The sequence below is a fragment of the Melitaea cinxia genome, chromosome 26 (assembly GCF_905220565.1).
Source record: "Melitaea cinxia chromosome 26, ilMelCinx1.1, whole genome shotgun sequence".
Lineage (NCBI taxonomy): Eukaryota > Metazoa > Arthropoda > Insecta > Lepidoptera > Nymphalidae > Melitaea > Melitaea cinxia.
The window spans coordinates 702,436-935,134 of NC_059419.1; the positions used below are offsets into that span (position 1 = coordinate 702,436).

At 35.9% G+C, this 232,699-nt stretch overlaps 8 protein-coding genes and 2 long non-coding RNA genes across 10 annotated transcripts; 3 read left to right on the forward strand and 7 right to left on the reverse strand.

Annotated features, from left to right (window-relative positions):
* Positions 1 to 5,762: 5,762 nt before the first annotated feature.
* On the reverse strand, positions 5,763 to 6,552 carry LOC123666613. The gene is made up of 2 exons (XR_006745291.1): positions 6,304 to 6,552; positions 5,763 to 6,050 (listed from the first exon to the last, which is right to left on the reverse strand). It is a non-coding gene; the product is annotated as an uncharacterized LOC123666613 (long non-coding RNA).
* Positions 6,553 to 7,241: 689 nt separating this feature from the next.
* On the forward strand, positions 7,242 to 53,893 carry LOC123666385 (lysine-specific demethylase lid-like). Its single transcript, XM_045600479.1, is given in 32 exon segments — positions 7,242 to 7,665; positions 13,083 to 13,160; positions 14,725 to 14,863; positions 22,113 to 22,291; positions 24,191 to 24,392; positions 25,161 to 25,309; positions 27,475 to 27,636; positions 28,008 to 28,124; positions 28,701 to 28,812; positions 29,281 to 29,417; positions 30,016 to 30,122; positions 30,495 to 30,647; positions 31,136 to 31,247; positions 31,845 to 32,039; positions 32,464 to 32,642; positions 33,237 to 33,408; positions 33,806 to 34,004; positions 34,704 to 34,819; positions 35,243 to 35,462; positions 36,000 to 36,196; positions 38,077 to 38,247; positions 38,714 to 38,922; positions 40,239 to 40,360; positions 41,996 to 42,150; positions 42,558 to 42,736; positions 43,513 to 43,636; positions 43,774 to 43,930; positions 46,446 to 46,516; positions 48,447 to 48,551; positions 49,994 to 50,046; positions 50,048 to 50,136; positions 53,340 to 53,893. Coding segments are annotated over 32 exon segments (4,713 nt in total). The 5' UTR covers positions 7,242 to 7,458; the 3' UTR covers positions 53,486 to 53,893.
* Positions 53,894 to 57,965: 4,072 nt separating this feature from the next.
* On the forward strand, positions 57,966 to 60,000 carry LOC123666545. Its single transcript, XR_006745271.1, has 2 exons — positions 57,966 to 58,008; positions 58,935 to 60,000. It is a non-coding gene; the product is annotated as an uncharacterized LOC123666545 (long non-coding RNA).
* A 4,494-nt stretch (positions 60,001 to 64,494) lies between these two features.
* Positions 64,495 to 68,440, reverse strand: LOC123666386 (solute carrier family 2, facilitated glucose transporter member 8-like). Its single transcript, XM_045600481.1, has 4 exons — positions 68,402 to 68,440; positions 67,584 to 67,719; positions 66,418 to 66,563; positions 64,495 to 65,673 (listed from the first exon to the last, which is right to left on the reverse strand). Exons 1-4 carry the CDS (start codon positions 68,438 to 68,440, stop codon positions 64,495 to 64,497), a joined length of 1,500 nt encoding a protein of 499 aa, XP_045456437.1.
* A 3,718-nt stretch (positions 68,441 to 72,158) lies between these two features.
* Positions 72,159 to 73,355, reverse strand: LOC123666387. Its single transcript, XM_045600482.1, has 2 exons — positions 73,051 to 73,355; positions 72,159 to 72,429 (listed from the first exon to the last, which is right to left on the reverse strand). The coding sequence occupies exons 1-2, from the start codon at positions 73,353 to 73,355 to the stop codon at positions 72,159 to 72,161; spliced, it is 576 nt and encodes a 191-aa protein (XP_045456438.1).
* Positions 73,356 to 77,391: 4,036 nt separating this feature from the next.
* On the reverse strand, positions 77,392 to 89,146 carry LOC123666621 (facilitated trehalose transporter Tret1-like). The gene is made up of 4 exons (XM_045600715.1): positions 89,108 to 89,146; positions 88,670 to 88,805; positions 79,013 to 79,158; positions 77,392 to 78,626 (listed from the first exon to the last, which is right to left on the reverse strand). The coding sequence occupies exons 1-4, from the start codon at positions 89,144 to 89,146 to the stop codon at positions 77,448 to 77,450; spliced, it is 1,500 nt and encodes a 499-aa protein (XP_045456671.1). The 3' UTR covers positions 77,392 to 77,447.
* A 2,368-nt stretch (positions 89,147 to 91,514) lies between these two features.
* LOC123666388 (facilitated trehalose transporter Tret1-2 homolog) lies at positions 91,515 to 97,957 on the reverse strand. The gene is made up of 4 exons (XM_045600483.1): positions 97,913 to 97,957; positions 94,574 to 94,709; positions 93,618 to 93,763; positions 91,515 to 92,796 (listed from the first exon to the last, which is right to left on the reverse strand). The coding sequence occupies exons 1-4, from the start codon at positions 97,955 to 97,957 to the stop codon at positions 91,612 to 91,614; spliced, it is 1,512 nt and encodes a 503-aa protein (XP_045456439.1). The 3' UTR covers positions 91,515 to 91,611.
* Positions 97,958 to 99,598: 1,641 nt separating this feature from the next.
* On the forward strand, positions 99,599 to 108,295 carry LOC123666494. Its single transcript, XM_045600582.1, has 5 exons — positions 99,599 to 99,682; positions 104,702 to 105,019; positions 105,875 to 106,037; positions 106,779 to 107,016; positions 108,163 to 108,295. Exons 1-5 carry the CDS (start codon positions 99,599 to 99,601, stop codon positions 108,293 to 108,295), a joined length of 936 nt encoding a protein of 311 aa, XP_045456538.1.
* Positions 108,296 to 110,970: 2,675 nt separating this feature from the next.
* On the reverse strand, positions 110,971 to 149,876 carry LOC123666495 (facilitated trehalose transporter Tret1-2 homolog). Its single transcript, XM_045600583.1, has 4 exons — positions 149,703 to 149,876; positions 126,685 to 127,008; positions 124,295 to 124,430; positions 110,971 to 112,321 (listed from the first exon to the last, which is right to left on the reverse strand). Exons 2-4 carry the CDS (start codon positions 127,000 to 127,002, stop codon positions 111,105 to 111,107), a joined length of 1,671 nt encoding a protein of 556 aa, XP_045456539.1. The 5' UTR covers positions 127,003 to 127,008; positions 149,703 to 149,876; the 3' UTR covers positions 110,971 to 111,104.
* A 63,584-nt stretch (positions 149,877 to 213,460) lies between these two features.
* Positions 213,461 to 216,432, reverse strand: LOC123666580 (facilitated trehalose transporter Tret1-like). Its single transcript, XM_045600685.1, has 2 exons — positions 216,282 to 216,432; positions 213,461 to 215,021 (listed from the first exon to the last, which is right to left on the reverse strand). Exons 1-2 carry the CDS (start codon positions 216,430 to 216,432, stop codon positions 213,739 to 213,741), a joined length of 1,434 nt encoding a protein of 477 aa, XP_045456641.1. The 3' UTR covers positions 213,461 to 213,738.
* Positions 216,433 to 232,699: the final 16,267 nt, after the last annotated feature.

Genomic DNA, 232,699 nt, shown 5'->3' on the forward strand with positions numbered 1-232,699 from the left:
TTACATAGTTGGGCCAAGCCTGGGTCAGGCTTGGCCCCGTGGTACTTTCCTGTATGGGTGCGCCAACGGGCCAGTATAACTTTTTTATTATAAAAATAACTTAATTTCTTAACGAAAATTCTTTAGAATCGTTGTGATTTGAAAGGCGATGAAAAGAAAATACGTCTCGACGAAGAAAGAAAAACATAAGCGTATAGGAGAGAATGAGATATAATACAACGCGTTTTGCTTGGCGCTTACAGCCTTTTTTTTCACGAGGTCTTCATCACTATTAATAGAAAAAAAATCGCAACGCCCTACCTTCCTGAGACTTTTCAGAAGTCCACTTCTGCCGTGTGTGTGTGTGTGTGTGTGTAAATTGCACACACACACACACTGTTTTTTAATTCTCTTTTACAAACGGACAACCTTATTACCAACCTACATCAACAAATGAGAAAAATACAGCCAAGGTCATACACACACCTAAACATTACTAATCGCTCTAAAAATAAACTTGATTGTATTAATTAAACTATTCCCAGCGTCCCTACACGGAACCAGGCGCACACGAAGTGCTGACATTTATATTAGGATGGAATATACGAGTTTACGTTCTTACTAGATATAGAGTTTTGGTACAAGTTCCTCACGAATTCAGTTAAAAATCTTTTGGATAGTAAGGCAGTCAGATAAGGATTATTGAAAGCGATTGATAGTCTTATAATTTGTAGCACAATATTCTAATAGTATTCTAGATTCATATTTAACCTAAATAATAATAATAATTGTGTTTACTCGCAAACGAAAAAAACCCGACTTCAATTACATTAACAAGTAATACAACGAGAGTAGACGAAAAAAATTAACAAACACACTAGTCGTCACTACGATTTTCGAGGGCTTCCCTCGATTTCTCTGGGATCACATCATCAAATCCTGGTTTCCTTATCATGGTACCAAACTAGGAATATCTCCTTTCCAAAAAAAAAAAAAAGAATTATAAAAATCGGTACATCCGGTGAAAGGTTATGTGGTATATAATACAACGTAGGTCGACGAAAAAAGCGTCAAGTAAAAACGTATTATTAGATATAACTCGAAAAGTAGTGTTTAGATCTCAAACAAATTTAAATGGGACCAAATGACACACACCACCTTTCGATTACATTTTTTTTGTCGAAATCGGTCCACCCTGTTAAAAGTTCTGAAGTCACATACATAAAAAAAAAACAGTCGAATTGAGAACCTCCTCCTTTTTTGGAAGTCGGTTAAGAAGAAAGTTTTCAATCATTTTCGTTCGCGGTTATAGTGCCATCACGGAGAGGGTCATAATTTAGTTGATGTTATTTTTAAAAATTAAACTTCAATTATTACTTTACATTTCTTTAAATTTATTTTCACTATAACTTTTGTATATATAATCTATACAAATAAATAAAATTGGACAGTCTGTTTGTAATATTAAAATAACCGCTTCTTACTAAATGGATATGGATGTACACAGTACATACAATAAAATACCATTTTTTCCCAATTTTTGTCCGTCTGTCTGTTTGTCTGTTTGTTCCGGCCAATCTCTGAAACGGCTGGGCCGATTTTCACGGGATTTTCACTGGCTGATAGCTGATGTAATAAGGAGTAATTTAGCCTACTTTCATTTTAGAAATTTATTTATTTTATAACTCTGCGAACTGAAAAACTTTTTGTTAAATTCCGCGCGGGCGGAGTCGCGGGCACAGCTAGTTAAATATATATTTTTGAAATATTAACGGATAACGGTCTATTGCGTCATCCTGTAGTACTAATTTTTGTAATAAGGTCTTATTGTATTTTACTGTTACAAACAATACTGCCTATTGTATTCAGTATATTATGTATTCAAGCTGATAAATCTTTCCTAAAAAGGAAAAAAAGAACGCTTAAAACTAAATTCGCATTACTGCTTCACTGCATGTTGGTTTCTCATTCTTTTTTTTCCCTACTATCTTCAAACAATTACTGCAAATTATTTTCAAAAACCCTAAATCAAGAGATAATACCAAACCGATGATATTTTAATTTTATAAATTAATTACGCCATAACAAATCTTCGAACCGCAAACTCCCGTTAAAAAAGTGCGGTCTATAGTGAACGTGATTACAAAAGGTACCAAAGAATTTCCTTAAAACTGCTCTATTGAGAGGATAACAGGATAGATTAACGAAGAGCGTTTCGTCCGCCCACATTTTAAGAACTTAATTATGCAAATATCCAATTAATTCAGTCACGTTACTGTGCCCAAAATGCTATCCACCTAAAAGGATGGGCTCGGCTAGAATTAGAAAAAGTTGCCAAGCACGAATCGCTTTCGTAGCTATGGTTACGACCTACGTAATTTATTAATATTAATACCATAAAAATATACCAAACAATTCTTCGTTTTTATTAGTAGTTTTTCATCCATCCCTGGATATTTTTCTCTATTTTTTTGGCTTCTTTCCGAAGCTCCTTTAGTTTCTGATGAGTTATTCTAGATATATTAAATACTTATGTATTAAATGAATATTATATGTAGTCCAGGATCTACGGTCAATTTATACCACTTCTTCCTAATATCAAGCTGATTTTCCAAGAGTGGATCCTGGACTATTACTATACAATTTGTGCCAAAAATTAGCCTTTTTACTTCGACTAATACAAAAGTATTTAACACTAGTTCTAATTCAAAAACTATAAGTATATTATTCTTGAGATACACGTTAATGCAGAGGTATCGAGCAGCATTGATCTAACAAAGGTATCGTTATAAATATTGAATCGTAGTACCCTGAATACAAATCCGCCATCAATATTAAATATTAAACAAAGCAAATCAATAGACTAAGCGCATTGAATGATAGATCATCAATTAATAGAAGCGTGAATAGTTATCGTGATGTCATCGATACACGATTGTGCTGAGTAAGTTTCACAACAGACGGACGTTTCATTAAATTTTATATTGATTAATGACTAATGGCTAATTACGAAAATTTATATTTTGGTAGATATAAGTTTTTAGCTTCTATGGTTACAGGCACTATTTTCTGTCATAGTTACAAGTTAAATGTTATTTTAAATTAAAAAAATATTTTTATTCAGAAAAACAATTAACTGTTGTTACACATAACTTTTTAAGCTTTTATTGTACCTAACACTCTTATTAAATACTACGAGATAATTACTGTGTTTGTCGAAATATGAGGTACTCACAAATTTTAAATATTCTATTTGTCGTCATAATGGATGGATTACGAGCGTAACTTGGTGTTATTTACTATAGTTTATTTCAGCTCTAGACAAAAAACACCTGGCGGTCGAATTCTTGTACCCAAGAATTATCAAAATCGGTTCATAAACAACGAAGTTATCCCCCCGTACTTACATTAAAAACATATATATTATATATACGATTATATATTATATACGGTCGATTTGAATAACCTCCTCCTTTTTTGAAGTCGGTTAAAAACAGCAATTGGAGAAAAATTAATGCTTACCAATTTTGTGCTTTTTTTAGTTTTCTTTTGATCAATCATTTCAATTACCGATTTTCAATAATGCCAATATATCACGGATTATTTCGCCTATGACACGTATTTTGTTTCGAGGGTTATTTGACAGTGAGTTCAAATAGTCTGTTGAACCCTAAATCACGCCTATTAACGAACACTAAAAAAAATTCAAGAATATGCCTCAGTGACGTAAACGCAATCGATGGTACTTGTAAGCGAACAATTGTAATTGTCAGGTACAATTGTAAATTGCAATTGATTCGGCTCGGAAGCGGGTAGCGAATTTTTTTTAAATATAACAGTTGCTAGTGTGCCAACTTATTAAAAAATTTGTGTGTGTGATTTTTCGCGATTTCCGATTTTTTAATGTCAACTGAAAATATGAATAAGAAAAATAATCAAAATATAGGGATAGATGTTAGAAAAAATACTTGATTTAACTTTTACTGGTAATTATGAGAATAAAAGCAATATGTGTTACTTAAAAATTTAATAAAACTTCTGTGTGTCAAGTTTTAGTTTCAATTTTTTTAAAGAATAGAAATCTTATTTATTATTTTGTACTTTTTTTTAAAATTCAGTTATGATCATCCTAATAAGTTGTTTTTAATGAGTATATGAGAATTATTTAGTATCCAAAAGCATACATTCATTTTTTTTTTCAGAAATCTCCATATTTTATTTAAAGTGACAAACTATGAACACTAAAAACAAATATAGTGGTGACTCACAAAAAAACATATTAAAAAAAATTAATGGCAAAAAGTAAAAATAAAAAACCCCTAAAAAATATATATATTTTAATATATAACAAATCCTTATCTCTTCCTTTCTTGTTTACAAATAACAAAACATTAAGACACAAAACAATAAGACAACATTAACAACGGACAAACAAGAAAATAGTTTACACAATACATTAACAGACAAAACTCTACATTTCATAGTTTCCCTCAAATTATATTTCAGTTTTCACACTAACATCATAATTGATCCCACATTAACTCGTCAAACATCCTGCGAAACACGTTATAATATTTAAAAGCTATAATGTTATGCTGTAGTAAGAAAATTATGCTCTTAGGAAGTTATAAATTAAATGCACTACTTTAAATATTTTTTTCTATTTGGGTTTAGGCTAAGATCTAGATTAGGTAAAACCGAATTTCGGGACCGTGGGGGGATGGGGGAGGGGAGGGTGGGGAACACTACCCCTTGTACCACTATCACACCTCGGAACCCCATGGTTATGGAGATGTCGATGGTTAAAGTTTTGAGGTTAGAAGAAGAATTGGTCATCGTTAGTTAAGTGGCCTCCAATTTATGGGGTGAAATGGGGGTGGGAGGGTAAAGGGTGGTGGGGAGGGTGGGTTTTTTAGCCCCCCGTAGTGTGCGTTTCGCGTAAACCCCGTGGTTTCGAAGATATCGTGTTTGAAGTTTTGGGGTTAACTTTACGTGATTCAGAGATATTACAATACCTTAGAGCTCCGTGTCTGACTCCACCTTAACTCCGGTGCAGCGGGAAGTGCACTCATATGCTCCATTCACCAACTTTCACATTTTATTTTCGAACAAATTTACGTAAAAACGATCTCGATTGCAAGATCAACAAACGATACGAACTGACGCTTAACGACTGACAAATCGACATTTTTTAAACAAAATAACGCGTCAGACATAATATTCTAATAAAATTAGTAACATTGCGTGCTAGAATATAGGTTTAGAAATTCGAAAAATACCCAAAACCGAATCGGAGCACCCCACTGTCCACGTGGTCTTGGTCTGTCCTACCCCTAGAGTGTTTTTTTTTGTGCCGCGGAGGCGCGGAGGGAGGGCAGCCCTCGCCCGCCGTGCGAAAGCGCGCGAACGAATGCGTAGAGGAGCGGCTGAGGCTGGTCGCCTTCGGCGACCAGCCTCCGCTGCGGAACGGAGCATGAGTGAGCGTGCTTTCGCACGCAAGGGCGGAAGGGCTGCACTTCCCGCAGCGCCGGAGCCAAGCGTTCCTCTAACTTTCGAAATTCTTCTTCTAACCTCAAAACTTTAACCATGGATATCTCCATAACCATGGGGTTCCGAGGTGTGACAGTGGTACCAGGGGTAGCGTTCCCCACCCTCTCCCCCCCCATCCCCCCACGGTCCCGAAATTCGGTTTTACCTAATCTAAAGCTTTACCGTCATGTAAATGTTTGATTGATAACTTATATAAGAGATTAAAATACAATAAAAGATACGAAAGTACATATACATTGAAATACATGTATTACAAAGAAAGTACATAAACATGTATTACAATACATTGCAATGTATCAATACCTTTTACCAACTTTAAAGATTGTAAAGTACAATATAATAAAATTATTTGGTGGTTGTTTAAACGTGTATGCAATTCTGTAAAACTACGATCGTGAATCAACTGCAAATCTCGCGCACGCCCACCTGAGGGAAGGTAGCCGTGTGTGCATCAGAAGTGGTCAGGCCGGTTCGCCTCACACCTACACGACCAGTTTCTTACACCAATCGCACCGTATTATCTGAGACAGTTTCGAAAGTTCCGATACAAAAATATCGCCCGGCGCATCCCTACGCTAACACAATATTAATATCTTAAAACTAAAATATTACGAATTGCCGCAAAACTTTGTTGACACTTTAGTATAAATACTTGTCTCAAACTAAAATAAGAACAAAAATGTTCTCTGTAAAATTTTATAATCATTTAAATATTTTAGGAACCGATTATATTTTATTTATAAGTTACTAATAAGAAGGCTATCTAAATATTACCTTCATTGTCGTTGTTTCCCTCGTCATTGTGTGCCGAAGCCACCAAAACTCCAAAGCACAGAAAGACCAAATATCTCACAATCATTTTAACTGTTTAAATGACAGCACTGAGTTCACAGTTTTCCAAAAAATAAATATTTTTTTCAAACACTCGACATAGTCGAACCGATGACACTTGCGCTGCAGAGCAGCGATCGACCTTTCTTTCGCAAATGGCGGAGTATGACGGATGTGTTCATCGATTGCATTCGAGTCTGCGCATTTGTGAAGTTTGTTATAGATGTCAGTTTTTTATTTTTCTGGTAACCCAGAATATAATAATAATAATAATTGCAAAACTATACTAATCTTAAATAAAATTTATAAAAGTTTTCCATTATTGTCTTCTTTACAAAATCAAACAAGAATTTTAATTAAAATTTTTATATATTCATTCACATAAAAAAAACCAGATCCATATAATTCAGAACTTTTTTTACTAAATACTGAAAAAGCATTATTATTAACATATTGTTATTTTGAAACGTTTAATCAAATCGGATAATCACGTTCTGGTAATCATATGCCTAATTAAATATTTTTTTCAAACAAGTATATTAATAAATAGATCTGATTCTTAAAGAGAAGACAATATTTAATAAAGAAAAGACCTAGTAGCAAGTAGCTGAACATTAATTTTAATTAAGTTCTTTAGAATTATGATGTGTATTTTGTTGCAGATTACAGCAGAATATTTATTTTCTTTTTATTTATACCTGTTATGAATTTAGATACACTTTAAATGTAACTAATTATTTTTTTTATTAAAATTCTACTTAACATACATAGATATACATCGATTTTAAATTACAATTTCTTATCTGTATTGTTAAATGCTCTTTACATACATTCGTCAAAAAAACGTAATACTCTATATTTAATGTGGCAACACCGGAGTTTCGAAAGTTCAATTTCGCATGGCGGACGTGCAAGTGAACTCTGTTATTTGTTGGTGATAATTTCAATTATTATCTTTTCGAGATTCCTTATGGAAAGGCAAATTTTCATACTACTTTTTCTTTGTGGACGTGCTTTATTCATTCCTTAACGTTAGATGATGTTAAAGTGTTAATTATAGTTAAATTTGTGAGGACTGCATAGGTTTTTTTCTCAAAAATGGGAAAATGTGACGAAGCTAATGTCGAAGTTAGTATGGGGGACTCGGCGTCCCCCATGAAACCTGATAATTTTACATTCACCGTGCCCCCCGAGGCCCCTGTCTTCGAGCCCACACCCGAAGAGTTCCTAGATCCCCTGGCGTACATCAGCAAAATAAGGCCCATTGCTGAGAAGTCGGGGATATGCAAAATAAAACCACCTGCCGTAAGTTATTTCCTTTGTCATAAATCGATGCAACGTAATGCTTCTGCCCTAAAAACTTGTTCTCATTTTGCAAAACTATGTCGTATTGGGGTTTTCTAACCCAAAATTTATTAGCTTAGAATGCCTTGTGATGCAACCGTGGATACATTTTTGACGAATTTATATATACCCTTAGTATTAATTTAATCGTTAAACCACAAATAATATGTGTTCGAGTTGCCTGCGAATGCACATTTGGCTCAAAAGCGCATATAATTATCGTCGAATGCATTCGCATATTGTTGGTGTAGGCTGGTTGCCATTTTGTGTCGTGCCCTCTGCCTACGATAGTTTAGATAAAAAATAACTATTTTGCCACAATATTTCGAATAAACCGAACTACGTACAATTTAACACGTAATATGGCGTTTATTTTTTCGTCATTAACTACTGATCTGATGGATTAGTAAAAAAAAATATTTATAACGAAAAAAAAAATGTATTTATATATTTCATTGTTTCATTTAATATACATTATATTCTAAAGTAAAAATCGATTTGCAGTAATGAAATCGCTTATATGATTGTGTAAGTCTGTCTAACACCATGAGGTCACCTTACTTAGTGAATGAAATACAGTGACAATAGGCTTCAATGTAAGAATACACATATATATAAATTTCATAATAATTATGTTTTAAGAGATCTAAATAAACAGACATCTAACATACATGACCATATAGTTTTAAAAGTAATAAATTTATAAGATTAACCTAAAGATAAAAATATACCTTTGTCATTCGAAACTAAACTCTTTAAATTACTTACATAGTTATAGTTAAATGATTGGTTTAATTGTTACAATGCGAAATGTTTGGGTTTTACATTTTGTATTTCTATATGGGTTGGGAATTCCTAGTTTAAAATTATTAGTACATAATATTTATGATAGTGGAAAATGTTATAAAACTAATTATACTATATTCATTATGAGTTTATTTAGTAATGATAGGTTAAATATATTGCTTAGTGTAACTTAAATTCTTGACATAAGCATTATTGGTATTATTTATAAAATGAACACACCATGCTTAGGGAACATTAATCGCTTTAATTATTCATTCAAGCCTATATCTCTTTACTATATATAATAAATTGTGATTTGATTTGTTATAAATACATTTAATATTTCTATGCTATTAGTCATCAAAATCAATTTTGCTTGTACAGTGCATTTGGTACAGTGATTTACCTGTTGTGGAACTATTTGATGTATGACTGTATTCGATTGATAAAAGTTTTACATATATATTCTTCACCATCAAATTTGAGTTTACGAGATATTTCTAATGTGAAAATGTGATTTCATATGTGAATCTAAGTTTTAGTTTATTAATTTAGGGGAAACAGATCTTAATTTCCTATTTTACCTCATGCTGTTAAAGACTATTTGTAACTTATATGCAGGATAAAATTTATCCAAAACCGATGAAACAGTACCATAATATCTTAATCATTACTTTAAGCCTATTTTTATTGTATTATTATTAATCTATACAACATATAATAAATCATGATTTGATTTATTTGTTACTAGCAACCTCTGTCTGTCCATATTTTTTTACACGTTAAGTAATCACCAACATATCTTCTATTAAAACCTTCGCCGAAACACGCTACATCTTATGGTATAAGTATTATTCTGGTGGGTTCAGTAGTTTCTTCAGTATAACCAAATAAAAAAACTGGCTCCATTATTAGTATAGAGAATTATACTGTTCATATTTCTATTCTGTTAGTTTTCAAAATGATTTCTTATATAAACTTAAAAAGTGCACTTAGGTGGTATGTCAAAAATATTGCCAAAAAGTTGTGTCGTCACTCTCGTCAGCGTTTGGTTAATTTTTCATTAACTTAATTGGTGTAAGTAGTGCTATCACTTAATCTGTGTGTATATTACTGGTGATCTGTTAGAAAGGTTTTGTCTGTATTATTAGTAAAACATGAAAAAAAAAATACAGAATCCTTTAACTTACTTGAAACCAATACAAGTATTAAGCTTTTTTAAGCATTAATATTCTTTTCTTATAAGTAGATACATATCTTTAAAACTTTTAAAAAGTGTGAAATTCGAATTATTTTTATAAATTAACTTATGTAAACACTAAGCATGGTTTATATGTAATTGGAATATTTAGTATGTTTGTTGTTGGTCTTTTTAACCCTACACAAAAACGGATAGTGAAAGACGGCAGGCCACGTGTTGCACAACCACAAAGATAGGGCGTGGGCAAACTTAGATGTAGGGATAATCCAAGATAGTCTTACCTGGCGCCAGAATATGATGAGAGCCGACCCCAAATATAGGGAAGAGGAATGGAAGATATAGTTGGTCTTTTTAAGGCCCCTAAGTCCTGCATAAGGCCTCATGATCATCATCAAAAACACAAAATTTCCAACGATAAACAGTAAAATGGTTAATGTATCCCATTTAGCTTTGAATTATAAGAAAAACTAATTCGAAAAGCTACAAAGGTACTAACTGTATTTAAATATGAATATATTTTGAACATATTTTGTTCTCAAATAGTCATGATAAAATGCTTTGATATGTTATTAAGTAAAACTTATCTTCTTGTGTGTAAATGTATGATGTTTATATTTAGTGTGATGCAAATATGTTTACGTGCCAAAAATGTACGTATCTTTTCATCTCCGACAAAAAATGTACAGTTATAGAGGAGAGGAGCTAGTACAGAGTTTTTATTATAACTTTAGTTTACATAGTCTTAACTAGTTTTGCACATGAAATGTAAATGATGGAAGTATTTAATTTTCCAATACAAAATGTTGCCTAGCTGTGAAACATTAGATGTCTTTAGTCAAAAAAAAAAAAAAAATTGTCACTTGTCAAATATTTATCCTTCGTGTCTTTTCTATCCCACGTGACATTGGCGAGATCGACAGTGCCCCCTGGCACAACTGAAAGCCATTAAGCCCAAGAATAATAATAATTTTTTTTTTTTACAAATGTTTGTACAAACAAAACCTATAATTATTAATTTATGTAAATGCATTGTCTTAGTAGCGGGCCTATTATCCCGAAATCTCTATATTTAAATATTTATTCTTAAACCAATAATAATTTATAAATACCTAATCTGATAAATAAAAATGAATGTTGCTAAGCGCATAACTCGAGAATGGCTTGACCAATTTGGCTAATTTATTTCTTTGTATGTTCCTTAAGGCCCATGGAAGGTTTTAATACTAAATAAAGTTTAATAATTTAATTTTTACTATCAACTTTTAACAGAACAAAGTCATTCAGACAAAGATATATCAACTATATTACAGTATTAACTTAAAATATACGGTCCACGGTCGCTTAGAACCGAAAATAAAGTCCTCATGTAAAAAAAATCGATGTAGCGGGTACATCGTTCCATAGCTTAATTGGCTAGAGCACCGACACGGTCAATCGGAGACGCGGGTTCGATTCCCGCTGGAACGGTCGATTTTCGATATGATATTAAAAAATGTTTAAAATATACGATAAAAAATTATCCTCTACGTCTGTCTAAATATATGTTGACTTACTTACCTTACCTTACCATGTAATCTGAATAACATAACGGACAGAATTCAAATATGTAGTGCATCATGTGATTATGTATATTATTTTAATAGCGTAGCTGTACAGGCGTAACAGGAAAACGAATTTATTAATATATTATTAGGTGTCACAGTTTCTTGCGATATATCAAATAAATGATGGTCATCAGGTCTGACAAGCCCGTTGAAGCAGTTTGTAGTGGCCCTGCTTTCTGCTCGTGGGTTGTGGGTTCGATTTCCCCCTGAGTCTGGGTGTATGTAATATTTTATATATATATATATATATATTATTTCCATGTATATCTATCAAAAAAAAGCTTAGTTGTCGGCTGTTACCTCTAACGCAACCATTAAGTTGCTTACAACAGCCAACCACACGTGTGTGAATGTTATGAGATATTTATATATTTACTAGCTGACTCGGCAAACGTTGTCTTGCCGCTAAACGCTATTTAAAAATTGGTTGGTGGTTGAAGGGTGAAAATTTAGGGTTGTATGTATTTTTCAATGCCAAATCATAATAAAATAAATAATAAATAATTTATCTAAAAATAAAAAATAAAAATTGGGGTGGATTACCCTTAACATTTAGGGGCATGAAAAATAGACGTTGTTCGATTCTCAGACCAACCCAATATGCACACAAAATTTCATGAGAATCGGTTAAGCCGTTTCGGAGGAGCTTAACTACAAACACCGCGACACGAGAATTTTATATATTAGATAATTATGTATATCATTATGTATTTATAGGCTATGTATGTTTTAGTTATACAGATTATGGTGAAAGAATATTTAAAATTGATAGTTTCAATATCAATCAATCACAAAAAAAAATCGTGTTTAATCTTCATGTAAGAAGTGAATAAATAGTACCTAAACCTACCCCCTACTAATGTTAGTATTATACAGATATAATTACGCTTCAGCCTGTAATATCCCACTACTGGGCATAGGCCCACGTGGGTTGGCGGATATATTCCCTACTATTAGTAACAATTGCTATCAGGTGTACATGATAACAACCGGGACCGATGGCTTAACGTGCTCTCCGAGTCTGTCTCTCTCCGTGGTCTGAGTGTTTGTGCAGTCCTTGTGGGTCTCCCCAGATATAATTAGTTAATAAATAAAATAGTGTACAAAAATATTAAAAGTACAACTTTGTCTTCAATTAAATTATGCAATAGGTATACTTTTTTTGATATCTATTTGTATTATTGATCTATTTCCTATTTCTTTTTATAAGTTAAGATAATATTAAATTTTCTATAAATACTTTACTATCAATAATTTTTAAGTTATTATACAATTAGTAATAAGGTGCACACATTATGCTTTAAATTACTTTTTATTTATAAATACTTTTTGCTTAGCCATATTACTTATTACATACATAATTGCTTGTTCTACCGGCATCAACAACAAAAAAAAAAAATATTATTGCTTTTGTTTTTGTAAATTAATTAATTAATACATATATGACGGCTTTCATTTTGAAACAACGTCAACATGATTGACAATTATTATACTTATTTAGTTCGAATTATTCGCATGGGTATTATAACTTTTAAGAAATAATAGTGTTGGATACTATTTGCACTTAATTTTTTTTTCTTCGAAATGATTTGTCATACTTCTGTGAAATTAGCTTAAAAAACGATAGCAAGTTGTGTTTTTGTATATCATTTTAAAAGTTAAGTCCTAAATGAGAAATATTTTGTAATGTGAGATTCAATAGAAGACGTAAAGATATTTTTACAGTTATCTCTTAAGTTATTATTAGAAAGAACTGCATTGTTGTAACATACAATTTTTTGTTGTAGCATTGGCAGCCACCGTTTGCAGTGGACGTGGACAGATTACGCTTCACGCCCAGAATACAAAGGCTAAATGAATTAGAGGTAAAATATATACTATGAAAGAGATTTAAGAGCCATTTCACAATTTTACGCTCTGCAAGTTTAGGTAAATTCGGTTGCATCGCGCGAGTCGTACGAGCCGCGCGATCTTTGTGCTAGTACGTATAGTGTGACAACCAAAAGACCATCGTGATCATTTTCTGATGTATAATAAAAATTATAACTATGGTATAAAATGTTTTTTACATAATTAATTTGTTAAAAATTTCAAGTATGTTATATAACAACAGTCAATAAATTTAAAATAAAATTAAAAAAATCAATTTTATGAAACAATTTTTTTAAATTGATTTAGTTTTTTCAGTTTACGAATGAATCTAATATTTACGATATGAATAAAAAAGCATTTAATGACATCGACACCGACAAACATATTAATTAACAAATAACAAGACACACAGATTGAAATGCCTATTTGTATTGATAGTGTGAGAAAGGAAAATTAAATTATACATTTGTTTACAGAAATTATCATTATATTATTTTACAGTCATTTTCGTAATATGTTTATTTTATTTATAAATATAATGAAAGTATCAAATGCGTTTTATCCGCTATAACAACAGGCGCTTGGCGCGTGTGAGCGAAAGAGACGGCTGCGCAGAATTTGGCGTGGACCTTACCTCTAAGAGCGCTAGCGCTCGACTGATTTACCGGGCTTGATGCGTGGCAATATATACTATCTTTTTATTATTTAATATAAAATGTATTAAAAATAATTACATCTTTTAATTATTTTTTTTTGTATTCCTTAATGATGTAAGTTTACTTTGATGAAGATAGTTCGTTAAAATTTCTTAGTTTTCTAAGAGAAATATCGCTTTTAAAATTGTACTTATTTGGAAAATATTCGTAACTTTAAATTTTTTTTATCGTTTAATAGAGATACAAATGGAATAAAAATCTATGATAGTGGACAACAAAATTATATTCCACATATTATGATATATTTTTAAAATGGTTTCAACGTAGAGGTTATTGAAAAGTAGGACTTCAAAGTATACATTGCGACCGTTTACCCAGGGAGGAGGCTGATGAAAAGGTTAATAATTTTGTACACATAATATAAATCAAAATTCTGATCTGACTATGGATTACAACAAAGGTTGCTCTATTATATTTCAAGAATATAAATTACATTATTGCATCCAACACTGAGATTAACGACGTCAAAGTATTACAATTTCGCGGATTGTTACCGATTTTTGTGAAATGGCTCTTAAACAAGCTAACTGTAGTTTTGAGTTAGCGTTTACGAACAAAATGAAAGTTTGTGACAGAGATGCAAGTAAATTTATTATTTCTACTCCCAAGGTTGTGGTTTCAATCCCATCTGAAGTCTAGGTGTAATAGATATATTTGTCAAAAAATTTTTTGACCAACTATTTTTTTATGTTAAAAATATTTATATTTCTGTATTATTTAATGTTTTTAATGTATATATTTTTATTTATTTTTTTATATTGAAAAAAAGTATGGAAATTTTAGTTTTCAACACACGTTTAAAAGTAATACAGTATTATTAATCCTACTTGATTAATTGCAGGCTATTACACGAGTAAAGCTGAATTTCCTAGATCAAATCATCAAATTTTGGGAACTACAGGGCTCGGTTCTCAAGATACCCACAGTGGAAAGGAAACCTTTAGACTTGTACGCGTTGCACAAAATCGTAAAGGAAGCTGGTGAGTTGTATTTTATATACTTTTTTTTTATATTTTCGTCACTTAGGTAACTGCCTTGTGTTAATATGCACCTCTACAGAGGTCTACACACTACAAACACAGGTCACTACATTTCGTTTATAAGTTCATTAGGTGTGATTACACACACTTAAGAGGAAAGGGTACCGGCTCTTTCTCCATACAAACGTAGTCGACTGTTTTCTCCCTGGATAATGACACTAGATCAAATATTTTTGTGACATAGAATTCTTTGCTGCCATGACCATGCCCCTATGTTTTGATTTTTTTCATATTCTTATTATCATAGGAATTAGGAGACTTCAAAAACTCGAAATATTGCAAAATTTTTTGTACATTTTCAGACACTCATTAAAAAAAATATATGCATATTTTCAAAAAAATGAGAACATAGGGGCATAGCCGAAGTCTTTTTTTATTTTCTAAAAAAAAATTAAAAAAAAATTGCCATGTTTTGAGGAGAAAACAGTCGACTACGAAACACTGTTTTGGTCAAAAATTATCTACCTAAAACGGTCTGAGCTGCAGTTGTCCCTTTCTTGCTTTTTGGGGGATAGGTCTGGGGGAGGGAAGGGTCAAAGCAATACGTATATACGCTAGCAAAGTGATGCCTCATAGTCGATAATTATATCGATACACTAGTGATGTCATTTTTAGTCGATATTTTCTAAAATTCGTATTAACAAAATTAAATAATTTCTCTTTTCATAACTACAATAAAACCGTATTTGTATATGCGTTTTTTATTGTAACACTGTGCAAACCTGGGCTAACGAAGGGTTTCGCTAACAAATAACAATGATAATTATGGTAAATAACTGTGTTGTTTGTTTTTGGTATCAAATTAAAGGGCTCAATACAAGGATTTCAAAAAAGTATATTATGATTATTATTACCGTAAAACTAATAAAAAATACAATAAGAAAGTTTAAAAAATTAGGACTCTGCTCTTTCCCATGCCTATGCCAAGCAAGCTGCGAGCCGCGCTTCTTCCTCGTGTCCTAGGCGAAAAACAACTTTGGGGTTTACTCTTTCCAATATATTTTTTTTATCAATTTCGGAATACTCTGTAAAAAGTTATGCATGGTCAAACATAAATAAATGTAGGTAGGTGGCGACTTTAGAACCTCCTCTGTTTTTTCATCGGTAAAAAATTGCTTAGTTGTTTTCTTGACATTACTGAGGAGCAGATTATTAAATTTGGTCGAATCGATTCGTATTTGGACTTCGCAAATAGAATCATATTTCTGAATTGCGTAAAAAACTCAAGTGGCACCACTGGCGTAGCATTCCTTGGAACCCCGGGAACCTTGGGGCCCTGTATCAAAATTAGTGGGGGGGCAGGCAAATGATGGGTAAAGATTTCTCACAAAAAAATGCTTGTATTGAATTAAAATAAATATTTATCGATTATAAGTTATTACTTCCTCCTAAAATAGACAATAGTGAGTGTAGTCTGCTGTAGCTGTTCCTGTTCCATCGAAATCCTTAGGTAATTTTTTATCAGTTTTAGTTTTGAAAAACATCAAGTTAGTACCTCCGGAAAACTGGATGCAAGGCTATTGAATTTTATCAGTAATAATTCCATGAGTTCTTTAATGGAATGAATGTTTTGAATTTCGGATTTTAAGCTAATTTAAAGAGCTTGTAGTTCCAAGCTGGAGAGTTATTAGCCTTGACCAGCAGCAATAGATGCGGGGGATCGTTCGCTTCAGTCTGTTAGGCCAATACTATTAGTGAATTCCTATGAATCTTCCGCATCTATATGGGGGATTCACAGGCGCATAACCTGAAGAAGAGATTCAACGCTGCCTCTAGGGCTTACAGGTAATAAATCGCTAGGACAAAGTTCAAACACAGCAGAATTGGCGAGAGACTATTGGGCTTTCCAAATGGAACCCGTGCCTTTTGTTTCTTACAAAAGCTGTCGAAGGTAACTTTTTTTAGTCTACACTTCCATAATTGCGCGAACCTGAAGGCTCTCTGGCACATTATGCGAAAAAGTAAGCGAAAATTCTTTGCACTCTTTTTGCGTCGAATTCAACTCTTGACGATGAGGGAAAAGCACCATCGAGCATTCCACGGTGCGAGCACGCGATGCGTAATGTGCACTATGAGCAGTGTCGTTTGTCGTGTTCTGCATTCTTTCGATGTCAAGAAGTCTAGTGGTGCTAATTGTATCCACCAGTGGTTTGCAACCAATGTGCGAGCTTCGTGCGCATTCTTTCCGCGTACATTCAAAGTGTGGAATGATCTTGCTAAAATTTGGGGGTTTTCAAGCGTCTAGTGTCTACATCTTTTCTCTAAAGGCCATGGGCGGCGGTAGCCATTATAAATCAGATGGATTTGTCTGCTTGTGTGCCCCATGCTTATATAAAAAAATAATAATTCATTGTTCATAATGATTAACTGAATCCCGAAATAAACGATACAGAATGTTATCAACAATTGGGCGCACGCTTGAAGGGGATTGCTTTTCAGACTTCAGTCATTTCTGAAGTGAAAACTCTATAGGTATGTATGACAGTTCTTTTATTCTTTTTTCCAGGAAGCACAAGATTAAGTGACATTATGGATAATATTTTACTAATTTTTGCTTACACACCTTAGGGGCCCTTAAATAGGGGGCCCCGTATCATTGATACGGCTGATACGGCAGTAGTTACGCCCTGAGTGGCACCCAATTCCCTACTGCGGGAATACGTATATTCTCAACTTACTTAACTCTATTCTTTTTAACCCTGTTGTACCTGCTTATCTAAAACGACGATTTAAATTTCTTAGTGATTCCAATGAACGCAGTCTTTGTTCTGAGGAAAGCTCTTCTTTCCTGAATTTCCCTCTCACTTCTCTTTCTTTTATATTAAATCTTTCACTGTTCAAGCTTGTCGACTTAGGAATTCTATAGACGTGTAAAATCGGTTTCTATTTTTAACCGACTTCCAAAAAAGGAAGAAGCTCTCAATTTAACTTTTTTTTTATGTTGATTTACTTCAGAACTTTTGACTGAGTGGACCGATTTCAACAATTTTTTTTAATCGAAAGGTGGTGTGTGTCATTTGGTCTCAATTAAGTTTATTTGAGATCTAACAACAACTTTTCGAGTTATATAAATAATACGTTTTTACTGGACTATTTTATTTTATTTTAACTTTTTACTGGGTGTACCGATTTTGATGATTTCGATTAAGATGTCAAATTAAGAACCTCCTCCTTTTTTGGAAGTCGGTTAAAAATTAATCTGATACGTATTATTATTTTCTGTTGGTGTACAATAAAGTGTATTTTTATGTTATGTCATGTTAATCAACCACTCTTTAAAAAAATTCAATCGATTACGTAATTTGCCTAACTAAAAAAACATAAATAAAATAATAATTGAAAAAGTCGCCTTCATGATTTTTGTAAGTGTATATTAGAGATGCCACGAATAGTAATTTGGCCGAATACCGAATGTTCGGCGAGGCTCTTGGCCGAAGCGCCGAACATTCAGCAGCCGAATATTCGGCCACACTTAGTACTTTTCGCGGACGACAAGACACAACTCGTCACCGTACGAGTTTAAACTTGCATCGCTGAAGTATCCAATATGTTTGGTAGGCGCGGGCGGTTTTGTTTCATAATTTCATTTGTGATTAGGTCACGGTCGTGTCACAACCTGCTTTATTTGTTGATCGTTGGTGCGTCGTACGTACTGTATGCTAAAATATAACATTTAATGTGATTGATTACCATAAGAAATATCACCGTTTGTTCGAGAAAAGCAATATGAATCAATTTAATAAGAAATCGCCTATTTGGAACTATTATGAAATTTATAGTGAAGACAATAAACTGGCAGTTTGTTTGTTGTGTTTGTTTCTTACCACTGGTGGATTTTAAATATTAATTTGTTAGTTCTTTTTTGGTTAAATAAATATCTTTGAGAGTAGTAAATCTGTTTATCACGATTTCACGCCCAAACTGCTGAACCGATTTAAATGAAATTTAGTACACAGATACTCTAGAGCCTTAGAAAGGACATGGGCTATAATTTAGGCGAAGTCGCGGAAAAACAGTAGGAAATAAAAAAATTGCTATTCGCTATTCGGTATTCGGCCAAATGGTTAACCATATTCGGCCGAATACCGAATAGCGAAAAAAAGAGGCCGAATAGCCGAATACCGAATAATTGCCGAATATTCGTGGCATCTCTAGTGTATATATAGTATATAATGTGTGAAATTATTGTGATCTATTTAGCTATCTTTGTGTAATTATTGAATTTTTATCTTGTTCTAGCCTTTTCAATTGACTTTCTAATAGTTGTTCTTCACGCAGGCGGCTTTTCTTGTTTTTTTTTTCTTTTTAATTATAATATTATTTTTAACCATTGTTATATCGCCGCAATTATATGTTAATTAATACATATAACCTATACCTATGTATTTATAACTGCGACAAACATGAGACATTACAAATTATATAGGTACTAAGACAAACATTTTATACTATGTATTTACTACATTACATATCTATACTATATTTACACTTATACTATGTACTACATGTATACACTATAATTATGTATGTATTTCATTACCCATTCTTACACACACCTCAACCATATAATTACATAGGTACCTAATTCATAAATAAAGTACCTAAGTATTTCGATAATTACCCACAAAAATATAGACATGTATCAAGTCACAAAGAGTATCCAAGTCAAAATAATAAAACATAATAATAAGTAGTTTACGAAATTCAATAATAGTAAGCCGAGTCACAGCAATACGATGCAAAACAAATTCAATAAAACAAGCCAAATTCAGAAAAATAGCACTATGCACTATGCGCTATATGAATTCGTAGTCAATCACAAACGAAAGATGCGAATACTCAAATATCGTCAACAATTAATAGCTGAATGGCCGGCGCACGCACACTAACAACACGACAGTCACACATAGAAAAAACGGAGCGGAGATGGCGCGGGGCGCGGTAGCGGCATGCAGCACGACAGAAACATTTTATTCAAATACCTATTCTTGAAAAGTCTCTTCGGTACCCTTTCCTCTTAACGAACGTCAAAAAAAATATCTACATAAAATAACTAAAACATAAAATAAAATTAAGATAGCAAAAATATCAATCAATAAAATAGATATATACATTTTAACATTAGTTACATTACAAAATTAGGTAATGTACCCAGTGTTATCCAGCAATCTTAACTTAGTCACAATATTCGACGAACATTAAATCCTAATGTCTCGGTACACATTACCTTCCTATTATATCCTCGGCTTTATTAAATATAACAATAAATAAATTATTGTCCCTAGTGTAGGCGGAGAGAAAAAGCCAGAGGAAAGACGCGGTACTGTTTTGTACTCGGTTTTCCGTTTCTTATAAACTTTGTTAAATTCATAATAAAACATATAAACTTTTAACAAGCCCATGCTAGTCTGTACACGTGTAGCTAATTATTGGCTTTTTTTTTTTGGTTAAGTATATCTACTGTTATTAACTTTCTGTAATTACTTAATGTAACATTAATTAAAATTACATTTAGTTAATAGGCAAGTTGTTTTAGTAGTAATAACGATAAATTTTGACTAAACTATAGTTTCAAGGCTAGAATAACTGAATGTTGAAGTTCTTTTGTGTTTTCGAAACAAAAGAAAAATATTTGTCAATTAATAGTCATTTAAAATTAATTATTTCAATAAATGGGATGATTAATGTTTTACGAGTACTCTTTATTAAATATCCAATTAACTGAACATAATTGATTAAATTATTTCATTACTCTATCGTTTGTTGCCTATTTAGATCAAATGCCAGTTGTGCGTCGCGGTTTCGCCTATCTCGATAAATATGCTATCTAAAAACAAAAATGTTTTTTCAATTCGAACCAGTAGTTGTTGCGAATAGCGCGTTAAAAACAAACAAACAAAATAATAGTCTTATAATATTAGTATTGATAATTTAATTGAAACTTTTGTTCTAATTGAAAAATACTTATAAGTATTGGATAGCCAATTTACGAGAAAGGCACGCACGGATACACGCAAAGGACACACGCGGGAATTATCAATTATTAATATCACGACGGTCAAGATTTTGAGCATCGATAAGAAGTTTTGTAAAAGCGAGGCATGCCAGTAGCACTACAGACATACCAACAGTGTTATTCCTCGTTTCGTGCGAACGAAGCCGCGAGTAAAAGCTTAGTGTTCTAATACCATTATATCATATCATACTCTTATATCATCCCACTGCTGGACAAAGGCCTCTTTCTCCATGTGGGAGAAGGATCGGAGCTTATTCACCACGCTCTCTACAATGAGTAACAATAACTATCGAGTGTCTAAAATATGTCGATAATTTAGACGGGTCCGACAGCTAATATGTTTATCAAATAAATAAATATCTTATAAACATAACAAATAGTATTGTAACGTTGGCGATATTTGATCAAAGCGAATATTAAAGTTATAAAAGGAAGTAATAAGACGAAATTTTAATAGTATTATGTATGAAACGGTAATTTTATGACTTTGAATGAAACAATTTCGTAATAGGGTTATAAATAAGTGTTTATTCGACGCAACGCCCGCATTCGTTCATTGTTTTCTGAAGGGTTTTACTCCTTAAAGGGTTAGTTTGTAGAAACTTTTATTTGTTCGTTTGTTTTGAAGTTTCAACAAAATGTCAGTTTGAGGACTGTACTTACTAAGCTAGTTTCAAAATTGCAATAATATTGTAATTTCTTAAGTATAGCTATCTCTTATTCTATGTAATTTTGATACATATTGCATTTGTCATGTACTAGAATTATATATATTATTATATTTTGTTTTTTGGTCGTATATGATTATGGTTTTTAATTGTGCATTTTAATATTTTGGCTTTTGACTGTAAGAAATACATTTTTCAAATCAAAGATATCATTTTTTACAGTAATGTACAATTAGGAATCATATCACGCCCACTTAATATACATCCACGTGTGTAAATTTAGTCTATTCGCGTTAAGAAAATACTGACTTAAGGCTTTCACGAAGCTTAACCATGCCCTGGATCAATGAAATCGTAGTAAATTAGAAAGTCTGTCTTCAGCCCTTCAGGCTTTATTCAATTGGTCAATATAACTAAGTGACAGCGATGAGTCACTATTTCCTTACGCGTATAAACTAGTATGTTTCAAATAAAAACGCAAAATTCCCCATTCAAAAAATCCCAGGTGGCTTCGAAGTATGTTCATCAGAACGGAAATGGTCGAAGATAGCTCGTCGGATGGGTCACCCCCAGGGGAAAGGCATCGGGTCAATACTAAAGAATCACTATGAACGCATCCTGTATCCATATGATGTGTTCAAGAACAGCGGGGCTGTTAGCTCTGCTGGAGATAGCAAAGAAACGGTGAGTTTTGTGCTTCTAGTTAATTATTGATTATTTATTTATTGAACTAAGGTTAGGACACATCGGGAAATATCCTACTCAAAATCTGGAGCAGCACGGCTGGGGAAGTACCTTGACCTTAGAGACGATCACAGCTAAATAATACTGCTTTCAAGCAGTGCTATTTCCTGTGGTGAGTAAGGTGTCCAGAGCTCCTGGAGGGAATCGGGGGTAGGGTCGGCAACGCGCTTGCGATGCTTCTGTGTTGCAGGCTACGTTTAGGTTACGTTAATAGCTTGCCATCAGGTGAGCCATATGCTTGTTTGACGACCTAGTCGTATAGAAAAAAAAAAACAATTACTGTTTACGATTAGGGCAGTTACAGCGCTGGCTGGTGTGGGTTCAATCCCTGCTCATGGCAAACAAACTTATGGACAATTTTTATAGGCCATGTTTCCTATAGTTTGGGTTATAAGTTGTGTGTGTAGTAGGAGTAAATCCTTGTGGATGCAGTAAAGTTGTAAGACGTTTATTTAATAGTAGTAACAATAATAAAGTTATTTTTTTGGTATTTTTACCCAACATAGATTATATGATGGCGTTTATAAGAAAAATGTTGAATTTAATTTTCTTTTTTGAAACTTAATTATTACATGAAGTTACCTGAAGTTAGTTAAGAGTAATGGTCCGGGAGCCAGGTACAAATTTGGTCAATTATTTCCTCCCAGTTGAAACTTCGTAAAATGCATTAGGAATTCTTTTATGAAAATTCGCGATCGTCAACTGCGACTCCGTGGGTGGGGCGGGCAATGGCCTCCCACGCACGGAAAAAGAAAGTTTTTGTAGTCATTTTCTCCCACTTTAAAATTTGTAAGATTATAGTTTACCTAAATATCTTGAAGGAACAATAAAGTAACATGGTGGATTATACGTCGACGTTACGAGTTCACGCTATTTTTGGCGCGAACTTGTGGAGGCCTATGTCCAGTAGTGGACTGCAATAGGCTGAAGTGATGAATGCGTTTGACGAAGTTTCGATTGGTTGGACATTGGTCATGAAAATCTGTCACTGGCTCCCGGACCATAAGTTGAGTCAGGTCTATTCAATGGGTATAGTCATGCCCAAGATTTCTCTTACTATGTGTCATAGTATTGTATTTTGTATGGAGCTTACCATTACTCTGATATCTTGCAAGTCTTGCGGTAACACACTGATGTATTATCATATCAACAGCAATGGTCAATTTTAGAATTTGTTGAGTGTTGTTTTTTATCTTGATTTTATTGTGCCTTGTGATTGTCAGAGATTGGCCATTACCTAAATTGGTGAAGCCATACAAATCTTATGAAACCATACATAAATATCTATTGCTTTTTGACTAGGAAGAATAGTACTTATGCAAGTTTATAATTAAAATATTATTTAATTAATGGCATATTGAATTTTTTTCAACTCATTTGAATGTTTTCATCATGAATGTTTTCTAACATAAGATGAATAAGGGGAAATTTAAGAACAGATTGATACATGTGTGAAAAAGTCAAGAAAATATCATTTATCTTTTCCATACTAATAGCTGCTGGCTTTGAAATACACAGGCCGAAGACGGGCAGCAGCTACTTCGGTGCGACAAAGCCAGTACTGCGGTCACCAACCCGCCTGCCCAGGGTGGTGACTATGGGCAAAACACATGAGTTCACGTTGTTTTTGGCGTAAACTTGTGGAGGCCTATGTCCAGCAGTGGACTGTATAGGCTGTAATGATTGATTGATTGATTGAGATGTCTTTAGGTACAGGCAATTATCAGTTATTTCTACTGTCTGCCTGAATAAATAATAATAAATAACAAAAAAGTCGGCGATTGGCAGCTCTGATACGAATAATACCCACAGGGTAAAACAATTTCCTTTTCCAAACAGAAAATCGAAGTAAAAGGCGAACAGACTCCAGAAAAATTAAATCGGAGGTCAAGTAAGCCTCCTGCTGCGACTCCACCCCCGGCTCGGCGTTTCAAGAGCTCGGAGCCCGAGGCGGCCGAGGGTAGTCACACAGAGGGGGCTTTGCCCTCCGTCGATGAGAAGAAGACTCCCATTAAAGAGGAACCTGGAGAGACTAGGAGGAGTGAGTATAATAGAGACAAATCTCTAATATCCAAAGATATTTGTCATCTTTTTTGTTAATTTATCTGTAATATTATAGCTTAAATCAGAATATTTATAGTTATTTATAATGAGGTTTTTAATAGATTTGAGGACGACCAAGTAAAGTGAGTCAGGTTTTTATTTTGAGAATCAGCCAATTAGTTTAAAGCGTATATTTTGAACAATAGAATATTTGTGTATATAGAAATTATTATCTGCTCCATACTCCTCACGTCCTAATCTCCGCTTCCCACTCCTAACTCCCATTACACCACTCCCCGCTCCTGACTCCTAATCCCGCTCTTAATTGCTTCGTTTGATTCCCGCTCGGGATGGATATTCGTATTTTTTACAAATAAATCTTTCCGGTTTGGATTTGTTCTTGTTGATTTGACCTCACCACCGTGCCTCGGAGAACGCGTTAAGCCGTCGGTCCCGGTTGCTATCATAAATACCTGGACTGGGGCATTGTGTTGCATTAAGCTCCAATTTGCTGTGTGGTTACGGCAGTACAGAATATAGCCACCATCTCTCTTCCCGTGGTTGTCGTAAGAGGCGACTAAGGGATAACACAGTCCCACTACCACCTTGAAACTTCAAAAGCCGACCGATGGCGGGATAATCATAGCAAAGATAAAGCTCCACTCCTTCTCCTACATGGAGAAAGATGCCTATGCCCAGCAGTGGGGTGTAACAGGCTGAATGCGTGTGATATAGAAACGGGTCTGTATAGTGTAAGGTGTGGCAGGTCCCCGCGAGAACAAGTGGATGTCGCAAGCGGGCAGCTGCGGGGCGCGCGCGCGCGTGCTGCGCTCCACGCGCCTGCGCGAGCACCGCCTCAGCAACATGACGGTGTCCGTCACGCCCGCGCCGCCGCCGCTGCACCCCGACGACCCGGTGAGCGCTGCCGCACTACCGCACTACCGCACTGCCACAATACCACACTACGCACTACCACACTACGCACTACCACACTACGCACTGCCACACTACGCACTACCACACTACGCACTACCACACTACGCCACACCACTACACCCCACAGTACGTCGCATGCAAGAAACTACATACCGCTAGCCATACATCATACCTCTCTCCACAACTCTATCTTCACTCCCTACTCCTTACAACCCACACAACCATCCTCACACTTTCCACTCTTCACTCGACACCCTACACACTACACTTCCTACTCCTCATTACACTTCCCACTCCTCGTTACACTTACCCACTCTTTGTTACCATTCTCATTCCTCACTCCTTACTCCCCTCTCTTCACTCCCCACTCTTCACTCCCCACTCCTTACTCTTCACTCCCCACCTTGACTCCCCACTCTTCACTCCCCACTCTTCGCTCCCCACTCTTCACTCCCCACTCTTCACTCCCCACTCTTCACTCCTCACTCTTCACTCCTCACTCTTCACTCCCCACTCTTCACTCCCAACTCTTCACTCCCAACTCTCCACTCTCCACTTCTCACATGTCACACCACAAATCCAACAGCACGTCACATTGCACATCCTCAAACCACAACAATTCTCTTTTTCTTGAATTGGACCTACACAGCACACTCATATCGATAGAAAAAAAAAAACTAGTTTCCACATTATTCCTAGATACATAAGTAAACGGAAATGTGCTGTTACTTTCAGTTTAGGAGAGTATTAGGATAGAGGGATCGTCTCATTATAATTATGTTAGTGTACTTCGAAACGCAGTCATAAGGATATTGCTACTGATCAGATTTCAACTATTATTTTATTTCAAGTAATTCCTCATACAAAACAGTTCGACAATTAACAAATTGTCATTTTGCAAAACATTTGTGTATGCAATATTTTTTCATAAATTAATTATAGTTTTTACTGACGCACTCGAATTCGTATTCGAAGTTTAGATTCTGCCGAGAAGGGTCTGTATGAAACTAACAAATACTGTTTCAATAAAACCTTAAAAAACAAATATATCTGACTAAATTAAATTAAATTTTACCTGCCCTTACCAAAATAGACTTCTCATCTAAACACCAATCTTTTAAATGTACTTATTAATCCAACTGTCCTCAAATTGTTGTGGGTCTGTGGTGAGTAAGATGACTAGAGGTCCTGGGGGGTTGGGGGTAGGGTCGACAACGCGTTGGCGATGCTTCTGGTGTTGCAGGTGTCTATAGGCTACGGTAATTATTACGCTTACCATCAGGTGAGCTCTACGCTTGTTTGCCGACCTGGTTTTATAAAAAAAAAAATGTAACTTTTTTCACAGTAATTTCTGATATTTTACCACACATTTCATAAACTTATGTCACAAGATTTCCGTTAACTCAAATATATTGTTTTAATTACAACTTTTTAATTCTGTTCAAATTTACACAATCCATTAAGTCTACAGACTAGATATTCCATATAGTAGGCGCCACTTAACAATTTAGTAAATTGTTTGCGTTGTATCTTGTTATATATGAAGATAAGGCAAGATATTAATATTATAACAAGTTACATATCAAGTGGTTATGTTGTATATAAGTTGGTTTGATTATTTATTTCGCCGTTTAAGACGAAATTAAAAGGGACTTTGTTACAACATAGCAAATGTATTTTAAGCTTTTACTCTGTTTGCTGACTTGTTTCATGTTATAAATATTTCGTCTACAGACATATAAAAGATCACTATTTTATTGATAAGACTGCATTTGCACTTTACTTAGTTATTATTTTTATTTTCTATAATCACATCCCAAATTTATAAAATATTCAATATATACCAATAAAATAATGCTGTAGTGTTTGTTTGAACATGCAAATCTCTGGAAATACTGATCGAATTAAAAAAATTTTGTTGATTAGTCCAGTTACCAAGGACGGATTATAGGGTATAAATAATTTTAGTACATACTTTTTCCTTTCAATTAACGCGAGCGAAACCGTAGAGCATAGCTAATTAATTAATAAAGACCAATTACCTGACATTTTAATCAGAATGTTCTGTACTAATTTGCAAAATCTATTCAAGATAAGTTTATTTACTAAGGAAGAAATAGACTATAATATGTATATGTCTTCAGCTCGCCAAATACATGTGCCACGTGTGCGGCCGCGGTGATATCGAGGAGCAGATGTTGCTGTGTGACGGCTGTGACGACTCCTATCACACGTTCTGTCTCGTGCCACCCCTGGCAGATGTTCCTAAGGGTGATTGGCGATGTCCCGTCTGCCTGGCTGAGGAGGTAACAACCCCTACCTTATTATCTTACGTCAATTTCAGCTTGAAACATCCCACTGCTGGGCATAGGTGTTTTTCTCCATGTAGGAAAAGCATCAGAGCTTAATGCAACACATTGGTCACTTGCGGTTTGGCAGATATATACTATGAAGCCACACACCACTCTACTGTCACGAAGAGCTGTGTTCCTGTGGTAAATAGGGTAACCAGAGATCCCAAGGTCAGGGGTAGAGTCATTAACGCACTTGCTTGTGTGGTGTTGCAGGCATATACTAAATAAATATAGTATACATATATTTATTTAGTATATAGTATTGTCATATAAACAACCAAAGTTCTTTACCATTCTAATATAAATTTTTTTTCATTATCCAGGTGTCAAAACCGACCGAGGCATTTGGCTTCGAGCAGGCGTCTCGTGAGTACACACTACAGCAGTTTGGCGAAATGGCAGACCAGTTCAAATCGGATTATTTCAATATGCCTGTACATGTAAGTATCAATTTGTAATTAAAGATAGAAACAAATTCCGCACATAGGAACTGTTAAAATAAGTATGAGCTTTAAAACTTTAGACTGAAAAAGTTTAACTGATAACAATAATTGTGTTTGCTAGCAAACAAAAAAAACCAACTTCAATTAAATTGACAAGTAACACATCGTAAGTAGACGAAAAAAATTAACATATGCACTAGTCGCCACTACGATTTTCGAAGGCTTCCCTCGATTTCTCTGGAACGCCTTCAACAGATCCTGGTTTCCTTATCATGGTACCACCCTTGGGATATCTCCTTTCCAACAAAAATAGAATCATCAAAGTTAATAAACGACAAAGTTATCCGCAAACACACATTAAAAGAAAATATTGTATATAGGGTCGAAATGAGAAATCTCTTCCTTTTTTGAAGTCGGTTAAAAAGTTTATATAAAGCAGTTAAGACTGATTTGTTTGTGTCTATAAATTGTATATGGTCCATAGTGTATCAATCAATATAGTGTACTTCTGGAATGAGCAAATTTTAATAAATAATAATATTTAATACTAAAAAAAAATTCTTTTCAAAACAGATGGTACCAACGTCGACGGTAGAGCGTGAATTCTGGCGCGTTGTGTGCTCAATAGATGAAGATGTAACAGTTGAATACGGAGCTGATCTTCACTCAATGGATCACGGATCTGGTAAGATTTTTGAAAGAATAACAACATATTTACTATGAGTATTTAGTTATTTTCTTTAGAGAAGTGACCAAATTAATTGTTGTAGTTTTACACTAAAACACAATATCTAGGATAGTATGATTTGGTAATCATTATAAAAAGTGTCTTTAATAAATAAATCGGGAGGGTATTTTATAAAAAGTTTGAGTTATTGTCCAACAACGCCATCTATTGACGAATACGAAAATTATGCTTATATTGTTAGACTAACGAAAACTACTTAGTTGCTAAATTCATATTAGAAGAAGCATCGCAAGCGTTTTGCCGATCCTAACCCCCCCCCCCTCCCGCGAAGGTCTGTTCACCTTACCACAGGAACACAACACTGCTTAAAAGTGGTATTTAGTTGTGATCTTCTGTACTGTTCGCTTCTGTTCTGCTTTTATTATCCATAAACGAAACATAAAATAATAATAAAAACCTCTACAGGTTTCCCAACAAAGTCCAGTGCACACTTATACCCTGGTGAGCAGCAGTATGCAGAGTCGAGCTGGAATTTGAACAACTTGCCAGTTCTAGAAGGTTCCGTGCTCGGTCATATCAATGCTGACATATCTGGCATGAAGGTAAGATTTCTTTATTTTTTTCATTAGTTGCAAAAATCTCAGATTTGATATTAACTTTGAAGGGTTATTGTAATGGATGATAATATATAGGACACATTTTAAAGGTATCTATTTCAAATAGAACTTTTATTACAACTTTGCTTAGACTTTGGTGACAGGGTGAACACACGTGGAAGGCATTAAAATAAACAACATCCACATTGCATAGTAAAAGAGAGAAGATCAGCACAACCACACTTCTGGACGCCTCCAGTGTGGTAGCCTAGTATTGACTGGGACTTATCACCTTATATATTAGGTACGCCGGCGTTGAAGAGCCTTGCCATGGCTTTTAGGACAAGTCCTGTTGCCTTAAGGAACTCAGTCGTAACTCTGCCAAGGACCTCTTGGTTTTAAGCTCTGCTCAAAACCAAAATTAAAATTTTACACAGTGTTAAAAGTGAACCTACCAGAGTGAGAAGAAACGGCAAGAAACTCGGCAGTTACTCTGTTTACCACTGTTTTATACTTCATCAGATTTATTTTTTGTGGTTTAGTTTAACACTTGTGTCCATTCTATATAAAACTGTTTTATAATAAACAAATATTTGTTTGCTAGGTTCCGTGGCTCTATGTGGGTATGTGCTTCGCGACGTTTTGCTGGCACAACGAGGACCACTGGAGCTATTCAATAAACTACCTGCACTGGGGCGAACCCAAGACTTGGTAAATATTTTTGAGTTAAAAGTAAAGTAAAAAAGGGTGTGTGTGTAATTCACACACGGCGGAAGTAAAACTTCTGAAAAATCGTAAGGAGGTAGGTCGTTGCGATTTGTTTTATCGACGATGATCGCGCTCTTGTGAAAAAGATCGTAAGCGCATGCAAAAGACGTCAATATGTGTTTCTTTCTTTAGCGTGACGGATTTTCGTTTCATCGATTTTCAAATTACAACGATTTTAAAATAGTGTCACTTCAAAACATATTAATTATTTAATAGAATGATTTGGATTCGTTTTTTAAGGCAATTTAAAAGGCACTTAGAAAATTTACTATATTTTTCCTTACTTGTAATATAAAATATTGATTCAATCATCAGGTACGGAGTGCCAAGTTCAAAGGCAGAACAATTCGAAGCAGCGATGAAAGCGGAGGCTCCTGAGCTGTTCCAGTTGCAACCGGATTTGTTGCATCAACTTGTAACTATCATGAACCCCAATGTGTTGATGAAAGCCGGGGTGCCTGTATATAGGTAAGACATAGCAATTTAACTCGTTTATTATTATTATTATTATTATTATAATCTACTTAGTTCGCGATTACTGTTATTTGAGTTTCAAACTCTCTTTTTAGTATCCTAACTCGTATATGCCAAGTTATACCAAGTTTTACTTAAATGTAATTTGCGACAAATCCGCCGTATTCCGCCTAAGATGCGACAAGATACAAACTGATAGACTGAAAAAAATGAGAGAAAATATATATATTTTTAGTATTATAGAAGTTACAAAAAAATTGAAAAATATCTTCCACTGGTGGTCATAGATTTTCTATATAATAAGATACAGTAATAAGCAAATAATAAAAGCTTGACATGCAACGGCCCCCCAGTAAGTTTTACTCTGGTGTTGCATTACATTAGTAAAAACGAACAGACCACGACAAATATCTGTATAGCCTATACAAATGTCTGCCATAAGTAAAGAGCGGATATTAAATATACTTAATCTTGTCACTCAGGACGGATCAACACGCTGGCGAGTTTGTGATAACATTCCCACGTGCCTACCACGCGGGTTTCAACCAAGGATACAATTTTGCTGAAGCAGTCAATTTCACACCAGCTGACTGGGTAAATATAATTTTATTGTTTTTTATTTTTGGTCATAATGTTGGCAAATACGCTTACGGTTCATGATGGTAAATGGATACAGTCACCTATAGATGCCTGTAATATCAGAAATATTGCAAGTGAGCTGCTGATATTATCACCATTTCTACCTAGGAATTCTATCATACTTTCCAGGAAAACTACCCCTACTTTAGAGCCGTGTGTGTCATTTGCCTGTTGTCTTCTGTGTCAGGTCGAGAATGTTAGCTTCCTCACCCTTGGTGTTCTAAACTTTGAGCAGAATATTTTCAACTGTACCTTACCTCGGTAGAAGTTGTTTTAATGCATCCGCATAGTCAGTGCTTTCGAGGTGGGTTAAGGGTAGGGTTAGTAACGTGCTCGCTATGCATCTGGTATTGCAGGCATCTATAGGCTAGCCTAAGCCGACCGTTCACCATCATCGGCGTGTGTTTCTTGTCATCTTATTTTAAGAAAGAAATGAGTTTATAAATCCTTGTACGTGGAGAAAGAGGCCTATGCCCAAAGTAGAATGATACAGGCTCGAATGAAATAATGAGTTTTTAAATAAGTTGTATACATAACGGTGTTTCGTTCCAGTTGAAAATGGGCCGCGAGTGCATCGCCCACTACTCCACGCTGCGGCGCTACTGCGTGTTCTCGCACGACGAGCTGGTGTGCAAGATGGCGCTGCACGCGGACGCGCTCGGCCTCACCGTGGCGCTGGCCGCCTACCGCGACATGCGCACCATGCTGCACGACGAGCGCCGCCTGCGCAAGGGCCTGCTGGACTGGGTGGGTGGTGCTCCCACGTCACTGTCTACAGTCACGGTCGCTGGCAGGTGTACATGACGACCGGGACCTACGGCTTGATGTGCTCTCCGAGGCACGGTGGGGAGACCCACGGGGACTAACGACCAGACCGGAAATAAATATTTGTATGAACACAAATATCCACTTCGAGCGGGAATCGAATCCGCGACTGTCGGTGCTTAGGCGTCGTCGACGCACCGTTACACCAGAGCGGAGTCAACAATGTATAAGTATTTGATAATTGACGTGAAGCTACCGTCGATTAGTTGTGTAGATTCTGAAAGGAATGATTGAAGAAGTCGACGGCGTTTCAAAGGAGCAATCTGTGATAATTTTCTGAAAATATGTCCGAACTGTGATTTATTTCCTTGAAACCGAAATATAAAGGCATGTCCCGATCCTGCAGGGCGTGACGGAGGCGGAGCGCGAGGCGTTCGAGCTGCTGCCGGACGACGAGCGGCAGTGCCACGAGTGCAAGACCACGTGCTTCCTGTCGTGCGTCACGTGCGCCTGCACGCCGCACGTGGCCTGCCTGCGCCACTACGACCGCCTGTGCGCCTGCCCGCCGCAGGCGCACAAGCTCAGGTGCTGTGCACACGCACGCACACACTCACTCACTCAGACTCACTCACTCACACTCACTCACTCACACTCACTCACTCACACTCACTCACACTCACTCACTCACACTCGCTCACTCACACACTCACTCGCTCACTGTCACACTAACACTCACTCACTCACTCACACACTCACTCACTCACTCTCGCTCACTCGCTCATTGTCACTCACACTAACACTCATTCATACTCACTCACTCACGCTCGCTCGCTCGCTCACACTCACTCACTCACTCACTCACTCACTCACTCACTCACTCACTCACACACACCAATACTCACTCACACTCACATCAACACACCCTCACACTCACAATAACACACACACACACACACTCCCTCACACACACACTCCCTCACACACACACTCCCTTACACATACTCCCTCACACACACATTCCATCACACACACTCTCTAACTCTGTCTCACTGAATCACACGCGCCCACACGCAAGGAAGCGCCGAATATTAAAATAGAAAGTTTTAGAAAATAACTTTGTAAATATTACAAATAAATTAGAATAATGCAATTTCATTATAATTAATTATTTATTTACAGATATCGGTACACACTAGACGAGCTGCCGGCTATGCTAGAGAAGCTGAAACGGAAATCAGAGCAATTCCGTGAATGGGCGGAAGCGGTTCAGAACGCCTTAGATCCAGACACGCCGAAGACTTGCGACCTGGACGGACTTAGAGCACACTTAAAGAAAGCTCACGATTTGAAGGTAAATAATATTTTTTTTAATAATTCGAGATGTATTAGTTTTGTGAATATTTATAATAAAATTACTGAGGTAAGGCTAAACAGGAAGTATCCTTTAAAAAACCCGAAACAGCCCTAATAGAGAAGTACGTCGGCCTTACAGAAGATCACAGCTAAATAATACAATTTTCAAGCAGGTGTTGTGTTCCTGTGGTGATTAGGTAGGGATAACTAGTTCACTTAGATAAAATTATGATGTCAATGCCACGTTTGCCAATGTTTTAATAACGTACACTTTTTATCTTTTTAGATACCTACTCATTACTAAAAAACTTTTTTTTTTCTTTCAATGGTAGTCGGAATAAGATAGCAATCTTATACATATGTAAGTCACACGTAATGAGTGATCGTTAATCCAGATGCACAAGACGGAGCTGGTCCGAGCGCTGGAGACGGCCATCGAGGACGCGGAGAAGTGCGCGTCCGTGATCCAGCAGCTGGACCTCAACAAGATGCGCACGCGCACGCGCCACCACGACCCCAAGTACCGCCTCACCATACACGAGCTCACGCTCTTCGCGCAGGAGATCGACGGGCTGGCGTGTGTGCTGCCCGAGGGTGGGTTGATACTTTTGAGGATAGGTTCTTATACTGTCTGATAAATTAATCTTAGCTCCTAATTTGCCTAGTAGCACATTATCAGCTTAGTAGTTATATTCTATTTAATTTGTCAGAATACACATCCTTTATTACATTTTACTATTAAACTCGATTAACAGCCAGTTTCAATGTTCTTTCTATCACTAGTAGGCAACACAACCGATAGATAGATTATCGAAATTGCCCATTAGATGTTTAAGGTTTTGACCTACAAATATAATAGATACGTAAAATTATTATGTACTACTTTTATTTTTCCATATTCATTTGTGTATCTAAACCTTTTTCCGCTTTGGATGTCTGTCCTTGGGTATTTCCCCACCTTGCCTCGAAAAGCATGTTCCCAGTTGTTATCATAAATATCTGATAGTAGTTGTTACTCGTAGTAGGGAATATATCCGTCAACTCGCATTGGAGTAGCGTAGTGGATTAAGCTTCGATCCTCCACTTATATGAAAGAGGCCTATGCCCAGCAGTGGGATGGTACAAGCTATATTGATACCAATACGTCTCTTAATAAATTTAAGTATTTACAATAAGTATCGGAAGTGTGTTGTGAACCCTCTGCTGGATTTCAAATAAGTGGACTAGATTACAAATTAAAGAATGAATGAATGAAATGAATAATATTGAAATTGTGATATTATTTTTAAACAGGTTCAGCGGTTAAAGAAGTATTACGACAGACGGCTGAGTTCGAAGATCGTGCCGCTGAACTGCTCATCAGAGAACTGGACGAGTGTGATGCCGCCTCAGTTAGGGACCTTGAAGAGGTCAGTGTGAAAGTTCTAGAATATTTTTGGGCAAAATAATCATTCTAAGTCTAGCTGCTCACAATGCAAATAAATAGATATTTTTAATGTTGCCAGATAGGTAATAATTACAAAATTGTTTAAAAAAATTGGTAAATAATGTGTACAGTACAAAATTTTTTCTTGTAGCACCTTTTGGGACTGATTCTATTCAAAGATTAGATCTCTCATTGAGAGGATAAATCCACAATGCAACAAATTACTTTAATTCTTCTTCTCCTATCGTTATGACCATTACCTTGGCCTGCAAATCATTACAGAACCATCTTATCTTTCATTGTAAAAACTGTAAAAAAATAACTTAAAAACCTAATAAAGAGATATAGTCACTTATAAACATTAAATAACAAGTGTAAAAGGTCTAACAAAACTTCTTTTCTTCAGGTGGTAGACCTAGGCTCCCGCCTCTGCATCGTACTACCGCAACTGTCAGCGCTACAGACGCGGTTACAGCAAGAAAAGTGGCTTGTATCAGTGAGGGCCAATCGAGAAGCTTGCTCAGCGCTGACTCCTGATGTCATAGACAAGTTGTTGGCAGAGGCGGAGGCCGTCCTGCCTCATCATCGTATTGAAACTGAGCGTGCTGCACTACATAAACTTAAACGTAGGGCCTTTTTTACATATTTGGATCAGAGCTTATATCAGTTTATTTCTAGGGTAGTTCATAGTAAACTGGGTTAAGTCATAATAGTAATCTTTTCATATGTTTGAGTTGGTGAACTTGGTTCTTACTTCATGATAGTTCGCACTAAGCTAAATGGTTACTGGTAGACTAACCAAGTAAAAATATTCGAAGAACATGATTCTGTCTTGAGGGTAGTTAAATATAGCTAAATATTAGTTCTAGATGAAACACTGGTAAACTAAAAGACTTAGAATGAAAAAAAAATCATATAAGACAATGTCCTTGTATATATTTTGATGAAACACGGGTAAACTTTTAAAATGCTTACAATGAAAAAAAAAAAAAAAAAAAAAAATTCATATAAGACAATGTCCTTTTATATATTTTTAACTTATCAAACTATTGAATATACTCCTACTTATATTACTCTCCTACACTATACTACATTCCTACTACTAAGTCCCTTTATTCTTCAAAATACTCTTATCTAAACTCATATCTATAACATATCCACAGTACAAGTGGAAGACTGGGAGCGGCGAGTACGCGCAGTACTGATCGATACAAACCGTGAAACGGAGACTGAAGATGAGCCCACGTCATTAGCAGAACTAGACGCCCTTATAGCTGAGGGAGAGGAAATTGACGCTGCTCTACCTTCCTACCATGCCCTCAGTACTGCCACTGCGCATGCTAAGGACTGGCTTGCTAAGGTACGGATCGTTATGTATTGAGGTAGGGCACAGCAGGTAATATCTTGCTTAAACCTGAAGCAGCTTGAATCTGAAGCACACCGATATTATAGATCACAGTTAAAAAATACTGCTTTCAAGCAGTGTTGTGTTCCTGTGGTGAGTAAGGTGACCAGAGCTCTTAAGGGATTGGGGGTAGGGTCGGCAACGCGCTTGTGATGCTTCAGATTGCATTTTGCAGACGTCTATAGGTTACGGTAACCGCTTATCACCAGGTGAGCCGTACGCTAACGATACTATAATATACTAGAGCTATGATTTCGCTGAATTATTATTTATGAAGATTAAAACGAAGTTTACTGTTAATGATAATTTCTAAGTCAAGAATATGGCGTATTTCACCTACTCTTTCACCCTTTTTTCGAGTAAAGCGAACATTCTTAATTTTGTCAATATTCAAATTCATATCGTTGAGTGTACACCAGTTGACAAGATTGTCTAAACAATTTTTTAATTCAAGTTTTTAAGATTGTCTAAGTCAGCTTGGATTAAAACTTAATCTTGTAGTGAATTTACTACTCTTAAGAATTTTAGGTCATCAGCGAATCATCCATGAAAATGGTAAACAACAATGGTCCCAAATGAGAGCCCTGTGAAACTCCAGAGAGAGCAATGAATGGTTTTGATTTGTATCCATCCACTACAACCACAGATTTCCTGTTGCTCAAATACGACCAGCTAGACTTTAGAAAATCGCCGGCAAATCCATGCAATGACAGTTTATGTACAGAACATCATTCACCTTGTCGAAAGCCTTTGTGAAATCAGTATATATGACGCCTACTATTTTACCGTGGTCCACTTCCACTAGAAGGTCCTGAACAAAAGATAGTAGCAGTAACAATAGATTAGTAGCAGTTGATCGTGCTTTGACAAAGCCGTGCTGGTCAGGCAGAATAAACTGTTTGAATTTCTATGAAAGTATAAAACACAACAGAGTTTCAAAGACTTTCGCAAAGATCGTGATTATTGATATTGGTCTATTGCTTTGGACAAGGGTTGAGTCTCCACTTTTAAATAATGGCACTACTAGCGCTTTCTTATAAGTCATCGGAAAATACCAGAGCTTAGGCAATTATTTATTATTATTGTTAGAGGTGATACCCAAAGCACTAGTGCATCGAACGACAAATTGCAGCAGGGATTTCGTCTTCTTCGGCTCCTTTACCAACATTGAGTCTTTTTAACACCCTAAAAATCTGATCTTTTGAAAAAGTTATAGACGTCAAGTCAATTAAGAAAGCGGAATTTAGAGGATCACTTAAGATATTTTTGCTACCTTGGTTATAGACAGAAGCTAATTGTGTTTCAAATAGGTTGTAAATTTCTGATCCATTTGTTGCGATTTTACTGTCTGGGCGGGAAAATGCTATTTGCCGTTTTTTGTGCTTGATGAAATACAATAGATATTTAAACAGCGATTATTCTAATAGCGCCAAATATCCTTTGTAATTTGATCCGTTTGTTACTTCTTTCTTTTACTAATTCGAATATGAGAAAATCGCGAGGGTTTTTCTATTTACGGTATTTATTCCTATATTTCAGCTTTTCTTGAAGTTATTGAACTAACGCATCTGATAACCATATAGGGTATTCGCCATTACTATTTCAGGGTCTAAATTTAGGTACATGCTTTACAATCAATAATTCCTTTTATAAAATAAATCTGTCGCTTATAAAACAGACACTAATCACGTTTACAACGCTAAGCTAATGCAGTATTGTATAGACGTCAATACAGACTAGTAACATCTGACTAAAAGAGACTAAAAGTTGTCAACGTAGGAGCACACGAGACCGAATAAAAGCAAACTGTGATGTGTCGTTCTCTCCGCCCTCAGGTGGAGGAGATGCAGGCGAAGGAGCTGTACCCGTACATGCACAGCGTGGAGGCGCTGGCGCGGCGCGGGGCCAGCATCCCGCTGGCGCTGGCGGAGAAGCGCCAGCTGGCCGCCGCGCTCGCCTGCGCGCGCGACTGGCGCCGCGGCGCCGCCGACATGTTCCTCAAGAAGGTGAGCGCTCGTGTGTAGTATGCCCGTGTGTAGTATGCCCGTGTGTAGTATGCCCGTGTGTAGTATGCCCGTGTGTAGTGAGCGCCCGTGTGTAGTATCGTGGAGGCGCTAGCATCCCGCTGGCGTTTGTTCATTCCTTGCAGCTCGTCTGTCGAAGAAGATAAGAGATCATAAATTGTATGTATTCGCCAACACGAAATAGAGCTCTGCGTCAAATTAATCTTTAACCACCTCTTCATAAGAGAAAAGATCAACATAGTTGAAAGTCTGTTACTTTAGAATGTTAAATAATAAAAAAATAGGTAACGTATACTATATGCGGAATACTTGTAAATGGCTTAGTCGAAATGTACAATTTCTACTCATTTAATGTCTTATGTGCTGTTGGTGTTCCAAATAAAATAAAATAAAAATAGCACATCAATGTCTTCTATACTAAAACTAATATAAATACATTTGCCTATAGAACTGGCCCTACTCCCTCCTGGAGGCCCTGTCCCCCCGCTGTGACGCTACAGAAGGCGAAGGCGAAGGGACAGGTAGAAAGCGACGTGGCGAACAATCGTCGGAAGCTGCGTTATTGAAGCACTTCAGTGAAGACGCGACGCCCACTGAGATCGTGGCGGCTTTCAAACAGGCCGAGCAGAAAGAGCTGGCCGCGATAAAGGAGTTGAGGTGAGTGATATGTTAACATTATTGTTGACATTAGATTATTCATTATTTAATTTTCAACAGAGGTAGGGCACAGCAGGAAATATCCTGCTCAAAATCTGAAGCAGCTCGACTGGTCCTCGACCTTACAGAAGATCACCGCTAAATTATACTGCTTTCAAGCAGTTTTGTGTTCCTGCGGTGAGTAAGGTGACCAGAGCTCCTAGGGAGAGGGATTTGGGTTAGATTTGGAAACTCAGGTGTCTATAAGCTACGGTAATCACTTACCATCAGGCTAGCCGTACACTTGTTTGCTGACCTGTGTGGCTGCGGTAGTGCAGAATATAGCCACCCCCTCTGTTCCTGTGGGTATAACACAGTTCCACTACCACCTTGGAACTTATAAAGCCGACCGATGGCAGGATAACCATCCAACTGCTGGGTTTGAAATACACAGGCCGAACAGAGAGCCCAAGCTAGCCCTGCGGTCACCAACCCGCCTGCCCAGCGTGGTGATTATGGGCTAAACAGTGTTCAGCGCAAACAGAGTTCGTGCTATTTTTGGCGTGAACTTGTGGAGGCCTGTGTCCAGCTGTGGACTGTAATAGGCTTAAGTGATGATGATGGTGAAGTTGCTCCTTATTACATCACCTATCTGTCTGAGAGTCCCGTCAAAATCGGTCCAGCCGTTTCAGAGATTAGCTGGAACAAACAGACATACAGACAGACAAAAATTGTAAAAAATGTTATTTTGGTACATGTAACGTGTATACGTCCATATGTATTTAGTAAAAAGCGCTTATTTTAATATTACAAACACACACTTCAATTTTATTCATTTGTTATAGGTTTATATGTATTATTTATACATATGTTTATCGAAAAACAAAAATATGTAGCTATATACCAGTCGGCTGTTACCTACAACACAAGCATTAAGTTGCTTACTTTAGTGTATTTGATACATAATGGAGCCTTAATGGATTGATTAAAACTCAATATAAATTTTTAAGTATAATTAATTGCTTTTATTACAAGGTGACACTGTGACAAGTTGAAGAAGAAGAAGTTATAGACAATATAATAGACTATGCAAAAAGACAATAAATTCTATGAAGCAAACTACAGATAATAATTACACAAGAGATAAAGCAAACTACAGATAATAATTAATAACAGATAATAGATACTACAATAATTCTAACTAATGACGACAATTACTACTATAAAAAAATATATAAACTAAACTGCCTTGCGCGGCAACATTTAGGAACAGACGACCATGTCTGTATTGTGTTGATTTTTATTATTTATTTATTTTTTATTTATTTATTATACAGATCCCGTAACATGCGTAAGGAAGTACGAGCGCCTCCGACCGCTGGAGTTACTTTCTGTATCTGTCAAAAGAGACAGTATGGCGTTATGACTCAGTGTGAACTGTGCAAGGATTGGTTCCATGGTGAGTTGATGGGGATCCATTGAGATGGGTCAGTTGATATTGACACTATACCAAAAGTGGTATTTTCCTTGTGTGTTATATTTAGAATTGGGTGTACTAAAATATAATATGGATTATATTTATCGTTGGGGAGCTGGACTATTTTGAAGTTCAGATAAACTAATTTTGGTATGAAAGCAAAACAATTGTGTGGTTAATGATTCATTTGACAATTATTAACTGCTACAAAAACTTACCCTAAGCTTACAGCAGTGGGACAGAAAACATACACATTGTGGTTAAAAACGAAAGGGAAAATTAGTAGATGTCACATTTTGTATTTTCTTGCATCATTGGTTTCAAATAATTTCTCTAGCTCTAATTGTTTAAGACTGTAAAATCTGACCCATCTCAATGGATCGTCTTATGTATTTATTTTTGTATAGCTTTGTCTACGGTTTCTCCGTCGTGGGCTTTGGTTTGATCACCAAGAGGTAAAGCCACTTTAGAAGCTAATGTTAAGCTCTTCACACATATACTCTTGTTTTCGTAATTATTATGTGGAGTAATATAAGGCATTCGACTGTCATTTGCGGTCGTTCAAATGGACACCCCATTTAAACGATGTCACCTTGTGTACTTATAGGTGTTATAATAGGTCACGTTCCAAGTGAGAAAATCCAATGATCGATAATTTTCAACCTAAGGGCTGTAAAGGGATTTTCTGGGTTGACGGTATTAGCAAGTTTTCGGTTTTAAGCATTTTTTGAGATTTTTTGTGAGGACCGAAAAAGAGATGTTTGAAGTTTTTGTCATTTATATATAAAAAAGAAAAAATTTCGAATTTTATGTACTTTTTTGGCTACTTTAGTTAAAAAAATATAAATATTTTAAATTTTTGAGTAATAATAGACCATTTCGTGCGGCTATTATGCTGAGTTGATCATGAAGTGAAGCCGTTAGCTATTGATTTGAAGTTTCAAGTACACTTATAAAAATTCTAACTTACCTTTAATCTGCGATATTTGGCCCCTAAAGTACACCTTCTTTCTTCTCTTGAAAGTCTCTCAGAAAAGATTTTACTGCTTTTTCTGTAATTTCTTGTTCAGAAAGGAATCCCATGATTGTCATTATTTTTAAATATCTTACATTAAATATTATGACAGCTAAAAAAGTTGCAATTTAAACTATTTTGGCGCCCGAGTGACGTTATTTGAAGCGAACGTCACATCTTAACACTACGTATTACCGTATTAGAAATAGTGAAAATTACAGACACACTCTAAAATACTGCAATCAGTAAACATTGAAGTGATAGGTCTATGACGCGCCGTCTTGGAGTTTTTTAGCAGAACCTGATGTGTATTCTTTATACTTTTGGGTTGTGAAGCGATGTCCATTTAATTTTCGTTTTTAAGAAAGGGCTAGGGTTTTTTTTTCACTTGGAACGTGATTTATCTTATAACACCTACAGAATCCTCCCCATTTGAAGAAACGCAGGTAGGAGTCAAACATCCTATATTAAAATTAAATAAAATGTAACGGTCTTATATTGGGTTCAGCGTGAATGAATACACTAAGTAAATGTTTATGAAATATCGAAGTTTGAAGAGCCATTCACTTAAAACTGTATTAAATTATTGTTTTTCGTAACAGCATCGTGCGTGGCTTCCGCCCGGAACGATTCAGAGGAACGTGAGGAGTCACCAGAGAGGACGGAATTGCCGTTCCCCTGCACCGAGACTAAGTTCCTGTGTCCCGATTGTACGCGGACGAAGCGACCGCGCTTACATCTGATACTGCCACTGCTGGTACGTTTCTATCATCACAACCACTCCAATAGTGGGGCAAATCACTTTCACATATACAGACTATAAACTGACGTTTTAGTTCATTTCTAGGTGTAAAATTGTAAAATATGTGACGTCACTCTAGGTAGGGTTTTATATATGTGACTAGATGGCCCTTAAGGTGGAGGGGGCCACTTTTTGTAGCGTGATGAGTTATCACAAGGGTCGCAAGGGGTTGAAGGAAATGTAACGTTTGCAGTAATTTTTTTGTAATGAAAGTTCTTAAAACTTTTTATTACAATGGGAACTCATTATCTCGCTCTTAATGGCTATTTTGATGTAATATTTGAGGGGGGGGTTTAGGGTGGCTGTATTATGCTGTATATGTGTATTTACGGATGGCCTCTAACGTTCGGTCTCGTATTCAGGTGTGGCTTCAGAAGCTACCTGTGCGCCTGGCGGAGGGCGAAGCGCTGCAGTGCGTGACGGAGCGCGCCATGGCGTGGCAGGACACCGTGCGGGCGCTGCTCACCGGGCCGCTGCTGGCCTCGCTGCCGGCGCGCCCGCCGCCCGCCGCGCGCCCCGACCGCCGCGAGCCGCACGCGCGGTACGTGCGCACTCGTACACGCACACACCACACACACCACACGCACACACCACACACACACCACACACACACCACACACACACCACACACACACACCACACACACACACCACACACACACACACACCACACACACACACCACACACACACACCACACACACACCACACACACATACCACACACACACACCACACACACACACACCACACGCACACACCACACACACACCACACACACACCACACACACACCACACACACACACCACACACACACACCACACACACACACACACCACACACACACACCACACACACACACCACACACACACCACACACACATACCACACACACACACCACACACACACACACCACACACACACACACACACACCACACACACACACACACACCACACATACGCATGCCGCACGCAAGCAAGTAAGACACACGCACGCACAAACACACACGCACTCACAAATACACGCACGCACAAACACACACGTACGCACAAACACACGCACGCACAAACACACACGCACGCACAATCACACAAACTCACAAACACTCACGCACTCACAAACACACACGTACTCACACACACACACACACACACACACGTATTCACACACACATACACACACACACACACACATGCACGCTCAAACACACACTTGCGCGCACACTGCAGGCTTCGCTGCCGGCACGCCCTCCGGAAATCAATAAATAAGATTCTAAATCAATAAATAAATCTTTAAATGTCAATAAATTGCTGCAGATCATCGGCGAACGTGGAGCACGCCTACAGCGCGACGCCGCGCGCGCTGGGCGCGGGCGCGCGGGTTCCGCCCGGTCTGCTACAGAAACTGGAGGACCTTATGTTGGAGGGAGACTTGCTCGAGGTAACTAGCGACACGAGTCCACTGCCGGTGTCGGTGCTCAATAATAATATAGCTAATGTTTTATACGAGAAGATTTAATACTGTTTGTGAGTATATCCAATAAATTGGATGGTACTAAAGGTTGCCCCCCCCCCCAGGTGCGGATGTCGGAGCAGGCGAGCCTGTGGAGCGCGGTGTGGGCGGCGCGCGCGGCGGAAGGCCGGCGAGGCGCGCGCGTGCTGGACGCCGGCCGCCGCAAGCGCGCGTCGCCGCAGCAGCGCCACGCCGCGCACAAGCGCACGCGGCCCGCGCACGGTGAGCACTCCACTAGCCACTAGGCACTAGCTACTACACTAGCCGCAAACCACTAGCCACTAGCTACTACACTAGTCGCTAGCCGCCAGCCATTACACTAACCTGTGGAGCAGCGCGTCCTGTACGCCGGCTAAACCACCTACCGCACTTGTCACTACCGAGGGCTAGCAACTGCATTAGTCACTATACTTTTTTTTATAATTAGATAGGCTTGCGTTTGACCACTATTTCACTTGATGTTAAGTGAGAATGTGGTCTAGGACGGAGCACCCTTACCTAGAAGTAGCCTATTCACTCGCGACTTAAAGATCCCCAGATTGTAGCTATCCGGAAACAGACGCCGGTAGAAAGTTCCATTCTTTAGCCATACGCATCAAGAATGTGCTAGCGAATCGCTTAGTGCGTATAGTGGGTATGTCAACCATATAAGGGTGGCTTAACGCAGTGCGTCTGGTTGTTCGAAGGTGGAAGGGGCAAGGAGGAATCAGGTCGTGGAGCTCCTGTGCACACTCCGAAGTGTACCAGATAAAAAACGCACAGAGCGGCCACCCTACGCCGATGATCCAAGCTTTACAGCTTTGCAGCGACCAGAGTATCATCACCAATGAGCCTCTTGGCTCGCCTCTCGATTGACTCGAGAAACTTCAGCTGGTACTTGACAGGACCATCCCAAAGATGAGAGTAGCACTCCATGCATGAGCGAACTTGAGCTTGGTATAAATTTAAAAGCTGTTCCGGAGTGAAGTACTGTTTCACCTTCGAGAGGACGTCCAGTTTTTTGGCAGCTATTCTAGCCTTTGCTTCTATGTATGAGCCAAAATTGAGGGTAGACGATACAGTAACGCCAAGAAGCACCAGGTGGCCAACTCTAAGCACCAGCATACCTCGGAAAGAGGGAGTCAGGTGGAAAGGACTCCACTTTGCCGAAAAGAGACACGCCTGGGTCTTAGAGGCGTTGAACTTGACCAGGTTTGCGTCACCCCAATCGGAGACAGCTTTAAAGGACAAGTTCAGACGCTGAATCATGGTTTCCCTCAGCGACTGTACCTCCGACCTACTAGCTCGCGCGTCGGATACGTAACGCTCGACAACGGTGCTGTCATCTGCATACTCAATGGTCCCGGGTTTCAGCAGGTCGTTGATGTGCAGCAAGAATAGCGTTGTCGAGACTACATAACCCTGAGGGACCCCGGCATTGATGGCCAATCGATCGAACTCGCAGCCGTCTATGACCACGCGGATCGACCGATCCCTCAGGAAATCTGATATCCAGACACAAAGCGAAGTGGGTAAGCCGTATGAGGAAAGCTTGCTAATAAGGTCATCATTCCAAACCCTGTCAAATGCCTTCGAGATATCGAGTGAGACCGCAATCGCTTCCTCGTGTCTCTCGTTAGTCTCACTCCATATATGAGTGGCATACGCTAGAAGGTCACCCGTGAACCGATTGCGGCGTTAACCGTATTGTCGGTCGCTGAGAAGGTCGTTCTCCTCAAGGTATGCCAGGAGCCGGTTATTCAGCTACCTCTGTTACCATTGTCACACTTCGAAACCCCATGGTTATGGAGATATCCATGGTTAAAGTTTTGAGATTAGAAGAAGAATTTCGCAGCTTTCACACGTTATTTTCACATTTCATAAGCGTTTTTTCACATTTCACACGCTATTTTCACATTTCACACGTTATTTTTATGTTTCATAAGTTATTTTCCAACAGTAGTACGTTTTTTTTATGTCACTAGGTCGGCAAACAAGCGTACAGCTCGCCTGATGGTAAGCGATTACCGTAGCTTATAGACATCTGTAACACCAGAAGCATCGCAAGCGCGTTGCCGACCCAATCCCCAATCCCCCCAGGAGCTCTGGTCACCTTACTCACCAACAGGAACACAATACTGCTTGAAAACAGTATTATTTTGCTGTGATTTTCTGTAAGGTCGAGGTACTACCCCAGTCGGGCTGCTCATTATTTTGAGCAGGAAATTCCTGCTGTACCCTACCTCAGTTGAAAAAATTACCGTGTGGAATGTTAAAATCAAGTGCGAAATGTGAAAATAACATGTGAAAACTTTGGAACTAAGTTGTATCGTTTGTTGATCTTGGAGTCGAGATCGTTTTTAATTTGAAAATAACTTATGAAACGTGCAAAAAAACGTGTGAAATATGAAAATAGCGTGTGAAATGTGAAAAAAACGCGCGTGAAATATGAAAGTAATGTGTGAAAGCTGCGAAATTTTTCTTCTAACCTTAAAACTTTAACCATGGATATCTCCATAACCATGGGGTTTCGAAGTGTGACAGTGGTACCAGGGATGGCGCCCCCCCCCACTTGCCCCACGGTCCCAAAATTCGGTTTTTCCTAATCTAAAGCTTTACCCATAAACTGTAAAACCAAAATTTGTGATTTTTTAGTTCTCCAGACTTGCTAATGCTAAATATGTCTCTGATAGTCAAACTTGTGTTCGAGATAAACCTTATCAAGACCTTATTATTAACCTGTTTAATTTTTGTATAGCAACAAGTTCAACAAAGACTACAATAAAAAGGGGCTCGGCGACGACTACGAATTACTTAAACCGGAAACAGGTGAGTCGAAATTATATTTTGCAGTATTTAATTCTCTAAGTTCAACTACAATTTTATAACTGAAACAAATTCCTACTTTCTAGGGTTCCGTTCCCAAGAGGCGACAACGGAACCGTCCCATCTCTGGGATCGACATCTATAGAAAGTTAATTGATCGCTTATTCGGTGGGATCTCAATATCAACAGTAGTTTATAAAAGTATAAGTCGAAATAAAAAGGTATAATAAACGAGAAATTCGTTTTTTTTTTCGGAGTTTTTAGCATGCTATTTAAATATATATGCAGGGTGTCCAACTTTTATTTGCTGTCCATCAAAATGTGTGCTCTAGGTGTTATACATCGACGTCCGATAAGAATTAATCGAATTCCTAGTCTTTTTCAAAAATATGTCCGAATACATGTAAGAGCTAGTCTGCTTGCGTCTACTGCATAAAACCGTCCTAACAGCGACGCGAGTAAGTACATTGAGGGAACATCCGTAAATTACGTAACACGAATTTCACGATTTTTGAACCCTTCCCGCGTTCTTGTCACAGATGGTCACATTTATGACACCCCCTATGTAGTGTGACGTCGCATATTTTGCAATTTTAGACATATAAATGTTTTAATTTGCTAAATTAAAACACCAGTTTATTTTTTAACCGACTTCTAAAAATAGAGGAGGTTCTCAATTCGATTGTATTTTTTTTAGGAATGTTACCTCCGAACCTTTGACTGAATCGATTTTGATGATTTTGTTATTCGAAAGGTGGTCCCATGTAAGTTTAATTAAGATATGACAAGTACTTTTCGAGTTATATCTAATAACGCGTATTTACTTGACTATTTTTTCGTCTACCTACGTTGTATTACTTGTCGATGTGATTGAAGTCGGTTTGTTTTTTGTTTGCAAGCAAACGCTTATATATGTTCATTTAAATAACAATAAGATATATTTCTGAAATGTTCCAAAATTTTGTCCCCCAACGCGTGTCGTGATTAATTATTAGACGACCCCGAATACGATATAAGTTTTTGGACACCCGCGAGAATGGCCTTGAAACGTCACCGAAATGTCGAGATTTTCAAAATAACAATAGCGGTAAATTCCGTAGAGTGAAATGAGCATATTAATACGGTCCGACTTTACAATGAAAAATATTCTACTCGACTATTTTGCCGCTGTTGGACGGTTTTATGCAGTAGACGCCAGCTGACTAGCTTAAGATGAAGTAGACCTAATGAAAGGCTAGGAGTTTTATTTTCAAGCACATCTTGATATGTAACATCTACAGAGCCCCAAACCTCCCTTTGAAGGACGGTATATAAAAGCCGGACACCTGTGACTTGTACAAAATTATTTATATGCGAGTTTGATTTATATTTTGTCTATTCTACGCTTGGGACGATTTAGATAAGTAGTGGGATAATAGCGGGACAACTTGTGTGGAATTTCCGATGGTGCCAATTTGCTAGCTTTCGATCTTGGAGACAATTTGTATCGAACGTAGTATTAGTGGGATAATTTATTTTGATTAATAAAGTGAGATTATTACAAAATTTTCGTGAGACGGTCAGTTGACGAAGCAGAGCTGTTGAGATTTATTAAAATCTTTAAAGCACCTTAGAAATGAAAGTGGAACTTGTTTTGGAATTGTGTTTATTATTATTTTTAACAGCAGTCATAGAAGGAGCCTTTACTCATTGTAATATTGTTATAGCGGAACCATGACAGCGGTCAAACGTTTTTTGAAGTATTGGCGAATGCTTGCCAATGCCGCTGAATTGTCACAACAGTTACAATTTTTTTTACCATATTCTAAATGTTCCATTAGCAGATTTTTATGATTTCTGATGAGAGGAGTTACGAAGCCTGATTATATGAGTACTATATCAAATTTTCACCTTATTTTTTTGTTCAGACTTGTAATATTATCGACTCTTTCAGGGTGTGTCATCGGGTTCTGGACTGATGATGCGGAAGCACTATATGGCTCGTCAGGAGCGCCGTAAGAGGGGATTACCGGCCCACCACACCGGAAGACAGGCGAGGATAGGTACTGCCCCTTACATTACCTACCGCACTAACCTAAGCTACCTCCTGACTTTACTTATAATGCCTTCTTCACTTATGTTACCTATTTTGCTTACATTTTATAGGTCTATCGTGGTAACATTAAGCACGCCTAAAAAGAACTTGCAATTGAAAGATAGCAATCGATTGCTTACGAGTGAAATTTTGATAGTGGTTTTTTCTCTATATCACGAGGTTTGTTAGCAAGGATACGGTAATCCCTATATGTTAAACGGTTACCGTAGCTCATGGTCGTTTGTAACGCTTAAAGCCACACGCGCGTCGGTGACCTTACCCCCGACCTTCCCCAGAAGCTCTGGCCACCTTAATCACCACAGGAACAACATAACTTGAGAGTACTATTATTTGACAGTGATCTGTAAAGTTGAGGGACTTCCCCGATTGGGTTGCTCCCTTTTCCTCAAAATTACACATGATTATTTATGTATGGATATTTGTACTTATATGTGTATGCGTATGAATTAATGAATCTATCATACACTATTTTTATTCATCCTTAAGAATATTGTACACTTCCTATCCGTCACTACTATATCGTGTCCTGTGCCCAAAGGTTATCTGGAAGAAATCGCTCTTCAGCGATAAGATCGCCTTTGGACATTTTTTTTTTTAATTACTACTGTTTGTTTATATTTTGGTGTACAATAAAGAATATATTATTATTATTATTATGAATAAGGTGTTTAGCAGTGGGAAGCTTACTACACATTACAATAGTGTTAAACGAGAGGGAAAGAGAGAGAGAGGGGTATTAGAAAGCAGTGCAAGCAATATCCCATTCCGTTCGCTCAAGACTTTCAGCGGGATATTTCTTGCTGCGCCATAGCTCAGTTGAGTCAGTAGCGTTCGCCCGCACTCTCGATCCTTCCCATTGCCCAATGATAACGGGGTGTAACAGCGAGCTAACGAGCTATGTTGTTGAGTAACGCCTACCTTGAAATAAAAAAATTGCATGTTTTTAGAATAAAAGAGGACATGGGTTCATAAGCCCGTGGATGTATATATATACTTTATTGCACTCAAAAAATAGATATAAAACATACAATAATAGAAAGGTTTATGGCAAAGGTGGACTTATCTCTGAAAGGGATTTCTTCTAGTCAACCCATGGTCATGAGTAAGTGTTTCATATAGCGAGGCAAACAGTGCAAGAAGTATTCATTCAGAAGAAAAGAAAAAATAAATAATAAATATTAAAAAAAAAAAAAAAACACCAAAGAAAAAATAAATAAAATAAAAGAATAAAATTTATATATATATACAAAAATGTAACATACTACATATTAACAAATACATATAAAGATACATACCAAAATACAAATATACTTATACATATACGTAAACATATACATACTCATTATAATATATAAGTAAATACATGTATATCACTTGTAAAAAACACCCAGCGAGCTAACCCCCCCCCCTCCCCCCTCCCCAGCGGCGGCGCGGGCGCGCGGTCCGGCGCGGCGAAGCAGCTCGTCGTCGCAGTCGTCGGCCGAGGACGAGTCGGACTGCGCCGCCGCCGCCTGTCTGCAGCCCGAAGGTGAGGGGACCTCGTGTCGGTTTGTCTGTGTACTGTTCACTATTCAGTTAGGTTGTCATTGTGTTTGAAATAGAACGCGTAGAACGAACGTAGACAAAATACAACGTTTCAGCCTGTAATATCCCACTACTGGGCATAGGCCTCTTTTCCCATGTAGGAGAAGGATCAGAGCTTACTCCACCGCGCTGCTCCAATGCGGGTTGGTGGATATATTCCCTACTATGAGTAACGATCGCTATCAGGTGTACACGATAACAACCGGGACCGACGGCTTAGCGTGCTCTCCGAGGCACGGTGGGGAGACCCACAAGGACTGCACAAACACCACACAAAACAACGAGATTCAATTGAAAAATTTCTAGAAATAATGTAGTCGATATGTGTGTCGTTTTATCGTTTACAAGTGTACATAACATTTGCTTCATGCACAACTTCATAGATTTATAATTGTGTTTGCAAGCAAACGAAGAAAAACCGACTTCAATTATATCGACAAGTAATACAACGTAGGTTGACGAAAAAATAGTCAACTAAATACGTATTATCAAAGATTACTCAAAAAATTGTAGTCAGATCTCGATGAAATTTAAATGTGACTACATGATATCACGTGACCACATGATAACATCGGCTTTCGATTAAATTTAAAAATCATTAAAATCGGTACACCCAGTAACAAATTATGCGGATTTTCGAGAGTTTCCCTCGATTTCTCTGGGATCCCATCATCAGATCCTTGTTTCCTTATTATCGTACCAAAGTAGAGATATCTCCTTTCCGACAAAAAAAGAATTATCAAAATCGGTTCATAAACGACGGAGTTATCTCCGAACATACATAAAATATCTATATATATATATATATATGAGGGGTATAGTTTCAAAAACAGCTAAGTCCAATGTTGATGATTTTAAATAAAATGAAATACACGTTTTGCTCCCTTCATCATAAAGTAGACTTTACAAATTTATTAAATAATAAACCAAACAATAACAATACAAGTCATAATTATTATAAAACAACGTATTTATTGTCCTTTGATGGACATTGCTGATATTGATTATACTATTTTAGTATAGTGCAACTTCTATAGATAGTTTGATACTTAACGAATTTTTTTAAAAAATTACATAAGTATCTATAAATTACATGAATATGAAGGGGCAATTGGCATGTTCAAATTGATATAAATAAAAATATTAAGTATGATGTAATTTATTGTTAAACAAAAACTTTTACTAATTTATCAATTTAAATTTTATATAAAAAAAAAAAAAAAACAGAACGTCAAGCGATTTTCTTTGGAAATAAGTAATAAAGGATCTAGAAAGGGAATAACTGTATTGCGATTATTTAATCAAATTCGAACATCAGGTAGATCAAAATTTTCTTGACAAGATGCTTCTTCGTCTTCTTCTTTATGTAGTTCGCATCTTCCGCTATCTATATTTTGAGGTATGAGCTTATCATAATAGGACAATGTGGGAGGTAGGCAACGTATTTACATAACCAGAGGTTATGTAAATACGTTGCCTACCTTCACTCCTCATCTTCTAATAGGTCACCGGAAACTCACAAACCGTACGAAACGCGAAAGCATAGCTGTCACTTTACGCCGGTATTATGTGAGCGAGAAGTACCACCCCGGTCGTGCAAGCCCAATTCGGCTGCAAAGCAGCATTGTACTACTTCTTATATATAATTACATACATACACATAAATATTATAAAATATCTAAATTTATTTAAAAATAAAATATATATAAACAATAATTTTAGGTATAATAATATTTCCCAGGGTTAAAGGATCAAAATTAGTAAATGAAACTAAACTAACTGCTCCAATTTCTCCAAATTTCTTTTCCATTTTGTGGGATCTCTGATTCGTTTTCTAGATTTGTTATTATCGACAACTATTGGCGAGTTATCCATAATTAACAATTGAATAGTCTAACAACAAAATACAATTATTTACTATTTCTAAAAGTTGTTTTATTGGGTACAAAAGTCACACCGTATTACTCTCTGCGTTTGCACCCGCCATACTGTTTAGGCATAACACGCCGGCCTCTCATTGGCCGAATGGACAATGCTGTTTTTGATTTAACCGCATTAGGACATTGCTGTTTTTGTTGCATTCTTCATTCTTTGACCTCTAATTTCTATTGGATAAAGCTGATGTTGCTTTGATCGGTAAGAACGAATTAGTAGGAAAAGATCTGAAGTTAGTATATGTATAAAAATGTGGCTACTCTAAAAAAATGGACTTTGCAGTTTTTGATACTAAACCCCTCATATATATATATATATATACACGGTCGAATTGAGTAACCTCCTCCTTTTTTTGAAATCGGTTAAAAAGTACTAATATTGTTATATAGTATATATGTTTTAATACAACTGTTACTATATAAATAAGTTGAAAAAAATTAAACATTATCATCATAATAAACAGTCACTCCCACTAGGAGCAAAATCAAAATCAAAAACGACTTTATTCAAATAGGCCCCATGAGCACTTTCGAAACTTTATTTTACAAATTAAAACTTTAAAAATAAATTATTATTTTTGTAAAAGTGAAGTTACCGCCAATTCGGAATGTAGATTCGGCAGAGAAGAATCAGCAAGAAACTCCACAGGAACCCCCAGTGGGAATGATCTCATGTTTCAGTAGTCGATGTATTGTTTCTAAGTGCTACTAATTTCGTTAGTAAGCAACCACAACCAACCTATATGACTTCGATTTAAATGTAATCTACATCTAATATATAAAATTCTCGTGTCGCGGTGTTTGTAGTTAAACTCCTCCGTAACGGCTTGACCGATTTTCATGAAATTTTGTGTGCATATTGGGTAGGTCTGAGAATCAAACAACATCTATTTTTCATCCCCCTAAATGTGAAGGGTAGTCCACCCCTAGTTTTTTTTTTAATTTTAGATAAATTATTTATTTTTTATTTTATTATGATTTGGCGTTGAAAAATACATACAACCCTAAATTTTCACACTTCTACCACCAACCCCTATTTTTAAATAGCGTTTAGCGGCAAGACAACGTTTGACGAGTCAGCTAGTAACATATAAAAATCTCGTGTCACTTAACATTATATAGCGTTTTACGCTCAATAACCTTACAATTAATGAGCATAAGTAATAATAATATTATTAAACAATAAATGTCTAATATTTATAATTTCTAACAGGTAAAGTCGACTGGGTACAATGCGACGGCGGTTGTGAATTGTGGTTCCATATGCTCTGTGTGGGACTCCGCCCAGCGGCTCTCAGGGAGGACGACGAGTACATCTGCGGAGCCTGCGCACTTAACCGGAATCGCGTCCCGAATTAAGTATTGTAAATAAATCAACTCAAAACAAAACAAATTGTGGAGGCTTTGACCAAGTTGCCACCAGACGTGATATCACGGTCCACAACCCAGTTTACGAGTAGACTGGATGGGTATATGCTACAAAAATATATATTTCGTGCAGTGGGATGAAGGCTTTTAATTTTTCTCAACTGCCTACCGGGTATAAAATAATAATGATAGATAAATACTTGGAATGACTTGGAATATCTGTTTCACGTGGCAAATAAATTGTAAGTGGAACGTAGAATTAAATGTAGCCCATTTTGATGAAGGTTTTTATTGATATACATTTTAAAAATTGCGGGGCTTAGATATTGTGATTTAACATTTGTTGATATGTCAAAATATATGTAAAAAAAAAGTGTTAGATAAGTATTTTGACTGTCCAACTGGTCTATTATCGCTTGATTATTTTGTCTAAACCTTGTTTTAATATCATGTCTTAATAGATATATATTTTTGATTCGAAATAAAATATGTATCAAAGAAACCCTCTATTAAAAATGGCAAAAGTTCTTAGTAGAATCATCAATAGTCGCAAACGTACGGTGCTCGCATTATAAAGGACAATAAAAATTGGACATTTTCAATGCCAAACTGTCTAGTGAATGCGTTTGGTGACCTACGGTTACCTTCAGTAATTTGCGGTGACCTTCAGTGACCTGCGGGTGATCTTTAGGGATCTGTGATTACCTTTAGTGATCTGCTGTGATCCATAGTGACTTATGGTGAATATGATCTACGGTGACCTTTAAGGACCTATAGTGATCTGCGGTGAGCTATGGTGACAACAAAGTTTCACAAATTGTACCGTTTGAGTCGTAAAACGATTATCTCACAAGCGTGGTGTAATTATTAAATTGCGATTGTTATTTACATTATCCTTTATCTCTTTTTATCTTAGTGTCATTTTATTGACTTGTTTCACGGACTACTGATAACAGGCATTATTATTGAAATCTATAAAATGATTAGTTTAATGTTTTGTATGTTTTATAAAAATTGTTTTAATTATAATTATTCTTGGGATTAATGAATTGTTTTAAAGATATGTCACGGATAACCGTGACATATAGAGTATGTTTTATCCGTTGCCGTTGAAGCTATCTGATCTATGACGATAGATCAATTTAACAACAAATGAAAGCTCATATGGTATATATGTTGCTGTCAGAACTCTTAACCAGTCAAAAGTACTATTGACTAGCGAAATCAGTCAAAAGTACTTTTGACTGGACAAGTTGGTCAAAAGTGGTTTTGACTGAAAATTATTGGTTATTAGTACTTTTGACTGCAAATTCGCGGTTAAAAATACTTTTGACTGACGCTCTCCGTCAAAAGTAGTTTTAACTGCAAAAAAGCGTCAGTCAAAAGCACTATTAACTCGTTAGATGTGAATAAATTTAGTCAAATGATCCTGATAAACCATAATAAATTTATGCCCGCGATCTTGCGACTGCATGTCAATCAGATCGACTTGGCAGCGGCTGTTCATTTCAGTGTGCAGGATCGGTTTCTAAACTGACCCATCCTTTTCTTGCTTTTCTTCCTATGGCATACTTCGCACATTGATAAATATATATTAATCATTTCTTTTGTAACATTAGCGTACTTTTTTGCCGTTTCATTCTTAAGTCTATCGCGACCACCATGCCCTATAGAAATATGAGCAGCATCAATAATGTCGTAGATTTCCTCAGCCGGCAAAAATATTTGACAGGTTCTGTGTTTGTAACTAATTTTTTAATACCACAAACTTCAATGTGTTAAAGCGTTGTAGTCTACTGTACTGTAATGGTGTTTCCTTTTCATTAAATTTCGCGTCTTCCACATCCATTGCAAACTTTTCAAATTTTTCTTGTCTCATCACATTGATATGACTATCTTTCATATCTTCCACCGCTAAAATTCTTTGTAAAAAGCCTTCTTTCTTTTCGTATTCACTCATTTTTGTTCTAATATCAGCACGTTCTCCATTAATAATGAGTAATATAAAAGTTTATATGTGCGTTTGTCGTTATTTTTATCGATCACCTTAACTTTTTAAGAGTTTTGACTGATACAACCAGTCAAAACCACTTTTGACGGAATCATTTAGTCAAAAGTACTTTTAACCAGCTCCATTGGGCAAAAGTACTTTTAACTGTTATTTTAGTCAAAAGTTTTATTGACTAAAGCAAATGGTCAAAAGTACTTCTGACTGATTTTGCTAGTCAATAGTGCTTTTGACTGGTTAAGAGTTTTGACTGCAACATATATATATATTCACCACCAAATCTCATTGTAATTATGTAATATTTGTATTTGCTGCTTTTGTATTTAAAAATTGTCATTGATTGTGGCTCTAATGCCTATTTACCTAAAAATCTATCAGTAACTTATGTTCAGGATAAACTTATCCACAATTAGTAAAGCAGGTCCATTTATAAGTACTATGCTATCACTGGGGGATATTCTCTTACTACCGAGTAATTAAAATCAGTCTATCCAATAATATCTGACTCACAATTGACTGAGTTGTGTTCAATATATCTAAATTAACTTGATAAAAACAAGAAAAAATAAAATATGTATTTGAAATTAAATTAAAAGTTCACTTGTCACGTCTAGAATATTGAAAAATAGGTGAAAAACGAACCATTATACAACGTATTATTAAACTGACGTCCTTATATTTAGCTGCGATATTAGAGTCGATATTATAACCTAAATATGCAAGTTGCCCAAACGGTTTTATAAAAAAACAGTTGAATAATTATTATTCATAAATATACTGTCGTGTGTACGTTAGTGTCGAGTTAATGACCGAGTCACCGGAATTTTAGAGCGGTTATTTATAGCCAGTTTTCTCATTTCTTCTCAACTTTTTTTGACGTGACCACGTCTAATAAATCGATGAACGCCGGCTGCATTCACGAAAAAGGATGACACATTGTCCCTTTACGCTCATTGTACGCTTGCGCCGCATCTATCTCTCTTCCACTCGACTGGCCTGTGCGTCCGAGGAGATGTTTTGTTATGACGTTGTCACGTTAAACTATCGTCCGTAAATCAACTTTATAGACAACTAATTTTTTTTTTAATATGTCAGTTTTAAAGTTCCTTAGTAATGAGACATAACTTACTAAAGATTCTTTTTTTTTAATAATTTAGGCTATGTTACGCCTATACTAAACGGAAGGACACCACTTTAATAACACGCTGTATAGTAAAAATGCTTAAAACTTTTCTGTATAAGTAGTAAAGTAAAACTCCCTTTAAATTGTTACATCACTAAATAATATTATTTTCATATAAAATACTAAATGGAAGGAAATTACACCTATAAGCCAACTGGGTCTAATTTTCTTAATAAAATTTGCAATTATCAAATGTTATAGATGTAATTTGAGAGCAAAGTTCAATGATTGTTGTTTATGGGGCCCGATAGCGTTGCACAAGTGAAACCACTTATTAAGTAAAACTACCGGGTTGAACTGTGTTTGAAACGACATTTATTGTACTAATTTAAACTAAGAGTAAACTAAAAAATATATATATAACTAACTGTATAAAAATGATCTTGAACAATTATCGAATTGGCAAATTTAGATAAAACGACGGCAATTTATATGAAAATAAAATTAAAATTTCGTATGTATGAAGGAGTCAACCACTGTGTTCAAGGATTTTTAAAAATACGTGAATATTCGTCCAGTTAACACGCTGTTCGTAGAACATGGAAGTTAGAAACTATGAAATTAAATAAATATATAGGTAATAAAGAATAAAACTGCACATTGTTTTTAGATAGATGTTCTTAGAATTTCATTTTTGATTCTTAGGGGTCACTGCGATTATCACGTAACTCGTTATTTTGGGCGAAGTGGCAGACTCCATGACCATGCTTGACTCACCCGGCAAGTGTTTTTAGATATTATTTCTTTTCTTCTATTTAAAACTTCACAGATGATGTAAAATCAAACACAACTTATATAAGTCAATCAGTTCAGCCTATTGCAGTTGACTGCAGGACATAGGCCTCCCCGAGTTCGCGCCAGACATCCTGGTTTTCCGAAATCCTCATCCAGCCTACATTGGCAATCTTACGTAGATCGTCGGTCCAACGGCCCGGAGGACGTCCCACACTGCGTTTGCCAAGACGCGGTCTTCACTCCAAGACAGGTCTGCTCCAACGGCTATCGGTCCTGCGACACAGATGACCAGCCCACTGCCACTTCAACTTGCTAATTCTGTGGGCTATGTCGGTTACTTTCGTTCTCTCGCTCATAGTCTAATTTCAAATTCTATCTTTGAGAGAAACCGCAAGCATAGCCCGTTGCTCACTGAGCGACTTTAAACTTGTGGACCAGTCCTTTCGTCAGTGTCCACGTTTCGACTCCGTATCCGCATTGCGGAATCTTCGAAGGGAAAACTCGACGAAGCCTGCCAAACGCCGCCCAGCCCAACCAAGTCATCCTCTCTCGGCCTCCTTCTCGAAGTTGTTGCGGTCGAGTTGCATGGTAAGGCAAACATAATCCTGAACAACTTCGAGAAGGGTTCCATTGACCAATACCGGTCTCGGTATGACTTGGTTGTTAAACATAACTTTCGTTTTGTCCAAGTTCATACCGAGACCGACCCGTCGGGAGGACTCTTTAAGGCCGACCAGCATTTGGCCTAGCTCATCCAACGTCTCCGTAAAGACATTTCGGTAATATTACATATCCTGTCTTACCCCACGCCGGAAAAAAATTGGTCTTGGATATGAACATTCATCGTCGCCGCGTCGTATATACGTCTCAGTACCTTGATATATCGCCAGTCGATATGACATCTCTGCAGAGAGTCCAGGACAGCCAAAATCTCGACCGAGCCGAAGGCTTTGTCGTAATCCACAAATCCCATACAATGTCATATACAGCTTATATAAAAACCAAAAAAAAATCTAACTATCTTAATTATATAATTTTGCTTCAAAAGCACATTCTAATACACATTTTACAAATTAAAATTTTAGTGATTATTATTTTCAAAAGTTAAGCTACCACCGACTCTTTTGAAATGATGAAAAAATTTGACTTTTGAAAATTATATATAAACTGTGTTTTAATACAAAATTAGTAATGTCTTGAAGGCATATAAGAAATACAACCACAACAAACATTACATTGACCTATGTAGTCTATCCCTTTTTAGCTCTTTTAAGATTGTGAGTCAGCTTTCAATGTTATATATAATGTCAAGGACTATAAATTCGACTATATTACGAATGGTTCCAAATAAAAAATAATTAAAACCAGTTAATATAATTTGTGATCTACGTTTAGTATGTAATCGCGTGTTACGCGTTTCCAAATGGCGTCGCTATTCTAAATTCTATAAGCGATGTATAGAATAAAAAGGAGTGTTATGTCCGTTTTTTATAAATAAAGGTTTTGATAAAGAGTGAGTCAGCTTTCAATGTTATATATAACGAAAAAATCGGTATCAGTGGGCTGTAAACTGAAACTGGCATTAAGTTAACCTTGGGAACAGATGACCATCTGTGTAACATACACAAGTGAAACGTTTTCTACTTCAAAAACAAGGAAACTTTCTACCTAATCCTGGTCACTGCAAATTTGCAAATAGCGCCTACGGGCTAGTCATAGTCCAATAAAATAAAATAACTCAGTCTCTAACTTCCATGCTTCCATGTAAAAAAATGTTGTTCGTTTGACATGTGTTACGTTGACAGTTTGACAGATATTGAAAAAAAAATCATAGATTATAAAAATACATGTTGTTCGTTACACGTTAATATTATTGTTAAAATCGATGTTTAGATTGAGTTCGTTTGAGTAATAGCGCTTGTGTGAACTAGGCTTTAAAAATATATATTCCTAAATATTTAAAAAAATAAACTGACTTCAATTGACATCAACAAGTAATACACGCAAAATAATAATTTAAACACGCATTTTTGGCAATCCTTTTTTATATATATATATAAAGTTTTCCAAAATTCAATCTCATTTTGTTGCGAATATAGGTATACAAAGATGTCATCAGTTTAAATTGTGGCGGGCAATGTAATAATTTTTATATGTAGAATATTTAATAAAACTGGAACAAAAATATATTAAAATACATTACTGTACACCGTGCATTTGTAATTAGGTTTAGTAGTTGATAACTATCGTCGCTTTTACTTTTACGACAATTACCGCGGATGTTATTGTGAAACTTGAATTTTGGCAACGTTAGTCACAGACAGTATTTTCAATAACGATTTTCCAGCTAGATATTTTTATTTTTACTTTTACACAAGCGCTATACTAACTCTCATAAACTCGAAAGACGTTTAGCGACTACTTTACTTTTAACTCAGATACTATCAGTGTTGTACGTAGACAGAATTTCCTCTTCCAGACCGTTGAAAGGTAATCGGAACGGTGAAAAGACAGGGTAGAAAATTGTTGTCATTAAGAAAAGTAATCAAAAAATGTAAAAAATAAATCTGTTGATTTTTTTTGTATAACAAAAGCTTTGGATGAGATTGTGTAAAGATTTCCAAGCAGCATTATTGTGAACTAAGTAGGCAGTGTTGCCAGTATGATGAACAAAAAAGAGTAAGGTAGGGTAGGTATTATATTATATATATATTTTTTAATCCTAGGCTGAAAATAATGTCAAGGACTATAAATTCGACTATATTACGAATGGTTCCAAATAAAAAATAATTAAAACCAGTTAATATAATTTGTGATCTACGTTTAGTATGTAATCGCGTGTTATGCGTTTCCAAATGGCGTCGCTATTCTAAATTCTATAAGCGATGTATAGAATAAAAAGGAGTGTTATGTCCGTTTTTTATAAATAAAGGTTTTGATAAAGAGTGAGCGGTCATCAAAATTTTGTAAATATTTTTTTAAAATGGAATTCTATAGGAAATTTTTCTAATGTATTTAGATTATTGTAAGTAGTGTGTGTGTGTGTGTGTGTGGCTTTTTGTATGGATTGCTTGTTAAACGTGAAATGCTTAAAGATATTCGAGCGGGAACTACTTCTAAATAACCCGCAGTGTTTCCTACTGAACTACAAATAATTTGTTCTATTCACTAATATCATATAAATAATATCGATTCCTTTTTATTTTGAAACTAATAAAAATGTAAGAATATTATTCTGCGTTATTTTACTGAATTTTTGTTATTTTATTGTGACCCATCACAAATGTTTTAATATGTGCCCAATTTTAAGGACGAGTTTGTAATAAATGTACAAATGATAATAATCAGTTGGTAATTTTAATGAAAAGCGAGATGTCGCTCACAAATTCATTTCGTATGAAATATTAAACTATCGACTTTATTGTTTTAATAAGAAAATGTAATTATAAACTTCGCTCGCTTAGTTATTTGATAAATATTAGTGTTACGAGTTTTTTTAACAAATTTTTAAATAGAGATTTTTTTAAATATTTCATTGAGTATCGTGGTTTGTCTATTTGAATTTTTTAAAAATAAATGTCTTAATTTCTTCTAAAAATATTTGAAAGTTTTTTTTTTTTTTAAGATATTCAAAAATTGCATTAATGTTGTAAGTAAGATAATTTTTCTTTCATAATTGTCATTAAGGTACACATTGCGTTATTTATTTACACGATGGCTGTATACATTAGATGGTCCATTGTACGATCTCTGCTTCAGTTATAATTAGTTTAAAATGAGCCTAATTGCTATGTGTTTAAAGTTCACAATGCAATGATATTACATCTTATGTAATTTATTTATATTCTATTTGTTACACCCGATATGTGACGGGTTGATTTCTTCTCAGCTGTAAGACGGCGTGTGCATACAACCTGCTCTTATTGCTGTGAAGGTTGATTTATTATTATTATTTTTTTTTTTTTGTGTATACGGCGCAAATGACCCAATATGAAAAACATATAATATAATTTAGGTGGATTTCAACCTTAACATAAGATATAAAATCATTGTATTTATAAGATGTGTACAGATATGTAAATCGAAATTTGTAAAGGACGTTTATAAAATTTTACTAAACTTTTTCACACAAAATACTGTATACATCCTTATAACTATAAAATAAATGAGATGTAACGCACTTGTATTTTTTATTTTATTTTATAATATTGTATTATTTTTGCTTCTTGTAAGTGTTTTTTTTTTCTGATCTGATGTTATTGATAATTCCAGCATGAATGTATAAACGTAAGATAAATGTACAGATTAGTTAAGGTCAGCTGTGCAAGTGAACCGGTGAGCCGAGCGTTGTCTTTGTGACTATTTATTAGTAATGTTGATATTTTATTGTTGACAGTTTGTAAGCTCATATCACCGAGTACGGTTGGACAGCGAGACGGTTATGTGTACCAAATAATATAGAGAATTATTGAAAAAAAAAATATTTTGTCTTTTCTTTATACCCTCATTTTGAACCAACAGGCTATCGCAGTCCACTGCTGGACATAGGTTTCCTCAAGTTTGCGTCGAAAATGACATGAAGTCATGTGTGTTGCCCTTGTCACCACGCTGGGCAGGCGGGTTGGTGACCGCAGGGCTGGCTTTGTCGCACCGAATACGTTGCTGCCCGTCTTCGGCCTGTGTATTTGAAAGTCAACAGTTGGATGGTTATCCCGCCATCGGTCGACTTTTTAAGTTCCAAGGTGGTAGCGGAACTGTGTTATCCCTTAGTCGCCTCTTACGACACCCACGGGAAGAGAGGGGGTGGCTATATTACCTTTTACTGCCGTAAACACACAGCAGATTAGATGATTTAGGATTAAATATAAAAATATATTTTCAATTAACAGTCAAACGCTAGTTTTTTATTTAATCAAGTGATTTCCACGGGCACTTAGTTGCCCATACGTTTAAAAAAAATGAATAGTTCATGCTTATACTACAGGCAATATTGTTTGATTCGACTACAGATCGACAATCCAACGTTAGTGATTCTAAAACCGTAAGAAAAATATAAATGAAAGTGACGTAATATCAGTCACACGAGTGTATAATATGACGTTTGTAAAACTAAAATATTATTTAAATTATTTATGTAATTTTATACTGTCGACAAAAATAAATAAAGCCATCTGTTTTTTTTATTTCACTTCAGTCATACTATCCAAAGGAACTTCGTTCCTACCTGGTGTCCCATGATACCACATAATTTTTTTTTTACTACCGAAATCAAGTAAAACGAAAGAAAAAAAAACTATTCTGGATTCATCTTTACTAGAAACACGCAATGAATGTGGTCAGTTTGCAAGTTCTTGTCAAGAACTGAAGAAGTACGAAGATAAATTTTTCGGCTATGTAAGAACGAGTGTTTCGTCATTTGAAGAATTAGGTACTCAATGTTTTATATAACGCGTTTCAACAATAAATTTCTCTGTGTCGAAATTCATGGCTGCGCGTCAAACGTATAAATTTTTCGGCAGCACGCCGCAAACTGAACCGCCAGTGCGTAGAAACAAGATGGCGGCCTGCCGCGAAGCGGACCGCACTTCTCAACCGCCGCGGTTGAAAATTCATTGCGGTTAAGTGCGTACAATCACAGGCGGTTGCATATTAAACTGTAAAAGGCGTTAGGGCCGTCAGAGTTGAAGAGATTTGGTGACCATTGCTCTATGTACAATAAGTGTCATCTAACCATAGACATATTATGGAGATGTAGAACTTGCAGGTAAGAGCTGGTTAGAAAATATATATATATCTAATAATACGTAATTGTATAGATAAACGTATTTTATTTATACAGATTCAAGGTAGGAATCGAACCTACAATCCGTAGAGCAGAAAGCAAAATCACAGTTTGAAGATAACGGGATAATCTGTATGTGTAGTCGATAAAATCAAACCACAAATAATGTTTTTTATAGTTTTTAATCACAAAGAATCTTCCACGCATCATTCGACAATCGACAGCTCTTTTTCTTTTTTTTAATCTAATTTTTTTAATAATCAAAATTGACAGTTCATAGATAATCGCGGTAACGACCCGGTAACCTCCGTAGTCTCTGGCGAGCTGTAGTGGCGCTCGTGTTGCCCGCGTTACATATGTAAATAAAAGTAAATCGCGGAAATATATGTATCTATGCGCATAAGTTCCGAATGACAGCATTAAATTGGATATTTCCAGTCCTGGATTTATAATAGGCCGTATAGGCCGCAGCCTAGGGGCGGTAGCGTCCTAGCGGCGGCAGATTTCAGAGGACGGTCACTTGATTTCAGAGGATAAAATTCTCTCTCTTTCTTAATGACTAATTCATTCGTTTATTTAACTTTCATTCGTTTATTTAAATAATAATTTTCCATTTGTAGTAAAAGGGCGGCAGAAATAAAGTGGTCTACACTCATAAAAAATATAAATCCGGCACTGGATATTTCTTTATTGCCTTTACAAAGTGTAAAGAAAAATTTAAAGAAATCTTTAAGAAATAAAAACGGTACACAGTTCGCCAGGTCTCCAATGTAATAAGATAACATTTGTTAAATAATGAAAACGTAGTTTTTACCATATTTACAATATTTGAGATAAGGAAAGTCTAAGTCCGAGAAAAATATTTTTGAAATAATAAATTACTTATGAAAAAACTGTTATCAGTTCAATTATCTTATCAGTTTTACTGCTATGCTCATGGTAAAAAAACTAATTTTTTGCTATTTTTATAATAATTAAATATATAGAACATATTTTTCATTAATTAAGAAATACTCATAAACTGTAGAGAAAATGACAAGAATGAAATATATAACTGAAACGTCATATTAATACGTTTACTGTACATCTCGAATTTGACATCACAATAAAAGCACAGTTTTTATATTGTAATCTGCAGAGATGTAGAATAGGTTCGTCGATTCACCAAGGTGCAGAAATTTCAAGTGAAAAATAATGAAAGTTGTGGTAGTGAAAAAAGAAAAAAAATAACTACCTTACATAACTTACATCTTATTAAATTTAAAAAGGTATAATATAAAAATATAATAATATCATTGTACTAAAACAGGACTACTACATCTTCTCTCTGACAACTTTCTTTTAAAAATTTCCACTGGGTTTGACCTCAAGGATATTCTCGATTCTAGCTCCTCAAGCGTCATCGGCCGTCCCCTGAACTCGTCTTCTATTTGTTGAAGCGTCTTCCCTTTCGTCTCTGGCAGCATAATAAGAACAATAATCAAATTTACTAATAAAATTACAGCGTATAATAAGTAAGTGCCCTGCAATCCGGTGCTATCTATCAACGAGGGGAATGATTTCAATGACAAAAACATCATTCCTGCCGCTGCCGTTAAACTTATAGTACCTCCTATACTCCTGTATTCTAGAGGGAATACCTCTCCTCCGATAACTTGTGGCATCGGTACAGTACCTACTGCCACTGCGAAGAACTGTAGATTGATTAGCAAAGCCGGTAGCCATATTGCATCATATTCCCAACCGTGGTATCTGCAGTAAGCGTATATTGTGATGGCAAAATGACACGCAACGCTGAGACCTCCTGTAGAAAACACCATTACACGTCTCTTGACCCTGTTAATGACATACACTGCGACTGCATTGAAAATAATCCTTTGCGTATCCAAAACGACCATCCAAAAATGTACATTTGTATTTGGCCCCATCAAAAGGCCAAGTATGACGGTTGAATATGAGGCCATTATGGTTCCACCAGAGAACTGCAAAAGCGCATTCATATGAATCATGATCATTATTGGTTTATAAAACTCTCTTTTTCTAATTATTGTTAGCAGATGTGCGAGCCCATTGGTTTTGTTTTCCTTTATAGCTTCTTCATTGAATAATTTTCTAGCATTTATCATATCCTCTAACTCCTGATCTTCCTCAACTCCTCGTAACCATCTAAAAACCGTTCTACATTCATCGTATCTGCCCTTTGCAAGCAACCAGCTTGGTGATTCCGGAGTATAGGTGATCATGACGAGACTTATGAATGGGAAAAATACACATATGAAAGCAGTCTTTTGCCAGCTCAGCAGTGATCCCATTAGATGGACGAAGAATATACCAAAAGCTTGAGTAAGAGATACTGTAGTGAGGAAAGCGCCACGATTACGAGGGCTTGTGTACTCGCCGATGAGAATTGATCGCAGAATGCTCAGTAGACCACCCGAGATGCCTAGTAATAATCTGCCAGCGATTAAAGCCTAGAAATTAAAACAAAATTGATGAATGTTAACTATTATTATATCACTACTTACATGTATAATTTTGCTATTCTTAAACACTGTGATATTTATTTATATTATTATATAAATATATATTAAATACATAAATATTTATGTATTATATATGTATCGATTACTGAAAGTAAATTGTTTTATTTTATTTTTATATTACGAGGTCGGTAAACAAGCATACGGCCAACTGATGGCAATCGATTTGCCGTAGCTTATAGACGTCTGCAACACCAGAAGCATTGTGCAAGTGCATTTTTGACCCTATTCCCGATTCCCCCCAGGAGCTCTGGTCTCCTTACTCACCGACAGGAACACTTGAACTGCTTGAAAACAGTATTAAGTATTTAGTCGTGATCTTCTGTAAGGTCGAGGTACTATCCCAGTTTGGCTGCTCCATATGTTGAGCAGGAAATTTCTTGGTGTGCCCTTCCTCATTTCATTATAAATTAATTATACAACTATAATGAAACTGTGTACAAAAACGGTCTTATTGGTATCAGCAATCAGCGAGCAACAGTTAAGTGAGTAAAGAGCTTAGAATATTCTTTTTAAACGGTACGACCAACTTTTTATGACAGTTTATGAGGGTCAAGGAGATTGTCCTTCAGAAGGCATAAGTTATTTAAGCATCTTACTGATAGAAGTATCAGTGGTTTAAAAAAGTTAATCTTTGAATTAAATTAAAATTAACATAATTTGAAAATTTGTTACCTTGACGCTAGTTGCCAAAATAGTAATGTACCAGCCAACGATGGCAACGACTGAAACGATATAGTGCGCTGGTTTCCGTCCGAGACGCTCCATGATGTGCGTCGTCATGAAGTTTCCAAGAAGGAGACTTAGAGCTAAAGTAGCCGCTAGAAGTACAAAAATATGGAACGGTATAAGTATTACAAAATTAATTATAACATTAGTTAAAAGAGATCTTGACATCATTAGCTAAGTAGGAAAATAGAGTTTACTCATTGCTCTCGTCATCATATTTTGTCTCTCTTAACTTCCTTTATGTTCAAATTATACTATCTAAACATGAATGAAGGACTATTTACTATATTTACATGTGTGTTTTGTGCGTGTTCCCGGACCCCCGACACAGGAGTTAATCCTGGGTCGTTGAGTGTGAGGCGTTCATTATTAATTTGATTAAGAATAAGCCCTTGCTGTATTTTTTTATTCTGTGAGACCACAACCTCCTCGAGGCGTGCAATTAAGTTATGATTATAAAATAGAAAAGTCTATAAATTTTTTAAATTTTGTAAATTATCTGGCTATTTAAGATTCAGAACATAAAAGCCTTCGTACAGCAGGTTAAAAGCTGCAATCAGTGTTCTGTATTTGTTCATGTTTATGAACCAATTGTCGCCATCAACGAAAAAAGTTACAGTTTCTTGTTTCTTCACTAAAATTAAAAATGGTTGGATATTGGTAGCCTTTTTTATGTCTTTCACATAATTTAATTAATTTTTAATACTTATCGTTTTATTTTATAAAAATTAGGCTTAACAAACACATGATAGTTATGTATATAAATAGAAATGAATGTTGCTTAGCGCATAACTCGAGAATGGCTCGACCAATTCGGCTAGTTTATTTTTTGTATGTTCCTTAAGGCCCACGTGTTTTAGTACTACAAAAACAAATTACTATTAACATTTGACAGAACAAAGTCTGTCTGGGCAGCTAGTTTATAAAAGCCAACTTCCAGCAATTATTCTTAACTAATCTTTGTAGGGGAATGCACTAGTTTTAAAAAGATCTTTTGGGTTATATTTATTGTCTATAGTAATTCTTAAATTATCGGGACTGCTGGTAAAGTTGTTGTTAGGATAATAGTGTCCACTCCTTCGAGATTATGAAGTAAATGGTTAGTAGCTTACCAATCCATGATTCAGCTTCTTTTGACAGTGGTATAGGAGAGTCATCTCTCTTCAACTGAGGCAGAAGGATCCCCGGGAAGCCACAGACACAGCCGAAGCCTATTATATTAACGCCAACGGCTGCTGTAACGAAACACTGAAAAAGTTTAACAAATAATTGTCTTTGCTCGCAAAACACCGATTTCAATTGCATCAACAAGTAATACAACGTAAGCAAACGAAAAAAATTAAAAACGCACTAGTCGTTACTACGATTTTCGAGTGTTCCCCTCGATTTCTTTGGGATTCCATCATCAGATCCTGATTTCTTTATCATGGTACCACCCTTGGGATGTCTCCTTTCCAACAAAAGAAGAATCATCAAAATCGGTTCATAAACGACGAAGTTATCCCCGAACATACATAATATATATATACATACATCATAAATCTATACTCTACATACATCTATACTCTATACAAATCAACAAAATTGGAGTGTCTGTTTGTAATATTAAAGTAACCGCTTTTTACTAAATGTACATATGCAAAAATACTTTTTAAGATTTTTGTCCCTCTGTCTGTCTGTCTGTCTGTTTGTTCCGGCTAATGTCTGAAAGGGATGGACCGATTTTGACGGGACTTTCACTGGCAGTAACTTAGACTAATTTTATTTTAGAAATTTATTTATTTTATAACTTTGCAAACTAAACAATAACTTTTTTGTTCAATTCCACGCTGACGGAGTCACGGGCACTGCTAGTTATAACTAAAAATCTTAAGTATTAAGGTCTAAAATAATAGTCAAAAGTATTTAAGTACAAGTTTTAATAACTTACTTGTTTTACAAACGGTGTTATAAATTTTCTGTCTTCCATTATGTATATCTTTACCTTGGGCACCTTAACTTACAAAAAAGTAAAATGAAATGTTCACGTTATCCGCATTTTTGCTACTGACTGAAGCATTTTGGTTATAAAAACTATAAGCGTTTAAATTATTAAAACCAGAGTATATCCTTTCTTTATCGAATTATCATTGCCCAACGGACAATCATGTTGTATTTTGAGTAGGTACTTGATTGCTCATATTAAAAAAGTTATAGGTAGAAGATTAATTCGTCGATGTTAAATTCTGATTAGGCGGAAGATATTTGTCATAATATATAATTTACAGATAGGGATAAAGATATCCATTAACGTTGCTAACAGAGATAATTCTTGCGTCTCCCGTTTCTTTAGATAAGGAATTAATTTGTAGATTATTTATTATTCAATAACCTTGAATGACTTGCAGAAAACGTGCAACCTACGTTAATTCGTCTTCATTTTTGTGTTTGTGTTTGTTTATTTCCACTTGTAATGCAAAACTCTTTCATCGGGGAAAGGGTTAAAGGTTCACCTGGAACGTTGCTCAGTGCGTGACGTATATGCCTCCTTCGTGAAGATGGTCATGGCCCTAAAGGAGGCCGTGGAGCGCCAGTGCGAAGCCGATATCCATGTGGACGCACTCCGCAGAAGACGACAAGGGAGAAGGAGGCGCCGTTATGCGCTCTTTCACCTTCCGCAATAGAGTGAGAGCAGGGCATCACCCCTCCCACTCGCCACCGGGGTAATAGAACGCTCACGGTGCCCGTGAGTGCACTATAGGCGAAGGTGGCCCGCGTTTGGCTCATCCCCGTGAGTAACTCATGCATGTGCTGTCGCGCTTTCTAACACATTACTTGCACAGACATAACCAAGTGGCCAAGATTCTTCACCAACAGCTTGCTCTTATGTACGGTCTCTTGGAACAGAGGATGGTGGAGGAGGTATGTTTTACCAGTACTCACCGGTGCCAGTACTCGAAAACGCCGGAGTTCGGCTCTACTGAGACCTGCCTATCGTCACAGACAGGACGACACTGACGAACAAGCCTGATATTGTGGTATCAGACTGGACACGGTCAAGGGTGTTTTTAGTGGACATCACTATCCGAGGGTGACGAGAACCTCGTGAAAGCCGGAAGTGAAAAAAAAAAAACATAAATATCTGGATTTTGTGCACGAGATTGTCGACATGTGGGGTGATGTTCACTGAAAGCATCCATATCATAATATCTAGCAACGGCTTGATCCTCACCATCTGAGGCAACTTGACATCTGGGATGGTTCGCTCGCAGCCAGAATGAAGAAGGCGGATGTACAACTTGGCTAGGATTGTTTGCCGGTTTCTCAGCCTACAGCCCTAACCCCCGTCCGTTTCATCTCCCTGCCGGGGCGTATTCCTCCACCCGCTTATATTTATATATGTAAGTATATGTAAATTTATTATATTGTTACGTGTTAGGGTTCGAATGATTTGGAGAAAAAGACCTGCTGACTCTTTCCAAGACTTTATTCACTAGCACTAGGTCCAACACAAAGCACTAGGTTCAAACACTAAGCACTAAGTTCAAACACTAAGCACTCACGATGTCCTCAGTCGTAGCCAATGTCGTAGGTTTCGCTGGTACCACTCTTGATCACTAGTTTTCACTCTTGAAGTCGCCTCGAAGATCGCTCAAACTGAACTGTACTCGTTCGCCTCGCTACGGCTATTTATATCGGCCGAGACGAGGCCCAGACCATTCTGGAAAGTTCGCGCATGTACACGGTTTTCGAGACTATACTTCTATATAGTTCCACAGTTGCTCCTCTAACGCCATCTAGTATTGAGTAGAGAGTTTCATGCGGTCTCTGTCTCTGCGTGGTTTCAATGGTTGCCGCTAGATGGCGCTAGTTTCTTTGTGTGTCCTTAACACTACTCCCCTCTTAGAGATGCTCGTCCCGAGCATCGTTGTTACTGCCATGGTAACGCGCCAGACGGTCTATGTGTACCACTTTGAATGTCCCTCTTGGTTGCTTTTGAATCCTGTAAGTCACATCATTCAGTCGGGTAACCACTTTGTATGGACCGTCCCACTTGGTCTGCAACTTTGGCGATTTCCCTTTCCGGCGGGTTGGGTTATGCAGCCACACCAGTGACCCTTCCTTGAAGCCGCTCGTGTTCGATTTCCGGTCGTATCGGGTTTTCATGTTCTCACTTGACTGTAAACCATTTTCCCGAACCAAGGCGTGTATATAGCGCATTTTTTCCCTTAAATCGCTGACATAGTACGGTATTTGGTTCCTCCGGTGACCCTCCAGTCAATAGGTCTACTGGTATTCGTAATTCTCTACCGTAATTGACATACGCCGGGGTAGCTTTTATGCTCTCATGCTCGGCGGTTCGGTACGACAGAAGGAAGAGCGGTATATACTTGTCCCAATCTTTTTGTTTGTCGTCTACCAATTTCGCTAAATGCCTCTCAAGGGTCTGGTTAAATCTCTCAACCATTCCATCAGACTGTGGACGGTACGCGGTGGTCCTCGTCTTATGTATGCCCAAAATTCTGCACACTTCCTGGAATACTTGCGATTCGAAATTCCTGCCCTGGTCAGAATGGATTTCTAGAGGCACACCAAAGCGACATATCACTTCTTCGACTAACTTAGAAGCGACTGTTGTAGCTTCTTGGTTTGGTATGGCGAACACTTCGGGCCATTTGGTGAAGTAGTCCATGACAACCATAAAATATTTGTTTCCTGATTCCGTTACAGGAAATGGCCCCGCTACGTCAACTGCAATTCGTTCCCACGGTGCACCGACGTTATACAACCGCAGGTTCCCACGGCTCCTGGTCTGAGGTCCTTTTCCAGCAGCGCAAGTAGTACATTTGCGGCACCAATCCTGTACATCATCTCGACAATGCAACCAGTAGAATCGTTCTCGCACTTTTGTTAACGTCCTCTTGACACCTAGATGGCCTCCTGATACGCCATCATGTATTTCACGGAGAACATCTGGTATTCTCGTTCTTGGGACAATTATCTGAAGGTGGAAATCTCTGCCGTTAGTCTTCTCCCATTTCCGGTAGAGTATTCCGTTTTGAAGTATCAGACTGTCCCATTGAGCCCAGTACGCCTTAGTGACAGCGCCAGTGGGTGCAACCTCACTCCAGATTGGTTTTACGTCACCCCGTTTCTTCCATGTGATGATGTGCCGAAGGTCGTCATCTCTTTCTTGAGCCTCCCTCATAGCATCACTTTCCCAGATACCCGAAGGACTTGTTCTTGTTAGCTTTAATGTGACTTCATTAGATTCTTGCTTAACACAATGTTTGCAGTTTTCCGAACACGGCCTTCGTGAGAGTGCATCGGCATTCCCATGCATCTTTCCGCTGCGGTGTTCCGCCTTGAAGTCGTACTCCTGAAGCTGCTCAATCCATCGAGCTACTTGACCTTCTGGGTTCTTGAATTGCAGTAGCCACTTCAAGGCTGCGTGATCAGTTCGCAGTAAAAACTGTCTGCCGATGAGATACTTGTTGAAATATTGTAGCGTCTTTACAACAGCCAAGAGTTCTCTTCTTGTCACACAGTAGTTTCTCTCTGGCTTGGATAAAGATTTACTGAAATATGCAATAACTACTTCTCTTTCACCCTGTTTTTGAGATAACACCCCTCCAATGGCCGTGTTGCTTGCATCCGTGTCGACTATAAATCGACCTTCGGTTTGTGGATATCCCAGGATTGGTGTTTCACACAGATGTTTTTTTCAGTTTCTGAAAAGAATCTTCACAAGTCCCATCCCAACTAAATTGTCGTTTATCTTCTGTCAGCCGATGTAATGGCTTGGCTATCTCTGAGAATCCCTTAACAAAACGCCTGTAGTATGAGCACAGTCCGAGGAATGCCCGCACTTCGGTTTTGTCCTTAGGGGTAGGCCATTTTTGGACTGCTTCCAGTTTCTCCGGGTCGGTCTGGATTCCATCACTGGAGATAACATGGCCGAGATAACTGACCTTATTCCTGAATAAACGACACTTCTTTGGATTCAACTTTAATTTGGCCCCCTCTATTTTAGCGAAAACTCGCTCCAAGTTTTGCAAATGGTCCTCGAAGTCACGGCCGACAATGATGACGTCATCTAAGTAGACTAAGCAAGCCTCTCCAACTAAGCCTGCCAGTACACACTCCATGAGCCGCTCGAATGTGGCAGGTGCATTGCACAATCCGAAGGGCATGACTTTAAATTGCCATAAACCTTTACCGGTCGAGAAAGCTGTCTTCTCCTTGTCTTTAGGATGAATTTCCACCTGCCAGTATCCAGATTTTAGATCTAGGGTTGAGAACCATTTCATGCCACTCAAGGTATCCAAAGTGTCGTCGATTCGAGGTAACGGGTAACTGTCCTTCTTGGAGACATCATTGAGACGCCTATAGTCCACACAAAATCTCGTGCTACCATCTTTCTTTTTCACTAATACAACAGGTGAGCACCACGGACTTGCAGACGGTTCAATAATCTTATTCCTTCTCATGTCCTCTAAAAGGCCTTCAACTTCTTTTTCCTTTGCGATTGGTATTCGTCTTGCTCGTTGACGAATTGGTCTCTCGCTTCCGGTATCTATCCGGTGCTGGACCACCGACGTTCTTCCAAGGTCCCCTTCGTGACTGGAGAAGATATTCGCGTAGCGCTGTAAAAACTTCTTGGCTTTCATGCTCTGCGAATAAGTAAGATTACTCTTGCAGTCATCGAGTAGCTCAGTCACTAATTCGTAGTTGTTGCTCTTTGCCAAGTCTGCGCCTGTCGTCGAACTACACTTTTTCATCCAGACAACTTCTTCACATTTTCCAATGACGTCACCTTTGTTCAAGCAGATCTCGCGATCATCAAGGTTCAAAACCTTGACCACAGCGTTACTGCTTCCACTAACAAGGGTTCTCGCCGTCATCAGTTTTTGCGCCGATGTCTTGGTAGGTGTTTCTTCATAAAATCCAAACCCAAGATGCAATCATCCATAATCTCAGCCACGATAACGTTATGAGAGTATGAGGACCCCCCTACATACATCGTAACTGACATTTCTCCCAGGACGGGTATTGGCTGACCGGAGGCCGTAAGAAGCCGACAGTTAATTCTCCTCTTGTGTCCCCTTGCGGCTTTTACCAGCTTTGGGTTCACTATTGTTCTAGAGGCTCCTGTGTCTAGAGTCATTTTGCAATCCGTCCCGTTAATAGTCCCCTGAATCGCAAGACTATTCCCGCTGCATGCCTGGGAGATAACAGTTATTGGGGCTTCCTCCGCGTCAGCCAGCACTCGCCCCTTAGTCCTGGCTTTTATTCGTTTCCCTGCTCCCGTCCAAGGGACGAAGCCCCTTGTTTCTTCAGCTCCTCTATTTGTTCCTCGATCCTTTCATCCTTGCTATCTGGGTCTCCTTCTGCGGGCAGTTGAGCTGAAGATGACCCCTTTCGCCGCACTTGTAGCACATAACTCCAGAACTTTTCTTCGTAGGAGCCTTAACCTCCTTGACTTCCTCAGAGACCTCGCGGATCTTATGGGTCTGCCGTATGTCATGGCGAACAGCCTCAACCTCCAAAGTATGCGCCAATGCTTCCTTTAACGATGTATGGTGACGAAGCCTCACTGCAGCTCTAACCTCCAGGTCTTTGATTCCGTCGACAAATGCTTGAACAATATTCGTGTCTACCATCTTGGTGTCTGCTCCTGGGTGTGCCTTCCTGACGAGTTTCTCAATTTCCAACGCCCATTGTTGTAGTCCTTCTCCTGAGCGTTGGACTCTGTCACGTAGTTGGGCACGGAACACGTGTTCCAGGTGTCGCTCTCCGTATCGGGATTCAAGTGCCTCCATCAAGCCGTGGAACCCGTTTCCTGTCTGTGGCAGTGCTTCCAGAACCGACAAAGCTTGCCCTCTGAGCGCAACAGTGAGAGCGGTCAGGCATTGCTCTTCCGTCCATCCGTTGGCAGTAGCAACCGTCTGGAATTGTTGACGATAAGCGTTCCACGGAGTAGTGCCGTCGTATGGAGGCACTTTCACTCTTGGTCCTTGCGCCACTCCGGTACTTCCACTAGACATCGCGACTCCCGTGGTTTCAAGGCGCACTACTTTCTTCTGTAGTTCAGTGAGGCCGGTTTTCACATTTTCAACATCCAATCCTAACCCGGTAACTCGTTCTTCCACTACGTCGACATCTTTTCGAAGCTTAGTCACCGCGTCACTAACATCTTTTACAGCCCCAAGCGTTTTTTCTTGGAGCTCTTTTTGTTGCTCTTGTAATTCTTGCAAAGCACCACGAATTTCTGCCTTTTGTTGCTCTTGTGATTCTTGCAAAGCACCACGAATTTCAGCCTTTTGTTGCTCTTGTGATTCTTGCAAAGCACCACGAATTTCAGCCTTTTGTTGCTCTTGTGATTCTTGCAAAGCACGAATTTCAGCCTTTTGTTGCTCTTGTGATTCTTGCAAAGCACCACGAATTTCAACCCTTTGCTGCTCTTGTGATTCTTGCAAAGCACGAATTTCAGCCCTTTGCAGCTCCATTAATTTAATTAAACTTCCTAATTGAAGAGCCACTTGAGAGTCTGTAGAAGTTACGGTGTCACTGGTGGGCGCGGTAAGGTGGGCGGGTCCGGTGGGCGGGGCCTGATACAAAGTGGGCGGGGCCTGAGCCTGAGTGGGCGGGGCCTGACTCGGAGTGGGCGGGGCCTGATCCCGAGTGGGCGGGGCCTGAGCCCGGGTGGGCGGGGCCTGAGCCCGGGTGGGCGGGGCCTGGTGGGCGTGGTCAGTGGGCGGGGCATGATAGGCGGGGTCAGTGGGCGGGCTTGGTCCACGGTGGGCGGAGCTTGGTCCCCAGTAGGTGTGGCCTCCGCAGCTCGTTGCGCCCTTGTCCTGACGCCCTTGACGTCCTTAAAGTCTTCTCTCGGAGTCAATGGCATCTCCAAATCTCACTTCCGACACCAGTTGTTACGTGTTAGGGTTCGAATGATTTGGAGAAAAAGACCTGCTGACTCTTTCCAAGACTTTATTCACTAGCACTAGGTCCAACACAAAGCACTAGGTTCAAACACTAAGCACTAAGTTCAAACACTAAGCACTCACGATGTCCTCAGTCGTAGCCAATGTCGTAGGTTTCGCTGGTACCACTCTTGATCACTAGTTTTCACTCTTGAAGTCGCCTCGAAGATCGCTCAAACTGAACTGTACTCGTTCGCCTCGCTACGGCTATTTATATCGGCCGAGACGAGGCCCAGACCATTCTGGAAAGTTCGCGCATGTACACGGTTTTCGAGACTATACTTCTATATAGTTCCACAGTTGCTCCTCTAACGCCATCTAGTATTGAGTAGAGAGTTTCATGCGGTCTCTGTCTCTGCGTGGTTTCAATGGTTGCCGCTAGATGGCGCTAGTTTCTTTGTGTGTCCTTAACAATATTATTTATACAAGTATTCATTATATTATATGTTTATATCATACATTAAACGGGTGGAGTGTTGGAGCGCCTGTCAGTTTTTGAAGAGCAATTACTCTCAATCTTAAAATCATGTTATTATGTCACGTCTTTTTTGATTTACCGTATGTTTTATTTTATATCATATACTAGCAGACCCGGCAGACGTTGTCCTGCCTGGAAAAGAGCTACCAAAGGGGTATGAACCTTTGTGGCATATCTAGCTGCTTCTAAGACCACTTTTATCGTACTCGGAAATTTTGAAAAAAAATCAAGATGGCGGTGGCTAGATATGCCAGGCTCCATACAAAAATGTTCGAGCCCATTTGATTACTTACATTCCGATAGCAGCGCCATCCACCGGGTTCAATTAAGATAAAAACTACCCTATCTCCCAAATTGGACCAAAAATAAAAGATTTCTTTAAGTTTAATTTACAGAGATTTTAGAAAAAATACCGGGGAGAAGGTCGTAGACTCAGTTTATAGCTGCTTTTCAGCCCGCATCTTTACAATTTACATTTAATTAAATTTACATTTAAAAACTAAATATAGTAACACATATCGACACCTGATATGTAGAACATTGTAAATAATGACAAACAATGTTTTATAACTATACCACCAAAATACCGAGGTATCTTTCAATCTGGAACAATTTTTGTATAAAAAAATTTCATTGTAATTCAAGATAATTCAGATTTATGCTAAAAAAACATTGTGATTTCGGTTACGAAAATAATAACTAATGAAGTAAACTAATAATCAGCGTCTTTGGTGCGACAAAGCCAGTACTGCGGTCACCAACCCGCCTGCCCAGCGTGGTGACTATGGGCAAAACACATGAGTTCACGTTATTTTTGACGTAAACTTGTGGAGGCCTATGTCCAGCAGTGGACTGTACAGGCTGTAATGATGAAGTAAACTAATAGTAGAACAATTTACTTCATTACGGATGCGGTTTTATAAAGCGTTTTCCTGAAAACTTAACAAAATGAGATACAATGTTCTTTATAGGTGTCGATATGCTCTATGCAAAGTAAATGAAAATAATACTTAAAAAAACTAGAATGAATAAATGAAGTATGTCGCTGAAAATACAAGTAGACAAAGTGGCGAGCCACGTAAGATAAACTATACGCTTATGATAAAGTCATAGTAACTACAAATCCAGCTCAATGAGCGTTTCGTACCAAACTGAACTAAAAATATATTTATAGCTTCACTTTTTGCCAATTTGAAGGATGGCTATCCCGCTATCGGTCGGCTTCAATAGTTGTTGTCAAGGTGGTGATGGAACTTTGTTATCCCTTAGTCTCACGACAACCACAGGAAGAGAGGGAGTGGCTAAATTCTAGACTGCCGTAACCACACAGCTAATACTTAAGAATGTTAGGGAAAATGTAAGAATGAAATATCCAACTGAAACCTAATACAATTCGTTGTTGTTCGATTCACCGTGGGACAGAAATTATAAGTGTAAAATAACGAAAGTAGTGGTAGTGCAAAAATGAAAACAAATATCTCACATAGCTTCTTATTAAATTTAAATAGTATCAAAAAATCAAAATTATAACAATATTATTGTACTAAAACAGGAATACTACATCTCTTCTCTGACAGCTTTCTTTTGAAGCTTTCCACTGGGTTTGAGCTCAAGGATATTCTCGATTCTAGCTCCTCAAGCGTCATCAGCCGTCCCCTGAACTCGTCTTCTATTTGTTGAAGCGTCTTCCCTTTCGTCTCTGGCAGCATAATAAGAACAATAATCAAATTTACTAATATAATTACAGCGTATAATAAATAAGTGCCCTGCAATCCGGTGCTATCTATCAACGAAGGGAATGATTTCAATACTAAAAACATCATTCCTGCCGCTGCCGTTAAACTTATAGTACCTCCTATGCTCCTGTATTCTAGAGGAAACACCTCTCCGCCGATAACTTGTGGCATCGGTACAGTACCTACTGCCACTGCAAAGAACTGTAGATTGATTAGCAAAGCCGGTAGCCACATTGCATCATATTCCCAACCGTGGTATCTGCAGTAAGCGTATATTGTGATGGCAAAATGACACGCAACGCTGAGACCTCCTGTAGAAAACACCATTACACGTCTCTTGACCCTGTTAATGACATACACAGCGACTGCATTGAAAATGATCCTTTGCGTATCCAAAACGACCATCCAAAAATGTGCATTTGTGTTTGACCCCATCAAAAGGCCAAGTATGACGGTTGAATATGAGGCCATTGTGGTTCCACCAGAGAACTGTGACATCGCATTCATATGAATCATGACCATTATTGGTTTATAAAACTCTTTTTTTCTAATTATTGTTAGCAGATGTGCGAGCCCATTGGTTTTGTTTTCCTTTATAGCTTCTTCATTAAATAACTTTCTAGCATTTATCATATCCTCTAACTCCTGATCTTCCTCAATTCCTCGTAACCATCGAAAAACCGTTCTACATTCATCGTATCTGCCCTTTGCAAGCAACCAGCTTGGAGATTCCGGGGTATAGGTGATCATTACGAGACTTGTGAATGGGAAAAATACACATATGAAAGCAGTCTTTTGCCAGCTCAGCAGTGATCCCATTAGATGGACGAAGAATATACCAAACGCTTGAGTAAGAGACACAGTAGTGAGGAAAGCGCCGCGATTACGAGGGCTTGTGTACTCGCCGATGAGAATTGACCGTAGAATCATCAGTATACCACCCGATATGCCTAGTAATAATCTGCCAGCGATTAAAGCCTAGAAATTAAAACAAAATTGACGAATGTTAATTATTATTATAAACTTAGATAATTTTATAATTTTTAAAAACTTTGTTATGCTCAGGTAATATACATTATACATGTATCAAAACTATGGCAAAACTATCTGCTATCAGCAATCAGCGAGCAATAGTTTAGTGAGTGAAGAGCGTAGAACACTATTTTTAAATGGTAGAAGGTTATACATAACTTTTTCAGTTCTTTTGTGAAAAAGTATTGACGACCAACTTTTTATGAGGGTCCAGAGGATTTTCTCTCAGAAGGCATAAGTTATTTAAGCATCTTACTGATAGAAATATCAGTGGTTTAAAAAAGTTAATCTTTGAAGTAAATTAAAATTAACGTAATTTGAAAATTCGTTACCTCGACGCTAGTTGCCAAAATAGTAATGTACCAGCCAACGATGGCAACGACTGAGACGATATAGTGCGCTGGTTTCCGTCCGAGACGCTCCATGATGTGCGTCGTCACGAAGTTTCCAAGAAGGAGACTTAGAGCTAGAGTAGACGCTAGAAGTACAAAAATATGGAATGGTTTAAGTATTATAAAATTAATTATAACATTAGTTAAAAGAGATTTAGACATCATTGGCTAGTTTTGTTTCTTTCTAACTCCTCGTGTATGCTAAGATTCTAATTTCTAAACATAAATGGTCTTTCACTAATTTTAAGTGATTATTTGCTTTTTGTCAAAGATTCTGCGTAAAGGTAATGACTTTTCACTATATCAATATGTGAATATCAGAATCCACTGAATATGAGAATCGGCTTAGTGACAGTATACGGGTTATTTATTATAATAATGATTTAAAAATTTGTTAAATAAATTGGTGCGTTAAAATATAAAAAATATAACTATATTTTAACAATTGAATGAGTTAAATTATTGCGAGAAATGAAAAAACTTATTATATTGTTACGTGTTAGGGTTCGAAGGATTTGGAGAGAAAGACCTGCTGACTCTTTTCAAGATTTATTCACTAGCACTAGGTACAACACAAAGCACTAGGTTCAAACACTAAGCACTAAGTTCAAACACTAAGCACTCACGATGTCCTCAGTCGTAGCCAATGTCGTAGGTTTCACTGGTACCACTCTTGATCACTAGTTTTCACTCTTGAAGTCGCCTCGAAGATCGCTCAAACTGAACTGAACTCCTCGCTCGCCTCGCTGCGGCTATTTATATCGGCCGAGACGAGGCCCAGACCATTCTGGAAAGTTCGCGCATGTACCCGATTTTCGAGACTATATTCTATATAGTTCCACAGTTGTTCCTCTAACGCCATCTAGTATTGAGTAGAGAGTTTCATGCGGTTTCTGTCTTTGCGTGGTTTCAACGGTTGCCGCTAGATGGCGCTAGTTTCTTTGTGTATTCGTAACACTACTCCCCTCTTAGAGATGCTCGTCCCGAGCATCGTTGTTACTGCCATGGCGCCAAACGGTCTATGTGTACCACTTTGAATGCCCCTCTAGGTTGCTTTTGAATCCTGTAAGTCACATCATTCAGTCGGGTAACCACTTTGTATGGACCGTCCCACTTGGTCTGCAACTTTGGAGATTTCCCTTTCCGGCGGGTTGGGTTATGCAGCCACACCAGTGACCCTTCCTTGAAACCGCTCGTGTTCGATCTCCGGTCGTATCTGGTTTTCATGTTCTCGCTTGACTGTAACCCATTTTCCCGAACCAAGGCGTGTATATAGCGCATTTTTTCCCTTAAATCGCTGACATAGTCTTGTACGGTATTTGGTCCCTCCGGTGACCCTCCAGTCAATAGGTCTACTGGTATTCGTAATTCTCTTCCGTAATTGACATACGCCGGGGTAGCTTTTATGCTCTCATGCTCGGCGGTTCGGTACGACAGAAGGAAGAGTGGTATATACTTGTCCCAATCCTTTTGTTTGTCGTCTACCAATTTCGCCAAATGTCTCTCAAGGGTCTGGTTAAATCTCTCAACCATTCCATCAGACTGTGGATGGTACGCGGTGGTCCTCGTCTTATGCATGCCCAAAATTCTGCACACTTCCTGGAATACTTGCGATTCAAAGTTCCTGCCCTGATCAGAATGGATTTCTAGAGGCACACCAAAGCGACATATCACTTCTTCGACTAACTTAGAAGCGACTGTTGTAGCTTCTTGGTTTGGTATGGCGAACACTTCAGGCCATTTGGTGAAGTAGTCCATGACGACCATAAAATACTTGTTTCCCGATTCCGTTACAGGAAATGGCCCCGCTACGTCAACTGCAATCCGTTCGGTGCACCGACGTTATACAACCGCAGATTCCCACGGCTCCTGGTCTGTGGTCCTTTTACAGCAGCGCAAGTAGTACATTTGCGGCACCAATCCTGTACATCATCTCGACAATGCAACCAGTAGAATCGTTCTCGCACTATTGTTAACGTCCTCTTGACACCTAGATGACCTCCTGATACGCCATCATGTATTTCACGGAGAACATCTGGTACCCTCGTTCTTGGGACAATTATCTGAAGGTGGGACTCTCTGCCGTTAGTCTTCTCCCATTTGTGGTAGAGTATTCCGTTTTGAAGTATCAGACTATCCCATTGAGCCCAGTACGCCTTAGTGACAGCGCCAGTGGATGCAACCTCATTCCAGATTGGTTTTACGTCACCCCGTTTCTTCCATGTGATGATGTGCCGAAGGTCGTCATTTCTTTCTTGAGCTTCCCTCATAGCATCATTCTCCCAGATACCCAAAGGACTTGTTCTTGTTAGCTTTAATGTTACTTCATTAGATTCTTGCTTAAGACAATGTTTGCAGTCTTCCGAACACGGCCTTCGTGAGAGTGCGTCGGTATTCCCATGCAATTTTCCGCTACGGTGTTCCGCCTTGAAGTCGTACTCCTGAAGCTGCTCAATCCATCGAGCTACTTGACCTTCCGGGTTCTTGAATTGCAGTAGCCACTTCAAGCCTGCGTGATCAGTTCGCAGTAAAAACTGTCTGCCGATGAGGTATTTGTTGAAATGTTGTAGCGTCTTTACAACAGCCAAGAGTTCTCTTCTTGTCACACAGTAGTTTCTCTCTGGCTTGGATAAAGATTTGCTGAAATATGCAATAACAACTTCTCTTTCACGCTGTTTTTGAGATAACACCCCTCCAATGGCCGTGTTGCTTGCATCCGTGTCGACTATAAACCGACCTTCGGTTTGTGGATATCCCAGGATTGGTGTTTCACATAAATGTTTTTTCAGTTTCTGAAAAGAATCTTCACAAGTCCCATCCCAACTAAATTGTCGTTTATCTTCTGTCAGCCGATGTAATGGCTTGGCTATCTCTGAGAATCCCTTAACAAAACGCCTGTAGTATGAGCATAGACCGAGGAATGCCCGCACTTCGGTTTTGTCCTTAGGGGTAGGCCATTTTTGGACTGCTTCCAGTTTCTCCGGGTCTGTCTGGATTCCATCACTGGAGATAACATGGCCGAGATAACTGACCTTATTCCTGAATAACCGACACTTTTTCGGGTTCAACTTTAATTTGGCCCCCTCTATTTTAGCGAAAACTCGCTCTAAGTTTTGCAAATGGTCCTCGAAGTCACGGCCGACAATGAAGTCGTCATCTAAGTAGACTAAGCAAGCCTCTCCAACTAAGCCTGCCAGTACACACTCCATGAGTCGCTCAAATGTGGCAGGTGCGTTGCACAATCCGAAGGGCATGACTTTAAATTGCCATAAACCTTTACCGGTCGAGAAAGCTGTCTTCTCCTTGTCTTTTGGATGAATTTCCACCTGCCAATATCCAGATTTTAGATCTAGGGTTGAGAACCATTTCATGCCACTCAAGGTATCCAAAGTGTCGTCGATTCGAGGTAACGGGTAACTGTCCTTCTTAGAGACATCATTGAGACGCCTATAGTCCGCACAAAATCTCGTGCTACCATCTTTCTTTTTCACTAATACAACAGGTGAGCATCACGGACTTGCAGACGGTTCAATAATCTTATTCCTTCTCATGTCCTCCAAAAGGCCTTCAACTTCTTTTTCCTTTGCAATTGGTATCCGTCTTGCTCGTTGACGAATTGGTCTCTCACTTCCTGTATCTATCCTGTGCTGGACCACTGATGTTCTTCCAAGGTCCCCTTCGTGACTGGAGAAGATATACGCGTAGCGCTGTAAAAACTTCTTGGCTTTCATGCTCTGCGAATAAGAGAGATTACTCTTGCAGTCATCGAGTAGCTCAGTCACTAATCCGTAGTTGTTGCTCTTTGCCAAATCTGCGCCTGTCATCGAACTACACTTTTTCATCCAGACAACTTCTTCGCACTTTCCAATGGCATCACCTTTGTTCAAGCAGATCTCGCGATCATCAAGGTTCAAAACCTTGACCACAGCGTTACTGCTTCCACTAACAAGGGTTCTCGCCGTCATCAGTTTTTGCGCCGATGTCTTGGTAGGTGTGTCTTCGATCAACACGCATCTGTTTAACTTTTTCTTTCCAGTTGTCGGTAGTTTCACCAACACCCGAGCTTCCGCTCTTCCAGGTATAATGATTTTCTTTACACATGCAACTTTCCCGCAAGCACCACCAAGAATGAAGATTTCTTCTTTACCACACTTGAAAACTCCGTCAGTGACATTAATTCTGCAGTTGTGTTTCTTCATAAAATCCAAACCCAAGATGCAATCATCCATAATCTCAGCCACGATAACGTTATGAGAGTATGAGGACCCCCCTACATACATCGTAACTGACATTTCTCCCAGGACGGGTATTGGCTGACCGGAGGCCGTAAGAAGCCGACAGTTAATTCTCCTCTTGTGTCCCCTTGCGGCTTTTACCAGCTTTGGGTTCACTATTGTTCTAGAGGCTCCTGTGTCTAGAGTCATTTTGCAATCCGTCCTGTTAATATTCCCCTGAATCGCAAGACTATTCCCGCTGCATGCCTGGGAGATAACAGTTATTGGGGCTTCCTCCGCGTCAGCCAGTACTCGCCCCTTAGTCCTGGCTTTTATTCGTTTCCCTGCTCCCGGGCAGGGGACGAAGCCCCTTGTTTCTTCAGCTCCTCTATTAGTTCCTCAATCCTTTTCATCCTTGCTATCTGGGTCTCCTTCTGCGGGCAGTTGAGCTGAAGATGGCCCCTTTCGCCGCACTTGTAGCACATGACTCTAGAGCTATTCTTCGTAGGAGCCTTGACCTCCTTAACTTCCTCAGAGACCTCGCGGATCTTATGGGTCTGCCGTATGTCATGGCGAACAGCCTCTACCTCCAAGCATGCGCCAATGCTTCCTTTAACGAGGTATGATGTCGAAGCCTCACTGCAGCTCTGACCTCCAGGTCTTTGATTCCGTCGACAAATGCTTGAACAATATTCGTGTCTACCATCTTGGTGTCGGCTCCTGGGTGTGCCTTCCTGACGAGTTTTTCAATTTCCAACGCCCATTGTTGTAGTCCTTCTCCTGAGCGTTGGACTCTGTCACGCAGTTGGGCACGGAACACATGCTCCAGGTGTCGCTCCCCGTATCGGGATTCAAGTGCCTCCATCAAGTTGTAGTAGGATAATTAATAATATAGTTCTTAAATGTGTGGTAATTAATATTGTTCTTAAATGCACTCACCGGGATAAATAAGCACAATTAAACTTAGTTCATAGATGTCACATTGCACTATAAGTTAGGTAAATACATCGCTACAAATATATGAACACAGAAGGTGCACAGACGAAAGTTCCAAGCACAGAGAAGGTTAGCAAATTTATTCGTAGCTAGTAAGCCAATAAAATATAAGTAATACAAAGCAAAAGATTTTACAAAGGCAAAAGCATGAGCGTCCCGCGTCAGAGAAGGATCGTGACTGGAGGGTGCGGGCGGCCGGCGCATACGCAATACTCGGGCCGGCCAAACCGGTTTTTAAACTAGTCCGGAGCGTGAAGGCTGTCGATATCCAATTCATCGATATGTCGATAGGATATCAATATAAGTACAAAAAAAGGTGTAAATGTATATACTATATAATTATATATATGCATATATATATTTATAATATTAATTATGTAATGTGTAGGAGGATGCCTACAAAGTCTTGGAACCCGTTTCCTGTATGTGGCAGTGCTTCCAGAACCGACAAAGCTTGCCCTCTGAGCGCAACAGTGAGAGCGGTCAGGCATTGCTCTTCCGTCCATCCGTTGGCAGTAGCAACAGTCTGGAATTGTTGACGATAAGCGTTCCACGGAGTAGTGCCGTCGTATGGAGGAACTTTCACTCTTGGTCCTTGCGCCACTCCAGTACTTCCACTAGACATCGCGACGCCCGCTCCCAAAGCGCACTACTTTCTTCTGTAGTTCAGTGAGGCCGGTTTTCACATTCTCAACATCCAATCCTAACCCGGTAACTCGTTCTTCCACTACGTCGACATCTTTTCGAAGCTTAGTCACCGCGTCACTAACATCTTTTACAGCCCAAAGCGTTTTTTCTTGGAGCTCTTTTTGTTGCTCTTGTGATTCTTGCAATTTGAAACTTGTTTGCTCTTGTAATTCTTGCAATTTGAAACTTGTTTGCTCTTGTGATTCTTGCAAAGCACTACGAATTTCAGCCCTTTGCTGCTCTTGTGATTCTTGCAAAGCACTACGAATTTCAGACCTTTGCAGCTCCATTAATTTAATTAAATTTCCTAATTGAAGAGCCAATTGAGGGTCTGTAGAAGTTACGGTGTCACTGGTGGGCGTGGTAAGGTGGGCGGATCCGGTGGGCGGGGCTTGAGACAAAGTGGGCGGGGCCTGAGCCTGAGTAGGCGGGGCCTGAGTCTGAGTGGGCGGAGCCTGACTCTGCGTGGGCGGGGCCTGAGTCTGAGTGGGCGGGGCCTGGTGGGCGTGGTCAGTGGGCGGGGCATGATAGGCGGGGTCAGTGGGCGGGGCTTAGTCCACGGTGGGCGGAGCTTGGTCCCGAGTAGGTGTGGCCTCCGCAGCTCGTTGCGCCCTTGTCCTGACGCCCTTGAAGTCCTTAAAGTCTTCTCTCGGAGTCAATGGCATCTCCAAATCTCACTTCCGACACCAGTTGTTACGTGTTAGGGTTCGAAGGATTTGGAGAGAAAGACCTGCTGACTCTTTTCAAGACTTTATTCACTAGCACTAGGTACAACACAAAGCACTAGGTTCAAACACTAAGCACTAAGTTCAAACACTAAGCACTCACGATGTCCTCAGTCGTAGCCAATGTCGTAGGTTTCGCTGGTACTACTCTTGATCACTAGTTTTCACTCTTGAAGTCGCCTCGAAGATCGCTCAAACTGAACTGAACTCCTCGCTCGCCTCGCTGCGGCTATTTATATCGGCCGAGACGAGGCTCAGACCATTCTGGAAAGTTCGCGCATGTACCCGATTTTCGAGACTATACTTCTATATAGTTCCACAGTTGTTCCTCTAACGCCATCTAGTATTGAGTAGAGAGTTTCATGCGGTCTCTGTCTTTGCGTGGTCTCAACGGTTGCCGCTAGATGGCGCTAGTTTCTTTGTGTATTCGTAACAATATTATTATATTAGTAATAGCTGACCCAGACACACGTTGCTGTGGCAAAAAAAGCAATAAAATATATATAAATTCTATTCTTCCAAATGTAGTGTTATAACGTACACCAGGAAGAGTAACATTTTAATCTGCGATTACACTTTGGATGGTCAAACACTTCAGAGAGTGAGTTCTATTAAAGACCTTGGAGTAATGCTAGATTCTAAGCTTCTGTATGATACTCACATCAACAGTATCATAACCAAAGCATCTAAGTCTTTAGGATTCGTGATGCGAACTACTGTGGATTTCAAAGAAATCAAAACTATAAAAATATTATACTGCTCACTAGTCCGGAGTCATTTGGAGTATGCCTCCGAGGTCTGGAACCCCAGGTACGGTACGTACAGTGAGTTTAGTACAGTTATTAATGTGGCTAAGTGCTTACATAAAAATACTGCCATAAGAATTTGCCTGTCTCATGTCAGATAGTTTTTCAATTATAGTTAGATTCAATTTGATCTCGTAATTTCCTTGATACCGAAGTAGACTGACGAGTGCCTCATATAATTTTAATAAATTTTTATAAATTTTGCCAGATTTTTTTTTAAACTTTCACCATTATATAAACATAATATATAATAATAATATACTTAGTTTGGCAAAAAGGTCGTTAAATGAACCTAAACTTATTTTCACTCATAACACCTTATTTCTTCATACGAAAGATATCCAGTAGTGTAAAGATGTTATTATACATGTACGGTCAATGTACCATAGTATATAACTTTTTGGTTTGGCATAAAAAGTGTCGCCACCATTTTTTCACGACCCTTTTGCCAAACTGCTCCTGCTTAGGTACTTTTACAGAGGTAGTAAGCGCGAACCACCTTAGTTAGAAAATGTTGATAACATCTGCATTTGGTATGGGGCTAATGCGTCTATAAAAACTAAGCGCATTTCCCCCACTTTTACTAAATATTCCCTAAATGCGTCAAATATTATATTTGTCTATTATAACTGTCATTAATTTGCACATAACCTTGATCGAAAAAACTACCTTGTTTTTCTCATGAAAAGCTTAGGCAACTAAGTATTTACTCAACAAAGATGCATTTGCCCCAAACGGGAAAATGCGTCTAAAATTCCAAAAAAAAAAAAACATTCAATATGACATATTTTTATAAACTCCGGCGAAGAAATCACACGTTAAATTTTGTACAGGAATAGGCATAATATTCGACTAGAGTTTCAAAATGCCATCAATTCGCTCACAATAAGGCGATAACTTGAAGTGATCGAGAAATATGACGCATTTACCCCGGTTGACCTTATAACATTCTATAAAATTAAAAAAAAAGCGTGTGTACTAAGTACACATGTCAGAAGTGAAACTTCTTTGGCAATCTAATTTAAAAAAATTAATGAAAGAAAACGAATTGGTTAATAAAAAAAAAAATGTACGAACTATTTACTGCCATCTAGCGTTAACTAGCTTTCATTTCGTATCTCGAATTTCTTTAATACGCTTTACTCTAAGTATCTATTCTAATAAAAATTGAGTTTCTTAATGTAATCTATAATTTTTTATGTTAAGCTAAATTAAAAAAAAAAACTTGCAATGAGAATAGATTATATCGTCAGAATTCTTTTAACGATATTTTATAAATATTTAACTTTAGCGTCATCTAGTTAGATTGCTATGTAATACTATCGATATAATGTTACTTACTCTTGTAGTTTTTATAGTACACGCTAGGTGGCTCTACCTACCAAAAACAAAATAGATTTTTTATTTTAATTAAAAAAATTCAAAATATCACGGTAGTTTCCGCAAACAGTTCAAATTAGAGCTTCCTTTTTATATTTAAATTTACCATATATGAAATGTAAGCAATTAGAACACAAACAAAAACTAAATGAAACACGCGGTGTTCCCAAGCGGTCACCCATCCAAGTGCTGACTGCGCTCGACGTTGCTTAACTTCAGTGATCGGACGAGAGTGGACGAGGATGGACGCTCAAAATCTTGATGCTTGACGCGATTCATCCGTAAAAATTTTACCCCTCATGCGCCAAAGAAGTTTCAATTCAAAAATTCTAAATTATGTTGGTACTTAAGATTCAGAACATAAAAGAACTGTACGGCAGGTTAAAAGCTGCTATGGTATCTTGTTCCTTCACTTAAATTAGAAATGGTTGGATGTTGGTGACTGGGCTTATGTCTTTCACATAATTTTTCAAATTTGTTCCACCTTGTCAATAAAACGAATAGTGGTATGGAAAATGATTGATTTGTGTCAAAAAATTTTTTGAATACTTGTTTGATTTTATAAAAATTAGACGTAACAAACATATGATAGTTAAAGTTTTCTTAACTAATGTTTGTTAGTGAATGCATTAGTTTTAGGAGGATCTTTTAGATTCTTGTTACTACTACTACTCTAATATTTACTGTCTATAGTAATTCTTAAATTATCTGGATTTGGCTGGTAAAGTTGTTCTTAGGATAATAATGTCCATTCCTTCGAGATTATCGAGTAAATGGTTAATAGCTTACCAATCCATGATTCAGCTTCTTTTGACAGTGGTATAGGTGAGTCATCACTCTTCAACTGAGGCAGAAGGATCCCCGGGAAGCCACAGACACAGCCGAAACTTATTATATTAGCGCCAACGGCTGCTGTAACGAAACACTGAAAAAGTTTAATAAAATAGTTATTGTGATCATCCATCTAAACTTGTTCCTGGTAAAGGAAATTGAACCTAGTAGTAGCACAGTAATTTAAAGCATAGGTACTTAACGCATTTATCACTCTACTAAACAGTGTTGTTGTGTTTAATAAATGTAGATACAAAAAGTTTTGCAAATTAATAAACAAACTTTGAAAAAGACCAAAACCGTCAAACATTATAACTAATAATTGTAATTGATAAGGTCTAAAAGAATCATCAAAAGTGCTTCAAAAGTATTTAAATACAAGTTTTAATAACTTACTTGTTTCACAAATGGTGTTATAAATTTTCTGCTTTCCATTATTTATATCTTTACCTTGGGCACCTTAACTTAAAAAAAGTAAAACGAAATGTTCACGTTATCCGCATTTTTTCTACTAACTGAAGCATTTTGGGTATAAAAACTACTAGCTACTAATCTAAATAGATTATCAAAACCAGAGTATAATCTTTCGTTGTCGAATTATCATTGCCAACGAACAATCATATTTGTAGTTTGAGTACTTGATTGCCGATATTAAAAAAAAATATATAGGTAGAAGATAAATTCGTCAATGTTGAATTCTGATTGGACGCAACATATTTCGTCATAATATATAATTTACAGACAGGGGTACAAATATCCATTAACGTCATTAACAGAGATAATTCTCGCGTCTCCCGTTTCTTTAGATAAGCAGTTAATTGTAGATTATTATTCAATAACAAGACCTTGAATGACTGGCAGAAAACGTGCAACCTACGTCAATTCGTCTTCATTTTTGTGTTTGTGTCTGTTTACCCCCACTTACACTACACTACACACGCTTGTAATGCAAAACTCTTTCTTTTTTTTATGTCACTAGGTCGACAAACAAGCGTACGGCTCACCTGATGGTAAGCGATTACCGTAGCTTATAGACGCCTGAAACACCAGAAGCATCGCAAGCGCGTCGCCGACCCAATCCCCAATCCCCCCAGGAGCTCTGGTCACCTTATTCACCAACAGGAACACAATACTGCTTGAAAACAGTATTATTTTGCTGTGATCTTCTGTAATGTCGAGGTACTACCCCAGTCGGGCTGCTCCATATTTTGAGCAGGAAATTCCTGCTGTGCCCTACCACAGTTAAACTCTTTCATCAGGGACAGGGTTAAAGGTTCACCTGCAACGTTGCTTCAGTACGTGACATATATTTGTCTACGAATTTTAAAAATAGTTCCGTGTTTTAGGTAATTTTAATTTTTTCTTACCAAAAAGAAAAAATTAAACTATTTTTTGAAAATCCGATTTTCGTCCTCAAAATGATTTAATTAAAAATCAATGTTTGTGTGAAAGTTAATGAATTTTCATCGTTTCTAGCGTCACCTACCACTAACACATGATATAACTAGAAAGCTTTTTCTACAAAAATGTACTTCCCTCCATTGTAGGAGATAGTCTTTAGATAATATATGATAATCAAATAGTTTTAGATTTTCCTTATTAATTTTTTATTTTTTATTTAGTACGCTTAAGTTTAAAAGATATTAAGAAAAACCTTTAAATAATAACGAGTGTGTTTTTGTTACATTTATTTTATGTTCTATTGTTAATTCAGTTATACTTTTTATCATGGGCCTACCCACGGTGGGGCGAGGTGGGGCATCCGCCCTACCCAGACTTGAAGCTAATAATTTATATAGCTCGACCTTGAAAAAGATCACAGCTAACTGTTAATACTGTTTTACTATTATAATAATATATATATTTTATTTATTTATTTATTTATTTATTTATTTATTTATTCCATCATACATCTAACATTACAGGATATTATCCTAATGCGTTAGTGTCGTTGTCGTATTAAATACATGTCATATGAAGATACAAATATAAAAATTGACATCACATTCAATTCCATTATTTCATTTAACAAAATAAAACTAAGTTATTATTCAAAATTCACAATACATAGTCAAATTTCATAATCTATATTAATAAAAACTATAATAATTTCGTCAATTTAATAATTTCCATTAAAAATAAAATAAATTTAAACCAATAAATAAATTTAAACCTAGTCAGTAAAAATAAAATCCAATTAAATACATGATAAAAATGCAATTAATACAATAAAATAAAATATCAAAATATACAAATTTGAAACATAGTCAATAAAACATAATTAAAATTACATAACTCATAAAAAAATTAAATTCGTCGAACTATAAAAGGAAAGTATAATATAAATGTCAAAACAAATAAAACCGATTTCAATTTAATTTGTATGAGACGACTCCAGTTACGATCCTCGTGAACTCGTTCAGTGTGCAACTGAATAAGTCAATTCTGTCGGCCACTATGTTAAGCGTGCGTATAGCTCGTGTTAGCAGGGCGTCACGCAACAAGTTGGTGCGCGCCCGGGGTAGTGCCAGTTTATGTAATATATAATACTGTTTTCAAACAGTGTTATGGTCCTGTTGGTGAGTAAGGTGAGCAGAGCTCCTGGGGGGAATTGGGGGTAGGGTCAGCAACGCGCTTGCAATGCTTCTGGTATTATAGCTACGGTAATCGCTTACCATCAGGCACTGAGCCGTGCGCTTGTTTGCTGATCTAGTTGTATAACAAAAAGCTATTGTAGAAGTAGTTTTGACAGTGAAAGTAAATGAAAAGTTGCAGTAAATAAAACAAATTGTCGAAGAACTGGTCGAGTTTTACATATTTATTTTTGCCCTACATTTACAAAACCATGGGCGTGGATATTATATATTCTTATTTTGAAATGTGTGAATTAGTTCATACAATTACGTTAAAACAAAGCTATGACCACTGATCCTCCTTTCCGCTAACTGTCTTTTATAAATTTCAACGGGATTCGACTGCAATGATTGCTTTGCTTCTATCTCATCGTGCCTAAGAGGTCGTCCTCGGAATTCATCTTCTATTTGTTGAAGAGTTTTGCCTTTCGTCTCTGGTAGAAGAATTAACATGACTATAAAATTTATCAGTATAACTCCACCGTAAATTGCGTATGTGCCGTGTAGTCCCACGTGGTCTATTGAAGTGGGAAAAGTCTTCAATGCCAAGAACAGCGCTCCTCCTGATGTTGCCATACTGATGGTACCACCTATACTTCTGTATTCTAGCGGAAATATCTCACCTCCTATTACTTGTGCCATCGGCACGGTGCCAACGGCTAATGCTAGAAATTGGAGATTAATCAATAAAGCTGGTAACCATATTGCGTCATAACTCCAACCTTTGATTCTGCAGTAAACATAAATCGCAATAGCAAAATGACTCGCAACGGAGAGGGCGCCGGTTGTGGATGTCATCACACGCCTTTTAACTCTATGAATAACATAAATAGCCATTGTATTCAAAATAAGTCTAAGAGAATCTAAAAATACCATCCAGAAATATGGGTTAGCTTTCGGCCCCATCAACATACTGATGATGACAGTCGAATAAGCGGCAGTCGTGGGTGCACCAGAATACTGCATTATATTATTACAAAGTATCATAATAGTAATTGGCTTATAAAACTCTTTCTTACACATTATTTTGCCCAAACTAACGAACCAATTTTGTTTCTTATAGTCTCTTATTGCAGTTTTATCAAAAGCTAATTTAGCTTCAATCATATCTTCTAATTCGTGATCTTCTTCGTTTCCTCGCAACCATTTGAAAACTTTTCTGCATTCATCGTATCTGCCACGGGAAAGTAGCCAACTTGGAGATTCTGGCGTATAAATTACCATAATGAGACTTATAAAATGAAAGAAAAGACATATAAGAGCAGTATTTTGCCAACTCAGTAGAGATCCGACGAGGTGTACAAAGAATACACCAAATGCTTGTGTCAGAGACACTATAGTTAAAAAAGCGCCACGGTTTCGAGGACTCGTATATTCGCCGATGAGTATCGATCGTAGAGTTGTCAGCAGACCGGCCGCGATGCCTTTTAGAAATCTTCCGATTAAAAAAATCTGAAATAGTGCAAATCATTTTTATGATAGATTCATTTTTACTCAACAAAAATAAATGACTTTTACGCTAATTATTAAAATTTCACGTTAGTTAATTTTTGTAACGTAAGAATATTTAGTAAAAAGTTATTTTACTTTGAAACTTAAGTATTAAATTCTTTTATATATTATAATATATAAACATATATAATTGTGTAATCTAATTACTATTTTATTTCTGTAAGTTGACTAAAAATATTATATATCATCATTACATAGTATAAAACAAAGTAGCTTCCTGCTGTCTGTATGCTTAGATTTTTAAAACTATGCAACGGAACGGTTTTCTTAGTAAATAGAGTGATTCTAGAGGAAAGTTTATATCTATAATACATGCATAATATAGTAGAAGAACACTATGATGTCGTAAATAAACGCATTTTTTCGCGCCTACATTGTAAATATTTATGTTATATTTTATATTTAGTATATGAGCATTGCACGCGTGCGAAGCCAAGGCGGGTCGCTAGTAAATAATATACCCAATTTGTGTTTATACAAATATTTATTTCTGGTTTTTGGTTCTTAGTGCTTATCGATATTCCCCACCTTGCCTCGGAGAGCACGTTAAGCTGTCGGTACCAGTTATTACATGTACACCTGATAGCGATCGTTACTCATAGTAGGGAATATATCCGCCAACCGGCAGTAGAGCAGCATGGTGGATTAAGCTCTGATCCTTCTCCTACATGGGGAAAGAGGCCTATGCCCAGCAGTGAGATATTAGTGGCTAAAGCGAATTTACCCAATGAAATCAAATCAAATATATATCGAATACGTACTCTAACACTAGTTGCCATGCTTGTTATTATCCAGCTTATCATAAAGATGACAGTTAGCGTGTAGTGCGTCGTCTTGCGTCCTAAACGGTCCATGATAGGTGGAGTGATAAGATTTCCAATGAGTATGCTCAGAGGCAGTACTGCAACTGAAACAATATACAATTATCGTTATTTTGAATAACCACAATTATATTGAGTGTCTTGATCAAACTTTGGAGCAGCCCGAGTGGGAAAGTACCCCAACCTTACAGAAGACGATGGCTAAATAATACTCTCAAGTAGAGTTCTGTTCTTGTGGTCAGTATGGTAGCCAGAGCTCCTGGGCTTCGGCCTCCTTTTAAACCTTCATGAACTTTTGAAAAAACCGGAAAATAATGTTCAGAATAGTGTTCCTGCTTAGAGCTGTCTTCCCATGTTTGTCCAAGCTGTCTATCCAAGTAGGTAACATGTGTTTGTAGTTCATTACGAGCCTTTTGTATACTTCCAGTAGTTTCTAAGTGTCTTTGCGAGGTGTTTTTTTTTGTCCTCTATGTAGTATTTGTCCATTTTTCTTTTATGACATGGCTCATGGTAATCAGAGAGTTTTACTAACGCTAATAGTCTTATGTTTGATTTGATCCGCAAAATTTTGTGTTTTTATAGTTGTTTTTTCATTGTCTTACGTATTGTGCTGCCATGATGAGGAGAAAACATTTCAATCGTTAATTCCGCTTGTTATCATAAACAGCTGATAACTAACGTTACTCAAATAAGGAAATTTGTCCAACAACCCACAGTAGCACCGCGTGATAGATTAAGCTCTAACCTTCTTCCTATACGATTAAAATGTGTTGCAAACGAAATAGCGTATATAGAGTGCTTTAATTCAGTAAAGCGTTGAGGTCAGTGCGTATCTGTGAACATCTATAGGTTGTTTTAATTCAGTTTATTACTTAAAAAAAAACAGTTGTTAGTACCAATCCATGATGCCGATTCGTTCGTTACCGTCACAGGTGAATCTTTCATTTGAAGTTGTGGTAGCAAGACAGCTGGGTAACCCAAGCCACAGCCGAAACCAATTATATTGATGCATACAGCCGCCGTAACGAAACACTGGAAACAGGGAAAGTACGAGTTAGAAAATGAAAAATTTATAGTCACGTCACAACACTGGTTGTGGCTGTTGCGCTGACGGTTGCGGGTTCGATCCCCGCACATGACAAATATTTGTATTGGCCATACACATGTTTGCTGGTATCTGTGTGTTTGTGCAGTCCTTGTGGGTCTCCCTACCGTACCTAGGAAAGCATATTAAGCCGTCAGTCCCGGTTGTTATCATGTACACCTGATAGCAATCGTTACTCATAGTAGGGAATATATCCAACAACCCAGATTGGTGCAGCGTGGTGGATTAAGCTCGGATCCTACTCCTACATGGGGAAAGAGGCCTATGCCCAGTAGTAGGATATTACAGGCTGAAGCGTAAGCGTAAGGTACTAAAAGGTATCTGGTAAATACCTATTTTTTAAAAAAGTATTAAAAATATTTACTTATTTATTCAGTATGTTCTCCTAACATTACTGCATCGATAAATGGCGCGAGATGATGATGATATTTATTTATTATAGAAATATTTTTAGTAATTCATTACGACAAGAAATTACGACATTTCATTGGTTAAGTAAAAGAGCGCACGGAAAGTTAAAAATTATAAACATTTGAACGTTAAAAACGGAACATTCCGCCCACCAAAATACCAATGGGATTTTCCCGAAATTGGATTGAAAAACGGTGATAAATTAATCTACGTTGGACTTACGATACTAATCTTAAAATTAAAAAACTAAACTACGATTGTTAAGAAGATTGTTATTCGGTTGGCAGAGGGCACAATTTAACTAAAGGTCTCTTAATTATGTGATCTCTAGTTTTTAAAGTAGCTACTCGAATTACTCCATCAGGCCCAGGGTGTAAGGAGACTACTCGTCCTAATGCCCATTGGAGTGGAGGTCGATTATCATCCTTAATAAGCACGATCGAGTTTACGGTTAATTGTTTTGAGTCTTTAGTTCATTTTGCCCGCTGAGTTAACGCGTGTAGATATTCGTGTTTCCAACGTCTCCAAAATTGCTGTTGGAACGATTGAATCAGTTGCCATAGGCTTAGACGATTAAGGTTAACATTAGAGTAATCTGGATCGGGAACCGCCGTAAGAGGTTCTAGCGTCAAGAAATGACCAGGTGTAAGAACGTTCAAGTCGTTAGGGTCAGAGCTTAATGGACACAGGGGTCTAGAGTTTAAAATCGATTCGATTTGAGTGAAGAGCGTGGTAAGCTCCTCGAAGGTTAGAGTTTGATCACCAACAATCCGATATAAGGCTTTCACTTGAATTTCCCATACTCCACTGAAGTGTGAAGAAGATGGGGGTTACGTTTAAATGCAATCCGTTCTAAGTTCGTTGCTTGCTCCATGCATGATAAGAGTTGCGAGGCTGCACCGACGAAGTTTGTGCCGCAATCTGAATGTATGATGTTACAACGGCCCCGACGGGAGACAAAACGACGCAACGCAGCGATGAAACCGTCAGTCGATAAAGTGGATACCACTTCAAGGTGTACAGCTTTGGTGCTCAGACAGACGAATAAACATAAGTAAGCTTATCGATTTTAGCACCGCGATGGATATCCAGTTTGATCCGGAAGGGACCCGCAAAATCCACCCCAACTTGAGAGAACGCTTTTGCCTGGTTGACGCGGAAGGCGGGAAGGTCGCTCATAAACGGTTGCAATGGTTGAGGACGGAGAGGAAAGCATCGTATAAACTTCGAGAGGTGTGGACGCACGGCACGCTTAGCTGCCAGAATCCAGAACTGCTGTAAGATCAGGTAGTGCGTGGTGTTCAGACCGGGATGAAGATTCTTCCGATGAATGGATTCGATTACTGCTGTGGTGAGCACACATTTCCTGGGCAGCAATGCCGGGTGCTTATGTTCGAATTCAAGACCAGAGCGAGCCAGCCGTCCGCCCACCCTGAGAATACCTTGATCATCCAGGAAAGGATTTAGCTTACGGAAGTTGCGAGGCAATTGTTTTTGCAACCTCAGATTTGATATAACGTCAAAGAAAAAACGGTTCTGGAAATGTTTGACGATCATCAGGAGAGCACGATGATATTCAACGTCCGTCACGACAAGACTCTCAGGTCGAGAACCATCAACGCACGAGTTAACGCAAAATCTACGGATATACGCTACGATCCGACAAATTTTATATTTATATTATTTATTTTTATTATACTTCTCGAACAGGTGATCAATTATGGACGTTTTCGAAGTGGTCTCGGTTTGATTAGCGATGAGAACGGTACTACGTTGCTCAGGAATTACAACGTCCTCCTGCCTCTGACATTTAGTCATATGTCTGTTGGCCATTCAGACGGCGGTTGAGAGAGCCACTCGGGGCCCGCCCACCATAGCGTGTTGGTTAATAGTTCCGTTGGCAGCTGTCCTCGAGAGCAAATGTCAGCTGGATTGGTCGCAGAGGGCACATGCCTCCAACATTCAGTAGGAACTGTGTCCTGGATGTGACATCACTTTTTAGACAGACAGACAGACAGACAGACAGACGGACGGACGGACGGACGGACGGACGGACGGACGGACGGACGGACGGACGGACGGACGGACGGACGGACGGACGGACGGACTGACAGACAGACAGACAGACAGACAGACAGACAGACAGACAGACAGACAGACAGACAGACAGACAGAACATACGTACACACGTACACACGTTCATACGTACATACGTGCACACGTACATACGAACATACTATACGTTTATTTATTTATTTTATTATTTTGGGAAACAAACAAAGTCAATATACATTTATACACAAAATTTTTCAAATAAGTTTCCACTAATAATCATAACAAAAATACATTAGCAAAATAATTTGTTGTAATAATCACAAAAAAACAACATCATGACATACATTTGTATTTTCCATACAGGTGTTTCCCGTGGTCTGGGTGTTTGTGAAGTCCTTGTGGGTCTCCCCACCGTGCCTCAGAGAGCACGTTAAGCCATCGGTCCGGGTTGTTATCATAGCGATCGTTACTCATAGTAGGGAATATATCCGCCAACCCGCATTGGAGCAGCGTGGTAAATTAAGATCTGGTCCTCCTACATGGGGAAAGTGGCCTATGCCCTGTAGTGGGATATTACAGGCTGAAGCGTAAGCGTAAAAAAACAACAAACAAAACTGTTTTAAACAAAAAGTTTAACCAAGTATATAGTTTAATATTTACATACCTGTTTCATAAAAGGCGTTATCCTATCCCTTTTCAGTTTTTCCATTTTAAATTAAATAAATTAAATACTATATTTAGCACAATTTATAAACACATTGAGAGAAATATTCAATACACAACACACAAACTTCCCAGTCCCCTTCGGAGTATAAAACAGCCTAGGAAAATACAGAAAATTTTATACTGAGTTAAAATATATTTAAGTGATATAACATGTGACATTATGTCGTGTGACAACGTAAATCACAAAATAATTTGAGAGATTATCGTAAAAAAAATTGTGTCTATAGATATCATATCGGTCCGTGACCATCAATCACTGCCAATATTTGTTTATCTTTGAAGGCTACAAGCAGTATTTGGTAATTAAATTCTTTTAGTGCTACAATTATCTAATATATAAAATTCTCGTGTCGCGGTGTTTGTAGCTAAACTCCTCCGAAACGGCCTGACCGATTCTCATGAAATTTTGTGTGCATATTGGGTAGGTCTGAGAATCGAACAACATCTATTTTTCATCCCCCTAAGTTATAGGGAAGGAGGGATTAAGGGGGTTATTAATATATATGACAAAATATGGTTTGCGGGGTCAGCTAGTATTTTATAAATAGACTAGCTGACCCCACAAACGTTGTTTTGCCATATATGTTAATATCCCTCTTAATCCCCCCCCCCTCTTATAGCTTAGGGTTATGAAAAAAAGATGTTGGCCGATTCTCAGACCTACCCGATATGCACATAACATTTCATAACAATCGGTCTAGCTGTTTCGGAGTAGTATGTTAACTAAAATAGTGACACGAAAATTTAATATATTATACTTGGGTTGTGTGGAAGAAATGGCTAAAAAGCCACAAGTCCGCCCATTGTACCTCACAGTCTGTAAATGATTTTTTAAATGTGTTTATTGTTTAAAATGTAGTTGTGGTTTACAATAAAGTATAAATAAATAATAAATAAATAAATATATTAGATTTATCTCGCAAACTACATCACGGTCCAGTGATTCTGTTTAAAGATGTTAAATTCAATTTATCACAATGGCTGTGCTTCGTGAACATTATAATACTCGTAAATAAAATATTCTGTATTAAGGATCGTAGGAAGATGACACGAGCTCCTGTCATGAATATACGGACAGAGGTATCGTGGAGTAGATTTAGAAATTGTTTTAAATAATTAATTAAACATCTTTCACTAAATGGCTCATACTTGGAATTACTTCTACACTACCACTTACAAGAGACCAGAACATAAACAGAAATATATGAAAGTAACGCGAGTTTCTTCAGGATAACAGTTCATTAGTGTGGCGTTACCGTGTTGCTAAATTTAGAAATACACGTATAAATAGTTTTTAATCGCGGCTTTGATTCTTTCCGTATCCTCCTGATAAATTATTGATTAATTCATTAAGTTATAGCATTATAATTATTATAGCATTCTCCGGGCGAGAGACCTAAGCCTTACAGAAGGCCACAGCTAATTAACACTGTTTCAAGGAAAAAAAATTCCAAAGCATAGCTCTAAATAACCTATCAATTTAAATACCAATTACGGACTTAATCCTAATATTGAAAACAATGCGGCCCCTCCATATCCGCGATGTTCTAAAGGCGCGGTGACACGGTCCATCGTGCAGAATCGCGTATACCCTGAACCGGCACACGCGTTCCTCAGTCGCAAGATGTCAGTAGCTGAAGGCGCCTCCGACACTGAACACAAGCAGGAAGAGAACTCTAAGAAGAAGACAGATAAGCCGAGATCATCGGTATGTTATTTTAGTTTTTTTTTATTTTATTGGTCCACAAAACCGGCGATCGTTATTGACATATAAAGTAAAGTACAATAATTATGTACGATTGAGTCTATTAGATGTGGACATAGCATGCATTACAAACAAAATAAAATCAAAACAGGTAACATAACTATAGTGCAATATCACAAGCTAAGAATATAAAAAAATATATAATTGTTATGTTATTTACGTTTTGACTTTCTTCCCATTTCGTAAGGAAACCTGAATATTGGTATAAACAGTTTCCAGAGTCATAACAGTTCTTAGTATAAAATTAGGCCGTACTAAGTTTTATTTTGTTTTTATTTCCTCCTCCTACATGGGGAAAGAAGCCTATGCCCAGCAGTGGGATACTATAGGCTGAAGCGTAAGCTTTACTCATATCCTTCGCTAGTTTCGATGCGAAATGCGACCAATACAAACAAAATAAAAAAAAATTCAGTCTTAAAATCAGTCAAAGACGTTCAATAAATTTAAATTTTTTTTAAGGAATGCATTTTTAATCTGGTACTTTGTTAAACTGTATTTTAATATGTAAGGTTTTTTTTTTTAATTTTGATAGCATAACCCACTGGTGATGTCTCCCAGTTTCGTCAGCGTTTATTCCTCGTGGCTACTGTTTCAGTATTTTACTTTCAGTTTTAAAAATAGAATGTTGTTGCCGACAATTTTTTAAAAGTTTTTTAAAAGGATATTTTTGTGTCTTGAATTTGTCTGGATATATGGGAAACTATAGCATATTTCTGATATATCGCCGTTAACTGCATTTCCCATAAAATAATAATCAGCGAATTACTTATGCCCAGTAAAATAAGTAGATAAGTAGTTTTTAAACTTTTACAAAAAATAATACCTAATTAAATATAACAAGTGTAGGTACAATAAAAACCTTTAGAGCGATTCTCCCTCTGAAATTGATGTATAGAAAATAATTGTGTTTGCCTGCAAACGAAAAAAACCGACTTCAATTACATCGACAAGTAATACAACGTAAGTAGACGAAAAAAAAAAAACAAACGCACTAGTCATCACTACGGTTTTCGAGGGATTCCCTCAATTTCTCTGGGATTCCATCATCAGATCCTGGTTTCCTTATCATGGTACCAAACTTGGTATATCTCCTTTCTAACAAAAAAAGAATTATCAAAATCGGTTCGTAAACGAAGAAGTTGTCTCCGAACATACATAAAAAAATATATATATATACGGTCGAATTGAGTAACCTCCTCCTTTTTTTGAAGTCGGTTAAAAAAGAATATCTTTATTTTTTCTCGAACCCGAAACTGAGTCGTATAATTTTGGTAGTAAAACTTCTTTACGCACACATGACTTGGGGGGGGTTAGCTGGTGAATGCGTGACGAGAGCGTTACAAAAAGTGATCGGGTAGAGCGAACGGAAGTTGAAAGGGAGACATAAGTTAAGTGGAACTTCTTTAAGTTTAAGTTTTACTTCAGTCGTGTGGTCTAAAGCACTTTAGTTTTTTTTTCTGACAATACTAAAATGATCGTTAAAAATTCTTTCGAATATTATGAATTTAAATTTTGAATTATCTGGCGAGTGAAAAACACCTTTGATTTCAAAGATAGGGATTTTTAAACAATAATCCATTTTTAGGCAAGGGGGGGAATATTTTAAAACTACAAACTTCAAAACTTCAACGAAGAAACAAAACATTTATAGGATCACTTTGTTGTCTTATAAAATAATGAGATCTACTGTCCCTGTGTTGAAGCTGTGAACAAAATCAAACTTCTTCTTAAAGCTTAGAATCTAAGCCAATGCAATCAAAAGATCCAGCCCGTGACCCGTGAAAGGTACTTCCCGTGAACTCAAAATCTTGAAATTCGGTACGAAGCTACGTCTTTATAGCACAGATAAAGAAAATTGTGAAAAGTATAAATTTTTTACTACACTGTGTAATAAAAATATTTTGAATAATTTTGTTTGTACGAAACCCTCGTTGCGCGAGTCCGTTTCGCACTTGGCCGCTTTTTATTCTAAATGTCTTTTGAAATTCGTCAAGCTCTTTAGTCCCACTAAATTACCTAATTATTTATTTTAATAATAAAACAACTTCCTCCTCTCGTGACCATGGTTGCTGTGCAGTATCCGAAGCGTCGGGCATCTAAAAAACTTAATAATAATCGATAAAATCCGAAAAAGTTGTTTCATTATAATGAATGAAATTCAGACATTACATTAGAAAACATTTTTTTTTGTTTTAAAAGTTGTTTACTTGTAACAAAGTAAGAAAAATCTCAACTAAAACAATATTTTTTATTCGTTATTTTCATCTCAAAAAGTATTTTTTAATACAGGAATTAATAAACAAGCTCTTCCAAGAAATCTTATACCTATGCTCTATATAAAAATACGATAAAATACCATATTTTAAACTTTAATCAGATCAACATCCACGAAATAATTAAGGATCAAATAGAACAATTACTGCGACCACCACAACACCATATACGGTGTTATGATCGAGGCGTGGGACAGCGAAGTCAATTGCTATCAATTTCAATCGAATCTAGTCCGCCCACTGTTATCATTAAATTAACGTAAATTTTCTTTGTTTGTTACGTAATTACTGTTTGTTAGATTTAGGTAAAAACTTTACAAAATCATTCAGCTCGACATAATATACGAGTATACCCACCTCGATAATATGGATATTATATAGCTGTTTCGTTTCATGTGTTAATGAGAAGGAAAGGGGATAGCATGTAAGGCCTTACATGCTATCCTCTTATGCTTAGAGAATCATCATCATCAATCATCATCATTTCAGCCAACCACAGTCCACTGCTAGACATAGGCCTCCATAAGTTCACGCCAAAAATGGAGTGAACTCATGTGTTTTGCCCATAGTTACCACGCTGGGCAGGTGAGTTGGTGACCGCAGCGTTGGCTTTGTCGCACCGAAGACGCTGCTGGTCGTCTTAGGCCTGTGTATTTCAAAGCCAGCAGTTGGATGGCTATTCCGCCATCGGTCGGCTTTTTTAAGTCCCAAGGTAGTAGTGGAACTGTGTCTTACAGAACAAATAAAAAATATTGCTCAAAGTGGGTAGTTTACATTATCCAGAAGCCCTGTGGCCCGTGCGCTAGCTTAAGCTGTATAACAGGCCACAGGGTCATGCGGAAGCGCGCGTGGTGCCTGTCCGCGCCCGGGACCAGGCACAGGTTTTAGGTTTTGGTTTACGTCGAATTCGTGCACTGTCAAGATATTTAATTATTCATTATTTGCATGGCAACAAATCACAAATCGATATAAAGTTGCGACAAAATTCCCGAAAAACTATTTACTGTAAAAAAAGCAGTCTGCATTCAGTTGACAGTATAGACACCTTCAACACAAGAAGCATTGCTAGCGTGTTGACGACCCTACCCATTGGGCTATTTAGGATTGCCTCCCCAGGAGCTCTTATCACCTTACTCACCACAGGACCAAAACACTTCTTGTTAGCAGTATTATTTATCTGTGATCTTGTTTGTAGATAAATTAAAAAAAACCCGATCATTGAACAAAATTGGCGAACTAGGCTGTACATTATCTATATAAGCAGCGGAGAGGGTGCAGCAACAAACGTTGAATTGGCAAGTACCAATAAAACACCATACATCTGGGTACTATTATCATTAAAAAAAAAAACAAAAGAATTATATTTCGAAATTTATTCAATCAATCATTGAAAGTACGTCATAAGAAACAATGGCTGATAAATATTTGAAGACAGTAACGACCGGGAAACGATCCGGTTCACTGGTTGAAGAATAGCGCCATCTTCCCGACTATAATTGTCGCATTGTTTCAGCTTCCGCTAAAAAATCATGAATGGATCATGAATATGATCATTACGTATTAAAAACTGTGGCTGTTATCTAGTTTACTCACCTATGTTTAAATCAACTCTAATTAAATAATTGTGTTTGCTCGCAAACGAAAAAAAAACCGACTTCAATTATATCGACAAGTAATACAACGTAGATCGACGAAAAAATAGTCAAGCAACTCCGTGTTATCAAAGATTACTCAAAAAGTAGTAATCAGATCTCGATAAAATTTATATGTGACCATATGATAAACATCAGCTTTCGATTAAATTAAAAATTATTAAAATCGGTACACCCAGTAAAAAGTTATTACGGATTTTCGAGAGTTTCTCTCGATTTCTCTGGGATCCCATCATCAGATCCTGGTTTCCTTATCACGGTTCCAAACTAGGGATATCTCCTTTCCAACAAAAAAAGAGTTATCAAAATCGGTACATCCAGTAGAAAGTTATGCGGTATAATACAACGTAGGTCGACAAAAAAAGCGTTAAGTAAAAACTCATTATTAGATATAACTCGAAAAGTAGTTGTTAGATTTCAAATAAATTTAAATGGGACCAATTGACACACACCACCTTTCGATTAAAACAAAATTTGTCGAAATCGGTCCACCCGGTCAAAAGTTCTGATGTAACATACATTAAAAAAAGAAATAAAAAAAAATACAGTCGAATTGAGAACCTCCTCCTTTTTTGGAAGTCGGTTAAAAATAGGCTCTTCACAACTGTTAACAATTAAAAGTCGGACAAAGCCTGAGGTTAAGGCTCTGCGCTTTAGAACTGATTAAGATTATTGAGGCAGCAATTGAATTTTCGAAATCAATAATTGAAAATTCTAATTATAATTTCGGATAAAGCCACAGCGAAGAATCGTAGGGCTAGTAAATGAATAAGTTTACTATGAGCGTAGGTCTTCAATATGTTGTTATATGTATACATTTATGTTTTGTATTTGGTTTGTAATCACTTACTATTAATATTCAAAAAACATAGTATTTTTGGAGATAACGATAAAACTCTGTGTTTGTCTCATAACAGGCAAAGTAAGCTATATTTTAATTAATAATTAATACTTTGTATATGTGAGTTATGGTAGGTAAGTTATAGTAACGATTATAATAAAAAAACATACAGTGATACTGTCAATTTACTAACCAGTATTTAAAACTTCACCAGATGTCAGATCCTTACATGTGGAAGGAGCAGATCCATACCTTGATGAAGGGCGGAGACAGTGAGTCCGATATTTCGGACTCCGAGCACTTTCTCACCAAGGGCGCCTTTCTCCTCACCCCTTCTCACGGCCTCAGCATGGAGAAGGCGTCGGCCATCTGCGAGAAAATGGAGTTCAAAGGATGCTTCTCCCTCACGAAGACAGCAACGGGAATCTTATTCAAGTTCTCCAGTGTCGATGATTACCAAATGGTCTTCAAGAAGGGTTTCCACAAAGTGACCGGTTCGAGGTTTTACAGAAAGGTAAGATGAGTGCAAATCTGCCCTTCATCTAAGCTTGACTGCTTCTTCTACTGCTTCTTAATTTTATTTTTGTGATCTTGTTAAGTTGTTTTGTCTGACATTTGTACATTTTTAGCACAACATATCATTACTAAAATAAATAACAACCTTAGCAGATTAAACTGCTATATATATCTTAAGAACCTTGTACTATCGCTGACCAAGCTACTAATGTTTTTAATCAGCAAACAACCAGCACCAATCATCATTTTCGATTGACTTATATATTACTAGCTGACCCGGCAAATGTTGTCTTGCCTCTAAACGCTATTTAAAAATAAAAAATAGGGGTTGGTGATAGAAGGGTGAAAATTTAGGGTTGTATGTATTTTTTAACGCCAAATCATAATAAAATAAAAAATAAATAATTTATCTGAAAGTAATAATAAAAAAAAAAATTGGGTTGGACTACCCTTAACAATGGGGATGAAAAATAGATGTTGTTCGATTCTCAGACCTACCTACCCAATATGCACAAAAAATTTCATGAGAATCGGTCAAGCCGCTTCGGAGGAGTTAAACTACAAACACCGCGACACGAGAATTTCATATATTAGATATAGCAAAAAATGGCGTTTTAACATTTAGCGATATATATTGTATGATGAACGACAATAAATGTATCTAATATCTATTCTAGTATCTAGTCTTTGGTTTTTCTCTTATCCATAATATTATTCATAGTAGTTCTACGTTTGATCGTAATGTTGATCAATAAAAAGCAAATACAAGGTCTGTATTCTAATCTGCCTAGAAGATGTATTTTCTCTTAATGATATTTGTAACAAGTTAAGCTTATACAATGACATTTCGTAGATCGCCATACCGTGCCGACCCCAGAAAACGTTCACTATATACGTCTACGACATTCCTGATGATGTTCCGGAAGAGGATGTGCGCCATGCTCTCTACAAATACACGTCCGTTGTAGAGGTCGTTCGGTTGCACTTTACTGGCTCGCCACGTGAAGGAAACACTGGTATTTTAGTCTTAAATACATATATACATACATATAATCACGACTCTTTCCCGTAGGGGTAGGCAGAGACCACTTCCTTCCTCTTGCTACGACCCTTACATACTCCTTTCGCTTCGTCCACTTTAATTATTCCCTTCATACATGCTCTCCGTTTTAGGGTACTCTTGACCTGGCCTTTTTTTAAAACGTTAGTCTTAAATATAACGAAATAATTAGTTTAACAAATGTGGAACCCAAATAAATTCTAAAAATCTTAAACGGCGTGATGCTTGGACTATGTCCCAGCTTAACTATGCAGCCACAAGACTATTGATCAGTCAGTCAATCAGTTTAGCCTATTGCAGTCCACTGTTGGACTTAGGCCTCCCCAAGCTCGCAACAGAAATCCCGGTTTTTCGCATCATCTCATCCTATTGATCGAAGTCATAAATAAAATCGTCTTTAGTACAAGCGAAATGGATGATGTTTGAAAAAAAATGCATTGGGATTTGAGAGCCCACGAATTTCGTTTATTGAAATGATTAAAAAGAAACATCTGTAAGCTAATTTTTTATTAAAAATTTGCAAATTATAATATTACTATTAAAGTTTAACTAGAGTTCAAGTAGGTAATGTCAATAAAGAAAATCATAGTCAAAAAGAACTATTCGAAAAACTTGATAAGTCAAATTATGTTTGAAGATCTAGTTCATCTTAAAGTGAAACATTTCGTCGACTTAATGATACTTAATACAATTTCAGGTACTTCAACTCCGAAACCCATAGAAAAGACACCACCTCGAGCGATCACGAACATTGATGGTGAGCTGGTCAGCAGCATGATACCGAAGGAGGCTTCCAGCGTGGTGCGTGTGACGCTGGCGAATATTGAGGAAGCCAATATTCTTCTGCAAAATGGTCTAGATTTCTACGGTGCTACTTATTTCCCTACTGAGCTGGCGACACCTGCTCAAGCTGCAAAACTGATCAAGCCAAGCAGGTAGTAATACTTCTAGCACGTTTTAAGCAAAAACTTTTAAATTTTTAAATTTTACATTATTTTTAAAATTGTGTTTGTTATCAAACAAAAAAAACGACTAATTGTCATTGACATGTAACAAAATAAGAACATTACAAACGTAGAAAGTCGAAAAAATAATCAAGTAATTAGCCATTATTAGGAATAACTCAAAAATGACAAATATACCAGCTTTCGAATAAAAATAGAATAAATAAAAGCGATACCCCCAACAAGAAGTTATGAGGTAGCACACACAAAAAAAATACGATCGAATTGACAACCTCCTTCAGATTGAATTGAGAATTCCGGTGAAAAAACTTACTATTTACTGAGATAGGGCTGAGCAGGAAATATCTTGCTCAAAATCTGGACCCGACTGGGGAAGTACCTCGACCATACAGAAGATCACAGCTAAATAATACTAGTTTCAAGCAGTGTTGTGTTCCTGTGGTGAGTAAGGTGATCAGAGCTCCTGGGGGGATTCGGGGTACGTTCGTCAACGCGCTGCTTCTGGTGTTTCAGGCGTCTATTGGCTACGGTAATCGCTTACCATCAGGTGAGCCGTACACTTGTTTGCCGATCTAGTTGTATAAAAAACAACTTCTTTCCTTATTAGAAGATTTGGTATTTGTAATCCAGTTCTACCCATCACATTTAATCATAAATTGGATAACGTCAATGTAGATTCAAAAAGTATCGATAAATTAATGCAACAAGTTTTGTGGTTTCTTACAATTCTGTAACCTTTTGTTCAATTGTTGTATAACAATTCCACCAAAACATCGATTACGTAAGATGCCAAGTTGATCGCACTAGAGCAAGATCATTTTTAGTTTTTTGTTGTTGTAGGTATTAGCGTTTAAAACAGTTAGTAGTTACAATTGGTACTAATATTTTAGTTAATTATTCACAAAATGAAGCACTATTGCTTACACCTCTTGCAACTCTTAAATCAGTTCACAAAACCTCACAAAATCAAAAATTTCTCTATGCAAGCGGGTTTCAAAAGCACTTATGAATATTTATTTTATGAACACCATAACACGCTAAATTCAATATGTTTTGTCACAATAATACATTGTAGTTTAGGACAGCACCATAACAATCTAATTTATCTGTTTACAGAGCGTATGTTTCCAGGGTGATGGGAGGTACCATGTCAGCTCGAGTAAGGGATCTATTGCCGGTCTTCGACCAGCAAGGTTTTGCCAAGTTCGCTCCACCAGCGTCAAGACTTGTTAAGCCACGCGCAAAGTAAATCAGCCACTGACCAAGAATATCAAAATAACTATATCTTTTAATTCAATTTTTAAAACGAGTAGACTTAGAACTTATTAAAATGGAAGTAACAATTTGTAATCTTGAACAAGAAATGGGCGTAGGCAGGATTTTCCTAAGGATGGGGGTTGATAGGTGAAAATATTTTATATTTCTTACTATGCATACTGTCCCATATAAACGTAAACATTAGGAAGCGAATTAGTTGCAATGCGACTTTGCTATTCTTTTGTTGTTTGTTCATACTTCTTACTAGTGAGGGGGGACAGTTCCTAATATATCACGTTGTGCCCATAGTAAGACAGTTGTTGTAATAACAGAATCATTACATTAATAATTAATGATTAATGATTTTTGTCAAAATTCTGAGTGTCCGAATTTTGAATCAAGTATTATTGAAATACCAGAAAGAGTATTATGTACGCTGTTTGACAGATGACAATACAAATAGACTTTGACAGCGGGAGGTAGAATAGGTCAGTAGGAGCTGTTCCTCTTCAATTATTAAATTGCAACTTTAAGATTAACATATGCAAATAGAAATATATCTTATATATAGTAGAATTCGATGGTAAAATAGAATAATGAAACAAAAACTTTTTACTGTCATCCGTCAAATAGCCACAACTGGTGAAGTAGGCCCTTAAATTAAATACCTATTTAATTATGACTTGTATGTCTATGTGTTTAAACAAATAATAAAATTGTACTAAGTTTAAAATTAATTTCACGAAAAACATTATTAACTGATAAAGTGCCATATTGATGTATTAATTAATATCAATTTATTTTTATATGTAGGTATATATTTTTTTTATAATATTTTGTACCGATATGCATTTAATTTATTCTTATTTATGTTACTAAATAATAATTCTACTGTCATTTTCATTAAATTAATTTTAATTAGAAAACTAATAAGTATATACATCGTTACATTATCTTATATTGTTATTAATAAATTCAATATATAATAGTATATGTTTTATTATTCAACCTTGAGATGAGCAAGAAAAACAACGAACTCAAATCTATACTAATATTATAAAGCTGAAGAGTTTGTTTGTTTGAACGCGCTAATCTCAGAAAATACTGGTCCGATTTGCAAAATTCTTTCAGTGCTAGATAGCACATTTATCGATGAAGGCTATAGGCTATATAGCATCACGCTAAGACTTATAGGAGCAGAGCACTGAAGAATGTTTCAAAATCGAAGTTTTTTTCCTTTCGAGAGCATAACATAATTGATCCCCTTTAAAAGTTCTAAAAAAATTGCCCGATAGCATATATCTATCTTTTAAGGTTGGCTCACTATAACATTTTTATGCTAACCTATTTATTTTAAAATAATGTTTTATTTGCGAAGGTGCTTTTATAAACATGATCCAAATAAACACGTAATTATCACAAGTATTTAATTTAAATCAAAATTCAATGAATATCTTAGGAGATATCGCAGTTTTAAAATAGCATCGCAGCAAAAAATGATCAACTAAAAGAAAACAAATGTGATTATTCTATCTACCGAGAAAGGCTAATTTAAGGTTTTTTTCCTCAAAGTAGTCTCGCGTGTGAAATCGCGGGACTAGTAATGTTTATAAATGCGGCCAAGTTACATACAGATGGATGAAAAAACATTTTGTGTTTACAAAGCACACAAATAATTTCTATATGTCTTCAATGCATTGAATTAAACCTGTTTTATATTTACCATTTGAGGCTTAACAAACGAATACAGAATGTAATAATCGTAAGTGTTTAAACTATGATTTATTAAACACCAATGTCCGATGTTATATATCTTTTTTAGCGTCGGTGTCATTCACTACAAAAGTTAATTATGACTTTAATCCTACCTTGGAGATTTTCTATTAGCACACGTGACATGTGAGTCTGATTCGTCTGCTGATTAGTTTTTCACTATTTGTGTAAGAATAAAACATATAAACGAAAAGTAAGAAGTAAGTAAGAAGAAAATGGTGTCTTCATATTCATTCAACGGAACTATGCTGAACTTTGAGTACCTTGTTACATCTTGATTTTTAACTTTATCACATCACACATCGATTTTTATAAAAGTACTTGATCCCGCCACCTAGGTGACCCCAACTAGGATTTACTCTTGTATCGGAGGTCCGGGACACACACACACACACACACACAATACACAAGCACAAACGCCTAGACCACGGCGAATATCTGTGTGGCCAATACAAATCCATTCCACTAAAGCGTCGTCAAAATCTTTCATCATCATTACAACCTATACAGTCCCTTGCTGGACATAGGCATCCACAAGCCCACGCCAAAAATAGCGTGAACTCATGTGTTTTGCCCAGTCACCACGCTGGGCAGGCGGGTTGGTGACCGCAGAGCTAGCTTTGTCGCACCGAAGACGCTCGTCAAATCTTTACTTTGGTTTAATTCTTATTACGTTTAAACTAATTTATTTGTGGAATGATTTAGGTTTTTTCCATCCCAGCAAATTCCATACAATTTATTTTATAGTATTAAACAGCTGCACTGGCAAAGCAGGTCTGCATTTGCTTGTATTGTCATAAAAATTCTACTGTTTTTCTGTTAATAAACATGGGATGTTACTACTTATAATTTTTAAAACGTAAATTTTTTAGGTATTGAAATAAAATATCATGATCATAATATAACATATTTATATTTATTAAATTTTTAAAAACTATAATATCACAGACAGTACATAATTTGCGCTTTGAGCGAGATTTGATTTCAATGGAATTACTTAAATTTATACACTTAGACATATATAAAAATTAGGCTATACTTATTTTTCCACTCTTAAATTTATCTTCGATTTCTTGTAGGCTTTTACCTTTCGTTTCAGGTAAAATGAAGAATAGGATACCAGTACCAACGAGTGCTACAATACCGTAGAAGAGGAATGTGAGTACCTCTCCTAAATCAGACATCATTCCTGGGGCAGTTTTCACAACGATGAAGAATGAGACGAAAGTTGTTGCGGAACTGATTCCTGAACCAAGGCCCCTTACTTTAGTTGGGAAAACTTCTCCACACATCATCCAGGGCAACGGAACCAGTCCTATAGATATGGCACATATGTAAGCCATCAGACATGACAGCGGGATCCATGTTAGGTTTGTCGGTTTGCCATCTGTCCAGTAGAGGAACATTGATAGGCCAACCATAGACAAAGCGGTGAAGACACCGCTGATTAAACATAGAGGTCGTCTGCCATATTTCTTGCAAGTGACACATGCCACTACAGACATAACGGTTCTTAATAAGTCTATCGCCAACATTGCGACGTAATGGTCTATTCCTTTACCAACCGCTTTCTCAATTATTTCTATCGAATAAAATGCGACAGCATTAACTCCTGAAAACTGGCACGTCACGAAGAAAACGATCATTATAAATAAGGGTTTTATGAGTTCAGGTGATTTAAGACTCTCAATCTTTTCTCTGAGTGTTGGGGTTGGCTCCAAGTCTGCGGTTTTGCGTTTATCTATGATTGCTTTTAATTCTGCCCTGGCTTCTTCGTCGTATCCTCTCAACCAATTGAATGCTTTCACACCATCTTCAATTTGTCCCTTAGATATCAACCATGTTGGACTTTCTGGGATCAGACTTAAAAGAAGTACTGAGATTATTGGGAATATAGAGCAAATTATTGCCGTCCATTGCCAATGAACCCAAGTTCCGATGAGATGTGCTACGAAAATACCAAAAGCGATGGCCAACGATATGGCTGCGAGGAAAATTCCCCTCAATTGTGGACTGGACGTTTCACTGATAAATACAGGGCCAAGAGGTCCGATCAGACCGACGCAAAGGCCTGTGAAGAATCTTCCAAGGAGGATGAGGGCAAGGTTGTTAGCGCAGGCGATGAGGATCCAGCCGAGAAGGAACGGGGCGCTGACCATGTAGTGTGCGTTTCGCCTGCCAAACTTTTCCATGAGCCAACCACAAATTAAACAACCGGGAGCCATCGGTAGCGCTGCCATTGCCGCTGAAACACAAAATTAACATATCTTAAAATCCTAAATTTATGTGGAATTATTTTTATTGTAAATATAATTGGTAACAAATGAACACATTAAATGTTATTTATTTTAAAACGTTGACATTTTGAGGCTACAATAAATGTTGATGATTACAGTTGAATACGATTAAATCCGCATTACAATAATATAAATAGCGCTCGTTACAGAAAGTGATGCCAAAATATTCTATACCATTCGGTAAATACTTGTTTGTGTTGGCTACTAAAAATGTTTTTTGTAATGACAAAACAGCTACGATCTTATAAAATTGGATTACATACAAATAAACACAGTTTCGGACCTATGACCTTATCAGTCTTGTCATTCGAGAGGTCAGGAACTTTTTATTTAAATCTTATGTATAAAATTCTCGTGTCACAATCTTAGTACCGTACCATAACTCTTCCGAAACGGCTAGGCCGATTTTTACGAAATTTTGTGTGCATATCGGGTAGGTCTAAGAATCGACCAACGTCTATTTTTCATACCCCTAAATTATACGGTTATAAGGGAGAGGAATTAAGGGGGTTAATAACATATATGGCAAAACAACGTTTGCGGGGTCAGCTAGTTTATATATAAATAAGACCTGCTTAAAAAGTACTTAAGTGGAATTTCGAAACTTTTTATTATTTAAAGAAAAATAAAAAATAAAATAGAAAGTAACATTAAACAAAGTCACTTCCCGCTGTCTGTATGCTTAGATCTTTAAACCTACGCAACGGATTTTGATGTGGTTTCCTTTAGTAAATAGTGATTCCAGAGGAAGGTTTACCTATATGTATATTACATGCATAATATAGTAGAGGAACACTGATAGTTTTTACAACCGTGCGAAGCCGGGGCGGGTCGCTAGTTATACATATGTGACATCGACTTTAAAACAATGCACAACTATTCACTGCAGTAGAACAGTAGCCATAAACGTCAATATGGACGACAACGCAAGAGTGTCGTCACCGTAAGAAGATTTTTGGTGGCAGTTATCAAAATTAGTCCACTTTTCCACGATTCTACGCACGACAACATTTGAACGAAAATACATCGAAAAGCATTTGAAAAATGTTGTTTACAAAATTTTAAAATTAAAGTTTGATCACCTTCCTTTTTATCTTTTGAAATTCTCCTGATTATATATTATATTGATATTATCCGTAGTTGTTCCGAACCAGAGTTTATTATATTGTTACTGTTTTCAAGCTAAGGTTTTTCGGAATAACAAAATTGCTTGTGACTCACAACAATTTCATTTAAAACCAGTTGCATGTTAATAAGATATTCTTTCGAGTTTTAACACAATTTAATTAATTTGAAATAACGGTGTTCGCTCGCAAACGGAAACAAAACGGACTTCAATAACATCAACGAGCAGATAAATACGGAATATGAAGTCGATAATAGAGTCAATTAAATTAGCATAATCAGGGATAAAAAAGCGGTTCCTCTTCAGATGTCTTTAACATTTAAATGGGACTACATGACGAGCAACAGTTCTCGATTTTAAAAATAAATCACCTTAATCGTGTATACCCGTAATGATTGTGTTTGCTGGCAAACGAAGAAAAACCGACTTCAATTATATCGACAAGTAATACAACGTAGGTAGACGAAAAAATAGTCAAGTAAATACGCATTATCACTCTACTATATTATGCATGTATTACTGTGTGGCTACGGCATTAAAGAATATAGCCACCCCCTCTCTTCCCGTGGGTGTCGTATGAGGCAACTAAGGGATAGCACAGTTCCACTACCACCTTGGAACTTATAAAGCTGACCGGCCACGTTCACGGCCTTTTTGGCGCGAACTTGTGCAGCCCTATATCCAGCAGTGGACTGCGATAGGCTGTAGGGATGATGAGTAGTGATACATATAAGCCTTTCTCTAGCATCACTCTATTTACCAAAGAAAACCGTATCAAAATTCGTTTTTGTAGTCTTAAAGATCTAAACACACAGACACAGACAGAAGCGACTTTGTTTTATACTATGTAATGTAATAATCTAATTTTACATTTAAATTGCGATACAAAAAAATATGAATTATGTTTTTTAATGAATACACTTTTTTATTTTGAATTTATTTTTTAACTGTAAATTATCCTATTTTTAATTTATTCAAATATACGTTCCGCGTTGTTTTACTCAAATTATTTGCAATTTCAGTTTCTATTACGATATGGGGATAATTAAGATGACTATAGTAATAATTCTATAGAAAATCACGATAGCAGATCACAGCTAAATAATACTGCTTTCAAGCAGTGTTGTGTTCCTGTGGTGAGTAAGGTGACCAGAGTTCCTGAGAGTCATTAAGGGTAGGGTCGGGAACGCGCTTGCGATGCTCGATGCTTCTGGTGTTGCAGGCGTGTATAAGCTACGGTAATCACTTACCATCAGGTGAGCCGTACGCTTATTTGCCGACCTAGTTGTATATAAAAAAGGATTGATTATGTAATATTACGATCAATCGTGCAATAATAATTATATATTTCAGTCTAGAAATTGCATCACAATAAATAATTATGAATAAAGCGTCATTGTTTTTATGTAAATCATTTATAATAATTATCTATGTAATACACACATATTTCTCGCTGAGGTCTTATATTTTATAGTCAATTAGTCAATTAAACTTATCGACTCTGCAAATGATATTTACTTTTATAGAAGATGTGGGATACATATATAGGTATTAATTAAAAGTTCATTTACCCTTGTTTGTGAGTAATATTTTATGCTTGTTTATGTGTGCGTCTTTACATGCTTGTATCGTTATACTGTGAGTGGTTATTATGTATCTACATGGAACAAGTTTGATTTATGAAAGTGCATAGCTTTCGAAGGACTAGGTACACCATACTGGATTTTGATAATTATTTTTTTAGGTTAAATAAGCACTTCACACAAAACACACACAATATACAAGCAGAACGCCCAGACCTCGACAAACATCTATATGGCTGATACAAATGTCTTTCGTGAGCGGGGATCGAACCCGCGACCGCCAGCGCAACAGCCAGTGCTATGACCGCTGCGCCAACGCGTCGTCAAAATGTTGATTATTGATAGGTCAAGGTTAAAATTAATTATTAATTATTTTTCGTTTGTTTTAATTTGTAAAAGTCAAAACTATTACTTGAGTTATTCATTCTTAAATTTTTACATATTATTTTTTAATTGATATTATGACAAAAGTTTAGAAGTAAAAATATTTCTGAACATGTAATCATTAAGTTGAACCTTACTAGTTAATCCCTATTTAGATTCCTTCATGGTTCAATAGTTCTTGACTTTTACATCTACAGTTACACCATGATTGCGGTAAAGAAGGATTAGATTTCTTAGCTAATAACTAATTGACACAAATAGAAATGAATAGCTAATTGAGTTATTGAGCGCATACCTCAAAAATGCCGTTTTTTTTGCCTAAAGTTTTTAAATCTTTTGTAAAAGGCTCTTATGGGATGGAAAATTAAAAAAAAAATATCGGAAGACGCAACGATTACGCGTTTGACAGTTCGCGTTGTATAATATATCTATGTGTATGTGACAGATATGACAGGCACGTGATAATATTTTGATATTTCCTTCTTTTTATTTTGACTTGTTATTAAATTCACATTACCACATCATAACGAAACTTTGAAGAAATTTTACACAAACTCGAGTTACTGTAGGTTTATATAAGGCCTTAAAAATGTCGATCAAAATAAAAATTAAAAACTACTTTTTTCAATTGAACTTCAAAGCACCTTGAGTCGTTTTACAAATCAAAATTATTTTAATGAATTAATTATAGCAAAAGTGGTGTTTCGAGAACAATCTACGAGCGACGAATGCTAGATTAGTAAAAGTGTTTAAATAACATTTAAAGGATAAATAAAATAATAATTAAAAAAAAAAAAACAAAAAACCCGCCTGCGTGAAGAACAACTAATAGAAAATCAACTGAAAAAGCTGGAACAAGATAAAAATTCAATATGCACACAAAGTCAGCGAAATAAATAGAAACAATATCAAACATTTTGTGCTGTGCATTTAAAATATATTAATTCGGTAGTCCTTCGAAACTTTATTCAACGTCGTACATAACATGCAGTCGGAGACATGCACAAAGAGAGAATGATTTGACTTATCCTTCAATTTCATGCCTCCGACTGCATATTATCTACGGCGTTGCATAAAGTTTCGAAGGACTACCGTATTAATATTGTTACGTGTTAGGGTTCGAAGGATTTGGAGAGAAAGACCTGCTGACTCTTTTCAAGACTTTATTCACTAGCACTAGGTCCAACACAAAGCACTAGGTTTAAACACTAAGCACTAAGTTCAAACACTAAGCACTCACGATGTCCTCAGTCGTAGCCAATGTCGTAGGTTTCGCTGGTACCACTCTTGATCACTAGTTTTCACTCTTGAAGTCGCCTCGAAGATCGCTCAAACTGAACTGTACTCGCTCGCCTACCTGCGGCTATTTATATCGGCCGACGCGAGGCCCAGACCATTCTGGAAAGTTCGCGCATGTACCCGGTTTTCGAGACTATACTTCTATATAGTTCCACAGTAGTACCACTAACGCCATCTAGTATTGAGTAGAGAGTTTCATGCGGTCTCTGTATTTGCGTGGTTTCAATGGTTGCCGCTAGATGGCGCTAGTTTCTTTGTGTGTCCTTAACACTACTCCCCTCTTAGAGATGCTCGTCCCGAGCATCGTTGTTACTGCCATGGTAACGCGCCAGACGGTCTATGTGTACCACTTTGAATGTCCCTCTTGGTTGCTTTTGAATCCTGTAAGTCACATCATTCAGTCGGGTAACCACTTTGTATGGACCGTCCCACTTGGTCTGCAGCTTTGGCGATTTCCCTTTCCGGCGGGTTGGGTTATGCAGCCACACCAGTGACCCTTCCTTGAAGCCGCTCGTGTTCGATTTCCGGTCGTATCTGGTTTTCATGTTCTCGCTTGAATGTAACCCATTTTCCCGAACCAAGGCGTGTATATAGCGCATTTTTTTCCTTAAATCGCTGACATAGTCTTGTACGGTATTTGGTCCCTCCGGTGCCCCTCCAGTCAATAGGTCTACTGGTATTCGTAATTCTCTACCGTAATTGACATACGCCGGGGTAGCTTTTATGCTCTCATGCTCGGCGGTCCGGTACGACAGAAGGAAGAGTGGTATATACTTGTCCCAATCTTTTTGTTTGTCGTCTACCAATTTCGCCAAATGCCTCTCAAGGGTCTGGTTAAACCTCTCAACCATTCCATCAGACTGTGGATGGTACGCGGTGGTCCTCGTCTTATGCATGCCCAAAATTCTGCACACTTCCTGGAATACTTGCGATTCGAAGTTCCTGCCCTGATCGGAATGGATTTCTAGAGGCACGCCAAAGCGACATATCACTTCTTCGACTAACTTAGAAGCAACTGTTGTAGCTTCTTGGTTTGGTATGGCGAACACTTCGGGCCATTTGGTGAAGTAGTCCATGACGACCATAAAATACTTGTTTCCCGATTCCGTTACAGGAAATGGCCCCGCTACGTCAACTGCAATTCGTTCCCACGGTGCACCGACGTTATACAATCGCAGATTCCCACGGCTCCTGGTCTGTGGTCCTTTTACAGCAGCGCAAGTAGTACATTTGCGGCACCAATCCTGTACATCATCTCGACAATGCAACCAGTAGAATCGTTCTCGCACTTTTGTTAACGTCCTCTTGACGCCTAGATGACCTCCTGATACGCCATCATGTATTTCACGGAGAACATCTGGTACTCTCGTTCTTGGGACAATTATCTGAAGGTGGAACTCTCTGCCGTTAGTCTTCTCCCATTTCCGGTAGAGTATTCCGTTTTGAAGTATCAGACTGTCCCATTGAGCCCAGTACGCCTTAGTGACAGCGCCAGTGGGTGCAACCTCACTCCAGATTGGTTTTACGTCACCCCGTTTCTTCCATGTGATGATGTGCCGAAGGTCGTCATCTCTTTCTTGAGCTTCCCTCATAGCATCACTCTCCCAGATACCCAAAGGACTTGTTCTTGTTAGCTTTAATGTTACTTCATTAGATTCTTGCTTAACACAGTGTTTGCAGTCTTCCGAACACGGCCTTCGTGAGAGTGCATCGGCATTCCCATGCATCTTTCCGCTGCGGTGTTCCACCTTGAAGTCGTACTCCTGAAGCTGCTCAATCCATCGAGCTACTTGACCTTCTGGGTTCTTGAATTGCAGTAGCCACTTCAAGGCTGCGTGATCAGTTCGGAGTAAAAACTGTCTGCCGATGAGATACTTGTTGAAATGTTGTAGCGTCTTTACAACAGCCAAGAGTTCTCTTCTTGTCACACAGTAGTTTCTCTCTGGCTTGGATAAAGATTTGCTGAAATATGCAATAACTACTTCTCTTTCACCCTGTTTTTGAGATAACACCCCTCCAATGGCCGTGTTGCTTGCATTCGTGTCGACTATAAATCGACCTTTGGTTTGTGGATATCCCAGGATTGGTGTTTCACACAGATGTTTTTTCAGTTTCTGAAAAGAATCTTCACAAGTCCCATCCCAACTAAATTGTCGTTTATCTTCTGTCAGCCGATGTAATGGCTTGGCTATCTCTGAGAATCCCTTAACAAAACGCCTGTAGTATGAGCACAGTCCGAGGAATGCCCGCACTTCGGTTTTGTCCTTAGGGGTAGGCCATTTTTGGACTGCTTCCAGTTTCTCCGGGTCTGTCTGGATTCCATCACTGGAGATAACATGGCCGAGATAACTGACCTTATTCCTGAATAAACGACACTTTTTCGGGTTCAACTTTAATTTGGCCCCCTCTATTTTAGCGAAAACTCGCTCCAAGTTTTGCAAATGGTCCTCGAAGTCACGGCCGACAATGATGACGTCATCTAAGTAGACTAAGCAAGCCTCTCCAACTAAGCCTGCCAGTACACACTCCATGAGTCGCTCGAATGTGGCAGGTGCATTGCACAATCCGAAGGGCATGACTTTAAATTGCCATAAACCTTTACCGGTCGAGAAAGCTGTCTTCTCCTTGTCTTTTGGATGAATTTCCACCTGCCAGTATCCAGATTTTAGATCTAGGGTTGAGAACCATTTCATGCCACTCAAGGTATCCAAAGTGTCGTCGATTCGAGGTAACGGGTAACTGTCCTTCTTAGAGACATCATTGAGACGCCTATAGTCTACACAAAATCTCGTGCTACCATCTTTCTTTTTCACTAATACAACAGGTGAGCACCACGGACTTGCAGACGGTTCAATAATCTTATTCCTTCTCATGTCCTCTAAAAGGCCTTCAACTTCCTTTTCCTTTGCGATTGGTATTCGTCTTGCTCGTTGACGAATTGGTCTCTCGCTTCCGGTATCTATCCGGTGCTGGACCACCGACGTTCTTCCAAGGTCCCCTTCGTGACTGGAGAAGATATTCGCGTAGCGCTGTAAAAACTTCTTGGCTTTCATGCTCTGCGAATAAGTAAGATTACTCTTGCAGTCATCGAGTAGCTCAGTCACTAATTCGTAGTTGTTGCTCTTTGCCAAGTCTGCGCCTGTCATCGAACTACACTTTTTCATCCAGACAACTTCTTCACATTTTCCAATGACGTCACCTTTGTTCAAGCAGATCTCGCGATCATCAAGGTTCAAAACCTTGACCACAGCGTTACTGCTTCCACTAACAAGGGTTCTCGCCGTCATCAGTTTTTGCGCCGATGTCTTGGTAGGTGTGTCTTCGATCAACACGCATCTGTTTGACTTTTTCTTTCCAGTTATCGGTAGTTTCACCAACACCCGAGCTTCTGCTCTTCCAGGTATAATGACTTTCTTTACACATGCAACTTTCCCGCAAGCACCACCAAGAATGAAGATTTCTTCTTCACCACACTTGAAAACTCCGTCAGTGACATTAATTCTGCAGTTATGTTTCTTCATAAAATCCAAACCCAAGATGCAATCATCCATAATCTCAGCCACGATAACGTTATGAGAGTATGAGGACCCCCCTACATACATCGTAACTGACATCTCTCCCAGGACGGGTATTGGCTGACCGGAGGCCGTAAGAAGCCGACAGTTAATTCTCCTCTTGTGTCCCCTTGCAGCTTTTACCAGCTTTGGGTTCACTATTGTTCTAGAGGCTCCTGTGTCTAGAGTCATTTTGCAATCCGTCCCGTTAATAGTCCCCTGAATCGCAAGACTATTCCCGCTGCATGCCTGGGAGATAACAGTTATTGGGGCTTCCTCTGCGTCAGCCAGCACTCGCCCCTTAGTCCTGGCTTTCATTCGTTTCCCTGCTCCCGTCCAAGGGACGAAGCCCCTTGTTTCTTCAGCTCCTCTATTTGTTCCTCGATCCTTTTCATCCTTGCTATCTGGGTTTCCTTCTGCGGGCAGTTGAGCTGAAGATGACCCCTTTCGCCGCACTTGTAGCACATAACTCCAGAACTTTTCTTCGTAGGAGCCTTAACCTCCTTGACTTCCTCAGAGACCTCACGGATCTTATGGGTCTGCCGTATGTCATGGCGAACAGCCTCAACCTCCAAAGCATGCGCCAATGCTTCCTTTAACGATGTATGGTGACGAAGCCTCACTGCAGCTCTGACCTCCAGGTCTTTGATTCCGTCGACAAATGCTTGAACAATATTCGTGTCTACCATCTTGGTGTCTGCTCCTGGGTGTGCCTTCCTGACGAGTTTCTCAATTTCCAACGCCCATTGTTGTAGTCCTTCTCCTGAGCGTTGGACTCTGTCACGCAGTTGGGCACGGAACACGTGTTCCAGGTGTCGCTCTCCGTATCGGGATTCAAGTGCCTCCATCAAGTCTTGGAACCCGTTTCCTGTATGTGGCAGGGCTTCCAAAACCGACAAAGCTTGCCCTCTGAGTGCAACAGTGAGAGCGGTCAGGCATTGCTCTTCCGTCCATCCGTTGGCAGTTGCAACAGTCTGGAATTGTTGACGATAAGCGTTCCACGGAGTAGTACCGTCGTATGGAGGCACTTTCACTCTTGGTCCTTGCGCCACCCCGGTACTTCCACTAGACATCGCGACTCCCGTGGTTTCAAGGCGCACTACTTTCATCTGTAGTTCAGTGAGGCCGGTTTTCACATTTTCAACATCCACTCCTAACCCGGTAACTCGTTCTTCCACTACGTCGATATCTTTTCGAAGCTTAGTCCCCGCGTCGCTAACATCTTTTATAGCCCAAAGCGTTTTCTCTTGGAGCTCTTTTTGTTGCTCTTGTGATTCTTGCAATTTGAAATTTGTTTGCTCTTGTAATTCGTGCAATTTGAGACTTGTTTGCTCTTGTGATTCTTGCAAAGCATTACGAATTTCAGCCCTTTGCTGCTCTTGTGATTCTTGCAATTTTAAACTTGTTTGCTCCATTAATTTAATTAAACTTCCTAATTGAAGAGCCACTTGAGAGTCTGTAAAAGCTACGGTGTCGCTGGTGGGCGTGGTAAGGTGGGCGGATCCAGTGGGCGGCGCTTGAGACAAAGTAGGCGGAGCCTGAGTCCGAGTGGGCGGGGCCTGAGCCAGAGTGGGCGGGGCCTGAGCCTGAGTGGGCGGGGCCTGAGCCTGAGTGGGCGGGGCCTGAACCTGGGTGGGCGGGGCCTTGATAGGCGGGGTCAGTGGGCGGGGCTTGGTCCACGGTGGGCGGAGCGTGGTCCCCAGTAGGTGTGGCCTCCGCAGCTCGTTGCGCCCTTGTCCTGACGCCCTTGACGTCCTTAAAGTCTTCTCTCGGAGTCAATGGCATCTCCAAATCTCACTTCCGACACCAGTTGTTACGTGTTAGGGTTCGAAGGATTTGGAGAGAAAGACCTGCTGACTCTTTTCAAGACTTTATTCACTAGCACTAGGTCCAACACAAAGCACTAGGTTTAAACACTAAGCACTAAGTTCAAACACTAAGCACTCACGATGTCCTCAGTCGTAGCCAATGTCGTAGGTTTCGCTGGTACCACTCTTGATCACTAGTTTTCACTCTTGAAGTCGCCTCGAAGATCGCTCAAACTGAACTGTACTCGCTCGCCTACCTGCGGCTATTTATATCGGCCGACGCGAGGCCCAGACCATTCTGGAAAGTTCGCGCATGTACCCGGTTTTCGAGACTATACTTCTATATAGTTCCACAGTAGTACCACTAACGCCATCTAGTATTGAGTAGAGAGTTTCATGCGGTCTCTGTATTTGCGTGGTTTCAATGGTTGCCGCTAGATGGCGCTAGTTTCTTTGTGTGTCCTTAACAATATATTTTAAATGCACAGCACAAAATGTTTGATATTGTTTCTATTTATTTCGCTGACTTTGTGTGCATATTGAATTTTTATCTTGTTCCAGCTTTTTCAGTTGATTTTCTATTAGTTGTTCTTCACGCAGGCGGGTTTTTTGTTTTTTTTTTTAATTATTATTTTATTTATGTCTTTTTAGTCAGACAAATTACGTAATCGGTTCAATTAATTAAAACAGTTTACATCATGTGGTTGATTAAGTAATTTTTAGGGTCAAGAGAACTGATAGCAAGCCCGGAGAAAGATCTCACTCTGCTCAAAGCAACGTAAGCCTGACCTTTAGCAAATAGGTGACTGCTTAAGTCAACAACTATTAGTTTTAATATAATGAAATTATTATTAAAATTATTTGTTTGTAATTGGTATTATGTATTTGTTATTGATTTTATTAATGTAATTGTAAATTGGTGTGACATTTATTAATTTTTATTTGTAATTTTAATTGTATGTTTTTTTTAACCATTGTATTTTATTAGAAAGGCTACACCCCGAAGTTGATCGTCGCCTAGGAGGCGAGTTTGGCATGGCATAGGCGAGGGAAAGAGCAAAGTCCACATTTTTTAAACTTTAATATTGTATTTCTTTATTAGTATTACGGTAATAATAATCATAATATACCTTTTTAAAATCCTTGTATTGTGCCCTTCAATTTGATACCCATATTGTAGTATTCGAGGAAAAAAATTTTTTTTCATTAACTACAATGGCTTCGCGCAGCCGCCATGTTTGATTTTTTTTAATATCACCTATCTAAGAACACTTGGGCAACTAAGACAAACCTAACGATACCTCAATTATGTAAATCCGTTCAGTGGTTCTGGAAATATGAGGTAGTAAAGAATATTACATACAAACATACATACATACATACAAGATACGCGCGAAAAACATAACCCTTCCTTGGCAGTCGGGTAATAAGGTCATTGTGGTAGTAGCAAAATAATCTAAAGCCTTATTTATTAGTATTTTTTCCTCAAAAATAGAAAATACCAAAATTTTGCATAATATTTTTTAGAGATGTCGATTTTATTTAATCAACCTGATACATACATATACATACATACAACCTGAACATGTAGCCTTAAATGTTAACAAAGTTTTAGTGATAATTATCAGGGTCTATTACTTTTGCATTATGTAACTTTGTGATGAAAGTGTGACTAAAATACAATTAGTACAATTAGTAAGACTAGATCATACAATTTATTTTTACACGTTGAGGTCGGCTACCGTAGCGTATAGACTCCTGCGATACTAGAAGCATCGCCAGCACTTTGCTACCCTACCCGTAACCCTCCCCAGGAGTTCTGGCCATCTTATTCATTACAGGAACACTACATTACTCGGGAGCAGTATTATTTAGCTGTGATCTTCTATAGGGCTTATTTTTATTTATTTATTTTTTTGTTTATTCTTTATTGTACACCACATAGAGTAATTTAATACAGAATTGTAAAGAAAAAAAAAGTATAATGCGCAATGAGGCGGCCTTATCGCTCGATAGCGATTTCTTCCAGGAAACCTTACTTAAGCTTAAGTACTATCTGAGGGCTGCCTGAGTCGGGCTGCTCCAGATTTTGAGCAGGATATTTCCTGCTGTGCCTACCTCAACTGATTTATGCAATGGTCAAGTTGTAATTTATTTTAATGCTTACCAATCCAAGAGGCGGTGCTTTCATCACAAGGGATGGTGCTGTCATTTCCTTTCAATTGAGGCAGTAGGATGGCTGAGTAACCTGAGGTGAGACCGGCGGTGAAGGTCATTACGATAGCTGCTGTTGATGCCAGGGTCTGGAATGATAATGTTAATGGTTTAAATTTTTTATGCTTTGTGCTTTTTAACTTGTTTTCTACGTGAATCTACTGGATTGGTTGAGAACTGGTTTAAGGTATTGATGTTTGTGTTCGTAACCTGTTTAATAATCGGCTCTGCCAACCCGATAGGTAAGCTTTTCGGATGCAATTTTGTATATACGTATTATCCTGAATATTATTTAACCAAGGGCACTTCGTGCCGCCATTTTTTTAAATATAAATCGACAATTTTTTTTATATAAATAGATTAAAAAAATATTGCAACTATATTTGTATTTTTTTTTAGAATGAATATAAGCCTTCATATTTTTTCAGCACTTCTAATATCAACAGAATAACTGTAGCGCCATTATAAACTACAATTAACGTGGATGAGAAAAACTAGCTAACAACTATACCTTAGAAAACTTTAGTATTCTGAGCAAAGGGATGTCTTGTACGAAAAAGAAGGGTTAAATCTTAAGCCATTAAGCTGTTGCGAGCTAGTGGATATATAAAAATATATGACTCAGAGTTCGTTTGTGTTTGTTTCCTATACTGAGGCTTTTTTTAGTGAAAGCAGTAACAGAATTTAGTTGTTACGAACCAATCTTAACTCTATGACAATAATATAGAAAGACTACACATATACCTAAGTAATGTCTAAAGTTAATGAACCAAATACCATAAAATAAACAAAATTTTCGACTATCTTCTTTAGTAACAGCAATCAACGAATAATTAATTCGTTATCAGCAACTTATTAGTAAGTTACAATTTACTATGTAATCGAACTGTAATCGTGTCACGTGTCCGACGCTCGATGTGCGCACGCGCAGATAGCGGGGTCATGACCCTGTTTAGAATTTGTACTACATATAACATTACTCATACATCCGTACCAAAAGGAATTTTATAAGACACTAGACAACTTGTATTTATTGATCTATTACAGCCTATATTTGATTGATTGATTTAGCCTGTAACATCCCACTGCTGGGCTTAGGCCTCTTTCTATACGTAGGCGAAAGCTTGGAGCACAATCTTCGTGCTGTTCCACTGCGGGTTTGATGATATATCATTGCTAATTGAGTCCCTAGTTCCTAAATAATAGTCCCTACTTGTTAATGGATAAAAATATAGTTCGAAATGGATCAAAAATAATATTTTACTTTATTCAAGTAGGCTTTAATAGGTATTTTGAATCGTCAATGTAAAATAATACATGTGTTCATTAAAATAAGGTTTAAAGTCTTACAATTACATTCGTTAAGTACAAACATAAAGAAAAGTTTAAATAAGTTAGGGCAGAGCAAGAAATATCCTGCAGGAGCAGCCTCACTGGGAAAGTACCTTGATGTTACAGAATGTTAGAGGTGCATAATACTACTTTCAAGCAGTGATGTGTTCCTGTGGTGGGTAAGGTGACCTAAGCTCCTGGAAGGGTGGGGGGATTTGGGGATGGAGACAGCAACGCGCTATCTAAAAGCGTGTAAAAGCTAAGTATACGCGAAATCTATTAGGTACCATCTGGTGAGCCGTACACTTGTTTGTCGACCTAGTTCTATAAAAAAAGCAATCGGTATTAGGATGTTGTATTATTGGATGACTTTGATAAGACAAACAGTTAAGCAACTCAACAGTTAGTATTTGAAAACTCAGTTAAAAACAAGAAATTCTTCTCTATTTGTATTAGAATAGATAAGATACTTCAGATCATGTCTCGACACATATCAGATAAGCCAATACTTTTGGTCACTGCTCTGTTCCTTAAGTCGTAGCGTGACATGTAGGCTATATATCATATAATCTATATATTCCGAAAAGTGACTATTAAATGTCGTGATTCGTACAGTCAAACAAACACACATTTGCGTTTATATTTTGGTTAGGCACAAAACTGTTTTTTACTTATATTATTTTTATACTTCCTATTGTATCAGCCAACTCACAACAGCACTCCAATCATTTTGCTATATTGGAGAAGAGGCCTTTGTCCAGAGAGACACTAACTAGCTATTTCATAAAAAGAAATTCATGTTTCTGATAAGACTTTCGAGAGATCTACAACTATACGTACATTACTTTTGTCACAATAACCTAATTTTTTTACGCTAATTCAAACATTGATAATTTGCCAAATATCAAACTGCGACGCTAGAACTAATCTCTGCAAGCGTTGGTGTGTCAATGTATTTCTAATGAGGAATAATTTAATTTGCACTTGTTCTATTTAAATATAAAATGTTACCTGATTCCAACCCGGTGAAAATCTTGTAACAGTTTTAGAATCACTTAGTAAAGCTTCTTCTTTCAAATCTCCTAAGGTAAGTCCTGAACTAGAATTCTTAATATTTTGAATGTATGTCTTTTCATTTTCGCGTTGTCTAATAGCGGCGTCTGTATATTTCATTGTTTCGTTATTCACAGCAGAGTTTATCTGCTTTTGCATATTATCCTCTGGGTTATCTTCTAGGTTGTCTTCTGGAGTCTCTTGTGTTTCTTCCGTGTGATTGTCTGGTTCTTTGACGGTCACGTCTGCTACATTCTCGTTCCTGTCTTCCCTCATCCTTATCTGTGGAAGAAGATATTTAATTTTAGAAAGGTTTACATTTTTTGGTATATATTACCACAAAGTATCCAAATTAAGATTTTTTTTGCGCACAATGTTTAACAAGAGATAACAGAGAGAGAAATAATGGCAAATATAGTTAAACGATTGATAATGAATAGGACCAAAGTACACGCATTTAGACTATTATTGAAGTCAATGCTTAGGGCTTTCACTTGTTAATAATAAAATTTCTTTGACTTTGAAATAAATCGATTTTAAACATGTTCAAGGATATTGTACATTTTCTGTAGGTTTTTTAATACGTAAATTTAATTTAATATATAAAAGGTAAAGGCCGGCCCTTTATTATGAATTGAAATGGATTTTTTTTAGAAATTGTACATCTTAAATTAACCAGCAATGTATTGTTATGCTGAGATTAAAACGTCTAATAGTCTTCATCTTAAATTTAATAATCTCTCGAGTAAATTTATCTTAAGTGCTGTATCCTTTTCCGAATGTTCGAAATTCACTTAAATAGTTATATTGAATTATTATTTGTTTGAAAAACATTATGAATCATATTTCCAGTTACGTTCTACTTAAGTTATTATAACTTAACTAGCCCTTAGTATTAGTTACTTAAAATTTGTAATTACTGACAACGAGCTTTGTGTTATCGTGATAAGAAAAAAAAAAGAAAGAAAATATTTTAAAGTGCAAAAAAATATTGCAATGAATATTTAAGGGAATCCCTTAACCACTTGTTATTATCTGATTAGCATCTACATGTTATGAATGTTGAGTGTTTTGATAGAGTCGTTGTACTTGTATCTCAATCTTTCATTTCAAAACAACTTTCGTTTTGAGGTCAGACGAGATTCGCGGCTTAGATAATCAGTATTAATTAATAATGTTATCTGTTCCACTGTATCTCATAAATCAAGCTCTGGACGGGGTTCGGCGTGTACGAGAGGTAAACTGTATTGCTTAATTATAGCTTATGATGTTTTGAAAACGAGTTAGGAACTGGTTACAGAGTTGTTAGGAATTTTGCACTGTCTCGATAGACAAATTGTTATTCAATATATAATAATTTATTTTTTTATATATTTAAATAATCGAAAATGTTATGCAAAATAGAATCTGTGGAGTATCTTGCTTTATTCCTTATGGTCGCTTCAAATTAACTTTGAACATAATTGTACAAAGACTCAAAAGTATACAAAATGACAATGTTACCGTGAAAATTGTTTGTAATTTGATAAATTACCATGTTTGTATTTTTGTTTTAACTGTTTCGTTAAATTGGAGCTACAGTATCATTTCAAAGTCTTTGTTAATTGTGTAAGAATTATTAAAATCTTTAAGTATTATATGAGGTATGGCTTTAAACGAACATTGTTTTCCTCTATATCATTACGTAGTGTTAACTAATAATTGTGTATTGAAGCGGTTAACCTTGTTGTACTGCAATACTTTCCAACATCGTTTCCTTACTGAATGAGCGTACATTTTAATAGAACCGTTGTACCAAGTTCAAGGTGAGATTGGTAGCTATATTTATTGGACATCGATATGTTTTATATAAATAATTAATAAATAAAAATATATAAAATAATTATTATTATAATTATTTTGTTTATTTTTCCTCACATTTATATGTTTTTGCAGGAAAATAAATATTTTTATTGTTTTATATTTGTGTGACAGTGAAAGGACATTAGGGTACAATTATGGTGGAATGGTGATGAAAGTTTTATTATTAATAGAATTATTAATAATTATTAATTTATTTCATTTGCGGAGTTAATTTTCAGTGCGTTTTTGTGCAAATGCAATATTTATCTGGGTTTTGTGCTCATGGGTCAGGGCTAGGCTACATGGTGAACCACAAATCGCCAAGTTCTGTAATTACGATTGCATAATAACTGACGCTGAACTTAGTAGAAAAATAGGTCAAAATAGAGCAACGTAGCATACAAAGTTCTGATTATTTTCATATATCAATAGATTCCTAGCTAGTTTTAGCTATTGGAGAAAAAAAAGAGTTAGATTATTTGACTTTTGAAGCGGTTTTGGAAATTCCGAAACAATTTTTATAGCCTTTAAGATCATAGGTGTCGACTATTCCCTTGGTGCAGTTTGCAGGAACTAATATTTGGTATCGGGATTGTGGATTCGATTCTTCCGAGTCTGGGTGTGTAATACATATTTATATACATATTATTTATATATAAATTTATTTAAAGTTTGAGTGTCTAGGACAATCAGCTGTTACTTAAAATACAAGGCATTTAGTCGCTAGCATTAGAAACAGACGACCGTGTGTGTATGTTTAAGTTATTTATTTATATCATGACAATTGTATAGATGAAACTGAGGTAGGGCACAGCAGGGAATATCCTGCTCAAAATCTGAAGCAGCACGACCGGTTAAGTACCTCGATTTTACAGAAAATCGCAGATAAATAATACTACTTTCAAGCAGTGTTGTGTTCCTGTGGTGAGTAAGGTGATCAGAGCTCCTGGGGGGATTGGAGTTACGGTCAGCAACGCGCTTGCGATGCTTCTGGTATTGCAGGCGTCTATAGGCTACGGTAAGTCCAATAGATGTGCCGTACACTTGTTTGCCGACCTAGTTTTATACAATTAAATGTATAAAATAATATTATTGGTGTACTAAGGGTCTATAAATTAATTTGTCTACCCTCTTGTGACCGTGACAAATGCAAATATAAACGTAGAAATATTATTAAAGATAATCAAGAAATATATTATGCTAATCGTAAGACTCAGCAGCCTCGATGCGAATTGTGACGGGGGTCCGGAAACAAACATAATACACAAACGCCCAGAGAGCGAGCGATAAACACGTATCGTAGCAGTTAACAAAATATTTAATATGATGTATAGTAATTAAAAAATTGATATATACTTAGAAAATTATCAAAATCAAAACTTTTGAATCGTTGCCTTACAAATACAATCGCTCATCGCTAAATCGGCAAGAAACGCTTTTTAAATACGCTTATGTCATCTTTGCCTTTATTATATTGTTATGTATCTACATGTACTATATTTTACCCATCATTAAAGATTTGCAAAATTTAAAAAGACATAAAAATAGACATGACTATTTTAAAATTAAATTAATATATTTCCTTTATTAGGACATTGTTCTATTTAATTAATACTTATATAAAATAGTCGTGAAAATTTTTCCGGAATATTTACTTGAGTATAATAAATATGCTAGTGTTATGTTAATTGTATTGATAATACGGGTTCTGTTTGGGTTTGGTAGTTTTTTTCAGTAACGGAAAATTTAATTATTATTAAATGCATTTTAAAGACAAAAATAAATTACACTAAACGACTAATGAACATTAATGAATAATAAAAATTATATTTTGATTTTTTTTTAAATATAAATTTAAGTTAAATTTTTAAAATTGATCTTAAGATTTTTCTAGTTTAAAGATCAGGAGATTCATTGTTTAAATGTTCTTGTACTAAAAGTAAGTTAATATATTACATAAAATTGTAGCAGAGAGACATCACTGCCTTTCAATTTGTTCATAGATGCGATAAATATTTATAATTATTAACTATATTTGACTACACAAATAAGAAAAATTCAAAATACATTTGCTATGCACATCAAAATCGTAAGATTGATAAAAAAATAATATATATTATTAAAAAAATCTTCGTAAGATTGTCGGTGTAGGCTGGATGAGGATTGCGGAAAACCGAGATGTCTGACGCAAACTTGGGGAGGCCTATGTCCAGCAGTGGACTGCAGTAGGCTGAACTGATTGACTGACATCAAAATCTTTTTCAAATATCATTTTATTGAACATAACAAATATGTCTATAAATATTTTAATCTCGACACATCAATTCTCACATAACATTAAGCCATTAATCAAAATTTCTATTCAATTTATCTCTAATCTATCTACAGATAGAAATCTATCTATCTATCTGTCTATCTATGTAATTTATTGAGTTATTCGAGCGAGATTGACAGACCTTTCTGCATAAGACATCTAAATATTTCGAGAATTAACGGTACAGTACATTTGCATGTCATCACGATGATGTTATTATGTATTCATACGTAGCACTTAACAATAAGACCGCTCGTTGTATGTGTGCAGCAAATGAAAGCTTTGATTCTACTGGACTTATTGGCGATGTTCTTTTTGATTAGCCCGTGGGCGCAGTTTGTATTTTGCCTTGGTTTCTACTTTGCGGGTTGTGGGTTCGATTCACGCCTGAGTCTGGGTGTAATATCTATATTTATGTATATATGCATTATTTCTTTGTATATTTATTGAAAAAATAGCTATATCAGCTGGCTGTTACCTATAATACACACCGTGTGTGTATGGTTAAATAAATGTTATGAAACTCACAGCGACCATGGCGTCTGCGACGTCGCCGAAATACCGGTGTTTCAAAATAACAATCGCCGTAAGTTTTGTAGAACAGAAAGTGTTTATAGTGTTTGTGAATGTTTAAAAACAAATACTACATATGACAAAATTAAAAACTTTCCAGATGTGAAAAAACTTTTATATAGATATATGTATATTGATTGTCAATTTGCTCTTTGTTTTAAAACAGTTAATTCATTTTGATTCAGCCTGTAATATCCCACGGCTGGGCATAGGCCTCTTTCCCAATTTAGGAAAAGGATCAGAGCTTAATCCACCACGCTGCTCCAATGCGGGTTGGCGGATATATTCCCTACTATGAGTAACGATCACTATAAGGTGTACATGATAACAACTACGACCGACCACTTAACGTGCTTTCCGAGGCACGCTGGGGAGATCCACAAGAACTGCACAAGCACCCAGACCACGGCAAACATCTGTATGGCCAAAGAAAATATTTGTCATGCGCGGGGACCGAACCCACTACCTCTAGCGCAACAGCCTCAAACAAGTGCTGTGACCGTTGCACGGACGCATCGTCGTTGAATTCTTTGATTTATTACGATTTTCTTGTAGAGGACTCTTTTTATCTACTTCTAGTAGAACATGCTATAGCTCTGTATGACTCCAAATACTAAACTAAAAAAAAACCGAATAAAAAATCCTCTTGGCAAAGATTGGGTTAGATATTTATACTGAGAAAGAAATTATTAGAGTTAGAGTTATAGTATTGTGTGTCAGTATTAAAATTTTTATCTTTTTTATTAAATGATTTTACAATTACCAGAATATAAATTTAATTTTTATTTTAATACGAGTTTAAATTCTGAAGGATAATATTTAGTTTAATATTATATTGATGATATGGATGTGTGAATTTAGTGGACAAAATATTATTCATTTTATAATGATGATTATTTATAACAGTTTTTTAAAGTGTAAATGCACGGTATAGTATTTCCGACTCCTTGCAAAATCTACATAATTTTAACCATAATTAGTTAATTAAAACAAATATAAATTATTATATGTAAAACTACTGTTCAAAAGTGCCTTCGAAGCCATTTTGAATAATTTGACGACGCGTTGGCGCAGCGGTAATAGCACTGGCTGTTGCGCTGGTGGTCGCGTTCGATTCCCGCTCACGACAGACATTTGTATCGACTATATAGATGTTAGTCGTGGTCTGGGCGTTGTGATTGTGTATTGTGTGTTTCCGGACCACCGCCACAGGAAAGATCCTACTGGGATCCGTTGAGTGTGAAGCGTTTATTAATCATTATTATTTTAATTTTTATTTAATGAATAAATCATTAATAAAATACTTCTTTAAGTGCAATATTTCTTTAATAGTAAAACAGACAGCAAGATCAGCTCTCATTAATTCCACGCGACATTTATTCTCCTGCGATCATTTACACATAAATAATCATTTATTTTATGTTCTAGTTCTTTAACTTATTACAGATATCGAAGACAGTATTAATTCCAGTTTTTAATCTAAATGTAATCGTTCTACGTGACTACAAGTTATCTAAATCTCCTTGAAACGTTAACAAGACGTTTTAGAACGTGATTATAATTGGTCATTGTGTGAAGTACGAATAATTCAGTGCATATTAATACACTGGCGTGTCCTAGATTAATAAAATAAATATATAAGTAAATAAATTGTTTTAATGTTATGTTATTTCGTGAAAGATATTACAAATTTTGTACTAAATCACGGCTTATATAATTATTATTTTTCAAAAGAGTAACTGCGGAGTTTCTTGCCGATTCTTCTCTGCAGAATCTACATTCCGAATCGATTGTAGCTTTACTTTTGATAATAATAATCACTTTTTAAATTGTTAATATTTTTATAATGACGATTCGAAAGTGATTTTGAAGCCTAATTGAAAAAAGCTATTTTGATTTGATTTGTGTCTTCCTAAGGTGAACAATTTTTGTCTGTATTTTGGTAATAGCTTGCTGATACTTATTTCGTTTTCTTTAGAAAGGAAATACTTAAAAGATTGTCCTTTAAGCATTTTAAAGTTTATAGTTTAAAGAGTTTGATCGTTTGGAGAAGTTATTGATGTGATTTGAAAATAATAGTATATTTGTACTTTACCAAGTAGGTATTCTAATATATATATAATGTGTGGATTTAGTAACGCTGGTTTATATCCAGGTTATATAGGTAAATATGTACTTATTGAACTGTGTATTGATTAAAACAATAACTGTCAAGTTTTTTGCCAGTTTCTCTCAGTGAATACGGATGTTGAAGATAAATAAAGGGCTTCGTAGTTAGGTTTCGGCTTCGAAAGAACCCGTGGACTTGACTGGCAGTTAACTTGCTTTTCAATCTATAGTATGTGGGTTCGATTCTTGCCACGAACCTTAATGTAATATTTGAATATGTTTTTTTCAATATCTCTATGTTAAAAAAAAAAACTATCAGTTGGCTGTCACAAAATTTCACCTAAAAGATAGGCATCAAGTTGCCTATCTTAGAAACAGACAAACATCCGTTTTTATTACATACATTTATTCATTGATATTTAGTGGTTCTAGACAGCACGGATTTGACCCACGACCTCTAGCGCCAGGTATTCTGTCCACTCAGGCATGCGAACTAATGTGCCAGGTACAATTATTTTTAACCGACTTCCAAAAAAGGAGGAGGTTATCAATTCGACTGTATTTTTTTTTATGTATGTTACATCAGAACTTTTGACCGGGTGGACCGATTTCGACAATTTTTTTTAATCGAAAGGTGTTGTGTGTCAATTGGTCCCATTTAAATTTATTTGAGATCTAACAACTAATTTTCGAGTTATATCTAATAATGCGTTTTTACTTGACGCTTTTTCCGTTGACCTACGTTGTATTATACCGCATAACTTTCTACTGGATGTATTGATTTTGATAATTCTTTTTTTGTTGGAAAGTAAATATCCCTAGTTTGGTACCATGATAAGGAAACCAGGATCTGCTGATGGAATCTCAGAAAAATCGAGGGAAATTTTCGAAAATCCGCAATAACTTTTTACTGGGTGTACCGATTTTGATAATTTTAAATTCAATCGAAAGTTGATGTTTATCATGTGGTCACATTTAAATTTTATCGAGATTTGATAACCACTTTTTGAGTAATCTTTAATAACGCGTAGTTACTTGGTTATTTTTTCGTCGATCTACGTTGCATTACTCGTCGATGTAATTGAAGTCGGTTTTTTTTCGTTTGCGAGCAAACACAATTATACAAATAAACCCATCGTACAATCACTTGTATTTTTTTTCTTTGTATAATATACCTTTTTAAGTTGTGAAAGTGCATGTTTAATTGAAAGTAAGCCAGATGAAAAGAAAGTTAGCTTTTAATACTTATTGAATATCGGATTTTGGTAATCATTACATAGTATAAAATGCTGGTTGGCGGATATATTCCCTACTATGAGTAACGATCGCTATCAGATGTACATGATAACGACCGGCTTAACGTGCTCTCCGAGGCACGGTGGGGAGACCCACAAGGACTGCACAAATACCCAGACCACGTAAAATATAAAATTAGTTAATTAAAAATGAATATAATTATAATTTCTCAAGTGACGACTTAAAGTGCTTTTACAGAAGGATATTTTTAAGATATTCTTAACGTACGACGACGTTAAGTTTGTTTAATCATGTTATGGCGAAGTAAATGTTTCCATTGTCCATTCTTATACACTATAGAAATAGAGAATATTTCTGGTTTAGTAGCGAGTAGTCGCCGGCAGTCACGTGCTCGATTCCTGCTCGCTGAAAATATTTAGTATTCATATAAATATTTGTTTCTGCTCTAAGCTTGTGTCCTTGTGGATCTCTTCAGCATTTCGGAGAACACGTAACGACGTCAGCTCCTGTTGTTTCCATAGACAATTAATCGCTATTGCTACATGTATCTAATGATCGCTGTCGTTTTGTCATTGTAAGTAAAGTAGCTTGTAGTAGGTGGTGATAGTAAATGGAGCAGTGTAAATGATTTAAGCTTTATGTTTTTCTATATGAAGAAGATGAATTTTTCCAGCCGTGAGATGTTTAAACTGTCGTAGCAACTTTTTTTTAAATATCAAAAATCTAATGCCAAAAAAAATAGGGTATTATGGTATTTGTATTATCCTAGTGTCTGAAAGGTATACATTTGTAAAAGGATGTCACAGCTACAATACACATACGTCTCATAAGCCTGTCCTCCACAACATTTTTGTGATGACTGCTCCCCACCACTAAACCGAAGGGTCTTTTTGTCACTCCACACCAAGCATACATAAAATACTTCATCACTTCAGCCTATCGCAGTCCACTGCTGGACATAGGCCTTCACAAGTTCGCACCAAAAATGGCGTGAACTCATGTGTGTTGCCCATAGCCACCACGCTGGGCAGGCGAGTTGGTGACCGTAGGGCTTTATCGCATCGAAGACGCTGCTGCCCGTCTTCGGCCTTTGTATTTTAAAATCAAATTGAAATAGTTCATATATTATTATAATTCAATAAAAGCTTGCAACACAGATGCAAAAATGTATCTAAACGCGTCATATATTGATAGTAATTGATTCAATTCGAATTTCAAAAATTCACAACAACAAGTTAGCTAATATTCAAGTGTCACGGAAGTAAAAACTAAACTCGCAAAATCCGGATATTTTCAATGACATAAGCGCAGAATCAGATACCGTTATCAAAGATATGATATATTTACTATCGACAATGATAAAGCTGTTATTGTTGATAATAATATTTCTTGTAATGTTGGCTGTGCGGTCGAGTTACGCAATGCCTAGATTTAATTGCGTAGATATCTGATACATAATATCTCTACTCCGCATCGCAGGACAAAATAGATTGGAAGTAATTGTTTTAAGAAATATTTTTTACGTAATATGTATAAATGGTCACCAACCCGCCTGCCCAGCGTGGTGACTATGGGCAAAACACATGAGTTCACGTTATTTTTGGCGTAAACTTGTGGAGGCCTATGTCCAGCAGTGGACTGTATAGGCTGTAATGATGATGTATAAATGGCTCTTACAACTAAAATCAACTAATATAAATTAAAGATAGTATTCATTAGATTAATATAGTATTCACACTATTATAATTTAAAGGTAGTATAGATAAATTAAAGAAGAAATAGAACCTTTTCTCAATACGATTTTATTTATAATATTAACTTTCAATAGTGTATATAGGTAACACATAAAACAAAGGCTTAGACTTGTGTCTTGTGAAAGATATGTTATCATAATTTGTATTTGTATTCGCAAACTCAGATTATCAATGGAAATTGAATAATAAAAAAGTGATATCATTATTTGATAATTGTTTTTGATACGACGTTTTTATAGATTTTATTGATATATTGGATTTAATTATAATATTTTTATATTTATTATCACTGTGAATATAGTAACTGCATTGATCTATAAAAACCCAATGACTGCAATAAACTTTTTATCAATCTATTTATTTTATCTGAAACTCGCATTGGAGTACCGTTGTGAATTCAGATCTGTTCCTTCTCCTACATGGCAAAAGAGACCTATGCCCAGCAGTGGGATATTACAGGTAGCGTATTATTATACATTTATTATAAAAAAAAATCATAAGCCAGATAAATGATTAGTACAGATATCTTCTTGATGTAGTATAGGAAGTGTTGGCATATTACCAACAAGGTCTAGCTATAATTTTTTTTAGATTCAAAGTTCGAATATACTGGAAAAGTACTTACTATGCGTGATATTTATTGGAAATTATAACGGAACATGTGTTAATTAATCCTTATATAACAGAGGTGGAATTTTTCATTAAAATAATGTATTATAAACAATCTGATTATTGATAAAGGTTCCAGGAAAATATGATGCTAAAATCTGTAGGTAGGTATATATTTATTTATAAATAAATAAATAATAAATAAATGCTTCACATTTCATTTTTTCCTGTGTCAGGGGTCCGTAAACACACACGACACACAAACAAACGCCCAGACCACGACAAACATCTATATGGCCAATACAAATGTCTGTCGTGAGCGCCACCACTGCGCGAACGCGTCGTCAATATATATTTAATAAATGTGTAGATGCGAATGGAACCGAGTAAATACTAGTTTAAGTATTTTTATTTTTTTTTATTATTATTTTGTATTAATAAAGATTATAAAAAAAAAAAAAAATTTATGCCGTTGTATAATATATAAAGTTACACATAATTATGAAATATAAAAGTTAATTTCTCTCTCAGAAACTATATAAAAAGTTCCGATTCGAATTGAAAAATCTTTTTTGTGTTCGATAGCCTATTTACCCAGATAGACTATAGCCTACTTTTCCTCGATATTTTTTATATTCTTTCCATCGATTTTGAATGTTTGCAAGTTATACTGAATTAATTTTAATTAAACGTACCTAGGTACCTAGTAGATAGGTGAATATGAAAAATAAAACATATGCAAATTTATACGAGTAATACCGAAATTCCTACGCGATTGGAAATTACGCGGTTGAAACCGCGTGGCAAATCTAGCATACAACAAACTTGTTTCAAAATATGATTAAACAAAAGATAGACAAAATCAATGTTGCCTAGCAACGAACTGTTTAACAGTTTTTTTTTTATCGAGGCTATTCGCATTACTGCAATCGGACAAATAGTCGTAACATTGTGCGTCCTTGAATGTATGGGTCTCTTTTAGTCGTAATCGAAGTTATCTGATAAACGTTATTACGAAGTAGGCACGTGCCTACTTCGCTTACGGAGTTTCTTTATCTGTTTTTCTAGCCTTGTCAATGAGTACATTATTTATATTGTGGCATTCATCAACAATTATTTTTATTTCATTTACACAAGCGCATAATACTGCAGCACATTTTTTTTCCCTTTGGAACTGTTAGGAATTTTTAAATATACGTTAAGTCTTTGTTTACTTAAGTTAGAGAAGAGACAATAATATTATTATGATGACGCGTTAACGAAACGGTCATAGCACTGTTTTGTGGCTGTTACGCTGTTGGTTACAGGTTCCATCTCTGTTACATGGCGTACATTTGTATTGGCCATACAGATGTTTGCCGTGATCTGGATGTTTGTGTTTATGTATTGCGTGTGCTTCCAGACGACCGTTGTTATTAATAGTTGCGGTCGTTGAGTGTGTTGCGTAAAAATAATTATTTTTTAACGAAGCTTACTCTAACCTGCGAAGAGTGACATGACATTTTTAGACATACACTTACAAGCCCAGACATGATCTCAACTTTCCATCAGAAAAAAATTCGGTCAAAGTCAAGTCAATATATTTAACAAGAAAGTTTAAAAGAAATATCACTTAATCCACCTTTCTCCTTGATATAAAACCTTTAAAACGATTAGATATTCAAAAATAGATAACAGTCAAAGATTTTGCGGAAAGACCGTGAAATTTCCACCGCTGCGTGCAGTCTAACGCCGAGTTCACACTCGACTACTAATTGAAATAAAAAGAGCTTGACAACTAAAATATATTATCTGCTAAATATTTGTCAACACTGCCGCTGAGTTCAAGTAACGATGAGGTGATATCTTTGCTAATTCAATGAACTCTTCCAATATTAAAGGTTCAGATTTTTTCGTCAATAGTGAGCCTTGATATCAGCTATGTTCCCCAGTTTGACCTGCGTTATTTTAAGGGAAAAACAACACACTAGAAAAATTTATAGCATTCCTTGGTAAATTGACTATCTAGCATAAAAATAACTGTCAATTCAAATCAATGGTTTCTGAAATTGGTACATCGAAACAAACAATCTCTTCAGCTTTATAATATTAGTGTAGATAGTCTGAAAATTAATAGAATTAGTCTGCCCTTGTGCTGTGAACGTAGCAGTTGGTGAATGATGCATATTTGGGCAGATTTTAATTTGAGAAAGAATGAATATTGAAATTTCGTCTCCTTACTAGTCTACTGGGTAATAGGCTAATAAATATATTTCTATAGCTAGTCTACTTGACAATATATTGGTAAACTCTCTCTTTCTGTCACACACGCACTCATACTTTTATTTAATAGTTTGCCCATCGATTTCCTCTAAATTACTAGCGTGAATTACCCTTTACTCCAAACGTGTTCCGCGTACCCAATTATTATGAAACTTAAAATTAGACTACCTTGTGACATGCCAGCCCCGCGCCGCTGTGTTTTGTTATGAATGAGAAGCGAATACGGCTCTTGGCACAATATACAGTTCGACGTCATTCAACGAAAGATTTCGTCATATTCTGGATGAACGGGGGGCATGTGACCTATGATAACCTATACAAATTATGATTATAAAAAAAATTGCGCCGTTATCTTACGCTTTCGAGAGTAAGGACGGCTGCACAAAAATGGATGCAATTGAAATATACTTCTTTGATAATTCTTAGCTTAACTGTGGGTTTATATGTCAAATGATATTTTAAATGTTTATCTTAATAATGTTTAATATAAGTAATTGAGTGTTGAATTAGTTTACCTACTGTTTAGATTAGTGAATTTATTATGTGCCTATGAGTTATCTTAATGTTTATTTGGTATGTATAAGGTTAAAGATCATTTATTTCTCAAAAGAATATAATTGACTTTAATGAGGAATTACATACACTAAAACTAAACAAATATATTTATATGTTGGGTACATCGCAATAAATTATAAAATTGTTTTTTTTATAGTTTTTATTTTTAATTAAAATTTGATCTTTAACACGAATTCCTTTCATTCTCACATATCACCTTCTGTTGTTATTGTTAATCATTTAAATGGGACTTATTTTTAGCGTAGGCATCAAGTTGAGATTCTCGATATGATCAGCCCATGTCGTCTGAAACGTCATGGAAATATCGGGAATGTCTAAATGATAATGACGGAAAGTTCTGACTGCATAAGTATGAAACATACTGTTTTTGTTGTTCATGTTCTTATTAATGTATCTATATGGCGAAGATGGGGATAGATAGATATTTATAAAGCTTTAAAAATGAAACTAAGGACTAACACAGAAAATATCAACATGAAACTTGTGAAGCCTAAAGGATGGATGAATGGATGGTAACTAGTTTCTATCCTGAAACATCAGAACCAGGATTAAAAGCGAGTAATATCGCAGGCCACAGCTAGTAAACTAAAAATATGATATATCAGTGTTGTCAGTAAATTTCTTTAACATTTTTCTTAGAATTATCCAATGTTGTTATTTTCTTGAGGAAGTCAATTAAATATTTAAAATCGTGCGGTTCAAATGTTGGTTCCATTTCATTTTATATTTTTGTCTAGTCATTGTTTAGTTATTATTTTGATTTGTAATTAATTTCTAATACATCTATTATAGTTCTATACTGTAACTAGTCGCTGTAGTTAGGCAGCGTTGTTTTACTTGCTTAATTTATATTAAAACTAAGGTTCAACGAAATCGCTTCAATAATTTTTGCGTTGAAAATAAACAGTCAAAGAGGCCAAAAAAAAATTTATACAAATATAAATATCACCCAAGAGTGGGAATCGAATCCTTGCGTTGTTAACTTCTTATCATTTTTAAAAAAATTCTTTTGTTAATATCAAAGTTCCCTACGAAATAACCTTGGTGGAATAATAACAAAACTACTACAGTTTTCCAAAATTGTTGGACTTAGAATAATCGCATGATTTTTAGATGGTTTTTACGCTATGAATTCATTTAAAAGAATTTTCTAGAATCGATTTAGAATTTAGGAGAAGAAATCTAAAAGTTATGCACAAAATGAAATTAGAAACTATTTTTAAATTTATTTGAATGATGCATCTTTGCATTTGTTGACTCATTGCACTCCTTTGTTCAAAATGAAAGTTATTTACATGTGTGTGTGACTGTTTTGTGTGTGTAATAACGAGACTCTTAGTCTCTTAGTGTAAGTGATATTATAGTTTTCTTAGGGATAAATTTGGATTCGAAACTTCAATGGAATTCCCATTTGTCATCCTTGAATGGTAAACCAGCTCCGCAGCATTCGCAGTTAGAAATGTTCGACACCTGACTGACGTTGCTACTACAAGTTAAATATTTTTTAGCTATTTCTATAGTGTTATGTCTCACTGTCAGTTAGTGTGGGGTAATGGTACAGATATTGAGACTGGATTTATTTTGCAATAAGGGCTTATCGTGGCGTAAAGAGGCCATTGTAAAAGAGACCTTTTTAAATTTGTCTTAGAATTACGTAAGTACTTACTGTTTTTTTTTAAGTTTAATTAACGGTCTTCTTATGTTGGAGTGAAAAAGAAAGGTTAGGTTATTATAGCTTGATCAATCCGGTCCGGATCGGGCCGGATTGAAAATGACACCAGATTGTAATCCATAGTGATTAAGCTACAATTTTTCTCTTTTGTGGATAGTGCCAAGCAGTAAATAAAGAGTATTACAGAATAGTAGAGTATGTAACTTTAATATTGGTCTGACATTTCGAAAAAACGCATATCAAAAGCTGTATTTGCTTTCGTGTTTTTTCTTTTGTAATTACTATGTATTAAGCGTTGTTTAGTCGAGTAATGAAGTGGAAAACACAAAACTTGATTTAAACATCATAACGAGTCAATAATGTCAAGGAGAGTCGTGTAACGCGACCGAGTTCTTCCGTGTGAGACGTAGACAAAGGGTTTTGTCTATAAGTTGTAAGGGATGGAATAATAATAACAGAAGGCATATTTTTCCAAAAAAAAAAATATAGTAAAGAGTTTGTATACTCATGTGCATTAATTTTAGGATGTATTCGATTTAAAAAAAATATTTAAAAATCGAAGGAAAATAGTTCTACAGCAGTAATAATATTTGCTCGTACTGTTTTAAGGTGTCTAAATAGGTCTCAAAGTTTTTAACTTTTTTTTAATGATCCAGCCTGAATTTAAATTTTAGGCAACTTTAATAAATAAAAAAATTGATTTTGATTTATTCTTAAACTGTGTTTTAAATAAATACAATAATATATCACACAGACAAATACTGAAGTTGTAAAAATAACATCCAAAATAAAATGTCTGTGAACTGTTTTCACACAAATGAAATATTAGGCTGCATCGGTGCATACATTTTTAAAAGAGGTCGGTTTAAACATTTTTGAATATCATATCAAAAATTGACCGCTCCAGCGGGGTTCGAACCCGCGTCTCCGACTTACCGTGTCGGCGCTCTAGCCAATTAAGCTATGGAACGATGCACCCGCTCGAGCGAAATTTTCGATATGATAATTTTTAATTTCGGTTTAAGCGAACCGTGGCGCCGTCTATAGTGAGCTCTTTACAGAAACCCGTAACTATTCAAAGTTTCATATTACAATGAAAATCTTTGACAGGAGACGACACCGTGCTATTTTTAATATCTAAGATTTTTATTTTTGTGTTACCCACATTAGGAATTCTAAACATTTTTAAATATCATATCAAAAATTGACCGCTCCAGCGGGGTTCGAACCCGCGTCTCCGACTTACCGACGTACCGTAGAGGTCGGTTTAAAAATCGACAACCACAGTTAGTCGTCTCAAGAAGTCTGTACCGAAAATTCCTGTTATTAATCTCACCGGGCAAGCTTTTGACGTCATTTTACAGTTTTTATTTTTTATTTTTACGAACTGGACTTCGACTGGCGCTTTTCGTCTTTGAGTTTCGGTATCTGTGGGATGAGTTGTTACTGTTTCGTTCTCGAGTCGTGTCGTGATGTTTTTAAGCCTATAATCATCCTAAAAAAATGACCTATCAAATACAAAGAGATATATTTCAATCTCTAACAATCACATATATCTATAACTTTTTTAAAATATATATATATAAACGTGAAATCTTATGTATTTTTGATTAAGTATTTAAAATATTATTTACTTTTTGCAATAGTGAAAGGGTGAATGTAATAAATTAAAACATAGGGTAACATATATATTTTAATGATAATTGTTTAAGTTTTTCGATTGAGTCGAAAGCGTTGCGTTCGACTCAATCTTGAGTTAAATGAAAAAAATGTATAAGATGAACAAAACTATTTATTAACAGATAACACCATAAATACGTTAATATGCTAAAAATACATTCTTTCAATTTATACAAGTCTGTGATCTGGACTGGATAAATAAATATACAATCAAAATTAAGTAGCTTTTATCAAAGTAATGAAAAGTTGCTACAAAAAAAAAATTGTAGACAAAAAAAGGCACACAATATTTTCAAAATTTTAAGTCTACTTAAATTTGATAGTATCATTAAAAACAAAATTTAAAAAATCAACGAAGTATTTTTAGATTCGTTAATTTTTTTTTGGAAAAATTCTCATTTTGAAATTATTTCGGAAATCCATTAAAATTGACGTATCTTAATAACCCTATACATATTATGATATACAATGCCCAACGCCTATAAAATTAACAGTGTGTGATCATTCGAGTGTATTACATTTCCCTTAAACGATACATTTTACTGGTGAATTCATTGATTCAAATTGTTGTTTATGTTAAAAAATCTGTTGGTATCACTAAAATTCCGCCATTTTTGTTAATTATGGTTTTAAACAATGGAAGAAAAATGTTCCATCATACATAGCATACTTAAAATAAATAAATAAGTAGGTACATTATTAAACAGATTATGATGGCAACAGATTTTTTTTACGATTGAAACACCATTTTTCGGTATATTGACAATTATATAACTCAGAATTCGAGAATACAAAAGACCGGATCCCGTTATGGTCTTAGAGAAACTACATTTTTTCTGTGATAGTCAATTAGATTCATTGTTTTGGGATTTTATGTAAAACTAATTGAAACGGTTGTATGAGCAGCCCTGCGGTCACCAACCCTGCCCAACGTGGTGACTATGTGCAAAACACATGAGTTCACGGCCTTTTTGGCTCGAACTTGTGGAGGCCTATGTCCAGTAGTGGACTGCGATAGGTTGATGTGATGATGAGCAGTACAAACGAAAATTTAGATTTTTGATTAACTGTTTGGTCTGTCATATCACAAAAATGCTTGTATTATTATTACTTGTACCTATACTTGGAGGTCTTGTATAACTTTTAGTATTTGATGTATATCGAAATACAAATTTTAAGAGTCATGCTAGTATATGTTAGTAAATAAATTGATCTCGGAAAAATTTAGAAGATTTTTTTTTTTAATTATACACCAGAACTTTTTACCTTAGGTAGTTTTTTATACCCAATCATCACACCATGTTAAATTAGTCTACACCATCGTTTATAAAAATACTGTCTATAATACTGTTTATAAAAATAGAAAAATACTGTCAGACCCTGTCCCGTCCCGTGGAGAGAAACGTGATTTCTGACAGCATCCAATCTTAATAACAATTAATTATACATTACATACGAATGTATAAATTAAATTATCCGTAATTATACATAATTGTTTCAAACACGTCCACTCAAGTCGCATTAGCTTTCATTGGCTTATAATTGTGTATTTTTTTATACCTTATAACAATAGCATTGTCTATCATTGTATTGATAATTTTAACTTACTCTATTATATGCCTATTTATAAAGTTGATCATTATTTATATCATCATTACAGCCTATACAGTCCACTGCTGGACATAGGCCTCCACAAGTTTACGCCAAAAATAACGTGAACCCATGTGTTTTGCCCATAGTCACCACGCTGGGCAGGCGGGTTGGTGACCGCAGTACTGGCCTTGTCGCACCGAAGACGCTGCTGCCCGTCTTCGGCCTGTGTATTTCAAAGCCAGCAGTTCGATGGTTATCCCGCCACCGGTCGGCTTTTTAAGTTCCAAGGTGGTAGCGGAACTGTGTTATCCCTTAGTCGCCTCTTACGACACCCACGGGAAGAGAGGGGGTGGCTAAATTCTTTAGTACCGTAGCCACACAGTACATTATTTATATATTTGTTTTTTATTTATATACATAAACATATATTTGTTATAACATTACTACCACAAAGGTTTGTCCATAATCCAGAGAAATAAAAATTCAGCGTCCCTCAGCATCAATACAAATCAAATCATCAAAAAACTTGAGATATAGGATTTATAATATAATAGTAATAATTGTTTAAAAGTATGAGTTGCAACATTGAAGAAGCGTGGTGGATTAAGCTCTGATTCTTCTCCTACATGGGAAAGAGGCCTATGCCTAACAGTGGGATATTACAGGCTGAAGCGTATGAGTTGAAAAGATTTTTTTTCTAGTTGTAATTTTGAAAATAGTCAACAGTTTCTAGTAATTCATTCATTGTAAGAAAGCTATGTTATCCAGATGGCGTATAGGCATGGATATAGGCCATATTATGTCACGCTATGGCGCAAAAATTTCGTAGTTTTAATAATTTTATAAAATGTCAAGTAACGTTTCATTGCGTAAGTACCTTATAGTAATTTAATATAGCCTCTTAGGCTGTAAAACCGCATGGATAAAATAAAACGTACTTGTAAAACTTTATGGCATATTTAATTCAGGTATTAATTGTAATAAATATGGCAATTAATGGAACTACTGGGGTAGACGATCCACGCGTTTATGGCTTCTAGGCACATTTTATAGCATATAAAACATCATAGACGCCGAGTTTAAAACCTTTGACAATTTTTAATCGTTCAATAAATTATTATTATTTATTTTACAACATACATACTACAAAATATATAAAACTAACACAATACTTATTTAAAGTTTTATTAATTATAAAAAATGTTATTTGTTATTTTATATAAACATTCAAAGAATATTCTACTAACTAACGCCCTTTAAAAAGTTTATATTGTTATATAAATTATAATTAATTATTTTTGTTATATGTATAAATATTAATAATTATTTTAAGTTATGACAAAAAATATAACTAAAACTAATTCTCTTTTAAAAGATTTAATAGTTAAATAAATTATTAGAAGTTATTTTAATCAAACCACAAAGAATATAGTACAAACGAATGCTTCGAGTTTTTTTTTTTTAATGTAATGTAACTCTTGTTTTGTCAAAGGCGGAGTATAATGGCCTAAAAATAAATAACTACTCGAACAGGTCTAGCGAGATGGTTGCCATGACAACGTATTCTCAATACACGTCGATGCGGAGTTATTTATATAGATACTTGTTTTATACAATTGCGAGAATGTGAAAGTTTTCTTTAGCGATTTCAAAACAGACATTTCGATTCGATTTTTTTTTTTGTTATTTTTGTGTATTAATTTGTGAATCGTATTCAATGTAACTTTTTAAAATTAATAAAAAAAAAATTGTTATTTATGCTCAATATTATTATATTTATATAATTGTAATTGTTATTATTTATAGATTAATGTTAGTTTTCACCTTTAAATTGTTTTAAATAAGACAACACCAATGTTTTTTTTAATTAGGAATGGTATATAATGCGCCATTATTTTTAGTCAGTTCTCGTTATAAATTGTTATTTAAAATTTTATTATATGCATCTAGTAGTATTAAGTAGATTACTGTTATTACTGAATTCACACTTTTTAAAAGTGTCTTTTTAATAATCATGTCACATTTCTAATATTCTATATTATATAATCTAATATTATATATTTTAATATTAAAAATAGTCTAAATTTTTTAATCTAATTTTTAAACTTCTTGTTCACATTAATTTTTTTTGCAATTAATAAGATACAGTTTAAAATTTTTATAATAATATATTGACAAACAACACTGTATAAAATATATTAAGTAGTAAATCACTTTCTTTTTTGTTAATACATTATGTAACAATATTGTTTCGCTTTCCATTTCATTTTATCAGTAAACTATGCATCATTATGTACTCCAACAAATTTAACTTTATTTATTTGATACTACAAGTATCCTGCGCGTCTCTTCGCTGTTTTTATTTTTTATTTTTTAGTCGTACCAACTCAGAAACCTTTGTGGGCTCATGCACAACATTTTACTGAAGATTATGAGATGACCAGATGCATAGTTTATAATTCTATAAAGGACATACAGACAAACATTCATTTTTATATAAATAGATTACTTTGAAAATATTGGATTGTGAAAAGTTTTAAAATCAAATTTTGAATAAAGATTATTGTCTGTAACATAATTTGAGACAGCGCTAAATTTAACACTCTTTAAATATATAAAATTGTTTTTCACACGTTATTTATTAGACTACAAATACTTAGACATATAATTAATGTTTATATAATACATACATACATACATATAATCACGCCTCTTCCCGTAGGGGTAGGCAGAGACCACTTCTTACCACTTGCTACGATCCTTACACACTTCTTTCGCTTCGTCCACTTTCATTATTCCCTATGTTTATGTAATGGAATTTAATATATGATTGCTAAATTAATGAATCCCCTCCTTTTATTATGTTAACATTGTAATCGCCAGTGATAACGGTTGTTACAATACATATCAATATGTTTAGTTATTGGTCTAAAACAATTAGTTCTGAAGATAAAACAACTTTAAACAAAATGAAATTGTGTCATGCATGACGTGTGTATACAATAGTGACAATATGTCACATTGGGTGTAATTATAAACGAATTCCAATGAAATGTTTTGAAGTGAATTTAGCGTTATGCGTGTTACGTATAAATATATTTATGAACAGTGTTACTATGTATGTCACAGTGTAAGGTTTTATAGCTTATTTTTTTTTATTGAATGTTGTAGCTTTTTAATGGTTAAGATTTTTATTTGTATTTGTGAGGTTTATAAAAATAATTATTCCTTAAGTCTTATATAATTCAATAAATTATTATATGGACAGTTTCAAATAAATATAAAGACACGTAACTACGCCTTTTTTTTTCATTCGAAATAAATCAACATTAAAATTTCGAATATGCATTTTATTATATATTTTTAACCAACTTCCAAAAAAGGAGGAGATTCTCAATTCCATTTTTTTAATGTATATTACTTCAGAACTTTTAACTGGGTGGACCGATTTCGACATTTTTTTTTAATCGAAAGGTAGTGCGTGTCATTTGGTCCCATTTAAATTTATTTGAGGTCTAACAACTACTTTTCTATTATTAAATAAATTTATATTTGTAAAGAAAGATGCAAGGTCTTATAAAAAAAAAATAACAAAAGAATAATTAAGAAGTTATAATTATATTGACATTATATAACAAGCATTTGTATTTAAAAAAGTTTTAGATATAACACAAAATAGTGATATATAATAATATCCACCCTTGACTCATAACCCCCTTCTAGAGAGTTGAAGAATGTAAAAGAATGACTTTATAATGCTTATTTTATCGAGGACCGTTTGAAATCAATCATTGAACATTGACAGTAGGCAGTGAATGAACTGCAATATTTCTTGTTACTGCGTGTGATTTTATCATTACTCTTGCATTGACAAGTAATTGATAGAAAATCATTATCTTCAACAAATAATATACAAAATGATCCTTTATTAAATAATTTTTAGATTAAAAAGACTATAAAAAAAATCTAAAAAGATCAAGTACATTTTTTTATAAAAATATTGGTTAGATCAAGTAACAATCAAGACAATGTAAATGAAATCATGTAGTGATAGTAGTATTGATGACACAATATCAAGTAGCACGGAGAACAATATAAAATTTACAATTATATATATATTATTAATATTTATAATAATTACCCTTTATTTAATATTAATAATAATCACAATAATATTACATATTTTTTTTATATTTGTATGAATTTTTGGAATATTTTTTGATGAATTTAAACCTCTGTCATTCTAATTTTTAGAAAATTAACAATATAATACAAATAGTTATGATAAATATGTAACGGATATTTATATATATATATATATATTATATACATAATTACATTGAAATATAATTATTTTAATTCAAATAACAAATATAATAAAATAAATACTATTTAAACAATTAATAGATTGTTTTGTCACACATTTTAACTTTAGTCTTAACACATATGAATAATTTACATTATAATCTTAAAAAAAATCGTTTTACAAGCGATAAGTTAGAAATATCCAGAAACGTGATTCAAACAAAATCTATACTTCTCGAAATGTCTGGCGCCAATCGACCTGTGTAATTCTAAACTCTACAATACATACATCTATAATAAAACAATGTAACTACTAATAACTATTTTCAAACAAATAAAAAATATATAGTAAAACTTGAACAATTATAAATAAACAATAACAAAAATAATATAATTTAAAAATAATAATAAAAAAATGAACACAAATTACCTTTTTTTTTAAATTATACTTCACAAGAAAAAATAATAATTACACTATTCACAGCACTATTTAAAAATATATATTGTTCGTAATTCTCACACGTACGCGTCTGTGTACGAGAGCCCGTTAACTGATACGCGAAACGTACAACGCTGTACACAATACGAACGCAACTGCTAGTGACGTACCTTTGTCGATATATATGTAACCATCGATATTGATTTAGCCTTTACCCGTATGTTTACTAAATTAATACGTATTTTATGTTCAAGGCTTGTTTGTTAAGACAATGAGCTGATTTTAATACAAATATATATAAACTATTTTAGAATTTCGTTTCGAAAATTAGGGTTCCTGTTCTGAGTCCAAAGTGGGCTTGTTGGGACTTTTGATGAGACTTTAATGTTAGGTCAACGGACTCTGAAGGTCAAGATTAACTAGAACGGACTAGCCCTTTCAAACGTTCCTACAATAAAACGAAATAGTATATATACAAAAACAACATATGTATTATATATATATATATATGTACCTATAACTTTTACAGTTACAATTAGTAATCGACTGAATTAGGAATGTCTGTTTTTTAACCGACTTCGAAAAAGGAGGAAGTTCTCAATTAGACTGTATTTTTTTTAGATACCTCATAAGTCGAAAGTTACTGCTTGTTCTGTGGTCCCATTTAAATTTTGATTGAGATCTGACAAGTATGTACTTTTTGAGTTATTCCTAAAAATATGTATTTAATTGATTGTTGACGCCGCGTTAGCGCAACGGTTACAGCCATGGATTGTATTTCTCGCGCTGGCGGTTGCGGGTTCGATGTTCAAATGTTTGTCATGTGCGGGGGCACATGACAAACATTTGTATTGGCCATACAGGTGTTTGTCCTGGTCTGGGTGTTTGTGCAGTCCTTGTGGGTCTCCCCACCGTGCCTCGGAGAGCACGTTAAGGCGTCGGTCCCGGTTGTTATCATGTACACCTGATAACGATTGTTATTCATAATAGGGAATATATCCGCCAACCCGCATTGGAGCAGCGTGGTGGATTAAGATCTGATCCTTCTTCTACATGGGGAAAGAGGCCTATGCCCAGTAGTGGGATATTACAGGCTGAAGTGTAAAATTGATTGTTTAACCTACGTTCTTGTCGTTTTATTGCTTATCAACGAACTTTAAAGTAGTTTTTTTTCATTTGCGACCAAAAAAAAATTTTGTTTATTAAAACGATTCAAAATACGATATTGTAAAATGTAATCACTATTTGTTTCTGTAACGAACAGTGACGTCACACACAAATTGCATACTAATTTCCCTTTTTAATCAACACAACACACGATTGATTACATTTCTGCTATCAATGTCATTATTACGTGACAAACGTAAATATGCTTCTTGATATTATTTCAATGTTCATCAAATAGAGCCTTAAATGTTAATGTAACTATATGTACTGTTAATAATAACTATGTATGTTTAACAGAATTAAAACGTCCTTTAGTATAATAAGTAACTATTTATTAGTGACTTTAGTATCAGATTATATAAGGAGTTGTAGATGTTGAATAAAGTAACAAACAAGCGTAGAATCCACCCAATAGCCTATGGATAGCCTATGCACTTGCAACACCAGGAGCATAAAAAGCGACGCCAGTCAACACAGCATTTTTCAAGGAGCTCTGGTTTAATCACCATAGAAATTTTATTTCGTTGTGATCTGGTATCTGATTCTGTAAGGTTGAGGTACTTTCACAGTTGAGTTGTTTCACAGTTGAGTGTCTAGATTTTGAGCATTATAATATTGTTGTGTCCTTCGGATTAAGGATAGGTATATTTAAATAAAAATTAAAATCTCCTATACAATATATATACGCCTACAAACATATAAATGTCCCTTTACCTACTAAAGTAAAAGACGAACTTTGATTCTCGATACTCCTGCTGTTTGGCGAATATCGACTTCTAAGAATTTATTTTTAAAACTCAAGTGTTAAAAATATTTTCATTACCAACGTTTACGTACGACGAAGATTAATTTTAAAGACAAATTTAGTGCTAATATCTGGCATTAATTTATGTGTTTCATTTATGTGTTTTTTAGAAAACAATATAGTTATAAATAAAGTGAAAAAACGTCTATTAAATTCATTCTAATAAATTTTTTAATAAATAGATAGGCTACTTATATTTTAAGATTTTTATTTTTTCAAATTCATAAAAAAATAGTGTACTTTAGACCACACGACAGAATTTTTTTTACACACAATTTTCTCCCTCGTAACTTCCGTTCGCTACGCCTGATCACAGTTTTCACACTCCCCAAATCAAGCGTGCGAAAAGGAGTTTTACTTCAAAAATAAGAATTTAAATATGCAAGACAATTCGTATTCAATATGAGTCAACGTTTTCGTTTAAGCGCATATTTTTGTATGTATTATTTAACGTATTCTTGATAAGTCTCAACAACTAGATGTTTAATAATGCGACACTCATTTTAAACAACTTTTAAGCGTTTTCAAATTCTTATGTCATTATTACCTAATAAGCACATTTGTATTTTTTTTATATATTTGTAGTGACAAACTCTTCACACTGTACAACCTTTATGTAATAATAGAAGCCATATTGAAGTCTCCATACCTATAGTTCTAGATCCTTCTCCTACACGGGAAAAGAGGCATCTGCCCAGCAGTGGCATATTACAGGCTCAAATGAATACCCGTAGTTCTACGTTATATGTAGCCTTTAACTTGGTCGAGTACGAGAGCAGGGAGTTAACAGCTTCTTTCCCATACTTTCAACGTAAACCTCCAATAGTTAACATTATTTACGATTTTTGATGGTTATTTCGAGTTACCAATACTTCAGCACTATTGCAAGCGCCAAGGTAAGTTAAAAACAAAAACTTTTTAGTAGGCATCAAGAGCACATTTGAATAGTCATTTATATGTTTGGTGAATATGATATATGTTTGGTGAATTAATTTTGGTTAAGGTGAAGCCACAACCGATTCAAAATGTAGATTTTGCAGAACAGAATCGACAAGCAACAGTGCAGTCACTCTTATAGAAAAGTGTTATTCGTCACTAATTTAGTCATGCCCTACATTAAGTGATCAACGACAAACTAAATCATAGCGCTAGTGACGATGAAAAATTAGAAACTCTTCAATTCATATCTGCATGCGTTTGCGCAAGCAACGCATTTGTGACTAATGTCATCTTTCATACGTTTAGGTTCACTTCTGCCTATCGCAGTTCACTGCTGAACATAGGCTTCCACAAGTTCACGCCAAAAATGGCGCGAACTTATATGTTTTGCCTATAGTCACCACGCTGGGCAAGCGGATTGGTCATCGCAGAGCTGGCTTTGTCGCACCAAAGACGCTGCTGCCGCTCTTCGGCCTGTGTATTTGAAAGCCAGCAGTTGGATGGTTGTCCCACCATCAGTCGGCTTTTTAAGTTCCAAGGTGGTAGTATAACCTTGTTATCCCTTAGCCGCCTCCTACGACACCAACAGGAAGAGAGGGGGTGGCTATATTCTTTACTGCCGTAATCAGAGACGTTTAGGTTGATCATATAGTATAGAAAATAAACTACTTTGTTTTATTCAAATTAAACGATTGATTCAAACAGATATGACCTTCTATTGTCAGGTATTTATTTGCATTTCAATAAATTAAAATTCGACACAATGGAAACGAAATTGTAATAAATATTCCACTGCTTCGTGAGAATAAGGAATATCGAATGACCAAGAGAAATTTGACTACCATTATGTATATAGTTCAGTTGGTTCTGGTGGAGCTGTTTTTGGAATAACAAATTAGATTGGTATCGATTTAAAGTAACCACGAGGTATTTTCTTTCTTTTACGGTTATAACCTGTAGGATTTAGAGGAATCGCAGCTGGACTAAGTGGTTAGCTCTTAAAAAAAGGTTAGGGTAATATGTTAAATTAATTTTTGTTTAAATTTTGAAGATGTGTATTTTCTTTGTTGTTCATTACTTTTTGAATAAAATAAAATTTTCGACTACCAAACTCAAGTACCTTGAATTATAAAAAATCTTTATACTAACTCTTAACTCATTATTATAGCTAAACTATTTCTAAATTACAATTTCAGTTAAAATGAGTGAAGTGAGTTATGTAGTGTGTATGTCACATTTCTTTCATTTTTTTTCAAACTTTTACTCAGCATAACGTTGTGTTCAAAGACTTTTTTCCAGCATTTTTTGTTAAATTTTCATTAATTCCAGCGATCGTGTTAAGGTTTGACTTTATCTCAGAATATCTTATTCTAATCTGATTCATCCTATTGAATCTTTTTAATATATTTCGAAAAGTACGCGTAAAACTCACTGGCAACGGTTCCACAGCAAACTTACCATGGCCGATTAAGTTTCAACCTATTTTCCATACACAAGAAGAGATCATTGCCCTACAGCGGGACATTTACAGCCCGATTTATATCAGTCCAGTTCAAGACTCGTGTAAATTTTGGTACTTGTAAGACTGGTATGACGAGGTTGTTACTAAATCACGTGATATTTATCGCCTTGAACCTTCCTCAATAAACCGGTTACCTAACGCAAATTTAACAACTAAAATCGATCAATATATCTATTAAAATATTTCACCTTGAATTCATGTTACCAGGCAGATTAAATATATATATATATATATATATATATATATATATATATATATATATATATATATATATATATATATATATATATATATATTAAGTTTATTTATTTAAATTTAGAAGCTTTTACACGATAAGGTATAGTAAGGTGTAGTAAAATCTTACTCAAATCTAGAGCAGCTTGACTTAGTTTTTTAACATTACAGCCAACGTTATTGGCACAAAGTTAGAAAGCCACTTGTTAAGTGAAGCTATAGGCTGTAAAACTTCTTGATGTAATTCATGGAAGTGGTGTAAAAATATGATTGTTATCTACCTAGCATAACGTGTATGGGATATTTATCCTATAACTTATGAACTTTTTATTTGTGAGTTTAAACTTTTCGCCGCCTTACGAATATATTCATAAAGATGATTCTTTGTTTTTAGTGTCTTAGCCTGTGTTCAAGCTGTTTATTTAATAAGTTTTTGATCCACGGGCTCAAAATGCCCATGCCTTTTGTTAATCATGCATGCGTTATAATATCGACAGTCCTGTGACTGCCTAGTAAAACTAGGACGTGGTCCGACGCTGACGGATTTTTTCCCCTTACTATATACTCTTTATGGAGAAGTATACACATAATTCCTTTCTAATTTCTGATCAATAAATGTTTTCTTATTCAAGGGTTCAATCTGTTAGTGTAATCGAGACCACACGATTGAAGTAATACTTCTTTAGTTTATATCTCCCTCTCAAGTTCCATTCTCTTCGCCCGATCATTTCGTAACGTTTTTTTTATGTCACTAGGTCGGCAACAAGCGTATGGCTCACCTGATGGTAAGCGATTACCGTAGCTTATAGACACCTGCAACACCAGAAGCATCGCGTGTTGCCGACCCAATCCCCAATCCCCCCAGGAGCTCTGGTCACCTTACTCACCAACAGGAACACAATACTGCTTGAAAACAGTTTTATTTAGCTGTGCATAGCATTATTTATTAGCATAAATATTTATGTATTATATATGTATCGATTACTGAAAGTTAATTGTTTTATTTTATTTTTATATTACGAGGTCGGTAAACAAGCATACGGCCAACTGATGGCAATCGCTTTGCCGTAGCTTATAGACGTCTGCAACACCAGAAGCATTGTGCAAGTGCGTTTCCGACCCTATCCCCGATTCCTCCCAGGAGCTCTGGTCACCTTACTCACCGACAGGAACACTTGAACTGTTACTGTGAAAACAGTATTAAGTATTTAGTCGTGACCTTCTGTAAGGTCGAGGTACTACCCCAGTCGGGTTACTCCATATTTTGAGCAGGAAATTCCTGCTGTGCCCTACTTCAGTTACATCACGCATTCACCAGCTTACTTCCCAAATCAAGCGTCGGTACAGAAGTTTTACTTCGACAAGTTAAAATTTTAATAAATTCGATTGCCTGCGTTTTTGATAACACGGCACTTTGGCCGAAGTAGAGTTTAGTTAAAATAAATTATAAAAACAGTTGAAGTAAGACTTTTTTACACACCCTGACTTGGGGAGTAAGCTGGTGAATGCGTAACGAAAGCGTTACGAAAAGTGTGATTGGGTGAGGCGGACGGAAGTTAAGAGGGAGATATAAGTATGTAAAGATAGAAAGAGAGAGAGTTACGTTTTGCTAGTTTTACTTCAGTCGTGTGGTCAGTATTTAACATTTCACCAATAAATATGTAATTTAGTTCATGTCAAGCAAGTTATTATTGCCCTTGATTAAATAATAAATTTTATTATCCTATAATGCCAAATATAAAATGTTACAAATATAATTGACCTAGAAACATTTTCTATGCCTTTCTCGTACATGTAAAATACGTTTAAGATTAAACAGGTCTATCATTTTAAGCTCTATGCAAATGAGATATAATATACAAATGAGAGTGAATTTTGATAGAACGCTATATCTCAAGGCGATTCCTAATATTATATACTATAAGAGTATCTATGAAGCACTTAAATTTGTTACTAAGTTTTTATTTTAATAATGCGTTTGGTATTTTGTTGACTGACCATTAAAACATTTTTTTAACTATAAATCGATAAGCTATAATGTCTTACAAAAACGGTGAGTGTGCGAAGGAATTGCACGATCTAATTCCCCCAACAGCCTTCCGCCATCGGGACACTAGGCGCGGTCGATCGTTCCATCCTTATGTTATCGATATGCCACCTACACGCACAAAACGCTTTGGCACTACTTTCCTGATGCGCACAGCTAAGGAATGGAACTCGTTGCCCGCGTCTGTGTTTCCCGAACGATACAATCTGGGTGCCTTCAAGGCCAGAGTCAATAGGCTGTTATTAGGCAGGCATGCTCCACCTTCGACCGCATCGTCACTTAACATCAGGTGAGATTGTGGTCAAATGCCTGCCTATTTGACATTAAAAAAAAACAACAAGCAATTTTATATTTGTACATATTAGTTCTGACAAGAGTAAAACCAAAAATCCATCCATCGTATAGTACATAATTGTGTATTTTGCTCGTGAAAACTTAAATTAAATGATTATCTCAAAAAAAAATCTTTCAAAAAAACTTACTATCGCTTTATTAGCATAATATGTTGAAGAATTAAAGTATTATTTAAGATAAAAATTTAAATTAAATTTAATCTAATATAAAACTATAAAGGTCGAGAAAATCTGTATTTATTTGTTATCAAAAAAAAACACCATCATTTTTCAGAGATATAATTTAATCAAAATTATTGTCTGTAATCAAGTATGTATTACCTTTTTAGTTAATGAACATTATTGGTGATAAAAAGTTACAGATTAAACGTCTTATCATTTACATAGTATATACTTGTGTTTTCAGGGAAACGAAAAAAAAACCGACTTCAATTATATCGACAAGTAATACAACGTAGGTAGACGAAAAAGTAGTCAAGTAAATACGCATTATCAAAGATTACTCCAAAAGTTTTATTCAGATCTCGATAAAATTTAAATGTGGCCACATGATAAACATCAGCTTTCGATTAAATTAAAAATCATCAAAATCGGTACACCCAGTAAAAAGGTATGCGGATTTTCGAGAGTTTTCCTCGATTTCTCTAGGATCTTATCATCAGATCCTGGTGGTACCAAACCAGGGATATTCCCTTTCCAACAAAAAAAGAATTATCAAAATTGGTTCATAAAAAACGAAGTTATCCCCGAACATACATTAAAAATAAAAATAAAAATAAAATATATACGGTCGAATTGAGTAACCTTCTCCTTTTTTTGAAGTCAGTTATCACTTAAAACAAGTTAAATTTTAATTTGTAAAAACGACGATTCAAAAGTGTTTTTGAAGCCTACGTGAAGTAATCTATTTAAATTATTACTATTTTTTTTGTTTTCATATAATAATACTAACTGTAATTTTTAGCCAATATATTATATAGCCTACAACTAAAATATCTAATAACGTTAATATGAGAAAAACCATGAACCTTTAATAACTAAGATACATATAATATATAAGTAGGTATATTACTATATCTTTAATTTTCCATAACTTATAATTCCACATAATTTCAAATTTTGTAAAATAACACAAACATAACTTTCGATACTTGGACCTTGTCACGAAAAGCCTTTAAGAGGACTTGTAAAAGTGGAAATTCGCCCTAAGCGTGTCTCGTAGCGAGAGAGCACCTCAGCTTGTGACGAACTCGGAAGGATTTAATACTTGAAAATTGTTGTCTCTATGAATGCAATGTTGATTGTAATTAGAATAGCAATTAGTCATAAAACAAGTGTATATTATTAGATAAATGTTTCTTTTGTAAACTGATATATTTTCAAAGGTATCCTTAATAAAATTATCGATATCGAAGCGCGTCGCATCACTACGCCATCCAATATTGTTCTAAAGTGCAGTGTCGTCACTCGGTTATGGCTTTCCCTGACCTCTAATTACTCGCAAACACATTGTGTCAGCGTAGCGACTGGACGCTAAACGATTGCTGATATGCACTTGTTATTTGACGACTATTGTTGAACTAGTTGTACCATGCGGTTTTACCTGCGTAAGTTGAGATAATAGCGTTACATACGGACTGTGTCTTGGACCAGGTTTTGAAGTATTTTGGTATATATAAATAATCTCATCGAGAAGCGGGCGAAGATAAAAAAAAGGCTGTCAATAAATGAAAATTAGCTAAATTTTTAATTATTTTTATGGTACGTTTTTTTACATACATACATACGCTCATTTACTACACACTCGATCTATGTGTAAAACAAATAATAAATTAAAATATTTAAATAATATTAATTACTATAAGCAAATTACTCGTCTAAATGTATATATGCGTTTAACTTTTCTAACCTTACCTAACCTGGTCCTAAATCAAGTCAAGGTTTTGCATTAAAAAATCTATATATTCACAAAAAATATATAATAGATCAACAAGTATATAAGAAAAAATTAACATATCTCATTCTATACATCAAAGATGTTACACTGGTACTAAATAAATCTCAAAAACCGACGACTGCGCGCGCGTGTGTGTGTGTGTGTGTGTGTGTGTGTGTGTGTGTGTGTGTGTGTGTCAAACGTATTTATTTAAAGATATTTATTTTAGAATTTTTTAGCAGCGATCGATAATGACTCAATAATATGTGGTCACATTTTTGTTTGTCTATCAATATCTGTAATATATATACAAATATTTCTTTCTCGCTTGCATGTATGTCCTTGTGAGTCTCCCCTCGTGCCTCGGAGAGCACGTTAAGCTGTCGGTCCCGGTTGTTACCATAAATTTCTGATAGCGATACTCATACGAGGGAGGACTCATAGGGAATATATTCGTCAACCCATAGTGGAACAACGTGATGGGATGTTCCAATCCTTTTCCTACTTGGAGAAAGAGACCTATGCCCAGCAGTTGAATGTTCCAGGCTGAATCGTATCGTATCTACGTCGAAATCTACTAAATTAAATGGGAAAGAAAATTGGTACGATGTAGGTTAAGCTAGACTTCCTAGACTTAGACCAAAAATACTTTTCTTTTTTTTCACCGAAATAACATAAAATCAACACGGCATTCTTGGTAGTGGCGATTGAAGTCATATTGTGTAATCGCAAACCAAAAAAATTCATCCAACTCGCGATACAAAACAATAATATTAAATTCCACGACGTGATCATGGCGTCTGCAACGTCGCCGAAATATTGGGAATTTCAAAATTATAACCATGGTAACTCCCATTAAAACAAGGAAAACAGTAATTTGTCAAATTAAAAGTATATATCATTAGAACTTATGTAGAATCAGTCTCGTAGAATCAAAAGTGTAAACGCAAAAAATTTGCAAATATTCTTTATTATATATTATTTTATTATATATTGTATATTATATTGCAAATATTCTTTATTGCACTTAAAGAAAAAGAAACAAGTAATAACCATATTTACAAAGAAAGTTGGCAAAGGCGAATTTATTTCTAGAAGAGATTGAATTGCTGTTGTTGCGCAAATACAGAATGTCGAGAATATAAATCTGAATCATGTAATATTTTTCATATCTAAGCATTACAAGCAATTTTTAAAGTGTCAAAACAATCTCTAACTAATATTCCTCAACAATAATTCCAACCAATATGAAATTAAATTACAAATGGAAACATCATCTTTTGTTATTATTACTAAATGTTTATCTCAGTTCATCATGTAATCAGTTATTTATTACATTTGACGTCATATTTTTGGAACATGCGATGACCGTCAATTCATCGTAATTGATATGTGACAAATATGACGTAAGTGGATTGTTACAGTAAATGCAATTAGTAGCCTAAACTGCAGTTTCTATTTTAATTTTTCATTCTTTCAAATAAGTCGAACACTCTTATAAAAAAAAAAAAAATAGACAAAAATAATTCTTCTGATAAATCCAAAACTCTCTAAAATGTAAAGAACTGAGAAACAAGATCTTAATTTAAGAGGAAAATTATTAATAATAAATAAATATCAAATGTCGTGGGGGAACTCACGATTATGAATGAATAATGAGGATAATTACGCATATTGCAGTCATCTGTTAAACGACTGTGTCAATATAGCGTACAAGCTGATTCTCGTAGTCATTTACGTTACGCCATTAGACTTTACTCCTTAAAAAACGATATAAGGGGTCGTCCATCAATCACGTGATGTTTTTAGCAACTTTTTAAGTGTGGGGGGGGGGGGGGGGGGGTTAGCGTTATTTTATAAGAGTAAATACAGGTATAACAGCTCCCCCGGGCTGGAGGCATCCGTTAGGGATTTCCTCTGGGTCAACAAAAAAAAAAGGTGTAATCTCATTAGATTCTGAAAAATTAAGAATAGTGATACAAATTTGCCTCAAGGTGATACGAAAATGTCAATTAAACAATATATAATTTGCTCTCCGAGAGATGATGAACACCGGCCAAAGCAAATACGAGTATCTATACCAGAAAAAAATACTTGTGTGACCACAAATATTTTTGCTCTGGACGGGACTCGAACAGCGGCATTAGTAGAAAATTTGCATGTCTACGCCGTTTGTATTAATTGAAATAAAAGTAGTTTATTCAACCAAGTTGGTGGTTGGTGTTGCAAGCATTTGAAGACTATAGTTTGATTGTCACTCTTGTTAATTTACAATTTTCCATCGTTCATGCCATGGAGCATAGAGAAAGTTAATGCCTTAAATGACCAATTAGTCAGATGCTCTGTTCCACTTTTTTCACAGTACACCTTATATGGAACTCATAATAGTGACTATTACCTCTTCTCCCTCAACACGAATGTAATTTAAATTTCAATCAAAAATTTCAATTCTTTTAATTTTCTTTGCAAGATGAGGTTAGGAGCTTAATACTCAACAGTCCCCGCGGATTGCTGGATCTGTTTGCTATTAAATCTGTGCAATATTCCAAACAGAAAATTTTGTTGTGTATTGTTTGCGGGGAAAGAGAATCGGAAAATCGTTTAAAATAGGGCTTCTTCTTTATTTTTTTAAGAAGTTTATTAAATTGTCATCGCGCAGCTATCATATTTAAAAGTCACGACTAAAAAGTAAAGTTAAAAATGTGATATTAAATATTTATTTTTGATTAAAAAATCAACAACCTTTTTTTTTTAAATTTCCACGACTTTCTCAAACAGTACGCGTATTTTCCACTTATGAACAAATTATTTGTTTTATTTAAGCGTTCGTCATTGATTCGCCTCACGTTTTCCTTATCTTATTTTCATTTTGAAATAAATATAGCATTGTTACTATATGATGAAAAATCTTATGACATGGAGTGAGTGTGACACGGAAAGTAAATGTCATCGCATATTGTAAGGAATTTAGTGCGCTAAATGTACTACCAACTCTCTCTCTTACCGAATTTTGCATATGGATAAAGGCCAGTGAAACATAAAAAAACTTTTTTATTTACACTAATTTGCCACTATGACGGCAAAACAAGCGTATGGTCCGCATGATGGTAAGCGAGTACCGTAGCTAATGATGAACCTCAGAGGTACTACAAGCGCGTTGTCAACCCTAAAGAAACTAACAGACATAATTCTCATTTATTCTCAATTGTATATTGTATTGGGTACTGTAAGTGTAAGGCACTGGTGTCCTCAATTGTTATTATAAACTATTTCTTTTTTAAAACACGTAGAACCGTTTGCATAAACGCTAAACTAGCTGCAGACTTAAAAATCTGTTTTTTAAATTAATGCGCTAATCAACCGTCAATTTCGGTTCACTAAAAAAACCTGAATCGTGAATTTCTATTTAAATTATTTTAAATGGATAAACACCACTGTTGTCTTAAAAAAAACTTCGCCTATAACATTTTATTTTTCAAAAAGGTATCAAAGCACTGCACTGTGTGGCTACGGTACTAAAGAATATAGCCACCCCCCTCTCTTCCCGTGAGTGTCGTAAGAGGCGACTAAGGGATAACACAGTTCCGCTACCACCTTGGAACTTAAAAAGCCGACCGGTGGCGGGATAACCATCCAACTGCTGGCTTTGAAATACACAGACCGAAGACGGGCAGCAGCGTCATCGGTACGACAAAGCCAGCCCTGCGGTCACCAACCCGCCTGCCCAGCGTGGTGACTATGGGCAAAAGACATGAGTTCATGTTATTTTTGGCAAGGAAGTCCACTCATTGTACTCCACTGTCTTTAACTATCTTTAATCTTTATTTGTAATATATTTGTGGTGTATAATAAAGTATAAAATAAATAAATAAATAATACAATCGAATTGAGAACCACATCCCCATATTCTTAAAGTCGGTTAAATTAGTGGGTCAGTCCATGTTCATATAGGGATATAATTTTAATACCTAAGGCACGTACGACTTGAACCTCGCAGTTCTAATTGAACTCAATATGGTAGTGATATGCAAACACATCATATCAACAAGGATTTTACCAATAAGGACTTCGACCAAACATTGGCCTTCGCAATTTCGAATACAATTATGTTAATAAATAAATATCTTTTAACATACACACACCAGTCTGTTCCTAAAGTAAGCAACTTAATGCTTGTGCAAAGACTGTTATTGACACATGAGTTCACGTTATTTTTGGCGTAAACTTGTGGAGGGCTATGTCCAGCAGTGGACTGTATAGGCTGTAATGATGATGATGATCAAAGCACCATTACATCGTCATTTTACAAACGAAATTTTTAATTATTTTTAAAAGAGAAGCTACCACCGGTTCGGGATGCCAATTCTGCAGAGAGTACCGACAAGAAACTCCGCAGTTACTTTAGGTTTAGGTTTAGATTAAAATAATATTTATTTTCTCTCTAAAAACACACAGTCACTTTACATGAGAAACTAATTGACTATGACTATGAGAAACATATTATGTGGGTAAAAAATACAAAAATTGTCCAGCAGTTCGCAGATACATTACGATTTGTTTTAGCCTGTACTTACAACGAATTTCTATCATCAAACATTTTACATACTAAAATTAGACCATTCCTCAACTTATATGCATTATTATCTATCCATTATCTATCTTGCATTCAAAATAAGTGGTGCCGAGGCGCGCGCACGGAGCGTGCGGCCGGTAAAGTACTCGTACTGTCACTCGTACCGTATGTTACTGTCACTGTCGCCGGTCGCACACCGGTCGGCCGGTCGAGGCTACGTCCGCATAGAGACCCAAGTAAAAGTTCACTTTATTTAAAATGAATGCAAGACAGGTTTTCTAAGTCTATTCTTAAATATATTTAATGATTTGCAGTTTTTTAATGCGTCTGGTAATTTATTATATAATTGTGCTCCTTCAAAACCCAAGGTCCTTTGTCCGTATTTAGTTCTAGTTTTTGAAATTAGAAAAGTTTTTTTCGGTCTTCATTGATTATATTTTGGTAATTCATTGTTTAGTGTAAATTTTATTTTTGAATTAATTTTTTTATGTACAATATTATAAATAAGTAATAGCCTATGAAAGTGGTATAATTGATAAATATTAATAATTTTCGTTTCCTTATAATTTTTTTCAGTATTAGTTCTATAGTTATAATTAAATAATGTTTTTATAATTTTGTTTTGTAAGGTTTGTAGTTTATTTAATTTTGTTTTTGATGCTGTTCCCCATAATTCGATAAGGTATGTCAAATTTGATTTAATTTGAGATTTATATAGCATGAACTTAACTTTGCGGGAAAAACAACCAATATTATGTCGAATGGCACCGAGAAACGAGGTAAGCTTAGTCTTAATATATATAGTTTATTTGAGAAATCCACATCAAGTTGTGGTCAATTCTTAATCCGAGATATTTTTCTTCTTTTTTTTCTATTAAAACTTTACCATCAATAGTTAATTTTTTATAGTTTCCAATTTTTTTTATTTTTTTGGCTTCAAAATACAATAGGAGGTTTTGGATACATTTATCGTGAGTAAGTTATAACGTAACCAATCAAAAACAGTTTTTAAATCCTCCTGCGCCTTTGAAAAAAGGATCAACTGTTTTCTACAAATTTAGTAATATCTTGCATGAAATACAGCCTCACTAAATAATTAATGATAAGTCCAAAATAAATGACACGCTTTCACGGATTGTTATACACTTGACGCCGAATTTAGGCTCTGGGTAGTTCCTTTTTCTAACTGCAATATCCTACAATGTGCGACGTTCTTAAGCATTTTGTACTGAACTCAGAGTTCAAGTTATGAAAATACGCGATTATATTTATCGAACGAAAATATTTGTTACTGTACAGTGTTATTCTTTATTGTTTTAGCGGGTTTTGATTGTGACGTGTGCTTTTATTAAAATTATATTACTTAATAAAACATCAACAACTGCGTTGATAACAAAGTTTACACAAGAGACACCTCTCCTTTGTATAAGAAGTAATATAAATTTAAATTTACTGAAGAGAGTTATAGAACATTTTTTTTTTTTTGTTAATTTAATTTTTTATTTGTAATCAATCGCCACATTATAAGATAATTTGTTGAATCTTTTATTAAAATCCATATTTTGTTTTATATTCATCATTTCAGCCTATCACAGTCCACTGTTGGGCACAGGCCTCCACAAGTTTGCGTCAAAAATAGCGCGAACTCATGTGTTGGTGACCGCAGGGCTGACTTTGTCGCACCGAAGACGCTGCTGCCCGTCTTCGGCCTGTGTATTTTCAAAGCCAGCAGTTGGATGGTTATCCCTCAACCGGTCGGCTTTATAAGTTCCAAGGTGGTTGTGGCACTGTGTTATTCCTTAGTCGCCTCTTACGACACCGACGGGAAGAAAGGGGGTGGCTATATTCTTTACTACCGTAGACACACAGGATTTTATATTAATGAGTTTTTTTCTACCCCTATGAGGCGTACCATATCTCTATAATACTCGAAGTTACACTTACCTCAAACACTCGGTGCCAAAATAAAAATGATTTTGCGCATAGCATTACTACTATTATTCTGGTACTTGCCATTTCATTATAAGTAAGTCAATAGTTAGTCTTGAATTCAGTAAAAACGCCAAAGTTTAAAGTGTAGACAGTTTAACTCAAGTTGTAACGCAAGGGAAAGGAACAAATTACGAAAGGTATGAGTGGCGATAAAGACGCGTCGCGCGATTGGCCAATCACCGTACGATAATGATGCTCCGCGCCTCACTTCATACCATTATAGACCCTATAACCCGTTTCAGTTTGAAGGACAACGCTTAACATTAATGCCGTATAGTATGCTGTATAGTATTAATAGTCGATATATTGTAAAATACTAGTGAGTTTAAACTTACTCATTTCTTTGCTAGTAGAAAAATGAACAAATAAATCAGGTATAATCAATTATAATTATAAGGATTAATTATAATAGTTGGCCCTGTTTTCCGTTTCAGACTTATTAGTTTGAGTCCAGCCAGTACAGGTGCAATATTTGGACATTTTATTATTCGTGTAATTATATGTAAATGTTTTTTTTACTAGCTGTGGCCGCGACTTCGTCCGCGTGGAATTTAACAAAATAGATTTTATAGATTCAATTCGCAGTTATAAAATAAAAAAATCTAAATAAAAGTAGCCCAAGTTAGTCCTTACTACATTAGCTATCTGCCAGTGAAAGTCCCGTCAAAATCAGCCCAGCCGTTTGAGAGATTAGCCGAAGCAAACAGACAGACAGATAGACAGACATAAAAAATGTTATTTTACTATATATGCCGTGTTTACATCCATATGCATTAAGTAAAAAGCGGTTATTTCAATATTATATTCCGATTTTATTTATTTGTATAGATTGTATTATTTGTTTAAAATTTCATCCATTATAAAGAATTTTTTTTTGGATTTTAACGCGGGTTATTAAGTTTTTTTAGATGCTCCCCGTATTGCCAGTCCTCCCGTGACCATGCTTATTTAAAGTATCCGAAATGTCGGACATTTAAAAAACTTAATAAATCGCGATAAAATTCGAAAAAAAATCGAAATTTTTTTTTCATTATAATAATTGTTTATGCACGAAAAAAAAACATTGTTAGGGTAACACAAAAACTAGTTGTTGGTCGCTCAAACTTAAATGGGACGACATGACAAGTACCACCTTGCTAGTTTAAAGTTATGAACCCCTTCAATTTTTTTTTTAAACATAATATAAATTGTAAATGTACTAGTTTGTTTGCATGTTGTGTGTTGTGTAGTATTATTGTAAACAAGTACACCACAGTACAACTTCTCATAATATTAATATCAGTGAAGGAGACTGCTCTAGATATTTCAAGTGCCCAGCAAGGTTCAGTTGAGTTTTGATTGAAATCGATAAATAATAAAAGATAATGATCACATTTCTACAATATAAAGATGTTATGATGCGCTATGCAAGGACGATTTACGAAATCGTAAACAGTTCGTACTTGTGACAATAAAAACGTTAGATTAGTATTTAGTACAATGATGCTCAAAAAAATAAGATTTTTATCGAAGTAGAGCACACCTGGATTTATTTATACGAAATCTGAAGTAACAAAACTGGTAAAGGAAGTCAACCTTATAGAAAATCAAAGTCAAACAACATTGCTCTCAGGTGGATTGAGTTCACCGCATCAACTCAGCACATCAGCAGTTGAAGTTGGCAAACCTCAAATTATAATTGAGATTTCCAGCAAAAAGTTGTTAAGTAACACACATTAACAAAGTATCCACAGTCGATCTGAAACGCTCCTTCTTTGTCTGTGGTCGGTTAAAAAGGAAAAAATTAACTTAGTCAATTTATAGACTTAAAATTAGTCCTTCACACAAGAAAAACCATATGTATTAATGTTAGAAATAAATACAGAAAACCAAATACCCAAAAACCAGTCAAATATCACCAGGTTACGAGAATTATATATTAATATTAGTAAAGGAATTGATATAGTGTCATTTACCTTTCATAGTTCACACAAAGTGCATCGTTTCAACGGTCGGACAAATGGGGACAGAAGATAATGTATTATTTGCCGTACTTGCGATGATATTATTTATTACAGATATTAATTTAATTTTTAACGCCACGTTGGCGCAACGGTCACAGCTATGGATTGTGCTTGTTGCACTGGCGGTTGCGGGTTCGATCCCCGCACATGACAGACATTTTTATTGGCCATACAGGTGTTTGCACAGGTGTTGTATGTGCAGTCCTTGTGGATCTCCCCACCGTGAAGATTCGCCCCAAAAAGATTCTCCCAAAACATCGGAGACGTTGCAGCCGCTATCATTACCAGCCGGCCTAGCATGCATACAACGAGATATCTCTTGACGAGAGAGAGAGATAATATCTACATCGAGTATTTTCTCGATTACCCTAACATACGCACTACGAGAGACAAAATTCTCTTCCGAAGACTTCGCCTTGTCGAGTAGAGAAGCATTATCAACCATAATCACAACTGAATATCATTCTTATTTCTTATGTCGTAAAGTTGAATTTACAAGGTTATTGACCAATCGTGCCAAACCGGGATGAGCCAACGTTTGTATAATTTCAAACGAGTGTTTTATTTAACAATGTTCTCGGCCTTTTGGTTAAGATAAAAAGTGTATATCTAATTAAAAAAATCTAATATGGAAAATAAAACGGCGTAAGTAAATGAATTTAATTATATATATGTAAAACAATATGCTCGTGTTGTGCTTTATATCTTGTCGCACATTAGATAATTGTAATTCTATCACGCATTGTTTTTTTTTTTTTTTTTTAATTTTTAAAATTTTTTGAATTATTGAATTTTTTTTTTGATTATTGATTTTACTTTTATTCTATTTAATTTTATTTTTACTTATTGATTTTTTTAATATAATTTTGTTTTGTTTTTTATTCTGAATGTTGTCTTGTCTTGTTGTACTAACCCAATATGGACTTATACTTTGGTCTGAAATAAAGTATTATTATTATTATTATTTAGAATAAGAAGCAACAGGGCGCAAATACGTTTTTTGTGTCATTATATGGCACACTTCACTCGACTTTTCGCATTTCCCGCTCTTCGTATACCGAAATTATATAGTTATAATAAGGAAACGCCATGGTATACAAAAAATAGGCACCCGGTTTTATTTATTTTTTATTTATCGTCTTTCTCGTCGATAATATTGAAAACGAGAAGTTTCTCTTCCTAAAACGACAAAATTCGACAAAATTACGATGTCATGTTAGCTTCCGTAGAGATAAATATCACAGATCATTAAAATTTAATGATTATCTCTACTATTGACGTAACGAGAAGAGTATCGCGTGCACGCATGTTAGCTACTGTAGACATAGAGAGATAATACGAGAAAAGGGGTAGACAAAATTTTGTCGTGGCGCGCATGCTAGGCCTGCAGGCAACCATAACAATAACAGCAGTAATTCCCGTAGAATAAAGTCCAACCATAACAATAACAGCAGTAATTCCCGTAGAATTAAGTCTACATAGTGACCGTGGAAGCTTAAAAACTTATATCGAATATTTGTCATATTTCATCCCAGCACTAGCTAATTAATAGTGATGAAACTTGGGACGTAGATATTTGGAGATCAAGATACAAGGCTAATTTTAATCCAGACAATCCGTGTAGCCGCGAGGCGCAGCTAAACAATTTTTTCTTTTTTCACGTTCATTATTATTATAATGGCGTCGGCAAATTTTGCGAAATACCGGGAGTTTCAAAATGTTTATCGCAGTAAATCCTGTAGAATGTGCTACAAACATACGTATTTATACCTAACTAGCTGACCCCGCAAACGTTGATTTGCCGTATATGTTATCAATCCCTTAGCCCAACCCCCCCTTATAACTTAGGGGTATGAAAATTAGATTTTAACCGATTCTCAAACCACGCAAAATTTCATAAAAATTGGTCCAGCCTTTATGGAGGAGTATTGTAACTAACATTGTGACACGAGAATTTTATATATAAGATAATAGCAGGACCTACCGGCAGTCAGTATGCATTAAATTTCAATTTCATATATTTGTATGTTCACATTTTATAATAGACGCTCTTCGGGGTTTCCCCGTGTTGAAAACCAACGCTTATCAGATTACAAATGGTTCTGTATTCCGCTTCCAATGAATGAACTTGTTTAATAAACATGATTCTAAAACAAGAGTCGCTATTCAAAATGAACTTGTAGCTTCTGGGAATACAACTTTTTATGCCGGTTTATCGCTTGCCGATAAAGTTGGTCCTATCTATACGTTTTAAATATGTTTTAAACAGGGGGTAAATAGAAAATTAAAATTGTCGAGTTAACATGATATCAATTTTTGAGAATTGTCGAATTGAAACCTTTGATGGTCAAATGCGGGCCTCGTGCGGCCAGCCACCTGTTTTCGTGCGGCTCGCAAATCAACGAATAATTTAGTTAGTCAACTAACTATCTAAATCCATATGAGTCATAAACAACAGTATGTAAAACTGGCAAAATATGCCAAGCAATTACAATTTAAAAAATTTATTTTAACTATATTCACTCGTTCTAAAATTTTTTTATTATTGTTAAGGAGCACAAACAGTTATAAATAAACACATACAGTTAAATTTACAAACATAAAACATAACCAACCAAAACTGTGTCCACAAATAAATTATTATTATTATTATTCGTTAACGCCTCACATTCAACTATGTACTAGGATTACCACAATACACCCTCAATTCGACTGTATTTTTTTATGTATGTTACCATTAGTACCATGATAAGGAAACCAGGATCTGATGATGGGATCCCAGAGAAATCGAGGGAAACTTTTGAAAATCCGCAATAACTTTTTACTGGGTGTACCGATTTTGATAATTTTTAATTTTATCGAAAGCGAATGTTTATCATGTGGTCACATTTAAATTTTATCGAGATCTGATAACTACTTTTTGAGTAATTTTTGATAACGTGCAGTTACTTGACTATTTTTTCGTCGATCTACGTTGTATTACTACTCGTCGATGTAATTGAAGTCGGTTTTTTTTTGTTTGCGAGCAAACATCCAGCATCCAGTAAAAAGTTATGCGGTATAATACAACGTAGGTCGACGAAAAAAGCGTCTAGTAAAAACGCATTATAGATATAATTGTGTTTGCTCGCAAACGAAAAAAAAACCGACTTCAATTACATCGACGAGTAATACAACGGTTTCCTTATCATAGTACTAAACTAGGGATATCTCCTTTCTAACAAAAAAAGAATTATCGAAATCGGTATACCCAGTAGAAAGTTATGCGGTATAATACAACGTAGGTCGACGAAAAAATAGTCAAGTAACAACGCATTATAAAAGATTACTCAAAAAGTAGTTATCAGATCTCGATGAAATTTAAATGTGACCACATGATAAACATCGGCTTTCGATTAAATTAAAAATCATTAAAATCGGTACACCTAATAAAAAGTTATTGCGGATTTTCAAGACTTTCCTTCGATTTATCTGGGATCCCATCATCAGATCCTGGTTTCCTTATCATGGTACTAAACTAGGGATATCTCTTTTCTAACAAAAAAAGAATTATCAAAATCGGTACATCCAGTAGAAAGTTATGCGGTATAATACAACGTAGGTCGACGAAAAAAGCGTCAAGTAAAAACGCATTATTAGATATAACTCGAAAAATAGTTGTTAGATCTCAAATAAATTTAAATGGGACCAATTGACACACACCACCTTTCGATTAAAACAAAAATTGTCGAAATCGGTTCACACGGGCAAAAGTTCTGATGTAACATACATTAAAAAAAAATACAGTTGCATTGAGAACCTCCTCCTTTTTTGAAAGTCGGTTAATAACTCGAAAAGTTGTTGTTCGATCTCAAATAAATTTAAATGGGACCAATTGACACACACCACCTTTCGATTAAAAAAATTTTTTCGAAATCGGTCCACACAGTCAAAAGTTCTGATGTAACATACATTAAAAAAAATACAGTCGAATTGAGCACCTCCTCCTTTTTTGGAAGTCGGTTAAAAATAGTTTATATCGGCTCGCGCTGTGACTAGAGAACTATTCTTCTGGTAATTGCATGCCTGGCATCTGCGATACAAGCTGTGCTTAGTGCAGATGCCGTTAGAAATAAGTTCATTGTATAGTCTTTCATGGCAATGAAGATTATTATTATTATTAAATAGCTACTCAATACATAAAATGTATCTTAAAACATTGTTTTTTTTGGTTGTTTATTCGATTGAATTTATGTCAGTAGGTTATCAAAACAACAATTAACATATAATTGTTATTGCTATTTTTTTGCTACTTCATTCGAAAATAAGAAATGTACATTTGTATATTTATATTAAAATAACGCAAACAGAATTTATTTGTAAATACCGCTCTAGTGTAGTGCGTGGGGTATGTACGCGCCTAAAAACCAACGGTTTGCGGGTTCGATTCCCGTTCGAGACGGATATTTGTATTTGTACAAATCTTTCTTTCCGGTTTGGATGTCTTTGTGGGCTTTACCAACGTGGCTCGGAGGGCACGTCAAGCTGTCGGTCCTTGTTGTTGTCATAGACACCAGAGTGCCTAGTGCGAGTTTTGTTTAATTCGTCTCGCAATAACGGGCATAAATTTTAACTTAATTTTTTGTATGGGAAATTCGGGATTTCAACCTAGTTCTTGCGTTTGCCGCTAGATGACTCTGTATCGATTGTATCGTATACTATTCTTTATCGTCTAGGCTGCACGTATAAACGCGTTTCTGTCATGTTTCTGTGAATAAAACTCGCACTAGGCACTCTGATAGCTATCGTTATCGACAGTAGGAAATACATCCGCTAACCTACAGTGTAGCAGCGTGGTGGATTAAGCTCCGATTCGTCTCCTACATGGACTACAGGGTCTCCTACATGGAGAAAGAGACCTATGCCCAGCTATCTTACAGCCCTATGTCTTACAGGCTGAATTGAGTTATTCAACGCAATTTATGATAAAACTTTAATGACTAACGTTTTTGAAAGAGTAACTGTTGAGTTTCTTGGTAATTTTGTCAGAAGAATCTACTTTTTAATCAATCGTCAAAACTATTATTAATTTACTAAATATTAATATAATTATAATTTGCATAATAACGACACATAAAAATATAATCATGCATTTCCGAAAAAATAATTGTTTTATCGGGTATTATCAATCAAAATAAATCGATTCATATTATAACCATTAAAATGACGCGACATTATTACACATATGCTTTTGAATTGATACATATTTAACAATTATAGTTTTAGTTACTGTACATAAGCAATGTAAGACGCGTCGGTTTTAAACTATCAGACAGATTGTTTTATTCATTCAAAAAATGTGGGTATTGTTGCAATGAATTATTCATTTAAATAAATACAAAGTCTATTTTATATTCACAAAAAATGACGCAAACAAACAATTCTTTAAAGAAACGACAAATTCTTTAAAACACGTGTAAAGTAATCGTATGTTTGTCTTCATAAGCGACCGCACATTATAAGATTTTTCTGGTGCAATAATTTATAACGTTTTCTGTCAGAAATATCGTTTGAAAACAATATCTATAGCGCATCAGCCTGTAATATCCCACTGCTGGGCATAGGCCTCTTACCCCATGTAGGAGAAGGATCGGAGCTTAATACACCACGCTGCTCCAATGCGGGTTGGTGGATATATTCCCTACTACGAGTAACGATCGCTATCAGGTGTATATGATGACAATCGGGACCGATAGCTTAACGTGCTCTCCGAGGCACGGTGGGGAGACCCACAAGGACTGCACAAACACCCAGACCACGGCAAACACCTGTATGGCCAATACAAATGTTTGTCATGTGCGGGGATCGGACCCGCAACCGCCAGCGCAACAGGCACAATCCATAGCTATGACCGTCGTGACAACGCCATATATATATATAGTATAAAAATATATCCTAAGAGTAGGGATCAAATGACTCAAGAATGAATCATTGAATCATATCTGCCAATGCAAGCGCCAGTTGTTACGGCATTTTTTTGAAATACCTACAATGTGCTGTTAGATTTAGCTATAATAATTATTACCTCCTAACCGGTCATCTTGTTTACAACCTGGTATCATATATTACATAATCCTCATTAATACATAATTGAGTATGTAATAATTACGACTTCAATTACATCGACAAGTAATACAACGTAGGTAGACGAAAAATTGTCAAGTAAATACGCATTAACAAAGATTACTCCAAAAGTTGTAATCAGATCTCGATGAAATTTAAATGTGACCATATGATAAACATCGGCTTTCGATTACATTAAAAATCATCAAAATCGGTACACCCAGTAAAAAGCTATGCGGATTTTTGAGAGTTTCCCTCCATTTCTCTGGGATCCCATCATCAGATCCTGGTTTCCTTATTCCCGGTTCCTCCTTATTTATTACTTGTAGTGTTAGAGCCCCGTTTTTGACAAATGTATGCCATACAGATATTTGTTATGCGTTAATTGTGTGTTTCAAGATTTCTAAGTTTTTATTGTATGGGTCCATTGCGTGTGAGATGTTTATTTGTGTAGTGATTTTTTGTAAATACAAAAAATATATATCATTATCCCTACTAATATTATAAATGTGAATGTAAGTTTGTTTGTTACGCTTTTACGAAAAAACTGCTTAACCAATCATCATGAAACTTTTTACATATATTCTTGGACGTATTAGAAGTAGCATAGGTAACTTTTTATTTAAAAAAAATCAATGCGAGCGAAGTCGCGGGTAAAAGCTAGTGAAGATATATTACTAGACTGATTTTAAGGATTCTTTTACCAGTTGAATCCTACATTCTCATTGAGTGACATAGGCTATATTTTAGCAGGGAAAACGGAACAGCCAGAACAGCGTAGTCCACGCGGACGAAGCCGCAGATAGACAGCTAGTTATGCAATATGTTTACACACGTAACAGGCGTATTTTCCGTTTTTAAATTTTTAATATTATAAATTGAGGAAAATCTTGTTCTCCATTAATAATATATCGATGATATTGATAATATACGTCATTATTACTTGTCTGTAATGATTCTTGATAAGTTACCATAAATATAAATATTAACAGACATCGGATTGTAGCGATAAATCAGTAAACATCTTATTTTATGATTTTTATTTATTTCCGCGTTTTATATTTTTTTGTTAGATTGCTATAAAAAGCGAAGGCTTGCTTATATCTCTATTATACATTAAGTAATGAGTTGATCGTTATATAATATATTTATAAAATAATAATGAATAAATAAACAAACGCCTCACACTCACAGCCAAAAGTACGGTGTGAAATATCTAAATCATTTAACCGTACAGAACTTTAGCAAATCAATTTCATAATTAACTACATGACGCAATTTATACATTTGAGCAAAAAACTGTGCCATATTTATAACTATAAGGAAGCAAGAATCAATTTATTAAAAAAGTCAATTAAAAAAACAATTGTTAATAAATTTGATATATTGATCGAATCCTTTGTTGGTTATTTCCTTGTTAAAGTTATGACGTGCGGTTAAAGTTTTTAAGCAACACAAATAAGAAAAAAAAAATTGTACTATTATATAATAACTAAGAGATAAATGCTGCTATGCCGTGCTGTGTGGCTACGGCACTAAAGAATTTAGCTAACCCCTCTCTTCCCGTGGGTGTCGTAAGAGGCGACTAAGGGATAACAAGGTTCCACAACCACCTTGGAACTTAAGAAGCCGACCGATGGCGGGATAACCATCCACCTGCTGGCTTTGAAATACACAGACCGAAGACGGGCAGCAGCGTCTTCCGTGCGATAAAGCCAGTACTGCGGTCACCAACCCGCCTGCCCAGCGTGGTGACTATGGGCAAAACACATGAGTTCATATTATTTTTGGCGTAAACTTGTGGAGGCCTATGTCCAGCAGTGGACTGTATAGGCTGTAATGATGAAGAGATAAAAATATTCACATCAGCATCAACAGTCTAGTGGCGTAGCGAGGGGGGGGGGGGGCATTGGGGGCATCATGCCCCGGGCGTTACCCACACGTGGTGGTTTTTTTAGTCAGTAGGAGTCTGACATAACCCTCTGGCGCCCCCGCGCTGGAGGGTATCCATGACAGATTTTCCCCACGTAAACAAAAGTACAATACCACCATTTTCTGTTTTGATTTTAGAGTTTTGTTATTTTAACTAAAGTTATTTTGAATTATAAATAGCATAAAAATATTTTATTTTTAAATGTCATAGTGACCATTCTTAAGAAGTAAACACCAGTCACGTGTCGGAACTGAGACACACTTTTTTGTTAACTGTTCTGTCAAGCGTCAAGTGTTGTGTCTCCTGCTCTAACTCTGTAGTTTTTCGACACTTATGTAAAATAAAACTTGGTTTATAATTATTACACAATCACGTCACATGTGTTGAGGTAGGTCATGGCGTGAAACGTCTTGCTCAATATCTGGAGCTACTGGACTCGCTCTGCGGTCTCTTTAAGAGCTATGACCTTCTCGCAGAAGGAGGTCACGGCCAGCCAGTGTCGATCATGCTGCGGACTACCCTCGGCAAAGACAGGTCTTCGCCTATTATAGTAGGTACTAACTGAAGAAATCATGCCCAGTTAGCACCTGTGTCAGTCTAAAGGATAGCAGGACGTGCCGCCTTCTGACGCCAGCGACGAAGGTGAGGACATGTGACGTCCACCGTCATCTAGGCTGCCGCTGGAGACTCCAGATCCTCCATCCACCAATCGATTAGGGCTCTTTGAGCCTGAGTCCTGATCCTACATATCTGTTCAACACTCGGAATTTGTCCTCATTGCTCGAAGGCTCGACCGGTACCGGTACACTTCCACGAGCAATTGAGTGTCGCCGCCGTCCACGACACCGTACGATACCCACGTATAGCTCCCACCCCCATGACCCTCTGCGGTCTCCAACATGACTGGGTAAGTACCACAACCTTCCAAAAGATCACAGCTAAGTAATTCTACTTTCAAGTTCTGTTGTGTTTCTGTAGTGAGTAAGGTAGCCAGAGCCCTTAGGGTGTGTCCACGATAACCGCTTAGCATCAGCCGGGCGTAAAGTAAACAATGTTCTTATAAATAAATATTTTTATTATGTGTAGATAAGTTAGATGTACTTGAAATTAATTGTAGTGTGACAGATAACGTGACCTTTCCCAGTGACTAGATAATTTGAACATTATGTACAATTGAATTAAATTAGATAAATACTTTGATAATAATGATGAGTTATTTGTGTTTATAAATCTTTACTGATATTATAAAACAAATTTGGAAAATCCATAACTACACGCCTCCGCGCTCTCTTTTAAAACTATTGTTTGCACCTTACACCTAGCAGCGCCTTCTAGTAGTAGTTTTTAGGAATTAATGATCGACCATACAATGATAATAAGTACTATTAGATGATTTGGTTCTTGCATAATTACAGATAGCTCTAATACTATATATACTATTTCGATAGAAAAGTAAAAATATTTAGCAAAAATTGAAGAATTATTGCTAATAATTATTAATTTCAAATTTTTAAGTAAAAAATTCGAAAAAACATGCAACCTTAATAATTCATACTCAATAGGCTTCTTAGTTAATAGTTTTCTGATGTAATAGAAAAAAAAAACAGCTTATTTTCTCAAGTGGTCCTCGCGTTATTTTGCTATCGTCCAAAACGTTGACGTCCAAGATAATATATTTTCACCGATTCCTTTTTCTATAATAGAACTAAAAAAAAAACTCCTAATGAGTGTGTATTTAATAGTAATGTGTAATATTCTGTATAAAAGTGTGCATTTATAGCATATTTATACATTGTTTTAAAAATTTAGAGATTTAGTGCTTATTACACTTTCCATACTTTTCATTTTGTGCAAATAAAGCTTAGTCGGAGGCGTGCAATATAAAGCTTAAGGGTTTCTTTAATAAACGCGCTTTTCTAAGGAAATAGGTGCTGATTCGAATTGAAAAAGTATTTTAGTGATTTTTATTATTATTTTTTGATTCAGCCTATAAATCCTACCTCTGGTCCACTGCGGTGTAAGTTTTTCATGTTTGATCGTCTATATATCGAGTTATACTATAGGCCATACTAACATCACGCTACAGCGAACATTAGCGGGGTTGTAATAAAAAATGTTGCAAAATGGGAAAATTCTGTCGACAGCATAAAATATGAGACGAAGAAAAAATTTATTTGCGAACGAAGGTGCGGACAAAATGTTGTATATTATAAAACTCATCAGAAATTCTTTGCAATCTTACTTGACATACGATTGTTTAAGGTTTGATACTTGTAATACTTTGGCGTCTATTACTATTTTTCCACGAGTTAACCATATTCGATAAATAGGAATACAAATAAAGTTAAATTTCTAAAATTTCATAGTTTCAAAAATTATTGCGCTCAAGCGAGCTCAACAATAATTAATTAATTATACACTTACAATAAGTCATATGCTGTATATCCAAACCAACGCTTCTAGACCGAAACAGTAAGTCAGTAAGTACAGATAAGTCGCATAACTCGCTTTATTAAAATTCAATTAACTGTAGACACGTACAAAAACTAGAACAAGTCTAGGCTCTATTAATAGACTAAACGTTTTTGTACTAAATAACGTCCATAGAAGGATCTGGTTATCTCGTCAACGGATCAAGTACCGCAAGTTTTATGTAATTATGCTTAAGGTCTGTACCTTCACCTATTATTAAAAAGGTCGATATGATGATTAGTTTATATCTATCTAGTTTTTTGAGTATCTTAGTTTATATCTAAATTGTAAACATTTTTTACAACACTTTGACAACTATTTAGAACAAACGAAGCACTTCTGTACAATAAAATCATTTTTGAAATTTCTTAAGAACCTTTTAATCGATATTGTAACCAAAAATAAAATAAATTTCAATTTTATCTCGTAGAAGAAGACTTATTGTGTCAAAGTGGATAAGATTTTTTTTTTATATAAATATGTCGGCAAACTAGTGTACGGCTCACCTGATGGTAAGCGGTTACCGTAGCTCAAAATAGAACGCGTTGCCGAGCCCATCCCTAATTCCCCCCAAGAGCTCTATAGCTACATATATTTTTTTCCGATAAATATACATATTAATAATACATATATAAATAAATATATATATTACATCCATACTCGGGGTGGGAATCGAACAAATAACCTCCCGAGTAGAAAGCAGGGTCACTACAAACTGCGTCAACGGGCTAGTCAGTCTGTGTTTCTTTACCATACTCGTATTATGCATGTAAACCTTCCTCTTGAATGACTTTATCTATTTAAAAAATCGCATCAAAATCCGTTACATCGTTTACGTATGGACAGACACCGGGAAGCGATTTTGTTTTATAGTATGTAGTGATATGGGTATGTTACTATTGAATCATGTCGGACATATTATTTCTTACATCCTTTTAACAATCATATTGAATACTTAACTTTTTCCCTTAAATGTTTCTACCCCAGTCGGGCTGCTGCATATTTTGAGCAGGATATTTTCAGCTGTGCCATCATTTACATAATATGACTGCCACGATATCACTTGTTTGTATTATCTATAAAAATTGCCCAAAATTAAACCACATTAGTTTACTTTATACAGTTCTTAGAAAGATCTTGAATATCTAATGTCTTAGTGATATGAAGCAATTAAACTAAGCTATTAGTGTTATTATATACTTTATTGAACTGCTGTGTGGTTACGGCATTAAAGAATATAACCACTCCCCTCTGTTCCCGTGGGTGTCGTAAGAGGCGACTAAAGGATAACACAGTTCCAATGCTACCTCGGAACTTAAAAAGCCGACCGATGGCGGGATACCCATCCAGCTGCTAGCTTTGAAATACACGTGCCGAACACGGGCAGCAGCGTCTTCGGTGCGAAAAAGCCACCCCTGCAGTCACCAACCCGCCTGCCCAGCGTAGTGACTATGGGCAAAACACATGAGTTCACGCCATTTTTGGCGTGAACTTGTGGAGGACTATATCCAGTAGTGGACTACGAAAGGCTGATGTGATGATGATGATGATTGAACTAAAAAAAAGAATATACAGAAAATTACACGTAAAGTTGATGACAAATGTGGACTTATCCCTAGAAGAAATCTCTTCAAACTAGCATACGGCCCACCCCCGTAGCCTGTAGAGGTTTGCAGTACCAGAAGCGCGTTCGCCGACCCTTCCTATGAGCTCTGGCCACTTTACTCACACTCTTTCTCAACACAAAACAACTTGAAAGCAGTATTGTTTAGCTGTGATCTTCTGTTGAGGACTTCCCCAGACGAGCTGTCCCAGATTTTTGGGCAGAATATTTTACGCTGTACCCTGGCTGAATGAATTTGGAATATATTTACGTACTCATCACCTGTATCTCTCCTTGTATTAAAATTTCTGTGAATATTGTCTGGTCTGGCCATGTCTCGGACGATATGTTAAACTGTAGATCAAGCTTGCTGTGACATATTTCTTAATCGTTGTACTTGGCAGAGAGTTATCTTTTGATCGAAAGTAATAATAATCGCAGCGTAAACACGAAAAGGTATGACAAGATTGTAGCTCCAAGTTTCCGACCGCCCAAATTAAACGTCACCTTTCTAGGTATTCGCATGAATCCCACAAGCGATTTAACCATTACAGAAAATGAATCTAAAATTTATATTAAAAATAATTTATTTTCTAAATAATATTATTCGGTTCAAGATAATATTTATGATAAAGATGTGTAGATCTAATGGCGCTGTATTTCATGCAGGATATGATAATTTTATGATAAAGCATGGGTTTTTGTATAAGACTAACTGCGGAGTTTCTCGCCGATACTTTTCAGAATCTACGTTTCAAATCTGTGGTAGCTTTATTTATCATTAATAGATTAAAATAAATATAATTTCAATTTGTAAAATGACGACTCAAAAGTGCTTTTGAAGTTTACTTAAAACTTACACTATTTTTTTTTTTGTTATGGTCTTTTTCTTGCTGAAGGTCACTTACAGGTTATATCTACTTGGTGCATGGTACGGTACGGCACGGTACATATATTATTAATATAATTAATACCTTAGTAAAATTTATATTTATATTTTATATTTTTTGTTTATTTTTTCGAAAAAGGTATAGTACGCTACAACCTAATAATATTTAAAATAGCTTTAAATAGTTTGAAGTTCTCTTCCTCAAAAGAACAAAGTTCACTAATTGTTTACGCAAATTTCACACATTATAATGAAACAACTATTATAGCGGTTTATTAAGTTTTTTAGATGCTCGACATTTCGGATACTTCACAGCAACCATGGTACTTCACAGCAACCATGGTCACCACGGGGAGTACTCGTTGTTTCATTGTAAAAAGTTCACTTACGCTAAACAAACCCAAAATAAAAATAAAAGTTCTGTAGTGTAATGTAATAAATAACCTAATAGTATCAAAGTAGTTTTTTACAGAATTACATCATACTTAATATTACTAAGACAGTATTCAAGAGTAATCCATAGGTGATTTTCTGAGGTCAAATGATTTATACTGATTTTAATAGTAAACAAGTCTGTTGCTAACACAGACCCGCGAATCATTTTGTGACCTCTTATCTCGGCAAGGTCCGTTTGGGTCAATCTACGTTATAACGTACCACTGTCTAATGTAAAACATATATTTGTGTGTCTAGAAAGTGTAATTAATTATTATGTGTATTTAATTATTTTTTAAACAATAGTTGATTTTTTTTTGTTTTGAATTTACGAATCTTTTTGCTGCGCTACAGGTAAACAAAGGAACTTTCTTTTTAAACCGATTTCAAAATCGACCGTATATTTATATATTTTGATAATCCTTTTTTTGTTGGAAAGGAGATATCCCAAATGTGGTACGATGATAAAGAAACCAGGATCTGATGATGGGATCCCAGAGAAATCGGGGGAAACCTTCGAAAATCATAGTGACGACTAGTGCGTTTGTTAATTTTTTTCGTCCACTTGCGTTGTATTGCTTGTCGATGTAATTGAAGTTGTTTTTTTTTCGTTTGCGAACAAACACAATTATAGTAAAACAAAATGTAATTGAGGCAGAAGACTTACGTAAATAAGTATATGTTTCGACTACTATTATGAATTAAACCAAATATTAAAAAACCGTTTTTTACGAACCGTGTAAAATTTTAATTTCTATATACAACGCCACCTAGCGCTGAATAGTATACTTATACTTAAATATATATTATGTACATATATGGATATTGTTATCCATGCTATATGCTGCTCAGAGCTTTCTAGACATTTTGCTACTTAACGTTGTACAATCATTTGTAATGTGATCGCGGCGCCGCTCTATAGTGAGTTCCCTGCTGGAATGTCGATTTTTGATATGATATTAAAAATTGTTTCGTAAACACGTAACAGCATCATAAGAAAAAGAACAAAATTAATAGACTTCTTACATCACTCTATGTAATTGAAATGGAAATGGGCAGGACATCTGGCTAGAATGCACGATACTCGATGGACCAAACGAGTGGTGATATGGGAAGGACCCAAGGGGAAAAGAAAGAGAGGAAGACCGAGCAAAAGATGGGTCGATGATATCCAAGCTATAGCAAGAAAGGAATGGCATATTGGAGCAAAGAATAGAAATCTGTGGTCACAAATGGAGGAGGCCTTTACCCTATAGAGGGGTTCTCATTTATTTTTTAAGCTATTGATAATTTTAATTTATTGATCAATTTTTTTCAATATTTTCTATTCATATTTTGCAATTATTAATAAACTTATATACTTATTATATCGTTTATATATATTTTTTATAAGAATGCAATTTTGAATGTAAATTTTTTAAAATTAATTTTAAAAGCTATAAACATTTTATCGCAATTATGATTTTAATTTAATTTATAGAGATATTTTTTTCTTTTAGTAAATTGGCTTAAAGGTAATTATAATGAAACAAATTATATGATAATTTATTTGTCAACGAAAATGTATGCTAAATAAAATGAGAAATAAAAAGGCTTATTTATTATTTATTTATTTATTAAAAATTGTTTCGAATTCCCTAATTTGTGGATAACACAAAAATAAATAGTACGAGTTGTACAATAATGTTATATATTGTGAGCAAGTGACATGTGGTGATCTCCTCTTTAGTACAGATCATTTCGTGGTCATACTGTTGAGTTTATTTTTTGTCTTCTATATGACTTCAAATTTTAAAAGAGTACCGAATTTTTTTCCCCGGGCTTTTTTTTTCTCGGTACACTAGGGATATTACTTTTATTAATTTTATTTATTAATATTACATAAAGCCGAGGATATCGTAGAAAGGTAATGTCTACCGAGACATTAGGACTTTGAGTAACTTAAATATTGTGACTAAGTTAAGGTTCCTAGACAAAACTTCCTAGTGTTGTGTGTATGCTACCTAGTAGGCAATGTGCCTACGTTATGGCGAAATATTTTGATTTCATTTCAATGATATATATATATATATATATATATATATATATGCGATATATATATGCGAGTTATTTCCTCGAGTTAATCACTTAATATATGTACATATATCTTCTTATATTTTACAACAAGAAGTTTGTATATATATTAGAATAGAGTAAGGAATTATATTTTGATCGACTTCTGATGTAACATTATGACACTATTGTAGCAGCAGAATCGCACTACAGACGCAACTAAAATGAAGTTATCTTAGATGATAAATTATAATGTTATCTCTAGGTAATAATAATATGGGTATGAGGTAAAATTTAATTAAATTAAATTACATGTATTATTAATTTCTGGTGGTGATAAATTGTAAAATTATTATGCCGTATATATAACGACACACATGAGCCCCTGCCATTTTTGGCGCGAACTTGTGGAGGCCTGTGTCCAGCAGTGGACTGCAATAGGCTGAAATGATGATGATGATATATAACGGCCTGTAACCATCTCACTGCTGGGAAAGTCTCGAGTTATGAGAAAGCAAAAAGTTGAATTTAGATAACCCAGAATTTCTTCTAAAAGTTTCCAATTTCAATATCACTTGGGCCACTAGTAAGCTACAATATCCTGACATACCATATACAATAAAATATCAAGCTATGAATTATCGAAATGGTGCAGTCTTTATAAGCGTCGACGCGAGTAACACCAAAGGCAATATTTTAATTTTTTAAACTAAAACTTTTACACGTACGCTTGACTTGGGAAGTAAGCTGGTGAATGTGTGACGAGAGCGTTACGAAAAGTGTGATCAGCTGAGGCGAACGGAAGTTGAGAGGGAGATATTAGTGAAAATAGAAAGAGAAGTTTACGTTTCGTAAGTTTTACTTCAGTCGTGTGGTCTAAAGCACACTCGTTTTTTTATTTATTTAGCTTCTCTAGGATTAATGACACTGTCATACAAACTGTTTTCTACTAATATATATTACCCATTAAGGTGAATACTTCATGAAAAATATAAAACGGAGAAATTACTTATATTAAAACATTAAATACAAATTTTAAATTGAAAACAAGAATCACATACAAAAAGAAAAATGAATAAATAAAATTTACTTAGATTACAAATACATTTAATTACAAATACATCACATAAAGTCGGGAAAGAAGATATTCTTTAACATGTAGGTTAATCTTGGACAGGCATTGAGAAATGATGATTACATGTTACGATGTTGGTATGTAATGTCCAGTTGTATTGTATTATCTGAGTAAAGCCATCCAATAAGAAAACCGGTATTGAGCGGTCTTGCGCCGGCGCCATCATTAGCCTTACTAGTAACCAGGGCCGGATGTGGTCTCGGGCAAAAAATCTCGGCACCCCATAACCGTTTTGTAGATGGGTTTAATTTTTCATTGCATGTAGTTACTATACATGTATAAAACAAAACTTACTATTTGGATGAAAAACGCAAACAAAAATGCATATTTGACCTTTGACCTTGAGTGACTATGTACAATTTTATTTTTGTGTTACCCACACACTAGGGATTTCTAAATTTTTTTTTTTACTTTGAGCGACTTATTTGCAATTGATAGGGACTTTTGCTACTTTGGCACTACTGAAAGCCATTAAACCAATCAATCAATCAATTACATTTTATTTATAATTGTGTTCCGGAAATTCGTAACAATTTTAATTTTTTTCGCGCCCTGCCCCGTCTTCGCACGGGTGCAATGCTGATACTATCAACAACAAAATATACGTTAGAAACCTCTAAAATTATCAGTATTTCTCTACCATGTTATGCATGTATTATACTTATAGGCTTTCCTCTTGATCGCTCTATCTGTTAAACAAACCACATCAAAATCCGTGGCTTAGTTTCAAAGATTTAAGCATACATAGGGACAGACAGCGGGAAGCGACTTTGTTTTATACTATGTAGTGATACAAATATATTATTAATTAGAGATTTGATCTTAACGGCCCCAATAAAGCGTGAATGCCGCGTCAAGGATCTGGAATCTAGACGATGTTGGTTCTTCGAATTGGTTTATGATGTATAATACTTGTCTAAACGTTAATGATACATTTTATGTATAGATTGTTGACAGAAAGTAAATTCAAGACTTCAAGATTGATTACAACGTAGGTTTGAAAGGTAATGTCAGGGTTAATAAAGTATCTGAAATAGATTCGAGTGTTCAAGGATAATGTAAAAAAAATATTCTGTGTTTTCATGGTAATAAGCAATAAGCGGCGCGCGATTGGAAAGGTTAGCCGATTTTGGAATTACGATCGTTACCAACAAAAACCGATATAAAAAGAGTGAAATGTTTAAACAGCTAAGGGGATAAAAGAGGAGTAGTCGGTAGCTACGGTCGGGGAAAAGGATCTTGGTTTTCATCTTTGCTACTAACTAAATACTACTGAATATAAAATGTCAAATATCCTGTCGATATAGATAATGCAATGTACACAATATTATAAACTTAAAATTAATGCGAACTTATCGCGTTAACATAATATTTCGTTACATTACTAGTGACATACCTTTTATTTCTTACTTTGATTTTAATAGTCTCTAAAAGTGCCAAGCGATTTAGTGACAATCCACGTACGAACATAGCGATATTGCGTGTAACTGCAAAGACGTTAAAGCATTGTTTTTGAAGATTACTCCTTACCAATCGATTTTCATATAAGGCCCCGAAATGAAAAAAATATGATGAGTAAAATCTACTGAACGAATGACCTCGTTACGTTTCTCGTAGCGCCATCTATCGGAACCCAATAGGGTACCGATAGATGGCGTTATTTGATTCTTCTATTTACCATTTGATGTGGTATTAATCTTTTTCTTAGACTGGTAAGCTTTTTTGTGCCTATTTAGACAGTCAATCTCCTACAGGAGTAAACCTCAATCGTTTTTTCTTTACATTATAACAATCTTATTCGAGTCTATTAATACCACAATCAGTTTTATTTTATTAGAATAATAAATTTGACCTATAGTAGGATTATAGAAAGAAATATTTATTTAAAACAAGTGAACTCCACACAAGGGCCCTTAGCAGCGTGGGGTCAAAATATGCGACGTTATCGTGCATCCCTGCTCGCGCCAGTGGTCTGTGCTCACATGCATTTTATATTTAGAAATCTCATTAGCAAACTGGTGTGGTATCAAAATAGATTCGCCGTTTTATGGTCTATTGCCATTGCAACATTACAGCTGACTTCTACAACTAGCACAACTTGGAAATTTATTATTTATGGCACCTTTAATGAAATATTATTAATAATAATAGCCCTTATTGCACACAGTTAAGAAAATAACAATGATAGTAACAAACTAAAATTATGAAGAAAAAAAATTGATTATTTTTAGTTAATGTGTAAATTCAAAAATTCATCATCATCATCATTCCAGCCTATTGCAGTCCACTGCTGGACATAAGCCTCCACAAGTTCGCGTTAAAAAATGCGTGAACTCATGTGTGTTGCCCATATGGTGACCCACGCTGGGCAGGCGGGTTGGTGACCGCAGGGCAGGCTTTGTCGCACCTAAGACGCTGCTGCCCGTCTTCGGCCTATGTTTCAAAGCCAGCGGTTAGATGGTTATCCCGCCATCGGTCGGCTTCTTAAGTTCTAAATTCAAAAATTACTGAACAGATTTAAAAAAAAATCACCGGAAATAAATAGCCAAATTCGAGGAATTCATGCGAGCGAAGCCCCGAACGGAAAGCAAGAAACATAAAAATAAAGATTTAGAAAGGCAATTTTATCGCTAGAAAAGCGGTCTTTTTCAAACTACCTATAAGACAAAGTATAGTATAGTTGTGTTTGCTCGCACGAAAAAAAAACCGACTTCAGTATACATCGACAAGTAATACAACGTAGGCAGTAGAAATGATAATAAATTAAAGTCGAAGTATAAAGGACAAATCAAAAAGTACTCGTCCAATCTACATAAAATCTAAATGGGACCCGTACAAACGCTAGCATTCGATTAAGAAAATCTTTTAAAACGGTACAAAACCAATGAATATGCGGTAACATTAAATATATATATATATATATATATATATATATATATATATATATATATATATATATATATATATATATACATATACAGGGTGTCCCAAAAAGTAGTGATAAGCGGAATTCCAGAGATAGGGCACCCCTTGGGGTATCCGAATCACCCCTATGTATGTTCAGCGATTTTGCATAGTTTTCGAGTTATGAATTTTTTTATATGTTTTTGAGAATTTTCCACCTGAACAACTTTAAAAATTTCTAAAAAAAAATTGAAGATATTTTAGAATTTTTGTTTTTGTATCTAAATAGTCATGAGCTGTAGCTTCCCGCTTAAAAGATTCAGCTTCTTAACTTTGATAAAACTCAAAGAAAACTTTTTAAGACGATGTAGAACATGTATCGAGCACGAAGGTCGACATATTGAAAACTTTTTATAATAAATAATTTTAAGACGATTACTTTTCGTTTTATTAATTAAACCTAAATAACCTCCAAATGTTTATTAAATCTTCGATCTTAGTTTTCTTACAATCTTTTGGTTGGTTAACAGACTAATTAACTCTTACGAATGCTATTCTGTTGTTTTTAATTGTTTCTTCTGCCTGCCTCAATTTTCGTCTTAACTCCGCTACGTTGCTAATGTTTTTAACGTAAACTATTTCTTTATAATATCCCCAGACAAAGAAATCGATTGGATTCAAGTCTGGGGACCGCGGCGGCCATGCAATGGGCCCTCCACGGCCGATCCATCTGACTCTAAATCTTTCTGTTGAATGTTGTCTGACTATTCTTGCAAAGTGGCATGGAGCACCATCGTTTTGGAACCATATCACTCAGTCTACGGATTTATCATTTTCCTCCGCACGAATCCTATACGTATGACCCAGCTAGAGCGCCGACAAAACTATTTAACCTTAAAAGAATAATAAATTGAGCAAAAAAAATTTTTTTATTCAAATTGGTAATTTTAAGAATTTTCCACCTTGATGGCTTTGAAGGCAAATTTTAGCAAAAGTAGCCCCATTAAGTACAACTTTTTATTTATGATTATGAAAGCTGAGACTCTGGAAAAGTTTTTAAACCTAATTAGGAACCATAAAATTGCCTGTTTAGATTTTTAATTCTAAGTTGAAAATTGAAGTCATAGTTCTCAAAACGTAAAATTTTCACTTTACACTTAGATTTTCACAATTTCCATCAAAGTTAAGAAGCTGAATCTTTTAAGCGGGAAGCTACAGCTCATGACTATTTAGATACAAAAACAAAAATTCTAAAAAATCTTCAATTTTTTTTTTAGAAATTTTTAAAGTTGTTCAGGTGGAAAATTCTCAAAAACATATAAAAAAATTCATAACTCGAAAACTATGCAAAATCGCTGAACATACATAGGGGTGATTCGGATACCCTAAGGGGTGCCCTATCTCTGGAATTCCGCTTATCACTACTTTTTGGGACACCCTGTATATATATATAATCGAATCGAGAACATTTCCTTCTTTCCTTCCTTTTTTCGCTGTCATTTAAAATATCTGACCCTGCAAACGTTGTTTTGCCATGAATGTTATTAACCCCCTTATAACTTAGGGGTATAAAAAATAGATGTTTACCGATTCTCAGACCTACTCGATATGCACACAAAATTTCATGAAAATCGGTTCACACGTTTCCGAAGAGTATTTTAGCATTGTGACAAGAGAATTCTATATACTTATAAGATATTATTTACATAAAATAATAATGTCTTTTGACGTCACAGGCAAATATTTATTTTTTTTAAATTGATGATAAGAGTCGTTCTTGCGTCATATTCTGTAAAGCAAACATCCCAAACTGTATCAATACATGATTTTTAAATAAATTTGTATTGTTCTGACTTCTATGTAGATTTATACTTAACTGCTGCTCGTCTGCTTTATCGCAGTTTATTGACGAATATATTCGACTTCTTCTTCTTGTAATAATATAACCCTTAATGTTGCCATCTATAGGTTTAATAGCACCTTATTTCATGCACGAGTGCTGACTTATATGATTCAAAACTATACTTTTTTTCTTAAAGCGTAACTGCGGAGTTTCTTACTTAATACTTTTATAATAATCTACATTTCCAATCCTTTAGATAGCTCAGTGATAATAACGTCTGATATAACAAAATGATAATTCAAAAAGATGATAAGGCAAATTACCTCATGGAGTGGTTTTTTTTATATTTATATATCACTAGGTCGGCAAACAAGCGTACGGCTCACCTGATAGTAAGCGATTACCGTAGCTTATAGACGCCTGCAACACCAGAAGCATCGCAAGCGCGTTGCCGACCCAATCCCCAATCCCCCCCAGGAGCTCTGGTCACCTTACTCACCAACAGGAACACAACACTGCTTGAAAGCAGTATTATTTAGCTGTGATCTTCTGTAAGGTCGAGGTACTTCCCCAGTCGGGCTGCTCCATATTTCGAAAGGGAAATCATTAAGAGGACTTCCGTATACAAGATAGCATGATGATATCACGAGCACAGCAAGCCCAAATTAGAAATAGCCAAAGACAGAGACCAGTTCGATTTTTTAGAGGGCGCCTTCACCCGAAGAGTGGTTCTTGCAAACCAAATTAATTAATATCCTATATTAAGATATTGTTTAAGTTATAAGTAAATACTAATAATTCTGGTGTAGTGGTTGGTCTAAACGCTGGTAGTTTGCGGGTTTGATGGATATTTGTACAAATATTTTTTTCTGGTTTGGATGTTAGTCCTTGTGGGTGTTTCCACCGTGTTTCGGATTGCTGATTAAGCCCTCGGTTCCAGTTCATCATAGACACTGAATAGCAATCGTCATTCACAGTCCGGAATATATGTGTGTGGATTAAGCTCCGACACTTCTCCTACATTAAGATAGAGGTCTATAGAGACCTCTTGCCCAGCAGTGGGATATTACAGACAGTGAATCGTCAAACACTAGTTAACATTGTATTGATTAAATATAATACACAGTAACAGTATCACAGTCTAGATCTAGGGTATAAATAAAATTGTTACAGTGTAGTAAAAGAGTTAGGTTCACAGAACAATCATAGCCAACATATATACGTATTAGATATGCTAATATTTTTATATATTTATTTGTAGGATAAAAGCTTTTTTATTTTTATATTTATTTATATTTTTATTTATTAAATTAAAAATGTTTCGTAATTTTCTTTGAATAAAGTAATTATTAATTAATTTATTTATTTTTTATTAAAATTACAATAAAGATTAAAACACCTGGACTCGTATAACCTTGGGAGATAAAGACACAAAATCTTTTAGTAAAATATTAATACGTTTAATTTGCGCAGTATTCGTTGTTAAATTTTGAAGACAGATGTTACGAATATGAATTAATTTATTATTCTGTTTATACAGTTGTTTCAGACTCTCAACGATGATTAAAACCTTCACTATAAAAATCTTTAGGCTAAATAAATTTACGCTGAAAGCTATGAAGGGCATCTAGAGGAAGAACAAAACAATTTAGAAAATAATTCTTAGTCGTTCAAATCTAAAGTCGACTAATTAAAGTCTTAACTTCAGAAATCTTTAGGTTAATCTAACTAAAATGAAACTACTTTTTCGGATTTTATCGCGGTTTATTAAGTTTTTTAGGACTCAATAATTGTTTCATTATGATAAGTGAAATTCGCATAAACATTGGAAAAGAATAAACATCAAACTATATGGGTTAAGGTCCTTGAAAATATTATAGAATTTGTAAAAATATTCATAATTTTTTTTTATTTGAAAAATGTCATGTTTGTTTAAGAAATGAGAGGTTTGGCAAATCTAATAAGTAAAGGTTGACGCTAGAGGACATTATTTTAAAAAATAAATATAAAAGTAAGGAATATTAATAGTACATGGTTCTCAAGCCTTTTGACCAGAAAAATCTTAAGCCTTTTGACCAGACACTGGACATAGAGACTGTAGGACAATTACAGTGGCGTAGAGGGGGGGGGCATCATGCTCATGGCGCTACTCACACGGTTTTCAAATGGGGGGGCTAAAAAGTTTACGAGTACGAGTTAAGCTCGCTATGTCACTGGACAACTATAAAACTAAACCAACTAAACGATGAAGAAAAACACGAAACGACCTTTAAAAATGTTAATGAAACGTTGCTATTGAAAACTCTAAAAATAATTCGTGAATTTTCCGCCGGTCGAGCCAATATCGCAACTGACAGTCTAACGAACCCAGATATATATAAATAACAACGAAATTGTGTTCGTTGGTATGCGCGTTATTTGAAATTGTCACCATTTGGGTATTGTTCTTAAATACGTTTTATGTACTTAATTGGTTTTTAATTAAGTACATAAAAGAATTTAGGAAATTTAGTATTTTAGAAAATAACAAATACCGTAAAATAAAATAAATCAAACAAAATAATAATAATAATAATAATTCAAACTATTAAGTGAAATAAATAAACATATTATGTCTTTATTTATTTTTGTCGACAGCATAAAATTACATAAATATTTAAAAAAAAGTTTACTAGTAATATTTTAGTTTCATAATATGACATACAGTCGTGTGACTGATATTACGTCACTTCCGTTATATATTTTTCTTACGGGTTTGTATCTTATATATTTTTCTTACGGGTTTGTATCACATTTTTTTCAGTTCGCTCGCCCAGCCAAATGTCAAGCCTTTTTTTTTTTTTTTTTTTTTTACGTGGGGAAAACCCATCATGGATACCCTCCAGCGCGGGGGCGCCAGAGGGTTATGTCAGACTCCTACTGACTAAAAACCACCACGTATTAGCAGTCATCCGCCTGGGTGGGGCGAGAGGGGTCGCGCTAGCATTCGCCACCTCGCCTCAGCGGTGGGCCCGGACAAAGCTTCCGGGCCCCGGCATGATGGTGGGGTGGCCTCGCTCACAAGAAGGCCACCCCTCAGACGTATGGGGTCGTGTCGTCCGGCCGGCCGAAGTCCCCCGACTATCGGCCGCCGACCCCACTATTACGAGGGGGGGAGGAGGTGGGCAAACCGCCTTCTCCTTGCCCCCGTACGTCTGCGCCGGAGTGGGCCAGCAGAGGCGTCTTCCTCTCTGGCCCGCTCCGCGGTCTCCTTCTGCGTCATTACCTCTTCGCAGAAGGAGACCACCGCCTGCCACGATCTCTCGCTGTCAAGCATGGCCTTTACGACACTCGGCAGCGAGAGATCCCGTCCGAGAACCGCTGAAAGCGTGCGCCGCTGCGGTTCCCAAGTGGCGCACGCCTCCAGCGTGTGGAGCGCCGTATCTTCTGGCGCTCCACACTCGTGGCAGGCTGGAGTCGCCTCCCGCCTCGCGATTTGGTGCAGGTACTTACCGAAGCACCCATGTCCGGAAAGCACCTGCACCAGACGGAAGGTCAGCGGCCCGAACCGCCGCCTCACCCACTTCCGGAGGACCGGCTTCACTGCGTCCACCGTCCACTGCCCGGGGACTGGCGAAGCCAAGTCCTCCGTCCACCGCCGCAACAGGGTGTCCTGTGCCAGCCTCTGCATGCGTGTGAGCTCCTCCCACGTAGGAGACTCCCCCCGGGATATCACAAAATGATATGTTTCGGCGAGGATCTCCGCCTGCAGTTCCCAGGGGGGATCGCCGGCCAGCACGCACGCCGCCGTCCAGGACACCGTCCGGTAACCGCGTATCGCCCTCGTCGCGATGACCCGCTGCGGCCTTCGCAGCTGGATTTTGTTTGCGCGACCGAGGGCGTCCGCCCAGATGGGTGCCCCGTACATGGCCATACTCCGGATGACCCCGGAATACAGCCGACGGCAATGGGCACTTGGACCACCCACGTTCGGCAGTAGCCTTCCCAGTGAGGCGGCGGCTTTCACGACTCTTGAGGCTAGCTCTGCAAAATGAGCCCCAAAAGCCCACCTCCCGTCCAGGGTGAGACCCAGTTACCTCATCTGGGTCCCCACCCGGACCGAAACCCCATCCACCGTCACCCGCGTACCTGGACGGGGTCCCCCTCGAGGCCCATGGAACAGTAGGGCCTCGGTCTTCGTCAGGGCGACTTCCAGCCCCAGGGCTCGTATACGGCCGACCACAAGTGTTGCGCCAGCCGTGGCCAACCGCATTACTTCCGCGAGGTCCCTTCCTTTAGCCACGACTAGCGTGTCGTCGGCGTAGCACGAGACCCGCACGCTTGCGGGCAACGTGCCCCGAAGCACCCAGTCGTAGCCGATGTTCCACAAGAGCGGTCCCAGCACTGACCCCTGTGGAACTCCGCACGAGACACGACGTCGCCGCAGACCGTCGCGCCCTGGCAATAGGACCTCGCGACCCTGGAGGTAGTCGCCCAGCAGCGTCCGCAGATACAGAGGCACCCGGTGGTAGCGGAGTGCCTCCAGTATCGTCGCGTGTGGTAGGCTGTTAAAGGCGTTGGCGATGTCAAGCGAGACAGCCAACGCCTTCTCCCCGTCGCGGACCGCCGCCTGCGTCCATCTTTTAAGCCAGAGCAGGGCGTCTAATGTGGACCGCCCCGCTCTGAACCCGTACTGGGCCTCGGATAACCCGGGCTCAGTTCCCTTCGGGTGCCGGACGACACGGGAAGCCACAACTCTTTCCAGGAGTTTGCCCGCGTCATCCAGCAGGACGATGGGCCTGTATGCGGAGGGCGAGTCGACGGGTCGCCCCTCCTTCCGCAACAGGCACAGCCGTCCCTTCTTCCACGGCTTCGGGAATCGCCCAGAGGCGAGGCAAGCGCTGAACAACTCCCGAAGCCGGTCACCCATCTCCTGGAGGGCGATTCCCAGCACCCGGCCCGGGATGCCGTCCGGGCCGGGCGCAGTCCTCTTTCCATGCAGGCGGCGGACTGCAACCTCCATTTCCGCCTCCGACACAGGCGGGATGGAGCCCTCGTCTAGCTCCTCGACGAGAGGGGAAACGTCCATGAGCGGGGGAGTGTGGTTGGGGTCTCTTACGGGGAAAAGCCCGCCCAACACCCTGTTCAGGACCACGGGGTCCAACGACTCGGCGACCGGGGGCGTCTGGTGCCGGAAGTTTTTCCGGGCAGCCTTGTACGGACGCCCCCATGGATCCCTGTCGAGGCTCGCCAGGGCTTCGTTGAAGGCTTGTGACTTGGCCTTGACGATGGCCAGCTGTAGTTTGCGCTTGGCGTCGCGGTACGCCTCGTATAGCTGGCGCTCGACCTCCAACTCCACGGCTGGCATCTGCTCATCTGTCCGGCCGTGGCGTCGCCTCCTATAGTGTCCGTAGGGTCGCCTTGCCGCTGTGCAGGCGGCTCGGAATTCCGCGATCTCCGAGCTCCACCAATAGACCCCGCGGCGTTCGGGACGGTGCCGGCACCTCGGCATGGCCGCGTCGCACACGGCCGTCACCGCATCGCGGAAGTGGTCCGCAGCCAAATGTCAAGCCTGCCGTAAGGAACTTCGTTCCAAAACATAAAGAAATACACCCAGATTTAAACAAATATTACTACAAATACCCCGACCATATTATTACGACATTTATACCAACCCCGAGTGGGGATCAAACTCACGTTCGCTGTCGTTGTTATTGAAGTCAATTTTTTTTTTTTCGTAAAATATTTTTTCGTTAGAGCTAAATATCAGATCTAAGAGAGGTTGACTTATAATGTTGCAATGAGACAATTGCAATAAGAATAATTAATTTCAACATTGCCCACGTAATGTTCGTTGGTTTATATAAAAGTTGCAATGGCCTTCAATCTCATGCTTTCATTTGTTAAAAACTGTGTAAAGTTAGTAGTTAACTATACTCGTTGTATATCCTGAAAGGATAGACACCATTTAAAAACAAATTTAATCCACAGAGAAATACTTCGTAGTCAACAGTAGTAAAACCTTTTTATATAGAAGTCAAATAACAACCTTTAAAGATTTATTTTTGATAATAATAGTCAATATACGGTCTACAAAACTAATTAATAATCCAGCAAAACCATTAATAATCAAACAGATCATCATCACTTCAGCCTATTGCAGTCCACTGCTGGACGTAGGCCTCCACAAGTTCGCACCGAAAATGGCGTGAGCTCATGTGTGTTGCCCGTAATCACCACGCTGGGCAGGCGGTTTAAATCAAGCATATATTTCTATATAAATATAAATTATGTAATATATATAAATATAGAAAAATGTGGTGATTTTTTTGTCTAAATCTCGTGTCACATTGTTTGTCCGCGCTAATCTTTGAAACTACTAAAACAGTATTAATAATAAAATTTTGCACAGAGATGTAATTTTGTCCAACTTAAAACATAGGCTATATTTTGTTTCGATATGTATAATTATTCACAAAAAATAAGATGCCACGGAGCTCGTCAGCTGGTCAGTTAGTTAATATATAAAAATACAATATATATATATATAATAACGTAAATATCGTTACTAATGTACACTATTAAAATTGGTCACGCACAAGGAAGGAGCGATAAAAAATACGGAAACTAATTATATATAATAAAACAGTAACTAAATGTTGAGAACTGTATATATGTGATAATTTATAGGAGATTCTCGGTAAAATTATATCTTTTACTAGCTGTACCCGCGACTTCGTCCGCGTGGAATTTAACAAAAAAGTTATTGTTCGGTTCGCAGAGCAATATATAGCTAAGCCATATATAGCCTAAGTTACTCCTTATTACATCAGCTATGTAGCCAGTGGAAGTCCCGTAAAAATCGGTTTAGCGGTTTCAGAGATAATATAAATTGGGAAAGTACTTAAATGACAGGTAATAAATACAACACTAACTCGAATTATCGACGCGTTGGCGCAACGGTCACAGAACTGGTTTGTAGCTGTTGCGCTGGCGGTTCGATCTCCGCACATGACAAACATTTGTATTGGGTCTATAGACGTTTGCCGTGGTGTGCCGCGGAGAGCAAGTTAAGCCGCCGATCCCAGTTGTTATCATGTACACCCGGTAGTGATCGCTGCTCATAGTAAGGAACATATCCGCCATCCCGCATTGGAGCAGCGTGGTTGATTAAGCTCTGATCCTTCTCCTACACGGGCAAAGAGGCCTATGCCCAACAGTGGGATATTACAGAATGAAGAGAGCTTGAATTATCGAATAAATAATCGGTGTACAATAGTAATTGTAAAGGTAAAATGACGACAACCGCTTTTATGTTTTTATATTATTAGTGGTTTTCCCTTCAAGTCAGAAAATCATTTAAATTCAATTGTCATAGTATTCCTCAGATGATTTTACAATAAATGTTTCGTTACGCACTCAGACGTTCATTTTTGAAGTTATATTTCTTTTGGCGCGTAAGGGTAAAATTTTGAGTAAATTATTACGATGCGCGCGCACACTGTCACAAAAAACCGACACCCTGATGTTAGCTAGTCAACGAAGAAGTTAGCAACGTGGAGTTAGCTAGCCAATGAAGTGACTTCTTACGTGCGTACATTACACACACTTTAAGAACTTACAATATTATTTGATAAATTGTAGCTTATTTATTAACGCATAGTTTGAAAAATAGTTATAGATAATTTTCTCAGTTTTCAGTTTACTAGATCAATACAGATATATTTATATATAATAATTTTATACTAAATATAGGCGATATTAAGTGCTATATTTAAAAAGTGTTACGCTTTCTTATTGATATTATCAAATAACAGGTTTGATTTTGTTTTAACATAAGTCGAATAAGCGAAAGTTCGACCTTTTTTGTACTTTTTCTTTAATTCTTATAAACAAGACTTCATATTGTGGTATCACTCATTTTATTTTTTTACATGTTAATTTCGTAATCTATACAATTACAGTGTTCAGGTTTGATATAGAACTTGGGCTCAAAATTGTGGTAAGATTGAGCTTAATATGCCTGTTGTAACCTGTTGTAGCTAGTCTTCTAACTAGTTTTTATAACTAAATAATGGCTGTTATGTCTGTCTGAAACCACTTTGTTCTTTAAAGCTACGAACAACACAATACACATATGTTTTATTATACATCTAAAAATAAGTCATTTTACGTAAAAAAAAGACATACGAGTATATTAAAGAAAAAAGAAAATATGTACAAAAGGCGGTCTTGTCGCTAGAAGAACAATCTCTTCCAGATTGCTAGCATGAAACATGATAAATATTATCGCTTTGAAAGACTAAAGGCTTTTCCATTAAAAAAAATATACTTAAATGAACAGTAAGTACCTAACATCTTGTTATACTATAAATAGTCTTACATTAATTCTAGCAGTGATGTAACAATAAACAATAATATTGATACAAACCTGCGCCTCACAAAGCAAACATCATTTCGATGTTATCGACAAAAACAAACACTACACAAAGCACATCACTCACAAGCACAAACACGTCTGTAACAATCTCGATAAAATTAAAAGAACTACTCAACAGTTCTGTAACGTTACGAGAATTCTAGAACCGGGGATAGTGCTCTTAATGGAGGTATGGGGATGTGTATGGAAGTATCGATATATCGACTTATGATTGCGAATTAAATATTACAGTGTGCTTATTTTTATTGTGTTTATTTTTATGTTATTGACTAATATATAAATTGTAGTTTTATTTTTGGTAAAAGCAATTTTTTTTTAATATTTGACGAATGGAATCAAAAATTATTTTGTAGGTTTAAATGTATAATTTTGGTGTTTTATTTTAATAAGTATATGTGTAAATATATGTGTGTGTATGTAAAGTGTGTCAGTCATTAAAATTGAATGGTAACTTACTGAAGTGAAATATCTTTAGGATTGTTGTGCTTTCAAATTCGACTAACGAAAATACGTCACGATAAAGAAACAAACAGATAATTATATAAGAGCGAATGAGATAGAATACAATACTGCTAAAAAGCGTAAGCGAGGCGTTCTGCATAGTCCTTGCGACCTTTTGCCGAGACCACGTTCATCGTCGGCGTCGATAGAATAAACCGTAACACTTCCTACAATTTTCAAAAAAAAAAAATGAACAACGTGCCGGTTACTAAACACATTACAATAGTCCAGTAAACACGAAACAGCAAAACAATCAAAGCAAAAAGCTGCTTCACAACTAGACAATTTGTGTGTGTGTAGCCCAATATGTCAATGAACTGATTTTTTTTATTTACTAACAATATAAGTACAAGAACATGATTGTGTATAAAACAGAATATCCATGACATTATATATTTTTGATATACAAGTTCGATGTCCTTTATATGAGCAATTCATTTTAAAATCATCTACAATATGTTCGACATTTTCTTAATGTACTGCTTTTTATATAATTACAAGTATTGTTGGTATGTGAGGTTGGCAGCTGTCATCTTATCAGTCCAGTTCCATTATTCTAATTATTCTTGGTAATTCTACGCTTATTTCTTGTTTCTTTTTGTATTCGTTGCTTTTCGGCTCTTCCGGTAAATTTCTAGAGTAAGAACTCATTACACCTAATCACGTTTTATACTTGTATTTAAATGACACAAAAATTTCTATTTTTCTGTTACTATACAGTATTAAATAAATAAACGAATAAAAAGTGATTTTGGTTAACTCGATATTCAGGTTTCCTGCACGTTTCAAAATGTTATAATAAATCATTAGTATTAAGATAACAAAATAATTAACTACTTAAAAAATGTAGTTGATTAGTTAATATAGTGTAAATAAAACTTTGTAAGTTGATTTATAAATTATTATTATCGATAAATCAGAGCACGTGGCATCACTAGCGGAACAGCCGTAGTTTTGCGAGTGCATGACTTTCTCCGCTCACTCGACTGCACTCGTCACACGGCGGCACTGGAGCGGGGAAATGACCACTCTCACTGCGGACGTGGAGATGCTGATATCACTAAATAATACACATGTGGTTATTATCCTAATTTCTTTTAAATTATTTGACGTTGTTATTTAACTTTTATTAAGTACTAGCTGACCGGACAGACTTCGTTCTGCCAAAAGTTAATAGTATTTTTTTTTAAGTTTTAAAATCTTCCGTGGGCCTTAAGGAACATACGAAAAAATAAATTAGCCGAATCGGTCCAGCCATTCTCGAGTTATGCGCTTAGCAACATTTATTTTTATTTTTATAGATTAACACTGACAGAATATAAAAAAGACGTATTCATTTTGTTTAAAAACCAAAAAAAAAAAAATAGCACCTATGTTTTTTTTGGGTAAAGCGATGTAGCCGGTGGTCAAATCGTATTTTCTTTATTTTAAGTAACATATTATGCCGTGTAGAAACTCACACAATGGCAATCGCGGAATAGATTCGGGCTCGCTCGTTGGGCATAGGCCTCTTTCCCCAACCAACCCACCTTAACCAACCCCGCTGCTCTAATGCGGGTTGGCGGATATATCACTGCGAGTAACGACCGCTATCAGGTGAACATGATAACAACCGGGACCGATGGCTTAACGTACTCTTCGAGGCACGGTAGGGAGACCCACAAGAACTGCACAAACACCCAGACCACGGCAAACACCTGTATGGCCAATAGAAATGTTTGTCATGTGCGGGGGTCGAACCCGCAACCGCCAGCGCACTAGACACAAACCGGTGCTGTGACAGTTGCCCGCGCGGGCTCGGACGGATTTGTACAAAAAAATTTTTTCAAGACTATTTGTCCTTTTAGACCACCATGCCTCGTAGAGCACGTTAAGCTTTCGATCCCGGTTGTTATCATAAACACCTGATAGCGATCCTTAATCATACTAGGGAATGTCTAAGCAGCATCAGCCGTGGAATGTTATCAGCTGAATCAATAAACAGTAGATAAATTTCTGATGTCCTTAAATTTCAGCGCACAGACGACAGCGACAAAATGTCGTGCGTGATAGCACTGCATTCAGCCTTCGTTCTCTTGAATATGTTTCACAAATGAGTACCTTACACGGAGTACGTTCTAAATTGACACATCAGATGCAAGATCTTTAACATTACTTAACATCACATTATTATCCAAAGTGCAATCGAAAATGACATTTTTTTATTCAATATTGGCTGGTCTTTTGATACTTATTAACGAATGTTACAACGAATTACTGTAAATTTGTGTATATCTCTTCGATTTCGTAAGTTTAAAGGAGATTCAGATGATTCAGACGGCCCAGGACCAGACGGAGTGAACTTCTAAGGGCTGGTGGATGGATGAAAAGCAATATTATTCTATTTTCTTTCGAGGAAACATAAATTTGTAATAATCGGTTGTATTGATTGATGTACGACCAAATCGATCGGTCGCCTGTGTCGCAGGGTCAATTGTCGTTGGAGTAGACGTGCCCTGGAATGGAGACCGCGTCTTGGCAAACGCAATGTGGGACGTCATCCAGCCCGCTGGACCATTGATCTGCGTAAGATTGCCGGTGTAGGCTGGTTGAGAATTGCGGAAAACCGGGATGACTGGCGCGAAATTGTGGAGGCATATGTCCGGCATGTAGGCTGAGGCTGCAGGCTGTTGATGTACGACCTGAGATTGCTTTTTACCATTATGAAATTGTAACTGTATGTATTCTATTCTAAATACACTTTTTAAAATCGAACTTAACAAATATATACAGACAGTAATATCATTTATATGAACTTAGAAAATATTTTAATTGTCACACACTTTGGTGGATAAACTAATTTAGAGATATGTCTTCCATCTTGAAATATTAATAACCTACTTACAAATCCAACATAAAATGAGAATATTTTTAATAACATTACGATTACAAATATGCACATAAATAACTGATGACGTATTGTCCAATTACTCACACGTCACATTTATTCAATTGACGCAGGAATTCTCGAGTTAATTTTAATAACATTAGATTTGTTCTAGACTTTTTTTATAGATATTGTTTTGCGTTGAAAATTTCATTCATTTAGTATTCATTGGGTTTTTAATTGTTCCAATTTTTTAAAAAGAGTAACTGCGGAGTTTGTTGCCGATTCTTCTCTGCAGAATTTACATTCCGAATCGGTAGCAGCTTCATTAGCCATAATTAATAATTTAATTTGTAAAATGACGATTCGAAGGAAGGTTCCTATACTTGAGGTAGGGCAAATAACTGAGGTAAGGCACAGCAGGAATTTCCTGCTCAAAATATGGAGCAGCCCGACTGGGGTAGTACCTCGACCTTACAGAAGATCACAGCTAAATAATACTGTTTTCAAGCAGTATTGTGTTCCTGTTGGTGAGTAAGGTGACCAGAGCTCCTGGGGGGATTGGGGATTGGGTCGGCAACGCGCTTACGATGCTTCTGGTGTTGCAGGCGTCTATAAGCTACGGTAATCGCTTACCATCAGGTGAGCCGTACGCTTGTTTGCCGACCTAGTGACATAAAAAAAAGGTTCGTGCTTTTGAAGACTATTTGGATTTTGATTTTAATTTTGGTTAGAATAAATAAAGCCACTTATTTATCAACCATTATTGTAACGTTTAATTATAAAACCTATTTATCGCATGCTACATACGATGCAAAAAATAATTACATTTTGTGATAGCATTGGTGATTTTTTTGTTGCTTTTTGTTGAAAACTTTACTAATATTGGTCGCAGGAAGACCCAAGTTTTCAGCATAATAATATATCGTACGATTTATTTAACGTTTTTAATGAATACTGGTCACGATTGTCATTTAAAAATTTCCGATATTTCGGCGACAATGCAGAATGCAGATGCTATGTTTACTGGCGCGTCTAATTGATTAGACATGCACACAATAATTTAATAGCTAAAGCATGTTATTCGGTCCAAGATTATATTAATGATAAAGAATTTGGAATAATAATTAATGTTTGGAATAATAAATATTTCATGCAAAATAATATTATTGTTATAATAAAAGATAATTAGTAACTGCGGAGTTTCTTGCCGAATGTTCTCTGTACAATCTACATTTCAAACCGGTGGTAGCTTCACTTCTAATTATAATTAATTAATTACGATAACGAAAACGATTCAGTCTGTAACATCGTGAGATGTTACAGGCTGAATCGTTGCTTTTAAAATACTGCGTCTTTCTCCGTGTAGGATTTCATGTAGGATTTTAAATATTTATGAATCAGTGTAAGCAACTGTTGGCTAACCTTATAAATAAATGAATGAATGAATGAACGCATAAATAAATAAACAAATAAAGAAATAAACATAAACGTAGAAATAAATTTCATTCAGCGTGTAACATGTACCACTGCTGGCCTCTTTCTCCATATAGAAGAAGGATTGGAACTTAATCCATCATACTGCTTTACTGCGAGTAACGATCCCTACTATGAGTAACAATCCCTATGAGGTATTTATAATAACAACCAGGATCGACGGCTTAACGTGCTCTCCGAGGCACGGTGGAGAGATCCACAAGGACAGACATCCAAAGCGGAAAGAGATATTTGTACAAATACAAACATCCATCCCGAGCTAGAATCGAACCCGCAAACCGATGGTGTTTTAGACGACAATACACCAGAGCGGTTATTATTAACTAATTAAAACAAATATAATTTTAACTTGTAAAATAAAATGAAAAGTAATTTTTTTATGATCCTTTGACTTATTTAGCACATAAAAATTTGTTTCGTAAGATTTTAGATGGAGAGAAAATGTTGTTATTGTTTGCCAAGTCGAAGAATATCTGAATTTACTGCTAGCCATAATGCGTCTGACCTAGAGATATTATCATAAACAGGTTAGAAACAAACAAGGCCTTATTTTAGGGGGAGGTGGGTTGATGAAATATCTGAGGTGCTCTTGCCCCCGTTCCTCCCCCTTATTGTATCAATTTAGCTTTTTCTTAAAACCTTCTCTATTTTATTAGCAAGTTTCAACCTTGTACAATGCTACTCTTATATTTTCAGGGAACAACAAACGCTGAGCGTTCGACCTTGATACCTAATTTATATTTAACCGTACATTAAGCGTTAGTGATTTAAGTCAGAAACTGTGATTATCGCTATTTATTTTACTGTCAGATGATATTTAAAAGTATTTGATATGTTAATAAAAAGTTAGTTTGGGGCGCTTGCGTATAATGGAAAAAATTACTAAATTTATGATAGACCTTTTTTTAAATAACAGGAATTTGGTACCGATTCGTTTCTGCAGAATAAGATATTCCAAATTTGAATTGGTCAGCTTTACGTTAAACACTATTAATTTTTTTAGATGACATAATTTTACTTGTATAATGACGATTCAAACGCACTAAGAGTTGACTAAGACCAAAACGCAATGAGTGAAGGGGCAATTTGTCATTCTTTTATTTCGTTCCCATTGCTTTTCATTCATTCACTAAAAATACACACTTTAAAGATTTAGTAAGAACAGAGGTGTTGAATGGTTGTAATGAAAGCAGTAAGAAAGCAAAAAGAGAAAAAAGAATGAACGGAAGACATGTGTAATGTAATGTTAAAAAGACAGATGACCTTGAAAAAGACATGGAGAGTTACTGACTAATACAATTTCTAAACCTTCGACGGAAGACCTTGAATGTTGATGATACAAGAGAGCTATGAGGAAGATGATTAGACACTGACCTGAGATAGAGAAAATATACCGAAAATATAATGCTGAGTTTTGCATTTATAAATGTAAATGAGCTAGTAAACATTCCGTAGTTGGGCGAGGCGTTGACCTCTCTACCTACGAGAATGGCTGAAGCTTTATCCACTTGAAAGCCAGCGCTGTTTTTCTGTTGGTTGGTGGATAGTTCCGGGACAGATGACTTAATATTCTCCAAGGCACAGGGGCCTCACAAGAACTTATACTCAGAAATAAATACTTGCACAAAACAAATGTTGTGTGAAACGAACGAAATGTTATAGCTAGCACTTGCACCCCTTTGCGCTGTGGTGCAAGCCTTATGCGCATCAGCATTTTGTCTCCAAAGAAGCAGTAGGAACAGGACCTCGCAGTCAGTCTGCTCGGATCCCTCACATCGGTCACACATCTTTTTCCATACCAATTCTCGTGTATTTTATTTTATTATTTTAAGAGAAATATTGTTCAATACCATAAATAAATTCTGTAATTTCTAAAAATATTTTTTTTTTTAAAACTGTTTATTCGGAACCCGTGTAACAGAACCAAGAGTGGGAAACGAACCTCCAATCGCTGGTGTTTAGGCGAACACTTGTACGACTACAGCAGAACAGTGTATCATAGTGCTAAAAATTATACTGCGGTAAAACATTTTGTTGAAAGCATTCAAGTGGGTTATTAATGATGTTTACGTTTTACGTGTGATCCATTATATAATTGGTTATCTATTTATTATGACCAAAATCATATACTAAACTGGTTTCCAGCGGCGGAGAAAGTAATGTCTGCAGTGTGCACCTTTTTGTTTGACTTGTGGACTATGAATGAATAAATGAAAGAAAAATGTACATAGGCGGTCTTATCGCTAAGATATTTTTCCCAAACAACCTAAACGCAAAAGATAAGCGGTAAAAAAGACTACACTATATCAGAAACATCAAAAGATTCTAGATATTTCTGATAATTTCTACCATGGTATTACAGTCACCTTATTCTCTTCGTATTACATATAGCAAAAACAGTATGAGTGATATGATGTGAGCCCGTATCTACTATTTGCATTTCATCCGTTTCCGCATAACTGCAAAAGTATTTACCATATATAAATAATCATATGAACAAAGCACCAGGTAGTTATTTGTTTTTTAACAATTTTTCGTAGTCGGGTTTAGTTTCTTGAATATTATTGCCATTTAGTAAACAGAGGGTAAAAGAATATACGTGCTGTGTGGCTACGGCACTAAAGAATTTAGCCACTCCCTCTCTTCCCGTGGGTGTCGTAAGAGGCGACTAAGGGATAACAAGGTTCCACAACCACCTTGGAACTTAAGAAGCCGACCGATGGCGGGATAACCATCCAACTGCTGGCTTTGAAATACACAGGCCGAAGACGGGCAGCAGCGTCTTCGGTGCGACAAAGCCAGTACTGCGGTCACCAACCCGCCTGCCCAGCGTGGTGACTATGGGCAAAACACATGAGTTCACGTTATTTTTGACGTAAACTTGTGGAGGCCTATGTCCAGCAGTGGACTGTATAGGCTGTAATGATGAAAAGAATATACCCGTAAACGTAATTTAATATTCCCTATGTCTATTCCCCTGTTCTATAACCATTGTCTATTATTATACACTGGGCCATAAAGAAAAAACGCCTGTTAGAAAATCTTCAATATCTTCAACAGCACCTGAACTAGATTTATGAAGTGAAGAAAAAATGAAAGGATATTTAATCATCATCATCATCATTCCAGCCTATTGCAGTCCACTGCTGGACATAGGCCTCCACAAGTTCGCCCCAAAGATGCGTGAACTAATGGGTGTTGCCCATAGTCACCACGCTAGCAGGAGGGTTGGTGACCGCAGGAATATTTAATGACACATAAAATCTATATTAATAAATGGAGATCTGGTCCTTATGTTCGGTTATACTGTGAAAATTACTGAACCGATTGGAATAATACTTATACCATAAGATGCAACGTGTTTCGGAGAAGGTTTTAGTATATGATATGTTGGTGATTTATGATCGTGTAAAAAAAAAATGGACGGACATATGGACGGTCGCTAGTAATATATTAAATGATATATAGTACCTGCCAACATCCCGAGTGCTAATCGAACCCGCAAACCGTTGGTCTTTTAGGCGACTACTCGCACCACTAGGCCAGAGATAGATTTAATATTTACTAAATATATATTTATATAATAAATAAATAGCCGACATCTTTACAACCCCTACTCTTCTTCTTCAACATTAACACTTATAAGTATCTCCTTTGAAGCGTTTACTGGGTAAAACTTTTTAAACGTCTTTTATTTAACCGACTTCAAAAAAGGGGGAGGTTACTCAATTCGACCGTATATATTATTATTTTTTATGTATGTTCGGGGATAACTTCGTCGTTTATGAACCGATTTCGACAATTCTTTTTTGTTAAATTTTAAATTTTAAATAACATTCTTGTTTATCGACACAATTGTTTCATTTATTATATTTTTAATGTAATCTGTAAATTAAATACTTTCACACTCTCTAATCTCATTGACTCATGTAAGTGTAACTGAGGTAGGGCAGAGCAGGAATTTCCTGCTCAAAATATGGAGCAGCCCGACTGGGGTAGTACCTCGACCTTACAGAAGACCACAGCTAAATAATACTGTTTTCAAGCAGTATTGTGTTCCTGTTGGTGAGAAAGGTGACCAGAGCTCCTGGGGGGGATTGGGGATTGGGTCGGCAACGCGCTTGCGATGCTTCTCGTGTTGCAGGCGTCTATAAGCTACGGTAATCGCTTACCATCAGGTGAGCCGTACGCTTGTTTGCCGACCTAGTGATATATAAATAAATAAAAACCACTCCATGAGGTAATTTGCCTTTTCATCTTTTTGAATTATCATTTTGTTATATTAGACGTTATTATCACTGAGCTATCTAAAGGATTGGAAATGTAGATTATTATAAAAGTAATGAGTAAGAAACTCCGCAGTTACGCTTTCAGAAAAAAAACATAGTTTTGAATCATATAAGTCAGCAGTCGTGCATGAAATAAGGCGCTATTAAACCTATAGATGGCCACATTAAGGGTATATTTTTTACAATGAAGTCGAATATATCCGCCAATAAATGCGATAAAGCAGACAGCAGCTGTGTTCCTGTTGGTGAGAAAGGTGACCAGAGCTCCTGGGGGGGATTGGGGATTGGGTCGGCAACGCGCTTTAGATGCTTCTGGTATTGTAGGCGTCTATAAGCTACGGTAATTTCTTACCATCAGGTAAGCCGTACGCTTGTTTGCCGACCTAGTGATATAAAAAAAAAAGTTTGGTTGGTTTTAAGGCGCATCTACGCTACGTAGGTACTAATTTTGTATTTAATGAAACAACTTTTTTCGGATTTTATCGCGGTTTATTATTAACTTTTGATTCCCGACGTTTCGGATACTTTACAGCAACCATGGTCACGGGAGGACTAATAATAACTAATTTTGTATTATTAGTCATTGGAAACTGTTGTGGTGATGATTTTCCAAATGTGTGCTTTTTTTATAAAAATTATTATATAGTGTTTGTTTCCATTAAAAATTAAATAAATAAATAAATAAATAAAGGAAATAACCAAAGTGTTAAGTCCATGAGAAGGAAACCAGAATCTGATGATGGAATTCCAGAGAAATCGAGGGAAACCCTCGAAAATAAATCGTCTACTTACGTTGTATTACTTAGCGATGTAATTAAAGTCGGTTTTTTTCGTTTGCGAGCAAACACAATTATGTAGAAATGTAGAACCTACTTACCCAGTCCGAATAATCTAGATTTGAGCAGGATGTCTCATAAGTTAATATAGCAACCGCTCTGACGAGTTAAGTATTGTATTAAATAATATTAGAAGTATATAAATTCACGTATGCAGAGATTTTATATGACACACTCACACATCCATGTCACCAGTTACGATTAATTAAAACAAACACGCGAACAATGTCGTCCCATTGAACTTGACCTGAATAACTTGTATTGTGTTTGATTAATTTATATTATATGATGTTTCTGTAATGGATACTGTTCTGTAATACACATTACTTTATTATGTCTACCTTATTTTATTAGTTCAAGATCAAGCAAAATATAGTTAACTTTTAACTTACTTCCGAAAAAGTGTGTGTAAGCGCCGACGCGCCTCTAGAGTTTACTACAAATAACGCCATCTATTGGAATTCAATAGCGTTCCAACAGATGGCGTTACGAGAAACGTTACGAGATCATTCGTTCTCTAGATTTTAATCCTCATATTTTTTGTACCAGGGGCCTTATATGAAAATAGATTCTTATGAATAGTATCTTAGTAAACTTCAAGACAAAACTCCTTTAAGTTTCTTCTTTTACTTAAACTAACTGCATATTTAAAAATTGCTCATTAAATAATTGCGTTTGCTCGCAAACGAAAATAAATTACCGACTTCAATTACATCGACAAGTAACGCGTTATCAAAGATTACGCAAAAAGTAGACATCAAATCTTGATTAAATTCATCAAAGACTACATGACAAACAATGGTATCAGCTTTCGATTAAAGTTATAATAATCAAAATCGTTATACCCAGTGAAAATTTATGCAGTACGACGTAGGTTGACGAAAAAATACTCGAGTTTATTATCACCATTATTGTTATAGCTCGAATAGTACTTGTTAGATCTCAATTAAATTAAAATGGGACCACATTACACGCACTATCTTACGATTAAAAAAAAAAACATTGAAATCGGTCCAAAGTCAAAAGTTCTAAGGTGCTATACATTAAAAAATAGGGTTATCTGGAAGAAATGGCTATTCAGCCATAAGTCCGCTCATTGTACTCCACTGTCTGTAACTATCTTTAAGCTTTATTTGTAATATATTTGTGGTGTATAATAAAGTATAAAATAAATAAATAAATAATACAATCGAATTGAGAACCACATCCCCATATTCTTAAAGTGGGTCAGTGCATGTTCATATAGGGATATAATTTTAATACTTAAGGCACGTACGACTTGAGCCTCGCAGTTCTAATTGAACTCAATATGGTAGTGATATGCAAACACATCATATCAACAAGGATTTTACCAATAAGGACTTCGACCAAACATTGGCCTTCGCAATTTCGAATACAATTATAATTACGTTAATAAATATATATCTTTTAACATACACACACCAGTCTGTTCCTAAAGTAAGCAACTTAATGCTTGTGCAAAGACTGTTATAGGTAAATATATTTTTTTTTGATAAAAAAAAAATAATTAAACTTTATTTCACAAACTTAGAACATTAATAATAGATAAAAGCTTAATTTGATTATACTATATTTATAAGATAAATTACATTAAACTAAAAAAAAAAAACCTTAAGTTATATATATACATAATATAATAACTAAAAAATATTATTAAAAGAAGTCCCTTTAGGCAAGGTTTCGAAGATACTGGCAGCGTTCCCCCTTTGAATAGCTAGACTAATTCTTTGTCCGAAGTAGCTGCCAGCTCTTCGGTCTCCTGTGACTTCGAATAACCTTTTTTCTATTTCCTTAAAAAGTCTTATAGTACTAGGACCCCACGGACCAAGGGTCTCGACACCGAATGGGACAAAATCATATTCAGATCCTAGACCCCTGTATTTGTATGCTTTAGTTTTTTCAGCCGCTTCACAAGCTGCACCAGCTTTGTTGTTGGTTCCATGTAGATGGAAAGGGGCCAGCGTGTCTGAACAGGTTGCATCCCATACCAGCACCCGGCCCATCTTCCATGGAATTAAACTCATACCATCCGGTTTCTCGCCATCGTCTCTTGCAATACCAGTCGGCTCAAGTAGACTTGGCACGTTGACGGTGGCAAGGGACCGGCTTATGATGTCGTTAAGTGCGACATGTCTCGAGAAGCGGCCTGCACTTTTTAGGCATGACAGACCGTGATGTCCTAGCTTGTCGACATCACTGCCACAGGAACATTTATGAGGAGCGCAGACTGGAACCCCAAGCCGTAGACAGGTTGCAATTCGGAGCGTGTCAGGCTCAAGAAACGTTCCTGTATTTGACGAAGGGTACGCGTGAAGTCAAAAAAAAAATAAAAAAAAATTAATAAATATATAATATCTTAATTTATAAGTATTCTTGTATATTATGGTGAACAGTAAAACTATAATTGCGTTGCTCTGAAAAGAGAGGTTTTTATTCTATCATATAAACTGGTTTTACAAAGCATTATTTAATATTAAATTATTTACAATCTAACCTGAAAAGAGAAACAACATTTAAAACTATTGTTTCACTAGTTCTTAATAATCACTATTATTTAAATATTTTAATTACATTAAAATTCTTACAATCGTTTAATATGAAACTGAGGTAGGGCACAGCAGGAATCTCCTGCTCAAAATATGGAGCAGCCCGACTGGGGTAGTACCTCGACCTTACAGAAGACCACAGCAAAATAGTAGTGTTTTCAAGCAGTATTGTGTTCCTGTTGGTGAGTAAGGTGACCAGAGCTCCTGGGGGGGATTGGGGATTGGGTCGGCAACGCGCTTGCGATGCCTCTAGTGTTGCAGGTGTCTATAAGTTACGGTAATCGCTTACCATCGGGTGAGCCGTACGCTTGTTTGCCGACCTAGTGACATAAAAAAAAAAATGAAAAAAATAGCTCCATAGCAACCTATTCACAGATCAAATATCCATCAATGTAATATTACAAATTATACTCATAACTACCTAAATGAAGTATCACGCACTTTGTTACCAGTGACCCACCCTGACTTCGCACGGAAGTATAAAATATAAAATAAATATTTGCAATGTTAGCGCAAAAAATGTGTTTATTTACGCCATGCTATAGGAAACCTCCAAATTAGTGTTCCTCTACTATATTATGCATTGTTTATACATATTAAACTTCCTCAGGAATCATTCTATTTACTAAAGGAAATCGCATCAAAATCTGTTGCGTAGTTTTAAAGATCAAAGCATACAGACAGCGGGAAGCGACTTTGTTTTATACTATGTAGTGATATATGGAAACTGGTGAGACTTGTATTTACAAGTTGGCAAATTTTTACTAAGATTTTCTTATACCACCGAGCTGTAAGTAAAAATTTAAGTTATTTAACATTTGTAAATACAGCGATGTTAGCCCGAATGTTGAACCGTGACAATTTGGTTCAAGTGTTTCGTCAGTGTTTCCTAAGAATCATTTTAATAATAATAATAATAATAATTTTATTTAATTAAGACTTACAGTCCACTTGTAAGTAACATTAGTAACTTACAACTACGTTAGTATACTTAAATTAAAATTAAAATTAACAATTTACCAATTCACTTGCTTAACCTTTCTTGCCTCACCACTACGCCAACAAAGTGCTGCAGCATAGGCTCAGCAAGCTTAGCACTGAACATTTTCAGAATTTTGTTAGAACTGAGCCGCATTCTGTTTAATAGAGAGGCGGTCCGTTTCCTCAAGATTGCGAAAAAGGAGTCAGTATTCGCTTCAGTGAACATTGCAGACGCACTACAGAAGCGTCTTAGTCCCAACAAAATCCTAAAATTTGGCTAGCTGTTTATTAAAAAAATGAATTAACGTCACATTCGCGTTTGTCAAGTCGTGTCAAGACATTACTGATTGAAATATAGGCAAAAATACTTAAAGGTGCATTTGCTTTTACGTTTTCACTGTAATTCTGTTATATTAATAAATTGTTTTTTTCTGACGTATCACATTTTTTCTTTTATTCTTTCTTTATTAATTCCGTTATGTACCGTTCTGTCCGTACTGTTTTATGTGTACGGAATTGTGTATCTATCTATGCATTTTTGTAATCGGTTTTTGTTTATATATAACCATTACTGTGCAAAATAAATAGTGATTTCACTCAACAGAATGTCAGCTATTAATGTTTTTTACTAATTTTGGTTTGTTGACAAAATGACATTAAAATCGATCGAGTCTTTTTTTCCTGTGTACCATTTCACCAGTGGTAGATACATTTTCTGATAACTATCAGGCATCCAACGGTGTCCGATAATAGTTTCTGAAGCTCCCTCTGTTTCGTTATTGAATTCTACTTAAACTATTATATCAAGTATTTTTCTTTGCAAAAAATAAAAATAAATGGAGAGAAACTAGCTAGCTGAGAAAGTCTCTGATGTTTTATCAGTAACTTATGAGCAAGACAAAACTGTATGAGAAACCGGAGAAATTGCTCGCAGATATGTTATTATATATCTATTCACCTTTTTGGATTCACCAGGATGGTTGCAAACGGCTCAGGACAGGGAAAGCTGGAATTCCTTGGAGGAATTGGTCTTCACCCTCGGAGGGGTTCTTACAAACTAGCATGTAATATATTTTAGGATTAAGTTTGATTTATAACTTTAAGATTTTTTTTTTCTTGTAAGAAATAATATAAGGCTTTTATTATTATTATTATTATTATGTGACTAGACGCCACTCCACCCGCTCCATATACAATAGATACACGTATTATAATAAATACTTATATAAATAATATAGTAGATTTACTTATACTTACATATATAAATATAAGCGGGTGGAGGATTACGCCCCGGCAGGGAGATCAAACGGCCGGGTTTAGGGCTGTAGGCTGAGAAACCGGCGGACAATCCTAGCCGAGTCAAGTAACACCGCCTTCTGCATCCTGGCTGCGAACGAACCGTCCCGAATCCCCAGTTGCCTCAGATGGTGAGCGAGGCTAACCGGGATCAAACCGTTGGCAGATATTAGGATAAGGATTATTTCAGCGGACCCCATACCCCACATGTCGACAATCTCGTACGCCAGATCCAGATATTTACGTTTTTTCTCAGTCTCGGCTTTCACGAGGTTCTCGTCATGCGGGATGGTGATGTTCACTAAAAATACCCTCGACCGTGCCCTGTCCATCACCACGATATCAGGCTTGTTCGCCAGTATCGTCCTGTCTGTGGCGATAGGCAGGTCCCAGTAGAGCCGGACTCCGACGCGTTAGAGTATTGGCACCGGTGAGTATTAGTAATACGGCAATGTAAATCCAGTATAAAATTAATATCTAAAAATAATATCGTAGTACATCATAATACGAGTACAATTAGGCATGAGATCGGTTAGAAGATTATTATTATTATTATTCACCTTTTTAATATAATTGCTTCGTAGTATTCTACAAGGGTAAATGTACTTACTAATGTGGTTCGGTGCTAACGGTGTCAGCCTGTTCCATTCCTTTGCATTTTGTTGAATATATCATAGCCTAGGTAAACGTAAGTAGATAGGTAAGTACCAAGTAGTTACCAGGGTAAGATGTTAGGTAGAGAAAACTTTACCGGATTCACATTTCTGTGAATTCAGAGATATATCGTAGTACATCATAATACGAGTACAATTAGGCATGAGATCGTCTAAAAGATTTTTGGCAAGAAGTAAATTTTGCATTAAAATTTTTATTCACTTAAAGATACAATAAATTTAGGGCGTATTGGTTGGTGTGCATAATGATCCAGTTAGTACAGCTACGTTGCATAGACATACCCGTGCGAATAATTCGCGCTAAATAAGTATACGTGTCAATCATGTTGACGTTGTTTCAAAATTAAGTCCTCCATACATATAATTTTTATAATTAATTAATTGAAAAAAGCAAAAGCAATAATAAATTCTTTAGTTGTGGATGCTGTTCGAGCATGCAATTGTCTATAAAATGATATAATATAATTTATGTAGAGTAATTGTGAGGTTTTTTTTCTAAGAAGGGAGGCAAAAATCTTAACCTTAGCGTATTAATATATATGATGTAATACAAAAACTATGTACAATTCTTCTCTCACGTATTTTTAGTTCATACCATTTCATCATTTTTGCTTTTCAAGCTTCTAACATTAAATTTATCATTTAACTACGATTTATTAACATCTACACCCGTTGTCAATTTTTTCTTTTGGTCAACTTCAATATTTGCTGTGTAAAGTACACAATAAAATAACAAATAAGTCACTTTTAATGTAAAATCATTTATTTATTATTCATTAATACTTTATTGTACACCACAACTACATTTTTAATATAAAAGACATTTAAAGACAGTTACAGACTGTGAACACGGGGCGGACTTATGGCTATTAAGCCATTTCTTCCAGACAACCCATTAAAAGACTTCTACATCTTAATTATTTGTAAAAAAAGACTAATGCAACTCCTTAGTAAAACTAAAGATAGTTCACTAGCTACGTTATCTACTAATTGTCCATGAGACATATTTTATATAAATTTTATGTGATCAAGTACATAATCTTCTCATCTATCAGAATTTTTATACACTTTACCTTAAATTTTATTCTATAAACTTAATATTTTAAAGCTATCAGTACAAAGTCACTCAACCCTAAAACACACCTCACTTATCACTGGAGACTCATTGAGGTATCATCTTCATTTTGACCTCATCATCGTTTTCAATAACATCATCTCTGTACCTGCCAAAGTTGAAGTAATCTTCAATCTCTTGCAAAGTTCTGTCTTTAGTTTCAGGCAGGATGAAATACAATGCAATTAATGCGACACCCATAACTAATCCGAAAACAGCAAAAGTGCCATATACTTTAAGGCTCACCAACAAAAATGGTGTCACTTGCATTCCAGCCATTACAGCTAACGACAGAAAAACCCCAGCTACAGCTGAACCAGCACCTCTGTGAGCTAATGGGAAAATTTCACCTAATAACGCGAGTGGAATTGGAGTACATCCCAAGTTTGATAAAATGAAATACAAAGAAAATAACGCAATGGCTATCCACGACTTATCCTTCGCAATGTACCCATTTGCTGATAAGTACAAGTAAAGACAAACGGAGAAAAGAACAATTACTGCAGCAAAACCACTGCCAAAAAGAAGTCGACGACGTTTCATGATTTTGACTAGAGCTGATGAAAACATCGCGCTTATAGATATGATTGAATCTATTCCTAAGGTGAAGTAAAATGACTGAGATTTGCTCTCAGTAACTTCCCCGATGATTTGTAAAGCATAAGCTGGGAAAATGTGTCTTCCGCAAGATTCCAAGAGGACAGCGCTGAAGAATATAATCATTACAGGCTTTATAAAGTCTCGCTTGGTAAACTTTCGGAAAAAATCCAAAAATTTCGCTGGCATTGATTTCGCTGACGGATATTCATTTCTCTCTTTTTGCGCTCGAATCATTTCTTCCAATTCTCTTGTAGATTTAACTGATTTACCCCTAAGCCAGTAAAATGCCTTTTCACTTTCGTCGAATCTCTTCCTCGAAGCCAACCAAGCTGGACTTTCTGGCCATGTCAATATTATAATTAATGAAAGGAAAAGGGGAATCAAGGCTATTAGTGCCACAATTTTATAGGAATAAAAATGCCCAAAAATGTGAACAACCATGTTTCCTACACAAACAGCCGTAGTTTTAAGGTTCAGGAACATGCCACGGTTGCCCGGGCTCGTGTATTCACCAATCACAACCGCACCTAGACAGACCGTGGCGGATGCTGCAAAGCCACATAGCGATCTTCCGATGATAAGAACAGTAATATTCTTAGCGAAGTATATTAACAGCCAGCCCAGTATTCCTGGAATAAGAACCACTCCGTGTGCCAATTTTCTTCCATATATGTCCATTAAGAATGATGACATAAGAAAACCGGGAATTCCAGCGATTCCAATGACAGATGCTGTAAAGAAAAAAAAAACGTTTTATTATACAAAAACAAATTTATTTTAAAAATAATAAAAGTATTTAAATATCATTTTTGTTCCTACACAATAATTGAAAAAACTTTAGAATGTTATAGAGTATGATTGGGATTGATTTTTTACTACAAGAATCAATTTTAATAAAATATATAATAATTTAATCTCAAATTAAAATATAGATTATACTATTCAATGACAACGTAGCATTAAAAAAATAAAAGTAGTTTTTGAGTTCACACATAAAAAACAAAGAAAGTATCAAACTCTTCCTCTATATAATTTCGGCGTAGTTGTTACAACTCAGACTTATTAGTTTAACTGGAGTAGGGGACAGCAGGAAATATCCTGGTCAAAATCAAATACAAAAGATCACAGCTAAATAATACTGCCTTCAAGCAAGTGTTTCTGGGTGAGTAAGGTGACCAGCTCCTGGGGGTTTGGGGGGTAGGGTCGGCAAACGCGCTTGCGATTCTTTTAGTGTTGCAGGTTTCTATAGGTTATCGCTTACTATCAAGTGAGCCGGGCCGTATGGTTGTTTGCCGACCAAGATATATAAAAATAATTGTGTTTGTTCGCAAACGAAAAAGAAAACGACTTCAATTACATCGAAAATTAATACAATGTAAGTAGACGAAAAAATTATTAAACGCACTAGTCGTCACTACGATTTTCGAAGGTTTCCGTCGATTTCTCTGGGATTCCATCACCATATCCTGGTTTTCTTATCATGGTACCACACTTGAGGTATCTCCTTTCCAACAAAAAAAGAATTATCATAATCAGTTCATAAACGACGAATTTATCCCAAAACACACATAAAAAATATCTAATATACAAAATTCTCATGTCGCGGTGTTTGTAGTTAACTCCTTCGAAACGGCTTGACCGATTCTCATGAAATTTTGTGTGTATATTGGGTAGATCTGAGAATCGAACAACATCTATTTTTCATTTCCCTAAATATTAAGGGTAGTCTACCCCTAACTTTTTTTTTAATTATTAGATAAATTATTTATTTTTTATTTTATTACGATTTGGCGTTAAAAAATACATACAACCCTTTCACCCGTCTACCACCAACCCCTTTTTTTAAATAGCGTTTAGCGGCAAGACAACGTTTGCCGAGTCAGCTAGTATACTTATATGTACGGTCGAATTGAGCATCCTCCACCTTTTTTTGAAATCGGTTAAAATAGTTATTTAATAAATTACGTAAAACAGTATAAAACTAAACATACCCAACCAAGATGCAACGTATATATCAGCCTTTATCTCTGAATCTGGCAAGGATAAAGCAGGAAGCAGGACGGTGGGGAAACTGAGCACCATGCCCTGCCCCAACATGTTGAGGAGAACGCCCATCACAGCCCATGTCTGAAATAAAAGCATACATTCACTACATTAATAAATATCATTGAAACAGTTTGAAATTAAAGAAAGAAGAGATATGGGCTAGCCGCTTTGCACATTTTGGTAATCCTGCTTTCTGCTCCGGGGTTGTAGGTTTATTTATATATGTATGTTACCTACAAGACAAGCATTAATTTTGCTTTACTTAGGAACAGACGATCGTGTGTGAATGTTAGAGATATTTATTTACTATTATTTATAATTTATTAGCAACCTATTCTACACGAGCTTGATTTTATGTCAGTTTTTCTCGCACTTAATGCTAGGGAACCATAAACGAAGATTTTAGGGTTAAAAATCTTGCGCCTTGACAAATACACCCAGCACACATGATCCCCTAGAATTGAGCGCGTCAGATTAAAGGAAGGTGAGTTACAAAAAAAAAAGTGTGCATTTAGATACAGCCAGTTAGACAATTATATAATTTATTATTTATTTATTTATGTCATATGATATACCAGCAATATACTGTTTAGTCATTAATAATTATTATTACACTGTTGTCTAGTCCGAGTACAGTTACTATTACAGATATAAGAGTGCGAGTACACAACATTAGGTAAAATTAGTTCGGTTAAAACAATAAATCAATCAGCAAGCACACACTATAAATAAAAAATTAACAATTACAATGTTTAGATTAATTACACAAAACAATGGTATTACAGAATGTATAAAGAAGAAAAGAATTTATAATTTATTTATATTATATTTATAATCAAATTAAATTATTTATCTGTCTTTCATTGCTACATTTAACTATCAATAGACGTCATAATAGCTCGTCACATAGCGTGTCTTTGGTTACAATCCTCGCCACCTGTCAAACTTCGGTTTGAATATTTAAAAAATCTAAGTATGTACCAAATTATGTCAACGTAATCGTAAAAACGTAATTAATCGGTTATATACACATTGTTTTATTTGAATATTAAAACACAAATTTGATAACTTCATCTGCATAATCCGATCGTTAATTTCACATTTGCTTTTAGATAAGCGAAATAAAAAGTTTTAGGTTTATGTAATCCCTTAATTCCTCTTATCAATTTAGTATCGTACGTTATTATGGAGGCGTGACATGGAAAAAAATATTCAGAATTAAAATCTAGTGCAGCCCGAACTTGATGATGAGATGAGACGGGTAGCTTAATATAGCGTTTTATTTGGAGACGAGTAAGCACAACATGGCATACACTTTTATTGGCATACAGATGTTTGTTGTGGTTTACGCGATTGTGCTTTTGTATTGTATGCGAACCCCAGACAAAGCAATAAATCCTAGTGGGGGTTGTTGAGTGTGAGGCGTTCACAGATAAATAGTCACAGATAATTCCTCTCAAATAGTGCTGGGTAACAATTGCTAGGGAGGGTCGCGGATAGGGTCAGCAACGCGCTTGTAACGTAACTGTTGTAGGCGTGCGTGCGTGCGTGCGTGCCTGCGTGCGTACGTGCATGTTGTATATCTTGCTCCTATTTGGATAGGAGGAAAACGCTACACTAATTTTTAATTTAATCTTTTTTTTTACATGAATCCACTTGTAAAAATATAAGATATGGCATAAGAATGCTAATGTTTATATTTGAAAGGACAGCAAGGTTAAGACAATCAATCAGGCTTGTACAGGATTATTAATTACATAAATGTTAATGTCAAATTAATAATGCGTGTTGTTCTTATACAAGCTTATGCAAATCGAAGAGCCTAAAAATATGAGGAAATACATGTACACACTATTTTTATCTTTGGCTAATATCAATAACTAGCTGTGCCCGCGTTTTCTGCGTGGAATTTAACAAAAAAGTTATTGTCCAGTCCGTAGAGTTATAAAATAAATAAAGTCCTAAAATAAAAGTAGCCAAAGTTACTCCTGACTATCTGCCAGTAAAAGTCCCGTCAAAATCGGTCCAGCCGTTTCAGGGATTAGCCGGAACAAACAGACGGACAAGAATTATAACAAATGTTTTTTTCGTATATGTATCGTTTATACATCCATATGGATTTAGTAAAAAGCGCTTTTTTAATATTACAAACAGACACTCCAATTTTATTTATTTATATAGACATAGATTATGTAAATTACGCGTAAAATATTTTTATTTGTATGTTCAAACGCACTCAAGTCTCGATCTACTCGGATTGTTTTATGAAAATGTTTATTGCGTCATGTTATATAGGCCTTGAAACATTTTACTATTACTGTTTAGTAGTAGATCTGTTAATATAACAATTACCAACAACTAATTAGACATGTTTTTGGATATCAATGCCTTAACTCGATTTAGCAGCATCTATAAAGATCTGCATTTTATACATGCTCAAATTTGGGGCGTCTAAAATAAATTAAGCCCAGAAGTAAAGTGCGTGTTCTAGGCGTTTGTGCTTCTGTTCCGGACGCTCGACACAGGAGTAAATTGTTGTGGGGACCGATGATGATGTAATTTTTATATTTTGTATATATATATATCTTCAAAATTTAATAACTTTATAACGAATTGCTATCATTCGCATATTGTTTAAAAAAGATAATAATCAATATTTACACTCATCATTATCATTTCAGCCTATTGTAGTGCACTGCTGACATAGGCCTCCACAAGTTCGCGCCAAAAATAGCGTGAACTCATGTGTTTTGCCCATAGTCACCACGCTGGGCAGGCGGGTTGGTGACCGCAGTACTGGCTTTGTCGCACCGAAGACGCTGCTGCCCGTCTTCGGCCTGTGTGTTTCAAAGCCAGCAGTTGGATGGTTATCCCGCCACCGGTCGGCTTTTTAAGTTCCAAGGTGTTGGTGGAACTGTGTTATCCCTTAGTTGTCTCTTACGACACCCACGGGAAGAGAGGGGATGGCTATATTCTTACTGCCGTAACCACACAACAAGCAATATTAACACTAATAAAATTATGAACAAAAACCGCTCTGGTGTGGTTTTGGTGCGAGTAGTCGCCTAAAACACCGACGGTTTGCGGGTTCGATTCCCGCTCGGGATGGATATTTGTATTTGTACAAATATTTCTTTCCGATTTGGGTGTTTGGCCTTGTGGGTCCCGCGGTTGTTATCATAAATACCTGATAGCCATCGTTACTCATAGAAGGCCAACCTGCAGTGGAGTAGCGTGGTGGATTAAGCTCCAATTCTTCATTCATTCAGCAGTGTAGTGTTACAGGCTGAATGCTAACTAATAAAATTCCATAATAACATTATATAGATTTGCAATAAAATAAGTTACTGTTATTACTATCTAAATACTTAGTATAATTTATCATTAAATAATATTCTCATCCAAAAAATTTCGCGCTTACAAAATCCTCTTATAAAATGTCCAATTAAAAAAATTTATCTTAAGATCATCAAAATCAACCAAAATCAAAATAGCTTTATTCAAATAGGCTTCTAAGGCACCTTCGAATCGTCATCTTATAAATTAAAATTTTAATTATTGTTAAAAATTAAGCCACCACTGATTCGAAATGTATATTCTGCAGAAAAGAGTAAGTCAGAGTCGTTAATGATAAGTAGGAACGTTATATATTTTAAGTTCAAATAAATAAAGCCTTTAGTCACATAAAAATCAATTCAGTTCCTACAACTATCAAAAAAACATCTTCCGACATGACACAAACATCACTTAATCTGCGGATTACAAATAGCTCATAATGAAAATAATACAATAAAATAAATTCTAATCGACCGTTACTAATCTTGTATAACCTTCTTTGTGCAAAACAATCTAGATAACATGTAATATATAAACAATATTAGTAGGAAAAAACAAGGCCTAAATGAATCACAAGTCATTATTTATCAAGAGATAAACCTATTAAAAGTCAGATAAGTCTTTCCCAACTTTCCGTTCAAATGTCTGACTGCCCGTTTCGTTTTGGTGAGTTTCCGAAAACACAGATAAATCTGTCAGAATCAGAGCATCTAAACAAGATTATTAACACAATATCTGTTGATAATCTTGTTTTAAAAAACTATCTATGAATATAGGTATGGGTCTCAAAAAATCATCCTAATTTGTTTGCCTAAAGCTTGATACTAATAATAGGTCGGGAAAAATATTTTTTGGAAGAAATAAGTTTTGTAAAATCTTACTTTGAATTTCTATATATACCATCATCACTTCAGCCGTAGTATAGTATAGTAGCTATCGTAGTCCACTGCTGAACAAAGGCCTCCACAAGTTCGCGCCAAAAATTGCGTGAATTCATGTGTTGCCCATAGTCACCACGCTGGGCAGGCGGGTTGGTGACCGCAGGGCTGGCTTGTTGCACCGGAGACGCTACCCGTCCTTGGCCTGTGTATTTCAAACCCAGCAGTTGGATGGTTATCTCGCCATCGGTCGGCTTTAAAAGTTCCAAGGTGGTAGTGGAACTATGTTATCCCTTAGTCTCCTCTTACGACACCCACGGGAAGAGGTGGCTATATTCTTTAATGCCGTAGCCACACAGATTGAATGAAATATGTACATATATACAAATGATAAAAATTAAAAAAAAAATCAATAAAACCAATATCTCAATAATATCTGTAAGTGATTATGAAAGCTTAAAAACTTAAATTTATAAAAAAATAAAAATTTACAAAACTAAGGTAAATTAAATAAAAATACATACGCTATATAAGGACATGGTGCTTATGTTCTCAATATTAAATCACTTCTCTGTAATAATATTAATATGTTCTTCCAAAACAATCAACACACCGGTATAGTATGATATTATGTACACATGAATGTAATAACCAAATATAACCACTTGCATATTATATTATAACTAGCTCTGCCCGCGACTTCGTCCGCGTGCAATAAAAAATATATTGTTCAGTTCGCAGAGTTACAAAATAAGTAACAAAAAAAAGTAGCCTAAGTTACGCCTCATTATATCAGCTATCTGCAAGTGAAAGTCCCGTCAAAATCAGTTCAGCCGTTTCAGAGATTAGCTGGAACAAACAGACAGACAGACAGACAAGAATTGTAAAAATTGCTATTTTGGTATATGTACCGTGTATACATCCATATGCGTTTAGTAAAAAGCGGTTATTTTAATATTACAAACAGACACTCCAATTTTATTTATTTGTATAGATTGAATATACATTATATTATAAATCTTATATTAATTAAAATTAGGATTAAATTTGCTTGATTGTTATTATTTTTTTTTTTTTGTATTGACTGTCATTTCGTCTTAAAGCTTCCTTATTACACGACATGCCTAATAAGGTCTGTTAGGGTTTCAGGTTTGTGTACGCGGTTGTGGCTTTGTCTATACTTATATTATGAAGAGGAAAGATTCGATCGTTTGTTTGTTTGTATTGAATAGGCTCCGAAACTACTGAAACGATTTGAAAAATTCTTTCACTGTTGTACAGTTAGTTACACTATCCGCGGGTGACATAGGCTAATAAAAAAAATATATTTAAATATATATTATATTTTCAAAAAAATTAGGGAAAATAATTATAAAATTTTTGTTAATGTTTGCGCTTACATGAATATGAATAATTGATTAAATTACTGCTAGATTATTTCGACCTCCATTTTGATGGCTTCGATTTTCTCTTGCAAGTAAAGTGACACCTGGGCAGGAACGGTGTTACCAGTTGTAAAAAACTAATTTCCTGTGTTGCAACTTTGTATAATAAAACTTTAACTTAAAATATGTATAATAAAAATCTTCTTATGAATGAAAGCCTAAACAGTTAAATATCCGTGCAAAGCCGGGGCGGGAGTCACTAATCAATTATGAAAGCAGAAAATAAAAAATATATTACCGTGAGCATGTAAATCATTTCTGAAACATCATACTACATTGTTACAATAATAAATACTTAACTAAAGAGGACTCAAATGCAAAACAACATATATTCAACTTTATTCAATAAATAGGCTTCAAAAAAACTCTCGAATATATTATTAATACGTGAAGCAAAAAGTTTGTACCTACTCCTTTTTACGAAAATTGCGAGGAGGAAGGAGTATGAAATTTCGCACACTTATAGTTTATAAAGAGATGGAGCAGAATATTAGTATTTTATTTTTAAATTATACTTAAAATACATTAAATCAATAACTAATATTTTACACACACTACTATATATTTAACACACACACGCATATATACTCTTCTGTTTATTGTTAGTCTGTGGTTAAATTATGGTCGAATTTCGACCACTGGGTGACCACCAGTTATTATAATATTGTGTAAAACACAGCATCTATATTATTAATATTATCTTGATCCCAATAATTATAAGAAATCTACTAAATAGTTTTTAATAAAAATAATAAATAAATAAATAATTTACCTACAGGTTCCGAATAAGATCGTAGCGCTCGAATGGCGCGACAAAACAACTTTGTTATGTCAATTTTACGTAAAAAAGGACTTACAGATATCATAAATGATCGATGTTAGCAGTATGAAACATTTTTATATCATCATCATCATTACAGCCTATACAGTCCACTGCTGGACATAGGCCTCCACAAGTTTACGCCAAAAATAACGTGAACTCATGTGTTTTGCCCATAGTCACCACGCTGGGCAGGCGCGTTGGTGACCGCAGTACTGGCTTTGTCGCACCGAAGACGCTGCTGCCCGTTTTCGGCCTGTGTATTTCAAAGCCAGCAGTTGGATGGTTATCCCGCCACCAGTCGGCTTTTTAAGTTCCAAGGTGGTAGTGAAACTGTGATATCCCTTAGTCGCCTCTTACGACACCCACAGGAAGAGAGGGGGTGGCTAAATTCTTTAGTACCGTAGCCACACAGTACATTTTTATATAATTTATATAATCTAGTACTTAGCAAGAAATACAGCCTTAAACAGTAAAGTTGCAAAAAACTACATTTATTGATATCTTAAAGAATACAACTATAGGCAACAATTGTGTTTTCTCGCAAAGAAAAAAAAACCGACTTCAAATACATCGACAAGCAATACAACGTAGGTCGACAAAGAAATAGTCAAGTAAATACGCGTAATCAAAGATTACTCAAAAGTGGTCATCAGATTTCAATCAAATTCAAATGGGATCACAAAGAAAGCATTAGCTTTCGATTGACACAAGAATTATCAAATCTATACACCTAGTGAAAAGTTATGTTTATACAACTTAGGTCGACGAAAAAATAGTCAAGTAAATACGCATTATTACATGTAACCTGAAGAGTACTTGAAAGAGCTCAATTAAATTTAAATTGGACTACATGACACGCATCACCTTTCGATTAAAAAAAAATCATCGAAATTGTCCACCCAGGCAAAAGTTCTGAGGTAACATACATAAATAAATTTAAAAAAATACAGTCGATTTAAGTAAAAACTTTTTTTTACCCAGAGGAAATCCCTAACGGATGCCTCCAGCCCAGGGGTATATCCGATTCGCACGGACTAAAACCTCCGGGGTGTTCCTTCGACACGCCTGGTCGGAATCTCGGGGACGCGGTTGCACTTCCGCGAAACCGCTAGCTAGGATGCCTTAAAAGCTCGCCGCGATTAGTAACCCGAGGCTCCTTCAAACACAAAGGTCGCCTTCCTTCTCAGGACCGTGCAATGAGGACGATACATCCCCCGAATTAAATAAAACCTTTCAAAAACCGACCAATAATCAAAGCTATTCTTTAAATATTTTATTGATATTTATAAAAAAACTTGACTTGTATAAAAAATATATTTTGAATGCGCCTGGAAGGAGACATTGTTTTTATCAAATCGAAACTTATGTTTTTTTTTTAATTATTGAAATTGAAAACCACGTTTTATAAATAAAATGCAATGTAATTTTTTCTATGCGCCGACCGGCAGTGGAGCGGCATGGTGGATTAATCTCCAATCCTTCTTCTACATGGGGAAAGAGGCCTTTGCCCAACAATGGGATGTTACAAGCTGAATGCAAAGGCGTAAATTTTTCTAAAACCCAACGTAAGGCTCAAATACTGAGATTTGAAATAACCATAATTGTTTGCTCGTAAATAAAAAAAAACGATTTCAATATATATCCAAAAATAATATACGCATTATTAGGGATAACGCACTAAGTACTCGAAAGATCTCGACCAGATTTGACATGACAAGCAGCTTTATATTAAAACAAAGAATCTGCATAATTGCGTTTGACTACGACAAAAACAAAAGTGACTGTGATTAACATCGACATATTATGTTAAAATAGATATTATTTTTCGTAATTAATAAAAAAAATGTTAGACTGAATGATTTTTTTGTCATTTTTAAAAAATTTTCTTCCGATGCATAACCGTGACTTGACTAATATGAGTAAGGACTTTAATATTTTGTATTTACAAAAAAAAAATCTTATATATAAAATTCTCGTGTCACAGTGTTAATTAACATACTCCTCCGAAACGGCTGGACCGATTCTTATGAAATTTTGTGTGTATATCGGGTATGTCTGAGAATAGGCCAACACCAATAGCTCTATTTTTCATACCCCTAAGTTATCGGTCATTCTCCAATTCGGCGTTCTTTGCCTAATTACCGTGACGTTTTTTATTTTTCACTGATTTGACTTAAACACATTAAAATATGAAACAAATCAAAAATACGAATTCAATAATTAATTTGGCATGTAACAGTTAATTGTGGTTTTCTAGATAATGAGACTTAAAAAATTTATGAATACGGTAATTAGAAAATTTTTATATTTAATGTAACGGTAATTAGAAAATATGCTGTGTGGTTACGGCAATAAGAATATAGCCACTCCCTCTCTTCCCGTGAGTGTCTTAAGAGGCGACTAAGGGATTACACAGTTCCACTACCACCCTGGAACTTGAAAGTGCCGACCGATGGTGGGATAATCATCCAACTACTGCTTTTGAAATACACAGGCCGAAGACGGGCAGCAGCGTCTTAGGTGCAACAAAGCCAGCCCTGCGGTCTCCAACCCGCCTGCCCAGCGTGGTGACTATGGGCAAGACAAGACAAGACACATGAGTTCACGCCACGTTTTTCTTGAAATATATTCTCTCTTGCCAGGACAAATGCGACTGATCTCATCTTGCTCTACAAAAATTTGGGCGTCTTGTTTGGTTATCTCTACAGTAGTCCCTATATTATTATTATGTAAATACTTTGGTTCTATTTCTTTATCATGACTTTGTTTTGGTTTTGGATGTAGCGTGTTTTATATTTCAGTCTTAATGCTTGCTTCCTGTACTTTTATTTTGCTCTTCTTAGCTCTATTGTTTTGTCTCAAATATGACATTTCTTTATTTGTTTTCTATACATGCCTTCTAAATAACAATAAGAGTGAGATTTTTTTACGTATCGGTTTCTCGACAGTTATCTTTGAAGATGGTGAAGTTGGTGTTGAACACAAGGAAGACGCTCGTTCGTTTATTTTCGGTCAAATGCTCATTATTAATTAATAATAAAATAACATACTTTCAGTAGAAGATGATGACAGAGCACTAGATGGACGCGGCTTTGATGTGATTAAAGAAGGTTTAAAATTTGGTGTCTTTTTCAAGGGAACTAATTCTTTTTCAAAAGAACTCGACTGCAGAAAAATTTCGTCTTGCTGATTATCTTATTTTTTTGATTTGGGATTTTCGGGACAATTTTGTACTCTTTTAGTGTACTTTTTAGCGCAGCGAATATGATAAATCATTGAGATGTGGTGTGACAGAGTTTCAAGAGGATCTGTTATATTGTTATCAAGCACCTCTATATCTAAGGTCCCTTCTTCCTCGATTGTTTTCAATTTTCCCTTTTCCTTTTGTCTTTCATAGTAAGTTCTGAAATTTTCTCTACTTCTTTTTTGAGTTTTCTTCCGGCTTTTGGTGACATTTCGCAGATAGGCAGTATTTTTTTATTTTTTTTATTGTACCCTTCTTTCTCCTTTATTTTTTCTTTGATTGCTAATACAAAAAGGGGCATTTTTAATTCGTTCTCGGCGTTGTCGCGCGGCAAGCCTTCTATTTTCTTTAACTTCCTCTTTGGTCTTTTTGGGTTTTCCTATCCTATAAATTAAATAATTTGATGAATGGTCAGCATATAATATAGACATATTTACGGACAATGATAATAATAATCTACGAAAACCGCGGTAAACAAGTATTACTTTTTCATACAACGGTAATTATAAACATATGGTAATTGGTATACGGTAATTAGAAAACGATACATTTTCACAAAAATGTTTAAAACCGACGCAGTATACAAATTCTAGCTTATTACAACGTACGGAGGCCAAAGTACTGTCTCCATTTACATGATCAACTTGGGTCTATCTTAAAAATCTAGTATTAAAATAAGAACAACGGTAATTAGAAAAGTTTTTAACCAAGGCTACGGTAATTATATACTCACGTGCTTCATTGGTGGTACACTAACATGAGAGTCATACAACTGCTGATGGACCTCGGCACACACTGAGGAGACGCGATGCGTACGGTAGTGATGTGCCAAATACTTTTATTTAGGGATGTGCACTCGAGAACAGCAGATGTTACGGTAATTAGAAGTTTCCATTGGACATACGATTACTTCATAATAATTATTAGTAGACTGGTTCTATTGAGTTGATATTTTGTTATGCGATACACGCTGCTTAATATCGTTTAAAACGTTGAATGGATCAAAGTAAATCTATACGCTATAAAAATTACAAGCAAGTTTTAAGATTAAGTTGGTGTGCGGACACGTCACGGTAATTAGAGAACAGAGGTTTTTTGAACATAAGTTAAATTAATTTAGTCTTAATTACTTAAAACAGAAGCCAATATTTTTTTTACAGCTAGGTACGGATGCTATCTAAAATATTTAAAAAAGTGCATGATTGAATATGATGATATTACGGTTTAAACAAGCCCGGACACGAAAAATTTGCTAATCGGAGAATGGCCGTTATAAGGGAGAAGGGGATTAAGGTAGTTAAAAATATAAATGGCAAAACCACGTTTGCGGGGTCAGCTAGTGTATCAATAAGTTTTGATATATAAATTTAATTTCATATGTCATATGTAAGTATATTCTAAATTTGAAATAATTTATTAGTAATTTTGTAAAAAGCTAGGTTCTAGCTTAGGTCAATTTTAAGGCCCTTAAACACATATAACATGTAACTAATGAAACTACAACAAAAATTTCCTCATAAAATTTAAATATGTCAAAAAATAACGATTCAACTAAAATCATTTCATGTCAACTTGTCTATTTTCAAACAAAAATGTGTGTCAAAAATTATCATACGCCTAATCTATTGTTGTTGCTACACTCTCACGATAAGACAAATACCTTGTTGTTACTAAGAATATCACGGAGCTCCGTAACCGCAGCCGAAATATAAAATATCCGTAATAAATTTCTAAATTAAAAAAAAAACAAACGCCTTACACTCAACGGCCACAATTAGGAATCACTTCTTTGTTGGTCCGAAAACCATATGAGTATAACTGTAACCAAATCTGGTATAAATGTTTCGGATAAATTTGGATAGGAGCTTAACGAAGACATTTTAAGAAGTTGGTATTATTTTGCCTACTTCAGTTTATTATTTCCTTATCTTACTTTAAAACAATTTAAAACTTTAATATCTGTAACCGAAAATATCAAAAACCAATGGATAATAATACGAAATATTTTTTTTCATATTCGTATCCGTATCCAAATCCAGATCCGAAACTTCGTATTTATAATATTCATGGCTGTCACACGTTTGGCTAAGTAATGCACTCGCACAAACTTAAATGTACTCACTATAAAAACAATATAAATAAATAGATTATTAAATTCATAAAAATAGTCTAAATTTAACAAAATTTAAAAAAATTTGAATTTGAAATTACTTTTGAGAACTACAATAAAAATTGCACGAGTTCAGAATTTGATAATATTAAATTCTATCAAAACTGCGAAAACCCCGCAACGGATCTGGTATAAATGTTTCGGATAAATTCGGATAAAAATTTAACAAAGACATTTTAAGATGTATTATTTCGCATACTAGTTATTTGCGTATAGTTCATATGTTCTTTTTTTTATTTTGAAAATTATTTAAAACTTCAATATCCGTCACAGAAAATATCAGAAACTAATGGATACTTTCATATCCGTATCCGTAACCAAATCCAGATCCGAAACTTCGTATCATATACCTGGTTATAAAACACTTGACTAGGTAATGCAATCTCACTAATGAATGTCCATGCAATAAAAACAATATTAACTGAATCATTATTAAATTAATAAATGAGTTTAAATTTAATCAATGTTAAAAAATATATAAATTTGACAATTATATGACATAACTATACTGTAGTTATGACATTAATATGACATAACTGTAATCAAAACTATACAAGGCTAAATTCTATCGGACCCGCCAAAAAAACCGTCTAGGATTATATTAAATTAAAATAACCGAAAAAAATAATCTGTATATCGTAATATGATAATTTATAGCCTATAAGCATCCTCAATAAACAACTAATTTTCTAAAAAAAAAGGAATAAGTGGGGCATTTTATATTCAATACTAAGTCAATCTGTATTTATTTTTCATTTTATTAGTATATTTACAAAACAAAAACATTATATAATTGTAAAGGAACCAAACACTTAGAGTTCATACTGCAAACAATGAAACTGTTCTTCCCGAATATTATCCAAATGTAGTGTTTAGAAATAGAAAAACAAAAAGTTTAATAACCATGCAGAATTGAAAGTGATTTTTGGGAATTTATATAAAACAATATAAAAGTAAAGTAAATTTGTCAAACCTGAAAGCTTATATTCGATGTGAGCTGCATTTATAACAAGTTAAATTTGAAATTTTAGATGAATGAAATTAGTATAAAATTGTCAAAAAAAAATATTCTATATCACTCTCTAAGAAGATTCAATTGCTACTAAAGTTTTCACAAAAAAAACAATAACAAGTATAAGTTGCATTGACCTAAAAAAAATTGATAATAAATAATCAATATTATCAAAATTTTTATTGATTAAAAATTAGCACACATTGAACTTGTGATTTGCAAATTAAACGTAACAATAATAAGCCAAGCTTCAAACCTGCTTAACAGCTGGCGCTAACATATTTCCACGTGAAATAATTATAGTTTAATAAAAGTCTATTTTTCTCTTCAATATTAAATTTTTAACCACCTTTCACAAAGGCTGGTGTTCGACTGAAAAAGACTGTTAAACATATATCTCAGTAACTAAAGGATTATTTAGATGCACTAAAGTTTATTGTGTGGACTCAACGTTATTGTCATATCGTCTTATTCAAATAGAACGGTAACGATATTTTTATTTGAGAAAACAATTAATACTATTTAAAAATTAGGATTTTAATAAGATGAAATAATGTAAAATTAATTTAGGGTATTAAAAAATATGATACACAGTAATAAATATGGGCATAAAAATTATATTATTATACAAGCGACCCGGGCTCCGCACGGTTGCAAAAACTATCAGTGTTCCTCTATTATATTATGCATGTATTATATAAATATAAACATTCCTCTGGAATCACTGTATTTACTAAAGAAAACCGCATTAAAATTCGTTGCGTAGTTTTTAAGTTCTAAGCATACAGACAGCGCGAAGCGACTTTGTTTTATACTATGTAATGATTATAAAATATTCACGTACTAAATAAGTTAAGGATAAAAAACTGTAAACAGTTATGTCAAAAAAGACTAACAAGTTATTTTTCATATCCAATTAATATGTATTACATACAGAAGGGATAAAAAAAGACCACACTGGTTCTAGTATAAAGCTGTTAAACAGAACCTTACAGCTTACTCTACAGAATAGAATACCGTCTCGAAGTCAAATTATGTTTGTGACGTCTGAATCACATCAAAAATTTTTTAATATTCTGGTTATCAATTTAGTTTTATATAAGGTAAATATTATTATATTTATTATATAAGGTAACGAAAACAAAGTAAAATTTAGAAGAGGGCTCGATTTTTTTTTTCGAGGATCGTGATTTATTACTCCTACAGAATCCTCCATTTGAAGAAACACAGTTAGGACTTGAACACCTTATATAACGCAGTGGGAAGTTCCTCTCGCCTACCAGGGATACCAGCTGTGTACCGGATCCATTTCAAAATTACGCCCAGAAAGCTTAACTATGACTAAATAAAAATGTAACTATTTTGAATCTCATTATTAAAGAGATTAGCTAAAATTAATGGAATTTGTAAACTTTTTTTTTATTCAACTAGGTCGGCAAACAAGCGTACAGCTCACTTGATGGTAAGCGATTACCGTAGCTTAGAGACATGTAGAATACCAGAGGCATCGCAAGCGCGTTGCAGAGCTTGTCCCCGATTCCCCCCAGGAGCTCTGGTCACCTTACTAACCAACAGAAACATAACATTGCTTGAAAACAGTATTATGTAACTGTGATGTGCTATATAAGGTCGAGGTACTACCCCAGTCGGGCTACTCCATATTTTGAGTAAAAAATTTCCTGCTGTGCTCTACCTCAGTTATTTGTGTTATGATGTCAAGCCATGTCATACGTCCATCCAATGCTACATTCACTGGTTATCTGAAATCAATTCATAAAAATCATCTTGTGATTACCCGACTTTTTTGACGATATGGATCAAACACAACGATAATTATTATAATAATTTGAATGATATAGAATCATACTCATTTTTTTCATTTTTTTTTTTTTATAAAATCTTCAGAGTTAACTGACAAGGGAACCCATTCGCTTTTTAGTTTCCGGTGATGCTCAAATCATCGGTCATATTCTGGTCAACTTCATGCAATTGAGAAGCCAACTATATAACATATACTTTTGTTTAACATCAGTTTATGTCCCTGCCCAAGTTCTTTGTTATTTATTTACACTTTCGCACACCACAACAAGGTTTTAACAGCATTACAAATGATATATAAAAAGAGAATTTGCATCAGTTGCAACAGGCGACGTTATCGCTAATACAGCGATCTCTTCCAGGCAACCTTTGGGCAGAGGACAAAACTTTTAAATGTAAGACAAAACATCATAGCATAAAAGTACTCATATAAAAAAACTGCTTGACATACATTAAAACGATAAATACATTTCTTTTGTGAGTTTTTTAAATGTCTCTAATGTTTGGGCATTCTTTATAGACAGCGGCAATGAGTTCCAAAGACGACAAGCTTCCACAGTACAAGATTTAGAATAAAAGGATGTAGAATGTGGAGGGATCTTCAATGTCCGACTTTCTTTCGAACGGAGAAGCCGTTCGTGAGAATAACAGAGAAACTTAAATCGTTTTTTTAAATACTGCGGAGCAGTAGGATTGTAGGGGATATTATGAAAAAGGGTCAATATGTGAGTATTCCTGCGAAGTCGTATAGGAAGCCACTTGAGTTTTTTTTTTGAAATTCAGAAACGTGGTCATATTTGCGAAGTCCAAATACAAACCGAATACAGAGGTTTTGTAGCCGGTCAATTTTATTTACTTATTTCTCATTTAGGTTAACAAAGCACGTATCGGCTTAATTAAGAATGGGAAGAAGAAGAAATTGCGCTATCATTATTTTAGTGGAAATAGGGAGAAAATTACATACCGTTTTAGCGATTTCATCGAGGCAAACAATTTCCTACTTACTTCATTAACATGAGGAGTACAAGAAAGATATTTATCAAAAGTAACTCTCAAATTTTTAACCTTATCACTTATCGGTAAACAAATGCCATCAATTATTAATGGCGGTAGTTCTTTTAAATTTTAGCAATGTTATGCTGCTCACTACTCATTCTTTTACTCCTAGTTTTTTATATTATTTTAATTACCTTTATCTTAGAAATTATTGGCATTGAATTTAAGATATTTTATAGCGCATAGATATGTCAAAAGATGATTGCAACTTCAAGATAAGTTTTATAAGGATTATGAATATAATAAATACAACAGATAAGCCAATGTATCATACAATTTTCCAGTTTACCCACACGCTCCGACATTATCAACATTGTTCCGACAGCAAAAATATCAACCTTTGATTTCTGACTTATCGTGTCTTCTCGACTGTACATGACATTGCCAAAATCGACAGTGCCTTACTTGTACGACAAAAAGTCATTAAACCCTTAAACCGGATTGGATTGATTTCTGACGTTTTCGACCCAATTTTTTTCGTATCCACACCTACAATACTCACGGCTATACACCAAATACCTAATCGAAGTTTTTCATTAGTTTATTTTTTTATTGGATCCAATTTTCCTAGATTTTGAGAA

Excerpts from the sequence above, each read along its gene's own strand:
- LOC123666386 (XM_045600481.1), bottom strand. The coding sequence starts at position 68,440 with ATGGAAGACAGAAAATTTATAACACCGTTTGTAAAACAA. Across the intron at positions 66,564-67,583 it reads AGAAGCTGAATCATGGATTG|CGGCTACTTTAGCTCTAAGT; the intron begins GTAAGCTACTAA and ends TTGTACTTCTAG. Across the intron at positions 65,674-66,417 it reads TTTTGGCAACTAGCGTCAAG|GCTTTAATCGCTGGCAGATT; the intron begins GTAACAAATTTT and ends TTTAATTTCTAG.
- LOC123666387 (XM_045600482.1), bottom strand. The coding sequence starts at position 73,355 with ATGACGGCGAGAACCCTTGTTAGTGGAAGCAGTAACGCTGTGGTCAAG. Across the intron at positions 72,430-73,050 it reads GAAGGGGACCTTGGAAGAAC|GAATAAGGTCAGTTATCTCG; the intron begins GTCGGTGGTCCA and ends TCGTTTATTCAG.
- LOC123666621 (XM_045600715.1), bottom strand. The coding sequence starts at position 89,146 with ATGGAAAGCAGAAAATTTATAACACCATTTGTGAAACAA. Across the intron at positions 88,806-89,107 it reads TAACACCATTTGTGAAACAA|TGTTTCGTTACAGCAGCCGT; the intron begins GTAAGTTATTAA and ends AAACTTTTTCAG. Across the intron at positions 78,627-79,012 it reads TTTTGGCAACTAGCGTCGAG|GCTTTAATCGCTGGCAGATT; the intron begins GTAACGAATTTT and ends TTTAATTTCTAG.
- LOC123666388 (XM_045600483.1), bottom strand. The coding sequence starts at position 97,957 with ATGGAAAAACTGAAAAGGGATAGGATAACGCCTTTTATGAAACAG. Across the intron at positions 94,710-97,912 it reads TAACGCCTTTTATGAAACAG|TGTTTCGTTACGGCGGCTGT; the intron begins GTATGTAAATAT and ends CCCTGTTTCCAG. Across the intron at positions 92,797-93,617 it reads GCATGGCAACTAGTGTTAGA|ATTTTTTTAATCGGAAGATT; the intron begins GTACGTATTCGA and ends GCACTATTTCAG.
- LOC123666494 (XM_045600582.1), top strand. The coding sequence starts at position 99,599 with ATGTCAGTAGCTGAAGGCGCCTCCGACACTGAACACAAGCAGGAAGAG. Across the intron at positions 106,038-106,778 it reads GCCACGTGAAGGAAACACTG|GTACTTCAACTCCGAAACCC; the intron begins GTATTTTAGTCT and ends ATACAATTTCAG. Across the intron at positions 107,017-108,162 it reads AAACTGATCAAGCCAAGCAG|AGCGTATGTTTCCAGGGTGA; the intron begins GTAGTAATACTT and ends ATCTGTTTACAG.
- LOC123666495 (XM_045600583.1), bottom strand. The coding sequence starts at position 127,002 with ATGAGGGAAGACAGGAACGAGAATGTAGCAGACGTGACCGTCAAAGAA. Across the intron at positions 124,431-126,684 it reads TTTCACCGGGTTGGAATCAG|ACCCTGGCATCAACAGCAGC; the intron begins GTAACATTTTAT and ends TTATCATTCCAG. Across the intron at positions 112,322-124,294 it reads AAGCACCGCCTCTTGGATTG|CGGCAATGGCAGCGCTACCG; the intron begins GTAAGCATTAAA and ends TTTGTGTTTCAG.
- LOC123666580 (XM_045600685.1), bottom strand. The coding sequence starts at position 216,432 with ATGCTTTTATTTCAGACATGGGCTGTGATGGGCGTTCTCCTCAACATG. Across the intron at positions 215,022-216,281 it reads ATACGTTGCATCTTGGTTGG|CATCTGTCATTGGAATCGCT; the intron begins GTATGTTTAGTT and ends TTTTCTTTACAG.